General features: G+C 44.0%; 6 protein-coding genes across 11 annotated transcripts; 5 read left to right on the forward strand and 1 right to left on the reverse strand.

Moving 5' to 3' along the window:
* The first annotated feature begins 9,508 nt into the window (after positions 1 to 9,508).
* Positions 9,509 to 16,281, forward strand: LOC120061962 (arrestin-C-like). Its single transcript, XM_039011747.1, has 14 exons — positions 9,509 to 9,535; positions 9,913 to 9,975; positions 10,206 to 10,266; positions 10,383 to 10,427; positions 10,543 to 10,736; positions 11,860 to 11,919; positions 12,042 to 12,118; positions 12,226 to 12,361; positions 12,504 to 12,588; positions 12,836 to 12,908; positions 13,063 to 13,200; positions 14,732 to 14,839; positions 15,292 to 15,345; positions 16,260 to 16,281. Exons 1-14 carry the CDS (start codon positions 9,509 to 9,511, stop codon positions 16,279 to 16,281), a joined length of 1,143 nt encoding a protein of 380 aa, XP_038867675.1.
* An 8,181-nt stretch (positions 16,282 to 24,462) lies between these two features.
* On the forward strand, positions 24,463 to 32,096 carry LOC120062325 (ras-related protein Rab-6A-like). 2 transcript variants are annotated; one of them, XM_039012205.1, is made up of 8 exons: positions 24,463 to 24,694; positions 25,859 to 25,917; positions 26,758 to 26,811; positions 27,174 to 27,279; positions 28,404 to 28,515; positions 28,935 to 29,028; positions 30,079 to 30,145; positions 30,372 to 32,096. In XM_039012205.1, exons 1-8 carry the CDS (start codon positions 24,616 to 24,618, stop codon positions 30,434 to 30,436), a joined length of 636 nt encoding a protein of 211 aa, XP_038868133.1. In that variant the 5' UTR covers positions 24,463 to 24,615; the 3' UTR covers positions 30,437 to 32,096. The 2 variants fall into 2 exon arrangements, with proteins under 2 accessions (XP_038868133.1, XP_038868134.1); XM_039012206.1 differs by lacking the exon at positions 24,463 to 24,694 and adding an exon at positions 25,555 to 25,652.
* A 1,204-nt stretch (positions 32,097 to 33,300) lies between these two features.
* On the forward strand, positions 33,301 to 41,557 carry LOC120062326 (START domain-containing protein 10-like). The gene is made up of 6 exons (XM_039012207.1): positions 33,301 to 33,699; positions 34,986 to 35,133; positions 35,645 to 35,748; positions 38,265 to 38,382; positions 38,530 to 38,582; positions 39,762 to 41,557. The coding sequence occupies exons 1-6, from the start codon at positions 33,511 to 33,513 to the stop codon at positions 39,975 to 39,977; spliced, it is 828 nt and encodes a 275-aa protein (XP_038868135.1). The 5' UTR covers positions 33,301 to 33,510; the 3' UTR covers positions 39,978 to 41,557.
* Positions 41,558 to 43,676: 2,119 nt separating this feature from the next.
* On the reverse strand, positions 43,677 to 47,804 carry LOC120062023 (PDZ domain-containing protein 11). Of its 3 annotated transcripts, XM_039011827.1 has the most exons (7): positions 47,759 to 47,804; positions 45,444 to 45,547; positions 45,193 to 45,333; positions 44,916 to 45,014; positions 44,537 to 44,597; positions 44,329 to 44,393; positions 43,677 to 44,254 (listed from the first exon to the last, which is right to left on the reverse strand). In XM_039011827.1, exons 2-6 carry the CDS (start codon positions 45,534 to 45,536, stop codon positions 44,359 to 44,361), a joined length of 429 nt encoding a protein of 142 aa, XP_038867755.1. In that variant the 5' UTR covers positions 45,537 to 45,547; positions 47,759 to 47,804; the 3' UTR covers positions 43,677 to 44,254; positions 44,329 to 44,358. The 3 variants fall into 3 exon arrangements, with proteins under 3 accessions (XP_038867755.1, XP_038867753.1, XP_038867754.1); XM_039011825.1 differs by having other exon boundaries at positions 43,677 to 44,393; XM_039011826.1 differs by lacking the exon at positions 47,759 to 47,804 and adding an exon at positions 47,475 to 47,638 and having other exon boundaries at positions 43,677 to 44,393.
* Positions 47,805 to 80,022: 32,218 nt separating this feature from the next.
* LOC120061963 (glycerophosphoinositol inositolphosphodiesterase GDPD2-like) lies at positions 80,023 to 85,722 on the forward strand. The gene is made up of 7 exons (XM_039011748.1): positions 80,023 to 80,073; positions 80,188 to 80,270; positions 80,442 to 80,601; positions 81,195 to 81,398; positions 81,486 to 81,634; positions 82,171 to 82,318; positions 85,636 to 85,722. Exons 1-7 carry the CDS (start codon positions 80,023 to 80,025, stop codon positions 85,720 to 85,722), a joined length of 882 nt encoding a protein of 293 aa, XP_038867676.1.
* A 3,384-nt stretch (positions 85,723 to 89,106) lies between these two features.
* LOC120062327 (disks large homolog 3-like) lies at positions 89,107 to 218,604 on the forward strand. 3 transcript variants are annotated; one of them, XM_039012210.1, is made up of 25 exons: positions 89,107 to 89,377; positions 92,388 to 92,519; positions 97,766 to 97,851; positions 112,788 to 112,898; positions 165,219 to 165,272; positions 169,607 to 169,657; positions 172,753 to 172,877; positions 174,885 to 175,054; positions 175,324 to 175,460; positions 177,652 to 177,796; positions 183,504 to 183,663; positions 195,653 to 195,676; positions 199,553 to 199,748; positions 200,394 to 200,496; positions 209,108 to 209,222; positions 211,607 to 211,783; positions 211,881 to 211,956; positions 212,910 to 213,006; positions 214,430 to 214,471; positions 214,784 to 214,834; positions 214,958 to 215,059; positions 215,169 to 215,341; positions 216,862 to 216,971; positions 217,080 to 217,171; positions 217,297 to 218,604. In XM_039012210.1, exons 1-25 carry the CDS (start codon positions 89,362 to 89,364, stop codon positions 217,401 to 217,403), a joined length of 2,652 nt encoding a protein of 883 aa, XP_038868138.1. In that variant the 5' UTR covers positions 89,107 to 89,361; the 3' UTR covers positions 217,404 to 218,604. The 3 variants fall into 3 exon arrangements, with proteins under 3 accessions (XP_038868138.1, XP_038868136.1, XP_038868137.1); XM_039012208.1 differs by lacking the exons at positions 89,107 to 89,377; positions 92,388 to 92,519; positions 97,766 to 97,851; ... (9 more) ...; positions 199,553 to 199,748; positions 200,394 to 200,496 and adding an exon at positions 201,126 to 201,492 and having other exon boundaries at positions 212,907 to 213,006; XM_039012209.1 differs by lacking the exons at positions 89,107 to 89,377; positions 92,388 to 92,519; positions 97,766 to 97,851; ... (9 more) ...; positions 199,553 to 199,748; positions 200,394 to 200,496 and adding an exon at positions 204,755 to 204,973 and having other exon boundaries at positions 212,907 to 213,006.
* The last annotated feature ends 5,705 nt before the right edge of the window (positions 218,605 to 224,309 follow it).

Genomic DNA, 224,309 nt, shown 5'->3' on the forward strand with positions numbered 1-224,309 from the left:
GTAGCTGTGGAGCCAGGCTAGTAACCATCACATTCTGCCTTCTTCCTGTGGTGTAGCTGTGGAGCCAGGCTAGTAACCATCAGCCTCTGCCTTCTTCCTGTGGTGTAGCTGTGGAGCCAGGCTAGTAACCATCACCCTCTGTCTTCTTCCTGTGGTGTAGCTGTGGAGCCAGGCTAGTAACCATCACCCTCTGCCTTCTTCCTGTGGTGGAGGCAGGCTAGTAACCATCACCCTCTGCCTTCTTCCTGTGGTGTAACTGTGGAGCCAGGCTAGTAACCATCACCCTCTGCCTTCTTCCTATGGTGTAGCTGTGGAGCCAGGCTAGTAACCATCAGCCTCTGCCTTCTTCCTGTGGTGTAGCTGTGGAGCCAGGCTAGTAACCATCACCCTCTGTCTTCTTCCTGTGGTGTAGCTGTGGAGCCAGGCTAGTCACCATCACCCTCTGCCTTCTTCCTGTGGTGTAGCTAGGCTAGTAACCTTGAACACAGTTCAATGTCAGACAGATGTTGCAGGAGCTTTGCGTGATCTACTCGATCAAAGGCTTTGGACATATCAGCAAGTAACACCCTCACCATTGTTGTTTTCTTGGAGTCTGTAGCTGTCAGCCAGGAGTGTGTGGCTTTCACAAGGGCAGTAGTAGTGCTGGACTTTGGTAGGTAGGCATACAGATTCATGCACTCAGATAAAACTGTTGGAATTAGATTTTTTTTATGAAGATCTCCTGGATCTCCTGGGACCATGCCTCAGGACTACCTGACCCGATGACTCCTTGCTGTCCCCAGTCCACCTGGTCATGCAGCTGCTCCAGTTTCAACTGTTTTGCCTATGGCTATGGAACCCTGACCTGTTCACCAGATGTGCTACCTTGTCCCGGACCAGCTGTTTTCAACTCTCTCTCTACCGCACTTGCTGTCTTGAACTCTGAATGCTCGGCTATGAAAAGCCAACTGACATTTACTCCTGAAATGCTGACCTGTTGCACCCTCTACAACCACTGTGATTATTATTATTTGACCGTGCTGGTCATCTATGAACGTTTGAACATCTTGGCCATTTACTGTTATAATCTCCATCCGGCACAGCCGGAAGAGGACTATTATGTATTGGAGATTCTTTAAATTAGCCATCCTTTGCCTTGAAGACAGCTTTGCACACTCTTGGCATTCTCTCAACCAGCTTCATGAGGTAGTCACCTGGAATGCATTTCAATTAACAGGTTTGCCTTGTTAAAAGTTCATTTGTGGATTTTATTTCCTTCTTAATGCGTTTCAGTTGTGTTGTGACAAGGTAGAAGATAGCCTTATTTCGTAAAAGACCAGGTCCATTATCTGGCAAGAACAACACAAATAAGCAAAGAGAAACCACAGTCCATCATTACTTTAATACATGAAGTTCGGTCAATTCGGAAAACTTCAAGAACTTTGAAAGTTTCTTCAAGTGCAGTAGCAAAAACCATCAAGCACCATGATGAAACTGACTGTCATGAGGACTACCACAGGAAAAGAAGACCCAGATTCACTTCTGCTGCAGAGGATAAGGTCATTAGAGTTAACTGCACCTCAGATTGCAGCCCAAATAAATGCTTCACAGAGTTCAAGTAACAGACACATCTCAACATCAACTGTTCAGAGGAGACTGCGTGAATCAGGCCTTCATGGTCGAATTGCTGCAAAGAAACCACTACTAAAGGACACCAATAATAATAAGAGACTTGCTTGCGCCAAGAAACACGAGCAATGGACATTAGACCGGTGGAAATCTGTCCTTCGGTCTAATGAGTCCAAATTTGAGATTTTTGGTTCCAACTGTTGTGTATTTGTGACACGCAGAGTATGTGAACGGATGATCTCCGCATGTGTGGTTCCCATCGTGAATCATGGAGGAGGGCGTGTGATGGTGTGGGGGTGCTTTGCTAATACACTGTCAGTGTTTTATTTAGAATTCAAGGCACACTTAACCAGCATGGCTACCACAGGATTCTGCAGCGATACGCCATCCCATCTGGTTTGCGCTTAGTGAGACTATCACTTGTTTTTCAACAGGACAATGACCCAACACACCTCCAGGCTGTGTAAGGGCTATTTGACCAAGGAGAGTGATGGAGTGCTGCATAAGATGACCTGGCCGCCACAATCACCCAACCTCACCCCAATTGAGATGTTTTGGGATGAGTTGGACCGCAGAGTGAAGGAAAATAAGCCAACAAGTGCTCAGCATATGTGGGAACTCCTTCAAGGCTGTTGGAAAAGCATTCCAGGTGAAGCTGGTTGAGAGAATGCCACGAGTGTGCAGAGCTGTCATCAAGGCAAAGGGTGGCTACTTTGAAGAATCTAAAATGTAAAATATATTTAGATTTGTTTAACACTTTTTTGCTTACTGCATGATTTCATATGTGTTATTTCATAGTTTTGATGTCTTCACTATTATACTACAATGTGGAAAATAGTCAAAAATATAGAAAACCCTTGAATGAGTAGGTGTGTCCAAACCTTTGACTGGTACTGTATATTGTGAAGGGAATTGTTGTGTTTGTTCTTTTCTAATAACCAATTTGACTGGGTTCATGCAAGTGACTGATTGATCGTGCCTGGGAGGAATCCTCACTATCAGTAGAAGCAATTTGCCAGTATGCCCAGAATATTGTTTTGAGAACCGAAAGAGGTGTCTCAGTTTCAAGGTCTCAGCTTGGAGAGAAGAAGCCTCGTGAGGTATTGGTCGGTCTCATGCATGAACCAAACGTTAATGATGAATTAATAATGAATAATGTAAATCATGCAAATATAACTTGTCTGTGTAAGCAGTATATAAGAGGCTGGCTTCCGGCTAAGGTGGGCATTGTATCAAGAAGCTGTGTGTCTTGGTTGGGTTGTGTTTTGGAGGACGCACGGCCCTCGATCTTCGCCTCTCCCGAGTTCGTACGGGATTTGCAATGATGAGACAAGACTGTAACTACCAATTGGATAACACGAAAAGGGGTAATATATATATATATTAACATTCGTCTAGGACATCATTGTATGCTGTAGCATTAAGATTTCCCTTCACTGGAACTAAGGGGCCTTACCCGAACCATGAAAAACAGCCCCAGACCATTAATCCTCCTCCACCAAACTTTACAGTTGGCACTATGTATTTGGGCAGGTAGCGTTCTCCTGGCATCCGCCAAATCCAGAATAGCCCTTCAGACTGCCAGATGGTGAAGTGTGATTCATCACTCCAGAGAACACATTTCCACTGCTCCAGAGTCCAATGGCGGCGAGCTTTACACTACTCCAGCCGACGCTTGGCATTGCGTATTGTGATCTTAGGCTTGTGTGCGGCTGCTGGGCCATGGATACCCATTTCATGAAGCTCCCGACAAACAGTGCTAACGTTGCTTCCAGAGGCAGTTTGGAACTCGACAGTGAGTGTTGCGACTGAGGACAGACGATTTTTACTCGCTACGTGCTTCAGCACTCGGCGGTCCCGTGCTGTGAGCTTGTGTGGCCTACCACTTTGCGGCTGAGCCGTTGTTTCTCCTAGATGTTTCCACTTCACAATAACAGCACTTACAGTTGACCGGGGCAGCTCTAGCAGGGCAGAAAGTTTACAAACTTGTCACACCCTGATCTGTTTCACCTGTGTTTCACCTTTGTGCTTGTCTCCACCCCCCACCAGGTGTCTCCTATCTTCCGCCATTATCCCCTGTGTATTTATACCTGCATTTTCAGTTTGTCTTGTCCCGTCAAGTCCTACCAGCGTGTTCACTTGTTGCATGTGTGCTAGTTTTTCCTAGTCTTCCCAGTTCTGAACTTAGTGCCTGTCCTGATCCTGCCTGCAGTCCTCTACCTGCCAGACTGATTTGCCTGCCCGCCTGTACCAGCCTAACTCTGATTTGGATTATGACTCTTTGCCTGCCCCTTGTACTGTAATAAACTCTGAGACTTGTACTATCCACCTCCTGTGTTTACATCTAGGTCTTTGCCAGAGCCATGATAGAACTGACTTGTTGGAAAGGTGGCATCATATGACAGTGCCACATTGAAAGTCACTGAGCTCTTCAACAAGGCCATTCTACTGCATGGCTGTGTGTTCAATTTTATACACTTGTCAGCAATGGGTGTGGCTGAAGTAGCCGAATCCACTAATTTGAAGGGGTGTCCACATACTTTGTATATATAATGTACCCATTGAGTATTGAAGAATATAACTTATAAATGCCTCATGAGCTTAGTTCAACTGTCGTACCCCATTAGAACCGAAAATATAAGCTTGTTTTACTCCTATGTTTGTAAACATTGTGAATGTAAACAAACACTGGACTGTATAGCCTGAAAACATGTTTAAAACTATCATTTGATATATTGGATGGTCAGCCCTTGCATCCATATATCTGTCTATCAATTTGAGAGTGGTTACATTTCTCCAGGCCCATCCCTTAGCTTTTTACCAAAACAGAGGAGGGGAGGTTGTTTCCACTGTGGATTTCCCCTTTAAGTGACAACTAGCATTAGATTCAGACATGTCCACTAAGTGGCTTATTATGAGTCGGAGACAGACAGGCAGGCAGGCAGATACAGACAGAGAGACAGACAGCTACAGACAGGCAGATACAGACAGACAGAAAGACAGGCAGGCAGGCAGATACAGACAGACAGACAGACAGACAGACAGACAGACAGACAGACAGACAGACAGACAGACAGACAGACAGACAGACAGACAGACAGACAGACAGACAGACAGACAGACAGACAGACAGACAGACAGACAGACAGACAGACAGATAGATAGACAGGCAGTTAGGCAGGCAGGCAGGCAGACAGGCAGAGATACAGATCGACAGACAGACAGACAGACAGACAGACAGACAGACAGACAGACAGACAGACAGACAGACAGACAGACAGACAGACAGACAGACAGACAGACAGACAGACAGACAGACAGACAGATACAGGCAGACATACAGACATACAAACAGGCAGGCAGATACAGACAGAGAGACAGACAGATACAGACAGGCAGGCAGGCAGATACAGGCAGACAGATACAGACAGAGAGACAGACAGGCAGATACAGACAGACAGACAGACAGACAGACAGACAGACAGACAGACAGACAGACAGACAGACAGACAGACAGACAGACAGACAGACAGACAGACAGACAGACAGACAGACAGACAGACAGACACGTGGCTTGTATGCCTCACATACACGCATTGAGGGAGAGAGCAAAGCCAGTTGTGCGGTGGCGTCCCCCAATGGTATTGTTATCCTTCTGTACTGACTCATAGTGCAAGCCAAGGCACCACAGAGAATAAAAGCCCAAAATGGACCCAGACAGGATAACATGCCGACAGAGGTGTAGACTGACAAAGGACAAGACCTTTGAGGACAATACAGTGCCACTGACACGGCCCGCTACCAAAACCTGTGGGCTCTCCTTCACCGCAGCCAACGTGAGTAAAACATTTAAACGTGTTAACCCTCGCAAGGCTGCCGGCCCAGACGACATCCCTAGCCGCGTCCTCAGAGCATGCGCAGACCAGCTTGCTGGTGTGTTTACGGACATATTCAATCAATCCCTATCCCAGTCTGCTGTTCCCATATGCGTCAAGAGGGCCACCATTGTTCCTGTACCCAAGAAAGCTAAGGTAACTGAGCTAAATGACTACCGCCCCGTAGCACTCACTTTCGTCATCATGAAGTGCTTTGAGAGTCTAGTCAAGGATCATATCACCGCCACCATACCTGACACCCTAGACCCACTCCAATCACACTGCACACGACGCAATCACACTGCACACTGCGCTAACCCATCTGGACAAGAGGAATACCTATGTAAGAATGCTGTTCATCGACTACAGCTCAGCATTTAACACCATCGTACCCTCCAAACTCGTCATTAAGCTCGAGACCCTGGGTCTCAACCCCGCCCTGTGCAACTGGGTCCTGGACTTCCTGACGGGCCGCCCCCAGGTGGTGAGGGTAGGAAACAACATCTCCACCACACTGATCCTCAACACTGGGGCCCCACAAGGGTGCATTCTCAGCCCTCTCCTGTACTCCCTGTTCACCCATGACTGCGTGGCCATGCACGCCTCCAACTCAGTCATCAAGTTTGCAGACGACACTACAGTGGTAGGCTTGATTACCAACAACGACGAGACGGCCTACAGGGAGGAGGTGAGGGCCCTCGGAGTGTGGTGTCAGAAAAACAACCTTACACTCAACGTCAACAAAACAAAGGAGATGATCATGGACTTCAGGGAACAGCCCCCTATCCACATCAACGGGACAGCAGTGGAGAAGGTGGGAAGTTTTAAGTTCCTAGGTGTACACATCACGGACAAACTGAAATGGTCCACCCACACAGACAGCGTGGTGAAGAAGGCACAACAGCGCCTCTTCAACCTCAGGAGGCTGAAGAAATTTGGCTTGTCACCAAAAACACTCACAAACTTTTACAGATGCACAATCGAGAGCATCCTGTCGGGATGTATCACCGCTTCCCACAACCGCAAGGCTCTCCAGAGGGTGGTGCGGTCTGCACAACGCATCATCAGGGGCAAACTACCTGTCCTCCAAGACACCTACACAACCCGATGTCACAGGAAGGCCAAAAAGATCCTCAAGGACAACAACCACCCGAGCCACTGCCTGTTCACCCCGCTATCATCCGGAAGGCAAGGTCAGTACAGGTGCATCAAAGATGGGACCGAGAGACTGAAAAACAGCTTCTATCTGAAGGCCACCAGACTGTTAAACAGCCATCACTAACATTGAGTGGCTGCTGCCAACATACTGACTCAAATCTCTAGCCATTTTAATAATAAAAAATTGGATGTAATAAATGTATCACTAGTCCCTTTAAACAATGCCACTTCATATAATGTTTACATACCCTACATTACTCCTCTCATATGTATATACTGTACTCTATACCATCTACTGCATCTTGCCTATGCCGTTCGGCCATCGCTCATCCATATATTTATATGTACATATTCTTATGCATTCCTTACACTTGTGTGCATAAGGTAGTTGTTGTGAAATTGTTAGATTACTTGTTAGATATTACTGCATGGTCGGAACTAGAAGCACAAGCATTTCACTACACTCGCATTAACATCTGCTAACCATGTGTATGTGACCAATAAAATATGATTTGATTTGATTTGATCATATTCCCTTTAATCCAACCAAACAGCCACACTCCTTACACCCACTCAACAACAAGTTACTCAGGATTTAATCCTTTTAAGTCACCTTCTCTGCTTATTTGTAACCCTGTTGTAGCGCAAAGAAATGCAGCCAGCTAATGAATTAATAGGATATGGCCTAAAAGTAGCTTCTTATAACGGCAGGGGAAGCCAATGGGAGGGTGGCGAGGTTGAGAGGTCGAGGTATAAAGGCGGAGGACGGAAGGTGGTAGATGCTAAAACTCGCTACACAGGCACAGGGTGACGGATTACAGGGACAGCAACACCAGACAACAGACACAGTCAAGACACTGAGGTGAGTACAACGCAAGACCGGCGGACCCTGCTTCACATCATCAGCATAGCCTACTGGGGAAAGATGACATCATGCATGGGGGATCATATCGTGCATGACATCTTATCTTGTCAACATCTCAGAAAACTGTATCTGTATCTAATTTATATCTTAAGTGATAACTATCGCGCTGATTCTAGGAATGACTGATTAGGAGATGGATGGACGTGCAATGTAGCCTTTACTGCAAGGGTTGAAAATGGGTTTCAGTGTGAGCAAGCTTTTGTTCCAGCCCTGCTCAGGTTAGGGATGCACTGGAACAACGACCTACACTCACTGAGGCTGCCCAGGGCTGGAATTGCCCACCTTGCTTTGTTGTCATGGAATGGAAGGAACATTTGTCTTAACCTTTCATTACAGATATCATTTATCAAGGGTCTTTAAAACTGATACTAGGCACAGAGTATTATCAAAAAACTGTTGTAGAACAGGGTGGATTTTACCAACTTCTTTGAATGTACAGGACATGTGATGTGCCCATTTTGAAATATATTCATCTGTCACCTGTATTGACAATGGCAGCCTCGGTCAGAAATAGACAGTGCAGAGTTATCTCAGACCGAGCTCATTTTAAGCATATTTACATTGCAGTAGCCAATTTAATTTAGGCATTAGCTAAATCTGGTTGCAAATAAGAGTAGGAACAAACTACCCACTGTACACAGACATCAATTCAAGGTCTATTTTTGATTTACATTTGGTTGAGTTGTCAACTAAACGTGAATTCAATGTGAAATCAACAACAAATGTCACCGTGCCATTAGATTTAGGTTAAAAGTTGGGTGAAAAAAAGATGAAATTCCCTTATCTACTTGTTGTAAATCCGATCAGTTTTCCACGTTGATTTAAGATCATCCCCAAAAACATTTTTTGTTGAAATGATGTGGAAACAACGTTGATTCAAGCAGTTTTTGCCCAGTGGGTAATTTGTCTTTGATTTGATCTGTCTAATTACCAGCGTAGCTAATCAGATTAAGGGACCAATGCATCATGTTTATCTCCCACTGATTAGTTACACTGGTCTAGACTAATCAAATCAAATACTAATTTGTTTTTTTTCTGCTGAAATTGTCCAGCTTCCACCATATAACTTGTTTGCAACCAGGAAGGACTCTTATCTTGTTTGGAAGAGTGTTACTTGTTATTGTATCCTAATACAGTTCATTAAACTGTATTTTCTACCACTACAGACAACCTCATCCAATTAATCACAGACATGGCAAAGTGAGTATCTTTTAAATTCACCAATCACCTACCAACAATGGCTAATTTCTACAGATATATAGAGGCAGAGTTTATTTTCAGAACATACTAAACCATAGACTGTGGCACAGAACAGAGAGATGCTAGATAATGAATATCTATTAGGGCAGCAGGTAGCCAAGCGGTTAAGAGCGAGTAATCCAAACGTCGCTGGTTTGAATCCCAGAGCCGACTGGGTGAAAAATCTGTCGATGTGCCCTTGAGCAAAGCACTTAACCCTAATTGCTCCTGTAAATCACTCTGGATAAGAGAGTCTGCCAAATAACTAAAATGTCAATGTAATTACTTTGCTACCTTTAGCACATTGCCTGTGTCATGTAAGGATGTGTGACACTTCTAAGGTTAAGAGGATCCAGAAAGAACCTGATTAGGACGGATCATCTCTGGATTAGATCCGGAATAGAGCAGTTTAGAATTAACAGCATACACGAGCAAAGATGTGAGCAAATAGGCAAGCGATGCATGCTATATTGATTGATAAACTGATGTAAGGGATTAGGCGAGGTAAAAAGGATATTAGGAATATTGAACTGATAGGATTATATTATGAGATACCATATGAAACAACATTTGTGAGAAAATGTTTATTCTACGCAAGTCGTTGTGGAGTCACCCTCAGCAGTGTCTCTGTTGTGACCCGATCAAAGCATAGGTCAGGTTCCCCTTCCTCATTGTTACGTGAAGATAGCTGGCTGTACCAGTCATGCAAGTGGTTCCCGTGCCACCCTGGGTACTAATCAATCCAGAGCCTCAGTGGGAGGAGGGAGGGATGGAGGGAGGGAGGGAGGGGGAGTAGAGGCCTCATCTTTTAATTAAACTGGAGCTGACAGCAGGCCAGTTAGGGTAGGTCACTAAGCAACGTACTGGGATGGCTCAGTAAGGATAGCAATCACAAAAAGTGCAGTGAGTTTTAAGACTGTAAAGACCCACTGCCACTAGGGACGATAACTAACTAATACCACTAAGTGGAATTAGACGGAGGGCATGTGGGACCAGGCTATGGAAGATTCTAATGATGACAGGGTTTAGGTTAAGACAACATGTGTCCTACGGAGGACACAATGAATAGTTATATTGCATGATACAGATTTGTTGAATCCAATCTAGTGTCTAAACTTCATATCACCCTCTCTCTGTAGGATCTACAAGAAGACCAGCGGCAACGGATCGGTAAGGACCCCCTCTGACATCATAACTGTGAGACACACTGGTCGGGGCCTGCTCTGATGCACTTATCGCATACCAGAGCAGGAATCCATAGACTTCCTCTAACCGAGCCAACTTACAAACGGCACTGCGATTCCTCAGGCTCCATCAAGATAACTGAGATTAGGCCTATCTATATGGTGTTGATTACAGACAGGAAGTAACCTCTCTCTCTCCCTTTCTCCTTTTCCCAGATTGCTCTCTACCTGGGGAAGAGAGACTTCGTGGACCATGTGGAGACTGTTGATATCGTCGGTGTGTTATAAAGTTATCTCTGAATATCTTTGCACTTCACTAATCTAAGAGTAGTGTGTCTGTGTGTGTGTGTGTTTTTTGGTGTGTGTTTTTCATACATGTATCTTCTCTTGCAGATGGGGTGGTCAAGGTTGACCCCGCTGAACTTGAAGGCAGGAAAGGTAACATTTAGTTGATTTCACTGTATCTATTGAACCAGGAAAGATGCATGAAGTCAAATTCAGCCCATCGAGGTTCAGTCTTGATATCAAAGATCTATCTCTAATCTCGTTGCAGTATGGGTGTATCTAGCATGCTCATTCCGTTATGGTAGTGACGACCTGGATCTGATCGGGATGAACTACAGAAAAGACATCTGGATAAAGAGGCAGCAGATCTACCCTGTTGTTGGCACCACACCAGCCAACACCCCTATGCAGGAGGCCCTCCTGAAGAAATGTGAGGACCAAGGCCATGCCTTCACTTTCAATGTGAGTTTCACTGTGTGTTTCCTTCTGTCTCATCCTTCACACGGCATCACACAAAAATATATGTCTGTGCATAGCTCACTGTTCACCCACACAAAGTGTAATCTCGGTCCGCACTCTTAGCTGGTGTTGCAAACCACATCAAAGACTTTGTCACAATGGACATTCCCATTAATGGCCCAGTGCAGTCCAAAACTTGATTTTCCTGTGTTTTATATATATTTTATATATACACTGTGAAGTTGGAATAATACTGTGAAATTGGTAAAATTATGATAATGCCCTTTAGTGTAAGACTGTCTGAAATGTCAGGATGTTTTGGTGGGAGGGAATTTTGGCCTGCCTGGTGACATCAGCAGTAAATTAAATAAATGAAGTAAATTAGTTAATAGACCAATAAGAAAGACAGTTCCATACCTCTTTGCCAATGTCAGTTTTCCCCTCCTGTCACGGGTGTGCGTACTGGTAGCGAAGTCAGGTGCAGGAGAGCAAAGAATTGTGAACAGGCCCACACTTTATTTAGGCAGGAGCAAACAGCAGACGGACGCAACTGCGTCAAAACGGCAAAAGTGCAAAGCGCGAAAACAGTCACAAAAGCTATAGTTTACCAAATAAACATACTTCGTGAAATAAACACGGAACATGGAAAACCAGTCTGGCGCGTCACATAAAACACGTAACACAAAACAATTCCACACAAAGACATGGGGGGAACAGAGGAATATATATACACAATGTGATTAGGGAATGTAAACCAGGTGTGCGGGGAACAAGACAAAACAAATGGAACAATGAAAAATGGAGCAGCGATGGCTAGAAGGCCGGTGACGTTGACCGCCGAACGCCGCCCGAACAAGGAGAGGAGCCGACTTCGGTGGAAGTCGTGACACCTCCCTACTCAGACCACTCCCAGACAAGATTAGCAAGATTCTTGCTTGAGAAATTGCTATTTGCTAAGACCATTTTAATAGAAAACAATCACAGTAAGGTACTTAATTGTTACCCAGAAATTATGTGATATTGAGATAAAAACGGCTACATTGGACCTTTGAAGGAAATGGACATCCTAGCCTGTTGGTTTGTATCTATCCACACCTGATCACTTCTTACTTCCTGTCCGTTTCAGATTGATAACAACCTACCGTGCTCAGTCGGCCTTCAGCCTGCACCAGAGGATGTCGGCAAGGTACGTTCTTCTCCTTTCGTTCTCCCTCTAATCTTCTCTCTATTTCTTCTTTTTCTTTTTCACTCTCTCGATTTGATCATTTCATCAAAGACAAATCACTCCTTTGTTTCCTACCTCTGCAGGCTTGTGGTGTCGACTACGAGGTGAAAGCCTACATCGCCAATGAGGCAGACGACCCTGATGAGAAAATTAACAAGAAGTGTGTATTAGTGGAATTCCACTACTGTGCATACCATTTGATGTTGCTAGTAATCAGATGATTGTGTGTTCTGATGGTTTTCTCCCTCTCTTCCTTTCTCCTGTCAGGGACACTTGCCGTCTGATCATTCGGAAGATCCAGTTTGCTCCAGGAACAATACCCGCTGGACCCCAGGCTGACATCAGCAAGAACTTCATGATGTCTGACAAGCTAGTCCACCTGGAGGCCTCTATAGAGAAGGAGGTAGGCCTGTAACCCTTCCATTGATTAGACTTTTATCCTGTAAGCATAGGAGAACATTGATTACTGTGCTAGTTTTCTATTGATGGATTCTGTATGATACCTGTTTATTTGAACATGTTTGCTTTCCTTTGGTGACTTTCAGCTCTATTTCCATGGAGACCCAATCCCTGTAAAAGTCAAAATCAACAATGAAACCGCAAAAGTGGTGAAGAAAATTAAAATAACGAGTGAGTCAACATAAAAGTGGTTGTGGCGTGAGTTCTCTGTTCTGATTGGCTTCGTTGGTAGAGCATGGCGCTTGCAACACCAGGATTGTGGGTTTGATTCATGGGGCCACCCATACTTAAAATGTATGCACGCATGGCTGTAAGTCGCTTTGGAGAAAAATGTCTGCATATATATATTATTCTCTGTCATGATTGCGTGTGTGTGTTTCAACTCTTGTTTCTGACCAACACACATCCTTCTGACCAGTTGACCAGACAACAGAGGTGCTGCTTTACCAAGCAGACAAATATACCAAGACTGTTCTGAATGAGGAATTTGCGTAAGTCAAGAACACATTCATTCCATTTCTACTGTAATGTAGAATTACTAAACCTTATGTCTATAACCCAGTACTGAAGTCAAACAATAAAGTATATTCTGATTCTCACTATTTGTGAATCACAATGTCCTGTTTGTGTGGTCGTCCTGCGCAGGGAGGAAGTAAAAGGAGAATCCACCCTGGAGAAGACGTTCACGGTGATCCCTCTTCTGTCCAACAACAAAGAGAAGCGTGGTCTGGCCGTGGACGGCAGACTAAAGGATGAAGATACCAACCTGGCTTCTACCACACTGTGAGTCAGTGAGTTACCCAAGACATACACTACCGTTCAAAAGTTTGGGGTCACTTAGAAATGTCTTTGTTTTTTAAAGAAAAGCAAATTTTTTGTCCATTAAAATAACATCAATTTGATCGGAAATACAGTGTAGACATTGTTAATGTTGTAAATGACTATTGTAGCGGGAAACGGCAGATTATTTATGGAATATCTACATAGGCGTACAGAGGCCCATTATCAACAACCATCACTCATGTGTTTCAATGCCACGTTGTGTTAGCTAATCCAAGTTTATCATTTTAAAAGGCTAATTGATCATTAGAAAACACTTTTGCAATTATGTTAGCACAGCTGAAAACTGTTGTTCTGATTAAAGAAGAAATAAAACTGGCCTTCTTTAGACTAGTTGAGTATCTGAGGCATCAGTACTTGTGGGTTCGATTACAGGCTCAAAATGGCCAGAAACAAATAATTTTCTTCTGAAACTCGTCAGTATATTTTTTTATTTTGAGAAATGAAGGCAGTTCCATGCGTGAAATTGCCAAGAAACTGAAGATCTCGTACAACGCTGTGTACTGTACTACTCCCTTCACAGAACAGCGCCAACTGGCTCTATCCAGAATAGAAAGAGGAGTGGGTGACTCGATGCACAACTGAGCAAGAGGACAAGTACATTAGAGTACGGCCAGCATCCCGGAGTTGCCTCTTCACTGTTGACATTGAGACTGGTGTTTTGCGGGTACTATTTAATGAAGCTACCAGTTGAGGACGTGTGAGACGTCTGTTTCTCAAACTATACACTCTAATGTACTTGTCCTCTTGCTCAGTTGTGCACTGGGGCCTCCCACTCCTTTCTATTCTGGTTAGCCAGTTTGCTCTGTTCTGTGAAGGGAGTAGTACACAGCGTTGTACGAGATATTCAGTTTCTTGGCAATTTCTCGCATGGAATAGTTTTCAATCCTCAGAACAAGAATATACTGACAAGTTTCAGAAAAAGGTTCTTTGTTTCTGGCCATTTTGAGCCTGTAATCGAACCCACAAATGCCGATGCTCCAGATACTCAACTAGTCTAAAGAAGGCTAGTTTTATTACTTCTTTAATCAGCACAACAGTTTTCAGCTGTGCTAACATAATTGTTAAAGTGTTTTCTAATGATCAATTAGCCTTTTAAAGTGATAAACTTGGATTAGCTAACACAACGTGGCATTGGAACACAGGAGTAATAGTTGTTGATAATGGGCCTCTGTACGCCTATGTAGATATTCCATTAAAAATCAGCTGTTTCCAGCTACAATAGTCATTTACAACATTAACAATGTCTACAATGTATGTCTGATCAACTTGATGTTATTTTAATTGACTTTTTTTTCAATTTTCTTTCAAAAACAAGGACATTTCTAAGTGACCCCAAACTTTTGAACGGTGGTGTAGCTCCACCACACCCGCTCTCCTTCTGTAGATGATGATAAAACCCCTTTTCTGCGTCATCATCTATTGTCAAAAAGCCTGAGGTAACCCATCCCTATGCTGTCCTCCCCTCTCCTAGCATTCGTCCTGGCATGGATAAAGGAATGCAGGGAATCTTAGTCACTTACAAAATCAAAGTGAACCTCTTGGTCTCCAGCGGAGGCCTCTTGGGAGGCCTAACAGCCAGGTAAGAACAGGAGTTGATATATAACATATGCACTTTATTATATGACATATACACAGAGTACACATGGGAAACTGTTGAGCGTGAAAAACACAGCAGCGTTGCAGTACTTTACACAAACCGGCACCTACTACCATACCCCGTTCAAAGGCACTTAAATATTTTTGTCTTGCCCATTCACCCTCTGAATGGCACACATACACATATCTCAATCATATCTCAAGGCTTAAAAAACATTCTATAACGTGTCTCCTCCCTTTCATCTACACTGATTGAAGTGGATTTAACAAGTGTCATCAATAAGAGATTATAGTTTTCACCTGGTCAGTCTATGTCATGGAAAGAGCAGGTGTTCTTAATGTTTTGTCACTCAGTGTACATGAATGTCAGTATGGTTTTGTTGGAGAAACATGATTATGTTGCCCACTGATAATGTACATTTTGTTTCGCCACAGTGATGTCGGAGTAGAATTACCTTTGGTATTGATGTCTCCCAAACCTGCAGATGTGTAAGTATGACTCTACTACCTGGTTTATCAGTGTGAAATGGGAGATTCATACGTGATGATATTCTGGCATGCGTGACAATTTCGTGAGTCAATAGTTTCTAATTGTTTCCATAAGAATGTTGATCTTATGTGTGTTTGTGCATTTCTTGAACTGCAGCCCAGTGGAGTAAATGCCTCTGTAGTGCAGGTGAGGTCACTCTCAATGTCACATGTTTTCGGCCCGATATTCACTTCTTCAAGGGATACAAAAGCATTATTATTTGGTAATAGTGGGAAAGGGTTGAAATAGTTGCAGTTAAAGAAACATTTTCCATTGTTGCTCATTGGATATACTATCAAGGCATAGAAATAGCTCTTAAAGAAGTGCACAATGTCAACACAATGTATCCTCTTGATATGCTTGTGTATTGTGCTACAGAATGATCATACACTTGGATACATATGCCAATTAGGATGATATAGAGATGCCACTGTCATGGCCGCGGGAAGATGTTTTGGATTGGGTAATAATAGTTAATAAATATTTTATTTTTATTTAACCAGGTAAGTCAGTTAAGAACAAATTATTATTTTACAATGACAGACAACCCCGGCCAATTGCGCACCACCCTATGGGACTCCCGATCACGGCCAGTTGTGATACAGCCCAGGATCCTACCAGGTTCTGTAGTGTCGCCTCTAGCACTGAGATGCAGTGCCTTAGAATGCTGCGCCACTCGGGAGGAGGTGCTGCAGCACCCTCAACACCCCTACTTCCCACGGCTATGACTACTGTAGTACAATGCACAAGATATCATGGTTTGATAGTGGACTCAAAAGAGAGAAAAACTATTGAACAGAACAACCACATATTCAAGCAATTCCTTGTCAGATAGCTGATGTGATGTTGTGTTTGTCTATGTCTCCCCCTCTAGAACGGATATAAAATTTGAGTAGATTCCCCAACAGAAGATGCAGAAGGAAGATCAGTAAGAGAAACAGCAACAGACTCGCTGAAAGGCCAACTGACACCAAAGAAACTAAGCACCAATAACATATAGCAGAGACCCAAGAGGATCACAACAACAATATTTCTTTCTCTCTTCCTTAGACCCTTCGTCAACATTACACCTACTGATGAGGGCACACTGAGATGGCATCATATAGCAGATAGATGAGAGGGCTCTGAGTCCCCTTGAACGAAACCCAATTAATTACTAGCCAATATAGGTCAAAAAGTAATTTCTATAGTTTAAATTGTTTTGCTTTTTACAAGTGAACTCTACAATAAAGAGTATATAACAGCTATTTATTTTTTTGCACACATGATGGTATCTCAAAAGGAACTGTACCAGCATTTGAGTGTTATATGAACAGATGGGCAGCAGTGGGTGGGGAGAAGGCTGTGGGGGAACCCTGATTGCGGCACTCTACATTTCAGTCATTTAGCAAACGCGCCTATCCAGAGCGACTTACAGTAGTGAGTGCATACATTTCCATACTGCTCCCCCATGGGAATCGAACCCTCAACTCTGGCATTGCAATTGCCATGCTCTACCAGCTGAGCTACACAAAACCATGTCTTATCCAACAACAAAAAAATAAAAAGATGTTCACCTCCTACTTCCTATGTCAAATCGTTATGTGTATCTCTCACTGTCTTCTGTTAGTTGACCGCTTCTTTCCTCTGATTACGATAAGCTATTCCCCACAGCCATCAAAGCCATTCCAAACACATGACAATCTGCAACCAACAAAGGAATTTGGGCCAATTGCATAAGTCTTTCAATGCAATAAACTCTTGCATTTTGTCGACCTCAAACAAACAATGTCTGAACACAATCAACCACACCCCCCAAACAATTATCAAGACAGCATGGGGTTTCAAATGGGTCTGAAACAAATGACAAGCACAAGTACAAACCGGAACGCGGTGATTTTATATCTTTCACACTAATTAGGGCCCCTGGGAAACGTGGACCAAAACTATGGTTCCTAGCGTGTCACACATGGACAATGGCTAATGCAGTCACATAGGCCCACAGACGAATAATTCAGAACATTTAAACCATTAGCTATGTATTACATTTTACAACATAAGATATAACTTGCAACAAAGCAAATTGTAGCACCATCACTTGTCCATTGTTGCTTGCACCGAGGGTCAGGATAAAGAGGAGTCTGTGACGGTAGAAATTACATTTTTGGAAAAAGTGGAGGTCCTGCCTTTTGGCTGATCCATTTGTGGTTTCAGGGTGGGTGAAAACAAGAGTTGGGTGCTGTGGAATCAGTAAAAGTAACCAAAAGTGCTCTTGTGATAATTGTTTGTGTTTCTGCTGGTCAGGGGGAGCAGGCGCTCCGCGTTAAACGAATGGGGACAAGAGATGTGAATTGTTTTGCTCTCAAGAAAAGGGTGCCATTGAAAGGAGTGATTACTGGGGTAGCGGTAAATGTACCCAGTGTTTGTGATGCTCATTGTTTGGTGAGACGCAGACAGGGTGGCACGAGTGGTGAAACAAATGAGTCATTGTCTGTCCTTTTAAGTTTTGATGTTGAGTTTTTGCTTGACAAAGTGATGTTAGGATATATAAGTTATCCCATCCAAGCTTTTGTGCCCAGAAAACATTACGTTGTTACAGGTGTCAAGCTTATGGGGGGATAGGCCAACAAGTGATATAGATTTTGTGAGTGTAGGGTTAGATGACAGGGGATTTGTTGATTTTCATAAATATATTTTTTAAAGCAAAGTATAAGGTAGTTATACTCCAGTCTAGTAGGTGGCGGTAATGCAAAGTTTATCGGATGCCAACCGCCGTTAAACCTTATCAAATAAGAAGACTTGTCCAATGGGCTGCATTTCAAACTCATAAAAGACACACACTCCTCCACTTATGCCCTTGGGGGAATCCCCGCGGCCATTTTTTTTGTTGGTCAAAAAAATATATATATATTATATATATATTTTTTCACCTTTATTTAACCAGGTAGGCTAGTTGAGAACAAGTTCTCATTTGCAACTGCGACCTGGCCAAGATAAAGCAAAGCAGTTCGAAACATACAACAAGACAGAGTTACACATGGAATAAACAAACATACAATCAATAATACAGTAGAAAAATATATATACAGCATGTGCAAATGAGGTAGGATAAGAGAGGTAAGGCATATATATAGCAATTAAACACTGGAATGGTAGGGTGTGCGGAAGATGAATGTGCAAGTAGAGATACTGGGGTGCAAAGGAGCAAGATAAATAGATAAATACAGTATATGGATGAGGTAGATTGGATGGGCTATTTACAGATGAGCTATGTGCAGGTGCAGTGATCTGTGAACTGCTCTGACAGCTGGTGCTTAAAGCTAGTGAGGGAGGTAAGAGTCTCCAGCTTCAGAGATTTTTGCAGTTTGTTCCAGTCATTGGCAGCAGAGAACTGGAAGGAGAGGCGGCCAAAGGAAGAATTGGCTTTGGGGGTGACCAGTGAGATATATCTGCTGGAGCGCGTGCTACGGGTGGGTGCTGCTATGGTGACCAGTGAGCTGAGATAAGGCGGGGCTTTACCTAGCAGAGACTTGTAGATGACCTGGAGCCAGTGGGTTTGGCGATGAGTATGAAGCGAGGGCCAGCCAACGAGAGCATAAAGGTCGCAGTGGTGGGTAGTATATGGGGCTTTGGTGACAAAACACATGGCACTGTGATAGACTGCATCCAATTTGTTGAGTAGAGTGTTGGAGGCTATTTTGTAAATGACATCGCCGAAGTCAAGGATCGGTAGGATGGTCAGTTTTACGAGGGTATGTTTGGCAGCATGAGTGAAGGATGCTTTGTTGCGAAATAGGAAGCCGATTCTAGATTTGATTTTGGATTGGAGATGTTTAATGTGAGTCTGGAAGGAGAGTTTACAGTCTAACCAGACACCTAGGTATTTGTAGTTGTCCACATATTGTAAGTCAGAACCGTCCAGAGTAGTGATGCTGGAAGGGTGGGCAGGTGCGGGCAGCGAACGGTTGAAGAGCATGCATTTAGTTTTATTAGCATTTGAAAGCAGTTGGAGGCCACGGAAGGAGTGTTGTATGGCATTGAAGCTCGTTTGGAGGTTTGCTAACACAGTGTCCAAAGAAGGCCAGAGGTATACAGAATGATGTCGTCTGCGTAGAGGTGGATCAAAGAATCACCAGCAGCGAGAGCGACATCATTGATGTATACAGAGAAGAGAGTCGGCCTGAGAATTGAACCCTGTGGCACCCCCATAGAGACTGCCAGAGGTCCGGACAACAGGCCCTCCGATTTGACATACTGAACTCTATCGGAGAAGTAGTTGGTGAACCAAGCGAGGCAATCATTTGAGAAACCAAGGCTGTTGAGTCTGCCAATAAGAATGTTGTGATTGACAGAGTCGAAAGCCTTAGCCAGGTCGATGAATACGGCTGCACAGTAATGTCTCTTATCGATGGCGGTTATGATATTATTTAGGACCTTGAGCGTGGCTGAGGTGCACCTATGACCCGCTCTGAAACCAGATTGCATAGCGGAGAAAGTACGGTGAGATTCGAAATGGTCGGTAATCTGTTTGTTAACTTGGCTTTCAAAGACCTTAGAAAGGCCGGGTAGAATAGATATAGGTCTGTAGCAGTTTGGCTCTAGAGTGTCTCCCCCTTTGAAGAGGGGGACGACCGCGGCAGATTTCCAATCTATGGAAATATCAGATGATATGAAAGAGAGGTTGAACAGGCTAGTGATAGGGGTTGCAACAATTTCGGCAGATCATTTTAGAAAGAGAGGATCCAGATTGTCTAGCCCGGCTGATTTGTAGGGGTCCAGATATTGCAGCTCTTTCAGAACATCAGCTATATGGATTTGGGTGAAGGAGAAGTGGGGGAGGTTTGGGCGAGTTGCTGTGGGGGGCGCAGGGCTGTTGACCAGGGTAGGGGTAGCCAGGTGGAAAGCATGGCCAGCCGTAGAAAAATGCTTATTGAAATTCTCAATTATTGTGGATTTATCGGTAGTGACAGTGTTTCCAAGCCTCAGTGCAGTGGGCAGCTGGGAGGAGGTGCTCTCTGGACTTTACAGTGTCCCAGAACTTTTTTGAGTTTGTACTACAGGATGCAAATTTCTGTTTGGAAAAGCTAGCCTTAGCTTTCCTAACTGCCTGTGTATATTGGTTCCTAACTTCCCTGAAAAGATGCATATCACGCAGGCTATTCGATGCTAATACAGAACGCCACAGGATGTTTTGTGCTAGTCAAGGGCAGACAGGTCTGAAGTGAACCAAGGGCTATATCTATTACTGGTTCTACATTTTTTGAATGGAGCATGCTTATTTAAGATGGTGAGGAAGGCACTTTTAAAGAATAACCAGGCATCCTCTACTGATGGGATGAGGTCAATGTCATTCCAGGATACCCCGGCCAGGTCGATTAGAAAGGCCTGTTTGCTGAAGTGTTTTAGGGAGCGTTTGACAGTGATGAGGGGTGGTCGTTTGACCGCAGACCCATTACGGATGCAGGCAATGATGCAGTGATCGCTGAGATCTTGGTTGAAAACAGCAGAGGTGTATTTGGAGGGCGAATTAGTTAGGATGATATCTATGAGGGTGCCCGTGTTTACGGATTTGGGGTTGTACCTGGTAGGGTCATTGATAATTTGTGTGAGATTGAGGGCATCGAGCTTAGATTGTAGGATGGCTGGGGTGTTAAGCATGTCCCAGTTTAGGTCACCTAACAGCACGAGCTCAAAAGATAGATGGGGGGCAATCAATTCACATATGGTGTCCAGGGCACAGCTGGGGGCAGAGGGTGGTCTATAGCAAGCGGCAACGGTGAGAGACTTGTTTCTGGAAAGGTGAATTTTTAGAAGTAGAAGCTCGAATTGTTTTGGCAGACCTGGATAGTAAGACAGAACTCTGCAGGCTATCTCTGCAGTAGATTGCAACACCGCCCCCTTTGGCAGTTCTATCTTGGCGGAAAATGTTTATAGTTAGGGATGGAAATTTCAGGGTTTTTGGTGGTTTTCCTAAGGCAGGATTCAGACACGGCTATAACATCCGGGTTGGCAGAATGTGCTAAAGCAGTGAATAAAACAAACTTAGAGAGTAGGCTTCTAATGTTAACATGCATGAAACCAAGGCTTTTACGGTTACAGAAGTCAACAAATGAGAGCACCTGGGGAGTAGGAGTGGAGCTAGGCGCTGCAGGTCCTGGATTAACCTCTACATCACCAGAGGAACAGAGGAAAGGTAGGATAAGGGTACGGCTAAAGGCTATAAGAACTGGCCGTCTAACACGTTCGGAACAGAGAGTAAAGGGAGCAGGTTTCTGGGCACGATAGCATAGATTCAAGGCATAATGTACAGACAAAGGTATGGTAGGAAGAGAGTACATTGGAGGTAAACCTAGGCATTGAGTAATGATGAGAGAGATATAGTCTCTAGAGACGTTTAAACCAGGTGTTGTCATCGCATATGTTGGAGGTGGAACAACATGGTTGGTTAAGGTATATTGAGCAGGGCTAGAGACTCTACAGTGAAATAAGACAGTAATCACTAACCAGGACAGTAATGGACAAGGCATATTGATATTAGGGAGCGGCATGCGTAGCCAAGTGATCTTATGGGTCCAGTGAGGGGTTGGGCTGGCTGGGGACACGACCATTCAGACAGTTAGCAGGCCGGGGCTAGCAAGCTAGCAGTTTGCAGGCCGGGGCTAGAAACCTAGCATAATGGCCTTAGAGGGATGTCGCGATGGTGGAAAGTCTGTTTTTGCCTCCTCGTGCGGTGACGTCGATAGACCAGTCGTGGAATGTGTAGGGTTCCAAGTAGCAGAGGGGTCCAAGTCCAATTGGCAAAATGGGTATAGTGGTCCAAGAAACTGGCCGATGGATCAGCTAGCAGTCCAATATGCTCTAGATAGCTAGCAGGCCGCGGTTAGCAGAATGGGCCTTCAGGGGATGAGGGGCCTGTTGGGATCCTCGGGCAGATTATGTCGGTATTCCAGTTGTGAAGGATCGAGAGGTTCCGTGCCCCATACCGGCAGTAGAAGGGGTCCAGATATTGTAGCCGAGGAGTGGGCTTCAGGAGTAGCCCAGAAGCCCTAGCCGGGAGATGGGTCTAGCATTGGCTAGCTCCAGGCTAGTTGGTGCTAACTCCGGGACGGAAACGTTAGCCAGGAGTAGTCAACCCGGGTTGCGGTTAGCTAGCTGCAATGATCCAGATGAAAAGGTTCAGAGTTTGCGGTAGGAATCTGGGGATATGGAGAGAAAAATAGGTCCGGTATGCTCTGGTTTGAAACGTGTTGTACGTACTGGCGAGAGCTTTCCGAGCTAAAGGTTAGCTGATGTCCGCTAGCAGTGGTTAGCTGACTGATAGCTGATAGCCAAGCAAGGGAAGGGCTTGAAACGCCCCATAATTCAATTTGCGATGATTGTACATCCGCTAAGAAAAGTCAGCCAAAACTTAAAACCAACGTTAATATGGAGAAGTCAACATACAGGTAAGTAAAAATGAATGTAAAATTGTGCTACTAATGCACATGACGACTCAAACACGTGTCATAAAAGTAATGATGTTTTTGTTTGGTTAGCTTTTGGAAACATTAACTTGCGCACATATCTTTCCCTGACATCACACTTATACATTGTCATTTTCCATTTACCTGATATAGTAGGATGGCTAACATTCAATGCCTGCAGATCACATCTAATCAAATCAAATGTTATTTGTCACATGCGCCGAATACAACAGGTGTAGGTAGACCTTACAGTGAAATGCTTACTTACAAGCTCTTAACCAACAATGCTTTAAGAAAAAATAAGTGTAAAGTAAAAAATAGAAAATAGAAGTAACAAATAATTAAACAGCAGCAGTAAAATAACAATAGCGAGGCTATATACAGGGGGTACCGGTACAGAGTCAATGTGCGGGGGCACCGGTTAATCGAGATAATTGAGGTAATATGTACATGTATGTAAAGTTAAAGTGACTATGCACAGATAATAAACAGAGAGTAGCAGCAGCGTAAAAGAGGGGTCTGGGTAGCCCTTCGATTAGGTGTTCAAGAGTCTTATGGCTTGGGGGTAGAAGCTGTTAAGAAGCCTTTTGGAGAACAGTCTATGACTAGGGTGGATGGAGTCTTCCTCTGACACCGCCTGGTATAGAGGTCCTGGATGGCAGGAAGCTTGGCACCAGTGTTGTACATGGCCGTACGCACTACCCTTTGTAGTGCCTTGCGGTCGGAGGCCGAGCAGTTGCCATACCAGGTAGTGATGCAACCAGTCAGCATGCTCTCTATGGTGCAGCTGTAGAACCTTTTGAGGATCTGAGGACCCATGCCGAATCTTTTCAGTCTCTTGAGGGGGAATAGGTTTTGTCGTGCCCTCTTCACGACTGTCTTAGTGTGTTTAGACCATGTTAGTTTGTTGGTGATGTGGACACCAAGGAACTTGAAGCTCTCAACCTGCTCCACTACAGCCACGTCAATGAGAATTTGGTGTGCTCGACCCTCCTTTTCCTGTAGTCCACAATCATCTCCTTTGCCTTGATCACGTTGAGGGAGCGGTTGTTGTCCTGGCACCACACGGCCAGGTCTTTGACCTCCTACCTATAGGCTGTCACTGTTGTTCTTGGGCACAGGGACTATGCTGCTCTACCAAGCAAAAAGGCAGTAACTGCTCATAGCGTGGAAATTAGAAAAATGGCTTGTATTTAACTTGGTTTCACAGTAACTTTATGCAGTTACTGCTAACATGACCCCCATTTTCTCCAAAACACAATACAATAGAGGCAGGATACTTGTCCACATGATTAAGCATGTATTTAATATAGCAAAAATTACATTAACCCATTTTGTGATCTGTCTTTTAGCCAAGATATGAAATGCAGTCATAATTGACTGTAGCGCATATAAGGCACACACAACAGTTGGGATGAACGAGTGACATATTTCCGGGCAAGAGAGATCCATTTGAAATGAATTCATTCTTCCCTCGCCCGTTGCCCTGCAAGTGTCAACTCGTCAGACGTCATGGTATTAAATCAGAAGTGTCCACTTAATTTGAGGGCCGAGGGGAACGGGTGTGTCTTTTAAGTGTTTGGAATGCAACCCTGCACTTTTTGGTACTCGTAGTCTGTCCGTCAGGGGGTGCTGGCTCGCGCGTCACAATTTCACATACAGAACTAGCATACACACAGAACGCAACAAAAGCTAGGCTATCGATACTACCCTGTGTCTCTTTCCCGTCGAGACAGCATAGGAAATTGGCAATATAGCTAGCTAGCTGTTATTTATCGTTTAATAAAGATGTCGACCACGACCGGCGGTGGAGAGTTTGGCAACCCCCTGCGGAAATTCAAGCTCGTATTCTTAGGCGAACAAAGTGGTAAGTGGAGGTCTTTTCAGCAGAGCATGTGAGTATTTGTTTTGGTGAGAGTACCGCTAGCTGACGTTAGCCTAGCTGTTAGCTAGCCAGGCCGAAACAGAAAGATTATGCTAAACGACGCCTTGTTATGTTAGTTAGCTATATTTTAGCCAAGGGAACTTGTTTACTAGCTAACGTTATCCCATTGCATCAGCAAAAATTGGTTGCTTGAGATCATGTTGCCAAAGATGTTGGTGGATAAAGCTAGCTAGTTAATTTAGGTACTAGCTAACGTTAGCTTGGTAATATATCTGGTCATGCATATCCCGTGACTAATAACGTTAAGATACTGAACTGTCGGTGTCATTCACGAGTTCAAGTTACATTCTTTCCATTTGATGTGAATGTTTTTCTGTTTACTTGGTATCTAACTTCACCTTGTGTGGGTGGAGTCAGTTTGCTAAGCCACGTCTGTCAGAGGGGAGCCAGTTGAGCTAGCTAGTTTGCTAACTCACTGAGCCGTTAGTTCAACCGTGGCCATTTCCTGTGACAAACGTCAACATTCAAAGAAATAAACCAGACATATGCTATATTATTTCCTCAAACAAATATTAATTCAGATTTGCATAGCCTCAAAACGGTGTATCGATTTTCCAGTCCATTTTAGTTAGCTAACGTTAGCTAGTTATCGCCTCCATTCGTGGAGCCACGAATGGAGGCGATAACTAGCTAACGTTAGCTAACTAAAATGGACTGGAAAATCGATACACCGTTTTGAGGCTATGCAAATCTGAATTAATATTTGTTTGAGGAAATAATATAGCATATGTCTGGTTTATTTCTTTGAATGTTGACGTTTGTCACAGGAAATGGCCACGGTTGAACTAACGGCTCAGTGAGTTAGCAAACTAGCTAGCTCAACTGGCTCCCCTCTGACAGACGTGGCTTAGCAAACTGACCCATTGCCAGCTCAGCGTGGGTCAGTACTCCAGCGCCTAGTTTTTCGATTTATCATGGAAATAAACAATATAATCACATATATGATCACTGTCAGTATTGTGTTTTAAATAGCTAAATGTTTATTATGAAGGTACATTTTATTACTTTTCCTCACGAATTACAGTTGCAGAGGATAATACAGAATTTAGAAAATGTCAATGTAAACGAAATGTTCTGTCTTTACAGTGGGAAAGACATCGCTTATCACCAGGTTTATGTATGACAGCTTTGACAACACCTATCAGGTACATTATCTTATCTCAAGTACAGTACTGGTAATTCATTGCATGTAACTAACACATCAATCAAATGTATTTATAAAGCCCTTCTTACATCAGCTGATGTCACAAAGTGTTGTACAGAAACCCAGCCTAAAACCCCAAACAGCAAGCAATGCAGGTGTAGAAGCACGGTGGCTCCCTAGCAAGGCCGACACCTAGAGAGGAACTAGGCTATGAAGGGTGGCCAGTCCTCTTCTGGCTGTGCCGGTTGGAGATCATAACAGAACATGGCCAAGATGTTCATAGATGACCAGCAGGGTCAGATAATAATAATCACAGTGGTTGTAGAGGCTGCAACAGGTCAGCACCTCAGGAGTAGATGTCAGTTGGCGTTTCATAGCTGATCATTCAGAGTATCTCGACCGCACCTGCTGTCTCTAGAGTTTAAAACAGCAGGTCTGGGACAGGTAGCACGTCCGGTGAACAGGTAATGGTTCCATAGCCGCAGGCAGAACAGTTGAAACTGGAGCAGCAGCACCACCAGGTGGACTGGGGACAGCAAGGAGTCATCAGGCCAGGTAGTCCTGAGGCATGGTCCTAGGTCTCAGGTCCTCCAAGAAAAAGGGTAACATTAGTTGGCATCCACACCACTCTGAGCTTTGGGTTGTTTTGCTTGGTGGAAATGTCTGCCTTTGAGAGCCATGTTCTGTTTTTTGTAACATGATTATAGCTTGATTATAGCTTGCATACAATCTGCTACAAAACGGGGGGGCGGGGGGGGGGGGGGGGGGCGGCAAGGTTGTTGAATGTAGTAGTCATGTAGTTTGTCAGTGATATCTGAGGAGAATGTTTTTTGTCTTGCAGGCAACAATTGGCATAGACTTTTTATCGAAAACGATGTATCTGGAAGATCGTACGGTAAGTACTACTTGGCTTCTATATCATCTGCATCACTTGAAACCATTTCACATGTCCCTTGAGTTTGTACCCATATGTAATCATTGTATATCCCCCTTCAAGCCACTGTCAAAAAGGGGCTTAGGTAGTCTCCTTTTAATCTAATCCTGACTAGACTGCTTGTTTAAAGCATGGACGTAGATGCACTATGAGTTGCAGTTTCATTATCAGTTTTTCATTTAGCCCATGTTTTCTTTCCTGCCATGATTCTGTTTTTAGTTCCATCATCATACGTTTTTGTCTCTGTCCACCCCTCCCCTCCATCCCCATGGCTGGGTTTCGAACTGTGTCCGCTCCTCGGTTTGTTGTGTGGCTGGCCACAGATTCGGCTCCAGCTGTGGGATACAGCCGGGCAGGAGCGGTTCCGCAGTCTCATCCCCAGCTACATCAGAGACTCAGCCGCTGCTGTGGTGGTTTATGACATAGCAAGTAGGTATCACCTCCCTGCCCTTCCCTCAGTGGACGGAAGGGGAGAACAGGGCAAACAGCATTTCCGCAGCTTGGCAACGTCACTGGACTGTAGTAATGGAAATAGCCTCCTGGTGCTTCAGGGCTTCCATTGTCTGAGAATTCTGTGCTACCCTAAAGTCAGTAGATATTATAAATGACATTGTTGGTGCAATGGTTCCAAATAGGCCAATAGAGTGGAATGGTAGACTTCTCAGTACATCCAGTGGTGATTGTGCTTGTGGAAATGTTGTCCCTAAAGGGGCTTGTCTAAGGAATGGGGGAAATGCTTTTCTTGCTCCAAAAGCATTGATTTGGAACATTTGCCATCTGTACTAGGTAACTAAAAAGCGTCAACATTGGGAACAGGTCATCTGCTAGCTACATGGGAAAGCTTTTTCCTATTCCAGGATGCATGAGCATTTTCGCCTCTGCTGCCTTGATGTTCTCTTGCAACTATTTTATGCCGTTCCTCTTTTCCCTTTCCGTCTGTCCCGTTTCCTTCTCCTCCGTCCCACTCCCCAGGTCCGACTCCAGCTCTGGGACACTGCTGGACAGGAGCGTTTCCGTAGTCTCATTCCCAGCTACATCCGTGACTCCACCATTGCTGTGGTGGTTTATGACATCACCAGTGAGTTAGAGCTGTGCTCTCATCACTGTAAGGGGGGGGGGGCAGGGTCAACTGGGACATTACATTGGGAAGGATGCTGTCATAACACAGTAGCAAACCTCAGCAGCTTCTAATGTATGAGTAGTGTTGCTATTATTGGATGCATTTAGTGTCGCCATGTAGGAACTTTAATGATGCAACTTCATGGAGGTTAGGGAGTTTTCCCTTGTATTAACAGTGGCGTGGGGACTACTTTTCCTTTATGTGCTTAAACTTAACTTACCGTTTACTTTTGCTTACTAACACCTGGCTACTGTGTGTTCACTCCTCCGCTGAAATCAACTGTACTGTCAATGAGGAGCAATGACTGTTCTGATTTGCAAATGTATGTAACGTGTTCATATCCCCTTCACCCGGAGTTCAAACCTCATAAGATATTTAAAGTGATCATGCTCACTCTGTATGCATTCTGAATTGCTACTGTTCTTCCCCTCAGACCTCAATTCATTCCAGCAAACCTCAAAGTGGATTGATGATGTCAGAACAGAGAGAGGAAGTGATGTCATTATCATGCTTGTGGGAAACAAAACAGACCTGGCTGATAAAAGGTACATGGTGGTGTGTGTGTGTGGAGAGTAGTTGGTGGGGTGGTAAACGGCAATGTGGTCCCTGAACTGGATATTGACGTATTTGACAACCGTTGTATGTGTGAACACTTTGTCTCAAAGCCTGGTTTCTCCTCCTCCCTCGACTGTATTTGGCATCCCATCTTATTTAGATTTTAATGAGTATATTGGGCACAACATTCATTTTCAAGTGTTTTCTGTTTTTGATCTATTGAACTTTACTCCATGTTCACCCTGCTTACTATTTGGTTAAACTTTTTTGGGGAGGTCAAATTTTGGTTTTATCAACATTTTTTTGTTCCCTCTCCCCGGTGTCTCCCCATGTCACTTTGATTTGGTGTCCACTCCCAACCCCCTGACACCACCTTCCCCTCCTGTCCCTCCCCCTGGGACCATGGCAGACAAGTGTCTGTAGAGACTGCAGAAAGGAAAGCTCGTGAACTCAATGTGATGTACATAGAGACCAGTGCCAAGGCTGGCTATAACGTCAAACAGGTGGGTGTCCAGTTACCACCAGCAGGTGTTCAAACAGCCTCCAGAACTGCTCATTATGCTCCCCCTTAGGAAGAGTAATTTGTCATGTACTACGTGGATTAGATGTTTAATGTGGACCAAGTGACTGTGCTGTGAGTGACTTTGGATTCTCTCTATAGCGTGTCAAGCTGTTTCATCTTTTCTCAGCAAAGCTGCTCCCTCCTATCCGTTTGTCTCTGAGGCATGACCAAACTAACCCTATCTCTCTTTCTAACCAGAAACTCTGAGCTCTCCGTTTTCTCTCCATCTCCCCCTTTCCCTCTCGGCCTGTCCTCTTTCATGTCTGTCTATCCCTCCATCTCTCCACCTCTCGGCTGTGGCCTGAGCAGACAGATCACCACGGAAGAGGGCGAGCAGAGAGCTAAGGAACTGAATGTCATGTTCATTGAAACCAGCGCAAAGACTGGCTACAATGTCAAACAGGTAGAGCTTCTGTTCACTCAGGATAGTCCAGCCCAATCTGCCCTCCTAGCCTACTTTCACAACTTCTAGTTTTCCCTTCTCTTTTCACTTGAATCCTCATGGCCTGTCCTCCTTGCCCTCTCTACGTTGTGATTCACCTCAGTGCTCAGGTGTTGTGTTGACGTTCACGTCCATTGCTTTAGAACGCTTCGGCATCAATTGTATTGTGCTGTCTGGCGCCGTGTTTTTTTTCTTTATTTTGCCTCGTTCCACAAAATGTCTGCTTGTGTTTCTCACTGTTTGGCATGGAGCCATCAACAGGCTTATTGAATAGGCATAGAATCGAAATAATCACATGACCATTTTTGACGCAAGTTAACGACTCTTAACGTGTTATTGGGACATCTTCCAAGATGAATGTGTAATAAATATCAGGATCAATTTCGTCAGATGCATGTAGCCCCATGTACAAATATACTGTAGATTTTTTTTTAAATACGTGAAATGATCGCTTATAAATATGTTGGCCACACTTGTGGCCAACATTACATTATTGATGCACTGTGTGGTACGGCTGTTTTGCTCCACTGATTCCTTGTGATTCCTCAGCTGTTTCGCCGTGTTGCCGCAGCCCTACCTGGGATGGACAGCACACCAGAGAAGAGCAAAGAGGACAGTATCTTTTCACAAAGGGGTTATCCCCGAGGCAGAATGGTTTGTAGTGTGTTTGAACTCAACATGTAATCAACACTCCAGAAATGCGTCAGTGTCTGTTGTAATGTTATCTGTTGCTTATGGATTTAATTTAGTTAAACTTGCATAATATTCTTCAAATTCTCCCCCAAATGTTTGATGCATGAAATGACTAATGAAGAATATTCCTTAAGCACCTCCTCTCTCAGTGATCGATATCAAACTGGAGAAGCCGCCGGAGATGGCTGTGACGGAGAGCAGCTGCTCCTGCTAGTAAACACCTAAACCCCCACCTGACCTGCCTCCTCCCCACCAACAGCTTGTGTCTCAGTGGCCACTCTCCCCACCCATGGCTCACTGCAATCGGCTGCAGAACGTCTTTCGACTCAGTGATTTTTCAGAGTAACTGTGTGGATGTGCTATTACTCTGTATTTAAACAGATCATCTAAAGATAATATTAAAGGTAAAAAGTAAAACTGTCAAAAACACAGAATAGGTTAAATGCTGAATATGATCAGATTGTCATCCAACTGCATGGCATTATCTAGGATTGCAGACTGACATAACTAACTGCTCCTGGGTTATTGCACTTTTTGGAGCATCAGTGCTATCACACTTGTCATTGTTGTAAAGTGATATTGTTTGAGATTATTTAAGTGACTATGAAAGGTCTCAGTCCCTTTTTGGTTCTTTGCTTTTATTTCCAATGGAGAGTCTGGAGTGGGTCAGCTACAGTATTCTATATACGTGATCAACAAAGTGTCTGTTACTGATTACCATGATTGTTTAAATATTTTGTTGCAAAAATATTATTTTGAATCATTGTTGGCTCAAATCTATTAATTTAAGCCTAATGAATAGGGGATATTTTTAAGGGCAAGAACAGCCAAATAACTTCATTTAGGATTACTGTAGTTCGTCGACTGAAGATTTCAATGGCGGCTGGTTTGTTAATTTGGCAGGTTGTCCAAGGGGATGCTTCAGAAAGTACGTGTAGCCAATCCGATAGGAAACGAGTATACATTTTTAGAAAAGGGACATAATCCCAAATTCATTGTACTGGAAAATACTAACTTAAATCTACTGATGTACACTTTAAAACTATAGCCGCTCTGTCAGAGGAACTTTCCTCAGTCATCTACACGCATACAAACATCTTGTGTCTGAGGAGAAAAGGTGTTTAAAGTCCATGTGTGGGGTTATGGAGTGAGCGGGTGTCAACCCTTTTACACACTAAATGGAAACATGTCACTTGGTCCATGCAATGTCTCCTGCTCACCCTCCAATTGATATATATATATATTGTCTTGTTTTCGTCACACTTGCAGGAACAGCGTGCTCATCATGCAGGATTTATAGACGGTTAAGAACACAGATTTCTTGCTTGTTTGTTCACCAACGGTGTGCACTGAATCGAGTCCCAATATTGTAAAGATCGAGAGGCCTGCTGCCGGGCCTCTGGCTTCAGTAGTTGTTTTGTAGAGCAGTTTAGATAGGAAGCGTTAGCTGTATCTGAGGATCAACTAACACCCTTGCTGTAAAAAACAAGTGCAGTGAAGATAATTTTTATTGCTATTGCCTGTGTATGACTGTTTTTTTATTTAACACAAGCAACTGTAAAATCGCATTGTATGCTTGACAAAAATAACAGTTGCTGGCACGCACGTGGAAGTTAGTGTTTTATTTCCGTGTCTCTGCTTGGATGCTGAATTTCAACGCAAAAGCCAGGCCTGGTTGTTTCGTCTCAAGTCACCACGGTCACACTGATGACTCCCTGCAGTGTGTATAGTCAGTGGATTGGTTTAGGTACAGAAAAGGCTTCACTTCACCCCTGTCCTTTACCACGTACACACGGTGGCATACACACAAACCAAATAACCACAGTCAAAAATGTACCAACCCCACCACCACACACCAATAGCTGTAGATTGTTTGGAAATGTAAACATTTTTAAAATGTTTAAACAAATGTAGATACGTATTTAATTACATCGAACAACCTTTAGCTTTATAGCTAATTCTATTACCTGTCGCTGACTGAATACTCAGCTCTGTGCTTTTCTGAAGTGTCTGTCCAGTTGAAATATGTCTACTAGTTTTTAGCAATGTTTCTGTGAATAATAATGTACTGTTAGTATTACTCTGCTGTTAAAAAATAAAAAGTATAGTTAAAGAACACAAGTGTATCACACGAAGTAAAGGTATTTCACCAAAATTGTTTCAAGCTTCTCGCAAATTATTTTTTGAATATTATTAATAGGATAAGCCTACCTTTACATACACATTACTTTAGAAATGTTCATTTAACTTCGTTCCTACAAAATGAAGAATGTCAGATTTGTTATTTATCAGTGTGGTCTTTAAAATATCTTATTTTACCTCTTTCTTTTTTATCCGTGTAATATAGTATTACAGGTCAAAGGTTATTGGCCCTAATGAATGGAATGTTGCCTTTTGTCACTACAGTGCTGATCAATAGATGTATGTGCCTTGTCATGTAATCCACAATGCATTAGTGATAATTGTAACCAACAATGTGACCGTTTCTGTGCCAGGAGGACATTTTATTTTTGCATAAGATATTGTGCATTTACAATATACAGTATTTAGACTTTGAGAGTGACTTATTGGCCAAGCATAAACTATTTATGACTGATAGGATCAACGTTCTCTGTTTTCGAATTTACCTGAACGTTATAATTATTCCGAGATATCACCTATGGCTACAACTATTGAGGTGTCTTATTCTAATACCCAACAATAATTAATTAAGATTTGTCATATTGCGCACGTTACACATCATGAATAATAATATATCGAGGCAAAAATTTGACAGTGTACAAATAGCTAAATAAAACTCAATTGAATTAGCATGAGTCTGATTTAAATATAATTGAAATATATAGGTCTATTTAGCCTAAACTATGGCCTATTTATATTTAAATCTAGGGATACCATCATTCCCAATGTCAGCCAAGTTGAGCTAACACAAGCTAGGAGTAGTTCTCATTCCAAACCTATGTGTGCACTGTGTGTGACAAGAAAAGATTACAGTATACTACCTGTGTGCATTCCGGAAGCAGTGACGTGAGGAGTTGTTCTGCATTATTTTCGGCTGGACGCTGGGTGGGTCAGGAATCCAACACAAAAATCCAGTCTAACTTGATATGATAATTAGTGAGTATATCTGGATTGATCTCACTGTCATAATAGAACTGCATTTTGGAGGCAGGAGGATCGGACTGGATACACAACATTAATTCAGTGACTTTACTAGCATTGCCTTTCGCACTTGTTTTACTACTTGTTAAGTAGCTACCATTTTCCCCGTTCATTCAGAACGTTATTATGTCTCGAATTCTTTCGGGAATTATACCAGACGAGGCAGTCTTCACAGACTTCAGAAGACAAGCCTTGTCAACGGACAACTGGTACAGTAAATATGACAAGAACGGAATGGAGGTCTGGGTCGAGGTGGCCCCTATAGCATCATCCCCTCAAGGAAACAAAAACATCCCTAAAGTTCACAAGATAAAGGTGAGGACACTTTGGCTTGACTTATCTGTCGATTTGATACACAGTAGTTTAGCCTAATGTTTTAGCACTAACACTAAACAGTATATGATCATGGATGAGTTGAGTTGTTTGACTAAAATATGTTCTATATATATATATATTATTATTATTTTTTTTCACCTTTATTTAACCAGGTAGGCCAGTTGAGAACAAGTTCTCATTTACAACTGCGACCTGGCCAAGATAAAGCAAAGCAGTGCACAAAAACAGCAACACAGAGTTACACATGGGATAAACAAAGTACAGTCAATAACACAATAGAAAAATCTGTATACAGTTTGTGCAAATGAAGTAAGGAGGTAAGGCAAATCTGTATACAGTTTGTGCAAATGAAGTAAGGAGGTAAGGCAATAAATAGGCCAATAGTGGCGAAGTAATTACAATTTATTACAATTTACACTGGAGTGATATATGTGCAGATGAGGATGTGCAAGTAGAAATACTGGTGTTCAAAAGAGTAGAAAAACAAATATGGGGATGAGGTAGGTAGTTGGTTGGATGGGCAATTTACAGATGGGCTGTGTACAGCTGCAGCGATCGGTAAGCTGCTCTGACAGCTGACGCTTAAAGTTAGTGGGGGAGATATAAGTCTCCAACTTCAGTGATTTTTGCAATTCATTCCAGTCAACTATATATAGTCAACTATATATAGTCAACTATATTAACAATATCCTGTTTTCTATTATGAATCCCATAGTCTGAATAGAGCAATAGACATTGCATTAAAGGACTAACTTTTACCCATTCCTGTCCTTTGTCTAACTTTTTCCAATGTATCTCTATCGGGGCGCTCCACCCCTGTTCCTGGAGAGCTGCCGTCTTGTAGGTTTTTGATCCAACCCTAATCTAGCGCACCTGATTCTAATAATTAGCCGGTTGATGAGCTGAATACGGTTAGTTACAGCTGGGGTTGGAGCGAAAACCTTTCAGGAGGGTAGCTCTCCAGAAACAGGGTTGAAGAGCCCTGCGCTAAGTAGTCTTTTGACATTTCAATGTCCCTTGGAGACAGCGTAACACAGGTTTTCTGTTACACATTTCCACCACAACCCTTTTGTTTTTGTGTGGCAGCATTGTTACAAGAACACCTAGGGGTTTCCAGTTTTCCATGACCATTGGTTTATCTGGTGTCATATTTTATTGTAGTGAGTACTCAACAGATAAGACCTGATCTTGAGATGGAATTAATTTATTGTATTACTTCAATAATCAATTTACTTCAATGCTCTCTTTTGCTGTTTGGATTTCAGTGCAGAATGACCATAAAAGATGTGTCAGCCGCCACCATGTACGACGTCCTTCATGATGGCCTGTATCGCAAAAAGTGGGACCCCACCATGTTGGAGAGCTTTGACATTGCCCGTCTCTCCCCTAACGCTGATGTGGGCTACTACTCATGTGCGTGCCTCTTATTTGCTTGAGTTAAAAGTGTTATTCCACATTCCTCTGTTATTGTCTCTTTCTTTACAGTGCAAAAACCTGACGGGTCAAATTTACTAAACGTTTGTGGTTCAAAGATGACCACAGGTGAAAATGTGCAGTAAATCTGGTGTAAAGTATTTTATTTACATTCCTTCCACTGTCCCATTGCTTTGAGGTACCCATTTTTCCATGGTGCCCCTCCACTGCGTCTCTGTTTCCATTGCCTCCTCTCTCACTGACTTCCATTACACTATATTGCATTGGTTCCATCAGCAGTTGTAGTGTACTTTTTATTCTGCCCTCAGGAGTTCAGATAAGGCATGAGGGAGCTGGTTTTGGAGTGTATTTGTAGTCAACACGAGAGTGCAGTTGCTGCCATTGTAGGTCTTCGGAATCTTTGGTTACCATGACAGGGGGGGGGGGGGTGTTTGTAGGAAAGCTCTCCTCAAGTAGTTTTTCATTTGTTGTTGTCCCTTTTGGTTTTCAGGGCTATGTCCGAAGCCACTAATGAACAGAGATGTGGTGACGCTGCGTTCCTGGCAGGTGACGGACGACGAGTATGTGATCGTTAACTACTCAGTCAAACACCTGGTACGTATGCTATGCACCTTCACCTCCTCGGTCTGTAGACTCTCTGGCTCTTAGCAACCATCCAGTACATACACCAGTCTGTCTCCGCTCTACCATTCCTATAGTTCAGTGGCAGTTATTGTCCTCATACAGGCCCTTGAAAAAGTATTCAGACCCCTTGGATTTCTTCACATTTTATTGTGTTACAAAGTGGGATTCAAATGGATTTAATTGTCTTTTTTGTTGTTGTCGACAATATACATAAAATACTTTAATGTCAAAGTTGAAGAAACATTTGAAAAAAAAAGACTAGAATATAGTCATTGCATAAGTGTTCAGCCTCTTTGTTTAGGCAAGCCTCAATTAGGTCAGGAGTCAAATTTGGCTTAACAAATCACATAAACAGTTACATGGACTCACTTTGTGAAATAATAGGGGTTGACATGATTTTTAAATGATTAAGCATTCCTCTGCCCCCATACATACAACATCTGTAAGGTCCCTCAGTCAAGTATTGAATTTCGAGCATAGATTCAAGTACAAAGACCAGGGAGCTTTTCGAAAGCATCATTAAGAAGGGCAGTGAATGGTAGATGGGTAACAATAACAAATCAGACATTGAATATGTCTTAAAGCATGATGTGGTTAATAATTATGCTGTGGATGATGTATTAAACCACCCAGACACAACAAAGATACAGTCGTCCTTCTGAACTGAGCTGCAGCACAGGAAGGAAACTGCTCAGGGATGTCACCATGAGGCCATTGGGGATTTTAAAACAGCTACAGAGTTCAATGGCTGTGATGGGAGAAAACTGAGGATGGATCAACAGCATTGTAATGACTCCACAATAATGAACTAAATGACAGAGTGAAAAGAAGACAAATATACTAAATATTCCAAAACATGCATATTGTATGCAACAAGGCACTTAAGTAATACTGATGGAAAAAAACATGGCAAAGAAATACACTTTTTGGCCTAAATGCAAAGCTTTATGTTTGGGGCAAATCCAACACATCACTTACAAAGAAGACAGCCTCCTTATTTTCAAGCTTGGTGGTGGCTGCATCATGGTATGGGTATGCATGACATTGGCAAATACTGGGGGGCTATCAGAATAAAAAGAAACGGGATCGGGCTAAGCACAGGCAACCTGGCTCAGTCTGCTTTCCACAGGACACTGGGAGATGAATTCACCATTCAGCAGGACAATAACCTAGAACACAAGGCCAAAGCTACACTGGACTTGCTTACCAAGAAGACAGTGAATGTTCCTGAGTGGCCAAGCTACAGTTTTGACTTAACCCAATGAGTCCCACCGGTGTGATTTAGGACTTCTAACCCCTTTTAAAAATGGTGGTACCAACCATTAGTCTGTGTGAGACAAGGGCGGATCTCGAAGGGGCCCGGGGCTGGGTCTTTTTTACAAAAATGTCTGTAGAGTCAGAATGGTTTGAGCTACAAAGTATTATAGCTACAGTATTTCTGAAAAGCTGAGACACGCATGTTTTGCTCTATGACCCTCACAAGCTACACAAGTCGTTAGAAGCTAAGGGGTTCTTCTACATAGAAGATCATAGGAAATCCCAGGACATAGTGTCTATAATACTGTAATAAGCTCACATAGTTGCTGTCACAAACTCAACACAGTTGTCACTGACTAGTTGGATATTAATTTCCCAATGAGCAAACAATTTCTGTACTTACAACATTCACATACATTTTTCATTTTTAACATTCATCATTTTTATCCAATTTTTGCTTTTTTTGAATGCAACTGTTAATGTCAAATAGTTTTGTGTTCTACCTGTAGACCTGGTTGTCCTGAAAAGAAAATGGTAAAACACTTCAATGTGAAGCTAAATATAAGGGCTGGACATGCAGATAAATGAAAGTCAGAAAAAATGAAAAGCTGAATTTCGCTGGGGTCTCGGGACTGATAGGGTTAAATCTGCTTGAAATACTATGGCAAGACATCAAAATTGCTGTCTAGCAATGATCCCCAACATCTTGACAGAGCATGAAGAATTTTGAAAACATTAATGGGCAAATATTGCACAATCCAGGTGTGCAAAGCTCTTAGACTTACCCAAGAAGACTCACAGTTGTAATTATTGCCAACATGTATGGACTCAGGAGCTGAAAACTTATGCAAAGACTATATATTATTTATTAAATTTTTATGAATCTTAACAAAAATATATAAATTGTTCTTCCACTTTGACATTACAGAGTATCTTGTGTAGATTGTTGCCAGAAAAAAAGCTAATTAAATTCATTGTAAATCCTACTTTGTAACACAATAAAATGTGAAGAAATCCAAAGGGTCTGAATTATTTTGAAAGACACTGTAGATGAGTCATATAACAGAACCACCTTGTGTATATTTAACAAGATGAGGTGGTTCTAATGTGGATGAAGAAATTATGTTTTTATTGCAATGTAACATTGTTACTAATAGGTACTGAATGTTACATCGGTCTACATACGCCCAAAATCTCAGCTGATTTGGTTCTTATTTCTTCCGTCACAGAAATATCCTCCCAAAAAGGACCTTGTGAGAGCCATCTCCCTCCTGACTGGCTACCTGGTGAAGGCCACAGGACCCAATAGCTGCTCTTTTACCTACCTCTCACATTCTGACCCCAAAGGTGAGACCCACAGTCCACTGACCTTCTTCAGATCCTATGCTTCAGTTGTCTTTTCTTTATTGAAAGATATTTGATACAGGGTATGTTACACTACAGGTACCAAGAGGTGCTGTGAATATTGATTATTTGGTTTATTCTGTATTTCAGGTTCTCTTCCAAAGTGGGTGGTGAACAAAGCGTCTCAGGTTCTGGCTCCCAGGGTATGAATAATATCAGCCAACATTGTTACTAATCTTCCTTCAGCTAAATTCTTTAGCTAAATTCTGTTTGACGACAGAGTTATAACTGGTTTTTAATTTGGTTCCAAAGCAACAATCAGCCAATACCTCTGTGTGTTTGTGCGTGTTACGGTGGTAACTCTTGTCCTGAACTAGGTAGTAAAAGCTTGCCATCTAAGAATATTGAGTGTGGGTTTCAAGTCTCTTAAATTACCATGGTAACCATAAAAAACCCACTGGAAGGCCCAGTCCAGCTCTGTTTGTTTTTTTGACATTTAAGTCTCTCAGGAAGAGAAAATGACTCTCAGCAGCCCTGTAAAACTTGTTCTTCTGGTTTCATAGCAGCGTGAAACTATTCAGGGCAAGGTGCGTCTTTGTGTGCGAAACCAAGACTGTGTGTGTGGCTCATAGCTGTGATTGAATGGAAACCTGATGATTAATGATTAACAGCTAGCTGCTCATCTTAAATTGCACCCCACTTACGCTCATTGTAATATCATTACATTATGTATAGTGCCTTCAGAAAGTATTCACACCCCTTGGCTTTTTCCACACATTTTGATGTGTTAGTCTAATTTGAAAATTGATTAAATTGACATTTTTTAAGAGTGGTACTCAGTTGATATGTTGTTGGATTTGCCCCACCCATAATGCTTTGTATTCAGGACATGACGTTAATTTCTTTGCCACGTTTTTTAGCAGTTTTACTTTAGTGGCTTATTGCAAACAGGATGCATGTTTGGAGTATTTGTATTCTGTACAGGTTTCCTTCTTTTCACTCTGTCAATTACATTAGTATTGTGGAGTAACTACAATGCTGTTGATCCATCCTCCATAACAATTGAATACTTATTGACTCAAGACAATTCAGCTTTTCACTTTGAATTCATTTGTAAACATTTCTAAAAACATAATTCCACTTTTACATTATGGGGTATTTTGTCTGTAGGCTAGTGACACAAAATCTCAATTGAATCCATTTTAAATTCAGCCTGTAACACAACAAGTGGAAAAAGTCAAGGGTTTGGGAGGTGTGAATATTTTCTGAAGGACTGTACATGCATATGACTCAGGGCAGAACTGTAAAAAAAAAATGAAGTGAAGGGGAAAAACTAGGCTGAGACTCAGCTCTCGTTCTGACGCACTCCTCTCTCCTTGTAGGTACTGAAGTGTGTGCACAAGGCGGGCCAGAGTTACCCAGAGTGGAAAGAGCAGAACTCTCCAGATCAGAAGCCCTGGTTGTACCCAGAGCAAAGCACCCTGCCCATGATGGACCCAGCTGAGCTGACCATCCAGCGGGCAGACTCTCTGGAGAACGTAGACGAGAGCTCCCAGCTGGATGTTCAGGAGAGTAACAAAGCAGAGGACAGCAGCTGAGCACATCTGTCAGAGGGGATGCAGCCTAGACAAGAGAGGATGGATGGACAAGCTCAGGCAGACCTAAAGACTCAAGTCCTCAACCTCTCCATGGCACATGATCCCAATCTTTAAAGTTTTAAGATCCACCCCCAATTTATTTTGTACTTATCCAGTTTTTGCCTTATAAACCACTATTTATGCCTCTATGGAGGACGAGAGAATAAACTGTTTACATCTGTTTGGCCTTATGGAGCTGAACAACATACCAACGAGTGGAAATTCTGGTTCTTCCCCTCCGCCTGAACTGATAATACAGCCAGTTTTTGCCAACGAACTGTGCCAACTCCAGACAATGCACTGGCAGAGGTGCTAGAAGGACTTGGTTGTTGATTGTTACGTACAGCTACTTTTAGAAACGGCAGCATCAGGTATTTTATATTACCAGCAATGCTTCATAGTTTTTTATACAATTTGATATGAGGTTTGGAATAATTCAGAACCAAGTTAAAGAAAAGCCAGGATTGGCTGTTTTGATTTCCTGAGTATAAATTAAAGTGACAAGATGTATTTGTGTATGATGTTTTTTTATTTTTTTATTTGATGGAATACTTGTTTCTTGAGCTACATTGTATTTCACTATTGTCTTCATGACTGGAAACCATGAGTATGGATAGACAGAAAGTGCCTTGTCATTCTGTAGGTTCCCATATTGGTATTTATTGAAGGTTTGTGCAATCTGGGAGGGAGACAGTGGAATTCATTCCATTGCTGGTTATATACCCTTGGTATATATGCTTGGTATGTATGCTTTGGTCTTACTGTAGGCACTGAATATAGGAACCAATGGTGACTTAATTAAATGGAAATATTTTTAGCAAAATATCACACATAGTATTTTAACAAATATACAGTGAATTGTATGATTTTTTTTGTGTTATTACCTGAAGAATCACCATCATAGATCTTACCCCTTTTAAAGTGTATTTATTTTCATGAAGTTACTGATAAGTAATGTCATGACAGAGCAAGCAAGGATCCTGAAGTTAGCCTTGCATACAGCTCTTGAACATGACTTTGAAGACAAATGTTTTTTTATAAACCTCAGATAAGGTTCACGTGTATGTGTGTGTAATTACAGTGTTTTGCTGTGACAGTCAGTCAACCCCCCCAACAGAAACTCAAAGTGGAGCAACAAGTTAATCTACTGTGGTGTCACTGGAGCAATACAGGGAGACCTGTTTTTCACAGGAAGGGAGGGTGTTTGTGTTTCAGGGAACATATTGTAGTTGCATTAACCTACATGACCTGATTTAACGTACATGACCTGATTTAACCTACATGACCTGATTTAGCCTACATTACCTGATTTAACCTATATGACCTGATTTAGCCTACATTACTTTTTTTTTTTTACCTTGTCAGCTCGGGGATTCGATCTAGCAACCTTCCGGTTACTGGCCCAACGCTCTAACCACTAGGCTACCTGATTTAACCTACATAACCTGATTTAGCCCAGATTAAGCTTCTGTAACCATGTAATGATTCTTTCATTGAAAGAGGAAACCAAATGTGTCACAGAAGACCAAATAAAGTTATAGCAAGGCTTGAGAGTTTAGACGTGTTTTATTTAGTGTTTTACGAGAGCATGATCTGTGAAGTGGGTCACAGGACAGAAGATAGAGTGACAGTGAAAACAGGTTCTACTATCCTGACTCCATCTTTAGGGTCATTAATGGACGAGTGATTTAATGGACAAGTGATTTATTTACACTATCTAATCTATTTTGACATGTTAAAACAGAAATGGAACTCATTCCGTGCTGACATTTTATAAGTGATGGACCATAAACTACGGCACAGGAAACAATGTGATTTTGTTTAATGTATTGAGCTTCATACAAGGCAAGTATTAATTTATTTGAGATTATGGTGTTGCCATAGTTGAATGAAGGATGTTGGCACCTTAATAGTCGACACGTTATGTCAAATATAATTTAAGTTAGTTAATAATAGTTCTACATTGTTTTTTTGTGTAATAGTAAGTCTGGAAAAATGTTATCTTAGATAATCGAAACATTTCATATTAAATGTACTTAATCTTTTACACAGTATCAAGGCATTATCAAGGCCTCGGTCCATTATAACATTTTTTGGAATATCATTCAACTGTGTATAAATGTATATATACTGAACAAAATTATAAATGCAACATGCAACAATTTTTTTTAAACAATGTAATTTTAGAATAAGGCTAATGTAAAATGTGGAAAAAGTCAAGGGGTCTGAATACTTTGAAGCGTGTGTATGTCTATAAACTCAGCAAAAAAAGAAACGTCCCTTTTTCAGGACCCTGTCTTTCAAAGATAATCGTAAAAATCCAAATAACTTCACAGATCTTCATTGTAAAGGGTTTAAATACTATTTTCCACGCTTGTTCAATGAACCATGAACAATTAATGACCATGCACCTGTGGAACGGTCGTTAAGACACTAACAGCTTACAGACGGTAGGCAATTAAGGTCTCAATTATGAAAACTTAGGACACTAAAGAGGCCTTTCTACTGACTCTGATAAACACCAAAATAAAGATGCCCAGGGTCCCTGCTCATCTGCATGAACGTGCCTTAGGCATGCTGCAAGGAGGCATGAGGACTGCAGATGTGGCCAGGGCAATAAATTGCAATGTCCGTACTGTGAGATGCCTAAGACAGGGAGACAGGACGGACAGCTGATCGTCCTCGCAGTGACAGACCACGTGTAACAACACCTGCACCGGATCGGTACATCCGAACATCACACCAGCGGGACAGGTACAGGATGGCAGCAACAACTGCTCGAGTTACACCAGGAACGCAGAATCCCTCCATCAGTGTTCAGACTGTCCGCAATAGGCTAAGAGGCTGGACTGGGGACTTGTAGGCCTGTTGTAAGGCAGGTCCTCACAAGACATCACCGGCAACAACGTCGCCTATGGGCACAAACCCACCATCGCAGGACCAGACAGGACTGGCAAAAAGTGCTCTTCACTGACGAGTCGCGGTTTTGTCTCACCAGGGGTGATGGTCGGATTCGTGTTTATCGTCGAAGGAATGAGCGTTACACCGAGGCCTGTACTCTGGAGCGGGATCGATTTGGAGGTGGAGGGTCCGTCATGGTCTGGGGCGGTGTGTCACAGCATCATCGGACTGATCTTGTTGTCATTGCAGGCAATATCAACACTGTGCGTTACAGGGAAGACATCCTCCTCCCTCATGTGGTACCCTTCCTGCATTGCTCATCCTGACATGACCCTCCAGCATGACAATGCCACCAGCCATACTGCTCAGGAATGTCAGTGTTCTGCCATGGCCAGCAAAGAGCCCAGATCTCAATCCCATTGAGCACATCTGGGTCCTGTTGGATCAGAGGGTGAGGTCTAGGGCCATTCCCCCCAGAAATGTCCAGGAACTTGCAGGTGCCTTGGTGAAAGAGTGGGGTAACATCTCAGCAAGAACTGGCAAATCTGGTGCAGTCCATGAGGAGGAGATGCAGTGCAGTACTTAATGCAGCTGGTGGCCACACCAGATACTGACTGTTACTTTTCATTTTGACCCTCCCCTTTGTTCAGGGACACATTCCATTTCTGTTAGTCACATGTCTGTGGAACTTGTTCAGTTTATGTATCTTGTTATGTTCATACAAATATTTACACGTTAAGTTTACTGAAAATTAACACAGGTGACAGTGAGAGGACGTTTCTTTTTTTGCTGAGTTATATATATATATAATATATATATATATATATATATATACACACACACTACACACACACAATTTGGGTAACCAGTTTAAAACCTAGTATTCACAACGCTCCGGGTCAGAGGTGAGTGAAAGCAGGTTGGTTAACAAAAGGGCTGCAAGCTTTTATTCCTGTCATCACTCAATCCCTCGATGGCATATTCAGTGATAACTTCCCTTAAGAATGTGTCCCTTTGACATGCACTGCAGTTGACGTAGTTTGTTTTCTCTGGTGTTGATGCTTAGTGCTTCTTTTATATGCAGGGGACCTGGAGCATTATGGTATGTAAATAGTATACATTACTCTATGTAGTGTCTTCAGTACATGACTCACTATGTAAGTGAGTGAACACCTGATATAACAACATCCTTTCAGCATCTGAAGCAGTGTGCATCGTTTAGTATGCAGAGGGGGAATGCAATGTCTTTATGTGGTCCTGGGGTGTAAATGTGAATGGATCCAGTTAGTCATGCGGTTGTCCATCCTTAGGTTGAAACGGAGGACGGGGGCTGTAGTCTGTGGGAGGAGGACACTAGTGAAGTGCAGGTCTATCCACCAAGGACATCAACTCCTACAAGACGGACACTCACACACTCTCTCCCGGGGAACTCTTCTGCCACCTAATGCACAGTCCTTTCCTTCTGTCTCTGGTAGTCTATGGGAAACAGGAAGTTATATAACAACCGTTATTAAAACTTCACAGGTTGGAGAGGAGAAACTGAGGCAATAATGGCGTCAGATACAATTTAGGCACCTTCTAAAATATTAGATGGCGGAGCAGGTGATGGCAACACTTACTGTAGGGAAAGAAGCGCACCCTCATCAGAATCTCTCTGGCAGTCTTCAGAATCTCAACAGCCTGAGAGGAGAAGAAACGTTTTCTATGAGTGACAAATGTATGCCCGAAGTGTGAACATTTTTATAAACATAAGTTAGTGCTGCGGTACAAAATTAAGTAATGAGATTTATCAAGAGGTATAGTGTGGTGTGTACCAGAGGAGGCTGGTGGGAGAAGCTATAGGAGGATGAGCTCATTGTAATGGCTGGAATGGTATCAATGGAACAGAGTCAAACACATTGTTTCCATGTGTTTGGTACCATTACATTGATTCCATTCCAGCCATAGTCCTTCCCACCAGCCTCCACTGGTGTGTACATTCTACAGTACATCACTGACCCTCGAGTGCTCTATGTCCTGGAAGTCCACCTCATTGACAGACAGCACCTGATCTCCCTCCTGGAGCTCTGCTCTGTGGGCGTCCGAATCTGGGACCACCTATCATACACACAGAGAGAGATGAAGGAGATAGGAGAAAACAGAGATGCCAACAGAGATGCCAACATTTCAGATCCTTAGAAGTGTAGGCTAGGTAGATCAGCCCTGATTGGGCAGTAGCACCAGCCTCATCCTCTCACACACACAGCTACATCCTCTCTCTCACACACACACACACCTTGGAGATGAAGATGCCCAGCTGAGAGGCCTTGCCCCCACGGATGTTGAAGCCTAACTGTGCCCCTGGAGGTTTCTTCAACACGATGGTGCGTGGCAGGAACTGGGTCAGCTCATTGTTGTAGTCAGGATGGTGGATACGCTACACAGACAGACACAGAGGGAACATCGTTGAAGATCTGTGGTGGCGGCGCCCTAGACTGAATGTTGCCAGTGTTATGACAGGGTATGGATGTCATGTCAGGCTCATACCTCCTGCGGGGCTATCCATGCTGGGGGACTCTCGTAGGAAGGCAAAAAGACAACTGGGAGTTGGTAGTCATCATATGGGATCTTTTGGTCCATGGTTTCAAAACCTATTGGTTAAAAAAAGCATAGGCAATGATCATTACAGCACGCAATAGTCTCTCCAAAACAATATGTTATGTCTGTTTGGAGGCTGTGGGACACTAAATGGCGCTGCATGGTCAATCTGAATGTCTGCATTGGCCATGCAGCATTTACGGTGATACGACCTATGCAGAAGTCAGGGCATTCATACTTCTTGCACTTTGCGGAGCAGCGCAGAGCTGTTGTGAAAGATGTTGTCAAGAAAGTGAGTTTGTGTTTATACAGGACCTCCCGCCTTCATCTACTGTCAACCAATTTAATTATATATATATATATATTTACCTTTATTTAACTAGGCATGTCAGTTAAGAACAATTTATATTTACAATGACGGCCTACCCCGGCCAAACCCTGACGATGCTGTGCCAATTGTGCGCCGCCCTATGGGACTCCCAATCACAGCCGGATGTGATGCAACCTGGATTCGAACCAGGGACTGCAGTGATGCCTCTTGCACTGAGATGCAGTGCTCAATTTGGCATTGTTACAATGCGTCGCTGCACTGTTAAAACATTTGAGAAGCGCACGGCGATGCGATACAGAGCTAAATTTGGCCTCTGCGTACCTCCAGATCAAGCATAAATTGGCTCTTAGCGATTTCAATGAGGAACAATTCTACCGGTCAAGTGTGCTGCGTTGTTTTGCGTCAATGCTTAATTATCGATTCACGATTTTGCTGGGGTGCAACTTACTTTTTTTTCAAAAAGGGAGGGGTTAATTTGGTCATGGACAGGCGAGAGGAATTCAGAGACCTTATTCTGCGCTGGCAAAATCACAGATGTACAGGCAATTTGGCTAAATAAAATAAGGCAATAAATAATCACAGGAGGTTTGCCTCTGCAATAACAGTATAAGCGAGACAATAACTTATTGAACAGGGACTCAAATCAAATTCCATAAACGCTACTGGCTCAGCCATTAGTACCTGCATTTTTCATGTTCGCAACATGTCCTGACATTTTTTATTTATTTATTCATAATACAAAAAAACTTACATTGCTACATCAAACATGTCTAACAAAACAAAACACAGGTATTAACAAGAAAATACTCAAACATACAAAAAAGATCAATAAAATAATACAAAAAATTAAAAAATTCAGTGCCATTGTATTCACTCTGAAAAAATCTTATTATAATGATTCAGGAAAATGTTATTCTTGTTGTTATTCACTAGGGTTAATGTTTTAATAAAATAGTTAAATTCAATCAAAAACAATTGTAATTTTGGTATAGAATTTTGGAATTTTTGTTTGTGTATGAAGTATTTGGCAAAAAAAAATAAAAAAATTAACAATCATTTCAGTGGTCTTGTTATCATTGCAATAGTAACATATATCTTTCATGTCAAAAACATAGGCAGTGTTCATAATGGTAAATAAGTATTTTGTAAGGTTTTCCCAAAATTCTGACACAAATTTACATTCAAAGAACAAGTGAGACAGATTCTCACCTTCTTTTTCACAGAAAACGCAGATATCATCAATAGCCACAAATTTGGATATCATAGAATTACATGGATATATCTTATGTAAAATTTTGAAGTGCACTTCCTTAACTTTGTTTGGTATACTGTATTTGTAAGGCCTTAACCATGCATTTTTCAAGACAATGTCAGGAATAAGCATGTTCCAGAATAACTTCCTCTCGGTGTAAATTGGTTTTGTGAATGAAGAATTTCTCTTATAAATGTATTACAACAAGTTCTCTCAAGTAAGTTCACGCCTTCCAATCTGAGTTCTGGAAAAACGTTGTGATCATTCCCATAACTAAGATGAGTTTTCATTAGTGTAGTTAGACCACTGGGAACGGCTTTGATCACAGAAATAAACTTTCTGAAAGGTATTGGAAACTCTTTCAATGTTATAAATTGTTCATATGTGAGAATATTACCCTTGTTGTCGAAAATATCAAGAACAAAGTCAATATTCCTCTCATGCCAGCTGGGAAGCGTGTCCTGACATTTGTTGTTCGCTAACGTTAGCTATCACCAGTTAGCTAGCTAGCTTAGGCGGTGATTACAAGCTGCACCATCGTCATTCTGACAAAATAACGCAAGTGTAGCAAGTAAACTACAGATTACTTTAAATGTTACAATGAATCCAAAATATAAACACCGTTATTTTATTAATGTAATCTACTGTTAGCTAGCTACAAATAGCAACAAACAATCTTACCAGGCAAAAAAGACAACTTCCCCTTCAAGCCACGCCCTACTGATGAGTCATGGGTAACTGCATAGAAAATAATAAAACTTTATTGTCCATCAAGGATGGAATTGTTTCTTTAGAATCACCTTCCATTAAAAGGGTCACATACGCATACACATTTAAACCAGTCAGTCCATAATTTTGCATACACCAAAAACATTGATACATTCACTCACAACCGACCGCTGTCCCAACTGCACTGGATAGATAAGTACATATACTGATACAATTTAGTTTGCATTTCACAGGCCAACAGCACAAGGAACAAATTAATGTTTGAACACATTCTTCTTGGCCATGGGCATTCTGAAGCGCTGGCCAGAGGGAAGCCTCTCGAACTGAGGGTGGAAGCGGTCGCCAATGACAGCCAGTGCCTTCTTTTTGGTTGCCTTGTGTAACAGACTGCTCAAACCTGCCTATGGTCGACCAATTACTTTGCTGACTGTGTTTACTATTCTGGTCAGTTGAGTGCCTGGAAGTGGGCGAGTCAACAGAACGGCGTGTAGCAAGTGAATCAGCTAATTGGAAGATTTGTTTTCACTTAAGACCGTGAGCCAATCGGACCTGAGGAGACGCACTGGAGACCAGATGCTCTGAGCCGGCATCATCCCTCCTGGCTCGATGCCCACTCTAGCCCGGCCGATTCGAGGAGCTGCGATGTAACGCACCTGGCTATGCGTGCGCACTGCGGACATCGTGCGCTCCCCCGCATAACACGGTGCCTGCCCAGTCACTCTCTCGCCACGGTAAGCACGGGGAGTTGGCTCAGGTCTCCTACCTGAGTCCGCCAATCTACCCGTGTGCCCCCCCCCCCTTCCTCATGGACCCAGCCTGGAACCCAGCAACAGAGGACCAGGGTATGGACCGCTGTCACCGCCTCGGCCAGAAGAGAGACCCTCTCCTCGTCATCCATGGCACAAAGCCTCCGGTGAGGATCCATGGCATGAGGCCTCCAACGTCGCCCTCTAGTCCGGAGCCTCCAGCGTCGCCCTCTAGTCCGGAGCCTCCAGCGTCGCCCTCTAGTCCGGAGCATCCAGCGTCGCATTCTAGTCCGGAGCCTCCAGAGTCTCCCTCTAGTCCGGAGCCTCCAGAGTCTCCCTCTAGTCCGGAGCCTCCAGAGTCTCCCTCTAGTCCGGAGCAGCCAGTCTCCCTCTAGTCCGGAGCCTCCAGCGTCGCCCTCTAGTCCGGAGCCTCCAGCGTCGCCCTCTAGTCCGGAGCATCCAGCGTCGCCCTCTAGTCCGGAGCCTCCAGAGTCTCCCTCTAGTCCGGAGCAGCCAGTCTCCCTCTAGTCCGGAGCAGCCAGAGTCTCCCTCTAGTCCGGAGCAGCCAGAGTCTCCCTCTAGTCCGGAGCAGCCAGAGTCTCCCTATAGTCCGGAGCAGCCAGAGTCACCCTCTAGTCCGGAGCCTATAGAGTCTCCCTCTAGTCCGGAGCCTCCAGAGTCTCCCTCTAGTCCGGAGCCTCCAGAGTCTCCCTCTGGTCCGGAGCAGCCAGAGTCTCCCTCTAGTCCGGAGCCTCCAGCGTCGCCCTCTAGTCCGGAGCCTCCAGCGTCGCCCTCTAGTCCAGAGCATCCAGCGTCGCCCTCTAGTCCGGAGCCTCCAGAGTCTCCCTCTAGTCCGGAGCAGCCAGTCTCCCTCTAGTCCGGAGCAGCCAGAGTCTCCCTCTAGTCCGGAGCAGCCAGAGTCTCCCTCTAGTCCGGAGCAGCCAGAGTCTCCCTCTAGTCCGGAGCAGCCAGAGTCTCCCTCTAGTCCGGAGCAGCCAGAGTCTCCCTCTAGTCCGGAGCAGCCAGAGTCTCCCTCTAGTCCGGAGCAGCCAGAGTCTCCCTCTAGTCCGGAGCAGCCAGAGTCTCCCTCTAGTCCGGAGCCTCCAGCGTCGCCCTCTAGTCCGGAGCCTCCAGCGTTGCCCTCTAGTCCGGAGCATCCAGCGTCGCCCTCTAGTCCGGAGCCTCCAGCGTCGCCCTCTAGTCCGGAGCCTCCAGAGTCTCCCTCTAGTCCGGAGCAGCCAGAGTCTCCCTCTAGTCCGGAGCAGCCAGAGTCTCCCTCTAGTCCGGAGCAGCCAGAGTCTCCCTCTCGTCCGGAGCAGCCAGAGTCTCCCTCTAGTCCGGAGCAGCCAGAGTCTCCCTCTAGTCCGGAGCAGCCAGAGTCTCCCTCTAGTCCGGAGCAGCCAGAGTCTCCCTCTAGTCCGGAGCAGCCAGAGTCTCCCTCTAGTCCGGAGCAGCCAGAGTCTCCCTCTAGTCCGGAGCAGCCAGAGTCTCCCTCTAGTCCGGAGCCTCCAGCGTTGCCCTCTAGTCCGGAGCCTCCAGCGTCGCCCTCTAGTCCGGAGCATCCAGCGTCGCCCTCTAGTCCGGAGCCTCCAGCGTCGCCCTCTAGTCCGGAGCCTCCAGAGTCTCCCTCTAGTCCGGAGCAGCCAGAGTCTCCCTCTAGTCCGGAGCAGCCAGAGTCTCCCTCTAGTCCGGAGCAGCCAGAGTCTCCCTCTAGTCCGGAGCAGCCAGAGTCTCCCTCTAGTCCGGAGCAGCCAGAGTCTCCCTCTAGTCCGGAGCAGCCAGAGTCTCCCTCTAGTCCGGAGCAGCCAGAGTCTCCCTATAGTCCGGAGCAGCCAGAGTCTCCCTCTAGTCCGGAGCAGCCAGAGTCTCCCTCTAGTCCGGAGCAGCCAGAGTCTCCCTCTAGTCCGGAGCAGCCAGAGTCTACCTCTAGTCCGGAGCAGCCAGAGTTTCCCTCTAGTCCGGAGCAGCCAGAGTCTCCCTCTAGTCCGGAGCAGTCAGAGTCTCCCTCTAGTCCGGAGCAGTCAGAGTCTCCCTCTAGTCCGGAGCAGCCAGAGTCTCCCTCCTGTCCGGAGCAGCCAGAGCCGCCCGTCAGTCAGGAGCTGCCCGTCACTCTGGCGCTGCCGGAGCCGCCTTTCACTCCGGCGCTGCCGGAGTCTCCCGTCTATTCGGGGCCCGCTGAAAGGGTCCCCAGTCCGAGGTCGGCGGCGAGGGTCGCCGCTCCAAAGGCGCCACATAAGTGGGCCGAGACTATGGTGGAGTGGGGTCCACGTCCCGTACTAGAGCCGCCACCGCGGTGAAATGCCCACCCAGACCCTCCCCTATAGGTTCAGGTTTTGCGGCCGGAGTCCGCACCTTTGGGGAGGGGTACTGTCACGTTCTGACCTTAGTTCCTTTTTTATGTCTTTATTATAGTTGGTCAGGGCGTGAGTTGGGGTGGGCATTCTATGTTGTTTTTCTATGTTTTGTTCTGTTGTTATATTTCTGTGTTTGGCCTAGTATGGTTCTCAATCAGAGGCAGGTGTCAGTCGTTGTCTCTGATTGGGAGCCACATTTAGGTAGCCTGTTTTCTATTGTGTTTTGTGGGTGGTTGTTTCCTGTGTTTCCGGTTGTTTGTTTGTACTTTTGTTATTTTGTTCAGTGTTCTGTTGATTTATTAAATATCTCATTGTGGACACTTATCACGCTGCACATTGGTCCGATCCTTGCTACTCCTCCTCAGACGAAGAGGAAATCCGTTACACATGTATTATGCCTAGATGGGTTAATTAATAAAGTTGGTATAGGGGTGGTCCCCAGTAGGCAGATGACACCCACATTGAAAATAGATAAATTAGGCTAAACTCCAAAGATCAGCTAGATGAAAGAAATGCATTAGGCCTATCATCCTTTCATACCTTCTGTGCTTTTTGCCTTTGTAGCTTACATGTTCATCTTGGCCAAGAGCACAGGAGAAAATAATTTGTGAGACCATTTCCAACAGAAACAAAGTTTTAAATGTATTCTGTTGAGCTTTTAGAGATTAGAAGTGTAGGTAATGTTGTTGAAAGGACTTTAAGTCTCATTAACAACTCTCACGTCAGGTCAGTTCCCTCCAGGGTTATTATAGTTTTGTGTTTTCATTTCAGTTATATTTCAGATCCCATTTACTAGTTGGAATTTTATCACAGTTGTTTTTACATTATTTAGTTTTAGTTTTGGTGTTAAAGAACAGAAAGTAGCCTATGCTTGAGTTTTTATTTCAGTTAGGTTTCAGATCCGATTTACTAGTTAGATTTTTATCCCAATGTTGTTTTTATTTTATTTAGTTTCAGTTTTAGTTTTGGTGTTAAAGAACAGAAAGTATCCTATGTGTGGGAGTCTTGGAGCCATACACAGTATGTGTTGTGTAGCGTTTGTGTTTTTGGAGATGTCATGTCTTGCCACTGTGGGGCAGTAATGCATAAGGTGATGGCTCAGGTAGGTTAGGTTTAAAGGTAGACAGATTCAACAGTAGTAGTGGGTCAATTTCCGTAACAACCATATAGCTTTGAAACATGAGGCAAGTATTGTAATAATTCATAGTTACACTGTAATAACAACATGTACTGTAACTAACTGGTGGTAACTGCAGTCTGTATTTGATATGGGTAAAATCCCTATTAAGCTTGCAAACTTTCATAAACAAGTACTTCTAACTTGGAAACTCATGTACAAACACAATTTTTCCCCTCATAGGTATACAATCTGGAATAATAAAGACATAAAATACAAAAACAAGTCTTTGTTTTTCCAGAACTGGTTTGACAACATTATTTGGGTTAAACAATTATTGAGTAATGATGGACAACTATATGATTATCCAGAATTTATGAGAACACACAATGTTACATTCACTCCTGAGGAGTATCAAGTTGTTGTTAGAGCTGTCCCTAAAGGTGCTATTCTTCTTTTAGGAGAATATAACAATACTCCAAGTGCAACTGTTGAGGATTTTATAGCCTCAATACAACTAGAAGGAATTGACATTTTAAAATTGTAAATGTAATAACATGTATATATAAGAAAACATTGTCAATATGTTACTATTCACTCTGCTAAAATGTACTGGAATTACAGCCCTAGGACAAGTGACCTGGAACAAAGTTTCGTTGTTATCTGGTAAATATTGTGTATCTAATAAGGTGAAAGAAGTATCATACAAACTCATTCATAGAATCTACCCTGTAAAGACCTTTATTATACACAGATTTAAAATAGCTATTGATAACAAATGTGTATTTTGTGATTGTGACCCAGAGACTCTTGGCCATTTATTTTGGGACTGCTCTTATGTCAGAAGATTTTGGTGTGAGTTAGAAGATTTTATTTTAAAAGAAACAACTATTAATGTTAATTTGAAATGATATGATATGGACCCTGATTTAACTTTCATTGTTCATTTGTTTATCTTTCATGATTCTTTGTCCATAAAATGAAGTGGGCAGAGAACAAACCCCTTTTCACATTATTTAAGATAGAATTGAAATATTATTTTGAAATTATCAGTAAATGTAAAAACAAAAAACCAATACACACCATGAAAGTATTTAACAAATTGAAAATGAATCTTGATATGTAATACTGTTAGGTTTATGTACTCTTCTTTGTATATTTCAGTTTTTTTTGTATTTGTTGTGTTTATAATAAAAATATTTGTATTTTTTTTTAAAGAAAGAAAAACTGCAGTCTGTAATTACAGGGGTGTAACAATAAATACTTGTTACCATGGTTGTTACAAATGTTAAAGTTTCCGATAACATCCCAATGCACCATATTCAGCCTGCAAAAACCATGTGATAAGTGTTAGCCAATTGAAAATTGACCACCTCATTGACCAACTCTGCACTAAAGGTTTGTGAAATTCTGGATCCTTGGGATGTCTCTACCCCATTGACGTTGACATTTCAAATGGTTACGGTAAGGGTTACGGTTAGGGTTTAGGGTAGGGCGTCCCAAGGATCCCGGGATAGCACCGAATTATGGTTAAAATTGTGAGATAGTAATTTGTGTTGGCCAAATTGTAATAAGCTTGGTTGAATAATGTTTTATAAATGCACTTAAAATGGTCATAAGACAAACCCTGCAAGAGTTTCACTATTGAGGAACATTCTCACAATTGGATGTGATGCATTGGTGCAATTATTTATTTATCACATCACGTCAAGATCTTGACAATCTGCACAAAAGGCACGAAATAATGACAACCTTGAATGTGCCCACATGTTGACATTGAAATAATGTAACAGTGTGCAAAGAACTGGGTCAAGAAGTTCAGTGTGCAAAATCCAGACATTAAAGATTGCCACTAAAAAAACTAAGTGTTGTAGGTCAAAAATGTCAAAATAGGAGAGAGAAAGTACGTTTTCCATGCAATTTGTTAAGCGTTTTTGGATACATGAATTCTGCATACATGAATTCTGCTGGACGATTTAGCATTGGTAGCTAAGATTAGCTGTTGTTTTTGTTGGGCCTACCAACTAGGCTAGCTAGCTAGTTTAGAATAGACTTTCTATGCAATCTGTGGAGTTGTTTTGGATTAGTTCGAAAGGCTAGCTAGCTAGCTAGCTAGTTTTCTAATCTTGGCTAGCTAGCTAGCTAAAACTGGCAAATATGCTATGGTCGCTACTCGCTAGATACTGTACCTATCTAGCTAGCTAACGTTAGCTGAGTGTGTGACACACAGGCCAAGTACAATAAAATTAATTAGGGTAGAACAAAACATACAAAAATGCAGTCATAAAAAATATACAAACATCACAATTATAACATGGGGCATTTATGGGAGGTTTACTACATAGGACCACAATGGAGACTAGATTTTCCAAACTGTATCAGACATTGTTTATGTTTTAATGACCTTGATACTGTCTACAGAAGCAAACACTTTTGATGTGAAGGTTGATGCTGTTTATAACAACATGCTTTTTAGGTCTAAGTTTCTATTTTACGAAATTTGATTGTACAAATACATCTGATTGAAAAAAATTTTTCTGCCTCGGGTCGCTCGTAAATTGTAGCCTACACCTTTTTGGAGTTGGAGCGCGTCCGAGTCAGGAACGTCTGTCTGCACGCAATTAAGTTCAACATTCACCTTCTGCTACCATTTCTGTCAAGCCGTCTACACATACAGTTTGACGCATACTTTCGATAAATCCTATGTATACACCACACCGAACGCACTGCAACTGCCTCTGCAACGCAATGCTGCAAGGCAAACGCAGCGTTTCTTTGGAAATTAATGTAATTCTGGTGTACCAATACAGTGAGGCTGTCGGTGTGTTCGAAGCATGGGTGAGAAGCGGTTGACTGTTCGACGTCGACTGTTCGTTGCACACCTGTGCTGAAAGACCTCTAATAACAGGCATTATGTATCTGTTACTGTGCCTGCTCTTTGTCGTGTAATCAAACTTGTATGTATGTGAGTAAAATAACTACTAATTGTGTATCTTTATGAAAACCCATTTATTGCTAATTTGACATTGCTTCAAATCCCAAGCCACAACAGAGAGAGACACTTTCCTCATGGATCCTGAGTGGTGCAGCGGTCTACAAGCATCGCAGTGCTAGAGACGTCACTACAGACCCGGGTTCGACCCTATGGGCGGCCGATTTTATAAACATAGCGTTGTGTTGGCCTCTTGCATGTTAATGTCAGAAGTCTTATTTCCAAAAATAGACATGATGAGAATATGGGCCAATATGACAAATGCAGACATAATGGTTTTATCAGAAACTTGGCTAAAGAAATCTGTGTCAAATAACTTGATTTCTATTGATGGGTCCGCGGTTTTTAGAACAGATCAGATGAGTAAAGGAGGCGGGGTTGCAATCTATGTGAAATCCAAGTTTAACACCTCTGAAATTCTCTCGATTACCAAAGCCAAACGTTTTGAATTGGTTGCGGTTAAAGTGAACGTATATAAAGACTCCCACATCACTGTAGTCGGCTGCTACAGACCCCTTCGGCTTCGGGAGACGCACTTAACTCTTTCTGATGTCCTGCACAGGTTAAATGACTCTGAATTCATTATTTTAGATTTGAACTGGGACATGCTTACATCTGTATCGGACTCTTTTAAAGATCTGTGTGACTCTCTGAATCTCGCTAATTTAATTAATGTGCCTACAAGACCGAATCCCAGAGCACCTAACAAATCAACACTATTGGACATTATTCTAACGAATACCCCTCACAAATACACCTCGACTGGGATATTCTGTAATGATGTCAGTGATCACTGTGCAATTGCTTGTGTTAGAAAATAAATAAATACCAAAGTCAAACCCCATTATATTTTTTAAATACATTTTAGACAGTTTGGTGAGCAAGCGTGCTTACATGATCTGTACTATAATATTGACACAGTTAAGTCTGATTCCCGATGTTGACCGCTGCCTGGGACTATTTTTATATGAAATTTGTGTCCGTTTGTGTGTACGTTTGTGTGTACAAATCCCAGAGTATTTCATATCACAATGTAAAAAATATTGCTTTTTAAAAACCAGCGACTCAGCACAAAACTATGCTTATTATGAAGAAAAAATACATCTGTTTAACTTTGTAAACTAAAGGTGTGTTTAGAATTATTTTTGTTGTATTAATGCTATTTAATCTCTCCTCAGACTAATATTATTCTGTTTGTCCTGTGGGTACCTTTGCCACTGTTCCACCCCTTGTGTATTGCGCTGTCATGGTGTATTTGTTGACATCTGACTTGACATGTTGCTCCCCACTATCAATTTTTTTATTTGACTAATCCTGTATTACTTAACAAATACACCATGACAGCGCAATACACAAGGGGTGGAACAGTGGCAAAGATACCCACAGAACAAACAGAATAATATTAGTCTGAGGAGAGATTAAATAGCATTAATACATCAATAAATGTTCACAAGTTGTTCACTGTTTTCACAAGAAACAGACTGACACACATTTTCTGTTTTGACTGAGTTAAGAGAGAAAAAAGGTCATTTTAATCCATAGAGACGTGAAGGAGAAGCTCGTCGGATGTTGATCTCTTCTCGGCTGGGTCCTCATTTGGGACCAAAGTTCCTTGTTAAGAGACTACAGAACAGGACTTTTATTTTGTAACATTGCAGACTGCTTCAGAACAGGACTTTTGTTTTGTGGCGTTGCGGAGAGGGATGCGTGTTTCAGATCGGGACATGGTGTTTGTAACGTAACGACCAAAAAGTTCCTTGTTAAGAGACTACAGAACAGGACTTTTATTTTGTAACATTGCAGACTGCTTCAGAACAGGACTTTTGTTTTGTGGCGTTGCGGAGAGGGATGCGTGTTTCAGATCGGATTAAACTCAGTCAAAACAGAAAATGTGTGTCAGTCTGTTTCTTGTGAAAACAGTGAACAACTTGTGAACATTTCTGAATTATAATATATAAACCACAACCATAACCAGACCACTGGGGTCAGTATATGGGAAGATATTTGTGAAGACAGGTTTTGAGAAATTGTGTCTCAGCTCTTTGTTAAATTCTGGCAGTTTCTTCACTTGTGAAGTTGATTGATCCGTTCCTCATTGAACATGAATTTCTTTTTTTTAAAGGATCTCTGTTTTCATGCGTTTTTCAGACCTAATACTTTGTCTCCATTTCTATTTTTTGTCTGTTTTACTTTTTATGCGCTTTGAGATTCTTTGTAAAGCACTATACAAGTTCCAAAATATATGAATTATTATTTGTAGGGTAGAGGTAGAGGGTCCTGACTGACAGACTATTATATTCTAAATAGAGCTTGTGTTGTTGACCCCACCAGCGTTGGGGAGATACGCTTCAATAGTGGATTAAAACCAGCTCTAATGTAGTGAATTCTGTTTGTTTATTTTAGTAAAGAATGAATTCACCGCAGAGCTGCTTCTCTTATGACTGTGTATGGAGCTGAAAGCTCTATGCTTTTGATGTAGTTAATCTTGAGAAAAACTCTTCTCACACTGATCACAGCTATAAGGTGCCCCTGTGAATGCCCCTAATCTTGAGAAAAACTCTTCTCACACTGATCACAGCTATAAGGTGCCCCTGTGAATGCCCCTGTGAAGACATTTAGAATCAGTGGAAGGGACAATCCTTGGTTTTCAGAAAACGAATTAGAAAGAGAAATGTCTCTTGGGCTCAAGCTAGACATACAAATGCTCCTGTTGACTGGGCCTCCTTCAGAGCGCTAAGAAACAAATATACATGATTGATAGGCCCTTATGTGAACCATTTTAACTTTGAGCCTGTGTCTTATGCTGAGGTCTATAAAGCACTAAAGGCAATAGATACTAAAAAGTCTGCCGGTCCAGATAATCTGGATCCCTACCTCTTAAATATACCAGCTGGTATTATTACTGAGCCTGTGGCTCATATTTTCAACTTGAGTCTCTTGACCAATTCCATACCCAGCATTTGGAAATCAGTTTATGTCCTCCCACTGCTAAAGGGTGGAGATCCCTCAGATACTAATAACTATCGTCCTGTCTCTAATCTCCCTATCCTGGCCAAAGTCTATGACTCCGTAGTGAACTCAGTTAAAACACTTCTTATTTGAAAAGAACATACTGAGCAGGGTTCAGTCTGGCTTTAGATCAGTGGCACAGCACCACAACTGCAGCTATAGCAGTGGCAAATGACATCATAAATGCACTTGATAAAAAGCAAGGCATTTGATTCAGTTGACCATGAATTGTTGCTAGCTAGTAACATTGGTCTCAGAGAAGGGGCAGTAAATTGGTTTAGGAACTATCTTTCTGACAGAACGAAATGTGTATATACTGACAATCACAAGTCTAGCTTTCTAGAGATTAATAGAGGTGTGCCCCAGGGTTCCATTTTAGCTCTTGTGTTGTTCTCAATTTTTATTAAAGATTTGGGAAATGGGATGCAACCAGCAAAGTTACATCTATATGCAGATGATACAATCATATGCATGTGCTCCTTGTCTGGTTCAGGCTGTTGAAGAGCTCCAGTCACCGCAGGCCTCCCTTTATGGTCTCAAACTGGTCTTGAATGTACATAAAAACAAAATTCATGACCTTTACCAGAGCTCGCACTCAGTCAGAGAATGTTAGCATTGTCACATCTGGTGGCTTATCCATTGAAAATACCTAGGTATATGGTTGGATAACAAGTTGTCCTTTAAAGTTCATGTGGATAATCTTGTGACAAAGCTTAAATTGAAATTGGGTTTTTATTTTCGTAATAAGGCTTGCTTCCCGCTTATGGCTAGAAAGAAGCTTGTTCAGGCCACTTTTCTCGCTGCAATTGATTATTGTGACTTGTTGTATGTGCATGCAGCCTCCTCTGTCTTACAGAGACTGGACTCTGTTCATCATGCATCATTGCGCTTTATTACAAATGCCAAGTCACTCACCCACTATGGTGAGTTGGACCTCACTTTAAATGCGCAGAAAGCTACATTTGTATGTGTTCATCTTCAAAGCCCTTTTGGGTAAACTCCCTTTTTACCTCTGTAGTCTGGTCTCCTTCACCACCAGCAGTTACCATACCCGGTCCGCTAGGTGGTTTCTACTTAAAGTCCCCACGACATTTACAGTATAAGGCAAGACTGCCTTCTCCTCTTGTGCACCAGAGGCGTGGAATAGTCTACAATCCATGATTCATCTAGATATGTTAGTGCCACTGAATTAATTTAAAATGTTGATGGGAGACCTTTACAGAGGAGTGTAAAAGTTTTTTTTTTAGGCTGGATCATGTTATTGTATTGTAGTGTATTGTTGTATGTTTTAATTCTGTAATGTATTGATTGTTGCTGCCTTCTTGGCCAGGTCTCCCTTGAAAATGACACTCTGGGTCTCAAAGGACTTTTCCTGGTTAAATAAAGGTTAAATAAAAAAATTGAACATTTCCCCCTGTGGGCATGTAATATTTGAACAACGCAGACACTGGAGGGTTTTACGCACATCCAAAACAGGACCTGCATGGCTAAAATAATATGGGCCTGCCTACAATGCAGAGATAAAAAGGGAATGTCAGCTCACTGTTTTACTCCTCTCAAACTTAATATTTTAATAAAGATTTAGTGATTAAGATTTATTTCCAAGCGGTCTCAGGAGCCAAACCTTTTATCGACAGTCTTGACTACTTTCCGATTGCATTGGGCAGACAAAAAAAGCCTTCATTGAGTGAAGGGGAGGCTATGCTTGGTTTTTAATAAATAAATAAAATAAAACAAAATGGGAAAAAACATTCAGTTTCAAAACAGTTTTTTAAAATATTTCATAAATACGAAGTATACAGGCACCAAAAGCACATTAGGCTACTACTGTTCCATGCGCATATATATTGGCAGTGTGCGTCATGACTGGATAGTGTAACGCTTGTCGTGGGTGGAAGAAGAGGAGGACCAATGTGCAGCGTGGTAAGTGTCCATAATGTTTTAATAAGAAACTGAACACTGAACAAAAACAATAAAACGACAAAACAAACAGTCCTGTACGGTGAAACAGCAAAAAGAAAATAATCACCCACAAAACACAATGAAAAACAGGCTACCTAAATATGGCTCCCAATCAGAGACAACGACTGACACCTGCCTCTGATTGAGAACCATACCAGGCCAAACACATAGAAAAGGACAACAGAACAAAACATAGAAAAACAACATAGATTGCCCACCCCAACTCACGCCCTGACCAAACTAAAATAAAGACATAACAAAGGAACTAAGGTCAGAACGTGACAGTACCCCTCCCCCAAAGGTGCGGACTCCGGCCGCAAAACCTGAACCTATAGGGGAGGGTCTGGGTGGGCATTTACCGCGGTGGCGGCTCTGAAGCGGGACGAGGACCCCACTCCACCATAGTCTCAGCTCACTTCTGTGACACCTTAGGAGCGGCGACTCTCGTCACCGACCCTGGATTGTAGACCCTAGTAAAGGGCACCACTGGACTGAGGGGCGCCTCTGGACTGACGGGCGGCTCCTGACTGACGGGCGGCTCAGGCGGCTCCTGACTGACGGGCGGCTCAGGCGGCTCCTGACTGACGGGCGGCTCAGGCGGCTCCTGACTGAAGGGCGGCTCAGGCGGCTCCTGACTGAAGGACGGCTCCAGCGGCCCCTGACTGAAGGGCGGCTCAGGCGGCTCCGGACAGACGGGCGGCTCAGGCGGCTCCGGACAGACGGGCGGCTCAGGACAGACGGGCGGCTCAGGACAGACGGGCGGCTCAGGACAGACGGGCGGCTCAGGACAGACGGGCGGCTCAGGACAGACGGGCGGCTCAGGCGGCTCAGGACAGACAGGCGGCTCTGGCCTGGAGAGAGAACCTGGAGGGAGGAGACGGAGAGACAACCTGGTGCGTGGGGCTGCCACAGGACCCACCAGGCTGGGGAGACCTACAGGAGGCCTGCTGCTTGGAGGAGGCACCGGAAGGACCGGGCTGTGGGGGAGCACTGGAGCTCTGGTGCGCAGCCTTGGCACCACTCCCCCAGGCTGGATGACTACTCTAGCCCGGACCCTCCAGAGTACAGGCACAGGTTGAACCGGGCTGTGGGTGAGCACGGGAGATCTAGTGCATACTACGCGCACCTCTCCCTTAGGCTCAACTCCCACAGTCGCCCGGCACGAGCGGAGCGCAGGCATAGGACGCACTGCACCCTCCCAGCGCCCCGGAGACGCAGGATACCCTGGACCGAAACGGCGTACCGGAGACCAGACACGCTGAGCAGGCACAATACGCCCTGGCTGGATGCCCACACTCGCATGACACTTTCGGGGGGCTGTCCTATAGCGCACAGGGCTATGGACGTGTACTGGCGACACCGTGCGCTTAACCGCATAACACGGTGCCTGACCAGTAACTCGCTGCTTACAATAAGCACGAGGAGTGGGCTCAGGTCTCCAACCTGACTCTGCCACACTCCCCATGTGCCTCTCGTGCCTGTTGCGCTGCCGTGTTCTTGTCACCAACTCCATTCTCCTGTATCCCTCCTCGCACTGTTCCAGAGAATCCCAGGTGGGCTCCGGCACTCTCCCTGGATCGATCGACCACCTCTCTATTTCCTCACAGGTTGTTACATAGTCCAGATTGCACTGCTCCAATTTACCACGCTGCTTGGTCCTTGGTTGGTGGGTGACTCTGTAACGCTTGCCGTGGGTGGAAGAAGAGGAGGACCAATGTGCAGCGTGGTAAGTGTCCATAATGTTTTAATAAGAAACTGAACACTGAACAAAAACAATAAAACGACAAAACAAAAAGTCCTGTACGGTGAAACAGCAAACAGAAAATAATCACCCACAAAACACAATGAAAAACAGGCTACCTAAATATGGCTCCCAATCAGAGAAAACGACTGACATCTGCCTCTGATTGAGAACCATACTAGGCCAAACACATAGAAAAGGACAATAGAACAAAACATAGAATGCCCACCCCAACTCACGCCCTGACCAAACTAAAATAAAGACATAACAAAGGAACTAAGGTCAGAACGTGACAGATAGGCTGCGTTTCCGCTGTCAAAATTCATGCCATAACCAACTGCGTTACTGCTATAACCAGCTTTAGGTTGGTCTTAAATATCCCTATCAGCGCTGTCCAAAATGTGCACTTTGGATAATGTTTTTAAGGACACAACTAAAAAAAGTCTACCCCGCCCATCTGAGCGCAAGAAGCTTTTATAAGACAGGTAACTTTCCGAACCTTGCGTTAGGGATGGAAAATGCCAGTGCACCAGTTTTTACATGAAGAAATTGCAAACTAACATGTTTGATGCTAGCGCCGCCTTAAAACTTCTTGTCAATAGGGGGGCGCTATTTTCACTTTGGAAAAAATCGTGCCCAATTTAAACGGCCTCGTACTCTATTCTAGATCATACAATATGCATATTATTATTACTATTGGATAGAAAACACTCTCAAGTTTCTAAAACTGTTTGAATTATATCTGTGAGTAAAACAGAACTCATTTGGCAGCAAACTTCCAGACAGGAAGTGAAAATTCTGAAAATGGGGCTCTGTTTCAGGGCCTGCCTATTCAATTGCCTTATATTTATCGATATGCATGCACTTCATACGCCTTCCACTAGATGTCAACAGGCAGTGGAAGGTGGAATGGGGTGTCTAGCTTGATCTGAGGTCGAACAAGAGCTTTTGGAGTGACAGGTCAGGAATTTCCTTTGTCTACCAAGGTAGCTTCTGAAAAGCTTTCGGTTTACACGGCGAATATCTCCGGCTCTGATTTTATTTGATACATGTGATAATAACATCGTAAAGTAGGTTTTTTCAACCGAGTTTTATCAGTTTATTCAACGTTTATTGGGACTTTTGGAGTTTTCCATTCTTTGCGTTATCAACATTGGCTAGCATTGTGGCGCGAATTCGACAGAAGAAAAAGACATTCTAAAACCAAACAACGATTTATTCTGGACCAAGGACTCCTTGTACAAGATTCTGATGGAAGCTCAGCAAAAGTAAGAACAATTTATGATGTTATTTCGTATTTCTGTGTAAATTGTTGAGTCCTATTCTCCGCCGTTTTGGTGAGTGCTGTCTCACAATAACGCAAGCTGTACGTTATGGTAAAGTTATTTTTTTAAATCTAACACGGCGGTTGCATTAAGAACCAGTGTATCTTTCATTTGCCATACAACAAGTATTTTTATGTAAAGTTTATGATGAGTTCTTTGGTCAGATTAGGTGAGTGTCCAAAATAGCTCCGGACATTCTGGGGAAATGTTGCTACATATTCACAATGTATAACCACGGTTTGCAGCTCTAAATATGCACATTTTCGAACAAAACATAAGTGTATTGTATAACCTGATGTTATAAGACTGTCATCTGATGAAGTTGTTCAAGGTTAGTGATTAATTGTATATCTTTTGCTGGTTTTTGCGATAGCTACCTTTGCGGTGAATAAATGCATTTGTGTGTTTGGCTATTGTGGTCAGCTAATATAATTCTATATTGTGTTTTCGCTGTAAAACACTTAAAAAATCGGAAATTTTGGCTGGATTCACAAGATGTTTATCTTTCATTTGCTGTACACCATGTATTTTTCATAAATGTTTTATGATGAGTATTTATTTATTTCACGTTGCTCTCTGTAATTATTCTGGCTGCTTCGGTGCTATTTGTGATGGTAGCTGCAATGTAAAACTATGATTTATACCTCAAATATGCACATTTTTCGAACAAAACATAAATGTATTGTATAACATGTTATAAGACTGTCATCTGATGAAGTTGTTTCTTGGTTAGTGACTAATTATATCTCTATTTGGTCGGTTTTGTGATAGCTACCTATGCGGTAGAAACATGGTGAAAATATGCAGTTGAGTCTTTGGCTATTGTGGTTAGCTAATATAAATACATATTGTGTTTTCGCTGTAAAACATTTTAAAAATCGGAAATGATGGCTGGATTCACAAGATGTTTATCTTTCATTTGCTGTATTGGACTTGTGATTTCATGAAAATTATATTATATGATATCCCTGTCCCGTTAGGCTAGGCTATGCTAGTCAGCTTTTTTGATGAGGATGCTCCCGGATCCGGGATGGGTATCACTGAAAGGTTAACGCCAGCGGAAAATAAAGCCCCATGAGTAACGTTAGATCCTTTTCAATGTAACTAAACACTTGTTAATTAACTTATTAGTGTTAGCAAGCGCTATTATCACAGATAGAACAATGAGCCAGATATTTCACCTGATCTATAATTGTGAAGCATCCGGTTGGCGTTTCCACTCAATACCAAATATGGTAATGTGAGGAACCCCATTGGCCGGTAGTGGGAGAAGATGGAGCGAGATGGAGTTTGACTGACATTATGCTAATTTTCTCATTGATGAAATATTTGATCTCAATGCAGTTTTCTGTTTCCAAAACTATAATCTGTTACGAACAGAGTGGACTAAGTTTTGTAGCTTTTACCCTTTGTCAAAGTTTTACAAAATTGGGTTGTTTAGGAGTGCAAGGGCAAATTGAGTTATTGCACACATGCACTTCACAGAGCAGGCGTTCCCTAAAGGAAATATGCAAATCATGCTAGAACGCGCCAATAGGATCTCACTAGCTCGTGTTTGGCTCTGCCACCCTCCTTGCTTGTTCTGCCCATGACTCATTTGTTCCCATTGGAAACAACTAGCTGTGGTCTATCTTGGGTTAGTTATAAAAATCTTAGCAATTATTTCTAGCTGGATAACACAACAACTAGCTAGGTAGCTAGCTAGGCCCAGAGCCTGGTTTGCTACATTGCCTTCAAAAAGTATTCATACCCCTTCACTTATTCCACATTTTGTTGTGTTTCAGCCTGAATTCAAAATTGATTAAATATTTTTGTTTCTCACACCATACCCCATAATGAAAAAGTGAAAACATGTTTTTAGAAATGTTTGCAAATTTATTGAAAATGAAATACAGAAATATCTCATTTACATAAGTATACACACCACTGAATCAATACTTTAAAGAAGCACCTTTGTCAGTGATTACAGCTGTGACTCTTTCTGGCTAAATCTCTAAGGCTAGATTTTCAAGTAGATTGAAGTCAAAACTATAACTAGGCCACTCAAGAACATTCAACGTCATCCTGGTAAGCAACTCCAGTGTATATTTGGCCTTGTGTTTTAAATGACAAGTAAGTACCTCTCAAGATACACTTCATTTAAGTAGCTAAATCCTGTTTAACACCTAGTAATTACATTGTACTTATGTAGATATTACATGTAATCTGTGGCGTACTTGTGGGTTTATGCTCTCACTTGGATGGCAAGGAGGTTCAGGTTGTCATAATGGGTAACCTGCACATTAATTATGAGTAAATGTTTTATGGATAACACCCATATGGTCACTCAGCTACGCATGCCTCTCCCTAATGTCAATATGCCTTATCCATTGCTGTTTTGGTTAGGGATTATTGTCTTATTTCACTGTAGAGCCTCCAGCCCTGCTCAATATGCCTTGTCCATTGCTGTTTTGGTTAGTGATTATTGTCTTATTTCACTGTAGAGCCTCCAGCCCTGCTCAATATGCCTCAGCTAGCCCTCTTGTCCCACCTCCCACACGTGTTGACCTCACCTGGTTTAATTGATGTCTCTAGAGACAATACCTCTCTCATCGTCACTCAATGCCTAGGTTTACCTCAACTGTATTCACATCCTACCATACCTTTGTCTGTACATTATGCATTTAATCTATTCTACCGCTCCCAGAAACCTGCTCCCTTTACTCTCTGATCCGAACGTACTAGACGGCCAGTTCTTATAGCCGTTAGCCGTACCCTTATCCTACTCCTCCTCTGTTCCTCTGGTGATGTAGAGGTTAATCCAGGCCCTGCAGTGCCTTGCTCCACTCCCAATCCCCAGGCCCTCTCATTTGTTGACTTCTGTAACCGTAAAAGCCTTGGTTTCATGCATGTTAACATTAGAAGCCTCCTCCCTAAGTTTGTTTTATTCACTGAGTTAGCACACTCTGCCAACCCGGATGTCCTAGCTGTGTCTGAATCCTGGCTTTGGAAGGCCATCAAAAATCCTGAAATTTCCATCCCTAACTATAACATTTTCCGACAAGATAGAACTGCCAAAGGGGGCGGAGTTGCAATCTACTGCAGAGATAGCCTGCAGAGTTCTGTCTTACTATCCAGGTCTGTGCCCAAACAATTTGAGCTTCTACTTTTAAAAATCCACATTTCCAGAAACAAGTCTCTCACAAGTCTGTCACCGTTGCCGCTTGCTATAGACCATCTTCTGCCCCCAGCTGTGCCCTGGACACCATATGTGAATTGATTGCTCCCATCTATCATCAGAGCTCATGCTGTTAGGTGACCTAAACTGGGACATGTTTAACACCCCGGCCATCCTACAATCTAAGCTTGATGCCCTCAATCTCACACAAATTATCAATGACCCTACCAGGTACAACCCCAAATCCGTAAACACAGGCACCCTCATAGATATCATCCTAACCAACCTGCCCTCCAAATACACCTCTGCTCTCTTCAACCAGGATCTCAGCGATCACTGCCTCATTGCTTGTGTCCGTAATGGGTCTGCGGACAAACGACCACCCCTCATCACTGTCAAACGCTCCCTAAAACACTTCAGCGAGCAGGCCTTTCTAATCGACCTGGCCCGGGTATCCTGGAAGGATATTGACCTCATTCCGTCAGTAGAAGATGCCTGGTTATTCTTTAAAAGTGCTTTCCTCACAATCTTAACTAAGCATGCCCCATTCAAAAAATGTAGAAACAGAAACAGATATAGCCCGTGGTTCACTCCAGACCTGACTGCCCTTGACCAGCACAAAACATCCTGTGGCGGACGGCATTAGCATCATATAGCCCCCGTGATATGCAACTTTTCATGGAAGTCAGGAACCAATATACACAGGCAGTTAGGAAAGCTAAGGCTACTTTTTCAAACAGAAATTTGCATCCTGCAGCACAAACTCCAAAAAGTTCTGGGACACTGTAAAGTCCATGGAGAATAAGAGCACCTCCTCAAAGCTGCCCACTGCACTGAGGCTAGGAAACACTGTCACCACCGATAAATCCACAAAAATTGAGAATTTCAATAAGAATTTTTCTACGGCTGGCCATGCTTTCCACCTGGCCACCCCTACCCTGGTCAACAGCCCTGCACCCCCCACAGCAACTTGCCCAAGCCTCCCCCATTTCTCCTTCACCCAAATCCAGATAGCTGATGTTCTGAAAGCGCTGCAAAATCTGGACCCCTACACATCAGCAGGGCTAGACAATCTGGACCCTATCTTTCTAAAATTATCAGCCAAAATTGTTGCAACCCCTATTACTAGCCTGTTCAACCTCTCTTTCGTATCGTCTGAGATCTCCAAAGATTGGAAAGCTGCCGCAGTCATCCCCCTCTTCAAAGGGGGAGACACTCTAGACCCAAACTGCTACAGACCTATATCTATCCTACCCTGCCTTTCGAAGGACTTCGAAAGCCAAGTTAACAAACAGATCACCGACCATTTCGAATCCCACCGTACCTTCTCCGCTATGCAATCCGGTTTTCGAGCTGGTCATGGGTGCACCTCAGCCACGCTCAAGGTCCTAAAGGATATCATAACCGCCATCGATAAAGACAATACTGTGCAGCCGTATTCATCGACCTGGCCAAGGCTTTCGACTCTGTCAATCACCACATTCTTATCGGCAGACTCAACAGCCTTGGTTTCTCAAATGACTGCCTCGCCTGGTTCACCAACTACTTCTCAGGCAGAGTTCAGTGTGTCAAATCGGAGGGCCTGTTGTCCGGACCGCTGGCAGTCTCTATGGGGGTGCCACAGGGTTCAATTCTCGGGGCCGACTCTTTTCTCTGTATACAACAATGATGTCGCTCTTGCTGCTGGTCATTCTCTGATCTACCTCTCAGCAGATGACACCATTCTGTATACTTCTGGCCCTTCTTTGGACACTGTGTTAACTAACCTCCAGACCAGCTTCAATGCCATTACAACTCTCCTTCCGTTGTCTCCAACAGCTCTTAAATGCAAGTAAAACTAAATGCATGCTCTTCAACTGATCGCTGACCACACCTGCCTGCCCGTCCAGCATCACTACTCTGGACGGTCCTGACTCATAATATGTGGACAACTACAAATACCTAGATGTCTGGTTAGACTGTAAACTCTCCTTCCAGACTCACATTAATCATCTCCAATCCAAAATTACATCTAGAATTGGCTTCCTATTTCGCAACAAAGCATCCTTCACTCATGCTGCCAAACATACCCTCGTAAAACTGACCATCCTGCCGATCCTTGACTTCGGCGATGTCATTTACAAAATAGCCTCCAACACTCTACTCAGCAAATTGGATGCAGTCTATCACAGTGCCATCCGTTTTGTCACCAAAGCCCCATATACTACCCACCATTGCGACCTTTATGCTCTCGTTGGCTGGCCCTCGCTTCATATTCATCGCCAAACCCACTGGCTCCAGGTCATCTATAAGTCTTTGCTAGGTAAATCCCCACCTTATCTCAGCTCACTGGTCACCATAGCAGCACCCACCCGCAGCACGCGCTCCAGCAGGTATATTTCACTGGTCACCCCCAAAGCCAATTCCTCGTTTGGCCGCCTTTCCTTCCAGTTCTCTGCTGCCAATGACTGGAATGAATTGCAAAAATCACTGAAACTGGAGACCCATATTTCCCTCACCATATTTGAGCACCAGCTGTCAGAGCAGCTTACAGTTCACTGCACGTGGACATAGCCCATCTGTAAATAGCCCATCCAACTACCTCATCCCCATACTGTTATTTTTTTTTGTGCTCCTTTGCACCCCAGTATCTCTACTTGCACATTCATCTTCTGCACATCTATCACTCCAGTGTTTAATTGATAAATTGTAATTATTTCGCCACTATGGACTCTTTTTTGCTTTACCTCCCTTATCTTACCTCATCTGCACACACTGTATATACTTTTTTCTCTATTGTGTTATTGACTGTATGTTTGTTTATTCCATGTGTAACTCTGTGTTGTTGTTTGTGTCGCACTGCTTTGCTTTATCTTGGCCAGGTCGCAGTTGTAAATGAGAACTTGTTCTCAACTAGCCTACCTGGTTAAATAAAGGTGAAATATAAAATACATTTTAAAATATGGTAGACCCCAGTCAGTGAGGTTGATCTAAAGCTGATCTGTTTTTGTAAACTCAACCAAATGAACCCAGGTGGTACACTTTTGGGCGGCAAGTGCTAGCAACAACATTGAGTGGAGATTTTAAAGAGTGTACATTCACAGGTAGGTAATTACCTAGAGGGTTTTCATTTGTATTTTTCGTAGCTGTTTACATACCACCACAGTCAGAGGCTGGCACTAAAGATAGCATTGAATGAGCTGTATTCCGCCATAAGCAAACAAGAAACCGCTCACCCAGAGGCAGCACTCCTAGTAGCCGGGGACCTTAATGCAGGGAAACTTAAATCCGTTTTACCAAACTTCTATCAGCATGTTAAATGTGCAACCAGGAACATATTCCAGTCTGTGCTAGACAGGACAGTGACCCAAAACACACCTCCAGGCTGTGTAAGGGCTATTTGACCAAGGAGAGTGATGGAGTGCTGCATCATATGACCTGGGCTCCACAATCCCCTGACTTCAACCCAGTTGAGATGGTTTAGGATGAGTTGGACCTCAGAGTGAAGGAAAAGCAACCAACAAGTGCTCAGCATGTGGGAACACCTTCAAGACGGTTGGAAAAGCATTCCTCGTGAAGCTGGTTGGGAGAATGCCAAGAGTGTGCAAAGCTGTCATCAAGGCAAAGGGTGGCTACATTGAAGAATCTCAAATATAACATATATTTTGATTTGTTTAACACTTTTTTGGTTACTACATGATTTCATGTGTTATTTTATAGTTTTCATGTCTCCACTGTTACTCTACAATGTAGAAAATAGTACAATTAAAGACAAATCCTTGAATGAGTAGGTGTGTCCATACTTTTGACTGGTATTGTATATACAATATATATATATATATATTTTTTTTTTCAATTCAGATTTTTCAGTGGTTGCAGCACCCTCAGCACACCTACTTCCCATGGCAATGAAACAAGCTGCATATGGGAAGATCATTGTTTAGTTTCTTTGACATTCAGAGAAGAGTTGCCAGCAGTTAAAGCTTACAGTTTCTGTGTTGTAAGGCCTATTCTGTCTGGGAATGAAATGTAGGCCTAACTTTTGAAAGTATCATGCTCAGATTCCTAATGAAGTCTCAGATTTAATCATTTACAAACAGGAAGAGTTTCATTGCAAACAAGACACTGATTTGGCATTGGATAAATGTGATGATTTACAGGTAGGCATATCTCTCTGTCCATTCTTAGTCTGCCATTTTGGTCATTTGTGTGGTATTAAAAAGGATTCTGTTAAAATGTAAAATTTTGTTGAATTGCATGACATTTTTATGAAAGGCAATTTTTCTGCAAATACGAGGATAGATTCATGCAATACTTTTACTCTAAAGGAGATATCTCCACTCCTACTTTTGTCCACAGTGGTCTGCGAACCCTCAACCTTCTGGCTCGCAGCCCTGTGCGTCATCACATGTATTTAGTTTGCCATGTAATGCTTACAGGGTCAAGAACAGTTTCGAAAACTGCATATCTAAGGCTCTGGTCTGTCCAAGAAGTGAGGGTAAATGGTAGACCTCTGCTGTCCACTTAAATGGGAGGGTCACTTGTTTTTATTCAAGCGTGGGAGGGTAAGGTCAAATGCATTTTGTTGAAGGGAGGGCCATCCATTTTCATTTCAGAGAGGTCCGAATTTCTCCATGTAACCCTTATTATAAATAACGTTCCCCTCCCTAACCACATCATATGTTATAGCAATCTGGTGTCCGACGGTAAAGTCGATGACGTGCGGTGCTGCTCGTGGCATACTCACAGATATTCCCTCTTTATCCCTAAATCTCCCTTTCTTACTCTTTGTTTCTCTCTCCTCCAACATGAAACTGTTGGCTTGCATAACCAAAGAATTTCTCCACAAACTGTCAGAAACCGTCTCAGGGAAGCTCATCTGCGTGCTCGTCCTCACCGGGGTCTTGACTGCAGTTCGGCATCATAACCGACTTCAGTGGGCAAATGCTCACATTCGATGTCCACTGGCATGCTGGAGAAGTGTGCTCTTCACAGATTAATCCCTGTTTCAACTGTACCGGGCAGATGGCAGACAGCATGTATGGCGTTGTGTGGGCAAACGGTTTGCTGATGTCAACGTTGTGTACAGATTCTTCCATGGCCTGCATAATCACCAGACATGTCACCCATTGAGCATGTTTGGGATGCTCCAGATCAACCTGTATGACAGCTTGTTCCAGTTCCCGCCAATATCCAGCAACTTCGTACATCCAATGAAGAGGAGTGGGACAACATTCCACAGGCCACAATCAACAGCCTGATCAACTCTATGCGATGGAGATTTGTCGCACTGCACGAGGCACATTCTTCTTCTACTTCTGTGGATTTTATATTGCGGTTGGCAACCAACTTTAAGGTGCATTACCGTCACCAACTGGACTGGAGTGTGGACCAGAGACAGGGAAGGTCTAAATCCTACCCAATAATTTTGTCTCCCTAAAGAAACTATGTAAATAAATACTACATCCCCTGAAGATTTCTCCAGCAGTTCATTTAATCCTGGCTCGTCAACCCCATTACTCCTCAAATCTAATAACAATCGCTACCTTTCTCCCACATATTTCTGGCACTGAAAAATAACATGTTCCACTGTCTCCATCACCTCCTGACAATGATCACACCTCCCAGTCAGATGTTTCCCCACCACTTCCAATGTACTATTTAGCCTTGTGTGTCCCAGTCTCAGCCTTGTGTCTACAATTTCCTCCCTTCTTTCTCGGCCTGAGGACCTCCCTGCCGTCACCTTTTCCTGGATCTTATACAGGTATCTTCCCTTACTCTCCCTGTTCCACAAACATGAGCCAAATGGTAGTCACACCAGATACTGACTCGTTTTCTGATCCACACCCCTACTTTTTTTTAAAGGCACAGTATCAGTGACCAACAGATGCATATCTGTATTACCAGTCATGTGAAATCCATAGATAAAAAATAAAAATTTTAATAAAAAATTTAAAAATACCAAAAATACATAGATTAGGGCCTAATGAATATATTTCAATTGACTGATTTCCTTATTTGAACTGTAACTCAGAAAAGTCTTTGTAATTGTTGCGTGTTGCGTTTATATTTTTGTTCAGTATAGTTTCAGTATAGTTTTTGTTTTTCTAACGGGTTTATTCATAATTTTATTTCAGTTTATTGAATCGTTTTCTAAATTACATAGTTTTAGATTTAGTTTCACTTTTAATTTACTGTAATAGCTGACTCAAGTATGCTTGGTTTCCTCAGAGTTCATTGAAATGCAGTAGCACAGCTGTAGACATCCTCAGACAGAAGCCCTGGATTTCTGACGCTCAAATTATGTAGTTAATGGCATATATTTAGTACATTGATGAGGTGCTTGAAAAACATCCCTGCCTCTACCCCTACACATGTTCATTCTAATTTGACAGACCTGACAATGCTTTCTCTGCAGTTGTAGGCTACCTGCGTTTGAGTGCCTCCCTCCGAATAGGCATACCCCTCCCCCTTGCTACTTTAGGAACTTGCACCCATTCATTCTGATTCATTAACATTCCTGCCACAGATTTCCACAAAGAACCGGAGTGGGCGACAGAACAACAGGCACAGAAAAGAGGTAACGAAATATAGTGGACTGGACTAGAACAAGTTGATGAACAGAACATCACCGGCTGTTACGGTGTTGCAATAGAGATGCACACATTCTATGATCTAAAGGTATGGTGCATCTCATGCCTCCAGCTTTTTCTAGCCTACTGCATTTGAATACGTTGTCAAATTAACTCAAATTGACTAATAGATCTATCTATTTCAACTAAATGTTGAATTCAACACATTCAGTCTGTATCAGTATTGAACTGAGATAGTTATCTGTTGTTTTTAAACTTTGGTCAGTTGAGGAGAACATGTGAAATGTGTTGTGTAGACTGTGGTTGTGATGCAGTAGGTCACATTCTAACTAGCACATTAAAAAAACTTCTAAATCACATTACTCATTGCAGGGTTCACCACAGAAATAGCTAAATAGTAGGCTAAGTGATTTCTGTCACTTAATTTTGTATGGCATTTTATTACCGTTTTTATGTCATCATGAGTGGGTTTAATTGAGTATTTTTAAAGCATTCCAAATGTTAAAATCCAGGACAGTCAAGGCACATTTCATTTGATTTCAAGTGCTCATATTTAAAAGGGCAACAATCAGGTTTAGATCCAACATCGTGGCTTGAGGAAGTCATTACTGAATATGATGAGAACTCTCAAAACATGACATCTATTGTCATGACCAGGATCTTATGGATCATGACCACATTATAAATGTTGAAGTGAAAAAGGACAACCATGATTAAATTGCAACAGTCTTTGTAGACAGGTAGTTGATGAAACATGTTGGAATCTTGGCTCAAATAAAATAATCTTCCCCTTATCTGTTCTGATCAGTAAGCCTCCCTTATTTCCGTGTCTGCTTGTTTACCTGTGCACGAAACAATGAATGTTTACTATGTAACTGCCAAGTCCCAGTGCTTGATGTGTGGCAAGGTGTACATCATGCTTTCTCACACTGGTAACACTGCTGACAACATAACTTAATATTGTTAGGAGTAAATGTAAATGAGATGTTTCTTCTAACAAATATGGATATTGTTTTAGGACCACACACGTTTAAAGGAATGTTTTTGATGCTGTTGCCATCTTCCTGTTCATTGTCGGATGTTTTGTATTCTATGTTTTTATGTATTCTTATTGTAATGGGGTAATTTAACATCACTAAAGTTCGCATTTAGTTTAGACTGATCAACACAATGTTTAGCATATTCAGATTTTCTCTAATAAACATAAAGTGTTCTATTTGTAACACTCAATGGCTGTGTTTAGACAGGCAGACGAATTCTGATCTTTTTTCCCACTAATTTGTCTTTTGACCAATCACATCTGATCTTTTTCAGAGCTGATCTGATTGTTCAAAATACTAATTAGTGAAAAAAGATCCGAATTGGACGGCCGGTGTAAACACAGCTAAGGTGTGAGTTGATGGTCACTCGACTTGAAGCTGAATGTTATGGATTATTCTCATATCTGTTGATAGTGATTGATGCCAGACTGGATGTACAAGGACACATGGATTATTCACTGTTGTGTTGTATTGATGACATTCTGTGAACACTGTGATTCTGTAGCAGCTGACAACGTCTCTTTTTCAAGAGAGCCCTGGGCAAGAGGTTGTTGATTTAAGGGAGTTCCCCCCACCATCCTGAAATTCAATTCTGTACATACATTTTTAGTCTCTTCAGTTGTAACCTAGTCATCTTACATTTCACAATGGCAAGGCATCTGGTTTCATGCGGTAAAATCTATTCAGATTTCTTGGAGTTTCACTTATTGCCGACCTGCTCAGACATGCTCCTGTGTGATCATAAGGTTCACATGACTTTGACCGGAGGGCTTTCCACAGCACAGAATACCTTCACACTGCATGTGCCCCTCTCTATAATGGCTAACTTCATGGATTAACAGCTCATGCTTTACATTTTTTTTGTTGATCAATAGATGGTCTAATGTCAATTTGCTTTACAATGTTGTAGAACGATTTAGAAATTCACTGCCTCAGGTAAAATAGCTATGAGTCTGTAACTTGAAATGTGTATTTCACCATTTTGTTGTTCTTTGGGAACAGGGCACCCTGCCCTAGTTTCTTATCAACACCCCAGTAAAGAGAATAACAGCATGGATCTGCCTCATCCTGTTCAACCTTTTAACCGTCTTTATAAAGTAACATTTTAATATTGTGAAGCTTTATGTCTTGGTTTGGTAAGACCAGGATGCCAGTCCCCCATACTAAACCCCCGGTTGAAGTCTCCCCACTGCAACCCCCTAGTGGCAATGAACCCCCTCCTCCTCCTCCCTCTCCGTCACTGCTCCCACCCTGTGTATGGATGTGCCTGTCACTGTCAGTTCTCCCATATTGTATTGGAACGGAGGGTCTTATGGCGTGACTTCACTCTGAGGCCTCTTACAGAACCCCACAGGGTCGGCCATTGTCAGCTCTGTCAGCAGCCAGCCAGGCCGGCCCCCAACATAGAAGCTCTATTCAGGAATGTATTGAACAGGGATGGCCCTAATACTCACAGATATTCCCTCTTTATCGCTCACTCTCCCGTCCTTACTCTTTTCGTCTCTCTCTCCTCCTACACTATGTAGGTTTAGGGTGGTGAGTCAGCCCTCAGCAGAGCGGAACCCCTCTCCTCACATACAGAGCACAGAGCTGCCAGACAAGGTGTTCTCCAGGAGTGTTGCCCACCCCCACACACCCCACCGCTCTATCCAGACCCTCTAGGACAGACAGGATCCACACTCCTCTGGACAGGACCTCATTTTTGTTTACTGTGAATGAAGCGATAAGGGGATGATGTCAGAGGACAGCTGTTGCCGAATATGCTGCAGGGGGGTGTATAGCTGCTACTGGAGGCACCCCAGTGAGAGGATACGAAAAGTGAGTACCGTATGCCTAGAATTGTATTGTGTGTAGAATATACTGTAACTATAGGACACTCATTAAGACAATTACGATTTTTGGCACCAACTTCTCACTATCCTCACCTTTCGTTTATGTACATTTGACATTTACATTTGAGTAATTTAGCAGATACTCTTATCCAGAGCGACCTATAATCAGTGTATTACTATGTACTGTAATTCCATGTAGCTCAAATGTTGTTTTAGTGACTTCTCTCAGGTCAGAGCTACAGTTGTTCTACAAGGAAATGTTCACACGGCTTTGGTATGTGTTGCAATAAAAATCATCATCGTCATTGTCACCCATCAGCATCAGTCACTGAGACATTGCCAAGGGAATTCAGCTTTGAATTTGCTTGCGCCTTCTCTGCAGTTCAATTTCTTGTACCTGCATTACCGAGATTATAATAGATTAACATTCCATTGGACAGCATTCAGTGGAAGCGTGAGGATTTTTCCCCTTTATAAACTCATCGTGGTTGTATAATAGGAAGCCTTTATTCCTAGGCCAGTGAGATGTGGATGGATGTTATTGGAGAGGCATCCATTCATTCAGACCTGTTGTGTAAATAAGAGCAGGATAATTGGGAGGGAGATTGCGATGCAGAGTAGAGCATGTGCATGTGTGCCAGGACTACTTTCTGAACTGAACAAACAAGCTCCTACAGGCTGGGTAAAAGCTTATCTGGCTGGGATAGATCAAGTGCTGAAAAAAGTACCCAAATGTCATACTGGAATAAAATTAAAGATACCTTAATAGAAAATGACTTAGTAAAAGTTGAAGTCACCCAGTAAAATACTACTTGAGTAAAAGTCTAAAAGTAAATGTAATTGCTAAAGTATACGTAAGTATCAAAAGTAAAAGTATAAATCATTTCACATTCCTTATATTAAGCAAACCAGACAGCACCGTTTACTTTTTCTTTTAAAATGTACGGATATCTCGGGGCACACTCCAACACTCAGATATAATTTAAAAACGAAGCATTTGTGTTTATTGAGTCCGCCACATCAGAGGCAATAGGGATGACCGGGGATGTTCTCTTGATAAGTGCCTGAATTGGACCATTTTCCAGTCAAAATGTAACGAGTACCTTTGGGTGTCAGGGGAAATGTATGGAGTAAAAAGTACATCATTTTCTTTAGGAATGTAATGAATTAAAAGTAAAAGTTGGCAAAAATATATATAATAAAGTACAGATACCCCCAAAAATGTACTTAAGTCATTCTTTAAAGTATTTTTACTTAAGTACTTTACACCACTGGACAGAAGTAAAAAGGGGACAAACCATTAGTGTCTAAGGTGTGTGTGTGTGGGGGGGGGGGGGGGGTTGTTTGGACACAATTAAGGGTGGGTGGATGGTGGATGCTGGTGTTTTTGATTCCTTTTATGGATGAATGGAATAGCAGGCGAAACCAAACATGAAGAGGCATTGGAGAGGCTCCAAAAGCCCTGAGGGAGCTAACCACCGAGCCCTTCAGACTCACCACACACACACACACACACACACACACACACACACACACACACACACACACACACACACACACACACACACACACACACACACACACACACACACACACACGCACACACACACGCACACACACACACACACACACACGCATATGCACATGCACACACAACACACACACACACACTTGTTGACCAGCAATAGCACTCAGAGAATATGTATTTGTAAACCATAGCTAGGGGTTATATATACACGATTATTTTTATTATTTTCAAATGAACCCCTGAGATCAATCAAATTCATTGGATGCAAGTCCTGCAAACAGTTTCTGACTGTTGAAACAACCTGCTTGCATACTTTTTATTTCATCCTGGAAGTTAAATGTCTTCCTGACAAAGAAGTTTAGTAATGAGATCTTCCGATGTCAGTAGAAATGAGAACAGGTTTAGGGCTCCAGGAGTAATTGTTGACTCTCCTTGCTATAGTGCTCCCGCTGCAGGTTGTCAGTCCTTACCGCTGTGTCCCTCCTCACTCTGTTCTGGATGTACGTCTGTCTGATGGCCTTCAATGACCGCGAGGATGTTAACTGGTGAGCTTGGTCATACACTCTGTGTGTGCATGTGTGCACATACAGCTGCAGACACAAACGCAAACAAACACACACACGCACACATTGACAGCGATGGACTCAAACCCCGTGATCTGCCCTCTATTGTCCCCTACCAGGAAGGGCTTTTCCATTCTGAAACTGTGGGTGAACTGGTTCATGGTGCTAATCATCATCTCTGCTGTATTGACCATCTACTGCACCCTATTACTGGTGAGAGACACAATTCACACACCTGTCAATGTATTTACAGTATGTCGTTGACATCAGCTGAGTTGTAATGACTGTTCAATTGCAGGTCTTTGCACTGTTCCAACTTGCCTTGAAAGAGCCTTTGGACTTACACTGTCTGCACAAGGTATTAGGAACATTCTTTGTTTCCTAGAATGTTTCCCTTTACATGTTATTGAAGAAGTGCACAGCTATAGTGGCATAACATGAATGGCAATAGCATGGCTGATTAACAATAGTAAGTCACTTCAGGTGTAGCTTAAGTATTGACATGTGTTGACTGCATTATATTGTGTTGTGGTTTGCTCTGCCCAGTTCTTCCTGTTTTTAGGTGTGGTCTTCATCGCCCTGGGCATCGCTGGAATAAGTCGACATTGGAAAGAAGAGTGGCACACTGTTCTTCTGTCACTGCAGGTATAGTAGGGCCAATGTACAGCACCATGGAACTGTCTGTTAGGTGTGTGTGTCTATGCGTTTGTGTGTGTGTGTCTATGTGTTTGTCTGTGTGTGTGTGTGTGTGTGTGTGTGTGTGTGTGTGTGTGTGTGTGTGTGTGTGTGTGTGTGTGTGTGTGTGTGTGTGTGTGTGTGTGTGTGTGTGTGTGTGTGTGTGTGTGTGTGTGTGTGTGTGTGTTTATGTGTGTGTGTGTGTGTGTGTGTGTTTGTGTGTGTGTGTGTGTGTGTATGTGTGTGTGTGTCTATGTGTTTGTCTATGTGTTTGTCTATGTGTTTGTGTTTGTGTGTGTGTGTGTGTGTGTGTGTGTGTGTGTGTGTGTGTGTGTGTGTGTGTGTGTGTGTGTGTGTATGTGTATGTGTGTGTGTGTGTATGTGTGTGTGTCTATGTGTGTGTGTATGTGTGTGTGTGTGTGTGTGTGTGTGTGTGTGTGTGTGTGTGTGTGTGTGTGTGTGTGTGTGTGTGTGTGTGTGTGTGTGTGTGTGTGTGTGTGTGTGTGTCTATGTGTTTGTCTATGTGTTTGTCTGTGTGTGTGTGTGTGTGTGTGTGTGTGTGTGTGTGTGTGTGTGTGTGTGTGTATGTGTGTGTCTATGTGTTTGTCTATGTGTTTGTCTATGTGTGTGTGTGTGTGTGTGTGTGTGTGTGTGTGTGTGTGTGTGTGTGTGTGTGTGTGTGTGTGTGTGTGTGTGTGTGTGTGTGTGTGTATGTGTGTGTGTGTGAGAATGTTGGAGCTAGAGTGAGGTGTGGAGTAAGCATGTGTGTTTTGGGTCAGTGCTTGGGCAGCAGTATGCAGCTCCCTGCTGTGTGTAATACACTGTATGTAACATTGATCTCCCTCAGGCCACGGCTCCATTCCTACAGATGGGAGGGGTTGGAGCCCTGACCCTGGTCAGCTGGCTGGTGTTCCAGGGCTTCCATAGGTCCCGCAGAGTAGGTCAGTGCTGAACATGTCCAATGAAAATACACAAATACTCACCGTGACATCAATAATATGAGATGTACAGTACACACCTATAGATATGAATTCAATATTGATAGAATATAATTGAGTTCTGTGAACCCTGGAACGATTTCAAATCAGTTGACTATCTTCTTTCCTTGCCTTTTTGTATTCACAACAATAGTTAAAGTATGACTGATTTGTTTGTTAACCTGTGTCTGTCAGCCTCTAAGATCCTCATCATGGTAGTGTTTGCTGGCGTGTCAGTGGCAATGTTCCTCAGCCCACTCCTCATCCAATCCCCTTGTCTGGTGGACGAGAAACAGCTGCCCCCTAAACCTGCCCTCTTTGGTCATCGCGGAGCACCAATGGTGAGGAAGTGCCCACTTTATTTATTATACTGTACATTGGTTCTATGGTCTCAATATTAAAGTGCTAAGCTGGGAAATGCTAAGCACCTAAAGGTGATTGGCTACCGTAGTCATACAGTGGATACGACTTGATTACAGAGCTATAAGACCATCCAAAAATGGCTTATGTGTTACACTTTTACTGTTGACATAAATTCTATAATCATCCCTTATGATTCAGTATATATATGAACCAGAGGGCTGAAGCTTGAATTGCTGTCCAGTCATGTGATGGCATCACACGGCATGTTGCTCTGCCCCCATTACGTTGCTCCAGTCCTCTCCACTATCGCCAACGTAGGCCCACTCAGCTCAGCTGTGACATATGCAGCATGGCTCAGTGTTCACTCAGCGTCAGGGTAGTCACCGGAGTGTTTCTCACCCATCTGTCCTCTCTCTCTGTGTTTTCAGCTGGCCCCTGAGAACACCATGATGTCGTTCAGGAGGAGTGTGGGGTGCAACGTGACCGCCTTTGAGACGGACGTGCAGCTCAGGTACCCTAGGGACTAGGGCGGCTTCCTGTATACATAGACGTGGCAAAGACGGATCAAAAGTGCACTGCTGTTTCAAATTGTTTTCAGTTTAATAATACGGATGCATGGGATTTATATAGCGCTTTTCAAAGACCCAAAGAGGCAGATTATTAACGTTTCTTTCTCCTCCAGTAAGGACAGAGTTCCTTACCTGATGCACGACCACGGCAGCCATTTCCTGAGGAGGACTACAGATGTTCTACAGAAGTTCCCTCGGAAAGACTTGAACCACAGCACAAACCTCACCTGGGAGGAGCTACAGGAATTAAACGCTGGTGATTGGTTCCTGAATGTAAGGGTGATATCCAATTTCTCCAGCCTCCCTTGTATGTTGTAGTGGGGTGGCAGGTAGCCTCGAGGTTAAAGCATTGGGCCAGTAACCGAGAGGTCGCTGGTTTGAATACCGGAGCCTACAGGATGAGAAATATGCCGCTGTGCCCTTGAGCAAGGCAGTTACACTAATTGCTCCAGGGGTGCTGTACAATGGTGACCCTGGCTGTGACCCCAATCCCTGCAGATGTCTCAGGGGGGAGTTGGGATATTAAAGAAACACATTTCTATTACACAGTATAAGCACCCCCCAAATGATTATTAGTTGGAAATCATTTCAGTTTAGTTGAACTATACCAACTCATTGACTACGGGCGTCAGGTAGCCTAGTGGTTAGAGCGTTGGGCCAGTAACCAAAAGGTTGCTCGATCAAATCCCCGAGCTGACAAGGTAAAAATCTGTTGTTCTGCCCCTGAACAAGGCAGTTAACCCACTGTTCCTAGGCTGTCATTGTAAATAAGAATTTGTTCTTAACTGACCTGCCTAGTTAAATAAAGGTTAAATTAAAAAATAATTGACATAATGACAAAAATACTATGGATATCTCCCTTTCAGACAGATCCATTCTGTTCAGTGTCCCAGCTCTCAGAACAGGAGAAGAAGACAGCTAGGAACCAGAGTGTTCCCTCCCTTCTGCAGCTGCTTGACCTGGCCAAGACTCATAACACCTCTGTCATCTTTGACTTGAAGAATGACGACAACAATGACACTAATGACATTGTGAAAACCATCCTCAACTCTGGCATCCCCCACGACAAGGTTAGGGGAATCAGTGTCACTACTTCACCAGTTCTGTGTAGTTCTACTCTTATTACAGCTGTTTGACAGTGTGTTTTCTCTCTTTAGATCCTCTGGCTTCCCCCCACACATAGGGAGGATGTGAAGAAGGTCGCACCAGGGTTCAAACAGGTTTACGACAATGTGTCTGCTATGAACATTGACGGAGCAGATCATCTAAATGTCAAGTACAGTGCGTTGAGCGCCGCAGAGATCGGGTGAGTAGCCTACCTCAAAGCGCCCACGCTTTTCTCAGAGCTGTGGCCAAATAAACCTTCATTCCAAAACCACATTCTACCTGTCTGCGCTGACAGCTGCAGGTGTACTGGTTTCATAATTACAAGTGTTTATGTTGGCGTGCTGAGACAAGGAAATGGCACTATCTTAGACTGAGACACACACAATGCCTCGGGGGGGAATGAGATTCAAATCATGTTTTCGCACAGGTGGATTTTTAATGGCTGAGAGCCCAGTAGTGAAAGTTCCTCATAGGACGATAGTTTCTGTTGATTTAGTGAAATTAATGGGAAAGTGTTGTCTGAACAAGCATGATGTTTCCTTTAATAGTATGACATCTTACAGTATGATTAACCACTCCTGTCTGTAGTCTTTAACAGGTGTCATGTTTGCTGAAGTAACTCTGTCTACGCTGAACTCCTACTACTGATTATATGTTGCTAATCTGAGCCAGCTCTTTCACCTAATCTTTTAATTCGCTACTGAATTTGTGTTTGTGTGTGTTTGTGTGAGACAGGGAGCTTCGGAAAAGGAACGTGTCGGTGAACCTGTGGGTGGTGAATGAACCATGGCTCTTCTCTTTAATGTGGTGCTCGGGGGCCAGCTCTGTGACCACCAACGCCTGCTCCGTCCTACAGGACAAGAACCAGCCTGACTGGACAATGGTGAGGGACTCGCATCAAACCCCATCTTCTTCACTCTCCCATAGTCACTGTCACGTTCTGACCTTAGTTCCTTTTTTATGTCTTTATTTTAGTTTGGTCAGTGAGTTGGGGTGGGCATTCTATGTTGTTTTTCTATGTTTTGTTCTATTGTTATGTGTTTGGCCTAGTATGGTTCTCAATCAGAGGCAGGTGTCAGTCGTTGTCTCTGATTGGGAGCCATATTTAGGTAGCCTGTTTTCCTTTGTGTTTTGTGGGTGGTTGTTTCCTGTGTCTGTACCATACGGGACTGTTTCGATTTTAGTTTGTTCATTTCACTTTGTTATTTTGTATTTTGTAGTGTTCAGTTTTTATATATTAAAATGGACACTTACCACGCTGCACATTGGTCCGATATCTCTTACTCCTCGTCAGAAGAAGAGGAAAGTTGTTAAAGAACCACCCACCAAAAAAGGACCAAGCAGCGTGGTATTGGGCAGCAGCAGAAATCTCTGGACTCATGGACATGGGAGGAGATTCTGGACAGAGAAGGACCCTGGGCACAGGCTGGGGAATATCGCCGTCCCAAGGCAGAGCTGGAGGCAGCGAAAGCTGAGCGGCGGTGGTATGAGGAGGCAGCACGGCAGCGCGGCTGGGACGAGAGGCAGCCCCAAAAATGTATTGGGGGGGCACACGGGGGGTGTGGCTAAGTCAGGTAGGAGACCTGAGCCAACTCCCTGTGCTTACCGTGGAGAGAGAGTGACTGGGCAGGCACCGTGTTATGCGGTGAAACGCACGGTGTCCCCAGTGTGCATACGCTCCTCGTATCGGTCGGGCTAGAGTGGGCATCGAGCCAGGAGTAATGAAGCCGGTTCAGCGCATCTGGTCTCCAGTGCGTCTCCTCGGTCCGTGTTATATGGCACCAGCCCTACGCACTGTGTCTCCCGTGGGTCTGCACAGCCCAGTGCGTCCTGTGCCTGCGCCCCGCAAGTGCCGGGCTAAAATCAACATCCAGCCAGGACGGGTTGTTCAGGCCCCTAGTTCGAGACCTCCAGTGGGCCTCCACGGACCGGTCTATCCTGTGCCTCCTCCAAGGACCAGGCCTCCAGTAGATCTCTCCAGCCTGGTGAGTACTGTGCCTGTTCTAAGAACCAAGTCTCCTGTGTGCTCCTCCAGTCCGGATGCTCCAGAGCCTCCCTCCAGTCCGGACCCTCCAGAGCCGCCCGTCTGTCCTGAGCCGCCAGAGCCGCCCGTCTGTCCTGAGCCGCCAGAGCCGCCCGTCTGTCCTGAGCCGCCTGAGCCGCCCGTCTGTCCTGAGCCGCCTGAGCCGCCCGTCTGTCCTGAGCCGCCTGAGCCGCCCGTCTGTCCTGAGTCGCCACGGGAGTCGCCGTCTGTCCTGAGCCGCTCGTCTGTCCTGAGCCGCCAGAGTCTCCCTCCAGTCCGGATTCGTCAGAGTCTCCCTCCAGTCCAGAGCCGCCCGTCTGTCCTGAGCCGCCTGAGCCGCCCGTCTGTCCTGAGCCGCCTGAGCCGCCCGTCTGTCCTGAGTCGCCACGGGAGTCGCCGTCTGTCCTGAGCCGCTCGTCTGTCCTGAGCCGCCAGAGTCTCCCTCCAGTCCGGATCCGCCAGAGTCTCCCTCCAGTCCAGAGGCGCCCGTCAGTCCAGAGGCGCCCGTCAGTCCAGAGGCGCCCTCTACTAGGGTCTCCAATCCGGGGTCGGTGGCGAGGGTCGCCTCTCCTAAGGTGTCACAGAAGTGGGCCGAGACTATGGTGGAGTGGGGTCCTCGTCCCGCTCCAGAGCCGCCACCGCGGTAAATGCCCACCCAGACCCTCCCCTATAGGTTCAGATTTTGCGGCCGGAGTCCGCACCTTTGGGGGGGGGGGGGGTACTGTCACGTTCTGACCTTAGTTCCTTTTTTATGTCTTTATTTTAGTTTGGTCAGAGCGTGAGTTGGGGTGGGCATTCTATGTTGTTTTTCTATGTTTTGTTCTATTTCTATGTGTTTGGCCTAGTATGGTTCTCAATCAGAGGCAGGTGTCAGTCGTTGTCTCTGATTGGGAGCCATATTTAGGTAGCCTGTTTTCCTTTGTGTTTTGTGGGTGGTTGTTTCCTGTGTAGGCAAATTGACATAATTTGAGTCAATTGGAGGTGTACCTGTGGATGTATTTCAAGGCTTACCTTCCAACTCACTGCCTCTTTGCTTGACATTATGGGAAAATCCAAATAAATCAGCCAAGATTTAGACCTCCACAAATCTGGTTCATCCTTGGGAGCAATTTCCAAACGCCTGAAGGTACCACGTTCATCTGTACAAACAATAGTACGCAAGTATAAACACCATCGGACCACGCAGCCATCATACCGCTCAGGAAGGAGACACATTCTGTCTCCTAGAGATATCCACAGTAAAACGTGTCCTATATCGACATAACCTGAAAGGCCGCTCAGCAAGGAAGAAGCCACTGCTCCAAAACCACCATAAAAAAGGCAGACTACGGTTTGCAACTGCACATGGGGACAAAGATCGTACTCTTTGGAGAAATGTCCTCTGGTCTGATGAAACAAAAATAGAACTGTTTGGCCATAATGACCATCGTTATGTTTGGAGGAAAAAGGGGGAAGCTTGCAAGCAGAAGAACACCATCCCAACCGTGAAGCACGGGGGTGGCAGCATCATGTTGTGGGGGTGCTTTGCTGCAGGAGGGACTGGGGCACTTCACAAAATAGATGGCATCATGAGGGAGGAAATTATGTGGATATATTGAAGCAACATCTCAAGACATCAGTCAGGAAGTTAAAGCTTGGTCGTAAATGGGTCTTCCAAATGGACAATGACCCCAAGCATTACTTCCAAAGTCGTGGCAAAATGGCTTAAGGACAACAAACTCAAAGTATTGGAGTAGCCATCACAAAGCCCTGACCTCAATCCTATAGAAAATTTGTGGGCAGAACTGAAAAATTGTGTGCGAGCAAGGAGGCCTACAAACCTGATTCAGTTACACCAACTGTCAGGAAGAATGGGCCAAAATTCACCCAACTTATTGTGGGAAGCTTGTGGAAGGCTACCCGAAACGTTTGACCCTAGTTAAACAATTTAAAGGTAATGCTACCAAATACTAATTCAGTGTATGTAAACTTCTCACCCACTGGGAATGTGATGAAATAAATAAAAGCTGAAATGTATATGTAAACTTCCGACTTCAACTGTATCATGGTATCCATGTGTAGCATTGAACTTGACATTTTCTTACATGTCTTTCATCTTGTGCGCCATCTATGGGTCGTATAAATGTACCTATTCAGTTTGCTGGTACTTATTATATGTGTGTCTGTGTGTGTTTCAGGGACCTAGTACATACAGATGTATATGGATCACAGTGGACCTGGGGTCATTGCTCATAATGTTCGCACTCTTCATCTTAAAGAGGTGAGTAGCACACTAGTATTGTTTGTAAAAGACAATGGAAACAGTCTGGAATTTTAGGAGTTTATTTGTTCCCTTTAGTTTTCTGCTTTGAAAAAGCTGCTGTCTCAGTCATGCTAAAGATGGGTTTTGCTAGTAGACATTGATGATCAATATAATCAATATGAAAAAATTACAATTGATTTCCCTTTTTAGCAATGTTTACAGTAATTCTGTACGGTACTAACTACTAAGATAATTGCTATCTACAATGCCTTCAGAAAGTATTCATAGCCCTTGATTTATTCCACATTTTGTTGTGTTACAGCCTGAATTTGATTAAATATATATTTTTATCATCCATCTACACACAATAGCCCATAATGACAAAACATGTTTTTTTTTTCATGTTTGCACATTTATAGAAACTGAAATACAGAAATATCTAATTTACATAAGTATTCACACCCCTGAGTCAATACTTTGTAGAAGCACCTTTGGCAGTGATTACAGCTGTGAGTCTTTCTAGGTAAGCTTTCCACACCTGGATTGTGCAACATTTGCCCATTATTCCTTTCAAATTTCTTCAAGCTCTGTCAAATTGGTTGTTGATCATTGCTAGACAACAATTTTCAGGTCTTGCCAGTAGATTTAAGTCAAAACTTTAACTCGGCCAAAATTAACTTTGTTCTTGGTAAGCAACTCCAGTGTAGATGTGTCCTTGTGTTTTAGGTTATTGTTATGCTGAATGGTGAATTCATCTCCCAGTGTCTGGTGTAAAGCAGACTGAACCAGGTTTTCCTGTAGGATTTTGCCTGTACTTAGCTCCATTCAGTTGATTTTTTATCCTGAAACTCCTCAGTACTTAAAGATTACAAGCATACCCATAACATGATGCAGCCACCACTATGCTTGAAAATATGTAGAGTGGTAATCAATAATATGTTGTATTGGATTTGCCCCAAACATAACACTTTGTATTCAGGACAAAATGTGAATTGCTTTGACACATTTTTGCAGTATTACTTTAGTGCCTTGTTGCAAACAGGATGCATGTTTTGGAATATTTTTTATTATGTACAGGCTTCCTTCTTTTCACTCTGCCAATTAGGTTAGTATGTGGAGTAACTACAATGTTGTTGATCCATCCTCAATTTTCTCCTATCACTGTTTTAAAGTCACCATTGGCCTCATGGTGAAATACCTGAGAGGTTTCCTTCCTCTCAGGCAACTGAGTTAGGTGTAATTATTAACTTCACCATGCTCAAAGGGGATATTCAGGGTCTGCTTTTATTTTTAATTTCCCATCTATCAATAGGTGCCCTTCGATGTGAGTCATTGGAAAACCTCCCTGATCTTTGTGGTTGAATCTTTGTTTGTAATTCACTGCTTGACTGAGGGACCTTACAATTATCTGTATGTGTGGGGTACAGAGATGAGGTAGTCATTCAAAAATAATTTTAAACACTATTATTGAACACAGATTGAGTGCATGCAACTTATTATGAAACTGGTTAAGTACATTTTTACATTTTGAATACTTATTGACTCAAGACATTTCAGCTTGAAATTATTAATTTGTAAAAACAAAAAACAAAAAAAAATCCACTTTGACATTATGGGATATGTGATAAAAAAGTGATAAAAAAATCTAAATGTAATCAATTTTAAATTCAGGCTGTAACACAACAAAATGTGGAAAAATGTAAGGGGTGTGAATACTTTCTGAAGGCACTGTATGTATCTTGAATGATGAATCTTTACAATAGCTATTGTTAACTTTGAAATGCGACTGATAAATAAGGATTATACCATGCTCTCTTACCATAATACATTTCATTCTTGTGTTGATGGTGTAAATCATTTAATTTGTAGTGTTTCGGTTGCATTAATGAAATGCAAAGAAAATAACTGCTGTATTTGTGCTTATGATCTTATAAGCTAGGACACAAGGGCATCATATAAAGAGACATTCTATAATGAGGAAGTGGAATAATGGTTTGTGTCTGATTGTCTCTAGAAGGAGAGAGAATCACACATGGTCTGCTTTGGAATCAAGAGAGCTTACGCTCCTTCTTACCACCTGAATAGTTCAGCCTGGATCCAGAAATCGAAATCCATCCCACCCCACCCTACTGTCTGAATGGCTCAGCCTTGAATCAGGAAGTATTTAGGCTAATTGAAAAGACAGTATCTAAAAAATGTGTGGATCACATGCGTAAAGTACATTTTACATTCATTATGAGAATTTATGAACAAAGGTGTAAATACCACGTCCATGTGTTGCCACAAGGATGGCCATTCAAGATGTCATTTCATTGTCATTTTATTTCAATATATTTTAGATGCTTTTTGTGACCATTTGTAAATAGTGTTTTCCTATAGAAAATGTTTGTGTGACACTGTATTTGTAAAAAAAAAAAAAAATTATTGGTTCACTGTATACATTAAGTTTAGACTTTATTTGGAAACTGGTTTTGGGTTCACTGATAAATGTCAGCACTACTTCCACTGGGGCTTACACTCTGAATGAGAGATTTACCAAATGATCACAAATCATCTTATATCATATTTTTTATAAAATCGTATCTGGATTTGACACCTGTGTGTGTGTGAACGCCGCAGAGAACGTGTGCGCGCGCCCATGTGTGTGTACGCGCCCGTGCGTGAGTGAGTAGTTGTGTGCGTGAGAGACAGAGCGTGTGTTTCAGAAAAAAACATGTAATGATTTATTTGTCTGTGTGAATAAAAAAAAAGAAATGTGTTGGGTTCAGTTGCTGCAGATTCTGCTCCTTGGCAATATGAAAGTCTCTTCTACAACCGTTAGATGGCAGGAGGAACCACATTTTTGTGCGATGGTCAATTGTCAAACTATTGAATATTTTTGGTTGGCTATTTTAAAAAGTGGGAACTTAAAGTAATTGTTCCTAGGTGATACTGATGATAGTAATCGGGTTGGTGGTGATGGATATGAAGATGATGATTATGATGATAATAATCATTCATAATAGTAATTCAGTTCATTTGTAAAGCACTTTTCTCACACCAAGGGGCAACAACAATTTATTTTTTTGAAATATTAATACAAATTATAAAAACAATCCAGAACATAGAACACAGGCAACAAACAAAGCTATTTACAGGTGTCATCAGATCCGGAGAACTGAATTAGCAGAGATGAATGATGAAGATGATGGAAATTATGATTTTAGTCTAGAAAAATGATCCCACAAAAACCTGCATGTATTTTTGAATGACAAGGAATTTGTCGGTGCTGGGCTGTCTATAGACCCACACCCCCATGGGTGGGCTACAGACTCATTCATATACAGTGATCACATGTTTAGGCGAGGGGCCGAGGCCGCGACAGTGACGCATAAACACTTTCACTATTTCAACAGAATTCCCGGGAACTTCACATGAAAGAAATCCTTCTCGTGCCGAGTGCCCTGCTGCTGCTACGGTTAAAGTAACAGTTCAGTGTAGAGCGAATTTGGGAGTGTCTGTTTTGGAGGTTGCGTTTATAACTGCGGGATTACAGTTGTTTTGGTGAAGAGTAACGGTACAACATTCAACGCCGAATTTCAATTTGTTACTTCTGGTTTGTGGATTAGTTTTCGGCTTGCCTCGAATGATTTAGTAGTTCTCAAAATATTTTCTACACACCATGGTCCACAAGTATGGTAAGTGCCTACATAATGTTTCTCAGGAGTTTAGAGGAAAAGTTTTAAACTAAAAGTTTATTCGAGACAGTTTTTAGGCTTATTCGCTGTTATAGTTGTTAAACTAATGACACGTCGAAAATAGCAACTACAATGTAGGTTTTCCGTGGTTTTGCCACTGTGTTGCCAACTATGAAGCCTGAACCGAATGAACTAGTGCATTTTTGGAAGAAACTTGAAATCTTCTAAGCGAAAACAGGAAGTATGTTTCCATGAAATCATTTATAGGCTACTGCCATGGAGCACTTTCACAATGCCAAGGGAAGTAATTCAGTTTACTCATAATAAACTTTATGTGATTGTAGTAATAAGTGAGGGTGGATCATCTGTTAATGGATCATCTGTCAAGGCTGTTAATTAGGCTACCTACACCTCCCACCTGGCTTCAGCAAACAGCTGTGGACCCTCATGCAATGTATACAGCAGGGGTACTCAAATACTATACTGAACAAAATTCAGAACGCAACGTGTAAAGTGTTGGTCCTATGTTTCATGAGCTGAAATAAAAGATCCCAGAAATGTTCCATATGCCCAAAAAGCTTATTTATTTTACATTTTGTGCACAAATTTGTTTAGATCTCTGTTAGTGAGCATTTCTCCTTTGGCAAAAAAAATCCATCCACCTGACAGGTGTGGCATATCAAGAATCTGATTAAACAGCATGATCATTACAAAGATGCACCTTGTGCTGGAGCAATAAAAGGCCACTCTAAAATGTGCAGTTTTGTCACACAACACAATGACACAGATGTCTCAAGTTTTGAGGGAGCGTGCAATTGGCATGCTGACTGCAGGTATGTCCGCCAGAGCTGTTGCCAGAGAATTGAATGTTAATTTCTCTACCATAAACCACCTCCAATGTCATTTTGGAGAATTTGGCAGTACGTTCAACCGGCCTCATAACCACAGACCATGTGTAACCACCCCAGTCCAGGACCTCCATATCCGGCTTCTTCACCTGCGGGATCGTCTGAGACCAGCCACCCGGACACCTGATGAAACCGAGGAATATTTCTGTCTGTAATAAAGCCCTTTTGTGGGCAAAAACGAATTCTGATTGGCTGGGCCTGGCTCCCCAGTGCGCCCTTGCTCAGTCATGTGAAATCCATAAATTAGGGCCTAAGGAATTTATTTCAATTGACTGATTTCCTTATATGAACTGTAACTGGAACTCAGTAAAATCGTGGAAGTTATTGCATGTTGCGTTTATATTTTTGTTCAGTATATTTGAGAAGGTCCGGTCACACAAATTTCTTAAGTAGCTAATGTCATTTATCGGCGTAGTAACAAACCCCCAGCTTGCAACCCATGCGACCTCAAACTGTTCACATCCCTCTTGTTGGCCGAGAGAAAAATGTGCAGTATTTAAGCTAATTTCCTGCATTTCTACACATTTTCCATGTCCTATGTTTCTTCATATGATACCAGGAGTCGAATCCCGACCAAATTCCCCAAATATCAATATATATTGACCCACCTATTGAGTATAGCTGCTATACAGTATAGGGTATGGCTGCTATACAGTATAGGGTATGGCTGCTATACAGTATAGGGTATGGCTGCTATACAGTATAGAGTATGGCTGCTATACAGTATAGGGTATGGCTGCTATACAGTATAGGGTATGGCTGCTATACAGTATAGGGTATGGCTGCTATACAGTATAAGGTATGGCTGCTATACAGTATAGAGTATGGCTGCTATACAGTATAGAGTATGGCTGCTATACAGTATAGAGTATGGCTGCTATACAGTATAGAGTATGGCTGCTATACAGTATAGAGTATGGCTGCTATACAGTATAGGGTATGGCTGCTATACAGTATAGGGTATGGCTGCTATACAGTATAGAGTATGGCTAATATACAGTATAGAGTATGACTGCTATACAGTATAGAGTATGGCTGCTATACAGTATAGGGTATGGCTGCTATACAGTATATAGTATGGCTGCTATACAGTATAGGGTATGGCTAATATACAGTATAGAGTATGGCTGCTATACAGTATAGAGTATGGCTGCTATACAGTATAGGGTATGGCTAATATACAGTATAGGGTATGGCTAATATACAGTATAGAGTATAGCTGCTATACAGTATAGGGTATGGCTAATATACAGTATAGGGTATGGCTGCTATACAGTATAGGGTATGGCTGCTATACAGTATAGAGTATGGCTGCTATACATTATAGGGTATGGCTGCTATACAGTATAGAGTATGGCTAATATACAGTATAGAGTATGGCTGCTATACAGTATAGGGTATGGCTGCTATACAGTATAGGGTATGGCTGCTATACAGTATAGGGTATGGCTAATATACAGTATAGAGTATGGCTGCTATACAGTATAGGGTATGGCTAATATACAGTATAGGGTATGGCTGCTATACAGTATAGGGTATGGCTGCTATACAGTATAGAGTATGGCTGCTATACAGTATAGGGTATGGCTAATATACAGTATAGAGTATGGCTGCTATACAGTATAGAGTATGGCTGCTATACAGTATAGAGTATGGCTGCTATACAGTATAGGGTAGGGCTAATATACAGTATAGGGTATGGCTAATATACAGTATAGAGTATGGCTGCTATACAGTATAGGGTATGGCTAATATACAGTATAGAGTAGGCATACTATACTCTAGTTCTGATAGTACTCCCCTTTCCTGCCCATAGCAGCACCAAAAGTCAGACAAACTCTTGGGCAATGAACAAAACCAACTCGATTCTAAATTGTATAGTAGCCTATCACAAGTTTGCCGATAAACCCTAATTCTAGAAATTTCCTACCGTTTCACGTACACTTAGACTTGTGTTATGCTAATGGTGGAATAATATTGCCAAATGTTTGAAGGACCATAATGATAATGTGCACTGCACTGCACATCTGATCAATTTCTTAACTTTTTATCACTACGACTGGCTCTGTGAGGGTGTTAACATGAAGCATCCATGTTGTCAGACACAGAGAGGGCAGTGGGTCTGCTGAGACAGTACCAGGACAGTCTGACCAGGCCAGAGGAACAAGCCCTGAAGACCAGCGTGGGGAAGGTCTCCGCCATCTTCGGCAGCCAACTGTTTCACGCCCTACTTGGTAAGACGAGGAAAATACACACATGCTTTCACTATTATTATTTTATGAATAAAGAAGTCTCAGTCCAACCCCACAACAATACAAGCACATTCATTTTCAAATCAGCTAGTGCAGTGTTTCCCAACTCTGGTCCTCCAGTACCCCCAACAGTACACCTTTTTCATTACAGCCCTGGACAAGCACACCTCATTCAACTCATTGAGGGCTTGACGATTCGTTGACAAGTTGAATCAGGTGTGTTTGTCCAGGGTTACAATAAAAATATGTGCTGTTGGGGGTACTGGAGGACCAGAGTTGGGAAACACTCAACTAGTGCGTTTAGTTTCAACAAAATGAGCGACGACTCACTAGTTGTTTTTGTGTGGAGGGTTGTTCTGGACCAGAGCTAAAGGACGTAGATGGCAGGGTCAGGTTATATTCATTTTTGTGGGAAGAGCCTAAACGTTTTTCAGTCAAGTCCCATGAAAGAGGCCTTTCAGTTCAACTCACAAAAGGTTTTGCTGTATACCCCCCTCCCCCCCCCCCTCTCTCGAATGTACTCGGATGGTAATGAAATCCTATTAAACATGCCCGTGACACTATCTATGGGCTGATCACAAGCCGGCCCTCTCAGAGAGCTCAACGTTTTACCAGAGGCTCACATTTCTTTACCTTGTGAAAGAATTACACATATTTTCTCAACTTAAACATCAATCAGTATTTGCACTGTGCCATCTTATCCTGACTTGGTCAGGATCATCTCATAGAAAGACTTCCTAGATATGGTTAATTCGCAACAGCCAAAACACTGCTGTATGAGCTGTAATAACAGGGTGTTACCAGTCCAGAATAGATTTTTGCAATACCATGAATGTGCATGACCTCACCACCTCGACAGTATCATTGCTTAACTGGAACCATGAACTAAACTGACTCTTGAGTGTATTGCAACGATACCTTAATAAGCAGTTACGGCACCAAATCAGCTCCTGTGAAACTATATTTCACTTTAATCTTTTTACCCTGCAAAGGAGACAAATTAGTTCCATTTAACCAATGGCTGAGTGGCCCCTCTAATTATCATGGCCATGCCCGAATGATGCTACCCTGTGGGTCTGCTGCTACGGCTGCTCTACCCAGAAATCTGGAGCCTCCATGGGGGATGGGGGTCCATGGAGCAGGGGGGAGGACTGGAGAAGAGGGTAGACTGAGGAGGCTGTCCACCATGACCAGTGGTCTCTCCATACGTGGATGCCTGCCTGTCCAAACTCGCTGAACAGATACAGTGATGATAATGTGCTATTAGCGAAACTGTTGCTGCGGTCTAACTAGAAAACGATGTGTTAATCCCAACACAGAAAAGACCAGATATATTGATCTATCTGTCAGCCCGTTCGTGTGGTCAATATCTCCAGTATTCAAAGGATGGCTTTGTAAACCACATATGACTATCCCAACAGTTTATGTGTGATTTATTAAAGATGTTGCCTCCACATCAAAAGAGCAGGCTGGGGTACAGCGAGGGGGTTTAGGATTCCGAATCAGGATTCCAAGCATTCCACTCCAAAGAGTCTGGATCCCGGGGCAGGAATGTGCAGCCATAGTCTGGGGCTGGAGGTACGGTAGAGTAGAGTACTGTAGAAAAAACAGCTCATGGCTGCCTTTGCCCGTGCCATTCTCACCCTCTGTGTCTCCTGGCCTGAGTTCAGCCTGAGGATACAGCCGAGAGCGTCTGTGGGTGAGAGAGAGAGTCTTAGACGCAGGGGCATAGCGGGGTCAAATAAGGCCTGGGTTTTCTACTCAACATGTGGTTTTAATCATCAGCCCAGGCACAGGGGAGGTGCTGAACGTTTACACAGCTAACGGGAATACGGGGTTATTCAAACATTACTCATCGCATTAGCCTCCCAGATGCTCTCTGCTGTTTTCCTTCAGGGCCGAGGTTTGTTTGCTACTGTCACTACTGTACATTTGTACAGTACCTATTTAAATAGAGGTAGATGGGCTTTGTTTTGGCTACTTGTTGTAGTGGGATTGTTGTAGTGGTGAAGGTATTTTTGCACTGGCTGTATTTTTGTTGTTGCCAATGTATTGCTAGCGGTATGCTCTGTCACAGTGGGAAAATGTGTAAATGAACAGTATTGGCACTGTGTCAAACAAGGTATTATGAAAGTGAATGAAAACTGGCATGACTGGTGTAAAGAAGTGTTGTGGGCAGCATTGTACAGTATTTGAGTATTTGATGTGTGAATGAATGGGAGTGCCCTTGCTTGTGATGCACTGTGGGAAGTTGGAGCACTGAGAGCTTGATTGGATGTTTTGCATGGTTGCACAATCATGAACAAAGGTCGCCTTAACTGCGGACTCATCTCTTTGTTCCCCGACATGCAAACATGCAGGAAGAGGTCGTGGCTAGAGGGGGGGGTGGTGGGGAGTTGGGAGTTTGGGCACACACAAACACCCACCCACGCACACACACCCACACACAACACTCCCACAACTTAGTCCATAAGTAGTGGAGCAGGATATTATCGTAGGGTAGGAGAGGAGGGAGGTTGGAATTGTACGCCCCTTTACTTCTGACCCAATTTTGTTAGATTCTAATGAGCAGAGTGTCTGTCTGTCTGTTGCTCATTGTCCTCCCATGGAAAGCACTCAGGGCCACATTATTTTCAGGCTGATTCACCCAGAGCTGGCTATGAGTGGAGAGATGTCTCCACTACACTTGAATAGGTCTACTGGAAATACGTAGAGGCGGGTCTAACATGGGTGTATGCACACGCACGCACGCACGCACGCACGCACGCACGCACGCACGCACGCACGCACGCACGCACGCACGCACACGCACACACACACACACACACACACACACACACACACACACACATACAAAGCCCACGGTGTCGTTTGTAGAACAGAGAGGAGGAACAGCTGGAGACATTCTAGACTGACTGAGGCACACATTCTCACCAGGACATCCCAAAACGGGTCCACAGTGCTGAACAGAGATCTGTGAGAGACGGCCTGTGAAAGAGGTAACCGGGATAAAACAGGGTTGGTATTTTCTGTTTCGTGGCCAGGAATTGATGTGGTCTTCGAGGGTTGGAAAATGTTTTGGAAAGCTGGAGAAAGAGGAAGCTGCAGTCTCTGAGGTTTCATCTGACTGTGGGTTTTGGGAAAACATTGCACCTCTTCACAGCTCTGAACACACTGTTCTCTGTTGATAATGCACCTTTGTTTGCCGTGTGATAATGGTTTCATATAAGTGGTGGTTAGTGCCAAGTAATTTCACATAAATTGAACAATTTACACAAGCGATATGCAGTAATATATTTATCTCAATTATTTTGTTTTACTATCAGGGCAAGTTATGCGTTTGCATTGTTTGTACAATGTTTACAACAAAGCTAAATACTACATTGTAAAATCATAGGACTAAATAATAGTGTGTGTGTGTGTGTGTGTGTGTGTGTGTGTGTGTGTGTGTGTGTGTGTGTGTGTGTGTGTGTGTGTGTGTGTGTGTGTGTGTGTGTGTGTGTGTGTGTGTGTGTGTGTGTGTTCGTGCCTCTCAAACCAGCTGGGCAGCAAAAATCTCTGCTTCTACTCCTACACAGTCAGACACTCTTAGACAGTGATGATTCACATGCCCCCTTCTTCCACTTTTGTTCCCACTGTTGGGATACACCGACAACACACACACACACACACACACACACACACACACACACACACACACACACACACACACACACACACACACACACACACACACACACACACACACACACACATTGGTACATACAGTGCCTTCACTCCTTTAGCTCTAGTTCACAGAAATCACATACATATTTGTACACAATACATATTTATACAGAAATACATATTTATACATTTGATCTTATACATTGTTGATCTTCTTTCTACACATTGTTTCTGTCCATGTGTCCTGACATTGAAGCTAACAAAGTTGTAGCAGGAGCTCTTATGAGAACAGTGATCTCTTTATGTCAACAGGGGGCCAGTGTGTGACATCAGCAACAATGTCTCCCCGCATTCTCATCAAGCGGCTGCCAGTCAATAGGTGACCACAGGACACAGCAGCTTAATGACCCGAAAGCTGATGAAGGGAGAGGAGAGGGAGGAGAGAGAGGTGGTAGCAGAGGGGAAGGGAGGAGAAGGAGGAGAGGGGAAGGGAGGAGAGAGAGGAGAAAGGAGAGGAAGGGGGAGGAGAGGGGAAGGGAGGAGAAGGAGGAGAGGGAGGAGGAAGGGGGAGGAGAGGGAGAAGGTAGAGAGGGGAAGGGATGAGAGAGAGGAGGAAGGAGAGGAAGGGGGAGGAGAGGGGAAGGGAGGAGAAGGAGGAGAGGGAGGAGGAAGGAGAGGAAGGGGGAGGAGAGGGGAAGGGAGGAGAAGGAGGAGAGGGAGGAGGAAGGAGAGGAAGGGGGAGGAGAGGGAGAAGATAGAGAGGGGAAGGGAGGAGAGAGAGGAGGAAGGAGAGGAAAGGGGAGGAGAGGGGAAGGGAGGAGAAGGAGGAGAGGGAGGAGGAAGGGGGGAGGAGAGGGAGAAGGGAGGAGGGAGAAAGGAGGAGAGGGAAGAGGGAGGAGAGGAAGGGGGAGTGTTTTAGAAACTCAATTAACGAAGGTGGATGAGTTGAGGCAATGAAGGCAATGGTCATGGTAGGAGAGTAAGCAGGATTTGGGAGGGTGAGAAGTTTTGGGCTGGCAGTGAGGGAGGCCTGCTGTACAGAGCTGGCCACAGTGGAACACAGCATGGCCTAGTGGTGATGGAGTGAGAGGAAGTGACACAGAACAGGAGTTTTTCCTGATCTGACATACATCTAGGTATAGGCACGAAAGACCTCAGGGGGTCTATGGACATCACAGACAGTCCAACATCTTCATGCCATACCATTCGTGCAGATGGGGTATTTGTGGAGAAATCTCTACCTCTCCCATCTAATTTAGTCTAAACTCAATTCCGTAGGAGGCAGAGTGCTGATCTTTATTAGACCATACAAAGGATGACTTGTTGTTGAAGTTGGGGCAGTTTGGACATTGAGCAGACAGGATTTGAGTCATACAACAACATTTAGAAAAGTTATAGACAAAAACAGAAATGAGAAATAGTGAAGAGATGTCCCACCCATACAGAGAACCACACTGAAGGAAACAAGCACATTTTTGTTGTGGATTGTCATTCAAGTACTCACATCTGAGGGGACAATGGCCTTTATTTCTATAACTTGGTGTTTATTAAATTCCTTGCAGATATCCAAGAATGTTACGAGGTGACCCTGCAACTGAACACAACCCAGAACGCAGTGAAGGAGGCCAGTGCTGAGGATGCGGGGGAGGTGAGAAACTTTGAGAAAGTCCTGCTTCACTTTCTCAGTCAACTTGTACACAATGTAAAAATCTGTAAACAAGATTTTTTTTTAAATCCCTTTAAAAATACTCTACACATCTTGCATAATGCACAAAAGATTGTAGCGATCCTTGCTAATATGAGCCAACTCTATTGGTGCTATGCGTAGGGTGTTTACCTTTCACTCCAGCAACCCAGATTCGCTCCCCTGTCACGCCATTTGCTACACTGGTGTCACAAGTGGAGAGAGAGACAAAGTAGTAGTTGTCTGGGAGAGAGACAGACAGAGAGAGGCAGAGAGAGACAGACAGACAGAGAGAGAGAGACAGAAAGAGAGAGAGAGAGTGACTGAGTGATATCCAGACAGACGACAGACAGACAGACAGACAGACAGACAGACAGACAGACAGACAGACAGACAGACAGACAGACAGACAGACAGACAGACAGACAGACAGACAGACAGACAGACAGACAGACAGACAGACAGAGAAAGTGACTGAATGATATACAGAGAGAGAGAAAGAGAGAGTGACTGAGTGATATCCAGAGAGAGAGAAAGAGAGAGTGACTGAGTGATATCCAGAGAGAGAGAAAGAGCGACAGAGAGACAGAGAGAGAGAAAGAGAGAGTGACTGAGTGATATGCAGAGAGAGAGAGTGACTGAGTGATATGCAGAGAGAGAGAGCGAGAGAGAGAAATTATCATACGACAGACCACATATTCACCCTGCAGAGGGTGAGTGATACTATATATAGAGAAAGAGAGAGAGAGTGAGCGACTGAGTGATATGCAGAGAGAGAAAGTGACTGAGTGATATGCAGAGAGAGAGAGTGACTGAGTGATATGTAGAGAGAGAGAGTGACTGAGTGGTATGCAGAGAGAGAGCGAGAGAAAGTAGTGGTTGTCTGGGAGTGATAGAGGAAGACAGACATCACAGCATTAGTCAGTTCAACAGTGGTAACACCATGTGCTCATCAGTGGGCTGCTGATGACGATGTCACACGATGACGATGTCACACAGACCTTTCATTACAAGTGTTTGCAATTGTGTCACATGGTCACCACCGGTAATATTTATAGACAAGCTCAGGAAAAATAAACACCGAGAAGTTTGGTAGAAAGTAATTCAATTCAAAGCAGGAGAGCATAAAACACAAGCTTTCTAGTAGGGTGTACACTACAGTAAGTACAGGCCATTTACTCTTGACAGCCGCCTGTGAATCAGGTTCCTATGTATCTGCTCTAAAGTAGTACCTTGTTGTGATTGATGTTGTAATGGTCCCTGAATGGGAGGTGACGCCTGATTTCATATCACCTGAATGATTTAATATTGCCTCATAACTTTGTTCCAGCTAAGTCAAAATGTTAATGAAATTGATCCTTGGCTGATTTCTATGGCCCATTAAGGGAACACTTTTTGGCCTGGCTTTAGCACTGGGATTATGAAATACTACGGCCTCGTATTACACAATGTGTGTGTGTGTGTGTGTGTGTGTGTGTGTGTGTGTGTGTGTGTGTGTGTGTGTGCACGAGTGCTCGTGCATCCGCTACAACCTCTTTTTCACCTGCTTTAAGTGAAGTGGTTTTTAATGTAATATTGATAGTCCATAATAAATCAATCCAGGACATCCGATAGAAATCTCGTTTACCTGGCATGTTCATTCTGCCAAAATTGGGTCTTATATCCCGTCATGATTTAACCAGCCCCCAAAACAATCAAGTAATGGCAATGTGTTTTTTAAATCCATGCATTAATAGCATTACGTATGGTCAGTCAAATAGGGAATGTGCAATAAACATGTCAGTAATCGCTTACCATATTGAATTGAATGGACGGGTTAACGCAGAAGATTGTGTTGTACAGTTCATGGCTGCTACACATATCTTAGTGTGTGACATTACATAACTAGGAGCCAAGCCTGGAGAGAGGAACCTGATTCCTTTGTTGAAGGTGTGAATGCTTCTAGAAAGATTCCAGTCGCAGTACATCAATGTATTTGTTGGCTCTAGGGATTCCTATATGTACCTTCTAGTTTAAACTATTCAACCTTAGTAGTATTGCACTGTCATGAACCAATCATTTCCCTGACATAATCAGATTTTCATTCATTCAATGAATTACAGTCAGATTTAATGCTCACGTGACAGATATCATTTTGCAAATCCCTCATCTTATTGACCCATGTCAAACACACACTGTGGTCACGCGTCACATCACGTCAAAGGCTAAAACCAAATACCTAGTGCCCCACCCACCTTTCCTCTGATACACCCCGGTGCTGCTTACAACTACATCAGCCACACAAAGGCCCCAGCCCTCCCTCCCTCCCCAGCCCTCCCTCCCTGCATTACAGCTGGTCACCATGCCTAACCCCGGCCCATACTCAACACCAGCCTCATCCCTAGCCTCAGCCCCATCCCTAGCCTCAGCCTCAGACCCATCCCTAGCCTCAGACCCATCCCTCAGCCCAATCCCCAGCCTCAGACCCATCCATCAGCCCAATCCCTCAGCCCAATCCCCAGCCTCAGCCCCATCCCTCAGCCCAATCCCTAGCCTCAGCCCAATCCCTCAGCTCAATCCCCAGCCTCAGCCCCATCCCTCAGCCCAATCCCTAGCCTCAGCCCCATCCCATCCCTCAGCCCCATCTCTCAGCCCCATCTCTCAGCCCCATCCCTAGCATCAGCCCAATCCTCAGCCCCATCCCTCAGCCCCAACCCTAGCCTCAGCCCCATCCCTAACCTCAGGCCTGGCCAGTGTGGGCTATATAGGGAGGCAGCAGCAGTAGAAGTAGCAGTGGGGACTAGTGAATGGGACAGCTCAGCTCAGTGGCTGGTCAGTGAGGAGGCCCTAGCAGTGGGGGCTAGTGAATGGGACAGCTCAGCTCAGTGGCTGGTCAGTGAGGAGGCCCTAGCAGTGGGGGCTAGTGAATGGGACAGCTCAGCTCAGTGGCTGGTCAGTGAGGAGGCCCTAGCAGTGGGGGCCAGTTAATGGGACAGCTCAGCTCAGTGGCTGGTCAGTGAGGAGGCCCTAGCAGTGGGGGCCAGTTAATGGGACAGCTCAGCTCAGTGGTTGGTCAGTGAGGAGGCCCTAGCAGTGGGGGCTAGTGAATGGGACAGCTCAGCTCAGTGGCTGGTCAGTGAGGAGGCCCTAGCAGTGGGGGCTAGTGAATGGGACAGCTCAGCTCAGTGGCTGGTCAGTGAGGAGGCCCTAGCAGTGGGGGCTAGTGAATGGGACAGCTCAGCTCAGTGGTTGGTCAGTGAGGAGGCCCTAGCAGTGGGGGCTAGTGAATGGGACAGCTCAGCTCAGTGGTTGGCCAGTGAGGAGGCCCTAGCAGTGAGGGCTAGTGAATGGGACAGCTCAGCTCAGTGGCTGGTCAGTGAGGAGGCCCTAGCAGTGGGGGCTAGTGAATGGGACAGCTCAGCTCAGTGGCTGGTCAGTGAGGAGGCCCTAGCAGTGGGGGCTAGTGAATGGGACAGCTCAGCTCAGTGGTTGGTCAGTGAGGAGGCCCTTGCAGTGGGGGCTAGTGAATGGGACAGCTCAGCTCAGTGGCTAGTCATTGAGGAAGCCCTTGCAGTGGGGGCCAGTTAATGGGACAGCTCAGCTCAGTGGTTGGCCAGTGAGGAGGCCCTCATCAGCATTCCAGGCATGCTGTCACCTGAGTGGAGGATGGGAGGGACATTAAATGAGTCTGCAAATTCACTGATTTGGTGCAGTGAGGCAGGTTAGGGGGAGAATAGCTTCTGTAGAGATGGAATGAAGGAAGCTGGCTAAAGAGAGGCCTGATGTAAGAATGGAATATATTAGGTTATCTGACTACATTTAATATCATAGTAATACCATGTGGAATCAAGTATTATGCATTTAGCTGACTAAGAGCAATACATGATCATGAGAAGTGAATGCAAAACACAAGTATTATTTAATAAATGTGTAAAATGAATGGATTCGCATACAAGGAATAGATCTTAAGTTACAAGGTAATACTGACATTAACAAAGCTTCATTCTAGGCATATAGATCCTAAGGTTAACTTACAGGACAAAGAGGCCTAGAAGCCTAGGAAATGAAAAAATATCATACAACCATTCTCTAATGGACTGGATACAGGATAAGAGAGAGGACAACAGACCATTCTCTAATGGACTGGGTACAGGATAAGAGAGAGGACAACAGACCATTCTCTAATGGACTGGATACAGGATAAGAGAGAGGACAACAGACCATTCTCTAATGGACTGGGTACAGGATAAGAGAGAGGACAACAGACCATTCTCTAATGGACTGGATACAGGATAAGAGAGAGGACAACAGACCATTCTCTAATGGACTGGGTACAGGATAAGAGAGAGGACAACAGACCATTCTCTAATGGACTGGATGGATACAGGATAAGAGAGAGGACAACAGACCATTCTCTAATGGACTGGATACAGGATAAGAGAGAGGACAACAGACCATTCTCTAATGGACTGGATACAGGATAAGAGAGAGGACAACAGACCATTCTCTAATGGATTGGATACAGGATAAGAGAGAGGACAACAGACCATTCTCTAATGGACTGGATACAGGATAAGAGAGAGGACAACAGACCATTCTCTAATGGATTGGATACAGGATAAGAGAGAGGACAACAGACCATTCTCTAATGGACTGGATACAGGATAAGAGAGAGGACAACAGACCATTCTCTAATGGACTGGATACAGGATAAGAGAGAGGACAACAGACCATTCTCTAATGGACTGGATACAGGATAAGAGAGAGGACAACATACCATTCTCTAATGGACTGGATACAGGATAAGAGAGAGGACAACAGACCATTCTCTAATGGATTGGATACAGGATACAGGATACAGAGAGGACAACAGACCATTCTCTAATGGATTGGATACAGAATAAGAGGGAGGACAACAGATCATTCTCTAATGGATTGGATACAGGATACGAGAGAGGACAACAGACCATTCTCTAATGGATTGGATACAGGATACAGGATACAGAGAGGACAACAGACCATTCTCTAATGGACTGGATACAGGATAAGAGAGAGGACAACAGACCATTCTCTAATGGACTGGATACAGGATAAGAGAGAGGACAACAGACCATTCTCTAATGGACTGGGTACAGGATAAGAGAGAGGACAACAGACCATTCTCTAATGGACTGGATACAGGATAAGAGAGAGGACAACAGACCATTCTCTAATGGACTGGATACAGGATAAGAGAGAGGACAACAGACCATTCTCTAATGGATTGGATACAGGATAAGAGAGAGGACAACAGACCATTCCCTAATGGACTGGATACAGGATAAGAGAGAGGACAACAGACCATTCTCTAATGGACTGGATACAGGATAAGAGAGAGGACAACAGACCATTCTCTAATGGACTGGATACAGGATAAGAGAGAGGACAACAGACCATTCTCTAATGGACTGGATACAGGGTAAGAGAGGACAACAGACCATTCTCTAATGGACTGGATACAGGGTAAGAGAGGACAACAGACCATTCTCTAATGGATTGGATACAGGATACAGGATACAGAGAGGACAACAGACCATTCTCTAATGGACTGGATACAGGATAAGAGAGAGGACAACAGACCATTCTCTAATGGACTGGATACAGGATAAGAGAGAGGACAACAGACCATTCTCTAATGGATTGGATACAGGGTAAGAGAGGACAACAGACCATTCTCTAATGGACTGGATACAGGATAAGAGAGAGGACAACAGACCATTCTCTAATGGACTGGATACAGGATAAGAGAGAGGACAACAGACCATTCTCTAATGGACTGGATACAGGATAAGAGAGAGGACAACAGACCATTCTCTAATGGATTGGATACAGGATAAGAGAGAGGACAACAGACCATTCTCTAATGGACTGGATACAGGATAAGAGAGAGGACAACAGACCATTCTCTAATGGACTGGATACAGGATAAGAGAGAGGACAACAGACCATTCTCTAATGGACTGGATACAGGACAAGAGAGAGGACAACAGACCATTCCCTAATGGACTGGATACAGGATAAGAGAGAGGACAACAGACCATTCTCTAATGGACTGGATACAGGATAAGAGAGAGGACAACAGACCATTCTCTAATGGACTGGATACAGGATAAGAGAGAGGACAACAGACCATTCTCTAATGGACTGGATACAGGGTAAGAGAGGACAACAGACCATTCTCTAATGGACTGGATACAGGGTAAGAGAGGACAACAGACCATTCTCTAATGGATTGGATACAGGATACAGGATACAGAGAGGACAACAGACCATTCTCTAATGGACTGGATACAGGATAAGAGAGAGGACAACAGACCATTCTCTAATGGACTGGATACAGGATAAGAGAGAGGACAACAGACCATTCTCTAATGGACTGGATACAGGATAAGAGAGAGGACAACAGACCATTCTCTAATGGATTGGATACAGGATAAGAGAGAGGACAACAGACCATTCTCTAATGGACTGGATACAGGATAAGAGAGAGGACAACAGACCATTCTCTAATGGACTGGATACAGGATAAGAGAGAGGACAACAGACCATTCTCTAATGGACTGGATACAGGACAAGAGAGAGGACAACAGACCATTCTCTAATGGATTGGATACAGGATACAGGATACAGAGAGGACAACAGACCATTCTCTAATGGATTGGATACAGGATAAGAGAGAGGACAACAGATCATTCTCTAATGGATTGGATACAGGATACGAGAGAGGACAACAGACCATTCTCTAATGGATTGGATACAGGATACAGGATACAGAGAGGACAACAGACCATTCTCTAATGGACTGGATACAGGATAAGAGAGAGGACAACAGACCATTCTCTAATGGACTGGATACAGGATAAGAGAGAGGACAACAGACCATTCTCTAATGGACTGGATACAGGATAAGAGAGAGGACAACAGACCATTCTCTAATGGACTGGGTACAGGATAAGAGAGAGGACAACAGACCATTCTCTAATGGACTGGATACAGGATAAGAGAGAGGACAACAGACCATTCTCTAATGGACTGGATACAGGATAAGAGAGAGGACAACAGACCATTCTCTAATGGATTGGATACAGGATAAGAGAGAGGACAACAGACCATTCTCTAATGGACTGGATACAGGATAAGAGAGAGGACAACAGACCATTCTCTAATGGACTGGATACAGGATAAGAGAGAGGACAACAGACCATTCTCTAATGGACTGGATACAGGATAAGAGAGAGGACAACAGACCATTCTCTAATGGACTGGATACAGGGTAAGAGAGGACAACAGACCATTCTCTAATGGACTGGATACAGGGTAAGAGAGGACAACAGACCATTCTCTAATGGATTGGATACAGGATACAGGATACAGAGAGGACAACAGACCATTCTCTAATGGACTGGATACAGGATAAGAGAGAGGACAACAGACCATTCTCTAATGGACTGGATACAGGATAAGAGAGAGGACAACCGACCATTCTCTAATGGATTGGATACAGGGTAAGAGAGGACAACAGACCATTCTCTAATGGACTGGATACAGGATAAGAGAGAGGACAACAGACCATTCTCTAATGGATTGGATACAGGGTAAGAGAGAGGACAACAGATCATTCTCTAATGGATTGGATACAGGATACGAGAGAGGACAACAGACCATTCTCTAATGGATTGGATACAGGATACAGGATACAGAGAGGACAACAGACCATTCTCTAATGGACTGGATACAGGATAAGAGAGAGGACAACAGACCATTCTCTAATGGACTGGATACAGGATAAGAGAGAGGACAACAGACCATTCTCTAATGGATTGGATACAGGGTAAGAGAGGACAACAGACCATTCTCTAATGGACTGGATACAGGGTAAGAGAGGACAACAGACCATTCTCTAATGGACTGGATACAGGGTAAGAGAGGACAACAGACCATTCTCTAATGGACTGGATACAGGGTAAGAGAGGACAACAGACCATTCTCTAATGGATTGGATACAGGATACAGAGAGGACAACAGACCATTCTCTAATGGACTGGATACAGGATAAGAGAGAGGACAACAGACCATTCTCTAATGGACTGGATACAGGGTAAGAGAGGACAACAGACCATTCTCTAATGGACTGGATACAGGATAAGAGAGGACAACATACCATTCTCTAATGGACTGGATACAGGGTAAGAGAGGACAACAGATCATTCTCTAATGGATTGGATACAGGGTAAGAGAGGACAACAGACCATTCTCTAATGGACTGGATACAGGGTAAGAGAGGACAACAGACCATTCTCTAATGGACTGGATACAGGGTAAGAGAGGACAACAGACCATTCTCTAATGGACTGGATACAGGATAAGAGAGGACAACAGACCATTCTCTAATGGACTGGATACAGGGTAAGAGAGGACAACAGACCATTCTCTAATGGACTGGATACAGGGTAAGAGAGGACAACAGACCATTCTCTAATGGACTGGATACAGGGTAAGAGAGGACAACAGACCATTCTCTAATGGACTGGATACAGGGTAAGAGAGGACAACAGACCATTCTCTAATGGACTGGATACAGGGTAAGAGAGGACAACAGACCATTCCATTTCTACCAGATCTGACTTGTTTGTATACAAAATCAACTGGTGACCAGTCCACAGACCAAACCAAAAGTAGTAAAACGAATATATCGAACAAGCCAACATCCTCTAGGAAGGGGTCACGTCTATTTGTGATGACCTGGCAGGGTAGGCTGGTTACCATAGAGACAAGACAGCATTCCTGAGAAGACAATTGCATACAGTATCATCAGAGTTCACTCTGAAGAACTACAGGTAAACACAGAGATCACCCATCCATATAGATGACATCAAAGTTATCCTCAGAGAACAGGTTTCAGATAGATACCAGACATGGCAGCAATAGTGTTATTCTAACACAAATCTCTGTAGTCAATTCTCTGGTTACTGTTGGAGAGAGAGAACGATACATTTTGGCCCCTCAGAGGGGGGAAGTGAGTACTGGCCCTTAAATCATTGTCCTTTGTGTCTTCCTTGTGTTCCTTGGCTGTTTGCCATGCAGCCCCAGGTGACAGAGAGCACAAAGATTTGAATCTAGTTCGGACCTAAAAATGTGATTCCTGATACTGTAAATATGGAATGTCATACTTGTGTGATTGGTCTATTTCGTTACCATGACTGTTCATAGGAATGTTTCTAGTGAACACTGCATGCTGTTTGTTGACTCATGATAAGTAACTCATAGACTCGTCTTTCGACCGTGCGTGTGCGTGCAGTGTGTTCATGTGTGCTTGTCTCTGGGCACACTACATAAGTGTGTGTGTGTGTGCCTGCATTTGTGTGTGAGTGTGTGTGTGTGTGTGTGTGTGCGTTTGCCTGTGTGTGATGAGTGACCTGCTAGTGCTGCTGAGGCCGTCCTCCTAGCTGCCACCATTGGACTGAGAGGGCAGGGGGCACCCTTGACCCTGCTGGTGTCAGTTGACCTGCCTGTCAGCACTGCCATATGGGAACAGAGCCGTCACAGCAAAGCTCACTTATCATCTCACCGATAACATATTCAGAAGCGTGCAGCGACTCAGCTACATGTTTTGTTAAAGTACCGAACCGCAATGACAGTCTACAAGCATTCATTTGAAATATGATACAACTGTCTGTATGTCATGCTTTTTACGGGATGAGGGATGTGTTTAACTCAAGCTCTTGCTCAAGTGGGTGTGGTTGGGGTCAAGTAGCCTGCATGCTTCTGTTAGTGTGGTGTCTATATTACACACATCAGCCTCGTGTTAAGGGTAAGATCAGGACACGCTTTCAATTCTGCTGGGAGGACAAAGAAGCGCTGGAGCCTTGATCATCCGGATAGTAATCAATCCAATTTTGTCCCGAGCCTTTTGTGACCTTGGCCTAGTCTGAAGGCTGCCCTCTGCTGTCTGTTAAGGGTCTGTGCGGGTTAAGCTGTGGCAGTAGCCACAGCAGCTCACAGGTAGGCAAAGCCTCTGTGTCAGATTTAACTTGTCAATTAACACAATAATAAAACCTATGGAATTTTAAACACTATACTATTGCTAACCAGGAGAAAGCCTGTCTCATTCTTCAAAATGTTCTTTGTAGAATCTTTGAGATTGAGAATGTTTTTATACAGAACCTTTCTCCATTAAGGTTCTATAAAGAACCATTAAAAGGGTTTTAATGATAGTGGAGCCCTTTTTGGAGCCATATAGAATCTGTTGTAATAGTTCTTTATAGAACCTTAGGAAAGGGCTTTATTGTAGCACCATAACGGTTCCATTTAGAACCATATGAGCATGGTTCTTTATAGAACCTTCAAAAAAGGGTTCAGTACAGCATCAAAAAGGGATCCGATATGGTCACAATCCAAATAACCCTTATTTGACACTATATAGAACCATTTGTTTTTAGTGTGTAGGAATTACTCCTGTCATGTTTGTCATGTTCAACAGATCTTTGACAGACTGGTCCGTCCAGTCCAGTTTATACTCTGGCTTTACTCTATTTGTTCTACGGGGCCCCGGTGACTGTTTGCACAACAAATATCAGTCAGTCAATGGTCGTTAGCAGAGAGGCAGGCGGAAAGAGTGCCCACCCGCTATATTACTCATAGCTACTCATAAAAGTTGTCCATAAAAAGGTCCATAAACGTTGACTCTTTACTGGTTCTACTGTATTGGACTCTTCTCTGGCAGTGTACACTGTGTGAATATCCATCTAGCAACGCTCATCCAAATTGTTCAAAGGTTTTAAAAACTATTCTAATAAATGCAGCAGTTGGATATTGGATGAAGATACTCCAAACGTTTTGAATTGTTGTATTCAGATATTAGCTTAATTATAGCAGATAAAACATTTTACTGGCACAGAGGTCAGGGATTTTGGTGGGAATTCGGGTATTTAATTTATTGTCCAAGACACCTTTTTTGTTGTTGTTGATTTCACTCATATATACATGTGCTTATTGTATCAGGTATTTAAAAATATACATTTTGTGTCAAAATAAAGAAAATGATATGTACCTCATTTGCATAAACATGCCAGCTGTATTTACATATATGAATAAAGTAACAGAAATGAGTGGAACAGGGCTACAACCACCAAACACCTGCTCTGTCTAGACCTACCTGTACTCACCTGCTTTGTCTAGACATACCTGTACTCACCTGCTCTGTCTAGACCTACCTGTACTCGCCTGCTCTGTCTAGACCTACCTGTACTCACCCGCTCTGTCTAGACCTACCTGTACTCACCTGCTCTGTCTAGCCTACCTGTACTCACCTGCTCTGTCTAGCCTACCTGTACTCACCTGCTCTGTCTAGCCTACCTGTACTCACCTGCTCTGTCTAGCCTACCTGTACTCACCTGCTCTGTCTAGCCTACCTGTACTCACCTGCTCTGTCTAGCCTACCTGTACTCACCTGCTCTGTCTAGCCTACCTGTACTCACCTGCTCTGTCTAGACCTACCTGTACTCACCTGCTCTGTCTAGACCTACCTGTACTCACCTGCTCTGTCTAGACCTACCTGTACTCACCTGCTCTGTCTAGACCTACCTGTACTCACCTGCTCTGTCTAGACCTACCTGTACTCACCTGCTCTGTCTACACCGACCTGTACTCACCTGCTCTGTCTAGACCTACCTGTACTCACCTGCTCTGTCTAGACCTACCTGTACTCACCCGCTCTGTCTAGACCTACCTGTACTCACCAGCTCTGTCTAGACCGACCTGTACTCACCTGCTCTGTCTAGACCGACCTGTACTCACCTGCTCTGTCTAGACCTACCTGTACTCACCTGCTCTGTCTAGACCTACCTGTACTCAGCCTGCTCTGTCTACACCGACCTGTACTCACCTGCTCTGTCCAAACCGACCTGTACTCACCTGCTCTGTCTAGACCTACCTGTACTCACCTGCTCTGTCAACCCTACCTGCACTCACCTGCACTGTCCACCCTACCTGTCCTCACCTGCTCTGTCTGGACCTACCTGTTCTCACCTGCACTGTCTAGACCTACCTGTACTCACCTGCTCTGTCTAGACCTACCTGTACTCACCTGCTCTGTCTAGGCCTACCTGTACTCACCTGCTCTGTCTATGTCTACCTGCACTCACCTGCTCTGTCTAGACCTACCTGCACTCACCTGCTCTGTCTAGGCCTACCTGCACTCACCTGGTCTGTCTAGGCCTACCTGCACTCAGCTGCTCTGTCTAGACCTTCCTGCACTCAGCTGCTCTGTCTAGACCTACCTGCACTCACCTGCTCTGTCTATGTCTACCTGCACTCACCTGCTCTGTCTAGACCTACCTGCACTCACCTGCTCTGTCTAGGCCTACCTGCACTCACCTGCTCTGTCTAGACCTTCCTGCACTCACCTGCTCTGTCTAGACCTACCTGCACTCACCTGCTCTGTCTATGTCTACCTGCACTCACCTGCTCTGTCTAGACCTACCTGCACTCACCTGCTCTGTCTAGGCCTACCTGCACTCACCTGCTCTGTCTATGCCTACCTGCACTCAGCTGCTCTGTCTAGACCTTCCTGCACTCACCTGCTCTGTCTAGACCTACCTGCACTCACCTGCTCTTCCTAGGCCTACCTGTACTCACCTGCTCTGTCTGCCTACCTGCACTCACCTGCTCTGTCTAGGCCTACCTGCACTCACCTGCTCTGTCTAGACCTACCTGCACTCACCTGCTCTGTCTGCCTACCTACACTCACCTGCTCTGTCTAGGCTTACCTGCACTCACCTGCTCTGTCTAGACCTACCTGTACTCACCTGCTCTGTCTAGGCTTACCTGCACTCACCTGCTCTGTCTAGATCTACCTGCACTCACCTGCTCTGTCTAGACCTACCTGCACTCACCTGCTCTGTCTAGGCCTGCCTGTACTGACCTGCTCTGTCTAGACCTACCTGCACTCACCTGCTCTGTCTAGGCCTACCTGCACTCACCTGCTATGTCTGGCCTACCTGTACTCACCTGCTCTGTCTAGGCCTACCTGCACTCACCTTCTCTGGCCTACCTGCACTCACCTGCTCTGTCTAGACCTACCTGTACTCACCTGCTCTGTCTGGCCTACCTGCACTCACCTGCTCTGTCTAGACCTACCTGCACTCACCTGCTCTGTCTAGGCCTACCTGCACTCACCTGCTCTGTCTATGCCTACCTGCACTCAGCTGCTCTGTCTAGACCTTCCTGCACTCACCTGCTCTGTCTAGACCTACCTGCACTCACCTGCTCTTCCTAGGCCTACCTGTACTCACCTGCTCTGTCTGCCTACCTGCACTCACCTGCTCTGTCTAGGCCTACCTGCACTCACCTGCTCTGTCTAGACCTACCTGCACTCACCTGCTCTGTCTGCCTACCTACACTCACCTGCTCTGTCTAGGCTTACCTGCACTCACCTGCTCTGTCTAGACCTACCTGTACTCACCTGCTCTGTCTAGGCTTACCTGCACTCACCTGCTCTGTCTAGATCTACCTGCACTCACCTGCTCTGTCTAGACCTACCTGCACTCACCTGCTCTGTCTAGGCCTGCCTGTACTGACCTGCTCTGTCTAGACCTACCTGCACTCACCTGCTCTGTCTAGGCCTACCTGCACTCACCTGCTATGTCTGGCCTACCTGTACTCACCTGCTCTGTCTAGGCCTACCTGCACTCACCTTCTCTGGCCTACCTGCACTCACCTGCTCTGTCTAGACCTACCTGTACTCACCTGCTCTGTCTGGCCTACCTGCACTCACCTGCTCTGTCTAGACCTACCTGCACTCACCTGCTCTGTCTAGACCTACCTGCACTCACCTGCTCTTCCTGGCCTACCTGCACTCACCTGCTCTTCCTGGCCTACCTGCACTCACCTGCTCTGTATAGACCTACCTGCACTCACCTGCTCTGTCTAGACCTACCTGCACTCACCTGCTTTGTCTAGGCCTACCTGCACTCACCTGCTTTGTCTAGGCCTACCTGCACTCACCTGCTCTGTCTAGGCCTACCTGCACTCACCTGCTCTGTCTAGGCCTACCTGCACTCACCTGCTCTGTCTGGCCTTCCTGCACTCACTTGCTCTGTCTGGCCTACCTGCACTCACCTGCTCTGTCTAGGCCTGCCTGTACTGATCTGCTCTGTCTAGGCCTACCTGCACTCCACTGCTCTGCCTAGGCCTACCTGCACTCACCTGCTCTGTGTAGGCCCACCTGCACTCATCTGCTCTGTCTAGGCCTACCTGCACTCACCTGCTCTGTCTAGACTGCCTCATTAATTAAAGTGTGTAAATAGCAGGATACCCTCGGTTTAATGATCAACACGCTTGGCTCTAGATTAAACAGAGCTATACATACTTTACATTATTTGCGAGAGCAGACATAATATCACTATCCGAGTGTTCATTTTCAGAATCAAATTTTGTAAGCATTTCAACTTTATTAAATGAATACTCTATTTCAATTCCACACAAAATGAACTACCATCAAAATAAAGTTATCTTTCTTGTGATGTAAGTGTTGTGACGGTGCGTTAAATCCCTGACGAAGGTTTAGCGTAGATTCAACGATAAGACAATGTATTCCATTGATCCCATTTCCACCATTACCGGGATGTGCTTGACAGGTCATTACAAACATTTCCACGGTCATAACGTTAATTGGAAAAAACGTCAGGCACAAGCAAGTATAAAAGAGTCACAGGAGTCAAATGAAAGCAATCAATCCAGCGACCATTTAAGTGACAGATTGATTTTTCACCCCTCAAACACAGGAAATAGATTGCTGAAAATGACAGCTCCTCGGGTGGGCGGGGCATGCGTGTTGCTATATTAATCAGGTATTGATCCATTCCGTCCTGTCCTTCCTACAGAACTCTGAGGAGGAGGGAGTGTCGCGGGTACGAGTGACCAGCAGGAGGAACCCTCAGAAGGTGGAGCATGTGTTGGGGCTGGTGAGCCGCTACCACATCGAGACGCCTAAGGTCAGTCACCCAGGGTCACCCATGGGTCAAATGAACGCTCCATAACGTAAAGGAGCACAAAAAGTTTCACTCACCCAATCAGTGTCTCTCTCACACTCCTGTCCCAGCTTGCTCATTGAAGCGTCACATGGGTGCCCTTTCGTTTTTTTTTTCATTAAGCTCAATGACCTTTTTGAACATTTTAATAATCAGAGAAGGATGTCACAGCTCCTGCATCACACGGAATCACAGAAAAATCCCAGAGACTCAAATCAGTGATATCAGTTGTCATGACCACAGCCTTTAGTACAATTCATCATATTGTTGATATGAGAATATTTTCAATTGTTGTAGATTTTGATGGTGCGGGTTTCTGAAATTCCACCTCTATTTTGCATTTAGATATTTGTGGAGATGGAGGCTGCAAAATTGCTCAGTTTGGGTATTATGTCAAATAAGGAAGTGGCAAGCATGTTGACAGCCGTTTCAACTTCATATGTAAACACTGGGCAGATGATGGGGCCTGGTAGTTCATGGTATCTCTTCTAATTTGGTAAACTGTCATACTTTCGAATATCTTTAAAAATATATATGTTTTGAGACAATATGTAAATGATGTAAATCATGATTGTATGATGAATCATCAAAGATCGAAAATATGTCTATACCACAGGAGGTTGGTGGCACCTTAATTGGGGAGGACGGGCTCGTGGTAATGGCTGGAGCGGAGTTAGTGGAACGGTATCAAATACATCAAACATGGTTTCCATGTGTTTGATGCCATTCCATTCGCTCTGTTCCAGCCATTATTGTGAGCCGCCCTCCCCTCAGCAGCCTCCAATGCTCTCTACTGTATGTTAGAGTAATCTGTAGCAGGTCACGTTACCTCAGAATGGAGGGGTGTGACTCACCTGCTGTCACACAGCCCCTGTGTCTGTCTGTCTGTCTGTCTGTCTGTCTGTCTGTCTGTCTGTCTGTCTGTCTGTCCGTCCGTCCGTCCGTCCGTCCGTCCGTCCGTCCGTCCGTCCGTCCGTCCGTCCGTCCGTCCGTCCGTCCGCCCTCCCGTCCGTCCGTCCGTCCGTCTGTCAGGGAGGGGGAGGGAGGCCTCCTGTCCATGTACCCTAGTACAACAGTACAGTACCATGGAAGGCCTTGTTTTCACATGCCTTCCCAATAACAACACGCCCAGCGGCACACGGCAGCATAATACCCACAGGCTCTGGCTTTTCAGCTGAGCCGAGAACTAGTGCATGGGGCGGGGGCGTGAGGAGAGAGGTTCGGGGGGTAGAGGGTAGGTCGCTGCTGCCTGGGTTGAGGCACGGTGGTACAGGATCACTGTGCTCTATGGTAATGTAATATCAGCATAAAAGCACAGTGACAGTACAGTTTGACTCAATGGTGCTCAGTGAATAGCTGGGCTGGATAATATGGAGCTGGGTGGGTAGTGCTGAGTTCCTCTCTCTCTCATGGAGGGAGGGAGCCGAGGAGGCGCCGGGGGAGGGATGACTGAGCGAGGGAGAAATAGAGGGAGAAAGGGAGCGTGGGGGAGGATGGAGAGAGTTAGGCGGCAGAGAAGCGAGGGCCGGTGCAGTGCAACGCGCAGTCAGAGCTGGAACGGACACCCAGAGCTCAGCCTTCATTGGGTTGCCATGGTCACCACATTCCTCCCCCTGCCTGCATCCCTACAGATAATTCTGCCTCTCTCTCTCGCTCTCTTTCTCTCCATTTTTCATTCCTTCTTTTGCATCTCTCTTTTATTCCCAGTCACATTTCCAGCCATACTATACACACACGCATCCGTACATCCTCAAATGATGCTGTATTTAGCATGGATCATGTGATTTAAATACATTGCTTCACTGCAGGAATTAAATGTGTAAATATACGGACGTGATTATGCAGTCTCATGCACACACTTGTCTTTATTCTCTCTCTATCTCTCTCTCCCGCTCTCTGTCTCTCTCTCTCTCTTTCTCTCTGTCTACCACTACACCTTACCTATCCAACACCCCTCCACCACTATACCTTACCCTATCCAACACCCCTCCACCACTACACCTTACCTATCCAACACCCCTCCACCACTACACCTTACCCTATCCAACACCCCTCCACCACTATACCTTACCTATCCAACACCCCTCCACCACTATACCTTACCCTATCCAACACCCCTCCACCACTATACCTTACCTATCCAACACCCCTCCACCACTACACCTTATCTATCCAACACCCCTTCCACCACTACACCTTACCTATCCAACACCCCTCCACCACTATACCTTACCCTATCCAACACCCCTCCACCACTACACCTTATCTATCCAACACCCCTCCACCACTATACCTTACCTATCCAACACCCCTCCACCACTATACCTTACCTATCCAACACCCCTCCACCACTACACCTTATCTATCCAACACCCCTCCACCACTACACCTTACCTATCCAACACCCCTCCACCACTATACCTTACCCTATCCAACACCCCTCCACCACTATACCTTACCTATCCATCACCCCTCCACCACTACACCTTACCTATCCAACACCCCTCCACCACTATACCTTACCTATCCAACACCCCTCCACCACTACACCTTACCTATCCAACACCCCTCCACCACTATACCTTACCTATCCAACACCCCTCCACCACTATACCTTACCTATCCAACACCCCTCCACCACTACACCTTACCTATCCAACACCCCTCCACCACTATACCTTACCTATCCAACACCCCTCCACCACTACACCTTATCTATCCAACACCCCTCCACCACTATACCTTACCTACACTATTCTTTTGACTTGCCCTTTTCCTCATGTTTTCTTCCATCTCTCTCTCTCTCGCTCTTATTCTTATCCCCCTCTCTCTCTTTCTCTTATCCCCTCCTTTTCACTTGCTCTCTCTCTCCCTCTATCATTATTCTATCAGTTGGATGTGCTGTGTTGGTGGAGCAGCTGTTCTCTGCCACTGGGGCCTATTAATAGGAGTCACAGCCGTGGAGCCTTTGTTTCCTGTCTCTGTGTTTCTGGTAGAGCAAACTGTAGGCTCCTTGGCAGGTTATATTCTGGTTCAGTGCAGAGTGTGTGTGTGTGTGTGTGTGTGTGTGTGTGTGTGTGTGTGTGTGTGTGTGTGTGTGTGTGTGTGTGTGTGTGTGTGTGTGTGTGTGTGTGTGTGTGTGTGTGTGTGTCATACCTCCACAGGTCAGAGTTTTGACCATTGATCAATTGTATGTCTTATGTCAATTCCTCTGGATACATTCCTATTGACCATGTTGATAATATTTGCTGTATGGTTGTTCTTTTTCATATTGCTGGGAAAATGATGTCTTGCTATATTGAGATATGATGTCTTGCTATATCCTTTTTCTTCTTCTGAGGAAACAGGTGGATAGTGTGCTGATGTAGAGATTCATCCTGAGAGAGACAGACCTGTGCCTCTAGCCATCTCCAAGGTTCCCTGCAGTTAATTAAAGGGGAGTTTCACCCTGGCTCTGCCATGGCATATAGTCATTACTATATTAACAACATTATGTTTTATCATAAACATCAACATTATCCAAACCACAAGCTACAACTAGCACATTTTCATTTCACTGATAGAATCAGGAAGTGCCCCTGTGTATTCGTCTGCTCATAGTGAACCACTAAGTCTGGCATTCATAGCAAATCCTGACACCACCCGGTAGTTAGAGGGGGCGTGTCCACAAACTTGAATAATGGCGTTGTTTACTTAGAACGACCAACACACAGTAATCTCAGAACTTCTCTAGGCAAGATATTTTTGAAAACATTTGTTTCTCACTAATGGTTGTCATCATGCCTGTGTGGTGTTCTGTGCTAATTACAAACAAGCGCGGAAATGAACTTTCCAGAGATTCACTCCCAATTAACAGAGATTCTGCCAGTTGCTTGCGTTGCGCCTATCACGAATGATGCAGTGACCAAAGATTATCAGAGGAATTTTCAGGCTGAAATGATGGGAAATCCATTTCGACGACAGCGGAGAAGTGATGCGATACCATAAAAAAAATTCTGTCAAAACAAAAGATTCTCAATTAGAGTTAACCTAGCGTTAGCTAGCTTGCTAGCCTAGATGGGTAAGTTAGCAAGCTAACGTTACAGTCCTGTATTGAACACTGAAAGCCATTAGCTAAATCATGGAGCTATCTTTTGGTATACACACTGTCAATCAATTTCGCCTATGCCATGGTAGTCACTGTTAGACTGCTAGCTACCTTCAGCAGAGTAAACATGTTCTATCTCCGACTGATGTTAGCTAACGTAAACTAGCTAATGTTACCAAATACGAGTCTCAATTTGGTAGCTATCTATTCCACCCTTATCTATAAAACACAAGCTGACTGCTATTGACAAGAATGATATGTCAAAGTCAATGGGCTGGGGAAGGTTTACAGACAGTACTTTGAGATGAGGAAGGTTTTTTTGGTTGTGCAGGGTTGTGCTTAGACAGTACATGCATTGTTGTGTATGAGAGGGATTGGGGTGCCATTTCTCCTCAATCTCCCATACACAACCATTCATACTGTGTAAGAGCTGTCTTCCTAAGACTGTTCACACCTTCTTTAGCCCATTCACTTTGTTGACTGATCTTTCCTCTCAAAAGCAGCTCCCAATGTCCCCCACATTGTCCCTAAACAATACGCTATTCGGTCCCATTCGGTTGACACCTTTACCAACAAAGGCGTGTTGCCCTACGTCCCTTCCGCAAAAAGTGTAAAATGCTAAGAACACAACCATGTCTTTCCAGGAGACATGCAGTACCAGCAAATATTCTGCAAGAGGACAAAACAGTTGGTGGTTAAGAAGCCCTACAACACTTTCGTCCGAGTCCTATCCAGCTGGCCGTTCACTGCAGACCGGAAAAGACCATCGCCATAAGCATAAAGAGTCCCAGCTTCCCCAGCCCACCATTGCCAGTGTACCGAAGCCGGATAAAGGACTTATTCTGCGTTTACACAGGCAGCCCAATTCTGATATTTTTTCACAAATTGGAAAAGATCTGATGTGATTAAGACCAATTAGTGGAAAAAAGATCAGAATTGGGCTGACTGTGTAAACGCAGCCAGTGTGGCTCAACATAAGACAGTGATTCCCAAACTCGGTCCTAGAGACCCCAAGGGGTACACATTTTAGTTTTTGCCCTAGCACTACACAGCTGACTCAAATAATCAAAGCTTGATGATCAGCTGTGTAGTGCTATGGCAAAAATCTAAACGTGCACCCCTTGGGATCCCCAGGACCGAGTTTGGGAATTCCTGGCCTAAGACCATGTACAACATGGGGTCTCCAACCCTGTTCCCGGAGAGCTATCCTCCTGTATGTTTTTGCTCCAACCCCAGTTGTAACTAACCTGGTTCAGTTTATTATGCTACAATGGCACACGCAGGCAAAGGAATTTTGTTTCTGTATCTATAATCCAGTCCAGGAAGAAGCCCAGGCACCACACGGTATTATGTGTAAGACAAAAAACAAGCAAAATTATACTTTGAACAACAGTTGAACCATGCCAGCATAACATCAACATTAGGGTAGACTAGTTGAACATACAACAATATCTAGCCTAATAAAAATAAATAGGGCATAACCTTCAACCTTTAGACAGTATCTACCTACAGCCATGTCTATCAGGCATGCTTAGGCAAATATTTGTAATTTTTTTAAGTAAAACCAGCTTCAGTTTTAGAGATTTACAATAGTAAATTGTTGTATTATTGTTTCTCCTCACTGTTTGCTTGTAAACTTAGCTATATATGGCTATGCAATACTATGCAATATCTGTTTGGAATCGTATCTTGCATCATGCCTATAATTTTTTGATTGAAATGCATCCAAGGTCATAATCATAACCAATGTCAACCCTCGTCAATTTTGTTACATAGCCAACTAGTAAATTACTTACAGTTGCTGATGCGACACGTTTGCTAACAAGTTACAAATGCGAGGCAAGTGGCGCAGCAGTCTAAGGCACTGCATCTTAGTGCTAGAGGCATCACTACAGACACCCTGGTTCGAATCCAGGCTGTATCACAACTGGCCGTGATTGGGAGTCCCATAGGGCAGTGCACAATTGGCCCAGCGTCGTCTGGGTTTGAGCGGTGTAGGCCGTCATTGTAAATAAGAATTTGTTCTTAACTGACTTGCCTAGTTAAATAAAGTTTAAATAAAAAAATATATAAAAAATAACAAGTTAGCAGGCACCAGGCTAAATAGCTAGCCAACTGCAGTCATGTACTAATGTTTGCTGGTAAACCTAGCTTTAGGTGGCTGGTTGTAAAGTTGTAGCTTGCTGTTTAGTAGCTAGCCATACCTATGACTAAAAAGAGAATAGGTTTTACAATTGATACAAAATATATATTTGTGTCATATATATGGCTACTGGTAGTTGTTTAGCTAGCTAAATTAGCAAACAGAAAAATAATTTAATTTCACCCCACTGTAACAGCAATACACAATATGGGTTTCAGTAGATAAACTAAAGTTAGCTCGGTGCTTTGCAGGACACATAACTTACTTAGCTAGGCATCGTATTTGTTATCTGCCCTCTTGGTGCTGGCATTGGCTGTAGCTGAGCTTCTAACGTTAGCTAAATCCAACCTTTTGTTTCGAATCCTATTTGCTATATTCCGGTTGAAACATGTATGGTCGAATATCACCAATTTCAGTTGTGCCCAAAGGATTGTTGTTAGTGTCTGCCTCCTTTTAAATAAAGCCTGCCTTGAGGGAGGGACGGGGGCCAGAGCAACACAAGTTGTAGTCTTTCAGCAACTGGAAAATTGTGTCTGCTTGTATATTTAGCAATGAATCCGCCGATAGCAACATCGATGAAAGAAGTCCAATGGCTCTATCGAACAAGGACAACCATATCGACACCCACAAAAATGTTTAGTACGATCAGTAGAACATAGAGCCATCGCGAAATGCCACAAAGCAGGACTACATGTATTTTTTGATTTTAGATTTATTTTTAGATTTTAGGGTGTATCATTCAGTGCACGAAGCCCTGAACTGCCTTCCTCCTGGGCAACTATGTGTGAAACACATCTCACTGTCCTAGAAATGCCTCAAACAAGCCCAGATTCCCCATGGTGAAATTCCCCTTTAAGATAACAAGAGAGGATACGGATGGGTTATGGTGTGACTGCTCCTTTAACTTCTCTAGGGTATGTGGGACGGTAGCGTCCCACCTCGTCAACAGCCAGTGAAACTGCAGGGCACCAAATTCAAAGCAACAGAAATCCCATAATTTAAATTCCTCAAGCATACAAGTATTTTACACCATTTTAAAGATAAACTTGTTGTAAATCCAGCCAAAGTGTCCGATTTCAAAAAGGTTTTACGACGAAAGCACACCAAACGATTATGTTAGGTATGAACCAAGTCACAGAAAAAGACAGCCATTTTTTCAGCGAAAGAGAGCAGTAACAAAAAGCAGAAATAGAGATAAAATTAATCACTAACCTTTGATGATCTTCATCAGATGACACTCATAGGACTTCATGTTACACAATACATGTATGTTTTGTTTGGTAAAGTTCATATTTATATCCAAAAATCTGAGTTTAGACGGGACGCTACTGTCTCACTTGGCAAAAAGCCTGAGAAAATGCAGAGCGCCAAATTAAATTACTATTACTATGATTAAATTACTATGATAATTACTATAAAATCAAACTTTCATTAAATCACACATGAAAGATACCAAATTAAAGCTACACTGGTTGTGAATCCAGCCAACATGTCAGAATTCAAATAGGGTTTTTGGCGAAAGCATACGATGCTATTATCTGAGGAAAGCACCATTGTAAACAAAGAGAGATACGCATATTTCAACCCTGCAGGCGCGACACAAAACGCAGAAATAAAAATATAATTCATGCCTTACCTTTGACGAGCTTCTGTTGTTGGCACTCCAATATGTCCCATAAACATCACCAATGGTCCTTTTGTTCGATTAATTCTGTCGATATATATCCAAAATGTCCATTTATTTGGCGTGTTTGATCCAGAAAAACACAGGTTCCAACTTGCTCAAACGTGACGACAAAATATCTCAAAGGTCACCTGTAAACTTTGCCAAAAAATGTCAAACTACTTTTGTAATACAACTTTAGGTATTTTTTAACGTTAATAATCGATACAATTGAAGACGGGATGATCTGTGTTCAATACAGGATTAAAACCAACTGTAGCTAGCTTTCTGGTCTCGTGCCTCTAACAAACCTGACACGTCGAGTGACAGGTCAAGATGGCTGTACTTCTTCATTACACAAAGGAATAACCTCAACCAATTTCTCAGGACTGTTGACATCCAGTGGAAGCCGTAGGAACTGCAAGCAGGTCGCTTAGAAATCTGGTTTCCCAATGAAAACTCATTGAAAAGAGAGTGACCTAAAAATAAAGAAAATCTGAATGGTTTGTCCTCTGGGTTTCGCCTGCTAAATAAGTTCTGTTATACTCACAGACATGATTCAAACAGTTTTAGAAACTTCAGAGTGTTTTCTATCCAAATCTACTAACAATATGCATATATTATCTTCTGGGGATGAGTAGCTGGCAGTTGAATTTGGGTATGCTTTTCATCCAAACGTGAAAATGCTGCCCCCTACCCTAGAGAAGTTAACTTCTTATGGCTGCAAGGGGCAGTATTGAGTAGCCAGTTAAATCGTGCCCATTTCAAACGGCCTCGTACTCAATTCTTGCTCGTACAATATGCATATTATTATTACTATTGGATAGAAAACACTCTCTAGTTTCTAAAACCGTTTGAATTATTTCTCTGAGTGAAACAGAACTCATTCTGCAGCACATTTCCTGACCAGGAAGTGGAATGTCAGAAATCGATGCTCTGTTCAACTTCCTGCCTATACATGGGCATGACACGTAAGAGTCTACGTACACTTCATACACCTTCCCCTGGTTGTCAAGAGGCGGTGAGAGAAGAAATTTCGTGTTTATCTTGGTCTGAGGTGGAATTAAAGCTCTTTGTATGACGTGACCGTCCATTTCCTGTTTCTGGAGCGCGCGAAAGGGGACATGGATTTGCCTTCTGTTTAGCTGTCGTTATGGACGACTAACATCTCCGGTTTAGATTTTATTTGATACATGTGACCATATCATCGTAAAGTATGTTTTTTCAATATAGTTTAATCAGATTATTGAAATTTTTTCGGGAGTTTTGCCATGTTCCGTTCTCTGACTTTGTTGACGTTGGAGAGATCCGTGCCACTTGGCAAGTGCCCATGCTAAATCAAGAGGGAAATTTGCCATTCCAGATCCAAACAACGACTGTTCTGGACAAAGGACACCTTGTCCAACATTCTGACGGAAGATCACCAAAAGTAAGAAACATTTTATGATGCTATTTCTAATATCTGTCGTGCATGTGAACTGGTCGTCGGCGCCCAAGTGTTTCTGGCTATTGTGGCTACGCTAATATAACGCTATATTGTGTTTTCGCTGTAAAACACTTGATAAATCGGAAATATTGTCTGGAATCACAAGATGCCTGTCTTTCAATTGCTGTACACTATGTATTTTTCAGAAATGTTTTATGATGAGTATTTAGTTATTTGGCGTTGGTGTCTGTAATTTTTCTGTCTGCTTTCGGTGCAATTTCTGACTGTAGCTGCAATGTAAACTAGGATTTATACCTGAAATATGCACATTTTTCTAACAAAACATATGCTATACAATAAATATGTTATCAGACTGTCATCTGATGAAGTTGTTTCTTGGTTAGTGGCTATTTATATCTTTATTTGGTCGAATTTGTGATAGCTACTGATGGAGTAAAAAACTGATGGAGTAAGAAAAGTGGTGTCTTTTGCTAACGTGGTTAGCTAATAGATTTACATATTGTGTCTTCCCTGTAAAACATTTTAAAAATCGGACATGTTGGCTTGATTCACAAGATGTGTACCTTTCATCTGGTGTCTTGGACTTGTTAATGTGTGAAAGTTAAATATTTAAAAAAAATATCTTTTGAATTTCGCGCCCTGCACTTTGAGCTGGCTGTTGTCATAAGTGTACCGACGTCGGGCTTGCACGCCAAACAGGTTAAGACAGCAGGAGAGGATCAGGATGGGTTTTGGTATGACTGCTACTTTAAGACAACAGGAGAGGATATGGATGGGTTTTGGTGTGACTGCTCCTTTAGGACAGCAGGAGAGGATCAGGATGGGTTTTGGTGTGACTGCTCCTTTAAGACAACAGGAGAGGATAAGGATGGGTTTTGGTGTGACTGCTCCTTTAAGACAACAGGAGAGGCTACGGATGGGTTTTGGTGTGACTGCTCCTTTAAGACAACAGGAGAGGGTCAGGATGGGTTATGGTGTGACTGCTCCTTTAAGACTGCCTCGACGTCCTCTCTCCTTACATGGGCATGCATCCTGTCAGGTGACCAGGGAGTAGTCACATTGCTTCTCAGAGAGTGCATAGAAATGACCGAAATGCTCTCTACACATTACACATGCTGTGTGTGCAGGGGGTGGGGGTGTTGCTATGGTGATAATGGGTGTGTGTGTGAGTGTGAGTGTGTTTGTTCTTCCAGGTGGGTTTATATAATGGGGGATGTGAGCGCTAGGTGACAGTACGCTGACAGGCAGATGTGCTGTGAGGCTGTGAGGTGGGATATGCTGTAGCCCTCCCATAAGCCAAAGGAAAGGTCCTTCCTTGACACCGTAAATCACAGGTCTCCCCTTTTCATTTGTCAAGGGAGGGTCAAGGGTTACCGATTTAATTTCAGAAGATAAATCACCATATATTGTTGATACAAATCTTCCCAGCAGTCCCCAAGCCTTTAATTAGACACAGTGTTTACCTAAACAAACACAAACACATGTTGGTCAGGTGCGAGGTAAATTAGTATGTCTTCATTATTCGCTTCTAGACATTTCTATTACCTGATATTGACCCTGCTTTAAGGATAAAAGAGAAATTCATTGTCATTTTGGATATTGGTTATTTCTATAACCAGGTTTCCATCCAACATTTTTATGCGGGTAAAGTACATGTCGGATAAAAATGTCATAACAGACCTGATGGAAACAGAATTTTTTTTCGGTAAACTTTCCAAATGTCGATAAAACAAAAGGTGGGATCTTTTTGTGTCAGTAAAAATAATTATGCAAGAAATGTCGATGGAAATGCTATTATACGCAAATCTCGGGATATGTTGTCGGAATTGGTTCAGCCACCGGGCTTCTCCATGCATCGCGCCGACAGAGATAAACACCTCTCTGGGAAGAGGAAGGGCGGGGGTGTATGCTTCATGATTAACGACTCATGGTGTAATCATAACAACTTACAGGAACTCAAGTCCTTCTGCTCACTCGACCTAGAATTCCTCACAATCAAATGCCGGCCATTTTACCTACCAAGAGAATTCTCGTCAGTTATAGTCACAGCTGTGTACATTCCCCCTCAAGCAGACACCAAGACGGCCATCAAGGAACTTCACTGGACTCTATGCAAACTGGAACCATATATCCTGAGGCTGCATTTATTGTGGCTGTGGATTTTAACAGAGCAAATTTGAGAACAAGGCTACCTAAATTCTACCAGCATATTGATTGCGTTACACGCATGGGCAATACCCTCGACCACTGCTACTCTAACTTCCGTGATATATACAAAGCCATCCCCCGCCCACCCTTCGGCAAATCCGACCACAATGCCATCTTGCTCCTACCGTCTTATAGGCAGAAACTTAAACAGGATGTACCAGTGACGAGAACCATTCAACGCTGGTCCGACCAATCGGAAGCTACGCTTCAAGATTGTTTTGATCAATCACGCGGACTGGAATATGTTCCTGTCAGCCTCAGAGAACAATATCGACCTATACGCTGACTCGGGGAGTGAGTTTATAAAGAAGTGGATTGGAGATGTTGTACGGTGACTTAAAACCTACCCTAGCCAGAAACCGTTGATGGATGGCGACATTCGCGAAAAACCGATAGCGTGATCCACCGCATTTAACCATGGAAAGAGGTCTGGGAATATGACTGAATATAAACAGTGTAGTTATTCCCTCCGCAAGGCAATCAAACAAGCGAAATGCCAGTACAGGGACAAGGTGGAGTCGCAATGCAACGGCTCAGACACGAGACGTATGTGGCAGGGTCTACAGGAAATCACGGACTACAAAAAGAAAATCAGCCACGTCACGGACACTGACGTCACACTTCCAGACAAACTAAACACCTTCTTTGCCCGCTTTGAGGATAATACAGTGCCACCGTCGCGTCTCGCTAACAAGGACTTCCCCCCCCCCCCCTCTCCTTCGCTGTGGCTGAAGTGAGTAAAACATTTAAATGTGTTAACCATCGCAAGGCTGCTGGCCCAGACGGCATCCCTAGCCGTGTCCTCAGAGCATGCGCAGACCAGCTGGCTGGTGTGTTTATGGACATATTCAATAGCTCCATATCCCAGTCTGTTGTCCCCACATGCTTCAAGATAGCTACCATTGTTCCTGTACCCAAGAAGGCAAAGATAACTGAACTAAATGACTACTGCCCCGTAGCACTCACTTCTGTCATCATGAAGTGCTTTGAGAGACTAGTCAAGGATCATATCACCTCCACCTTACCGGCCACCCTAGACCCACTTCAGTTTGCGTACCGCCCCAACAGGTCCACAGGCGACGCAATTGCCATCACACTGCACACTGCCATATCCCATCTGTACAAAAGCAATACCAATGTAAGAATGCTGTTCATTGACTACAGCTCAGCATACAACACCATAGTACCCTCCAAGCTCATCATCAAGCTGGAGGCCCTGGGTCTCAACCCCGCCCTGTGCAATTGGGTCCTGGACTTTCTGACGGGCTGCCCCCAGGTGGTGAAGGTAGGAAACAGGAAACAACATCTCCACATTGCTGACTCTCAACACTGGGGCCCCACAAGGGTGTGTGCTCAACCCCCTCCTGTACTCCCTGCCATGCACGCCTCCAACTCAATCATCAAGTTTCCAGACAACACAACAGTAGTGGGCTTGATTACCAACAACGACAAGACAGCCTACAGGGAGGAAGTGAAGACAGACGGAGTGTGGTGTCAGGAAAACAACCTCTCACTCAACGTCAACAAAACAAAGAAGATGATCGTGGACTTCAGGAAACAGCAGAGGGAGCATCCCCCTATCCACATCGAAGGGACAGTAGTGGAGAAGGTGGAAAGTTTTAAGTTCCTCAGTGTACACATCACAGACAAACTGAAATGGTCCACCCACACAGACAGTGTGGTGAAAAAGGAGCAACAGCGCCTCTTCAACCTCGGGAGACTGAAGAAATTTGGCTTGTCACCCAAACCCTGACAAACTTTTACAGATGGACAATCGAGAGCATCCTGTCGGGCTGTATCACAGCCTGGTACGGCAACTGCACCGCCCTCAACCGCAAGGCTCTCCAGAGGGTGGTGCAGTCTGCACAACGCATCACCGGGGGCAAACTACCTGCCCTCCATGACACCTACAGCACCCGATGTCACAGGAAGGCCAAAAAGATCATCAAGGACATCAACCACCCGAACCACTGCCTGTTCTGACCGCTACCATCCAGAAGGTGAGGTCAGTGCAGGTGCATTAAAGCTGGGACCGAGAGACTGAAAAACAGCTTCTTTCTCAAGGTCAGCAGACTGCTAAACTGCAGTCACTAACTCAGAGAGGCTGCTGCCTACATTGAGACCCAATCACTGGCCACTTTAATAAATGGATCACTAGTTACTTTATACAATGCCACTCTAAATAATGCCACTTTAATAGTATTGACATATCTTACATTACGCATGTATATATCACATGTATATACTCTATTTTATTTATAATGTTTACATATCTTACATTACTCATATCACAAGTATATACTGTATTTTATTTATAATGTTTACATATCTTACATTACTCATATCACATGTATATACTGTATTTTATATCATCTATTGCACCTTGCCTATGCTGCTCGGCCATCGCTCATCCATATACTTACATTTAGATATTCTCATTCACCCCTTTAGATTTGTGTGTATTAGGTAGTTGTTGGGGATCGGTGGATTACTTGTTAGATATTACTGCACTGTCGGAACTAGAAGCACAAGCATTTCGCTACACTCGCATTAACATCTGCTAACCATGTGTATGTGACAAATACAATTGGATTTGATTTGATGTTGATATTGATATAATGAACATCTAATCAAAGTAAACTTGGAGTCACGTGATGACGTTTTGTGGTCCTCCCACTACGACTCGTCAGGAAAGCAAGTGGTTTATTAGACTACAGATTAAATAAATTATGATGAACTTCACAGGGTGGTGAAAACGCACGGTGATGAGCTTGATGCTCCTTTCAATAAATATCAAGGGTCTTATTCTGGTGACGTGATGATCGATGCTTGGCTGCCGTTTGACAAGTAAAAATAATCTCTCTCTTTAGTCCATAATAATCTGATCGTGTAGACTATACGTGCGCTTTGGCCAACAGCAGGCTGTTGCTAGAGCGCACGTGCCCATACCAGAGTGGGCACACTCACTATATAACGCAACATTTTTTGTGAGAAAAGCATCAGTAGAGTTGAAAATGCCATGGAAACCCGTTTAACTTTTTCACCGCAAAAAAGGTATTTTCTTATGTGCCCTACGTCATCACGCACGGTCTCAAGTCAATTTGATGGAAACACATCTCTGGTGGGAAAATGTGCATGTAGTTTTTATGCTGATATTAAAATCTGTTGCCAATTGGATTTAAATCCAGTTTATGATATCCCTCTCAGCATGAAACATGACATACTGTAAACAATCTTTATAGATGTGTTCCATCTCAGTAGAAACGCTCCTCTGTGTAAGTGTTTTGTAGACATCCTACTTGACTCCTGTAAACTAAGGAGAATCCTGACCACTGGTTTGACAGTGCAGCTGTGGTAACAACACAGTGAACACATTTAGCTTTTAGAAATTACCCTCTGAGCAGAGGCATCTGTTCCTAGACGCATCTGAGCCCTCAGCGTGTGAGTGTGACTGCACTGGGATATGGACCCACTGTTAGGATAGTATACTGCTATACGCACTATTCCCAAGCTTCAAGGACCAGTAAAGCATTTGATCAGAATGACTGTATATACAATGCATCCATGTCAGTCAGTAATAATAATCTTAAAGGCACATCCTTGCTACCGTATAAGCTAATATAATGCACACTATGCCGAGTTGGAGACTATTTCATAGAACCTCTGGTCTGATTTGCCATTGGTAACCTCCTGTATCCCTGTTCCCCTCTTCCTTCCTCTCCTTCTTTCCCTCTCTCTCTCTCTCATTCCATCTCCCTGTCCTGCTTACACAGAGAGTACTGGTCATTGATTGGTTCTAAGGAGAACTAGCAAAATGTTTTATATTTCATATTATATAATCTTTAAAGGAATAGGATTCTTTTCCCCAGAGGTACTACAAACGCCCACATGCACTCGCATACACACACACACACACACACACACACACACACACACACACACACACACACACACACACACACACACACACACACACACACACACACACACACACACACACACACACACACACACACAACATATCTGTGTTCATAGAGTGCAGGCAATCTCTGTTTCTTTGCTGCTCTCCTCCATCTCTCCTGCCTGTACTGTATCCATCTATTTTCATTCCCTCTGTCATATTGTGCCTTTTATACTTCAAACGCCCTCGCTGCATACCGCTGGACAGTAAATATGATGCAGGCGATGGGTAAGAGAGATATAGAGACAAGAGAGGCAGAGGGAGAATGGTTCCAACATGTGCTCGGTCATGTGTGCCGTGATGGATATGCTTGCACCGCCTTCAAGCAGCTCCTTCAAGCAGCTCCTTCAAGCAGCGCCTTCAAGCAGTGCCTTCAAGCAGCACCTTCAAGCACCTCCTTCAAGCACCTCCTTCAAGCAGCGCCTTCAAGCAGCGCCTTCAAGCAGCGCCTTCAAGCAGCGCCTTCAAGCACCTCCTTCAAGCACCTCCTTCAAGCAGCGCCTTCAAGCAGCGCCTTCAAGCAGCGCCTTCAAGCACCTCCTTCAAGCAGCGACTTCAAGCAGCGCCTTCAAGCACCTCCTTCAAGCAGCGCCTTCAAGCAGTGATTGGCTTGGACAGAAGTTGTGACTGCGTCTTCGTAACCGAGATGGGCACTCTCAGTGGCACCGCTCTCTCCGTTAAAAATGTAAATGTTCCCCCTTCTTTCTGCTCCTCTTGCAGAATCTCCAGAAGTTACAGGAATAGAATATCATGATAATGAAGTGAGTTACTGTTGCATGTAATTAAGTGTGGCTGAGCCTGCTGTTTGTGCCTCCGGGTAGGGCTGCAGTAGCTGTGTACTGGCTGTAAGCACTCACTTAGATACACACACACAAACACACACACACACACACATACACATACACATACACATACACACGTCTACTCTTAAGATATGTCCCCGGACACACACCAAGGTGCATACATATTCTCATATTTACATATTCTTCATGTACACACTAAGACAGTGATTCCCAACCTTTTTTGGTTATTGTACCCCGAATCACATTTTGCTCTATCCGTAAATCCCACAAAGTACCCCCTCATGTGCACCTTACCAGTAGGCTTATGGTCTCATGAGTCTTCTCAAGTACCCCCTGTGGATTGGCCAAGTACCTCCAGGGTACCCCCAGTACCTCCTGTGGATAGGCCAAGTTCCTCCAGGGTACCCCCAGTACCCCCTGTGGATAGGCCAAGTTCCTCCAAGGTACCCCCAGTGCCCCCTGTGGATAGGCCAAGTACCTCCAGGGGTCCAAGTAGCCCAGTTTGGGAACCAGTGCTCTAAGGTACTCTCTTCATAGATAGTTTCTCTCTTTCTCACAACTCAGACACTGTAAATATACTCTCTTCCCCCACACACCCAGTTCCATCTCACCACCACATTGAATGAATAATGTACATATACAGGTCTTTAATGCAGATACTGTAACACACACACACACACACACACACAAACACACACACACACACACACACTCCAGTTATCCAAAAGACCATGAGCCGTGGTGTCTGTTAGATGGAGCTCTTATCAACACTTACACTTATAAGCTTGCATAAATAGTACACTGGCAGTCATCACTGACTAAAAAACGTAACCACACACATAAATACATGTCCATCCATACTCTCTCTTCCTCGACGTCTCTCTTCCACATTCTCACTCCCTCTCTCACTCTCTCTCTTCCTCCACCCACTCGAAAGCCCAAGCGTGTAATCTTGTTGGTTGCGTACATATGTGTTGATGTCATCATTGTGAACATGTGAGATATTTCCCCAATGGTTCTTCAGTGTACCATGGAGTCTTAGATGCACGGAACAGCATTGTTTTCTAATAGATATACTAGTCTCTCCCTGTCAGTACAGGGCTCTGGTCATCATACTATGTTTGATCTCGGTGTTTAGTAATACGTGATTCAATATTGTCCCAGGCTTGCTGAAAATGGAATACATTGGTATAGGTAGAAGAGGGAGGGATCTATAATATAGTGATTTAGAGGCACCCTTTATTACAAGGCAAAGCCCTATAATGGTAATAGATTTTTGTATCATAACCCCTAGTATTTTTTTGATAATATACCATTTGTAACAGGATTGTCATGTGAATGTGAGGCGCAACAACACCTGTTTCATTGTTACATCACGTCTAGATGTTCAGCACCACAGCATGACATTAGCCCTGAGGGTGTCAATCAATGGCCCAAGACAACAAAGCTCCTATCATTGAACCAGAGATGACCGTAGATGCCCAGGGACCGGTCCCAGGAACAGGGCTGTAAATTGGAGGCTGTCTGTTGGATTTTGGCTGCATTGGAACCAGGGAATACATGGATTTCGAATAGCAGAGGTTATGATCTGGCCTATCTTTTACCCCCAAAACACAGTTCACACATATGAAGGAGACACATGTGACTAGGTAATAGCCCTTTCGTGTGTGAGGGAGTGTCTTTCCTCCCTATGCAGTGAACGGTGTGGTTTACTAGTCAAAAGTTTGGACACCTACTCATTCAAGGGTTTTTCTTTACTTTTTATTATTTTCTACATTATAGAATAATAGTGAAGCCATCAAAAATATGAAATAACACATATGGAATCATGTAGTAACCAAATAATTGTAAAACAAATCAAAATATATTTTTGATTTTAGATTCTTCAAAGTAGCCACCCTTTGCCTTGATGACAGTGTTGCACACTCTTGGCATTCTCTCAACCAGCTTCACCTGGAATGCTTTTCCAACAGTCTTGAAGGAGTTCCCACATATGCTGAGCACTTGTTGGTTGCTTTTCCTTCACTCTGCGGTCCAACTCATCCCAAACCATCTCAATTGGGTTGAAGTCGGGTGATTGTGGAGGCCAGGTCATCTGATGCAGCACTCCATCACTCTCCTTCTTGGTCAAATAGCCCGTACACAGCCTGGAGGTGTGTTGGGTCATTGTCCTGTTGAAAAATAAATGATAGTCCCGCTAAGCGCTGAGCGTTCACCTACTCTGCGTCTCACAAAGACACGGAGGTTGGAACCAAAAATGTCATATTTGGACTCATCATACCAAAGGACAGATTTCCACCGGTCTAATGTCCATTGCTCATGTTTCTTTGCCCAAGCAAGTCTCTTCGTCTTGTTGGTGTCCTTTAGTAGTGGTTTCTTTGCAGAAATTTGACCATGAAGGCCTGATTCACGCAGTCTCCTCTGAACAGTTGATGTTGAGATGTGTCTGTTACATGAACTCTGTGAAGCATTTATTTGGGCTGCAATCTGAGGTGCAGTTAACTCTAATGAACTTATCCTCTGCAGCACAGTTAACTCTGGGTCTTCGTTTCCTGTGGCGGTCCACATGAGAGCCAGTTTCATCATAGTGCTTGATGGTTTTTGCGACTGCACTTGAAGAAACTTTAAAAGTTCTTGAAATTTTACGGATTGACTGACCTTCATGTCTTAAAGTAATGATGGATTGTCATTTCTCTTTGCTTATTTGAGCTTTTCTTGCCATAATATGGACTTGGTCTTTTACCGAATAGGGCTATCTTCTGTATACCACACCTACCTTGTCACAACACAACTGATTGGCTCCAACGCATTAAGAAGGAAAGAAATTCCACAAATTAACAAGGCACACAAGTTAATTGAAGTGCATTCCAGGTGACTACCTCATGAAGCTGGTTGAGAGAATTCCAAAGTGTGCAAAGCTGTCATCAAGGCAAAGGGTGGCTACTTTGAAGAATATATTTTGATTTGTTTAACACTTTTACTACATGATTCCATATGTGTTATTTCATAGTTTGGATGTCTTCACTATTATTCTACAATGTAGAAAATAGTAAAGGTAAAGAAAAAACATTGAATGAATAGGTGTGTCCAAACTTTAGACTGGTACTGTAGGTGGCGTGGCCCCTTTAAGAGCAGCCAGTGAAGCGCTCAGTCCTGTTGCTGCTGCTGCTGATGATGGCAGTGCTGCCAGTTGATTGGCTGTGGTTGTCAGGGCTGAGGTTGTGGAGGGATGCTCTGTCTCCCCCTCTCCGCCTCTCGCTCTTTTCTCTCTCCCTCTCGCTCTCTTTCTCTCCATCTCGCTTGCGCGCCTCCCTCTGTATAATCCACATCTAGGGCAAGCTGATTGAGAGCCAGTCCAGTGCTCAGCTCCTCTCTGCAGGCTGAGAAAAGAGAGAGAGAAAGACATAGAAACGCTGCTTCTCAACGCAGGAGGAAAAACAGGAGGAAGAAAACGGGTTTGGAAAAAGGGAAGAGAAATACCGAGGAAGATTTCATCTGAGGATATCATTTATACCTGTACATATTGTTTATATATATATTTGTACACACGCATATAGATATTTATATACATATATCTCTGTATATATCTGTGTATTTGTGCTTGTCTGTTTATACTAATATTTTTATATGTATTTGTGTGTGTGTGTGTGTAAATATATATAAACAAATTAATATATCTATGAATTTCTATACATATCACTGTGAAACAAGAGCGGCGAGAGGAAAATGTACCATCGGGGCTGGTCTCTGATTGTGTGATCGTATACAATATTTTCAATATTATTTTCTTTTATCTTCTACGTCAAGAGGAAGGAAGACTACGTACTCATTTTTTGTTTTCCTGTTGCTACTTCCCCCTCCTCGCTCTTTTTTTTGTCATTTGAGGGGAATGAAGAGAGGAGAGTAACAAGATTTGGAGAAAAAGGGAAAATCTGTCGAATTGCTGTGATTAGTGTTATTTTCGTCGGTATTAGCGCTCTGCGAGCCGATCGCAGTGTGCTGCGTGTGATCTGAGGAGGCAGCAGAGAGAAAGTGCCACACCACGCCGCTCAGCGCCAGCCCAGCGCCAGCCCAGCACCAGCCCAGCCAGCATGCACAAACACCACCACTGCTGCAAGTGCCCAGAATGTTACGAGGTGACCCGCATGGCCGCCCTGCGCAGGATGGACGCCCCTCAGTACCAAGAATGGCAGGCCGAGCCCTATGGATACCCGGCCGGGTACGGGCCCGGAGGCGGGCAGACCTTACCCCAGCCTCCAGTCTCAGGGGGAGGAGGAGGAGGAGGCATGGGAGGAGGAGGGGGCACTCTGGGGAGAAGTAAAGGCAAGATGACGTCTGCTGGGGGTCCCGGAGGCCCAAACCCCAAGGGCCAATCCAAGGGCGGCACCAAGGTGAATGGCAACAATTCTGGTGGTCAAGCAGGTTGGTGGCCGGAGTGCACCTGTTCCAACCGGGAGTGGTACGACCAGGTAACTACCTCAACTTCCTCAGCTGGCCTCATGGCCTTCTGTCCCACGCCTCTGGGAGCGTAGGGATTAGGCAGATGGGCAGTGGGTGAATGGGATTTGATACGAGGTTGCTGGGTTGGAACAGACACGAGTGTGTACATCTTTAGAGGTGCTCATCTGTCTTGGTGGAGCCTGTTGTGCTGTGGTGTGGTAGAGAGCAGCCGGCGCTGATGCCTCATATTCACTCCTTCATCCCAGCCTTCTGCTCTAATACAGATTCTCTGTTCATCTGGTCATTCTCATTCATTCATTTAGGGAGTAGTGGGCTGTTTCCTATACATTGTTCAACTATACAGAACAGGCCGACTATTCTCCATTCACTTCATCATAAGAATGCAATGCCTTACATAAAGGTCAGATGGGATTGAAATTGCTTATTTAGATTATTTCATCTAAGGCCTACGTTAACATTACAGAGTAAAACAGCCCTGCATTGGTTTTCATCCTACAGCCACAGTGTAGAGGCGATAGGGAGATATGCGTTGAAAGCTAAATGATGCTAAAGCCGGCTCATTACACTGAAATGTAGACAGACATTTGTCTCCTCTATCGGCCCGTTCCAAAAAAAACAACATTTTGCCTGACACGAACACCCCATATGTGATGCATGTTTCTCACAGATGAACTAATGAAAGGGTTGTCTCTCATCAGGCAGATTTTCAGTAGAAAGAGGGAGAGGAGATGGAGATGAGAGAGGGGAGAGGGAGGGAGGAGAGAGGAGAGAAGGAAGAGCTCCATTAAGATGTCTTATGTCTGTATGCGGCTAGTTATTCCTTATAAAATGTTCATTTGTCCTGAGATGGAGGGTTGGATAAAAGCTGACTGACGAAAGGGAAGAAGCATCCATCCTACTGGGTGAATATGATACGTAACTAGGACCATCTAAACCGGCACGTTTCATATTCTCCATTTAACATTTCCTTCATTTTCATGGGGCCTCTATCATCTCAGTCTAGACATATCTCTTTTGACTTAAGCTAGGAAGTCAGTGTGTGTTTCTTTGTGTATTTGAGCAAAGAGCATAGAATGGCAGGAGAGTGAGAGAGTGAGAAACATCATGGGGGTAAAATGGAGGCTGAAATCTCACTGGCAATGTTGGAGAAATTCTACTGAACACAGAGCACAGATGAACAGCAACCTGACTGATATCACTAGCTAGCCTTCCTCTACAGCAGGGATGGGGGTCACAAAAAATATCTGAATCCGATGATGAGGTGCCGCAATTCGTATTTTTTTTAAGCTAGTTTGCTGAAATGTTACACATTTTGTCATGGAGCAGAGAGAATATTTAGCAATTTTATAACTACTTTCATGCACATTTTTTAGTTCCTGCAATTCTACTCATTTTGCCATGGGGTGGGGAGAAAAATTTGCAGTTTTACAGCTAATTTCTTGCAATTCTACACATTTTGCCATAGGGTGGAGAGACATGTTTGCAGTTTTTACTATGATATCTGAATGAGACTGACTAACAAAATCAATGGGGGCCCCCCAGGCTCAAATTCGACATTACTACAAGTTTAGATAGCTGTCCGCTAGACTAATTTACCAATCTATAAAAATCTAGCTGACATGGGCTAATTAAGTGATTATCAGTGACTGACATAACAAGAGAAAAACTGCTGACCCGTAACCGAAATTGCTCTTGGTGTATTCTACTATTCTATCTCGCAACAGTAAAATGACATCCCGACTGAGTCCCACCCTGATACATTTTTTAGGGGTGAAAGATGCCCATCCCTGCTCTACAACAACCATGGAGGGAGAGGTTTGAATTGTAACAGAAACAGTGAAGTAGTCCAGGATTTGCTGCACCCTTGACATAATAGTACCGTGATAATAATCTACAGTATTCTAACCAGTCCTCATCCAATCAGACAGATTTCACTTCTCACACGTTTAAAACCTCACAGCAGTTTTGATTACGTAAGCATTTTGTCGTGGCTACTATTTATTTACCATCATCAGTACAAATGTCCTCCTGCCAACTGCTCGTTCCCAGCGTATATTGAATGTCCCGATTTCAAATTAATTGGAGCCAGTATCTCATGTGAGATGTTTTTCGGTCGCTCGTTCATTTATGTGGCGGCTTGTTAATTCATGTAAAGGAGGGTGGGTTATTTACAGCATGCATCATCACATTTTAGCCACAGCCTTTGATAGATGAAATCGTTGGAGGTAAAAATGATTGGTCCTGCTCCTCTTCTGTCATCCTGTCAGAGGATCTTTGGGATGGTTCATACTGCACATACTGTAGCTCAGGCAGTTACACATTATCACACATCTTTGTTAGGAGGTAGTCTGGGTGTACATAGAAACGTTTAAACGTGTGTCAAATACAGCATACGAATCCAAACAGTGATAATCTGCCATGTAACCGGCACAACAGAACCGGAAACACAGAGACTGAATAAGTGGTGATAGTAGAGGTGAAAAAACGGATGTCGTGAAAAAGAGAGAAATAAGCCAAAAAAGGCGGCCGGCGTGGAAAGGGGGAGGGGTTATGTAAGAGGTGCTGAAAGAGAGAGAGAGAGAGAGAGAGAGAGAGAGAGAGAGAGAGAGAGAGAGAGAGAGAGAGAGAGAGAGAGAGAGAGAGAGAGACCTCAGCCTCCTAACAGGCCCTCTACATGGTCAGGTTTTACCCCCCCTTTGTCTCTAGTCGAGCATCAACATACAGTAGCACCGTCCTCCCTGCTTGTTGTGGCCGCCCACAACACAGAGCATAGCCTTGGATGGACCCTGTAGCCTCTGTTCTCTTCGGTCCCCACTGGACATCTATGGGCGGGAATATTCCCCCTCCCCCACCACCTTTGCAGAACTCACAAGAGGCCAGAGACCAGGTCATGGACATGTGTAATGCTCATATTAGACACAGCCACTCAACCACACTGATCTTTCTGATACATGCATTTCTTTGAAGACTTTTGGGAGACTGAAATAGTCATTAGTAGTCATCTGACATAATCTCTCAAAAGTAATACATGATTACAGTCGGGTAACCTATTTTCATATCATATATTTGTTCCAAAGGATTTCGATAGACACAAGTGTTCCCCGAAAATGGCCAAGATCTTGTTCCAAACTAACCAAAGTACAGTATATTACCTTCCATTTAACCGCATGTCTGTGTTCACCTCCCTCCCCACCATATCTCCTTTAAAGCAAGATAATGGTCTATTGTCAGGGGGTTGGTTAGGTTAATTATGGATGGATGTTCATGAAGCCAGTTGGGATTAAAAGGAGCATTTCCTTTAAACAAGAGCAGTTAAATTTCCATCTGAGAGATGAGGAGACTCTGGCCTAATGGGGGGGCTTCACTCAGAACGCTCCGTCCCCCCCTCAGGCTCCAATCTGTCTGTGTGTGCTCTCCAGCTCTGTGGCTATGATTAGCTTTAAATGTTAATTGGATTTTACTTTATTTATTACGAGCAAGATATTAAATATTTTCCAAACTGCTCTCCAAATCCCTCATGCTCCGTTGTGGGTCTATTGTTTACCGGATGATTGGTGCTCTGTGGATGTACAGGATCATTGTAATGCATGGGTATTGGGTGGGCTTACCTCATTAACACTCCCATAGGTGGTCTCCTGTCGAGAGCCTTTAGGGTCGGATCAGAAATGTCCCTTTGCCTCGATAGTTCTGTCTATCGCTGGGTGGTCTTGGCTGTTATTGTCACTCACCGAAGTGTTTGGATCACTCTTCAATATCTCCATTTTAGACTATCCAACCACCAGCTGCGTCTAGTTGAATAGGAAAGGAACAGTAATTAACAGATGGTCCAATGTTTGTGCTTTTGATCGTCTTTCTTTGATACTTATTAAATCCACATATCTGTGTGTTTGTATGATACCACATTTAATGCAGTATGTGTAGATAAAGCAATTTGATTTTGTGTGTTGTTGTGTTTGTACATCCATGTGAAGATTTGGTCCGTTTTTGATGTCATTTGCCAGGCCTATAACAGGGGGCCCAGCCCAGGGGGTATTACAGGAGAGGATTTCCAAAGGCCTTTTTTTACCCAAATGTCTTAAGCTCAGACCCCTACCGTGACTTAGACAGCCTCCATCTGAACGCACCAATATTCTCATCAGCTCAAGAGGGATTTATCTCTGAGCTGATCTCAAAATGGGGAGCAAGGAGGAGGTGATGTTGGCTCGATAGACTACGGCTACACTAGACTGGGACTGGAGCATTGTAGCATCCTTATAACAGGAACACGCAATAAGTACTAACTGTATGGCCTTTCATTACATATATGCTGAGATCCGTACACCCTGGCCATTGTTACAGATGATTCCTTCATGGTTGTCTTTTAAGTGTCTTTATCAAGGTGGAGGGGTCATTTACATATATAGCGTGTAACGTTACACGCCGGCTATTATTCCTCTCTCAGACGGGGAAGATATGTCCCATCTATATGACATATGTCAGCAGATATCCAGAGTACCATGTTGTCACTGGGGCCTCGGCAGTGGGCTGCTCTCAGGGCTGGTCTCCATGGAGGAGAGGAAAGGAGAGGAGGGGAGGAGAGGAAAGAGGAGATGATAGGAAAGGAGAGGAGAGAAAGATGATGGGATAGGATGGAAGGGAGATGATGGGAGGGAAGAGGAGAGCAGAGGAGAAGAGAGCAGAGGGGAGGAGAGGGGAGGAGAGAAAGAAGAGGATGGGGTAGGATGGAAGGGAGATGATGGGAGGGAAGAGGAGAGCAGAGGAGAAGAGGGGGTTGGTTAGTTGGTTTTCGCTATTTGTCTGTCCTGAGATGTCACCCCTGGGACATGTAAAGTCAGTAATAATGCATAGCTTTCTAACAGTACATCTGGAAGGTTACTGAGAGCCGTAAGAATCAGGAGCAGCTAGGTTCCTGGTGGTAAAGCCTGTCTGTCAGTGAGTGGAGTGGATTGGTGAGGTGCTGCCTCTCCTTTTGACAGAGACAGGGGTGGCAGACAGAGAGTGTTAATCACAGGCCGCCCCAGACAGAGATGGGGTTGGGGTAGATCCCAGAGGGGCCTTTGGTTTGATAGTTATTGGAATACATGTACTGTAGGCCTACACACTTTTGTGTTAATCGTAGCTTTTACGAAATGCAATTGCTACATAGTGCTACGTTATAGATGAGACTCATGGGATCTCAGCCTTGAACATTTTGATGTGATACAACAAAGAACAGTAGGTCTGTCGGTTTGTCTTTATGCACATAAAGCTGGATTTGGGTAAACAAATTGGTATTGTATAACCTCCATGCTAAGATGGCCAGCAGTGGCCCTGCCCTGTGAGATGGGGGAGAGGAGAGGAGGGGAGAGGAGGGGAGAGGAGGGGATGGGAGAGGAGTCGTTCAGCTAGCTGATGTGGTCCAGTGTAACACAGTTACGCCATAATCGTATTAGCTCTGACAATCTGCTAGTCTGGTTAACAGCCACGAGACTTTCTCCCCTGTAAGTAATTGCTATGTTGTCTGACTTGCCTGTCAGCGGCTGGCTGCACACTGATGCTCACTTGCAGTATCAATTGTCATTTTACAAGGACTTATTGCCTGTGGATACTGCCTGTCCAATACTGTATTTATCCATCAATATGTCTCCCTTCTTTGTCTCTTTCAATCTCTCCCACACACACAAACACACACACACACCCCTCCATAAAACACACCTTTGCCTAAAACCAAATGTACCAACAAGACACATAAAGGAGAGCAGCACTGTGAATCACTGCAAATGCACTATGAAACAGAGGGCAGAAGGTGTGCTGCAATATTAATGTGCACTTTTACAAAAGTCAAACTTTTTCAACATTTTTCTGAACGGCGGCCAGGTGTGTTGGTCTAACTATGACCCTGGACTGGAGCGGTATAACCTCACCTCCCATACCTCCTGTAAAACCTGCTGCTTTTTCACATCATTCACAGAGAGGTGGACCTGCTTTGTTTCAACGTTTGGCTTACTGTAAATATACATATTGTACTCAGCATATAATACAAATATGCTTCTCAGATGCAATCAAACCATCATGAAAACATAGCGATCTTGTGGAGTCCTTTATAAAAACATATACTGCAGAATTTGAGTAACGTGTTTATTGGGCTGTTTGTACAGTATGTGTATACAGCTGTGTCTGCTTTCTATGCTGTTTGTCAGAGCACCTGCCTGGGCCCAACCCTCTGCCTCTCCCAGCCAGCCAGCCAATCAGCCAGGGACGATAGGAGCGAGGGGAAGGGCTGTTTGTTTGCTTGCCTGCTTTGTTTTGTTTCGCTGTTTTTGCTGATCACAGTAGCGACTGGCCTAGAAAACGGGACTGTACTTCCTGATTCAGCAATGGAACCATCGTTCCCTTGTTCTGACAGGAAGACAAAAGAGAAGGAATAGGCCTTTTATTGGGTGATGATGGGGGACATGGTCACGCCCCCTACTGCTGTAATCTATGATGAATACTAAAGGATATGTACAGAAAACAGTGCTGTAGGATTTATGTAGGGTGCTTCTACAGTCTTTTCCTATTGCTCTTGGCTGGGTATGCTTCAGATCGCAGCACTAACATCCTGGCCAGAGCGTACTAGAACACCCCCACGCTGCCACAGAATCTGCATGCATCACAATCGATAACGCTGAAGAGTGCGCCTATCCCCAAGCCTTCTGACTCCAATTCTTTTTTTGTGGGTGTCCGTGGGTGCTTTCAACAGCCCCCGCGCTATTGTTCCATGGCTCGCAATTTTAGAAACGCAGCTCTGGCTCCAGTGGATGCATGTACTGTGTTGTAGCGGCGTGGACCAGGGCCTGCACGTCTAGAATGTTGTAGCAGTACGGTGTCGCTTGGTTCATCTGAGCATTGACGGGATGCTGTTATTCATGCAGCAACGTGAGGCGTTTAGCTGCTGAATGAAAACTAGATGCTAAAGATGAAGAGCTGAAATGCACAGATTTAGATGTCTTCCATTTTCTGGAGAGTTGTGTCTTGTGAGGAGGACATTTGGCGAAGCAGACAATGCGTCTCTTCCCATGTGTAGCGTAGTCACACTGAGTGCCATCTCGATAATGCATTATCCAAGCAGCCCTTCAGCCATTTGGTCTGCTGGCCTCTCCATTTTTTTCCTTCAGTTTTTCTTTATTTCTGTCATCCTCCTCCTCTGCCGTCTGTCTTTCTTATACATTGTCAGAATCAAAAGTTCCATTTTAGGGTGTCGACTAGCTACATAGTGAGGGTATGTTGCAGCAGGCTGCTTCAGCTCTGTGCTTCTGTATAATTAGCACAGCTTTTCTCTGCCATTTTAAGAGGATGTGCTCAAGCTGCCGTTTCATTAAAATACAGCCGCTATGCCTTTAAAACAATCACGTCTTTAATCTTTGAAGTAGCAACTGAATACAGCTTTTTTTTCTTTCGAAATGAGGCCTTGACCAAATGTAATACATTAAAGGAAATGTTGAAGGTTGATCCGTGGTTGAAATCCGTGGATTACTTTTGACAAATCTAACAATGAAACTGTGGATAGATCTTTCTGAACCTGCTGTTCATTGCACATCTGTTTAACATAGCGCAATTGGTCTGGAATTATTCATGTTTTCAACGCCATTCCTGTAGTCTGTCTTATTCGTTTACATTGCCCTTTCTATTGGTCTTAGTCCATGTGTCTCTGCAAAATCAGTCGGCTCCTAAAGGGATGGACACAGTACAAGCACCATATAGCCACATATAGATGCATATGTTTTTCTGCCACTGCATTCTCCCTCCATCCCTCTCTCCCTTCTCCTCCCCAGTGAAAAGACAGGATGAGTGAGAGGGTGACTGACGTTATCCAAACATTTGTCTATGCTAGAGCACAGACCACATAATATCCTTTAACAGGCCCTTGGTTCATTATCAGTCATTATTGCCTAGTGGATATATACTGTGTCTACCCATTGATCTTAATGTGCTCAAGATAGTGTCTCTCTCTCTCCCCTCCTCGCTCTCTCTCTCTGGGAAATGGAGACAGATATCCCAGCCTAGAGACAGAGAGGGCGAGAGAGATAAAGACAGAAAGAGAGAGCACAACCCTACCCGTTCCTGGTTACAAACAATACAAACAATCCCATCTTAATATCCTACGTCTCATAGCACTGTAGATGGGGTACACCGGCCTTGACATAGCTTATTCTGGATGTATTACATCTCTCCCTCTGTTCATCTAGGGTGTCTGTGAATATGCCATATTTGAGTGGAGGTTGGATGTCTGTCTGTGTCTTGTCTACACTGTATGATTGTATTGTTGTCCCTGAGGTACGCAGCTCTCTCCCTCATATTTCCTTTCCTCCCCTGGATTTGCATTAGTTCTGTAGTATGGGTGTATTTTACGGTGTTCATTAAGACCCCTAAGACACTGGCCTGCCCAATGTCTCAGGACTACAGAGCTGTACTATGTCTACGTAATATTTCCCTGTACTGTGTGGGCCTAAGTGTCATCTCTGCATCTCTCCGTCCCCTGACTGTACTGTATTTCAGATTTAACACAAGCAGAGTCTGTCCAGATTACGTGCTGGATTACCATGGTATGTTATCAAAGTTTCTAAGTAGTACATGGTCAGCAGGCAGCAGCCCAATGTTGGAGCTGGCTGGGCTCAGCGGGCCAGACACAGCAAAACAATAAGAACTTCATTGGGCACTGATGTAATTGTCTTTATGCATCAGTGTAGCACCTCTGCTGCTCACTGCTATTGTGATCTTCTTCATGACTGGCGGCCGAGGCACGGCACTCGTGGGTAATTGGGTGTGTGGTTGATTTCTAAGCATTGGAAGTATAGAGCGTTGGCACCATGACTCAGTGTAACATTATCATGCCATCTTTATACTAACAGAACAGCATCCATTTTGGAGCCATTACTTCAATGTTGATGTTTATTGTTCAATATCAAAACAATGTGGTCTACTGCCAATCCTCAACGTCAACCATGGATATATACTCCCCTACGTGTTTATTTGGACAGTGAAGTTGAAACTTTTAATTTGGCTAAATCTGAAATACAGTACAGTCAGGGGACGGAGAGATGCAGAGATGACACTTAGGCCCACACAGTACAGGGAAATATTACGTAGGCATAGTACAGCTCTGTAGTCCTGAGACATTGGGCAGGCCAGTGTCTTAGGGGTCTTAATGAACACCGTAAAATACACCCATACTACAGAACTAATGCAAATCCAGGGGAGGAAAGGAAATATGAGGGAGAGAGCTGCGTACCTCAGGGACAACAATACAATCATACAGTGTAGACAAGACACAGACAGACATCCAACCTCCACTCAAATATGGCATATTCACAGACACCCTAGATGAACAGAGGGAGAGATGTAATACATCCAGAATAAGCTATGTCAAGGCCGGTGTACCCCATCTACAGTGCTATGAGACGTAGGATATTAAGATGGGATTGTTTGTATTGTTTGTAACCAGGAACGGGTAGGGTTGTGCTCTCTCTTTCTGTCTTTATCTCTCTCACCCTCTCTGTCTCTAGGCTGGGATATCTGTTTCCATTTCCCAGAGAAAGAGAGAGAGAGCGAGGAGGGGAGAGAGAGAGGAGGGAGAGAGAGAGAGAGAGGAGGGGAGAGATAGAGAGAGAGAGGAGGGGAGAGAGAGCGAGCGAGAGGAGGGGAGAGAGGGAGAGCGAGCGAGGAGGGGAGAGAGACACTATCTTGAGCACATTAAGGTCAATGGGTAGACACAGTATATATCCACTAGGTAATAATGACTGATAATGAACCAAGGGCCTGTTAAAGGATATTATGTGGTCTGTGCTCTAGCATAGACAAATGTTTGGATAACGTCAGTCACCCTCTCACTCATCCTGTCTTTTCACTGGGGAGGAGAAGGGAGAGAGGGATGGAGGGAGAATGCAGTGGCAGAAAAACATATGCATCTATATGTGGCTATATGGTGCTTGTACTGTGTCCATCCCTTTAGGAGCCGACTGATTTTGCAGAGACACATGGACTAAGACCAATAGAAAGGGCAATGTAAACGAATAAGACAGACTACAGGAATGGCGTTGAAAACATGAATAATTCCAGAACAATTGCGCTATGTTAAACAGATGTGCAATGAACAGCAGGTTCAGAAAGATCTATCCACAGTTTCATTGTTAGATTTGTCAAAAGTAATCCACGGATTTCAACCACGGATCAACCTTCAACATTTCCTTTAATGTATTACATTTGGTCAAGGCCTCATTTTGAAAGTAAAAAAAAGCTGTATTCAAAGATTAAAGACGTGATTGTTTTAAAGGCATAGCGGCTGTATTTTAATGAAACGGCAGCTTGAGCACATCCTCTTAAAATGGCAGAGAAAAGCTGTGCTAATTATACAGAAGCACAGAGCTGAAGCAGCCTGCTGCAACATACCCTCACTATGTAGCTAGTCGACACCCTAAAATGGAACTTTTGATTCTGACAATATATAAGAAAGACAGACGGCAGAGGAGGAGGATGACAGAAATAAAGAAAAACTGAAGGAAAAAAATGGAGAGGCCAGCAGACCAAATGGCTGAAGGGCTGCTTGGATAATGCATTATGGGGATGGCACTCAGTGCGACTACGCTACACATGGGAAGAGATGCATTAACAGCATGAAAATACCCTCAAATAAAAGGTGACTTATGTACTGTCGCCTCATATAAAAAATATGATCTCATATCCAAAATGCTGGAGTCAAATTAAAAGTTTTAGCTTCACTTTCCAAATAAATACGTCGGGGATTGTAGTTGAGGTGTGAACATGGATTATTCTAAATCCCAGTGTTGATTAGACTGTCTTTTTTTACTGTTATAGAGTTGGTCTGAAGAGCTGGTTTTAGGAGAGACTGCATATATATTCTATGTATGTTTGCCTGTTTGAATGGTGACTAGTATAAAGACCTAGTTTAATGAGACGTAGCACGGAGAGGAGTTGTGACTAGGATGACTTTGCTGGACTAGATAGCCATGCCTCAGATCTTTATGGGCTTATACACGACTACCACCTGGAAACACCACAAGTATGTCGTCTCCCTTTCCAATACTGGCTTTTGTGAGTCTCCTACCAATACGTTGGTGGGATCGTGCGGTATGCATGGGCACGTGACATGCGGATGGAATTTGTGGAAATGTTACCTTTATTCTGTCTTTTCTCTCTCGAATTGAACCTCACTTAAGCAGTAGCCTTGGGTTTTTCTCTGGAGGCAGATATTTCAGAGACTGCAGGGGAAAATCCTTGACGTGGAGACGGTGTGTAACCATACGGCTGTTCGTAAGTACTAGTGATGGACACCGAATAGAAAGTCCATATTGAGATCAGTAAAATGTTTCCATTATCGATATCATACCCCCCCCCTCCTCAATAAAACATTGCCACTGTGTGAATGTTCACTTGTTGGCCATTAGGCCAGGTGTGAATGTTCTGGGAGCCTAAGACCTACCCAACCAGTCTGAATGCAATGGCCATCAATCAATGCACTATGAGCAGGCAATTAAAGGGACGGTGTGACATTTGGCAATTAATTTTTTCTACTTACCCGGAGTCAGATGTACTCATGGATACCATTTGTATGTTTCTGCATGCAATTTGAAGGAAGTTGAAGGTAGTTTCTGGAGCCATTGCTAACTAGCGTTAGTACAATGACTGGAAGTCTACAGGAACAACTAGCATGCTAGTATCCAAAATGGTATCCTTGAGTTCATCTGACTCTGGATAAGTAGGGAAAAAAGGCTTAGTTGCTAAAATGTCACACTAACCTTTTAAGTTTGCTAAGTTGAGAGGGTTTTGTGCATGCAGGAACAGTCATGTTCCTGCATGCAGAAAGGATAAACTGATATCCCTCAAACGATATCAATATCATATCAAATTATCGATATTGGTGCCCACCACTAGTGAATGCAGTACAGGCCTGTTGTCTGTTGGGTATTGAGGCTTAACTGTGGACTCTTTAACCTCAGGCTGATGGTGTCCTCTTGAAACCTGAGTCCCCCAAAACTCGTGACAAGTGAGGAAAGGGCTGTGATGCTTGAAGAAGCACAAAAAAGATATTTGCTTCGTGTTTCATATTGCATCTGGCATAAACAGAATAAAAGAAGAAGAGCAGTTTATTATGTGACGTTAGTGATTACTATTTTCAGAAGGGCTGCTTCGGGAAACAGGAAAAAAGACGTGAACTCCCGTTAAACCTTCGAAATAGCAAGATGCCTCAGCCTGCTCGCTACATTTACACTCGGAGCAGCAAAGCCAGGGCTGGATGGGCTTCAACCTGGGGTTGGTTGCCTGCTCTCAGTCATTTCAGTCTGTCTATTGGCCCATGGTAATGTCACAGAGCTCAGGCTCCTAGCGTTGGTCTCTGAATGTGCAGGGCTATTCGTGTCAATGAATCCCAGAAAATGATCAACGATCAGTTGAATGGCCTGATCATTCATGTGTCTCAATATCACTCTTGCCAGTCTTTTACAAACAAAGATTCACTGAGGGCAACTGCGTGATGTCTAAGCACTGATGTTAGGCACTGTATCTTGGAGATGGCCCTAATTTGTAGTTGAACTGAATGACATAATATCCTAGTACATATATATTCCTGTGTTAGAATAAGTAAGACAGTATGTTGAGCGCTGCCTTCCCACACGTGAAGCCATAAGGTGTCTTAAGCTGGGGCGGAGGAGCTTGAGGAGAGGTGAGGAAGGGAGAGAGAGATGAGACGAGAGGAGCTGAGGGGAGGGGATAGCATTTGAGGAGGGGAGGGCAGGGGGAGGGAAGAGGAGAAGAGAGGAGTTGAGGAGAGGAGGGGAGGAGAGGGAAGAAGAGGGGAGTTGAGAAGAAAGAATAGGGGAGGGGAGAGGAGGGGAGCCAGTGTGTTGCCATGGTGCAATCTTAACCAGAGCTGTACATAAGCTCTGCTGCTCAGTTAATTATGGAGAGAGACTGCAATGTTTATGTGCAGGCAGCAAGGCAGGCAGCAAGGCAGGCAGTAAGGCAGGCAAGTAGGCAGGGAGTAAGGCAGGCAGACAGGCAAGCAGTAAGACAGGCAAACAGACAGGTAGTAAGACAGGCAGTAAGGTAGGCAGACAGGCAGTAAGGCAGGCAGTAAGGCAGGCAGACAGGCATTAAGGCAGGCAGGCAGTAAGGCAGGCAGGCAGTAAGGCAGGCAGTAATGCAGGCAGGCAGGCAGACAGCAGGGCAAAGGGCCTTTTTTAGCAAAGGATGTTTTCATGCCACTGTAGATATGGAGTACATGTAGCTAGTAAACACACATACATGTTTTCATTAAAATAAATATTTCACAAACATGTAAAATTAAGATGTAGAGTATAAATCCTATAGGCTCCCACTACTATTGCACAGGCAGAGAAGGATGCTGTTTTAGGTAGAGGCAGATAGCGGAGGAATGAGGAGCCATTCTGGTTCTAGTCGTGGTGCTGCTTCCCTCTCCTCTTGTAACGGCTTTCTTCCAGGGGTGAAGGAGAGGACCAAAGTGCAGCGCGGCTAGTGTTCAACATGTTTAATTAAAGAACAAGTGGAACACTACAAACAACATACAAAATAACAAATGTGAAAAAACCGAGACAGACCTATCTGGTACAGACAAAAAACACAGAGACAGGAAACAACCACCCACAATCCCCAACACAAAACAAGCCACCTATATATGATTCTCAATCAGGGACAACGATTGACAGCTGTCTCTGATTGAGAACCATATTAGGCTGAACACAGAAACAGACGAACTAGACACACAACATAGAATTCCCACCCAGCTCACGTCCTGACCAACACTAAACAAGCAAAACACATACGAACTCTGGTCAGGACGTTACACCTCTCCTGTGTTACCTAGCGTCCCACTTGTGTAACACAGAGAGGTCTTCCAGGCAGCCAAGCCCCAGAGCCTTGCTGTGAATAGGCTGCTGGAGAGGCTGCAGATCATGATCAGACAGTTTAGAAAACCCAATATGGGCTCATGTGGATTAATATTCCCCATTTAAAATTCAAATGATGTAATCAAACAAATCCAAGCGAGGCATATGCTCATTGGAATATCTCTGAGCCTGATGACGTGCCTGGCAGGGATGGGCAGAGAGAGAGAGAGAGAGAGAGAGAGAGAGAGAGAGAGAGAGAGAGAGAGAGAGAGAGAGAGAGAGAGAGAGAGAGAGAGAGAGAGAGAGAGAGAGAGAGAGAGAGAGAGAGAGAGAGAGAGAGAGAGAGAGAGAGAGAGAGAGAGAGAGAGAGAGAGAGAGAGAGAGAGAGAGAGAGAGAGAGAGAGAGAGAGAGAGAGAGAGAGAGAGGGGAGCTTGGAAGTGAGAGGAATGATGCAAAATCAGGCCGTGCACTTTGAACCCTGGAATGTCATCTCCTGTGGATGCTGTTTCCGCTAGGCAGGCTGACAAGGTAATGCCATGGTTACATGTGGTTGCGCTGCTATTTACAGCGCATTATCAAAAGGAAGCCAATGACACCGCAACGCCAGATTGCTCTCACTTGTGCCCAGGAGATGAAAAGCTGTTCGAAAACTCTCATCCCAGCTAGAATGGCCATAGGGAGTATAGTATTAGCCATCTTTTCATGTCTGTTATAACAGATCCATATTATGTTTCTACTACAATTGAATACATCAAAGTATTGTTATTCATGTTTAGGTCATGACCCTCCTCTGTGTTGTGCCAATATAAAGAATTATAAACATCCACTTATTCCTCTCGCCTCTAAGCGTCCTCAAGAGAGAACTAGGTAGCGATGAGCTGCTGGAGTCATGTACCGTATGTAATTACCACAGAGTTGCTTCATGGGAGATATTAAATTACCACGATAGGCTTCTTTGATCTTAGCACACTAAAGGAATTATCTTGTTTATCGTAACCTTCTTGTGTGTACACTGAGTGTACCAAACATTAGGTCCACCTTAATTATAATTTCTTGCACCCCCTTTTTGCCAGAACAGCCTCAATTCGTCGGGGCGTGGACTCTACAAGGTGTCAAAAGTGTTCCACAGGGATGTTGACTCCAATGCTTTCCACGGTTGTGTCAAGTTAGGTGGATCATTCTTGATACACCCGGGAAACTGTTGAGCGTGAAAAACCCAGTTGCAGTTCTTGACACACTGAAACCAGTGCTCCTGGCACCTACTACCATACCCCATTCAAAGGCACTTCAATCTTTTGTCTTGCCCCTTCACCCTCTGACTGGCACACATACACAATCCATGTCTCAATTGTCTCAAGGCTTAAAAATCCTTATTTAACATGTCTTCTCCCCTTCATCTTAACTGATTGAAGTGGATTTAACAAGCGACATCAATAAGGGATCATAGCTTTCACCTGCATTCCCCTGGCCAGTCTATGTTCCACATTTTTTGTACATTCAGTGTATATTAAAATCTTGATTTAAAGCTTAGAATATTATTGAATTTGAATATTTTACTTTTGCCCCATGCTCCAATGTCGTTTCCCTTGGTCTGACTGAAGGACTCTATGAACAAATGCCTTATCATCAGATCTGAGGCCTAGATGTTGAAATGTTTCAACTTTTAAGCCTCTTGTCTGTCTGCTCTGATCAGTGTTTGTGTCATGTGTCCATGCCCAAATGATGGCTACTCTGAGTGTGCTCTGATCTGTGCTGTGACACGGTCTTCCATGAAGCCTGTGTGTCGTGATCCAACCTGAGGTGTTCTACAGGAGAAGAAGAGACAGGGAAGTCTGGAACCTCAACAGGAGGCAGATTGGCTTGGCAATCCCCAAAGTAATACAAACGTTTGAAACAAAAGGACATTTATTTTTTCATTTGGCAGTAAATACACCAGCATATGGACAAACGTGCTCATGAATGTATTCATAATTGCGCAGTAGAAAGTAGTGTCACACTTTTTGTTGCCTCGCCATTGTCCTACTTTACTGGAATTCTTCATCACTTTCAACACCTACACGCTTTGCCAGCCAAAGTGAACGCGGGCAGAGCTCGGGGGGGCAGGCGGTGAATGGAGCTGCGTGTGGGTGTTCCACAGTCGACTTGCTGAGCTCTGTGGGCCATGATGACTGGAGGGGAGGAAGGGGATGGGGAAGAGGGCTGCTGGGCTGTTTCTAGTACCACGGGGTACTGCCTGGAACCAGCCCCTCCATCCTCTCTCTATCCTGACCAGGGTCATATGTGGCTCTGTCATCGGCGTTGGTTGTTTTAACAGTGGCTCTCCAGGGGGGATCTGTGGTGTATGTGCTGACCAATTTATGTTTAAACTGAAAATGTGGTTGGAAGCTCCGTACGGAGGGTGTACAGAAGCCAATTTGAGCTCTGTACCGCATCGCCGTGCGCCTCCCAAGTTTTGTAACAATGCGTATAGCTCTGATTGGTTGACAGTAGGTGGTGGCGGGAGGTCCTGTATAAACACAAACTCACTTCCTTGACAACTTCCTTCACAACAGCTCTGCACTGCTCCGCGAAGCGCAAGAAGTATGAATGCCCTGACTTCTGCAGATGCCATATCACCGTAAATACTGCACGGCCAGTGCAGACTTCGGATTGACCATCCAGCACCTTTAAGCCTCTCCTGTACAGTGTACTTCTCCCTACCGAACAACTGCCTCTCTCTGTTTCCCTCCCCATCTCCCCATGGCTCGCAGGTTCAGCTTAATAATTGAAATTATGGTATTTTTTTTAAAGAAACAAATTAATCATTTGTTTTGGTGGGTTTTTTTTTGGAGGCAAGGTTTTTTTTGTGTTTAAATAGGTGGTACTGTGTATGTTGGTGCTCAGGCAGGGATGGCTTGGAAGCTGTCAGCTCAGCTAATGCCCCGAAAGCAGCACACCAACACAATCAAAGGTCAAAGGTCACACTGTGGTGCCAAAATAAGCTGCCAAAATAAGGCTATAACATCACGAGACGCTTAGCATCCCAGAGAAACAGCCCCTATGTTCAATGACCAGAACACAAAGTCCTTTATTTGGTAATGTAATTGACTATGGATGGCAAAACAATATTATAACACTATAATCGTCAGATAGCTTCAAAATGGCAGCGTAGGGCTGTACACTGTCGCTGGCTCTCACTCAGTACAGGCAGAATCCCAAACAGCACAGAGGAACACGTGTTGCTCTCAGCTTAGCAACAAGGGGTAGCAACCAGCCGAGAGAGGGCTGCCTGCGAGCTAGCAATCTGCAGAGACCTCTGATGTAGACGGAGCAGTGGGGGCGGGATCATACCAAGCAAACTGAGGATGATGCGTACATATGACACGTTTTCTCCCCTCCAGATCAGTGGGCCATGTTAATGGATTTGAAAGGGCATCCACCGTTCTCTCCGAATTTCTAGCAATAATAATGTGTATTAATTCTATGTATTTTTCATAATTTCCCGTAACGATGTAATGACGAACATCTTTTTGTGGTCATTTTAAGCAACCTGTCAATCAAGGAGTGACAGAGCCTGTTGCAGTCCGGCTGTGGTCAAAAGTAGTGCACTACATAGGGAATAGTGTGCCAATTCCGACAGGTTCCGTGTAATAGCGAGTGGAAATGATTAGAGTAGTGTGGACGGATGGCGGTGGGTCAAGTAACCTGGCACCAGAGGCATCAGGCGGACAGTGAGGTGTGGGGTGGGGGTAGATTAAATTATTAACCCAGATTCTGCTGATTCTCTTACCACACAGCGTAATCCACAGACCAGGCAGCAGCTGCCACTGCCCTGGGCATCCCACAAAATAAACACTGACAACACATAGACAACCACAATACAACACATGGAAAACCCTATTACAAGACATGGACAACCTAAATACAATACATAGACAACCACAATACAACACATGGACAACCCTAATACAACACATGGACAAGCCTAATACAACACATGGACAAGCCTAATACAACACATGGACAAGCCTAATACAACACATGGACAAGCCTAATACAACACATGGACAAGCCTAATACAACACATGGACAACCCTAATACAACACATGGACAAGCCTAATACAACACATGGACAAGCCTAATACAACACATGGACAAGCCTAATACAACACATGGACAAGCCTCATACAACACATGGACAAGCCTAATACAACACATGGACAAGCCTAATACAATACATGGACAAGCCTAATACAACACATGGACAAGCCTAATATAACACATGGACAAGCCTAATACAACACATGGACAACCCTAATACAACACATGGACAAGCCTAATACAACACATGGACAAGCCTAATACAACACATGGACAAGCCTAATACAACACATGGACAAGCCTAATATAACACATGGACAACCACAATACAACACATGGACAAGCCTAATACAACACATGGACAAGCCTAATACAACACATGGGCAAGCTTAATACAACACATGGACAAGCCTAATATAACACATGGACAACCACAATACAACACATGGACAACCCTAATACAACACATGGACAAGCCTAATACAACACATGGACAACCCTAATACAACACATTGACAAGCCTAACACAACACATGGACAAGCCTAATACAACACATGGACAAGACTAATACAACACATGGACAACCACAATACAACACATGGACAAGCCTAATACAACACATGGACAACCACAATACAACACATGGACAAGCCTAATACAACACATGGACAACCACAATACAACACATGGACAAGCCTAATACAACACATGGACAACCACAATACAACACATGGACAAGCCTAATACAACACATGGACAACCACAATACAACACATGGACAAGCCTAATACAACACATGGACAACCACAATACAACACATGGACAACCACAATACAACACATGGACAAGCCTCATACAACACATGGACAACCACAATACAACACATGGACAACCACAATACAACACATGGACAACCACAATACAACACATGGACAAACCTCATACAACACATGGACAACCACAATACAACACATGGACAACCACAATACAACACATGGACAACCACAATACAACACATGGACAAGCCTAATACAACACATGGACAACCACAATACAACACATGGACAACCACAATACAACACATGGACAACCACAATACAACACATGGACAACCACAATACAACACATGGACAAGCCTAATACAACACATGGACAACCACAATACAACACATGGACAAGCCTCATACAACACATGGACAACCACAATACAACACATGGACAACCACAATACAACACACGTTTAAATACGAGCGTACATGAACGTATCAACACATACACATTCACGCATACATACACTGCATTGTTGGGAAGGGCCCGTCAGTAAGCATTTCACCGTTAGTCGACACCTGTTGTTTACCAAGCATGTGGCAAAAAAGATTGGATTTGATTTGACACACCCAAACACACACTCAGATGTAAGGCTTAGTACACACACACACACACACACACACACACACACACACACACACACACACACACACACACACACACACACACACACACACACACACAGTCCATTCATATACAATACACACCTACTCTATATACCAGCCTAGATACAGTACATGGAGTCATCAGACACACATTCCCATGCCCCAACTTGATTACCACGTAATAACAGGATCATGAATTCTGAAGCATCCACTGGGAGTGGTGAAGTGTGGGGGGCATGTGATAAGTAATACAATTTCAAAGTGTGGCTGTGTCTGCTGGGCTGAAGGTCAGACTAGCCACCTCTCTGAGGCTCATTTGGAGCCGTTCACCGTGACCAAACAGGAAGCTAAGCCTGAGCACACTTTAGTAATATTACATCAAGATGAGGAGGGAATGCTGCTGACAGCTGTGACCGCCTATTAATTATCCTTTCCTAAAACTGTGACTGTGTGTGCGTGTTATTCTCGCTCTGTGAGAAAGCGAAAGAGCATCATGCCTGTTTGCGTGTCACAATGCCCAATCATTCGCATCAAATCTGTTCTTCCCATGCAAACCATGTTGTTTAATAGACCTGCTTTATGAGTGAAGTAATTAATTTCCTTGTTTAAAAATAAATAAATATACAGTATTTTACCAGGTTAGTTGACTGAGAACACATTCTCATTTACAGCAAAAACCTGTGGAATAGCTACAGGGGAGAGGAGGGGCGAGAAATTAGACAATTGGAAGCTGGGGATGATTAGGTGGCCATGATGGTATGAGGGCCAGATTGGGAATTTATCCAGGACACTGGGGTTAACATCCCTACTCTTATGATAAGTGCCATGAGATCTTTAGTGACCACAGAGAGTCAGGACACCCATTTAACAGCACCCTTTTGACCATAGAAAATAGTGCCTCCTACTGGCCCTCCAACACTAAGGGAGAATGGAACAATAAGGGGGAATGGAACACTTAGGGAGAATGGAACACTTAGGGAGAATGGAACACTAGGGGAGAATGGAACACTTAGGGAGAATGGACCACTAAGGGAGAATGGAACGCTATGAGAAGAATGGAACACTAAGGGAGAATGAGGATCGGAACACTTAGGGAGAATGGAACACTAAGGGAGAATGGAACGCTACGGGGAGAATGGAACACTAAGGGGAGAATGAAACACTAAGGGGAGAATGGAACACTTAGGGAGAATGGAACACTAAGGGAGAATGGATACGCTACGGGGAGAATGGAACACTAAGGGGAGAATGGAACACTAAGGGAGAATGGAACACTTAGGGAGAATGGAACAGTAAGAGACAATGGAACACTAAGGGGGAATAGAACACTCAGGGAGAATGGAACACTAAGGGGAGAATGGAACACTTAGGGAGAATGGAACACTAAGGGAGAATGGAACACTAATGGAGAATACAACACTAAGGTTCAACAAGAGCAGGTTCTATATACTGTCCATCTGTCTGTCCCTTCTCTCTCTCCTTCTCTCCTTCTCTCGCTCCCTTCCTCCTCTCCCTTCTATCTCCTTCTCTCCTCCTCTCCTCTCCCCTGGTCCTTCTGATAGTGAGCGGGGCATCAGCTCAGCGTGAATAAGATGTTGGGTGCATGGTAATTGAATAGGTATTGATTGCACTGCAGCGTGGCATACAAGAGGCCAATGAAGACCCGAGGAACAGAATGAGGCACCACCGACCAACTGACTGTGCCTCTCATCCCACCTTCTGCAGGAAACACACAAACCCAGCACGGCTTACAACACACTGACCAGCTCACCGAGACAAGTAATTGTAGATGACGTTGTATTGATACGCTACATCACCAAAAGTATGTGGACACCTGCTCGTCGAACGTCTAATTCCAAAATCATGGTCATTAATATGGAGTGGTCCCCCTTTAACTGCTTTAACAGCCTCCAGTCTTCTGGGAAGGCTTTCCACTAGATGTTGGAACATTGCTGCAGGGACTTGCTTACATTCAGCCACAAGAGCATCAGTGAGGTCGGGCACTGAGGTCAGGCACTGATGTTGGGCAATTAGGCATGGCCCACAGTCGGGCTTCCAAATCATCCCAAGGGTGTTCGATGGGGTTGAGGTCAGGGCTCTGTGCAGGTCAGTCAAGTTCTTCCACACCGATCTCGACAAACCATTTCTGTATGGACCTTGCTTTATGCACGGCATTGTCATGCTGAACCAGGAAAGGGCCTTCCCTAAACGGTTGCCACAAAGTTGGAAGCACAGTATCGTCTAGAATGTCATTGTATGCTGTAGCGTTAATATTTCCCTTCACTGGAACTAAGGGGCCTAGCCCGAAACATGAAAAACAACCCCAGACCATTATTTCTCCTCCACCAAACTTTACAGTTGGCACTATGCATTCGGACAGGTAATTTTCTCCTGGCATCCGCCAAACCCAGATTCGTCCGTCGGACTGCCAGATGGTGAAGTGTGATTCATCACTCCAGAGAACGCGTTTCCACTGCTCCAGAGTCCAATGGCGCTGAGCTTCACATCACTTGGCATTGCGCATGGTGATCTTAGGCTTGTGTGCGGCAGTTCGGCCATGGAAACCCATTTCATGAAGCTCACGACTAACAGTTCTTGTGGTTACTTTTCTTCCAGAGGAAGTTTGGAACTCGGTGGTCCCAACTGAGGACAGACGATTTTTACGCGCTACGAGCTTCAGCACTCAGTGGTCCCGTTCTGTGAGCTTGTGTGGCCTACCACTTTGCAGCTGAGACATTGTTGCTCCTAGACGTTTCCACTTCACACTAACAGCACTTACAGTTGACGGGGGCAGCTCTAGCAGGGCAGACATTTTACAAACTGACTTGGTGGAAAGGTGGCATCCTATGACGGTGCCACAGTGAAAGTCACTGAGCTCTTCAGTAAGGCCATTCTACTGCCAATGTTTGTCTATGAAGATTGCATGGCTGTGTGCTTGATTTTATACACCTGTCAGCAACAGGTGTGACTGAAATAGCCGAATCCACTCATTTGAAGGGGTGTTCACATACTTTTGTATATATAGTGTATGGAACCATTGTTTTGTAAGCATCAGTAGGTACTAGGCTTGAGCAGTATACCGTATATACCAGATACCAGGGTATTTGGAAATAGCCATGGGATGTTTTTTCAATACCTTCAAACTATTTATTTGAAATGTTTTAATACATCTGAATATTTGTAGCTACTTTACAAGGAAATACCTGCAATCAACTTGTGCAATACAAAATCATGGTGGTCCCCAGTCACATGTCACACCATTATGAAGCTCATGGTGGTCCCCAGTCACCTGTCACATCTTTATGAAGCTCATGGTGGTCCCCAGTCACCTGTCACATCATTATGAAGCTCATGGTGGTCCCCAGTCACCTGTCACATCATTATGAAGCTCATGGTGGTCCCCAGTCACCTGTTACATCATTATGAAGCTCATGGTGGTCCCCAGTCACCTGTCACATTATTATGAAGCTCATGGTGGTCCCCAGTCACCTGTCACATCATTATGAAGCTCATGGTGGTCCCCAGTCACCTGTCACATTATTATGAAGCTCATGGTGGTCCCCAGTCACCTGTCACATCATTATGAAGCTCATGGTGGTCCCCAGTCACCTGTCACATTATTATGAAGCTCATGGTGGTCCCCAGTCACCTGTCACATTATTATGAAGATCATGGTGGTCCCCAGTCACCTGTCACATTATTATGAAGCTCATGGTGGTCCCCAGTCACCTGTCACATCATTATGAAGCTCATGGTGGTCCCCAGTCACCTGTCACATCATTATGAAGCTCATGGTGGTCCCCAGTCACCTGTCACATTATTATGAAGCTCATGGTGGTCCCCAGTCACCTGTCACATTATTATGAAGCTCATGGTGGTCCCCAGTCACGTGTCACATTATTATGAAGATCATGGTGGTCCCCAGTCACCTGTCACATCATTATGAAGCTCATGGTGGTCCCCAGTCACCTGTCACATCATTATGAAGATCATGGTGGTCCCCAGTCACCTGTCACATCATTATGAAGCTCATGGTGGTCCCCAGTCACGTGTCACATTATTATGAAGCTCATGGTGGTCCCCAGTCACCTGTCACATTATTATGAAGATCATGGTGGTCCCCAGTCACCTGTCACATCATTATGAAGCTCATGGTGGTCCTCAGTCACCTGTCACATCATTATGAAGCTCATGGTGGTCCCCAGTCACCTGTCACATTATTATGAAGCTCATGGTGGTCCCCAGTCACCTGTCACATCATTATGAAGCTCATGGTGGTCCCCAGTCACCTGTCACATCATTATGAAGCTCATGGTGGTCCCCAGTCACGTGTCACATGGTGTTTGTTTACAAGCACACAACAACAAGAAACCGGAGCCTTGTCACTCACTGTTGTGCAGCATGCGCCAAGTGATCTAGTTACAGTATGGAATTCACTACTATATGTTTTCCTGCTAGATATCTTACAACTATTAAGTTAACTGTTTCAAATGTGCTAAATGCTCTGCAGTTGGGCATTTGATTTGCTAAGTGGTTAGCTTCCAAAATCAAGCATTCGCTTGGTAACAGCAGAGAACCCCCTTCTGGATCAAGACCCTTGCTGGCTAATATTTGTTTTGTGCATGCAGAATACTGTGAGTAGCATTTTGTTGTTACTTGTATACCAGTGGTGGTCGGTGCTGTTTAAGATGAGGGAGGATTAAAAAAAATGTATGAGCATGGCATTATTTCTATTACAGCATATTGGATGACTGTCATTCATATTCCATTCACCCAGCTCAATGTAAAATTGATAGGTTTAGGCTACTTACTACATGATACAAACGTTTTCTCTATACCCATCACGAGGTTGCTACAACCTAGCCTATGAATGAAAGTTTACAACATAGATGCACAGGTCGAGATAAATTTGAGTAATCAAGGTGACAGACATTGACACATTCAATACCACCGTGCACAATCTTGCTTGCATCTAGCTGATCTAAGGTGTAATCATTAGTCCAACAGTTCAAACAAGAGTTTATATTGGTCAAATTCAGGTATGTTCCGTTTGCATCTGTTTAAGATATTTTTTCAACAGAATTGGCGGAATGAATACACCCTTGATCACATGCAAACACAGTTCACTTTCAAAGCAGCCAGATCATTATATAATTGCTTCTTGCATCTACTCGCTCTCCTCCGCTCACCTTTTCCCTTTGCTTGTGGACTTCAGTGCACAATGCATCAGCTGTCTGTGACCAGGCGAAAAACCGTTCCAAGCCAAACCTTCATATCATAACCGCTACACACCACTTACATCGTTGTCACCATATTAGCTAACGTCAAGTCAACAACATAGCTAATAGAACTAACGCATTAGTAAACCCTCTACAATCATGCAGTACAGTGTACAGTTAGCACGCAGTTTAGCAGTTAAACCGGCGGGCCCCTGTGGCAATAAATGAATAAAACCAAAAGATTACCTTGACTTGGAAGAGTTCCAGTGTTGGATAGCCATAGCCAGCTAGCTAACATAGCATCCCTCTCTGTTTCAGCCGGGTGAGTAGGCTAAACTAGCTAGCTAGCTGTATTTGCTAGCTAAATGAAAGGGGGGGAAATGAAATATATCTAGCTCTTTCTCTCTCTCTCTCTCTCTATTGCTTCTCCTTTTTTTTAATGATATGTATTTGTTCAAAACAGTTTAACTATTGTCTTTCTCTCTCTTTGAGTCAACTACTCACCACATTTTAAATACTGCAGTGCTTGCTAGCTGTAGCTTATGCTTTCACTGCTAGTTTCATTCTCTGATCCTTTAATTGGGTGGACAACATGTCAGTTCATGCTGCAAGAGCTCTGATAGGTTGGAGGATGTCCTCTGGAAGTTGTCATAATTACTGAGTAAGACTATGGAATCACAAGTCTCATAGGTTTTGTATTGAAGTCAATGTACTAGAGGAGGACGGAAACTAGCTGTCCTCTGGCTACACCATGGTGCTAACCTACAGAGTGCTGTTGAGGCTACTGTAGACCTTCAATGCAAAACGGTGTGTTTTAATCAATTATTTGTGACATGAATATATTCAGTATAGTTTCATCATTTTTTCACTATTTTTCCATATACTTGTTAGCATTACTAAACATTAGATTACGTAGTGTTAGTGAGGTTTGAAAACAGCCCCCCTTGTGTTCAGTGCTGGTATTACCGAATATCCCGGTATGGCACAAGGTCGGTATGAAGGTATGAGAATCTGGATACCGCCCAAGCCTACTAGGTACTGTAGGGAAGGTTAAGATTGACTCTATTGGTCTTGGGCACACAATGTCTATATATTAGTAATCAGCACGAATGAGTGACGGCAGAGGGAAAGCATCTCCTAATGGTACACATATCTTCAGACAGAGCAGCCTCCATTACCCTGTAATGGATCAGAGGCACTGTCATATTTCACTGTGATGTTGCCATTAGGCTGCCATACAGGGCTGCCATACAGTATCAGTGTGCTCTGTAAAGGAGGATGGAGATGTCTGCTAAGGAACAATAACCTATTGTCTTGTCAGCATCTCGTTGCTATGCACATGCCAAACCCTCCTGTACCCCAGGGAACTCAAGGAGTTAAAAACACCATAGAAATACTGCTGCATGAGGAGGAGCTTGGATTTCATTTGAGGCAGGGCCTCGCTATCTATTGCAGTGCCAACATATGACATCATCATATATAGGCTAATATTGTTTGTACTTTATTTTACGATACTGTTTTCACTGGTATACACATGGAGTTTATATGATAATAATAGGTATTTTCATGTAATTATTCAGAGAATGAATCGTAACTGTAATGAAAAATCGGAAATTAATCAGATGAACAATTTAAAGGTGTAGCCTCACTTCATTTACAAAATAAGATTTTTTGAAGTTGTACTCTAGCTAGGTAGTGGAGACAGAGGGTGTATGGGCGTGTGGGCTCTGATTGCCAGTATTTAGTAGAGATCTGTAAATGACAGTCTCTCCCCAAGCCAGACCATTCCTGCTGGCCCCTCTGCTGTTTCATTCATTCATTGCAGGGGGAGGATTGTAGCTACAGTCCTAATGCGATGTGGACAGACAGGCAGTGTGCAGGCAGGCCAGCCAAGCTGATGCTGAGCCCATGGCCACGCATGTGTGACAGAGACGCATAAGCTGCAGTCAGCGTCCTGAGAGGTGAACCAGGGAGAGGCAGCTAAGCGGGCCGTGCAGCCAATGCGGGGCGAGCACTGGTTGTCATGGGAACACATTGATTATTTAACAATTTGGACGAAGCCTGTGCCCTACGCTTGCCAAGGTTTAGTGGGAGTCTTTGTAGCTTTGCAGTCCCGAGCCAACTCAGTGCTGTAAGGTGCAGTGCTGTTTTGAGATAATACATGAGGAAACAAGAATCATACATTAATAGATGGACGGATGGAAGGAAGGAGGGAGGGAGGGATGAAGGGAGGGAGGGATGGACGGAGGGAGGGAGGGAGGGAGGGAGGGAGGGAGGGAGGGAGGGAGGGAGGGAGGGAGGGAGGGAGGGAGGGAGGGAGGGAGGGGAGATGGAGAGAGGGAGGGATGAATGGAATAAGGGATGGATGGATGGAACAAAGGATGATGGATGGATGAAAATAGGGAGGGAGGGAGGGAAGGAAGGAAGGATGGGTGGATGGAGGGAACGAGAGATGGAGGGAGGGAGGGAGGGAGGGAGGGAGGGAGGGAGGGGGAATGGATGGATGGATCAATAAATCGATAGATAACAATTTGGAGGACACTAATGTGAACACATGGATGTATACAGATAGACATGAGTGTTTTTGTCTGTTATGTTGGTCATTTGGGATTGGTTGGTTGTAATGGTTGTACAGTCAGTCCTGTTGGGAGAGCAGCCTGAGCAGGGTGTGTGTGTATGTGTTTGTCTTTATGTGTGTGTGTCCTCTCCAAGCCTGCCCTGAGTCCTGAGCTGCAGGTGGACAAAAGTGAACAGCGACAGATGGCTGGGAAAACAGCATTTAATGATTTGAATTAAAAGGAAATCAAGGGATTTTATGATAATCTTATCCAGATTTGGTTAATTCCCCCCATGCAGCTCAGTCACACCCTTATACCACATTTGGACCGTCGCCAACTTTTTTAACCGGCGTCCTCCCCTGTTACCCTCTGCCCTTTCACCTCATCCGCCAGCCATCCCCATTTAACCTCCACAATCCCTGATACACACACACACACACACACGCACACACACACTCACATATTTACACACACACACACGGCACTGTACCCTGGTATTGTAAATGTGTGTTTATCTTGACCTCTGTGAGCCTAGAGATCAGACTGTGTAAGCCTCTCTCTCAAGGACGTGGCCTGTCCAGGGCTCTCTTAGTCCCAGCAGAAAGAACAAGCTGTCTGCTTCTGTAGCTATGTCATAAAGCTGTGTTGCCCTGGCCCCACGGCCCCACGCTGCTCATCAGCCCTCTCCTCCTCCAACCCAACTCCCACTTCAGAGACTACACACCACTCTATGGCGGATTTAGGATTACACACACAGAGATTATTTTCCCCTTTCTTTTTGTTTGCTTGTTAAGGGTGATACAGATAATGGGATTACCCGCTTCAATCCCAGACAAGGATGCCATTTTTATTTTCAGACGGACAGTCTTGAAACCCTATGAGGTTTATATATTTTTTTATTATCATTGATTAGCCGGCTAGGAAGTAACCTCTCTGCTGCTTTTGATAAACAATTTTGTTCCTGCTGTTGTGCTTGTCTTTTGTGGTCCCTTGGCTATGGCACTGGATTCAGTTCGCTAGTTTAGTCCAGTACAGTGACAGAGCAGAAATAGTCCCCACTGTGGCCCTCAGGCTCCGTCTCTCTACTGTTCACTGGCTGTTCACTGGGACCTATTGGCTGTGGGGGATGAATAGACCTCTTAAAGGCCTGGGTGTCTCCCCACAGTCTATGGTGCTGTGGCACACTGTGCATATCTAAAACACACACACATACTTCTAAAAGCATGTAAAGGGAGCTGCTGCTACCTTAAACCTTTTGGTTTAGGTCTGATAAGAACATTTCTGCCCTGTATTTTTATGATAAATAGGAAATGCCTAAATGTGTGCAGTACATGAAAGACGTGCACACACAAGCACTGTCGCGAGTATCTGTTCATCCATATGCAGGTTACAAGCCATGATTGTGCCGAGTGAGGGACGTTTGTGCCGAGTGAGGGACGTCACAGCTCGCCAGAGCCATGAAACTATACTGCAGATCTGAGGAAGAGGTCACGTCTACAGTATGTAGCTTTTACGCTGGATTTTAAGAGGCGTTTGCGTGATAAGAGAAGTCACCGAGTGAAAATAAAATAACGAAGCTCTGGAACGATAACGAGACAAACTGGGGTTTAGCAGCTTGCATGTTGGATAATGAATGATGCCAATCAAAGGGAGTGAGGCTTAAATGCACAAACATACACCTCTAATTGTATGTCTGTGTACTTATATACCATGGCCCAGCATCAAAGGACTTATAACTGGAGCTGTGTAATAAATTGTGTGGTTCTTTTCTCTCAGGCTGTGACCTGTTATATTGGAGTGTTGCACCGCACGTGCACCTCCTGTGAGTCCTGTGTGAAAGAAGTGCCAGGTATGAATACAAGAGCCGTGTATGTACGGGAAAAACTTTTTCAAAACTTCTCTCAAGTGAACCTTCGATGCCGTCGCTAAGGTGGAGAGATGCTACGGAAATAAATGAACGAACGAGAGTCTGTGCCATGAAAGCAATCAGCCCGTAGCTGCAACGACCCCTTGACGCATTTAAAGTAGTTAGGTGTATATGTAATATGACAGGCCATAGGCTGCCACATCACGCAGCCAAAACATGGAGAATGCATGTGTGCTCATCGTGTGTGGCGATAGAGGTTGGAGGAACAAGATTAGAATCAATTGGGATCAATAGGAGTGGCTCCACATCAAAAAGCCCTAAGAATCTGGTAATGTGTGAATAGTGAATACTGGAGGGAGACAGTGAGGGGAGGCAGGGGGATGTGGAGGTAGTGAGGGACCAGTAGCTCCTTTCTGCTGGACTTCAGGCAGCCTTGGTCCCCTAGCTGCCACAGAAGCAGCATCCCCTTACCCCCACAGCTCAATCAGATCAATAGAGAGAACAGCCAGTGGTCCAACATTCCAGACTTATAAGGAGAGGCCATTACGCTCTGTGTCCATTCCAGTCTACTGGTGCTATGTCCTGCTCCTCCTCTGTCTTCTTCTCTACTGAGAGCTGCTAGTCTTTCTGTAACATTTAACTGAGAACAGCATTCACATCAGATCCTTGCGAGGGGACGTTTTCTAAGAAGAAATTATGTTGATAACTGCTGCTGTGAGAGGCATGTCTTTGCAGTGCCCTCTCCTGCACTCTGTTTTTACTTGTGCCCCCTCCACAGGACCAGAACATCTCCTCTGATACAACATGCATGAGATGTTGAGAAATGAACGCCAGCCACTAGGGGGCGTAATGGAGCCTGAACAGTCGGATTGAGATCTATTTCTGATCAAATCCAGGAATGGATCAGTTTTTGTGTCTTACTGACCTTATAGACCAGCCATATTCAACAGGAGGACTGTGGTCCGGATCCAGACCCAGAGTGAGGTCAATACGTACCACGGGTCACGATTTCTTTATGAACTCAGTCAGATCTCAACCCCTGGTATTATATGAACACACATAAGACATGGCAACATTTTTAGAATTGCAGGAAATTAGCTTTAAAGGGTAACTCTTAACTCCGATTTCAGCCTTGCCCAACCTCTTCAACAACAAAAAAATGCTTTCAAGTGAGAGGTTGTGGGTGGGGGGAATTGCTCATAAATATTCATTTTGGGTGTGGTTAAACGTAGTAGATCCCAACACCTTCTCACTAAAGCATACTTACCAGAAGTCCACTGTCAGGCTATGATAATAAAATGATGTGCATCGCGAACATATACGTCTCACATTGATAAGGCGCCGAGTTCCTGCCATCTATTGCCACTTGCAGTGTAAGTTGGAATCCCAGTGTGCAAAAAAAACATTGAAGTGTGGATTTACATTTATTGCGGTATTGTGTTGGGAAGAAAAGTGCATCATCATCTTGAAAATGAATATTAGGGGCTCAATTCAATCCAACCTGCACTGCAGTATTTACGCAGTAGCTCTTTTTTTGACATATTGGTCGTGGGTACTGTATAAAAACCTACAACAGGTATGCTTTCACTTTTCAGAATTAGAAGTGTGTGGGCACAGGATGAATATTGTAAATGAAGGATTTGAGAAACAAAAAAAGATAACTAACCCATGTGGGATTAGAATTCGCAACCATTGAACTATGAGCCAACTTTTCTTAACGGACTGCACCACAATTCACTCATAGCCATTAGGGAATAATACGAGTTGACATGACTACCGTTGTCGTTTATTTCTTGTTACGAAGGGAGTGTACATCTAGAAGGGAGTGTATTTCATACCGAACCCCTCGAGATGACGTAAACATCATGATGTCAATGGTAGAGTTAAACTACCAAAAGAGCTAGATTTACTACTAAAAGACCAAAATATATCACTTTTGCAACGAACTGTCAAAATGAAGACCAGAATTGACGTGTTTCACAATAACTAATAACTTAAACATCTGGTTTTCCCTGGAAAAAATCGCAGTGCTAGAGGCGTTACTACAGACCCGGGTTCATTCCCATAGGACGGTGCACAATTGGCCCAGCGTCGTCCGCGTTATGGGTGGCAATCAAAACATAGACGTAGTGTTGGATCCCAGACTTCAAGTTGTCATTTCCAGCGATTTACAACAGGTAGTGAAAGTAGCGGACAGGAAGAGATGATTGTGATATCCTAGGTGATGGCCCAATGGTCCCAACACACACACAGTTTGTTCAAATGGAGTCTAACACAGAAACAGGCAATAATAACACCACTGGTCTCTTTTCCCCACTCCTCATGCTCAGTCCTCACACCTACTGTAGCCATCATCCACCCATCCCCAGCGAGACACACACGAGACTGTTCCCATGGCATTCACTTACTGGCTCCTAGCTGCCACACACACACACTGAGGTAATGTTGTATCTCTTCATCTATCTTTGCAGGCGAACCCTCCCCCTGTCATCGTCAACGCAGACTCACTGGATGCAGGCCCTTATGTAACTATACATTCTGTTGTCTCTCTGTGTGGATGGAGTATCTATTCTGTTGCCTCTCTGTGTGGATGGAGTATCTATTATGCTGCCTCTGTGTGGATGGAGTATCTATTCTGTTGTCTCTCTGTGTGGATAGAGTGTCTATTCTGTTGCCTCTGTGTGGATGGAGTATCTATTCTCTTGCCTCTCTGTGTGGATGGAGTATATATTATGTTGTCTCTCTGTGTGGATGGAGTATCTATTCTGTTGTCTCTCTGTCTGGATCGAGTATCTATTCTGTTGTCTCTCTGTCTGGATCGAGTATCTATTCTGTTGCCTCTCTGTGTGGATGGAGTATCTATTCTATTGTCTCTCTGTGTGGATGGAGTATATATTCTATTGCCTCTCTGTGTGGAGGGAGTATATATTCTGTTGTCTCTCTGTGTGGATAGAGTGTCTATTTTGTTGTCTCTCTGTGTGGATGGAGTATCTATTCTGTTGTCTCTCTGTGTGGATGGAGTATATATTATGTTGTCTCTCTGTGTGGATGGAGTATCTATTCTGTTGTCTCGCTGTGTGGATGGAGTATCTATTCTGGTGTCTCGCTGTGTGGATGGAGTATCTATTCTGTTGCCTCTCTGTGTGGATGGAGTATCTATTCTGTTGTCTCTCTGTGTGGATGGAGTATATATTCTGTTGTCTCTCTGTGTGGATGGAGTATATATTCTGTTGTCTCTCTGTGTGGATAGAGTGTCTATTCTGTTGCCTCTGTGTGGATGGAGTATCTATTCTCTTGCCTCTCTGTGTGGATGGAGTATATATTATGTTGTCTCTCTGTGTGGATGAAGTATCTATTCTGTTGTCTCTCTGTGTGGATGGAGTATCTATTCTGTTGTCTCTGTGTGGATGGAGTATCTATTCTGTTGTCTCGCTGTGTGGATGGAGTATCTATTCTGTTGTCTCTCTGTGGATGGAGTATCTATTCTGCTGTCTCTCTGTGTGGATGGAGTATCTATTCTGTTGTCTCTCAGTGTGGGTGGAGTATCTATTCTGTTGTCTCTCTGTGTGGATGGAGTATCTATTCTGTTGCCTCTGTGTGGATGGAGTATATATTCTGTTGCCTCTCTGTGTGGATGGAGTATCTATTCTGTTGTCTCTCTGTGTGGATGGAGTATATATTCTGTTGTCTCTCTGTGTGGATGGAGTATATATTCTGTTGTCTCTCTGTGTGGATGGAGTATCTCTTCTGTTGCCGGTCTGTGTGGATGGAGTACCTATTCTGTTGCCGGTCTGTGTGGATGGATTATCTATTCTGTTGTCTCTGTGTGTGGATGGAGTATCTATTCTGTTGCCTCTCTGTGTGGATGGAGTATCTATTCTGTTGCCTCTCTGTGTGGATGGAGTATCTATTCTGTTGCCTCTGTGTGGATGGAGTATCTATTCTGTTGCCTCTCTGTGTGGATGGAGTATCTATTCTGTTGCCGGTCTGTGTGGATGGAGTATCTATTCGGCTGTCTCTCTGTGTGGATGGAGTATATAGTCGGTATGGTCTGCGTGGATGGAGTATCTATTCTGTTGTCTCTCTGTGTGGATGGAGTATCTATTCTATTGTCTCTGTGTGGATGGAGTATCTATTCTGTTGTCTCTCTGTGTGGATGGAGTATCTATTCTGTTGCCGGTCTGTGTCGGTGGAGTATCTATTCTGTTGTCTATGTGTGTGGATGGAGTATATATTATGTTGCCTCTGTGTGGATGGAGTATATATTCTGTTGCCTCTCTGTGTGGATGGAGTATCTATTCTGTTGTCTCTCTGTGTGGATGGAGTATATATTCTGTTGCCTCTCTGTGTGGATGGAGTATCTATTCTGTTGTCTCTCTGTGTGGATGGGGTATCTATTCTGTTGTCTCTCTGTGTGGATGGAGTATCTATTCTGTTGCCTCTCTGTGTGGATGGAGTATCTATTCTGTTGCCTCTCTGTGTGGATGGAGTATCTATTCTGTTGCCTCTGTGTGGATGGAGTATCTATTCTGTTGCCTCTCTGTGTGGATGGAGTATCTATTCTGTTGCCGGTCTGTGTGGATGGAGTATCTATTCTTTTGTCTCTCTGTGTGGATGGAGTATCTATTCTGTTGCCGGTCTGTGTCGGTGGAGTATCTATTCTGTTGTCTATGTGTGTGGATGGAGTATATATTATGTTGCCTCTGTGTGGATGGAGTATATATTCTGTTGCCTCTCTGTGTGGATGGAGTATCTATTCTGTTGTCTCTCTGTGTGGATGGAGTATCTATTCTGTTGCCTCTCTGTGTGGATGGAGTATCTATTCTGTTGTCTCTCTGTGCGGATGGAGTATATATTCTGTTGCCTCTCTGTGTGGATGGAGTATCTATTCTGTTGTCTCTCTGTGTGGATGGAGTATCTATTCTGTTGTCTCTCCGTGTGGATGGAGTATGTATTCTGTTGCCGGTCTGTGTGGATGTAGTATCTATTCTGTTGCCGGTCTGTGTGTTTGTGGAGTATCTATTCTGTTGTCTATGTGTGTGGATGGAGTATATAATCTGTTGCCTCTCTGTGTGGATGGAGTATATATTCTGTTGTCTCTCTGTGTGGATGGAGTATCTATTCTTTTTTTCTCTCTTTGTAAATGGATGTGTCTCACAGTTGCAGCATCCTGCTGTGTTCACCATGTGGATCTATTTCATGATTTCTATTGACACTGCCCCTACAGCATGAATATGATGCAGTTATGCATTTAGTATGATAATGCAACATATTTAGATATCATATTTGTGTGTTCATTGTAAAAATATGGATATATTAGCCCAAACCAGCAATGCTATGTTTTATGTACAGGTACAGGGCCTTCAGAAAGTATTCACACCCCTTTACCTGTTCCACATTGTGTTGTGTTACAGCCTGAATTTAAAATGGATTCATTTTAGATGTTTTGTCTCTGGCCTACACACAATACCCCATAATGTCAAAGTGGAATTATGTTTGTATAAATGTTTACAAATTCGTTAAAAATTAAAAGTTGAAATGTCTTGAGTTAATCATTTTTCAACCCCTTTGTTATGGCAAGCCTAAATAAGTTCAGGATTTCACCATGAGGCCAGTGGTGACTTTGAAACAGTTACAGAGTTTAATGGCTGTGATAGGAGAAAACTGAGGAACGATAACATTGTAGTTACTCCACATACTAACCTAATTGACAGAGTGAAAAGAAGGAAGCCTGTACAGAATAAAAATATTCCAAAACATGCATCCTGTTTGCAACAAGGCACTGAAGTAATGCTGCATAAAATGTGGCAAAGCAATTCACTTTTTGTCCTGAATACAAAGTGTTATGTTTGGGGCAAATCCAATACAACACAATACTACTACCACTCTTCATATTTTCAAGTATATGGTATCAAACACATAGAAACCATGTTTGATGAGTTTGATAGCGTTCTATTTGTTCCGTTCCAGCCATTACTATGAGCCCGTCCTCCTCAATGAAGGTGCCACCAACCTCCTGTGACAGCTTGATGAATGTTTCAGTATCGGTTATTGTGTGTAGATGGGTGAGAGAAAAACAATGCATTTAATACATTTTGAATCCAGCCTGTAACACAACAAAATGTGGATTAAGTCAAGGGGTATGAATACTTTCTGAAGGCATTGTAACAGCCATAATGAAGGAAACACCAACATAGCGTGTCTTAGTAGGGCGTTGGGCCAACACAAGCTGCCAGAAAAGCTTCAATCCACCTTGGCATAGATTCTACAAGTGTCTGGAACTCTATTGGAGGGATGAGACACCATTCTTCCATGAGAAATTCCATAATTTGGTGTTTTGTTGAAGGTGTTGGAAAATGCAGTCTCAGACTCCGCTCCAGAATCTCCCATAACTGTTCAAATGGGTTGAGATCTGGTGACTGAGACACACATCCTTTAAACCCCCTATGCTCCTTTGAGACCCCTCTTTCAAAGTCACTGAGATCTCTTCTTCTAGCCATGGTAGGCAAAATAATGGCCTGCCCAGAATTTTTATACATGAGCCTAAGTAAGATGGGATGTTAATTGCTTAATTAACTCAGGAATCACACCTGTGTGGAAGCACCTGCTTTCAATATACTTTGTATCCCTCATTTACGCCAGTGTTTCCTTTATTTTGGCAGTTACCTGTATGTCTGTGTTCAAGTCTATGCTAATTAAAAATGATTATACTGAGTTGAAAGATCACAGTCAATGTTCTTTTATCCTTTTCTGTTTTATATTATTTGTACGATGTTTTCATGTGGGATGATGATGATGATGATGATGATGATGATGATGATGGTGATGTAAATTACATGTATGTGTTCTGTGTTGACAGGTAAATGGCAGTGATGGGATGTATAAATATGACGAGATCATCTTGGAAAGGGTGAGGTTCACTAAAACCTTTACAACCACTTATTATGTTCACGTCTTGTGATCAGATGTGTTCTTTTCAAAGCCTTTTGTTAAACACATCAGCTTTTCCCGCTAGATGGCAGTAAGCAGCTCTCTTTGGCTTTAAGGTTTCTCAGTACAGTAAATGTTGCATATACACTGAACAAAAATATAAACGCAACATGTAAAGTGTTGGTCCCATGTTTCATGAGCTGAAATAAAAGATCCCAGAAATGTTCCATGTGCACAAAAATCTTATTTCTCTCAAATGTTGTACACAAATTAGTTGACTTTCCTATTAGTGAGCATTTCTCCTTTGCCAAGATAATCCATCCACCTGACAGGTGTGGCATATCAAGAAGCTGATCAAACAGCATGAGTATTACACAGGTGCACCTTGTGCTGGGGACAAATAAAAGGCACTTTAAAATGTGCAGTTTTGTCACACAACACAATGCCACATATGTCTCAAGTTTTGAGGAAGAGTGCAATTGGCACGCTGACTGCAGGAATGTCCACCAGAGCTGTTGCCAGAGAATTGAATGTTCATTTCTCTACCATCATCTGCCTCCAATGTCATTTTAGAGAATTTGGCAGTACGTCCCACCAGCCTCACAACCGCAGACCATGTGTAACAACGGGGGGTGCTGAGGAGTATTTCTGTCTGTAATAAAGCCCTTTTGTGGGGAAAAACGAATTCTGTTGCTGAACCTGGCTCCTCAGTGGGTGGGCCTGGCTGCCTAGTGGGTAGGCTTATGCCTTCCAAGGCCCACCCATGGCTGAACCCCTGCCCAGTCATGTGAAATCCATTGATTAGGGCCTAATGAATTAATTTCAATTGACTGATTTCCTTAAACTGTAACTCAATAAAATCTTTGAAATTGTTACATGTTGCATTTATATTTTTGTTCAGTATAATATATTATAGAAAACCAAGGCAAATTATTTCTCTATCACATATGACATTTTGACTATATTACATATAGTAATTCTATACGTAGGAGTGATAAAGATTATGACGTCAGTATACATGAGTCTTTGGAACAGCGGCGTCATCGTCAGACCCCTATATGCCTCACACTGCATCTTTAAACAGCACACATATTAAATATTTCTTACGTCCTCTCCCCATACACACACACTCTCAGAAACACTGACAGTTGCACTTGTCAGTGGCAGAGTTCAGTCTATAGTGGAGGGCAGACATCCTGTATATTCCTACTCTCGTTATTCCACCCACAGATAGATGCAGGGCTGTTTTCTCCATCTCCCCCTCTGAGTGGCATTTCTGCATGCAGAGGCTTAAATAAACTAGATAAAATCACACTTTAAAAGGACTGTGGATGGGTAATAGTTGATGGTCGGGCCCAGTGCACTCCTTTTGGATTGGGAGAAGCGCACTGGGAGGCCTCTGTCCTAATTGGTTGCGACCGTTGCTCATTAATTATAGAAAAGAATAAAGCGAAGTATTTTCTCAGCTGTCTTGTTTGGAGCCTGTCTCTGCAGCTGTCAGATAGAACAGCATGCCTGGGCCCACTGGATCCAAATGGGTGCTTTGTCCTGCTGAGGGAGAGGTGGGGGGGAGGGGGGTGCATAGATATATGGAGAGAAGAAAGGAAAGTTGTGTGCCAAGTCTTTAGAGAAATGAAACTTCCCTGACTCTCATCTTCTCAACCACTTATGAATCCGTCCATAAAAAAAAAAGATTTGGACTGCTTTGTCTTACATTTAGAATTAAGTGACCTGATCTCAGTATGTATACTGAACAAAAATATAAACGCAACATGCAAGATTTTACTGAGTTACAGTTTAAGGAAATCAGTCAATTTAAATAAATTCATTAGGCCCTAATCAATGGATTTCACATGACTGGGCAGGGGTGCAGCCATGGGTGGGACTTGGAAGGCATAAGCCCACCCACTAGGCAGCCAGGCCCATCCACTGAGGAGCCAGGCCCAACCAATCAGAATTAGTTTCTGCCAACAAAAGGGCTTTATTACAGAAGAAATACTCCTCAGCTCATGAAACATGGGACCAACACTTTAGATTTTGTGTTTATATTTGTGTTCACTATAGTATAAAGCTCACTGAATGGGAGGAAAATGCACACACACACATGTATGAGAAAGTGCCGTGGTCATCAGTAATGTTGAATTCCCCTGAGAGGTCTGCATAGATCTCATGTTCCCCTGAGAGGTCTGCATAGATCTCATGTTCCCCTGAGAGGTCTGCATAGATCTCATGTTCCCCTGAGAGGTCTGCATAGATCTCATGTTCCCCTGAGAGGTCTGCATAGATCTCATGTTCCCCTGAGAGGTCTGCATAGATCTCATGTTCCCCTGAGCGGTCTGCATAGAGCTCCTGTTCCCCTGAGAGGTCTGCATAGATCTCATGTTCCCCTGAGAGGCCTGCATAGAGCTCATGTTCCCCTGAGAGGTCTGCATAGAGCTCATGTTCCCCTGAGAGGTCTGCATAGATCTCATGTTCCCCTGAGAGGTCTGCATAGAGCTCATGTTCCCCTGAGCGGTCTGCATAGAGCTCATGTTCCCCTGAGCGGTCTGCATAGATCTCATGTTCCCCTGAGCGGTCTGCATAGATCTCATGTTCCCCTGAGCGGTCTGCATAGATCTCATGTTCCCCTGAGCGGTCTGCAGAGAGCTCATGTTCCCCTGAGCGGTCTGCATAGAGCTCATGTTCCCCTGAGCGGTCTGCATAGAGCTCATGTTCCCCTAAGACTCCTATACCATTAAGAAGCCCGTTATCCCACTGACCTTGAGTCCACACTCCTAGAGTGGGACGCAACCCATCACTTATGCAGTAGAGCTGTGTCTGTGTGTGAACGTGTGCACGGCTGAACGCTCACGTGCGTGTATGTGTGTGTGTCTATTGTGCCTTTCTACTGTATGTGTAATCGAATCAAATCAAGCTTTATTTGCACAGCACATTTCAGACATGGAATGGAACGCAACGCAATGTTCTTCATAGGAAAAAAACGAATAAAAAACAATGAAAGTAAAAGCTGAAATATTTACTACACAACAAACAAAAGATAAAAAAGAAGATCCCTGCCTCATAACCCTTCTGCAGGGTAACTCTGGCCTGGGCTTCAGCATCGCTGGGGGGATGGACAATCCACATATCCCAGATGACCCAGGGATCTTCATCACCAAGATCATCCCTGGAGGAGCTGCAGCTATGGACGGCAGGCTGGGGTAAGTTAGTCCCCCTCTCTCTTTCCTTCTCTCTCTCTCTGTCACTCTACCATGTCCCGCCAGGCAGCCAGAGCTCTGTGTGTGTGTGTTTGTATGTGTATGTGTGTCTCTACAGCTCTCTGCCACCGGGCTCTGTTTGTGTTTCCACTAAGTTATGATTCACTGGGAAACCAAAGCCTAAAAAAATGTATATGATATTGAGTGCTTTTGGTGTGGGGCTGGCCTGTGTGTGTGTGTGTGTGTGTGTGTGTGTGTGTGTGTGTGTGTGTGTGTGTGTGTGTGTGTGTGTGTGTGTGTGTGTGTGTGTGTGTGTGTGTGTGTGTGTGTGTGTGTGTGTATGTGTGTGTGTGCATTTTTGACTAGCAGTCTGACTAACAGTTGATTCAGTCTGTATTGTAGAGCCTGTGGATTGACTGGGGTGCATGTATTTGATTCAGTCTGTATTGTAGAGCCTATGGATTGACTGGGGGTGCATGTATTTGATTCAGTCTGTATTGTAGAGCCTGTGGATTGACTGGGGTGCATGTATTTGATTCAGTCCATATTGTAGAGCCTGTGGATTGACTGGGGTGCATGTATTTGATTCAGTCCGTATTGTAGAGCCTGTGGATTGATTGGGGTGCATGTATTTGATTCAGTCCGTATTGTAGAGCCTGTGGATTGACTGGGGTGCATGTATTTGATTCAGTCCGTATTGTAGAGCCTGTGGATTGACTGGGGGTGCATGTATTTGATTTAGTCCGTATTGTAGAGCCTGTGGATTGACTGCGGGTGCATGTATTTGATTCAGTCCGTATTGTAGAGCCTGTGGATTGACTGGGGGTGCATGTATTTGATTCAGTCTGTATTGTAGAGCCTGTGGATTGACTGGGGTGCATGTATTTGATTCAGTCCATATTGTAGAGCCTGTGGATTGACTGGGGTGCATGTATTTGATTCAGTCCGTATTGTAGAGCCTGTGGATTGACTGGGGTGCATGTATTTGATTCAGTCTGTATTGTAGAGCCTGTGGATTGACTGGGGTGCATGTATTTGATTCAGTCTGTATTGTAGAGCCTGTGGATTGACTGGGGTGCATGTATTTGATTCAGTCCATATTGTAGAGCCTGTGGATTGACTGGGGTGTGTGTATTTGATTCAGTCCGTATTGTAGAGCCTGTGGATTGACTGGGGTGCATGTATTTGATTCAGTCTGTATTGTAGAGCCTGTGGATTGACTGCGGGTGCATGTATTTGATTCAGTCTATATTGTAGAGCCTGTGGATTGACTGGGGTGCATGTATTTGATTCAGTCCGTATTGTAGAGCCTGTGGATTGACTGGGGTGTGTGTATTTGATTCAGTCCGTATTGTAGAGCCTGTGGATTGACTGGGGTGCATGTATTTGATTCAGTCTGTATTGTAGAGCCTGTGGATTGACTGGGGGTGCATGTATTTGATTCAGTCTATATTGTAGAGCCTGTGGATTGACTGGGGTGCATGTATTTGATTCAGTCCGTATTGTAGAGCCTGTGGATTGACTGGGGTGCATGTATTTGATTCAGTCCGTATTGTAGAGCCTGTGGATTGACTGGGGTGCATGTATTTGATTCAGTCTGTATTGTAGAGCCTGTGGATTGACTGGGGGTGCATGTATTTGATTCAGTCTATATTGTAGAGCCTGTGGATTGACTGGGGTGCATGTATTTGATTCAGTCCGTATTGTAGAGCCTGTGGATTGACTGGGGTGCATGTATTTGATTCAGTCCGTATTGTAGAGCCTGTGGATTGACTGGGGTGCATGTATTTGATTCAGTCTGTATTGTAGAGCCTGTGGATTGACTGGGGGTGCATGTATTTGATTCAGTCTATATTGTAGAGCCTGTGGATTGACTGGGGTGCATGTATTTGATTCAGTCCGTATTGTAGAGCCTGTGGATTGACTAGGGTTGCATGTATAGCATGCATGTGTTTTTACAGTACTAACAGCATTGTCAAATATGAACTTTGTTTCCCCTCATCTCCCCAGGGTGAATGACTGTGTGCTGCGTGTGAACGAGGTGGATGTGTCTGAGGTGGTCCACAGCCGGGCGGTGGAGGCCCTGAAAGAGGCTGGCCCTGTGGTCAGGCTGCTGGTCAGGAGAAGACAGGCCCCTCCTGAGACCATCCTGGAGATCAACCTGCTCAAGGGACCCAAAGGTAAGCAATATACACTATGTACATGAATGAATCCTCATTGGGAGGGACAGGATTTTCTAGGCCCCTATAACTTAACTAAACCCCTGTTTCCTTGGGAAATTCCAGTTCAACTCTGAAATTGGAACATAAATTGAGATTATTTCCGAGAACCTGAATGTAAGTTTCTATTCTTCACTTAGCTGTCTAAAAGGAAGTGGAATTGACCCCAACCCCTAGAGATCAGCCTGTGAACCAGTACTGACTGTCCTCTGTGTGCTTCTCACCCCCAGGCCTTGGCTTCAGCATCGCTGGGGGGATCGGCAACCAGCACATCCCTGGAGACAACAGCATCTACATCACAAAGATCATCGAGGGTGGGGCCGCACAGAAAGACGGACGGCTGCAGACCGGAGACCGCCTGCTAGCTGTAAGAACACATCTACTCTGGACCTTCCTTCATTAACTGAGTTTAGCCCTGCTTTGATGTAGCGGAGATGGTTTGTCTTAAGCTCAGCAGCCTAACACAGTCTTGTTCCATACCCAGTCAATCACACAGATACTTTGATGGATGCCCAAGAACACTCTTGATTCTCTTACTGTAATGTTATGATGTACTTTATTGTCCCCGGGGAGAAATTTGACTCGTCAAGTATGTTGCTGCTTCCACATAAGTACATAGAATCAATTGACCCCCCCTCCCCCAACATGAATAAGTTCATGTCAGGCAAGGCTGTGACTAGGGGCAGTTCCACATGATGAAGGCCTACAGTTTATATCTGTTCAGCCTGCGTATAAACACCCTGTAGCCTCCTCGATGGCATCAGCTGGAACTCTGTGTTCAGTGCAGGTGTGGGGTCCCATTTGACCTTTCTGGCCGGTCTGATGACGGTATCCTGTATAATGTCCTGGAGGTCATGCCTATTATCTTCCCTGCTGTCTTGGTCATTCTCAAGGTTTAGGCTTTGAGCTGTCAGGTTAGCAAACCATGTGAAAATGCTGTAGTGTAGGATTAACTTAATGGAGGATCTATAGAAGAGGAGATGATCTTCTGGTTGACTCCATAGATCCTGAGTCCACGCAGGAAGTGGAAGCGCTGTTGGAGGCCGCTGCCATCGCTTTGCTCCCCGACAGGTGTAGCAGCTCCTCTGGCACGTCGCTCAGCAGGCCGCCCGGCGATTGATCTCCATAGTCGCGTAGTGCTAGGAGCTCCTTCCTGGTGTATGTCCATGAAACCCGATCACCCTGTGCCAGGTGCGGCGTCGTAGCAGGGGAACATTGCGTGATGCTGAAAATAATCAGCCATGTTAGTAGTAGTCCAGGAATCCTTGCCAGTCACTCATGCGTTAAATGCAAAATAATGCGCATTACTTTACCCAGTTTGTGACAAAACAAACAAACAACTTTTGGCAGCAGCAGCACTCGTGTCCATGGCCACTTGCAGAGCAGGGCCAGAGTTCTTTTTTATGTGATCTTTACTCTCCATCCCCACCTACATTCATACCCTGCACACATCAGGACACTGATCTACATTCATACCCTGCACACATCAGGACACTGATCTACATTCATACCCTGCACACATCAGGACACTGATCTACATTCGTGCCCTGCACACATCAGGACACTGATCTACATTCATACCCTGCACACATCAGGACACCGATCTACATTCATACCCTGCACACATCAGGAAACTGATCTACATTCGTGCCCTGCACACATCAGGACACTGATCTACATTCATACCCTGCACACATCAGGACACTGATCTACATTCATAGCCTGCACACATGCCTCTATGTGTCCTTCCCTGGCTGTTTCTCAAGAGAGCCAGGCGACACTCTTCAGCGTTTATGGCCATGTGTGTGACTGATACGGTGCTGCAGACTGGGCTCAAACTTCCCGGCTGCTCCCCGGGCATATTCTGTTCCACACTGGCAGAAGATAAATTGGACCACCTGCCAGGCTGAATGATTGACAACACTGTTTGAAGAATATGAGATGTGTTTAAGGCTGTCATACATAAAAACAAAGTAATTAAGGCACTACAACCTTTGTGGGGGGAGAGCTGTGCGGACGGCCGTATTGATCATTTATGCTATTTGATTAAAGTGTTTTCCCAAATCCATGATTTTATCTGTAGACACAATGATGCAGACGTGGTGGCTCCTGGAGTAAACAATCTCTATTATTATATAGAGCAGCTCTCTTCAAAACCATTGAAGTATTTTCAAATCAAATCCAATGTTATTTGTCACATGCTCCGAATACAGGTGACTTTACCGTGAAATACTTACTAACGAGCACTTTCCCAACAATGCAGAGTTAAAAAGTACGAAAATTTGCAAATAAAAATCTGAAATAGTAACACAATAAATAACAATACGGAGGCTATATACAAGGAGTACCAGTACTGAGTCAGTCGGGTTGGAGCACGTAAGATGTGGACCATCTCCGTCGGCGCCATCTTATGCTCGCATATCACACGCTGTATCTTAGTAGGACACAGCAACAGTAGTGTATGATTGATTTGGGTGTGGCTCAGGCAAACTAAGAGAGGTAGCTATAAGCCTCGGTGTTGTGGACCTGAGGATTTCCCTGTGGTCTGTGTGCTCCAGGTGAACAACATCATCCTGCAGGACGTGCGTCACGAGGAGGCGGTGGCGGCGCTGAAGAACACCTCTGACATGGTCTACCTCAAAGTGGCCAAGCCCGGACCCGTGCACCTCAACGACATGTATGCCCCTCCGGACTACTCCAGCAGTACGTACCTTCTTCTGCTAGCAACTGTAGTCCACTGTAGCTCAAACTAAACACTCCCACTCTCCTACCCTCATACTGATTATAATGCATCCAACTACACTTTTATATCCCAGGCCTTGCCTCAATGGTACCAGCACACAGTTTTTATTAATACTTTTTAAAATGTTTGTACTTTTTACCCCTTTTTCTCCCCAATTTCGTGATATCTAATTGGTAGTTACAGTCTTGCCCCATCGCTGCAACACTTGGGAGAGGCGAAGGTCGAGAGCCATGCGTCCTCCGAAACACGACCCTGCCAAGCCGCACTGCTTCTTGACACAATGCTCGCTTAACCCGGAAGCCAACCGCACCAATGTGTCGGAGGAAACAATGTACACCTGGCGACCGTGTCAGAGTGTATACGCCCGGGCCGCCACAGGAGTCGAAAGAGCGCGACGGGACAAGGACATCCCGGCCGGCCAAACCCGGACGACGCTGGGCCAATTGTCCACCCCCTCATGGGTCTCCCAGTCACGGACGGCTGCGACACAGCCCAGTATCGAACCCATCGCCGCTAGCACTGCGAGGCAGTACCTTAGACCGCTGTGCCACTCGGTTGGACCACAGTTTGTTTTAATGGAAGACCACAGGAACCCTGCAGTAATAACACTGGCTCTCTATTCACACCGCTCATTATCATTTCATACCTCAACCTCAAAAACAAACCCCGGCAACAGTTGTGTGAAGAATGCTCTGTTGATTAGCATTAACTCTAGGTGTATGTCATTGTCCCTGTAACAGGGATGATTATAGATTATCCTAGTGAGTGGTAGAGCTGCTTCAGTGTGTTCTCCTCAGCGCAGCTGTGCCCAGACTCCTACATGGTGAGCACACACTGCTGCCCACTGCAACAGCTCTGTCTGTCTGTCTCTCTCTCCCACTGAGTGGGGAGGCTTTCTCACATCCCACATGCCTGCTCAGGAGAACCCACGGCCGGGGGCTCTTACACATCGATTTACAGAAGAGCCACACACACACACACACCTGTACTTGAATATATTTAATTATTACAGGTATACTATATGGCACCAAACAATATGCATGTCAACCAGTGGTTTATTATCAAAGGGCCTGTACAGTAGGACTGTATATTAAAACGAACAAAAGATAACTAATTTAAATATACTGTGTCCGTACAAAAGATAACTAATTTAAATATACTGTGTCCGTAAAATGTATGTAGTGTGTATAAGCTGGAAGTAGAAGCCTAAGTATGGTTGTCCATTAGTTTACTCCAATTAGGGGAGGGGTGGTAGGGTTAGGGGAAAATAATAAAGGAAAATACATAAAAAATATTATATATTATATATATATATATATATGGTAGCAGTCAAAAGTTTGGACACACCTACTATTTCAAGGGTATTTCTTCATTTATACTATTTTCTACATTGTAAAATAATAGTGAAGACATCAAAACTATGAAATAACACACATGGAATCATGTAGTAACCAAAAAGTGTTAAACAAATCAAAATATATTTTATATTTCAGATTCTTCAAAGTAGCCACCCTTTGCCTTGATGTCAGCTTTGCACATTCTTGGCATTCTTTCAACCAGCTTCACCTGGAATGCTTTTCCAACAGTCTTGAAGGCGTTCCTACATATGCTGAGCACTTGTTGGCTGCTTTTCCTTCACTCTGCTGTCCAACTCGTTTATTCTAAATAAATCACTTACAGTGTAACCGTCAAAGCACCCCCACACCATCACACCTCCTCCATGATTCACGGTGGGAACCACACATGCGGAGATCATCCGTTCACCTACTCTGCGTCTCACAAAGACACGGCAGTTGGAACCATAAATGTCATATTTGGAATCATCATACCAAAGGACAGATTTCCACCAGTCTAATGTCCATTGTTCGTGTTTCTTGGCCCAAGCAAGTCTCTTCTTCTTATTGGTGTCTTTTAGTAGTGGTTTCTTTGCAGCAATTCGACCAGGAAGGCCTGACTCACACAGTCTCCTCTGAACAATTGATGTTGAGATGTGTCCGTTACTTGAACTCTGTGAAGCATTTATTTGGGCTGCAATTTCTGAGGCTGGTAACTCTGATGAACTTATCCTCTGCAGCAGAGGTAAATCTGGGTCTTCTTTTCCTGTGTGGGTCCTCATGAGAGCCAGTTTTGTTATAGCGCTTGATGGTTTTCGCGACTGCACTTGAAGAAACTTTCAAGTTCTTGAAATGTTCCGTATTGACTGACCTTCATGTCTTGAGCTGTTCTTGCCATAATATGGACGTGGTCTTTTACCAAATAGGGCTATCTTCTGTATACCACTCCTACCTTGTCACAACACAAATGATTGGCTCAAACACATTAAAAAGGAAAGAAATTCTACAAATTATCTTTTAACAAGGCACACTTGTTAAGTGAAATGCATTCCAGGTGACTACCTCATGAAGCTGGTTGAGAGAATGCCAAGAGTGTGCAAAGCTGTCATCAAGGCAAATGGTGGCTACTTTGAAGAATCTCAAATATAACATATATTTTGATTTGTTTAACACTATTTTAGTTAATACATGATTCCATGTGTTATTTCATAGTTTTGATGTCTTCACTATTATTCTACAATGTAGAAAATAGTAAAAATGAAGAAAAACCCTTGACTGAGTAGGTGTGTCCAAACTTTTGACTGGTACTGTATATATTTAAAATAATATACAGTATATATTTACAAAAAATATATATGGGGGATTGGAAATAATGCAGATAATTACATTGATAGAAGCCACAATCTATTTTAAATATTAAATCTGATCCACCCCCTCAAGAAAAGGACTGTATACAGTGCATTCAGAAAGTATTCAGACTTTACTTTTTCCACATTCTGTTACGTTACAGCCTTATTCTAAAATTGATTCAATTGTTTCCCTCATCAGTCTACACATAATAACCCATAAGGACAAAGCAAAAATAGGTTTTTAGAAATGTGTGCAAATGTATATACAGTATATAAAAAAAAAAAATGGAAATATTACATTTATATAATGTAGACCCTTTACTCAGTACTTTGTTGAAGCACCTATGGCAGCGATTACAGCCTCTTCCTGGGTATGACGCTACAAGCGTGGCACACCTGTGTTTTGGGTATTTCTCCCATTCTTCTCTGCAGATTCTCTCAAGCTCTGTCAGGTTGGATGGGGAGCGTCGCGGCACAGCTATTTTCAGGTCTCTCCAGAGATGTTCGATCGGGTTCAAGTCCAGGCTTTGGCTGGGCTACTCAAGGACATTCAGAGACTTGTCCCGAAGCCACTGTTGCGTTGTCTTGGCTGTTAGTTTAGGGTCATTGTCCTGTTGGAAGGTGAACCTTCGCCCCAGTCTGAGGTCATGAGTGCTCTGGAGCAGGTTTTCATCAAGGATCTCTCTGTACTTTGCTCCATTAATCTTTCCCTTGATCCTGACTAGTCTCCCAGTAACTGCCGCCAAAAAAGAATTCCCACAGCATGATTCTTCCACCACCATGCTTCACGGTAGGAATGGTGCCAGGTTTCCTACAGACGTGACACTTGGCACTCAGGCCAAAGAGAATCTTGTGTCTTATGGTCTGAGAGTCTTTAGGTGCCTTTTGGCAAACTCCAAGTGGCAAACTCCAAGTGGGAGTTACTGAGGAGTGGCTTCCGTCTGGCCCCTCTACCATAAAGGCCTGATTGGTGGAGTGCTGCAGAGATGGTTGTTCTTCTGTAAGGTTCTCCCATCTCCACAGAGGAACTCTGGAGCTCTGTCAGAGTTACCATTGGGTTCTTGGTCACCTCCCTGACCAAGGCACTTCTCCCCTGATTTCTCAGTTTGTCTGGGCAGCCAGCTCTAGGAAGAGTCTTGATGGTTCCACACTTCTTCCATTTAAGAATGATGGAGGCCACTGTGTTCTTGGGGACCTTCAATGTTGTATACATTTTTTGATACCCTTCCCAGATCTGTGTCTTGACACAATCCTGTCTCTGAGCTCTATGGACAAATTCCTTCGACCTTATGGCTTGGTTTTGCTCTGACATGCACTGTCAACTGTGGTACCTTATACAGACAGGTGTGTGCCTTTCCAAATCATGTTCAATCAATTTAATTTACCTCAGGTGGACTCCAATCATGTTGTTGAAACATCTCAAGGATGATCAATGGAAACAGGATGCACCTGAGCTCAATTTCGAGTCTCATAGCAAAGCGTCTGAATACTTATGTAAATAAGGTTATTCTGTTTTTTATTTTGAATACATTTGCTAATAAAAAAAAATTAAACTGTTTTTGCTTTGTCATTATGCGCTATTGTGTGTAGATTTAAAAACATTTTTTTAGAAAAGGCTGTAACGTAACAAAATGAGGAAACGGTCAACGGGTCTGAAAACTTTCCGAATGCATAGTAGGTAGTTGTTTAGTATGTATGGCTGCCATGGTTTGGGCAAGCCCTTCATACTGACTTAAAGCAGCTCTGACAGTATTGTCTACAGCACGGGTGTCAAACTCATTCCATGGAGGGCCTAGTGTCTGCAGGTTTTTGTTTTTTCCTTTCAATTAAACCCAGACAACCAGGTGTGGGGAGTTCCTTACTAATTCATGACCTTAATTCATCCATCAAGCACAAGGGAGGAGCAAAAACCCGCAGACACTCGGCGCTCCGTGGAATGATATTGACACTTGTGTTCTACAGTATAGTCAGATGATCTACAGTTGATTTTTAAAGCCATGGGTTATAAGTACTGTAGCACCCATGGGTTATAAGTACTGTAGCCCCCCATGGGTTATAAGTACTGTAGCACCCCATGGGTTATAAGTACTGTAGCACCCATGGGTTATAAGTACTGTAGCCCCCCGTGGGTTATAAGTACTGTAGCACCCATGGGTTATAAGTACTGTAGCACCCCATGGGTTATAAGTACTGTAGCACCCCATGGGTTATAAGTACTGTAGCCCCCCATGGGTTATAAGTACTGTAGCCCCCCATGGGTTATAAGTACTGTAGCACCCATGGGTTATAAGTACTGTAGCACCCCATGGGTTATAAGTACTGTAGCACCCCATGGGTTATAAGTACTGTAGCACCCATGGGTTATAAGTACTGTAGCACCCATGGGTTATAAGTACTGTAGCACCCCATGGGTTATAAGTACTGTAGCACCCCGTGGGTTATAAGTACTGTAGCCCCCCATGGGTTATAAGTACTGTAGCCCCCCATGGGTTGAAAGGACTGTAGCCCCCCATGGGTTATAAGGACTGTAGCCCCCCATGGGTTATAAGTACTGTAGCCCCCCATGGGTTATAAGTACTGTAGCCCCCCATGGGTTATAAGTACTGTAGCCCCCCATGGGTTATAAGTACTGTAGCCCCCCATGGGTTGAAAGGACTGTAGCCCCCCATGGGTTATAAGTACTGTAGCCCCCCATGGGTTATAAGTACTGTAGCCCCCCATGGGTTATAAGTACTGTAACCCCCCATGATGGAATGTAAATCTGGGGACTCAGGTATAGACACTACCCACACTGACTAATCTAATGTAGAGAGAATACTGTATTTTATGGGCCATAAACAGGCATCGTCACATGTATGATAGTGGTATGAGTTGATCCTTCCTGGCAAGAGTGCTCCCAGGCCTTCAGCGGCCTTCAGTGGACCACTGTTTTAATCATCCCTCCTTTCCATCTACTGGTCTGGCCCTCCCCGCCCTCCCTCCAGCCTTCCCCACCATGGTGGACAACCACGTCAGCCACAACTCAGGCATGGCCTACATGGGAGCTATGGAGCCCAAGCCCGTCTACAGCCAGCCCCCCCAGGTCACGCCCTCCAGGTACTCCCCAGACCCCCGTCACATGCTGGGGGAAGAAGACTTCACCAGGTCAGTACCATTTTTGCATGTTTTCTTATTATCTCATTTTGTACAGCACATTCATCTTTTTTACAGAATGATATAATGTAAAATTCACGCAAAAATGTATTATATTGTTTTCACCATGTGAATGTAGGTTTAATAGTATTTTTACCATCTAGGGTTAGTCACTTTCTCATGAAATAACAGAGCCATCAGAGAGAGCAGTAAAAGGCTTTTTGTCGTGAACTTTAGAATATTCCTTATTTGATTTTGGTGTGGTGACCGTTGCTTTACCTGACATTCTCCGGTGTTGGTGTTGTGGCTTTCTTTGGTGATAAGCACAGTGCCTTCGGAAAGTATTCAGACCCCAGACCCCTTGAAAAATACGGTACAGCCTTATTCTAAAATGTATTTTTTTTAAATCTCAATCTATACACAATACCCCATAATGACAAAGTGAAACCTGTTTTTTTAGATTTGTTTGCAAATGTATTAAAAAGAAAAACAGAAGTACCTTATTTACAGAAGTATTCAGACCCTTTGCTATGAGACTCGGAATTGAGCTCAGGTGCATTGAGCATCCTTGAGATTTTTCTACAACTTGATTGGAGTCCATTTGTGGTAAATTCAATTGATTGGACATGATTTGGAAAGGCACACACCTGTCTATATAAGGTTCCACAGTTGACAATGCATGTCAGAGCAAAAACCAAGCCATGAGGTCGAAGGAATTTGTCCATAGAGCTCAGAGACAGGATTTTGTCAAGGCACAGATCTGGGGAAGGGTATCAACAAATGTATGCAGCATTGAAGGTCCCCAAGAACACAGTGGCCTCCATCATTCTTAAATGGAAGAAGGTTGGAACCACCAAGACTTCCTAGAGCTGGCCGCCTGGCCAAACTGAGCAATCCGGGGAGAAGGGCCTTGGTCAAGGAGGTGACCAAGAACCCGATGGTTACTCTGACAGAGCTTCAGAGTTCCTCTGTGGAGATGGGAGAACCTTCCAACAACACTCCACCAATTAGGCCTTTATGGTAGAGTGGCCAGACGGAAGCCACTCCTCAGTAAAATGCACGACAGCCCACTTGGAGTTTGCCAAAAGGCACCTAAAGACTCTCAGACCATGAGACACAAGATTATCTGGTCTGATGAAACCAAGATTGAACTCTTTGGCCTGAATGCCAAGCATCATGTCTGGAGGAAACGTGGCACCATCCCGACGGTGAAGCATGGTAGTGGCAGTATCATGCTGTGGGGATGTTTTTCAGCGGCAGCGACTGGGAGTCTAGTCAGGATCAAGGCAAAGATTAATGGAATAAAATACAGAGAGATCCTTAAAACATGCTCCAGAGTGCTCAGGGCCTTAGACTGGGGCAAAAGGTCACCTTCCAACAGTACAACGACCCTAAGCACACAGCCAAAACAATGCAGGAGTGGCTTATGGACAAGTCTCTGAATGTCCTTGAGTGGCCCAACCAGAGCCCGGACTTGAACCCGATTGAACATCTCTGGAAATACCTGAAAATAGCTGTGCAGTGACGCTCCCCATCCAACCTGACAGAGCTTGAGAGGATCTGCAGTGAAGAATGGGAGAAACTCCCTAAATACTGGTGTGCCAAGCTTGTAGCGTCATACCCAAAGACTTGAGACTGTAATCGCTGCCAAAGGTTCTTCAACAAAGTACTGAGTAAAGGGTCTAATACATTAGCAAATATTTATAAAAAACTATTTTTGCTTTGTGATTATGAGGTATTGTGTGTAGATTGATGAGAAAGATAACAACAATTTAATCAATTTTAGAATAAGGCTGTAACGTAACAAAATTGTGAAAAAGTCAAGGGGTCTGAATACTTTCTGAAGGCACTGTATGTAGATAGATGTAGTTAAGTGGGACTCCCAACGGTGTGGCAATGTGTTTGTCTCTGGTTGACTAGCTGTGCAAGGAGGGTTCAGTTCTGTCTGAGGTGGCACTGTATAGCCCAAATACCTCAAAGAAGCCCATCCCATACTCCCTCATTCTGCCTTACGACCTCTTGGCCAAACAGTGAAACATCATTCACAGAGCTTGATTTGAAAGCCCCAGAGGCGCAGAGTCACCTTAATACCCAAGCTATTGTGTGTGTGCGTGAGTGAGGGTGCGTGTGCATATGTGTGTGTATGTGGGATGTGCGTGGCAATGACTTTATGGTGCGTGTGGGCGTGCAGTTCTACAATGTTTGTGTGTAATAGTTTCTATGTATGTGCACGTACATATGTGTATTTGTCCTGTGTATTTGTCCTGTGTATTGTCATGTGTATTGTCCTGTGTATTTGTCCGGTGTATTGGCCTGTGTGTTGTCATGTGTATTGTCCTGTGTATTGTCCTGTGTATTTGTCCTGTGTATTGTCCTGTGTATTTGTCCTGTGTATTAGCTATGGCACTGCCTTCACCCCCTTCGCCACATCTGCACGTGGCTGCACTTTTGAGAACAGAGGAGAGACGGCAGAATGAAGAGAGAGGGAAGGAGGGAGGGAAAAGGAGGAAAGAGTGCTGCCTGTGCTGACAGAGCTCTCTTGTAAAGGAGGGCCTCTCATCTGTGTCTGATAGATAGCCACATAGAATCTGTCTGTCTGTCTGTAACAGTCTATACATGTCTTACCTCTCCATGTCCATGTCAGCTCATGCTTGTTATGTTGGTGGTCATACTCACAGTTTACATCTATAAAATCCTTTACCGGGCTATGTGTCACTGCCCTAATTTAATGACGGTAACCACAGTGGCTTAGATAATTATCTGCTTTGACTACCTGTCTAACATCAAAGTGTGAACGTGTTCCACTGATGTTTGTTTAATCCTCTCCATCGACACATCTAGATTTGTATTTCCAGAGTTAACATATTAAACATTGTTTTCCCTACACAAACACACTACAGTCTCTCTCAATTCAATTGAATTTTCTATTCAATTACATTTCAATTTCAATTTAAGGGCTTTATTGGCATGGGAAACATATGTTTACAGTGGCTTGCGAAAGTATTCACCCCCCTTGGCATTTTTCCTATTTTGTTGCCTTACAACCTGGAATTAAAATAGATTTTGGGGGGGGGTTGTATCATTTGATTTACACAACATGCCTACCACTTTGAATATGCAAAACATTTTTTATTGTGAAACAAACAAGAAATAAGTAAAAAAAACTGAAAACTTGAGCGTGCATAACTATTCACCCACCCAAAGTCAATACTTTGTAGAGCCACCTTTTGCAGCAATTACAGCTGCAAGTCTCTTGGGGTATGTCTCTATAAGCTTGGCACATCTAGCCATTGGGATTTTTGCCCATTCTTCAAGGCAAAACTGCTCCAGCTCCTTCAAGTTGGATGGGTTCTGCTGGTGTACGGCAATCTTTAAGTCATACCACAGATTCTCAATTGGATTGAGGTCTGGGCTTTGACTAGGCCATTCCAAGACATTTAAATGTTTCCCCTTAAACCACTCAAGTGTTGCTCTAGCAGTATGCTTAGGGTCATTGTCCTGCTGGAAGGTGAACCTCCGTCCCAGTCTCAAATCTCTGGAAGACTGACACAGGTTTCCCTCAAGAATTTCCCTGTATTTAGCGCCATCCATTATTCCTTCAATTCTGACCAGTTTCCCAGGTCCCTGCCGATGAAAAACATCCCCACAGCATGATGCTGCCACCACCATACTTCACTGTGGGGATGTTGTTCTCGGGGTGATGAGAGGTGTTAGATTTGCACCAGACATAGGGTTTTCCTTGATGGCCAAAAAGCAAAATTTGTCTCATCTGACCAGAGTACCTTCTTCCTTATGTTTGGGGAGTCTCCCACATGCCTTTTCGCGAACACCAAACGTGTTTGCTTATTTTTTTCTTTAAGCAATGGCTTTTTTCTGGACACTCTTCCGTAAAGCCCAGCTCTGTGGAGTGGACGGCTTAAAGTGGTCTAATGGCCAGATACTCCAATCTCCGCTGTGGAGCTTTGCAGCTCCTTCAGGGTTATCTTTGGTCTCTTTGTTGCCTCTGATTAATTCCCTCCTTGCCTGGTCCGTGAGTTTTGGTGGGCAGCCCTCTCTTGGCAGGTTTGTTGTGGTGCCATATTCTTTCCATTTTTTAATAATGGATTTAATGGTGCTCCGTGGGATCTTCAAAGTTTCAGATTTTTTTTTATAACCCAACCCTGATCTGTACTTCTCCACAACTTTGTCCCTGACCTGTTTGGAGAGCTCCATGGTTTTCATGGTGCTGCTTGCTTGGTGGTGCCCGTTGCTTAGTGGTGTTGCAGACTCTGGGGCCATTCAGAACAGGTGTATATATACTGAGATGATGTGACAGATCATGTGATACTTAGATTGCACACAGGTGGGATTTATTTAACTAATTGTGTGACTTCTGAAGGTAATTGGTTGCACCAGATCTTATTTAGGGGCTTCATAACAAAGTGGGTGAATACATATGCATGCACCACTTTTCTGTATTTTATTTATTTTTGTTTTGTTTTAAACAGGTATTTTTTTATTTATTTCACTTCATCAATTTGGACTATTTTCTGTATGTCCATTACATTAAATCTAAATAAAAATCCATTTAAATTACAGGTTGTAATGCAACAAAATAGGAAAAACGCCAAGGGGGATGAATACTTTTGCAAGGCACTGTACATTGCCAAAGCAAGTGAAATAGATAAGAAACAAAAGTGAAATAAACAATAAAAAATTTACAGTATGGGGTTTTAGGCTGGGTTTCTGTACAGCACTTTGAGATATCAGCTGATGTAAGAAGGGCTATGTAAATAAATTTAATTTGATACAGTAAACATTACACTTAGAAAGGTTCCAAAAGAATAAAGACATTTCAAATGTCATATTATGTCTATACACAGTGCTGTAACGATGTGCAAACAGTTCAAGTACAAAAGGGAAAATAAATAAACATAAATATGGGTTGTATTTACAATGGTGTTTGTTCTTCACTGGTTGCCCTTTTCTTGTGGCAACAGGTCACAAATCTTGCTGCTGTGATTGCACACTCGTATTTCACCCAATAGATATGGGAGTTTATCAAAATTAGATTTGTTTTCGAATTCTTTGTGGGTCTGTGTAATCTGAGGGAAATATGTGTCTCTAATATGGTCATACATTTGGCAGCTCAGTTTCCACCTCATTTTGTGGGCAGTGTGCAATAGCCTGTCTTCTCTTGAGAGCCAGGTCTGACATCGGCAGCCTTTCTTAAAAGCAAGGCTATGCTCACTGTACATAGTCAAAGATTTCCTTAATTTTGCGTCAGTCACTGTGGTCAGGTATTCTGACACTGTGTACTCTCTGTTTAGGGCCAAATAGCATTCTAGGTTGCTCTGTTTTTTGGTAAATTCTTTCTCTCTCTCTCGACCTCTGAATGCTCAGCTATGAAAAGCCAACTGACATTTACTCCTGAAGTGCTGACCTGTTGCACCATCTAGAACCACTGTGATTATTATTTAACCCTGCTGGTCATCTATGAATGTTTGCATATCTTAAAGAACGGTCTGGCCTTAATGGCCATGTACTCTTATAATCTCCACCAGGCACAGCCAAAAGAAGACTGGCCACCCCTCAGAGCCTGGTTCCTCTCTGGGTTTCATCCTAAGTTCCTGCCTTTCTAGGGAGTTTTTCCTAACCACTGTGCATTTACATCCGCAATGCTTGCTCTTTGGGGTTTTAGGCTGGGTTTCTGCATAAGCACTCTGCTGATGTTAAAAGGTATTATAAATACATTTGATTGATTGTTTTGTTTAGAGAGGAGACTTCCATGCTAACCTCCATTTAATTATTGCAAATGTTCATAAATACCATTTCACGTGAATTAAGAGTGAAAATACTACGTGCTAATAGTGTTAAATACATTTAATCAGTCATCAAACTGATCATGTATATGAATTAGAAACAGTAACATCCCTCCAGTCCTGAAGCGAGGTCGAGGCAGAGTCGGCTAACTGAGAGTTAAAGATGAGAGTCCTACCTGCCCTTCACAGAGACACACGTCTGCACAGGAGTATGACTGACAGAGCCGCTCGCTCCCACATGCTGCTCAATCCCATCTTTCAGGAGCTGAGTTTAACCCAGAGCTGAGTCCCCAGCCAAGCCACTGTCATTGTCCTAGCTGCCCTACTGAAAACCTCTACAGTGGATATATGGATAGAATTTTTGTGTGTGTCTGTGTGGTTTATGATTGTGTATTTTAAGTCATCTACCTGTCTCTGTGTCTGTTTAGTTGATTAGTTTTATGTGTTGTCATACACTGAGTGGACAAAACATTAGGAACACCTTTCTAATATTGAGTTGCACCCCACCCTTTTGCCCTCAGAACTGCCTCAATTCGTCTGGGCATGGACTCTACAAGGTGTCGAAAGCGTTCCACAGGGATGCTGGCCCATGTTGACTCCAGTGCTTCCCACAGTTGTGTTAAGTTGGCTGGATGTCCTTTGGGTGGTGGACCATTTTTTATACACACGGGATACTGTTGAGAGTGAAAAACCCAGCCGCGTTGCAGTTTGTGACACAAACGGTGCTCCTGGCACCTACTACCATACCCTGTTCAAAGGCACTTAAATCTTTTGTCTTGCCCATTCACCCTCTGAATGGCACACGTACATAATCCATGTCTCAATTGTCTCAAGGCTTAAAAATCCTTCTTTAACCTGTCTCCTCCCCTGATCTACACTGATTAAAGTGGATTTAACAAGTGACATCAATAAGGGATCATAGCTTTCACCTGGATTCACCTGGTCAGTCTATGTCATGGAAATATACTGGGGTGTCCCGCGTGGCTCAGTTACAGCGCCAGGGTTGTGGGTTCGATTCCCATTGGGGACCAGTACAAAAAAGTATGTCAAATGTATGCACTCACTACTGTAAGTCACTATGGATAAGAGCATCTGCTAAATGACTCAAATATAAATGAAGGAGCAGGTGTCCTTAATGTTTTGTACACTCAGTGTATATTCATGTTGCATGTCCACTCCACTGTCTGCACTTCCCTTATCAATCACAATGCCATCATGGAGGCCTTTATGTTGCTGGGTGCATGCCACTGTATTTGTGAGGTCTTGCTGTCGATAGACTGTGGGGGTAAAGTGAACAGACAGTATTGGGAGGAGGGGTAACTGGAGGCTGTCATCTCACACACACACACACACACACACACACACGCACACACACAGCTCTGCAGCACAGGAATGTTTTGCCTGCTGCTGTCCTTATGTAAATATAAACACTGGGCCGTGGTCTTACCATAAATGTACTGGGAAATGAGAGGCTGATCCGGCACGGGGCAGCAAATGAGGAGCGGCAGACGCCGGACATTCCTGCAGCTGTCATGATTCATCTGCACTCTGGGAAAACCAGGCCATGCACCCAGGTTCACCACCCCCCTCCACCCCTCACACAGGCAGCCCACGCTGCCAGCACCAATCAAACACACTGATCTACTCAGACATTCCCTCATAATGTGCTGACTCATAGACACACACGTTACTGCAGGCTCCCTCACGATGCAACTTATACATGCATACCCACCCAGACAACACATTAATCAACACACATGGACCTGGTCTACAAACGCATCCATGGACCTGCTCTGTTTTCCAGGGGCTCTGCAGTATGTCACGTCTGCTTCAAACCTAAACAGAGGGACGTTGTCATGGATGACATCATGCCAACAGACTTCCAGTCCAGTCAGAGTAGATCAACGTCCAGATCAATCCAGATTCCCTGCTCTCAGATAGGAGAGAGACCTCCCTGCAGCCCAGGAGGATTTCCATAGGGTTATATTCTCAGGGTTTGTTGAAGTTTGAGAATTCTTGTGTAAAGCGGAGGCACAGGAGGTTGGTGGCACCTTAATTGGGGAGGGCGGGCTCGTGGTAATGAATGGAGCGGAATAAGTATCAAATACTGTACATCAAACCCAGCCATTATTATGAGCCGTCCTCCCCTCATCAGCCTCCACTGGTGTGAGGGTGAGTCAGAGAGAGAGGGCCGGTATCGTCGGCCCTGTGCCCATCTGCGCCGCAATGCGTCGCCCTCAGTGTTGCTACAGACAGTCACCTCACAGACCCATTCCCCTCTCCATATGACACTACTAGCTCACTGGAATCATACACAGAGATCTTAATATACAGTTGTGGCCAAAAGTTTTGAGAATGACACAAATATTAATTTTCACAAAGTCTGCTGCCTCAGTTTGTATGATGGCAATTTGCATATACTCCAGAATGTTATGAAGAGTGATCAGATGAATTGCAATTAATTGCAAAGTCCCTCTTTGCCATGCAAATGAACTGAATCCCCCCAAAACATTTCCACTGCATTTCAGCCCTGCCACAAAAGGACCAGCTGACATCATGTCAGTGATTCTGTCGTTAACACAGGTGTGAATGTTGACGAGGACAAGGCTGGAGATCACTCTGTCATGCTGATTGAGTTCGAATAACAGACTGGAAGCTTCAAAAGGAGGGTGGTTCTTGGAATCATTGTTCTTCCTCTGTCTACCATGGTTACCTGCAAGGAAGCACGTGCCGTCATCATTGCTTTTCACAAAAAGGGCTTCACAGGCAAGGATATTGCTGCCTGTAAGATTGCACCTAAATCAACCATTTATCGGATCATCAAGAACTTCAAGGAGAGCAGTTCAATTGTTGTGAAGAAGGATTCAGGGAGCCCAAGAAAGTCCAGCAAGCGCCAGGACCGTCTCCTAAAGTTGATTCAGCTGCGGGATCACGGCACCACCAGTACAGAGCTTGCTCAGGAATGGCAGCAGGCAGGTGTGAGTGCATCTGCACGCACAGTGAGGCGAAGACTTTTGGAGGATGGCCTGGTGTCAAGAAGGGCAGCAAAGAAGCAACTTCTCTCCAGAAAAAAACATCAGGGACAGACTGATATTCTGCAAAAGGTACAGGGATTGGACTGCAGAGGACTGGGGTAAAGTCATTTTCTCTGATGAATCCCCTTTCCGATTGTTTGGGGCATCCGGAAAAAAGCTTGTCCGGAGAAGACAAGGTGAGCGCTACCATCAGTCCTGTGTCATGCCAACAGAAAGCATCCTAAGACCATTCATGTGTGGGGTTGCTTCTCAGCCAAGGGAGTGGGCTCACTCACAATTTTGCCTAAGATCACAGCCATCAATAAAGAATGGCACCAACACATCCTCCGAGAGCAACTTCTCCCAACCATCCAGGAACAGTTTGGGTGACGAACAATGCCTTTTCCAGCATGATGGAGCACCTTGCCATAAGGCAAAAGTGATAACTAAGTGGCTCGGGGAACAAAACATCGATATTTTGGGTCCATGGCCAGGATACTCCCCAGACCTTAATCCCATTGAGAACTTGTGGTCAATCCTCAAGAGGCGGATGGACAAACTAAAACCCACAAATTCTGACAAACTCCAAGCATTGATTATGCAAGAATGGGCTGACTTCATTCAGGATGTGGCCCAGAAGTTATTTGGCAGCATGCCAGGGCAGATTGCAGAGGTCTTGAAAAAGAAGGGTCAACACTGCAAATTTTGATTCTTTGCATCAACTTCATGTAATTGTCAATTAAAGCCTTTGACACTTATGAAATGCTTGTAATTATACTTCAGTATTCCATAGTAACATCTGACAAAAATATCTAAAGACACTGAGGCAGCAGACTTTGTGAAAATTAATATTTGTGTCATTCTCAAAACTTTTGGCCACGACTGTATCACTTTGGTTTCTGTAGGCCAGGGCTCTCCAACCCTGTTCCTGGAGAGCTACCCTCCTGTAGGTTTTCACTACAACCCCAGTAGTAACTAACCTGATTCAGTTTGCCAAAAAGCTAATTATTAGAATCAGGTGTGCTAGATTAGGGTTGGAGTGAAAACCTACAGGACGGTAGCACTCCAGGAACAGGGTTGGAGCCCTGCTATAGGCTATGTGAGCTTTATTAATCCAGGTGAATTAATCCTCGTTGAGATACAATATATTTTTTAAATGAGAACTCGTGAACAGCTCATGTGTGTGTGTGTTTGTCTCAGCTGACCAATAATGCCACCTGAACTGTGTAACTGGGCACTATCAGAGGAAAGAATGCTATGGGCCAGGACTGTTTTCCCAGAGACTAGCTACAGTAAACACAACATGAATCCACAGAGCCTGCAGCAGGTGAGCTAATCAGTAACTTGACATTGTTCTTCACTCGGGATTCTGATCAACCTTTGACCCGATAAGCTTTTAGAGAGGATCACAGGGATTTATACACATTAGCAGCAGGGTCTTCAATGGCCACTGGAAACCATTCATAGCACAGATAGGAGTGAGTCTGGACAGAGACAGCTGGAAGGTTAGAAAAAAGTCATCATTGTTCCTTGTAAATTAAAAAATTTAAAATAAAAATTGTTCAGTTGAACTCCAGAGTGAGTGTAAACTGTTAATCATTCATTGCGTCTGGTTTATTCTTAGCTGCTCTGAGAGGCTTGAAATATATTTAACCGTCTGTTGCCTAAGCAGTGAGGACTTTCTTTTCCATGTCAAATTAGAACAGTGGTATTCATTTATTTTGGCAACCCCACTACTGCAGTGGGGTTGCCAAAATGTTTTATTTTATTTTATTTGGGAACAAAAAATTAAGAGTACAGATTATTGTATAGGACAATATAAATGTTTTTGAGAAAGATCATTTGAAAGATACAACGTTATTGAGTAAATGTATTTTTTGTTTGTTTTTTCATTTTGATAAGAGATGAAAATGCAATTAATTGAGATGTATTTGTTGTCGTTAACAATCTAAATGTACAGATTTAAGGTTGTGTCATTAGATTTCTGGTGGGGTCGCAAGAAATTCCTTCGGGAAAAATGGGGTACCCAGAAATTCCGGTGGAAAAAAGGGGGTCCCCGCTGAAGAAGTTTGAACACCACTGAATTCGAATGAAATAGAAAGAGAGAGTGGGAGGAAGTAGTGGTACAATCCACTGGAGAATGTGAAGGGGAGAACTAAAAGAGGGACGAGAGAGCAGTCTTTCTTACATCTGTTTACGCCAGCCCTGCACGCAACGGGCTTGTGATCCTGCCAGAGAGAAAGAGAGGGAGCTAATGTTTTCCACTGAGACTTGGTCTCTCTGTGTTCATGGAAAATGGTGGTCCACAGTGTCCACTATTAATCAGCCAAGCAGAGCCAATTATTGGGCTGAGGAGAGGGAGACTGCCAGAGCAGAGCAGCAGAGCAGCACAGCACTGGGGAGGCACGACCTGCTGAACCCCACATCTCCATTCAGAGCATTAGGACTGAGCTGCCTCAGCCTCACAGCCTCAGCCAAAACATTGAGGGAAGAGGATGGTTGGGGCAGTGATATATATAGAGAGTGAGTGAGGCAAAGAGAGAGAGACAACGAAAGAGAAGTAGAGAGAGACGGGGTGAACGGGAGAGAGAGGCCCATAGACAGGCATAGAGAGTAAAGGTTTTACAGCACCATAACTGTTTACATTCCTGCCGTGGATGACAAGACGAGGGGGGAGGAGGTCATATGATAGGGAGGGAGTGCTTGATCCCTGTGTTCATAACCTTTGGAATTCACTGCCTAAGCCTTTTTTCTGTTATCAGGATTACATACACACGTGTGCTGGCACACAAAACAAACTCACACCTTTACTTAGAGAGCACCAACACTCAAATAACTTTGGTTATTCACATTTTCTCCTCAGTTGTATCCTGCTGTTTTACTGAAAGACAACTATGTTATTTCCGGGTCCTGACTGTCATCAATTCCTTGAGGATGTGATGTCAGGGATTTGTAAGTTAAGTTCATGACTTCCTCAGCTTGTTTATTCTATCACAAATTAGCAGGGAGCTGCTGGGAGACTGTCTGCCTAATCTCAAGAGCGCTGGGCTGATGGACAGGAATGCTGGTGTGCTGTTGCTGCGTCTGGGTGGGCTGGCCCAGGACACCACCGTCAGATAAGCGATGAGGTCCTCCCGACAACATCCCACTCCCGTCACCTTTTGCTGTGACACACAGCCCTCTGAGCCACTCAAGGGAAGCCTGGGCGACGTGAGGAGGAAGCTTGGCACGGGGGAACCTACCCTGGATGTTTCCTGTAGGATGTGGTTCTGTTCTTTAGAGATGTCTCTGGTCTGCTCTGTGTGGGCGGGTGAGGGTTAAGTCTTGTCCTGTTGCTGATGATGTGATGTAGAGTTTGACAGGCCAAAGTGGAGCTGTTTCCCATCACACAACAGCCTGCGATTCCGTCGGTACACAGCGAGACTCAACCAGAGCTCCTCTCACCAGCAAGGGAGAGATAGAGAGCAGTGTTAGAGGGATAGCTAACTTCTCCCTGGAGTTAAAGTAATAATGCCTGGGGTTTGAGTAATAATGTGCCACAGTCAGTAGCCGCCATGTTCACGGTGAACATCTCCTCCTCCATGTCGTTTGTGAGAGCTCGCCCCGAGCGGCTGAGGAAGCGACTGTCAATCAGGAGCAAACATAGGAACCTCAGGTAACCATGGTGATGCGGGTGTCTGAGTTGGAATGGGAGGGTCTTTTCAGAATGAGCACATAGAGCTCCCCTGGATGATCAGATACTTCCTGGTCCGCTTTTGGGGGGGGGGGGGGGGGGGGGTACAACGGTCTTCTTGTTTTGCTGCTTGCTGCTATTTTATGAGGTCTTTTAAAGATAATTTATCATGTGTTATACACATGTCTGTTACCCAATTGTGTATGTAAGTGTTATGTCGTTTTTACAAAAAGGTATTCATCCTTTAGAAAGATATATAGAAAAGAGCCGCTGCTAAGCAAAGTTGTGGATGGATGACCGAAAGAGGAGTGTGTGTGTGTGGTCAGTATGGGCTTAATGAATCTCTGACTCACCCTCCCATGTGGGAACAAACCTAATGCAGTCATTTGAAAAAGACTGCCTTATTCAGACCCAGACCTACTGCACTGCTACTATTGTTCATCAGGCTTTCACTGCCAAATAGGCTTTAGTCATACAGTATGCTCTAGGTTGAGGCCATGGGCATGAACTTAAATGAAGGGACTCTCAATAGAGGAAATGCATTATATTTGGAGGGTATTGTAACCAGGGGTTGTAACCGGTTCAGGGAACAGAACTAAAAACCGAAAAATAACAGCATTTTTGGGGGAGGAACAGAAACGGAAACGGAAACGAAAGTGATCTCTCGTGTTCTGGAACAGAACTGGTTAATAATGTTATTTTTTTGTTCCCCAAAATATTCCTAATGTCTAGTATATAATTCTGTAATTTGGTGAAGTTACAATGCTAGTAATAGCCTAAACACATTTCAAATCACGTCATTATGTTCAGCGCTTCAAGTTAAGCCCCCTCCATGTCTACCCCTCTCTCTCGCTTCCTCCCCATCAGTGAAATTTCAGTCACATCTCGCACCTTTACTTATCTGACCAATCAAACATGCAAACAACTACTGTAGCTTACACGTTCCATAGCAAGCTTCTCTATCTGTACTAATGGGTCAAGTAAATGAATGAGCTATTTTGTAAAAATGTAGATTTCACAGGTTAAAAAAGAATGCAAAGGAACCATTACTTTTTTGGAGGTTCGAACCAGTTCAGAACTTTATTTTCTGGTTGGAACACTGGAATGGAAAATAAAAAATAAGGGTTTCTGTTCGGAACGGAACAATTAGAAAATAATTTTGGTTCCAACCCTCTTGTAACAATCCAGAATGTGCTGATATGGGTTTTAGATCAATGTGAGGTATTTATGTAAGTACCATTCAATAATTTCTCTTCAGTCTAAGTACCTTTTATTAATGTTAATCAACCTTTGTGAAACCATTTAAAACTTACCACCATGCCTCTTCACATGTTTTACTGGAACAATCAGGGTTGTTTTCAGTCAGGCCCTAAGACTAATGCTAGGAAAGTATATACTGTATGCATGCAGTCTTGGCCTCCATTGATGTAAAAAGAGTCTCTTCAGCAACTTAGAGCAAAGCCATTAGGGATTGAGTAGGAATTGTTCTTGTGGACCGCAGGCTGAGTACTGGGAGTGAAGACCACTAATGGGAACCATGCGGAGGGCTCTGCTGAGAGGGGTGACTGTGTGTGTGTCTGTGTAAGCTTCCAGAGCCTCTGCAAAGTGTGTCTTTGCCTTATATCTGAGGCATGTTCTCAGAAGGTTTTTGATGGTCCCTAGCAGTGGTTTGGCCTCTTCAAGATCCTCAGTACGACACAGTCTGGAATTCAGCCTGCCTGATGATGACTCACAGCGGCTAAAGCTAAAACAGAGCTGCAGCAGGAGCAGTCAAGCGTGGGGCTGCTCATTGTGTGTGTGTGAGCACATGAGCGTGAGACGGAACAGTGCCCGAGGGGGCAAATTGTTCATGAAAGACAGCATGTCTTGGTGGGCCCAGTTGTCCCTTGAAACTCAAAGCATTGTTCGAGGTGAAGTCTGATCATAATCACCACATGTTCTTCTTACATGCCTATTGCCAGTGTAGTTCAACCCGTGAGAGTGCCGTCTAAGTATTTCATTTCCTTTTTCACATTTTTTGGTTCCGTTTGTGGAATGATGTTTATTACTCATTTATATGCTGGGATTTTTTCTTTCCTGCAAAGGTATATGAAAGTATTTACTTTGAAACATGCATAGAAAGCGCTTCTCTTCATGCTCTGCAGCAGCATAGTCGAAGGATTGTATATTTACTTCAAAATAAGAGATGTATGTGTCACCTTTTCCAGAATACAAGTTGGCGCCATGTATAAACAGATGTTGGTGTGGGTTGTTTCCTAAACTACCTCCGTCTCCCCCTCTATCTTTCTCTCTTCCTTCCCTCTTTCTCACTCCTCCCCCTCTTTCTCTCTTCTCATTCTCTCCCTCACTTTCCACTACTAAAACCTACTACCACTAAAACCTCTGTTAGCTACCTGGGATGCATCCTTAATGGAAGCTTGGGGAGTGTGACCATGGCCACTAAAGTGCTAGGGAAGGTTAATGCCAGGACCAAGTTTCTGGCTAAAATGTCCAAGCTTCTTGATAAGGACTCCATGAGAGTGCTAGCCACTGCCCTTATTCAATACCATTTAGACATTGCTAGTACTTCCTGGTTTGGAGGCTTATCTAAGCTTCTGAAGGGGAAGCTCCAGATAGCCCAGAATAAACTGATCAGGGTAGTATTTAAGGTGAGTCCATGTACTCACATAGGCAGAGGCTGCTTTCAGGAATCAACTGGCTGCCTGTTCAGGCTAGGGTGTCCCAGATTAGACTGGGTCTGGATTAATCACGGTGTCCCAGATTAGACTGGGTCTGGTTTAATGAGGGTTTCCCAGATTAGACTGGGTCTGGTTTAATGAAGGTGTCCCAGATTAGACTGGGTTTGGTTTAATTAGGGTGTCCCAGATTAGACAGGGTCTGGTTTACAGGAGGCTTTATGGTTCTGCACCCAGATATCTGAATGACTACTTTCCCCATGTTAGGGATGCACACAATCACAGCACCAGATCAGGTGTTGCTAATGTGTGCTTATACAGGTTCAGGAGTAATGCTGGGAAAGGTACTTTCTTGTATATTGGAGCCTCCGAGTGAAATGAGTTGCCGCTGCCCATAAAAATAACGTCCTCTCTGGGCAGCTTTAAAAATAAAGTAAAAAACTGTTTTGTGCCCATATGAATGTATCCTACGATGTAACTGCAATGATGAGATAGATGTTCTTCTTTGTTTTTATGTTTTATTATCTCGCTGTCATACTGTGTTCAACCGTGTCCGATCTTGCCTAGCCATGTTGTCTCAAGAGGACCACAATGTAAATAAGTCCCAGACTGTGTGTTATCCTCCATGATGTGCATCAAGTTTTGTGTTCTTTTTTTCTTCTTTTTACGGTCGAATTAATAAACTAAACACTTCTCTCCCTCTTTCTGTCTGTCTCTGCCTCTCTCCTGTTCTCCCAGTCCCGCCCCGCGCCCTGACGCTGTTGCTCTGTTTGGCAGGGAGCCGCGGAAGGTGCTGCTGCACAAGGGCTCCACGGGGCTGGGCTTCAACATCGTGGGCGGCGAGGATGGAGAGGGCATTTTTGTCTCCTTCATCCTGGCTGGAGGACCAGCAGACCTGAGCGGAGAGCTCAGAAGGGGAGACCGCATCCTCTCGGTCAGTGGCTTACCGGTCCTGGCAACTAACTAACCAGCCAGCCAACCTGTGGCAGGGTTTACACATTGCTTTAAAATGTATAGCAAGTTGCATAGCGTATACAGTATTAGTGCATTTAAGGTGTTTTAGCACTAAAGATTTACCATCGAAGACGTGCCTTTACCAACAGACAATAACAATGGAGAGAGGAGTAGACCCAAAGTGGTAACAGGATAAATATAATAAGTTGGGCAGCATGGAATCAAAGTAAACCAAAGAGACCATTGGACCATCTTCCAGTCAAGGTCACAGCTCTCATTTAAACCAATAATCTCTTATAGCTAATGCAAGGCCCCCCATGATGACAAATAAGTACCTTTCTAGAGGGCACATCTGCTCAATGGTCCTCGTGGGATTATGAATCAGCCATTTTCTCTAGTCACAAAACTGTTCATCATGCCAAGGTCATACCTCCACTGATTGAAAACTAATCATCCAGCTGGTGATCCAGGAGAGGATAAACAGGATGAGGCTCTCCTACACATCCTTATGTCAGAGCCAGGTAGTCTTATTCCTTTGTTGGCTCAATAGCTCTGTGCTGGTTGTTCCATTGACCTGTCAATAAGGCTCCATGGTTGAGGTTCTGCCCTCTGCTATGTGTCTCAGGTGAATGGGGTGAACCTGCGGAACGCCACCCACGAGCAGGCAGCTGCAGCGCTGAAGAGGGCCGGCCAGACGGTCACCATCATCGCCCAGTACCGACCAGAAGGTAGGAGTTTCTCTGCTCTCTCTCAACCCAAACCTACCTACACCACATACTTTACATTTTAGTTGCTGTCATCCAAAGCAACTAAAGGTCTGTTTATGTGCAGTAAGGGGGCTGCTGAGCAACCGCACAAACAGCTCATTCTTTATCTTGATCTTTATGTTGTGGAACAGATGTGCTGAATAATCATCTCAGTCTTACAGAGGACTGCACTAGATGAGGGGCATACAGGTGATCTAGATAAGCAAACCAGCCTCTACAGTATTTGTATTTCTTACTTTGAAGTGTTGACCTACTAATGTAAATATTTACAATAAAGCTAAACCAATCTTTCAGAACCATGTGACATGTTAATGTCCCAAATGTTTAAACTACTGCAGTGGTGTAGGCTAGGCTACATGCACCCCTTGAAAAAGAAAAGGAGAGAGCTCAGATGAAATAATTTTAGAACCAACGTTTGGACAGCCAAGCTGTCTTCATCTGGGTACATGCAAGCCCTTACCTGGTCTGTCTTAGTTATCTTGAAGAGAGTCTGGTTCGCAAATGAGGACAGTAGGCTACAGAGCGTCTTGTGATTGGCTGACTGTGCCGGGATTCATGTTCAGGGGCTCCGCTTACATTAATACATTCGCTGTACAGCCAGGCTGAAGTGTAGAGCCAACTGCAAGGCGGGCAACCGAAGGACTGGCTGTTGTCCTTCTTTCCACGGTTTCGAGTCCAATCCTCCGTGTACAGTGTTTCCGTCTCGGCGGTCACTGTACTAGGGAAGGAAAACGGAAACAAAACAAACTGGAGTGAGGGCAGGCAGAGGGGCGCGAACATAATTACAGAGCGTGCGCGAGGATATACTAGGGAGAAGAAAGGAAAGGTGGAGGAACTTTTGAACTTCTTCAGCTACACACAAATGTGCATGGGGGATGGGCATGAATTCACAGTCGGCTGGATGTTAGGATCAGATACCACGGGCTGCGAAGTAACACAGCATTGCACTGAACAGAGGTGAGGAAATAAACAGGAGCAATTGTTGTCCCGCGCGCTCCCATTTACAGGAAAGAGGGTGGAGAGAATACAGTGGAATCAGGAACATTTACTGTAACATTTGTGTAGTCACTCAAGCTTTTGGGGTCGGTTAACGACAGTAACTTGCCATTATAGGGGTTTCTGTTGTTGCACAACCAAGTTACGGGGCAAACAAAGTATTATCTTGCCACCAAGCTAACGTTAAACCTGCGCGGTGGATTAGCTCCTGTTTGCGCCGTTTGGTAAACTCTTAGTTTAACCAAATGCTAGGATCCGTTTGGAATTATCTATAAACTAGATTGTATTTGTAGCTAACTAGCTATAGTAGTTAGTTATGTGCCCATAGCTCGCCAGTTTCCACCAAATACAGTTAGGTAAATTAGCTAGCTACGGTAACGTTAGTTAGTCAAATGATTTGAGGACGTTATCTAGCTAGCTAAAGTTAGCGTGTTAACGTTAGCATTCAACCTTTAATATAATGTCAGAGGTTATCTAAAGGTTTAGTAGCTAGGTCACGTTAGTTATAAATGTTGCATCATAGTGAACGACTTAGTAAATTACTCTCAACTAGATTGTTAGCCAGCTAACGTTACTCTTGTCAGTGTTCTTATTGATTTAGCGATAAGAAATGCCTCATTAGATAACAAACAGGTGGACACAGAGGTGTGGTCAGAGTGGAGGGTTTTGAGTAGATGGGGTGCAGCTAATGTCAGAAGTGCTTCTCGTAGCCGGTAAGGATAATTAGTTTAGCGTTAATTAAAACGCAAAAATTATCCGGCCGCGACTGTAACATGCAACTTTTGATCTCACTTTGACATTAGCTGCATCCTTATAGCCCTGACCAGAATGGAGCAGGTCCTGTCATTTCAGGAAGTGACCTCATCAGGAAACACCTTTTCAACCACCTGATTGATATGTCAGGGTGAGGCTTGACCATTTGCCAAAGCAGCAGCTACTCTTCCTGGGGTCCAGCAAAATAAAGGCAGTTTATACAATGTCATAGAACAATTCTCATATGCAGGTAACAAAGACAAACACAGCCTAATAACAAAAGCATAAAGGGCAGATCATAGGTAAATATGACATTCTTTAGAAGTAGAATCTGGTATGCATGCACACGCTGTAACAACAATTGAAAGGATATGAGCTTTAGGTCTCAGCTCTCCTCTCAGCTTGGACTATGACAGGAATGTAGGAGTCTAAGTTGTAGCTTGTTCTCTCCCATATTCCGGATACCTCCAATAACACACAAAACATCAACCTGGATCAAGGAGGGTTTAATTACTCTCCATGGGTCTGGCATTTCTGTGGGAAGAAAGGTCAGGTAATGGAGGCCAGAAAAGCTCATTGAATCAGAGTTGGATTCTGGCTCTGGAACCAGTTGGGCTAGTGGCCCAGGCCCACTAGGCTGATGTGCCTCCAAGAACAGCAAAGGGTGTCTTTTTACAGTAGATAATTAATGATGCCCCATCTACCATAGTATATGTTGCCAGTCTGTTAAATGTTTGATCTACAGGGGTCAAACAATATCTTGAAATAATGTTGTATTTGCCAGAGTGAACTCTTGTTTTATAAAATGCCTCAAGTCAATACAACAGTGCCTTTTGTAGTATCGTGCCTGTCTACTGTTGTATCCTTCAGGACAATCTGATCAGTATCTGTTAAAGTCTAGCGCTGGCAATATTTAACCAGACCTAGATGGATGAGTCAAGAGTGCACTAAGATCTGTGGCCAATAACTCAGCTGGCGTCCTGAGCTCAGACATGACATGTCCTTAGCCTGGGTCTATTCAGAGGAGGGACCCGGACCGTTGTAGAGGACAGTCAGTCAGTCAGGAGTAAGTGGAGTGTAAATGCTGCTTCATGCTGGGCTCACTGCCTGGACTCCTCTCTCTCAGGGGCAGGAGCCCGGCCGTCCACTCCACAGACCTCTGATGGAAGGCCAGCACTGAAGAATACATGAGCTGAACTCACAGCAGAGAGTAGAGACTGCACCCTTTCATACTTACTGGACTGCCACCAAATGTCACTCTAACTCTCAATTGTAACATTGAGTGGAATGGAGAGGTGCATAGTGTACTCTCATGCCCCCCCTCCCTCTCTGTCACTGGGGTAGAATTACAGTAGACCTTATCCCTGCCCCGGCGAGGGGTTTCACAGCGACAAGACTAGGCTAAATGTCAACCCCAGCAACTCATTTCACGAATGAGGGTAGTCCAGGTTTACATGTTCATGTTATAGCACTGGGAAAGTAGTCCCAACCTAGACTAACCCAGAGAACATGGCAACATAGCACTGTAAACTTATATTACAAACACATGCCCGGGCTGTTTCATGACAGGATCAAGAGTGGAGCAGGCAGCCCCCGACAAAAAAATAAAAGACAGTACAGCTAATAAGGACAAGCAGTAGGATATGGCGAGATGCAGAAATGACCCAGTTTCTGTTCTTGTCTCCCTGTACTTATTCCTTAGGGATCATTCCAAAATGTACTCTCCTATCGTACTTATTCCAATAAGAGTTTGTGCTTTTTGGTGGTGTAGATTTGAAGACTGTTGTTGTTTTGACTTGTTGGTTATGGTGTTTGGGACTTGGTTATGGACTCAGCTCCATATCAGGTTGCGGTGCTTCAATCCCCTCTGAAAGCCAAGCTGACTGCAGACTACAGCTGTTTTCTCTGTTGTTACATGTGTTCCCTGTGGAGCCTGGCAGCTGGAGGGGGGCTGCAGGGTGGTCCTGCCCCTCAGTCTCTCTCTGGTGGTTAGGACTGAAGGGATGACTGACAATGGATATAGCGCTGCTTACAGACCTTTAGGAGTGAGGGCCCCACCACCCCCACCCACTACACTCTCTTCTCCATTGCTCTGGGGAGCGTTGACTAACGATGTGGTGTGTTGATATTCTTGGAAATAGGACACTAATGTCTGGGTCTCTCCTTCAGTCTTTTTTCTTGTCCCTCCCGCCCTCTTATATCCTTGCTTCCGGCAGTTTTCCTTTTTCTCCCCTCCCTTGTCTGAGAGCCAAGTGGACTAGTCTGCCTGGCTGCTTCCGCATAGGCTGCTCTGTGGCTCCTGATAGTGCCTGGGCGTTGCCCCTAGTTACAGGCAGGTGGTGTCGGGTTACCTCACCTTGCTGTGCCATCCTCCTGTATCGTTAAGCCGCAGCCAGAGAGAGGGAGCAGGGCGGAGACTAAACATCATGCCTCGGGAGTGGTTTCTGTTTGCTTTGAATCCTCTCTACTTCGGGTTTCGGCTGGGGGGGTAGAGTTGAGGCTGGGGACCTACTGCCAGAGAGAATGACCTTTTTTTCACATCTGATATGGTTTATTTACGGATAAACTGGAGTAGCCTAAATCATCATTAGAGGAAAGGTTGTTTCTGAGGTTAGGCTACCTTTAGAACATTGATTTCTGATCATTCTCATATTGGAAAGTGTTTCCATCCAGCCGACTGATTTCTAAGGTGAGTGAAACCCTTACAGGGATGGGAGTCAGACTCATTGCACAACAATATTTTGTGTTAAAGCAACTCTGTTCTAAAAGTATAACCTTTTGAAGTTGATACGTACTGAATGTCCCTTAGTTTGTCGATAGTGGTAACTTCAGAGGCAATGGTATGTGGTCGGTTATCACTCAATGGAATGAATGGCATCTTGTCCAGTATGTTACTGTCAATGTGGAACCTCTGACACAATATTGTTGGAATCAATGTTTTGCTTCCACGTATATTTGCTTTATCTTGCCTTATCTCATGTGGTGGGGACTCCAGATACAAACGTTGGTTGCGGCACTCCACTAACACCATTGTGGTTCTGACGTTTACATGGTTCTCATCACAAGTACTTGTTTTTCAATCAGCGTCTGTTGATTTTGATCTTGATGAGTGCATGTTTAATGAGGAGGCTTAGGTGGATTCATATATCAGGAAGCAGTGGATTTATACACCATGACAAATGGTCATCCATTCAAACGGGTTGGACTGGCTTTCAAACGTGTTGGTGGCTAGCTTCCTTTGGAAAAAATCATGTTTGAGTTCCATGTTGAACGTACTTAATTAATTTGCATAATCAATGACCTGACAGGAGATATTAGTGGATGTGTGAGGCAGAGACATGATGAAGCTCCATCTGGTCCTGAGGTAATGAATCAGGCTGAAAAGAGCCGCTACTGAACCACCACTCTCACACTGCTCACCCGAGTGCTGAGCCACACATTCAATGGCCAGGAGACGCTAGTAGTCGACTTCATAAAGCAAGATCGTCGCCTCGCTTCAAGTCCTTAGGAAACTATGCAGTAATTCGTTTTTTAATGTATTTCTTACATTGTTAGCCCAGAAAATCTTAAGTGTTATTACATACTATTGGATATAAGAGCGACGTCAACTTACCAACATTACGACCAGGAATACGACTTTCCCGAAGCAGATCTTTTGTTCAGACCTCCCCCTGGACATTGGATCTAATCCCAGAGGCCGATCCAAAACAACGTTGTCGCCGCAGGAGAGGCAGACGGAGCGGCCTCCTGGTCAGACTTATAAGGCGAGCATACCATCCACCGCTTCCGAGCATATTACTTGCCAATGTCCAGTTTCCAGACAACAAGGTGGACAAAATTTGGGCACAGGTTGCCTTCCAGAGAGACATCAGAGATTATAATATTCTCTGTTTCACGGAAACATGGCTCACTCAGGATATGTTGTCAGAGTCGGTTCAGCCACCCGGTTTCTTCACGCATTGCACCAACAGAAACAAACATCTCTCTGGTAAGAAGAAGGACGGGGGTGTATGCCTCATGATTAACGACTCGTGGTGGAATCATAACAACATACAGGAACTCAAGTCCTTTTGTTCACCTGACCTAGAATTCCTTACAATATAATGCCGACTGCATTATCTCCCAAGATAATTATTTTTGATTATAGTCACAGCCGTATAAGCCGCAAATCTGACCATTACTCCATCTTGTTGCTCCCCTCCTGTAGCCAGAATCTAAAACAGTAAGTGCCCGTACTTAGGTCTATCCAACCCTGGTCTGACCAATCGGATTCCACGCTTCAAGATTGCTTTGATCACGTGGACTGGGATATGTTCCAGGTAGCCTGAGACAATAACATCGACGTATACGCTGACTCGGTGAGTGAGTTTATTAGTAAGTGCATTGGAGACGTTGTACGCTCTGTGACGATTTAAACATAACAGAATACAAAACAGTGTAGTTATTCCCTCCGCAAGGCAATTAAACAAGCAAAGCGTCAGTATAGCGACAAAGTAGAGTCACAATTCACCGGCTCAACCACGAGACGTATGTGGCAGGGTCTACAGACAATCACGGATTACAAAAAGAAAACCAGCCCTGTCGTGGACATCGACATCTTGCTCCCAGACAAATTAAACAACTTTGCGCGCTTTGAGGCCATACAGTGCCACCGACACGGCCCGTTACCAAAGACTGTGGGCTCTCCTCCGTGGCCGATGTGAGTAAAACATTTAAACGTGTTAACCCTCGCAAGGCTGCCGGCCCAGACGGCATCCCTAGCCGCGTCCTCAGAGCATGCGCAGACCAGTTGGCTGGTGTGTTTACGGATATATTCAATCAATCCCTATCCCAGTCTGCTGTCCCCACATGCTTCAAGATGGCCACCATTGTTCCTGTTCCCAAGAAAGCGAAGGTAACTGAACTAAATGACTATCGCCCCGTAGCACTCACTTCTGTCATCATCAAGTGCTTTGAGAGGCAAGTCAAGGATCATATAACCTCCACCCTACCTGATACCCTAGACCCACTCCAATTTGCTTACTGCCCCAATAGGTCCACAGACGATGCAATTGCCATCACAGTGCCCTAAACCATCTGGACTAGAGGAATACTTCTGTAAGAATGCTGTTCATTGACTACAGCTCAGCATTCAACACCATCGTACCCTCAACTCATCATTAAGCTTGAGACCCTGGGTCTCGACCCCACCCTGTGCAACTGGGTCCTGGACCTTCTGACTCTCCGCCCCCAGGTGGTGAAGATAGGAAACATCTCCACTCCGCTGATCCTCAACACTGGGTCCCCACAAGGGTGCGTTCTCAGCCCTCTCCTGTACTCCCTGTTTACCCATGACTACGTGGCCATGCATGCCTCCAACTCAATCATCAAGTTTGCAAACAACACTACAGTGGTAGGCTTGATTACCAACGACAAGACAGCCTACAGGGTGGAGGTGAGGGCCCTCGGAGTGTGGTGTCATAAAAACAACCTCACTCAACGTCAACAAAACAAAGGAGATGATCGCGGATTTCATGTAACAGCATAGGGAGCACCCCCCCCCATCCACAACAACGGGACAGCAGTGGAGAAGGTGGAAACTGGTAAGTTCCTCGGTGTACACATCACGGACAAACTGAAATGGTCCACCCACACAGACAGCGTGGTGAAGACGGCGCAAGAGCGCCTCTTCAACCTCAGGAGGCTGAAGAAATTTGGCTTGTCACCTAAAACCCTCAAACTTTTACAGATGCACAATCGAGAGCATCCTGTCGGGCTGTATCACAGCCCGGTACGGCAACTGCACCGCCCTCAACCGCAAGGCTCTCCAGAGAGAGCCCGCATCACCGGGGGCAAACTACCTGCCCTCCATGACACCTACAGCACCCGATGTCACAGGAAGGCCAAAAAGATAATCAAGGACATCAACCACCCGAGCCACTGCCTGTTCACCCCGCTATCATCCAGAAGGCGAGGTCAGTACAGGTGCATCAAAGCTGGGATCGAGAGACTGAAAAACAGCTTCTATCTCAAGGCCATCAGACAGTTAAACAGCCATCACAAACATGGAGAGGCTGCTGCCAACATACAGACTCAAATCACTGGCCACTTTAATAAATGGATTTAATAAAGGTATCGCTAGTCACTTTAAATGATCCTACTTTAATAATGTTTACATATCCTACATTACTCATCTCGTGTGTGTCTATACTGTATTTTATACCATCTATTGTATTTTGCCTATGCCGCACAGCCATCGCAAATCCATATTTTCATATGTACATTTTCTTATTCCATCCCCTTACATTGTATATAAGGTAGTCGCATAAGCACAAGCATTTCGCTACACTCAAATTAACATCTGCTAACCATGTGTATGTGACCAATAAAATTTGATTTGACATTATTGCAGGCTATGAGTGTTGTCACACTTCGAGCTGGAAAGTGGTGCAATGATATTTTTAGGCGCTGTATGTGAGAATGAAATGGGGAGAAACACGGAAGTGTTAGGGTGTTCGGTAACTTATATTTGAATAACTTAAATATTCATATGAAGTATTCACTTTTATATCTGTATTCATGAGTTTCTAGTGGATAGACCATATGGTTCAAGAGAAAATAGACAAATCAATGTTATAACATTTCTGGTCGTTTACTGGTAAACATTGAAAGTTACCAGTATTTTACCCTACCTTTGCAAACCTAATGTGTGTCATTGCGGATATGGACACAGTTTTTCTGTCCCTGCAAGTGCATCAACCGTACATCCGATTGTGTGTGAGATTTAAAGGGGGAGAAACTGTGTGTGACATTCTGACTTGACACCATTTGTGTGTCCCTGCAGAGTACAGCCGGTTTGAGTCCAAGATCCACGACCTGAGGGAACAGATGATGAACAGCAGCATGAGCTCTGGGTCGGGCTCCCTGCGCACCAGCGAGAAACGCTCCCTCTATGTCAGGTATCAGAAAAACACACACAAACCTCCCTGCGCACCAGCGAGAAACGCTCCATCAGGTATCAGAACACACACACAAACCTCCCTGCGCACCAGCGAGAAACGCTCCATCAGGTATCAGAACACACACACAAACCTCCCCGCGCACCAGCGAGAAACGCTCCCTCTATGTCAGGTATCAGAACACAAACCTCCCTGCGCACCAGCGATAAACGTTCCATCAGGTATCAGAACACACACACAAACCTCCCTGCGCACCAGCGAGAAACGCCCCGTCTACGTCAGGTACCAGAACACACACAAACAGTACACACAGCTCCCAAACTCATCACATTTAGCTCATCACTCACAAATACAAAGATTTTTCATAATCACAAAGTAGGTCATCATTAGACTATCAGATGCCAAATATCTGATTAATTTGATGAGAAAGCTTTTCTGTTGGATGCCACACATTAACTATTTTACAAATAGCACATCCTATGACTGGCAAAAGTTCTGCTGGTATCATAATGTTATCACGCTGTGGGCATGAAGCCAAACTGTATGGAACCCCAGCCAGTAAGCCAACCAGCCAGTCAGTCAGGAAGAGCAACAGGTGGCAGGCAGGTCTCTCGCTCTCTCTGCTATAATGAGTGCAGCTGCCTGATTCAGGACAGGAAGGGCTCTGGGTGGGTCATGGTGAAAAGGATTCATCTATGATGTAACACTCATGTCCTAAGTACTGGAACCATATTTCAAGTTAAGTGCTGTTTAGCAGCTTCATGTGAGCCCAATATGTAGGCTGCAATAATGAACACTTTCAGATCCTATTTGATGGAGATTCTTGACAGAGAAAGAAGCATCTTACTATGAACACAAGCCAGATCAAAATACTTAGTGTAATCGGTTTAATGTACTAAAGGGGGGGAAAATGTAAATGAAAAAAGTAAGATTCTTCTGCTGTGTGATTTGACCATTCGTGTTGTCCCCCAGCAAGACTGTAGCTCACTGGGCCACCTGTAGACAGCGTAAACCAGGATGACTAATGCTCTATAAGACTCCTGTCAGCCAGGGAGAACCATCCTCTCCTTTCATCTGTGTGGGTGACTAAGCATACAGTTATGGAGGAAAAGGCTGTGTCTGTTTTAGCCCACTGCAGCAGCCTCTGGAATGTAAGGAGGCCTCTCCAGTGCTCACACACACTCCAACAACACACACACACACACACACACACACACACACACACACACACACACACACACACACACACACACACACACACACACACACACACACACCCAGGGTGTGTCTGAATGCCTGTGTGAGGGGAGGCAGTCATGCAACCTGGCAGTAAGACTCAATACCATTACCTGCAGGTAGCTAGTAGCAGGGCAGTCTGAATACTTCAGACCAGGCAACCAGTAGGGAGAACACACTGGACCTTCAGACCAGGCAACCAGTAGGGAGAACACATTGGACCTTCAGACCAGGCAACCAGTAGGGAGAACACACTGGTAATAGTAACTCCACACTGGACCTTCAGACAAGGCAACCAGTAGGGAGAACACACCGGACCTTCAGAACAGGCAACCAGTAGGGAGAACACACTGGTAATAGTAACTCCACAATGGACCTTCAGACCAGGCAACCAGTAGGGAGAACACACTGGTAATAGTAACTCCACAATGGACCTTCAGACCAGGCAACCAGTAGGGAGAACACACTGGACCTTCAGACCAGGCAACCAGTAGGGAGAACACACTGGTAATAGTAACTGCACACTGGACCTTCAGACCAGGCAACCAGTAGGGAGAACACACTGGTAATAGTAACTCCACACTGGACCTTCAGACCAGGCAACCAGTAGGGAGAACACACTGGTAATAGTAACTCCACACTGGACCTTCAGACCAGGCAACCAGTAGGGAGAACACACTGGACCTTCAGACCAGGCAACCAGTAGGGAGAACACACTGGTAATAGTAACTGCACACTGGACCTTCAGACCAGGCAACCAGTAGGGAGAACACACTGGTAATAGTAACTGCACACTGGACCACGTAGTGTCCTGTAGATCCAGGTCAGATTGGTGAAACCTGTAGAGCAGGAATTCCTCCCTGTAAAATAGCAGTGGTTGACCTGTCTGACAGAGAACAGACAGCCCGCAGCAGCATAGCTGTCTTCAATAGAAACTGGCAACAAAGAAGCCAGTGTCTGTTTTGCAATAACATTGTCAAGTTTCATCATGAGAAGCAGTGGGTTTTAAACTTCATAACCTGTTACTAGTATGGTGCAGTAATATGTTGAGTGATTGACTCTTACACCCCTCTGTCTCTCGCTCTCTCTGTGTGTCTTTCTCGCTCTCTCTGTGTGTCTCGTGTGTGTGTATGTGTGTGTGTGTGTAGAGCTCTGTTTGACTACGACCGGACCAGAGACAGCTGTCTGCCCAGCCAGGGCCTGAGCTTCTCCTATGGGGACATCCTGCATGTCATCAACGCCTCCGATGACGAGTGGTGGCAGGCACGCCTGGTCACGCCCCACGGGGAGAGCGAGCAGATCGGGGTCATTCCAAGCAAGAAGAGGTATCCTCAGCACCCCCATTTACTATCCAAAATGTGCAGCTGTTGTGACGTTCAAAGGGCCTCAGTAAACGATTTGAAATGGGTCTTTTCTATGCAGGGTGGAGAAGAAAGAGCGAGCGAGGTTAAAAACAGTCAAGTTCCACGCCAGGACGGGCATGATCGAGTCCAACCGGGTGAGTGTGGAGGGTGGCTCTCTGGTTCTCCTGCCTGGCAGTGGGGACCTAAGGAGCTGACCCACTTCCCCCTCCCTGAGGCAGGCAATGTGGGAACAGGAGCAGGTAGCAGGGACCAAGCTACTCACTGGAGCTAGTGCAGGAAACTAAAGACTCACAATACATTACATTGCAGACAGGCTACCAAACCGGCTCATGCTTAATAATTATGTAATAAGGTCCGAGGAGGGTGTGCTATATAGCCAATATATCACGGCTAAGGGCTGTTCTTAAGCACGACGCAACGTGGAGTGCCTGGACACAGCCCTTAGCCGTGGTATATTGACCATATACCACAAACCCCTGAGGTGCCTTATTGTTATTATAAACTGGTTACCAACGTAATTAGGGCAGTAAAAATAAATGTTTTGTCATGCCCGTGGTATATGGTCTGATAGACCATGGCTGTCAGCCAATCAGCATTCAAGGCTCGAACCACCCAGTTTATAACGCTTAATAAGAACTGTCCTATCTAAGTGCATTAGTGTTTTTTTTGTTTATGTGATATATAATCCGTGTACATCAGGCAATGTATGAAACAGCTGGTTCACAAATCTAGGCTCTCGTTGGTCAATTATTGATTGGCTAAGTGTTATCACATGATGTTCATGTAATATTTTAACCCTGTCATTCACACTCCTGTAATGATATAAGAAAGCAATTTCAGCTTCTATATACCGTTTCTAGGATAAAAATGGAAGTAGCATCTCCCCTTTGCAAAAGTGTTCCATTCATTTCACCCTGGTTATCTGCCTTAATTTATTGTTACATTTTTGTCTGTTTTATTTCATTTTGCATGTGTGTTCGGTGTCCACGTTGAACAAAAACATTGTTGTGTTTTTTGTTTCACCCCCCCCCCCCCATCACACCCCCCCCCCCCCCCCCCCCCCATCATCATGCACATCTCCAAGCAGTCAATCAAAATAAAGCGCAAAAAAAGCTTCAACCTCTCACACAAGTTCCCGTTTTACAAGAGCAAGGAGAATATTGTGCAGGAGTTGGAGTCTGAACGTGAGTACCCAACGTGTGATAACAGAGGGTTTTGCTTTTCGCGCTTTTCCTCTCCGCTTCATCTCTCCACTCACCTCTGGGAGCAGACCGTGGCTGTCTTTCCCCTCTCATTTAATCACCCAGAGAGGACCCACACAGACCCAGGCCTGGGGTTCAGGTGTCGGCCTCTCTCTGGTGTCCGTCTGTCTGTCCTCTGGTGGAGACTCCAGGTGTGTTCTGCTGGCTGCCAGGGCATGTGCGTGTCTGGCTGCACTAACACAGTAACGGTGTACTGCTTCTAGAGGCCTTGATACACCCCCACTATTTACTGCTGCCCAGTCAATCCTCATCCACACAGTCACTGACCCACAGAGCTAGAATTAACTGGACGGCAGCACTAAAAAGCATTAAGACCAACGGGTCAAAATCCCATCCTTAATGGGACTGACTGTTTCTAATTGAAAAGGGCATTTGGTTTTCACTGGGAATAGAGTAGGGTTTAGGGAGCACAGTGCCTTGTGTTGGTCCCCCCCATCTCCCAACGAGCAGCACAGCACACCTCCCTTGCTCTCGGCCTGTTCCAGCGCTCACTAACCTCTTCTTCTTCTTCCTGTCTGCCTCTTCTCTCTCTGTTTCTGCTCTCACCTGTCGGGACACTCAGGACTTCCCAGGGTTAAGCGATGACTTTTATGGATCAAAGAGTTTGAGTAAGTGTGTGGTTGGACTGGCACACTGCAGCTGCTGTCCCCTGAGCGCCGAGCTAAATGCCTGTTCAATGCAGACCCGACTGGCAATGGCTGCAACACACACATGCGCTTTCTCTTGCTTACATGCTTACATACATACATACACACACACACCCCCTAGGGTAAGAGTACAAGCGTTAGACCTCGTCTGACTTCCTCCTCCCCTGTAGGGATTTGACTATGAAAGTTTAGCAGGGCATTGTCAGAGTGATTACTTGGAAGAACCTAGTATCTCCCTCCCTTCACTTACTGTACAGGGTTTGCTTTTCCTATCCTGTTTTTCCCTGTTAGCCAGCCGAGCTGACTGCCCAGTGCCCACGCATCCTTGTTAACAGGCTAACCTCCACTGTTTTCTTTTGCTTGTCCTGACATTGTATGTGCCGTTACAGATTCAGGCCCCTCCGTAGGAAACATAGGCAAGGGACTGCAGGGTCAGTTGGGACTTTGTGAAAGGAAACACTTCATTTCCTATTGCTGCCACCTCCAACCACTTCCCCCTATAGAGAGTGATGTCACTCTGAACAAGGCTGTTGTTTTCTTTGGGGTTAAGCAGTGGGACAACGGGGGGATTCGTTTTTTTCTTCTTGATGTTCTGAGACTGGTGAACCTTTTTTTTTTTTCGCCAAAATGATTGTGGCTACTACAACCACTGACCGGTTTAAACTTTCCCCACCCTAAACATGTTCTTCTCCTTGCAGAATGCCTGACGTCAAACACCAGCGACAGTGAAAGCAGCTCAAGTAAGCAACTGTGTTTTTCTTCAACAAAAAGATGTTAATGCCTTGTTTCTAAGATGATCCACCTAAATGAAAAGCATGCTGCACGTCATTACGCCCGTATCCAGAACTTATTTGAGTCTGTGCTGTAGTTAGCTGGCATTCCACTGAGGTGGTATCAGGCACTTAGTTGGAAAACCTTCTCTTATGTGCTGTTATGGAAAATGTGACTGCATGAAAAGACTACTTGAAACTACTATCAACCACATCTGGTCATCCATTGTCATGGGATTATAATAAAGACGACATACTGTTTTCTTCCTTTCTGCTATTCAGAGGGCCAGGAAGACACAATTCTCTCATACGAGCCAGTGATTCGACAGGAGAGTAAGTATAATATACGTATATATTTGTTCTCTGTGTAGAAGAGGGTTGGTGACCATTAATGCTTATCTTTATTCCAGTGTTTGCAGACATTAGTTCTGACCTGCTTCCTCCTCTCGTTTGCAGTTCATTACACGAGGCCTGTGATCATCTTAGGCCCAATGAAAGACCGAGTTAACGATGACCTGATTTCAGAGTTCTCGCACAAGTTTGGCTCCTGCGTTCCTCGTGAGTAGACCACTCCGCAACATGCATCACATTGTCACAGCAGTGTATGTAAACGCTGTGTTTTAGTGACCGCTCTAACCGTCATTTGAACTGGTCTCTCTCTGTGCAGACACGACACGTCCGCAGCGGGAGAACGAGATGGACGGCCAGGACTACCACTTTGTGGGCTCGCGGGAGCAGATGGAGAAGGACATTCAGGATAATAAGTTCATTGAGGCAGGCCAGTTCAATGAGAACCTCTATGGGACCAGCATCTTGTCTGTCAGAGCAGTGGCCGAGAGGGTATGGAGGCACGCACACACACACACACACACACCATAAATGTACAGCATACAGGGATGCAAACTCGTCACTTTTCTGCGATATTTGCTGGTTTGATCTCAAAATAGGTAATCCACATGAATCATGTAGATCCGTATTCAAAATAAAATAAGTCTGACAGCAGGTGCTCAGCACCTATTGAGATATAAAAGAGACTCACAGATCTTGTCTTCTTCTCCCTGTGTGATCAGTAAATAAATGTGACTTCTCCTCCCCATTACTGTCTCCCCTGATAGCTACTTTATTGAGGAACAATGTACTTGCCTTTGATATGTGGTTGTCCCACCTAGCTATCTCAAGATGAATGCACTGACTTTTTAAGTCGCTCTGGATAAGAGCGTCTGCTAAATTACTCACATTTACATTACATTTTTACATTTTGTTTCTCAAATAAATGAATGACTGACTGAGCACAGAATGCATCCCTCCGCGTCCTACAAATAGAATATCAAACTAAGTTCAGAGCGTGATGTCCGATATGTCATCAGAATGAATATTGGTTACCCAGAAATAAAATCCTCACGCGAAAGTTTGGCATTTAGTCGGTCCAGGAGAGATTATATCAGAATGCTTCATCTAGTCTCACCGGTGACTTCTGTGAGCAGCCTACCGAGCCATTAGCCTCCTCAGCTGCTTCTCTCTGTCCATTCTGTCTGCGCATCTCCATTAGGTTGAAATGTTATTTAGCCGTGATGGCGTGCTGAGGGTGTGCAGACAGTGATGATGCTTCTGTTACATTTGTCTAGTTATTGGAGCAGCTCGCAGCGCGAGCAAAGTGAATACGTACCTTTAAATTCGCCCGTTAGAACAAGCAGGCCAGTCTGCTAGGCTTTGCTGTCACGCAGCCATAGAGGAAAAACAGAGCACAGTGACAGTAATGCTTGGCTATTATATCACTGAAAACCATGAATTTCTAGGCCAAACCAGTCAAAAGTTATGCTCCATATTAACGGAGCTACCTTCTCCCTTTTCTACTGCGAATTGGTGCACATTTTACATAAGGAACCATGTCGCGGGCTATTTTTGGTTAGATAACTAACAACCTTGTTTAGTTATGTTACCTGGCTAGCTAGCTAACAACATGGTACCTTAGCTATGCACACATTTGGATGGCACAGGACAAACAGAAAAGTGATAGCCTACTCAAAAAGATGCTTCAAAGGTAGGATGCATATGCTTAATCAATTTCATTTTAAGCAAAATCTGGTATCACAATACTACTTGGTATTGTGATACTTGGCCTGGGTTCACATCGTTAGTAAAATGTTGGTATTGTGATAACCCCAATCTGAAAATAGGGAAATTCTTACAGCGTACAGAATTTCTGCATGTTTCTGTTTGGAAAAACTGTCACCTTTTTGGGTTCTCATAGGTTTGCATCCAGGGTTAATTTCTGATTCATTCTTAATGGATGTAGAGCCTTATAGAGTATGTGGTATTTTCATACTTACCTGCTCCTTCTCTCTTTCCTCTTCCTGCAGGGAAAACATTGTATCCTGGACGTGTCTGGGAACGCTATAAAGCGACTGCAACAAGCACAACTTTATTCGATTGCAATTTTCATCAAACCAAAATCCATTGAAGCTCTTATGTAAGTGTGTGTTCTTGGAACTAATAAACTGTTAAAAGCATTGCACTTTACTGTTAACTCCATACAACAATCACTTCCTGTACTGCACAATCATGTCTTGTGTTGCAGGGACATGAATAAGAGACAGACTTACGAACAAGCTAATAAAGTCTTTGATAAAGCGATTAAGCTTGAACAAGAGTTTGGAGAATTTTTCACAGGTAAATCCGCTAGTTATTACATTTTTTCACAGATGCTAAATATTTTAGATGAGCTTGTATTGTAGTGTGAGTAGGAATCTTAATGCATTGATGCACTCATGGTATTTGTGTGTGTCTCTCTACAGCCATTGTACAGGGTGATTCGCTAGAGGAGATCTACAACAAAATCAAGATGATCATTGAGGAACAGTCGGGCCCCTACATCTGGATACCTTCTTCAGAGAAGCTCTGAGCTCCCCAGCTGTACCCCTCTGTCGGCGCAGAGCCCCCCTCCCGACACCCTGCCCGTCCCCCGAAGAGCTCCTCCCTCCCCCTTTTTTGCAGATATGTTTCATATCAAGTTTTAGTGTCATCATTATGTTAATCTCAAATGAAAACAAGTCTTATCACCATTTCTGTGACTGTGCGCACCCCTGCATGAGTTTCTCAGCAAATCCATTCAAGACTGGAAATGCCATTTCAAATGAATTTGTCATTTTAAAACAAAACAAGGGAAAGGCAAAATGAATCGTTCTTTGTGAAATGGGACTGACAGTTGAAGATCAGAATGTTTTACAGACGACGCTGGAGTGAGGAGGAGTTAGGGATTCAGGAGAAGTTGCAGGGGAAGGGAGACCAATCATACAAGTTGGAACACTGTAAATGTTCATCAAATCACATTTTTAAAAAAGACACGCAAGATGAGAAGCAAAGACCACTTAGGGTTTTTTTCTACAAGGACTGGATAATATCAAGCCCAGCTGATGGTACTGTTGGAGTTATCGCTCTTCTTTGTAATTACTGAAGAAATTGGTGGAGAAGCCTACAGACTGGTGATCTACCAGCTTGCTGTTTGATCAGCTGATACAGACCTCTTGGGAGGCAGAACCAATGGAAGAAATTAGTTATGAATCTACATTTATATAATGAAATCACAAGGTAAATTATCAAATCCTACTGCGATTTTACTACATATTAAAAACTACACGTTTTACACTTCACTAGAATTGTCTACTTGGAGGGCTGTTAGATTTTTTTTTGAAGTTTTTTTTTTTTGCTTGTGGTTTTTAGCTGCTCTGTGTAAAGGATGGGGGTAGAGAAGTGTAAAGGGGCTCTCTGCAAAACACCAAATTGCCTTACATCAAATACAAATTGTTATATTACTACCTGTACTTTGAGGGAAGCTATAATTAATTGACAATGAAAAAAACAGATGGAACTTTTTATTTTAAATGTTGACTTTTTCTGCGTTGTCTCCTGACTTCCAGGAGGCCTAACTTGTGAGTGCAATAGACGAACGCATCGCACTTCTGTGGATTTCTATCTTCCCCCTGTATTCTTTTTGACCCTTTTCTTGTTGTAATTTAAGAATTGATTGGATTTCAATTTAGGCAGCCATAGCTCCCTCACCCACGTTGAGCAGCAGATCACCCTATTACACTCTCTACCTTCCAGGAGGAGTGCGTCTTCTGATTGAATGGTCACATGGTATTGTCCTGAATATGCCATCATGAAGGTGGCCTTAAAAACGGGTAGAACAAGACAATACTTGTATTGGATGTCCTAACAAAGAGGCAATTTAACCTGCTTTTGGATTGTCCCATTTCCCTCCACCCAAAATAACACTAAAGAGGGGTTTGATTAAAACCTACATTGCATTCGGAAAGTATTCAGACTTGACTTTTTTTCACATTTTGTTACATTACAGCCTTATTTTAAAATTGATTAAATCATTTTTTTCTCATCAATCAACACACAATACCCCATAATGACAAAGCGAAAACAGGTTTTTAGAAAGTTGTGCAAATGTATTAGAAACAGAAATGCCTTACTTACATAAGTATTCAGACCCTTTGCTATGAAACTCGAAATTAAGCTCAGGTGCATCCTGTTTCCATTGATCATCCTTGATGTTTCTACAACTTGATTAGAATCCACCTGTGGTAAATTCAATTGATTGGACATGATTTAGAAAGGCACAAAACTGTGTGTGTATATATATAAGGCCCCACAGTTGACAGTGCATGTCACAGCAAAAACCAAGCCATGAAGTTGAAGGAATTGTCTGTAGAGCTCAGAGATAGGATTGTGTCGAGGCACAGATCTGGGGAAGGGTACCAAAACAGTTCTGCAGCATTGAAGGTCCCCAAGAACACAGTGGCCTCCATTCTTATATGGAAGAAGTTTGGAATCACCAAGACTCTTCCTAGAGCTGGCCGATCGGCCAAGCTGAGCAATCGTGGGAGAAGTGCCTTGGTCAGGGAGGTGACCATGAACCCAATGGTCACTCTGACAGAGCTCCAGAGTTCCTCTGTGGAGATGGGAGAACCTTCCAGAAGGACAACCATCTTTGTAGCACTCCACCAATCAGGCCTTTATGGTAGAGTGGCCAGACTGAAGCCACTCCTCAGTAAAAGGCACATGACAGCCTGCTTGGAGTTGTCCAAAAGACACCTAAAGACTGACTGAGAAACAAGTTTCTCTGGTCTGATGAAACCAAGACTGAACTATTTGGCCTGAATGCCAAGCATCACACCTAAAGGAAACCTGGCACCATCTCTACGGTGAAGCATGGTGGTGGTGGCAGCATCATGCTTTTGGGATGTTTTTCAGCGGTAGGGACTGGGAGACTAGTCAGGATCGAGGGAAAGATGAACGGAGCAAAGTACAGAGAGATCCTTGATGAAAACCTGCTCCAGAGCACTCAGGACCTCAGACTGGGGCGAAGGATCACCTTCCAACTGGACAACGACCCTAAGCACACAGCCAAGACAACGCAGGAGTGGCTTCGGGACAAGTCTCTGAATGGCCCGGCCAGAGCCCGGACTTGAACCCGATCGAACATCTCTGGCGAGACCTGAAAATAGCTGTGCAGTGACGCTTCCCATCCAACCTGACAGAGCTTGAGAGGATCTGCAGAGAAGAATGGGAAAATCTCCCCAAATACAGGAGTGCCAAGCTTGTAGCGTCATACCCAAGACAAATCGAGGCTGTAATTGCTGCCAAAGGGGCTTCAACAAACTACTGAGTAAAGGTTCTGAATACTTATGTAAATGTGATATTTAAGTTTTATATATATATATATATACACATTTGCTAACATTTAAAAAACTTTTGATTTGTCATTATGGGGTTATTGTGTGTAGATTTTAAGTATTTAATAAATTTTAGAATAAGGCTGTGACTTAACAAAATGTAAAAAAAAAAAAATTCAAGGGGTCTGAATACTTTCTGAATACACTGTATATGCTCTGTGTATCTAAAGTTTTTAAATAATTTTTGAATTAGTTCTGGGCATGTGTTGAACCACTGTGTTATGAACCCAATGGCATGTCTGGGGCGAGCTAGGTCAGCTCAGGAATCTAACACAGATTTAATTTCCCCTGTGACTGAAATGCCATGTTTCAAGGAGGAGAGTTCAAAGCTGTTAAATGTGAATGAGAGTAATTGACTGAACGATCTGAGTGATTTTAAAGGCATTTGCATTGAACTATTTAATAAGCGAATGTAATATGTCTATCTTATGATGCGGTGAAGCTTTGTGAAGACCACTTCTGTGGTAAACCCTTGCCTGAGTTGGCTGTATGGATTCAACAGGATTGAAATGACCTGCCCCATCTCCCTTTGTGGATCTTGGCACTGTGTGTTTGTGTACATGTGAGGGGACTTGTTGAAGAATAAGGAATGCTGTGGCCCCCTACCCTGTGAACATTTTGATTTTCCACCTTTTTTTGGTTGAGGGGAAAGGGTTTTCCTCAGATGCCTGAGAGCCAGACCATCTTCTATATGCCCACAGGAAGTTGTCACCTAGCCCTCTGGGTCCCCTACTTCCCCCTAAAGCACCTGTACCTGAAGGCATTTTCTGAACAGGTGTGCCCACCTGCCAGGCACCACTGCTAAACCAGCTGTCATTACCTGTGTCAAAACCAGAGTTCAGGGAATAACCGAAGGGAACAGAGCCATTTATAAACTGCATACAGACTGTTTCAAAGGGTGTGGTAGCTGTCAAATGTAAATATGCCCCCAGCAGATCCCCCTCACCTGTGCTTCATGCATGTGTGAAACAAACTGGGGCAAAACATGTTTTATAGATCACAAATGTCAGGTAAGTAAACTGAGCTATTCTGATATAATTTCCATACAAATGTGCTGTAATGTTGGTATTTCTCTATAGACAAATCTTCAGCTGCCTATTGGGAAAATGTTTGTCAGTTGGGAATGTAATTCCCTCAAGTAGGGCCCGTCTACATGTTATTTCTTGTGGAAAATGGTGTCTGGGTGTATAGATTAAAACAATTATGTAAAAAATGAAGATGAGAGACAGGCAGCAACCTACAAGGTGATATTCCAGAAACCATGAGGTGCATTGATCATTATCTCATTTAGAACTGCTCCTCAGCTGTGTTTCAACTATACACCAGACTGTTAACGTCTGGTATTTATACCTCGGTCAGCCATGTCAATAAAGCCCAAAGAACTAGATTTAATTGTATTATTTCTATTGCTGTTGCGGTAGAACAAGATTGAACCGAAATGCCTCTGTATAATTGATGAGGGTCTTTGTTCCAGTGAGAGACATGAGCTCTGGGGGGGTGGGGTCGGTCGGGTTATGGTTTGTCCTTCTGGGTGATGAGTTGTTTGACAGCACACCTGTGCAGTAAGTGCTTGTGAACCCTTTGATTGTACAGTAGTTTCCTTCCTGTCACACCACAGGTGGTAGAGCCTATCAGGACGCTGGGCCGAACGGTCTTCCCTGTCCTAGTCATGAGGGAACAGTCCTGCAACCTATTTTGTTTGGGGTTTTGTTTTGGACTGGACAAGAGTTTATTTGTTTGAAAATAATAAAATATGTGACTCGGTTATATGATTTTGATGTGTTTTATTTGAGTCCACTGGTATTGGCAGTTTAAGATGATTTGTTTCAATAAGACAAATACATTCATATGAATTTTACATGTAAAATTCATATGAATGTAATATATGCGAGAGGCATAAAATAAAGTCCATTCATTAACAGAAGTACCAAAACATTAACTAGAAACGGTTATCTGAACTCTCCATAGGGAAATATTGGGGGAGGGCAGGATGCAGCACATTCTGGAGGAGCTGACTAAACTGAGACCAGTCATACAAGAACCAGTGAGACATCATACAGTAAACTACCATCCCAGCTACCACATGAATAATATCAGGTACCAGACAGTAAAAGAGCTCTGCAAAGCTCTACCAGCACAAATCACTCCTCCACGATGAGGTTCTTCTTGCCTTTCTCCAGACTATCTAGGACCTGTGTACAGATCTGACATCTGTGGACAAACAATATTGGATATTAGCAATCTAAGAAACAAATGGCTAGGTCTATACCTCTTTTTGTTTACAGGTATAAAACCAAACTTTTCTTAAGACATCTTATCAGTAATAAGAATTTGTTCTTAACTGACTTGCCTAGTTAAATAAAGATTACATTTAAAAAAATATATATACAATTCAGTATTCCATGGGCCAAAGCCTCTCATTTGACTCAGCCCTGTCACACTCCACTGCTGTCCCCTCAGTCAGTCAGTAGTACCTGTGTCTGGTAGCTCTCCTGCAGGGAGCCCAGGTGGCGGAGGAAGCTCATGCCCAGGCCACACCACCCCTCGGGGTACTCGGCCAGGCTGTAAAGCAGGATGCCTGTGTTCCAGGAGCAGGTCAGCTGCCACAAGATCTCCATCTCAGGGAAGTCCTCAGGCAGGAGAGGAGACAACACACACATTCATGCTGCTGCAGTCCATCTGTCTAGAAGCACCTGTGATAACCTACATGGCCTCAGAGTCCAGGTATGCATATGAATGGGCTTTTAATGTCTATAGTTAGTCTGGGAATGACACAATGTCAGAAAATATAGGATTTTATACACGACAACACGTGTTAGAGTTGTTGAGGAAGACTCAAATGTGATTTTGATGTATATTGATTTAAATGACAAGTTTTCCCAAAATCCAGAAACTTCCAAGTGAATGCATACATTGAAACTAGTTCAGTGGAGTTTCCCCATCTCTCTCCCTGTAGTGCTGTGTTGGAACACTGGGGTGGCGGTCCAAACACTGAAAAGACACATCCTCGTCCACTTACTCTTCTTGCCTTATGCCCTTGGGGAAATCCCCGTCGCCATCTTGGCGGGTGGTCCAAATGATTAGCCAAGCAAGGGAAGTTTGCAACGTAAGCCCCTCAGCCCTCGTTTTAGTCGGCTTTGCAGGTGTCCAATTGTGTTCACTCCGGGCCTGAAACACCCCATAATTCAATTTCCGACGATTGTACATCCGCTAAGAAAGTCCCCGAAAACTTAAAAACAACATCAATGGAGAAGTCAACATACAAGTGTAAGTAAAAGCGAATGCAAATAAGTTAGACATTGTGCTTCTAATCCACATGACGGCACAAACACGTCTCGTACAAAGTACATGTTTTTGTTTGGTTATATTTTGGAAATTGTAGAAATAAATCATTTTCCTTCTTCAGAAGTTCCAGCTATGCAGGCGAGCGTTAGGTAGCTAACTGTCATACAGTAGGCGTATATTAATAATTATATATAGACATGCACTCATTATATATAGATTCTATATATTATAATATATAGACATGCACTCATAATTGACTAGCGCATATAAAGCAACCACCACCACAACTACCGGTGGCTAAAAACACAATCATCGCGGGATGAACGAGTGACGAATTTCCGGCCAAGGGTGGCCCATTTACAAATCATTCCTCCTTTTTGCAAGAAAAGACTTGGGTCATGGAAGTAGATGGGCATTTTTCAAATATAAAGGCAGAGTGGTAGCCATTAAACGCACCAAAGAGTTGATGCAATTAAAGAACCTTAGAGAAAAGGAGATGATGAGCAAGCTTGACAGTTTTCTAAAGAAAGATAATCTATCTGAAGAAGAGGAGTCTGTATTCAAGTCTTTACAACTAGAATTAGAACAGCTTTACACAGATCTGGCAAAGGGTGCCTTTGTAAGGTCAAGAGCAAAGTGTATTGAAGAGGGGGAAAGAAACAGTAGTTACTTTTTTGCACTTGAAAAGAGAAACTACAAAAGAAAATCTATAACTGCACTCAAAATTAATGATGTTTTATGCAAAGATCCCATTGCAATATCATCATTTGTCAATTCCT

Source organism: Salvelinus namaycush, chromosome 17, assembly GCF_016432855.1.
Source record: "Salvelinus namaycush isolate Seneca chromosome 17, SaNama_1.0, whole genome shotgun sequence".
Taxonomy (NCBI): Eukaryota; Metazoa; Chordata; class Actinopteri; order Salmoniformes; family Salmonidae; genus Salvelinus; species Salvelinus namaycush.

Excerpts from the sequence above, each read along its gene's own strand:
- LOC120061962 (XM_039011747.1), top strand. The coding sequence starts at position 9,509 with ATGCAAGTGGTTCCCGTGCCACCCTGG. Across the intron at positions 9,976-10,205 it reads AGACCAGCGGCAACGGATCG|ATTGCTCTCTACCTGGGGAA; the intron begins GTAAGGACCCCC and ends TCCTTTTCCCAG. Across the intron at positions 15,346-16,259 it reads TCTCCCAAACCTGCAGATGT|AACGGATATAAAATTTGAGT; the intron begins GTAAGTATGACT and ends CTCCCCCTCTAG.
- LOC120062325 (XM_039012205.1), top strand. The coding sequence starts at position 24,616 with ATGTCGACCACGACCGGCGGTGGAGAGTTTGGCAACCCCCTGCGGAAA. Across the intron at positions 25,918-26,757 it reads GCTTTGACAACACCTATCAG|GCAACAATTGGCATAGACTT; the intron begins GTACATTATCTT and ends TTTGTCTTGCAG. Across the intron at positions 27,280-28,403 it reads GGTGGTTTATGACATAGCAA|ACCTCAATTCATTCCAGCAA; the intron begins GTAGGTATCACC and ends TCTTCCCCTCAG.
- LOC120062326 (XM_039012207.1), top strand. The coding sequence starts at position 33,511 with ATGTCTCGAATTCTTTCGGGAATTATACCAGACGAGGCAGTCTTCACA. Across the intron at positions 35,134-35,644 it reads TGATGTGGGCTACTACTCAT|GGCTATGTCCGAAGCCACTA; the intron begins GTGCGTGCCTCT and ends TTTGGTTTTCAG. Across the intron at positions 35,749-38,264 it reads ACTACTCAGTCAAACACCTG|AAATATCCTCCCAAAAAGGA; the intron begins GTACGTATGCTA and ends CTTCCGTCACAG.
- LOC120062023 (XM_039011827.1), bottom strand. The coding sequence starts at position 45,536 with ATGGACCAAAAGATCCCATATGATGACTACCAACTCCCAGTTGTCTTT. Across the intron at positions 45,334-45,443 it reads CATGGATAGCCCCGCAGGAG|CGTATCCACCATCCTGACTA; the intron begins GTATGAGCCTGA and ends CTGTCTGTGTAG. Across the intron at positions 45,015-45,192 it reads TGGGCATCTTCATCTCCAAG|GTGGTCCCAGATTCGGACGC; the intron begins GTGTGTGTGTGT and ends TGTGTATGATAG.
- LOC120061963 (XM_039011748.1), top strand. The coding sequence starts at position 80,023 with ATGTTGCTCTGCCCCCATTACGTTGCTCCAGTCCTCTCCACTATCGCC. Across the intron at positions 81,399-81,485 it reads CTGGCATCCCCCACGACAAG|ATCCTCTGGCTTCCCCCCAC; the intron begins GTTAGGGGAATC and ends TTCTCTCTTTAG. Across the intron at positions 81,635-82,170 it reads TTGAGCGCCGCAGAGATCGG|GGAGCTTCGGAAAAGGAACG; the intron begins GTGAGTAGCCTA and ends TGTGTGAGACAG.
- LOC120062327 (XM_039012210.1), top strand. Across the intron at positions 183,664-195,652 it reads GGGGAAGAAGACTTCACCAG|CCACTCAAGGGAAGCCTGGG; the intron begins GTCAGTACCATT and ends CAGCCCTCTGAG. Across the intron at positions 199,749-200,393 it reads GGGGAGACCGCATCCTCTCG|GTGAATGGGGTGAACCTGCG; the intron begins GTCAGTGGCTTA and ends TATGTGTCTCAG.